The sequence below is a fragment of the Pagrus pagrus genome (genome assembly GCF_965226575.1).
Source record: "Pagrus pagrus genome assembly, chromosome: 7".
NCBI classification, from domain to species: Eukaryota; Metazoa; Chordata; class Actinopteri; order Spariformes; family Sparidae; genus Pagrus; species Pagrus pagrus.
In genome coordinates, this window is record NC_140191.1 from 11,639,497 (window position 1) to 11,927,854 (window position 288,358).

A 288,358-nucleotide genomic window follows, 5' to 3' on the forward strand; every position below is an offset into this window, starting at 1 on the left:
AATCAAAAACATTTTTAATTTTTCATTGTTTGTGAGGAGCAGATATGCCAGAAAAGAAACTATTTAAGTTGCAGTAGCTCCATTGGAAAACAAAGAAGTTTTGTTTTTTAATCAAGTCATGTTTACAAAAACAGCAGTAGAACACTGTTCATGTCTCAAACTGTGATAATGGTCTTCAATTTATGTTAACAAAATGCAAAATGCATATTACACAATCAGCTCTACAGGTCTATAAGCTTTGTTTCATTCCTACCTGTGCCAGTTCTGCCAGGGCCTGTGTATTACCCCTGTCGACCCGCTCCAGGCTGTGCATGGCACTTTGAGAGAAGGCTCGAGGACGGGTAAGCTGGCCGACGTGACCTTCTCCTGCACTCCTTTCAGACACGCCCACCAAACCTGGACCAACCCCCTTCAGCTCCACAGAATGGGGCTCTATCAGGGGGCAAAAAGAGGACAGTTAAAAGACTGGAAAGGATAAATGTTGTAAAAAGGACAGATGTTACAAAAATAAGCCTGTATGTGATATATCATGAGAGCAGAGTGAAACCAACCTGTGGACTCAGACATGCTCCTCTCTCTGATGTCTTTGCCCCCAGGCACCCCACGGCCTTCAGAGCTAGACTTCTTCCTGTCTTTGTTGCACCATTTCCAGTCTGGGTGGGCCTTAAAATGGGCCTCTTTTACCTGGGAACAGGAGGAGGGACAAGGAGTAAGTGAAAAAGAAACAAAAATACAGTATATGCACAACAGAAAAATTAAGTTGTATGTCACAGTCTTTTTGTCGTTGTTGAAAATGCATCAGTGTACCTGGAAGGCCAAATCATGGTACTTTTGTTTCTCCTTGGGGCCCAGAGCATACCACCACTCCCCAAGGATCTTGCTGACTGTCCTGTTGTCCTGGTTTGGGTGCCGCTGATGCACCAATGCTCGATGGCGCTTACTGAAAATCATAAATGCATTCATTGGTCGCCGGATGTGATCCTTCTCCCTCTGAAAGAGTGTAGAAGAAAGATTAAGAGATATTACATGACAAGTTTTTATAAAAGGAGCATTGAGAATTTTGATGGCCAGGTAGGAGCAATGAAAGACTACCTTTCCAGGACTGTTCTTATCTCCATCTTTGGGCAGCGCACTGAGGGACTGAGTGCGCCTCTTTACTGGTGATGTAGAGAGGGGCTGCTCCGGTACAACTCCTGGGAGGAAGCTGAAAGGAGACAAAAAACAGCCCTCTGTTTGTAATCTTTATTAGATTTCTCTTGGGGACAATATGCACATACAACCTGACACTTGAGCACTGATTTCTCTTTCCCTCTTAAATTAAAAAAGAGTCTCCATATCTGGTGTTATTTATCTTAGAGCTTCAAATCTATCACATGTAGACACGGAGCACAAGTAGTTCATCTCCCATGAGATACATCAGCAGTTTCAGCTCACCCATTTCAATGGCTGACAGCCTGGCCACTGCCTTTCATATAGTGATAGAGCCCAGAGATGGAATGCTTTTGTTCCCATCTGCTTTGTTCTGGCATGGAGCTCTTCTGCCCAAATTAGCGCGAGGATACAGAAAATATCACACTCCTTTACTGTATGTGTGGGTACACACAGTACCACACAGAAAATTACTGTGAAGGCTGACTTGGACAAATACATAACCACTTTTATATTAAGACACTGATAAAGGTATATGTGTGGCGTGTATCTTGCATGTGTTCATGTAACTTGACTATATTAAAAAGAAACCCGGACTTACGGGTCATCCACGTCACTCTCTGTCTCGCTGTCAGGCCTCTCCCTCTCTTCTCCTTTCTCCTTCTCTGGAGGCGGCTCATCAGAGGAAGGGGGAGGCTGGGACAGGGTACCTCTCTCTACAATGGGAGGTGCCTCTGCAGGCTCCTGTGACAGCGCTGCCACCCCCTGACACTCTGAGGAAGAACAAGAGAAGAGAAACTTGCTCAACACAAAGCAAACAATATATGTATTTTATTGCGGTTTTAAAAATGGGATGGATACGTGTGTTCATTACCTGTCTTCAGACTGGCTGCTTGGGGGTGGCTGACTGGGTGCGGGCCCTCTCCTGGCTGAGAAGAAGCATCTGATTGAGTCGGTGCCAGAAAAGGGACCAATGAATGCCAGGGGAAGACTGGAACTGACCGGGGCTCTACATTGGTCCACACTGCAGAGGAAAAGAGCATTGTTTACTACCAACAGATGACACCATCTGATGTCCATAACTTGATTATATGCTTCCCTGCTCAGATATCAAGATGCTATTTCCTTATTTGGGGAACAGATCAGGGCTCTCGGTGCAACACTCCCACCAGCAATGCATTCCTACTCCAGTCACCAACTTTAAGCATTTTTATAATTAGTTTGTGATGTTACCATACATCTTTTTTTATTATTTAGGAGTGATAGAACCACAAATAAACAAACTAAAATCAGTGATAAATGAGAGCCCACTGCTTCCGAGTGTAGTTCCACTGGATGCACAGCGCTACACTAACATCTGGGAACTAGATAAATGCAATGAATACAACACCATCAGTACTTTGAGAACTACAGAGAATATCGGTGCTGCCACAGAAGCACACCTCCAGCCACTTAACTGGTTAAATCACCCCGACAACAGCAGATGTACAAAAGGACTGTTTGTTCTCAATAACAGGTTGGATGGAGGACAGAAGCTGGTACACTCTGAACCATCATAAATTCAAAAAGGGACTGGATAACTCATCTTATCTGTATTTATATTATTAAAAACAATCTCTTAATAATAACTCTTCTCGAAAAAAAACTTTCAAGTACCAAAATATGTCCTTTTAAAAAATATGAGCTTTAAAAAACAGGTTCTGTCTGTTATTGATTCAACATTTTAGGATTACATTTCGCTACAATCAAACAAAGATGAAGGCAAATAAGGATCCTGTACTCTCATATAAACAGTAAGTAAGTGACATGGACTAACCAAACATGCTTAATCCTTGGCGAAGATACTGAGGATTCTCTGATGAGAACATGGTTGAATTCAATCCTTGCTGTGAGTCTCCCAAAAAGAATAATATGTCCTTTTAAAAAAATCTCTCGTCTTCTACAACACACAAAAATCCGGGTAAGTAAACATCTTTAATCCAAAAAAATCTCGAGGTGATGTTGCTGGGAAGCTCACAGATGACGACAAGTGCTCAATGGTGTCTGTATCCGTTTCATCCCTACAGGTTGCAGTCATCATTCACAATAATTACTGCATCGTGAGGATTTTAAAGATGTGTCATAAAGAGGTATGCTTTTTTTTTTCAGTTCCAATGCGAGTAAAAATGAAATGTGTCTGTCAAGTAGAGTCCATCTCTCCGTATCGCAGAATGCCGCAATCTAATAACGCACACGGAAGAGTCAAACATAAGTGGACAGAATGTACTATAAACGATTACAATAAATCACAAAACTTTAAGAAATCTGTGAGAATGCATCAGTGTACAGACGACCCACTGATACGGTGATTATGATCGAAGGCAGCGATCCTCCTCCCTTTGGTCTAATTACCCCCGATGCCCTCTCTCCCTGTTTGTTTACATTACTACAGCAGCTTGGCCACGAAGGGGTTAACAAGGCCTCGAGCACATCCACGGCCTCGATTAGAACATCCGCCCGAGATATGCGCAGTCTTCCTGGGCCATGTCTAACCTCGCTGTGCGCTACAATACAGCTGTAGACAGGTGGGCTCGGCGGGTGTCAAGAAGCACATAAAGCTCCGGAGTAACACAGCTAAAGGTCTGCTGTAAGAGGGCACCGTATCGATCAGGCTAAACAGCACTGCAACAAGCAAATTGGGGCGATCAAAGCTAAGGTGATTCGTCTACTTGGCGCTTGGAAGAGCGCCGTGACAATCCTCTTTCTGTCCAAGAATACGCTGCTTACTTAAACTATAATACTCTCCGATTCAAATAATAAACCACAGCTGATTTAGCTGCCTCTTGCAACAACCGGAGCTTCAAGTGCACCACTCCAAATTGGACCAACCTCTCGGGAACGCCCCTGGTCGTGCACCCGCCGCACAGACAGAGGCAAAAGAAACGCGATTGTTCGCATGTCTCAACTACAAAGGCGTATTCACACGTATTGGCTTGCCAAAATAATCCAGCGATGACTGTTTGACAAGTGCATTTCATCAAATACTAACTTGTTTTTCCCGTTACCTGCTCCCAGATCTCCACTATGCACCTGTCTTAACCTGACATATAACACCTACCAAGATCCAAAAAAATCACCTATTAAAGGGCAGCGACCAACACGAGTTTATCCGTGTTTACAACGCATAAGCAGATGTCGTTGACTGTAAATCTGGTGCATTCATCCATCACCCAGTGCTTACAAGCTCGCTACCCATCAGGTTTGAATATCAAAGAGCTTCAAAACACTATCTCTACTACAAACTTGGTTAGCTGATCTCTGCCCAGTGTCTAATTGTACCAGTTCCTATCCTACCTGGCCAATCTGGCCACAGACCTGACGTTAGCTAGCAACTGATGAGTCTACAACACAGCGATAAAAGCCACCGCGGTGAAGACTCCTGGCTCCAGTCAGCGAGCAGAAAGGGGGGATCAATCGCAGTTTTATTTTTCTTTCGCCTCCTCAAGGCAGCAACCGAGTGGCTGGTTAAAGATGCCCTAGTCGTGGACCCGCACCCGACGGGGGGGCTTTACAAGAAGCGATACAGTACGTTAGATTGAAGCCGTTGGTGAGGTCCGTCCGTCTGCAGCAGGTTAGCTAGCCACTTCGTGCGGACGACATCGGCGCGCACACCGTCCAGTTCGGTTAATACTTGGCGTTACGAGTGTTGTTTTGGTCCAGAAAAGTCCTCGTATCGCATCTCCACACCTCCCAGCCCGAGTTTACTCTCGTAATTTTGTCTCGTTGTGTCTCTCGCAAGCCTTGGCCCTTTCTTTCTCTTTCCCTCCCTCTTCCTCTTGTTGTAAACTAGGCTGCTTGCCCCCCCTGTACTCGTCCCCCTCCCCTCCTCGTCCTGTCAACCTCGCCCAGCCTTGTCCCGCCCCCTTCGGCGAATTCCACTCTACTATTGGCCGAGGCAGCCACCTGTCATCTGCCCGCCGCGGACCCTGATTGGTCAGCGTGTGCACTGGAATGCCAGTCATATGCAAATTTCAGCCGGCTTTACGGGCAACGGCTGTTGTTACCACAGAAACTGAACTTTTCTTTAATACAAAAACAACAATAAATAAACAAAACTCATTAAGCTCTTTTGTATCTCTATTAAAACACTAGCTAGTGTTAAAGTATTGTGTCAAAAATGTGTATTTTTGTGTTTCTGTCAGTAAGCCCACCCCAGGCTCATGTCATTGGTACAGGAGTCGTAGTAAACCTTGATTGATGCGTGACTCCGCGAATCAAAAGCCGACACTCAGATGTAGGCCAACCAATGGCTTAACAGAAGTCCGACAAGATCCCTCCTTCTTACAAATGCTCAGCTAAAGCTTTAATACCCATAAAGACCATCTGATGCAGGAAGGCGCTGTTGAGCTATCTACTGTTTACTTTCCACACTGCTTTCTGTCTTTTTATGCAATCTGCACAGTGGATGGGTGTTGATGAGGGAGGGCTCTGGGGTCAAGATGACACAACACATACGCACCCATTCAAGCCAATATGCAGGGTCATTCTTTGTATTAATAAATCAGAAATTTTCACTTATTCACTTGAGAAGGATTATAAACCATTTCTCTGAAAATGCTACACCTTTGCTTTTATGAAAGCAGCTAACAGTAGAGAGAGCGAGTGATGTAATTTTCCACCATTAAAAGCCCTTTCCAAATCCCCAAACATTTTTCCGTCTTTCAGTCGTGCAAATGTGCCTCCTCCAGACAGAAATGTAAATGTTCTGATGCAACACTCACAGGGAGAAAAGAGAGAGGGAAGAATTGAAAACAGGAGAGTAGGGGTGGTTAGAAAGAGAGGGAAAATGGGTGGAACAGGCTAACAGTGGAGAGGACCAGAGGGTAAAAATAGACTAGAGAGTCATTTTCAGCAGGAGAGGCAGGGAGGGAGGGATGGAGGAGGAGGAGGAGGAGGAGGAGGAGGGTAGGTGGGTGGAGAGAAAACAACTTGTGAAAACAGAACTTCTCTTAAAGGGAGGGAGGGGAGAGCATGGGGGGCCAGAGATGGGGGAGACAAAGGCAAACGATTTAAAGATGCCTATGTTATTTAGGTATAACACAGCTAGATGGAAAAGAAGAAGCATGACGTGGTTTCCCGTCACACTGTATGAGTCAAGAAGTCATGCTCGGCTTGGCTCATCTATCCATAAGGCTAATACAATACTGGGCGGGACTTAATTATCACTACCAGCCAGTCAGCTCATCAGGAGCTTAGGAATTGACCAATAAGGTTGAGAGAGCCACTGTCCTCAGTAGTAAAAAAGTTAACCCTCTCAGCCCTGAGTTACACTTCTCTAATACTTGAAAAAACAATGAAAAATCTAAATTTGGATCTGGAAAAGGATAAATAATATTCAAACATGTCAAACAATAAGAAGCATTTCCGCAGTGTGCCGAAGCTCCATCATAACCCTCATGTGCCTTTATCTTTTCAGTCTGTTGGCATCAGTAAAGCATCTTGCGTCATCTAAAAACATGGGGTGACTGCCTGAACTTCTTTTAAGCCTGGGCGTTTCCAGTAAGTGTTCAACTAATAGGCATTAGAAGAAGACAGAGAGAGAGAGAGAGATAGACAGAGAAAGAGTAGGAGATTAAGGCTTATCAACCGCACTGAGCTCTCAACAAGTCAATCCAGAAAACACAGTGTGCTCAGCGCAGGGAGTTGGACAGCTTGGCTGTGTGAGTGAAAGGAAAAGAGGGTGAAAAGAGGGCAGGGTGGAGATGAGGGATTACTGTGGCTGCTCAGTGGTTACAACCCTGGGTAAACATTACAAGCTCTTAGTAATGAACTACATCAGACCAATTATTCAGAGCAGAGTAATGAGTTTTTCCTTTGGCCTGGTTTGTGTACGGCTAAATTCTGCATTGATTACCCACAAATTACTTCAAATATAAAGTGTTTTTGTCGCTTCTGAGACAATTTCAAGTGTCAAACAACAACTATGCAAGCCCCAATAGATGTCGAGTCAAGATAAGAAAATCTGTTGGAGGGAGGTAGTCATGAGTTGCTGCTGGGAAACAACAGAATTTTAGAGCTTAGTCATATATAACAGAGATAAGGAGTGAAGAGCTGCACAAGTAAGAGACAGAGGTGTGAAAAAAACAGAAGAAGAGAAATTCCCCTTCAGCTGAGCTTAACTATCTCTCCCTGCTGCCGTGCTGGCAGTGCAATATCTGTGTAGGTGTTCGGCAGCTTTCATTGGCTGTCTCCTTGCACAGACATCATGCTTTTACTGTGCGTATGCATGCATGTCTCTACCCCCCAATTACATCTGTCAAACGGCACGTGACCTCGCATGAGAAAAACTTTTCCTCCTCCTCTTTTACCTACGCTGAGGAGGAGCACCGCCTTCGCTCACTCTCCCATCCCATCTCTCTCATCCCTTAATTCATCTTCCACCCCTGTGCTCCGTGTCTCTCCCTCCCACAACCCACCATTTGCTCCGTCCAATTATAACTCGATCCACCAGTCCTTTGCAGTTACCATGGCAACAGCTATGTTGGGCACAGGTCCCCATGTCGCCCGCGGTCACAAGTCTGCCACTGACCATCAACATCTTTTGCATCAAAATAAAGTTAACCAATCATTTTTTTTTTACATGGTTTATGGACATGTGGATGGATGGCTTTGCAGGAGAATTTTGAAGAGACTGGATTCGATCACAGCTTCTTCTTAGTTTCAAAGTTAATTAAAACTGCTACTCCCTATTTTGTTTATTGCAAAGGGAAGACATAACACAGAGTATTGGGAAGAATAAAATTGCTGGGAACTGAACAGATCTCATCGCCCACAAAACACCCTTTACACTCTGTGGCCACATATGCAGATGCACTCACTCTCTCTTTCAAACAAAGAATAATTAGCCTCGGAGAAAGAACACGTAACACAAACTTCAGACCAGTGTTTGAAGACCTATCCCTCCATCCCCTGTGTGAAGGAACTTGTAATGTGTGTGTCTGGCCATCTGGGGGCACTACTAGCCTGCAGATAAATGGTGGGCAGCAGCAGAAAACCAGAGCAAAGACTGTGGAGTTACAGATGCAAGCAAAGAAGAGGAGGAGAGTGGGATGAAGGAGAGAAAAGAAATTCCTGAGCAAGATAAAAACTCTTCTCATTCCAAACTCTGGGATGTGAGGAACACATTACGAGTGTGATCTCCTGAGAGTAATGAATGTGAGCTCGACTGGGATCCTGAAGAAGCCGTAATGAATCTGAATATCGGTCTAACTTTACGTGCATGCAGTCAAAGTCTTGGAGCCACCTCAGCCTTAAGAGTCCCACTGCACCAGTGCATTTTGAGAATCTCCCCAAAGGCTGCTTCACCCAATAGGAAACATGATTATCATTGCACATGACTTTTGTGGTTAGTCTTGAGGGCTTCACATGTGCTTTGGTGCCAGTCTAGATGGCTGTGTGATCCAGATGTGGTTGTTGCCATGGCCAGGGAGGATATGCAGGGCTTTAAGCGTTACGTAAAGCAGGGGCGGGAGGGAGTGGGGATGTTATTCCCGGGTATCCGTATCCGGGTAGACCAGGATGAAGAGAGCGAAGTGGAGAGGAGGGGAAGCGAAGCCACTGCAATGCGATGGAGCGAAGGGTTAACACAAATGTGTCATAATTTTTTAGAAAGAAAATAAAAAAATGAGACAGAGGAAAGCGGGCACTAAGAGAAAAAGACGTATTCAAGTGCAAAATAACAGTGCGAAAAAAGTGAATTCACGTGTACTTAAGGGAGCGTGACATGTTTACTCAGTGTTGCACAAAGTGTGTGTGCATGTGTGTGTGTGTAAGCAACACAGACAGACAGATAGAGAATATGCACACTTAACAAACATGCAAAGGCAGTATTGTAATTTTACTTCAAGCATTTATAACTGTGTGACATGATATGAGTTCTCAACACATTCGTTAAAGCCGCTAGAAGTACAATGAAAGATTTTCTGTTCAAGAGACAATGATGTTAATAACAATTATGCTAACAGATATAATCATGCAGCACAGTATGTGAGATGCCGAGGAGTTACACTGCGTCGTCATACAGAGAATGCTGGCGTTTCTGTTGAATCCGGGATTTCGATGCGACAGAACGAACACACAACACTCATTTAAGACCTTTAAAGCAACAAAGTCATAAAAAGGACAGCCTGCACACTTTCCTTACTGACTTTCAGAGATGGATTGATGAAAGCTGCCGCTCAAGAATGCCACACTCTCACTTTCAGTTAATTCAAAAATTGTAAATGATATTTTTTTAAATAAATGCTTATAATGAGATTTGTAATTTTCAAAAAGACAACAAACAGTAGTAGGTGATGAAATGGCTGTTGTAAATGTGAGTGTGTAAAGGGATATTAGACCGGGAACACTTCAGTCAGTGCTTAAATAATTTAGAGGAAACCCTCCGATTATCCAGGATCGTTTCTGTTTTCAGTTCAATGTCGAGTAAAACACACAAGGCGGAATAAGAAGGAGCCACTGCTAATGTGTTAGTGTGTAAACACATGTGAGCACGTTGAAGTTTCTCCTCTCTCAGTGGAAAGTGACACAAGCAAAGTGACACACATGCGTACACACACACACACACGCACACACACACACACACACACACACACACACCCACACACATACACACACACACCCACACACACACAGGGGCTGCTATTTCTATTTGTGAATATTCTGTGTTATGTACAGGCTACATCAGTGTGATGTTTGCTTTGTTGCCATGGCAACAGACGTTTGGCGCTCACACATCATATCCGGTACTCAGTGATTGACGCTCGGTTACTCGGCCTCACACACACACGCTGCATGCAACACACACGTGACACCATAAAAAAAAAACGGTCTCATCCTTCACCTTGTGCCTGCTCCTCTAACAGTTTTATTTTGCAGGAAGTTACAGAGACACTTAAAAAGACATTTTAAAATAATTACTCATTAGTGCGTCTTTAGGTGGTAACACACAGAGAACATATGCAGCTTTGTGTTAAAAGTGTGTGACAGTGTTAGTGGAGGAGCTTAACTAAGCCGAGGGATTGTTGCCTTATTTCAGAGTGAATTATTAAAAACACAACATTATAAATGTGTACATAACACAGACAAAAGATGGGGAACTCAGAGACTACTTATTTTTGAATTGTACAAGATCTAATTTAACCTGCTCCTTTCGTCTTACATATCACAGTCTCTTACAAATTAAATCTGCACTTTACTACATGATCTTTAAGGTGTTAGAAGTATATTTGTTTTCCTGAAATATCAACCTAAATTGTCTTTTATTAACTGCCACAGTTTTCACAGTAATTTCATTCACCCCTGATGAAATGAAAGCTCCCACCTGACTGCAAGAACATACATAATGTTCAGTTTTACATCTTATTTATTCATGTAATTGTTCAGTTGTAGTTTTAATGTAAAGGCATGTATTCTAGCAGTTTTTCTCTCCTTGAATAGGTTTAATGTGTCGTCAGGAGAATTTTAAATAACCTGTTTCAGTGGACATATTTTTGTGTTTTCATCCTCACATGAACGCACTTCTTACCGACATGAAATGTGTGTACTTTTTGGCATGAATATAACTGTATTTATACTGATTCTGATCCTCAGTGTGTACTCTGAATCACGTTTATAAACATTACACAAAGACAAACATATTTAACATGCAATTATACTTCAAGATCAAGAAGTGTCAACATTATTTCTCAAGAGAGTTCACAGCACCAGTTTCACTTTGTTTTTGTTTAACAACTGACTCCAGAGAATAAAAATCAGGCAAGTTGATATTTTTAAATAATATTCAGGATATTATAATATATTCTGACACAAATAATATTCAAGATCATTCGAAAAACACCAGACTAACCTCTCAAACTTGAAAAAAAATTATTTTTTTTATTCTTCACAAGCTGATAAGCAAACACTAACACCTACACAAACTTGCAAATCACCAACATACCACACGTGTGATGGCACACATACGCGCGTGGTGTTTCCTACTTTCCCTCGTATTTCACACTCTCCTACGACCATATGCAAAAGCTCACGCTCCCTTTCGAACTCTACAGAAAGCACCCACATGTGCTTCTCACTCACAGCTCTTCAAAATAAATGCACAAGTGCATGGACAAGCGTGCATGCACTCACACAAAGAGATGCTATTCATTCATTCATTCACCGTCCTCTCAGCTGCGAAAAAAAAAAGGATGTGAGGAGAGACCGTACACTCAAAATGACAGCGCTCTCTTTCCTGTCCACTTCTCTGTCACACTCTCAAAGTCCGCACAGCGACAAGCACTTACACACCGAGGGCAAAAGGCCCTGGTGAAGTGAATTAAACTGACTTATACTATACGTCCGTATGTAAAAGAATCAGAAAGTAGGCTTTTATTTTTCAGCTGATGATGAGCAATGCTCTTTCATATACTAACACACACACACACACGCACACACACACTTTATACTACCGCATATCCCCACACAGGAGCTTGAGAAACGAATTCTTCACCACCCACACAATCCACTGAAACTTACAACATATATCCTACATACACACACACATTTAGAATTAACCCACCTCGGTGTTACAGGCCAAGAATGCTGCCCACACCTTGTTTCACTATATCCTGACATGAGTCACTAATAAACAAACAAACACATGAACACACACACACAGCAAGAGTCAGCGGAAATAGTTTGTAGTGAGTAAGAAGATAACCGTCGCTCGGGTCAGGAAGTCACACACACACACACACACACACACACACACACACACACACACACACACACACTTAAAATAAGTACGTTGGTCAGACTTTTTCAAGAAATAAACGACTGCAAGATTTGTCCGAAACTTGCTGTTAAATCCTCTTTTTCTCCTTCTTCGTCTTTATTCATCAACGCTGTCTCTGAGGCATTCCTCGTTCTCTTTCTGATCTAATCCCCCCCCCCACCACCATTTTTTTAACTCTCTCTCAAACCGAAAATCAAAAACAAGCTGGTGGAAACAGTCCATAACTGGCCTAAATACATGTAGCCCACACGTTCCATACCCACTTTTGCTTTCGTCTTTAAATGTTAATTTCTTGTGTAGCAGTGATTCAAACAGGACACAGCTTTATTATTTTCTTTTTCTTCAGATTCCTTCTTTTTCTTATTAAACTTTCCCATTCCTCTCTCTTATCAATCCATTCTGTTGCATTGTGTCTTGTCTATAGGGTGTAGGTATGATTGCTACCACTCAGACATGAAGTTTTTTGTCTATAATGACTTGGAATATAAGAGGGACTCTCGAATATCAACAAAGCTAATCCTGCATAACGTACAGTCTAATCCCTATAGAAAATACAAAAACACCAAAGCATGCATGCCCATGCATACATTTTCTCTTTTGCACTTTCTCTGCCTCGCAACCATACACTCTAACACACACACACACACAGTGATACATAGAAATCATTTTGCATCCAGCCAGCCATTTGCATTTAAAATCAAAACATACAACAATTTCATTATTGCTATGGTAATTTTGTTTTTATAATACCAGTGTTTGGCTCTTAAATATGATACGTGATCATATCCAATGATCATCAGATAAACTAAGCTCCCTTTCTCCAAGTTGCCGAGACGGACAGCACAGATTATTCTTACTGACTTAGTAAAACTCAGTGAAAATGGTGAATATAGTTCCTAGTTTTTGTGATAAGCAGTGATTCCCACAAGCCTACCCCTGACCTGCTGAATCACAGGTGCCTGTTCAAGGGCTTACATGGGTCACGTGATCAGCCTTAGCATTTAGTTTAGTGTTACCAGCAGACATGAGGATGGTGGACAGGCGACTAGAGGAAGCCATATGGGACAACAGCATGTTGGCTAACAGAGCGTCTTTCACTGGGCATCAACACACACAGGTCATGGCATGTTAATGTCAACCTAACTCTCTATTACACTGTGGTTGTTATCTGTTCTCAGACAGGTTATTAGGTAAAATAAAATAAAAATAGTTTGATACTTTCTTGTTCAAGACACTGTGATTGTTAAATGAGTAACTGTTTCACTGAATTTGATTTATTTGATGACTGATTTCAACACAGTATATCAATGGTTGACTGGCATTAATAATCAGAATAATATGGCAAGTGAGTAACAAATGGTGATTTGCAAAGCCCTTTCTATTTACTATTTTATTTAACAGGAACATTTTAAAATTAAGGCCCAAATACATCTCCCTATCTTTCAATCAGTGTGTGTGTGTGTGTGTGTGTGTGTGTGTGTGTGTGTGTGTGTGTGTGTGCGTGCACAATATAAAACTACAAAAATAAACCCTGCATTTACACATTATTTGCCTCGTCTTCTCATTATTTTACGCCACTTGCAGTAGCTTCAGCTGAATTCACATTAATAAACAAAATTTCTCCTCTGGTACTTTTCTCAAGACGTAGCTGCACTATCACTGCATTTCTCTGTGGAGTTTCTCAGTAAAAGAAACACTGCCTTCATACTGCTAGTTTGCGTGTTAACCTGCTAGTTCAAGGACAGTAAACAGAGCGTTCTCAGCCTCAACCCGAGTTGACACTGTGTGTGTGTCAGTAGTTGACACTACAGAGCCACGCAGCTAACACAAAAGATAGAATTTTAAAAGGTATGACAGTTCGGTTTGTGAATATGATCTGTGGATAACATGTCATTAAATTATTAAGACAAACTAAAAGATATTAATTAGTCAGAGAATTAATGCACACTACTGGGGATGCTGCAGCAAATCTTGTCCTTGGCTTGTTAGGTTAGAAAAATATAGGAGAATATTTCCTTCATTTTTCATTTGTATGTAAGGAGCTGCAATTTGGAATGCCATTTAGAAATCAGGATCTATTATTTTATATCATCTACTTGTATCAGATATTCTGTCAATGAAATCTATATACCTATATATCTATATGTAATTTTGTTGTCTTGTTCTGTACACATGATACTATTGCATGTCTGGCCGTCCTGGGAGAGGGATTCCTCCATTGTGGCTCTTCCTGAGGTTTCTTCCTTTTTTTCCCCTGGTTTTTTATATTATGGGAAGATTTTCCTTACTCTAATCGAGCAACTAAAGACAGAGGATGCTGTTCACTGTACAGATTGAAAAGCCCACTGAGGCAATCTTATTGTGATTTTGGGCTACATAAATAAAATTGATTTGATTTGACTGAAAGTTCAACTTGAGTTATAGTTCAAATATTTCAAAAAACAGCATAAAGAATACCATTAGTGTAAAGTCTCTTCCTGACAATTTTGTGTAAATATTCTTCTCTTTGAAATATTTAGACTATAAATGTTTCCGTTTTTAACACATTATCCCAATTTAATGTTCAATTTCAATCTAATTTTCTCATCGACATGACATCTTTCTTTTCATACACAGACTAAGAAAAGTCACATAAACACAATGTTTATGTGACTTTTTTTTTTAAAGGTGCACAGAATATGCCATTTAATTTTCTTCTAAGTGCAACTGAATTCACAAATTGCAGCTAATTTCTTCATAGTTTGTCCTCATTCCTTCAAAGTCACTGACCTCACATACTAAATACACTCACACGTATGGAGTAATTCTCACCTGTGCCAGGACGTCCCATGATGATGTCTTTTCGTGGGACGGGGTGAAGGCTTTCAGCTGGGAGGATCAGCGGCAGCAGAGCGGTGGGAGAAGGGTGACAAGGAACCGGCTGCTGGACCTCGCCCCCAAACCCTGTCCCCCTGCTGTCCTCTCGTTCCACAGAGCTGTCCAAGCTACTTGGAACGGGAGCTGTGACTGTTGTGCTGACTGTAACTGACAGGGCCTGCAGGGGGGCAGTGGGGGTGTCAGTAGTGGGCAGGGAGGAAGGTGTTGGGGACACAAGCACCAGAGTTTGGGCTGGGCTCCGCAAGAGGACGGTGCCATTGGGAACTGTGGCTGCAGCAGCGTTAATGGGGACGGGAACCTGGAGGCCAGAAATTGGCTGAGGGGTAAGGGGTGTTAGGCTGATGTCTTTAGATAAGGTGTTTTCTGTCCCTCCCTCATTTCCACCTCCTCCTCCTCCTCCTCCTCCTCTTCCCAGGGGACACTCTGTAAATTTTGCCAGTGGGACTTCGGGATTCCTCACGATGACAGGGGAGTCCCGTAACGCCTGTTGGGGTACAGGGACCACACGACGAGGCCCTCCATCTGGAGTGAGAGGAGAAGGAGGAGTTGGAGACACCAGCAGAGGAGGAGGGGAGACAGCAGTGGAGGACGGTGGCCTACTAGAGGAGGATGGGGTGGTCACTCCTCTGGGTCGAGAGAAGGTGGGCGTGTGTGTGCGGGAATGTGAAGCTGATGTTTGGGGTGACAGCACCCTGAAAGAGTTGTTCAGGTCCCCCTGCTCCAGCTCTGTCTTGGGTGTGTAATCGTGGTGATGGGAGGGAAGTGGTGGTGGTGGAGGAGCATCGGGCTTTCTCTTGCTGGGGCTCATGGGGACTGTAAACATTAGGTTGCTGTGGAAGGAGGGCTGGATGCCTGAAGTGTGTCTCTCCCTTTCTCCTCCTCCTCCAGCTGGGGTAGTTGACTTACTCCCCCCTGCACCTCCTCCCCCTGTTCCGCTGGGTTGCCGGTGCCTCCGGTGTTGCAGGACCGGGGAAGCAGTAATCGGGGAAAAGTTGGCCGGCCTGAAGCCAAACAGCGGAGAAGGTGAGGGAGAGGGGGCAGGGGAGAAAGGTGACTGGTTCGAGATGGGAGAAAAGGAGGGGGTGCCAGAGCGGGAGCTCCCTAATGACACAAGCATGGTGGCAGCCTCACACTCATCAAAGTCAAAGCGTGACGACAGGTCAGGGGGGAGGAGGGAGGGGAGGACCAAACGGGGTCGAGAATCTCCTCTGCTACTGGTCTCACTGCTTTCTCTCGATGTGTCGTCCCACTCAAACTCACTGCTCGCTCTCCCCCGCAGGTCAGAGGGGGTGACTGTCCCTGAGCTGCTGCCTCCTCCTCCCCTCTCTCCCCCTGCTGCCTCCATCTCTTTGGTCCTCATGGACAAGTGTCTGGAGCAATATCCTCGACGCTGTGACTCCTTCATACAGCCCTCCCTGGAGCACAGCCTCCTCCACTGCTTACCATTGAACTTCTTACGGATACCGTTAGGGGTGCACACCACATCGCCCTTCTTATATTTCTGCTGAGCCAACGAGAGGGGAGTCCTGGAGCGAGAGGAGGTAGAAGAGGACCCCCCACCAGACGTGGGAGTAAGGTTCTGAGTGGGAGTGGTCTTTGATGGAGGTAGGTTTGGAGTGGTGTTGTTCAGTTCGGACGCCAGTGAGGCAGGGGAAGGGGGTGGCTGAGGACTAGCTAGGGTGGAGAGGTGTGGAGGTCCCAGCCCTCGCACCACAGAGAGGTGGGGGGAGGAGGGAGGGTAGCTGCTGGACTTGGAGATGATGTTTCTGTGCTGAGAGGTCACAGCGTGTGGCTTGGGACCAACAGTGAGGCCCATATTAAAACGAGATACCTCAACGTCCTCTTCTGGCGTGTTTGGCTGTTTCTGTCTCTCTCTGTCAGAGTAGTTCTCTCCACAGCCGTGAACTGTGCTGCCAGCTATACTAGAATGGGGTGGTGCATGTACGTTTCCATAGGGATGCCCTCCTGTGACCCCTTCATGCGCAAAACCATGTCCCAACCTTGGCCCTCCTCCCAGCACCCCCATTCCAATACTCAACTGGCACACCTCCCTCTCTACCTCCATCTCCTCCCTCCGCTCCCTCTCTTCTCTCTCCCTCTCCCGCTCTCTCTCCTTGGCCCTTCCACCATCTAAATGTGTAACCTCCCAAGGAGGGGTGAGCAGTCTCAGACTTTGTCGGGATACCCACACAGCTTGAGCATTAGCTTTCCTTTTCTCTTTTTCTTCCCCCGCCCCGCCATCGTCCAGAGTCTCTTCACTCAGGAGCACCTGGTAAGGAAATGAGACACCGGGGTGGGGGTCCACCTGAGCAATAATCCCCTCTCTGTAGAGCAGAGGACGGCCCTCCTCTCCTGCAAAGGGCACACACACTTGCGTCCCGACGGCCACAGGTGCCATGCCAGGTGGGGGGGCGTCCAAAATGAACTCAACAGTTCTCTCAGCTCCTGATGATGATGCCATCACGGTCCCACCATGGAAAGGGTATTTAATAAGGGTTTCCTCTCCTTGGAGCTGGACTTCAACAGCACCTCCATTCACTCTACGCACCACCCCTGGTCGGAAAACAGGTGATAAAGCACATGAGTCAGTCTCCTTAACCCCACTCTCCATGGTCCTCTTTATCTGGCGAGCTAGAACCCTCTGGTTTTTCATGCCTTTGGCCAGAGCTTCAGCTAGACCCTCTGAAAGACTGGCCTCTTTATGGTGCGAGTTATGGAGTGGAGCTGGGTTGTGGGAGTTCTTTTGATGAAGGCTTGGTCCTGTTGCCTCCATCACGTCCAGGTCAGCTGAATGCTCACTGGCTGTGTCAGTGGAAGAGGAGCGCACTGAGTTCGGGGCCCCCTCAGACTCATTTTCCCCAGTTTGGGCATCTTTTTCCTGGGAATCTGCTGTCCTGAGGGGCCTATCCTCTGTGGAAACAAAATGGTTTGCTTCTGTAGCTTTATTATCCACATTTAGCACTGATGGCTGATTACCTGAGAAATTATTACTTCTACTATTACTGCTATTGATAAAAGAACTATGGCTCCCAGCACTACTGTTAATCGGATTGTTAATACCACTTGTAGTGTTACTGTTTGTACAACTATTGATGCTAACATTAATGCTTTTATTAATGCTATTACTAATATTGTTACTACTCTTAAAATTGTTATTGGGCGCATTCTCACTATCGCTGATTTTGCTGTTAATACTGCAGTAACTGTTGTGGATGAGTGCAGGACTAGAGGTAGGAATGGTAGTCAGGGCACTTGCATTGTTAGCAAAGTGCTCATATGTGTATTTTTTCTTGGGTATGCGAGCCTTAAATGTGGCTGTTTTCCTACTAGAGACTGAGCCTAAGCTGGGGCTGTGATTGGTGGCTAGAGTGGGCGTGGCTGTGGAGAGTGGCGCTTGGGCAGAGGTAGGAGATGCTACAGTGTCAGTGGACATGGCACTATTTCCATTCGTGCCCACTATCTTCTCATTTTCTGTCTTTTCTTCTGCCTTCTTTCCATCCTTGTCCACTGACTCCACAGGTTTCCTCAGCTTGGTAGGCTCCTCCCTCGTGGGGGTATTGCTGTTTGTGACTGGCTCTTCATTCGAGTTGGAGGCTGTGGGCATAGTCTGTTTGCGTGTAGATGGAGTGTTGGGTGAATGCTGTGTGGTTTTAACAAGTGTCTCCCTCTTGACTCTTTTAGGGTCTTTCTCTTGGAGGGGCTGAGCGCCCCCTCTCCTTCTCCCCCCTCTGCCTCTTGTTAAAGGGGGAGAACGCCCTCTGTGTTTCTTTACTGGTCTCATCTTTTCTTCCCTGTCCACAAAGTGCCGCAGTTTTGGTAGCGCTCCTCTTTTTTTCACTTCTAAGGCACTCCTTTATTTTGTCTTTGTCCACTTTTTCTTCTCCCCTGTCCTTCTGTCCTCTGTATCACTCGCAGACTGGAAAGGAAGAAGGAAACGCAGAAGACAGGTGGTCATTATCATCTTCATAATCAAAAATTGCTGAGAATAAAAATGACGTCATACCTGGAAGTGTGCTACACTGCACTGACTATCACATTGGCTCAATATCTGACGTATGCTCTCATTCACCATCCATGTCTGTCTGTCTGATCCACTAGAGTGTGCCTGCATGTGTGTGCGTGTGTTTGTCTGTAAGTGCGAGTTTGTGTACTCAAATCATAAAATCTTAATTCCCACATTAGTTATCCACCATTTTAAAGCCAGACAGCAAAATTTTAAAAATGAGAGCTTCATGGAAATAAAGGACATGATATATTTTCATATAAAAATCTGTATTCTTCTCAAGGCCCTCTCATAGTTAGTTTAATACTGAATAATTAATAAAAAGTAAAAAAATATCATATTTATGTTTTGACAGTTGATTAATTATTGATGTATTTCCAAGGTAATCCTGGGTAAGCATGTCTGAGAATGACATTAAATCTTTTTAAATATGAGTGAGTGATATGTTATCACAAAAAAATAAAAATAAAAAATAAATAATGGGTAGGACAGTCAGATTTTTCAGGGCTTTCATGGAATTCACGATAGTGATATCATTGTGATATCTATAGAAAAATATGCTATCAGTCATATTTACCTTTAACTTTGTGTGTGTTTTGTCTCTTTTTCTGGCAGATGTATTACACTCAAAATACAAGCGTATGGAGGTTGAGAGAGAGAGAGAGACTGTAAACATAACTGAACAAAAGTGTAAAAACAATGATTACACTTTTTTTTTACACAAATGTTCCTTTTTACGGCAGGTTTTATGACCAGCGTTAAGGTGCATTACACCTATTGTAACAAACCAGGAATGAAAAGAAGAGATGTATTATTACATGATATCAACATTTCATTTCTAAACATCACCTTTTTCCTCACTACCGGTATATTTCGAGACTCCAAATTGTGGGTTAGTTTATTCGATAATAAAGGGTCCACAACAAACAAACAGACAAAAATGACAAAAAAAAAGAAAGAAAGTGGGAAAGAAGGAAAGAAAGGAAGGTAAACATCCAAGGTCACTCGTTTTAGTTTGTCTCTTACAGTACTCCCGGATCCAAATGCCTGCCATAACGAGGGCTACATCTCTTTAATTTTAAATGCATGCAGAGACAAAAAAGCTTTCTCTCTATCTAACACACACACACACGCACACTTGAGTCTCATACTACAGGTCGCCCGATCTCTCCACTGTACCCCCTCCGGCTACTTCAACATGCGACAGGGTAGCTTTCTCACGCTATGCATTATAAACTTGATGCTGCTTGTTCGATGTGAGAGCGCAACAAAAAAAAAAAAACACAGCCTTTATTTTGACTTCCATCAGGAGGAAAAAGGCTGGCAGTGGCCTGAGTGAGGTCACCCTACATAAGAGAGACAGAGAGAGAGAGAGAGACAGAGAGAGAGAGAGAGAGAGAGAGAGAGTGAGAGAGAGAGAGAGAGAGAAAGAGAGGAGTATGCGGCTGTTTGGCTGTTTGTTCAAATAGGCTGTTCTTGTGTAGTCATTGGGAATTTCCACAGTCATTCTAGCCCTCGCTGGGCTCTCAGTCTTTCTCGATGTCTCAGTCTTTCCCAGTCGTCTTTTGTCATTGTCTCACTGACACACACACACACACACACACACACACACACACACACACACACACTCTCACACATATTTCTACAAAAAAGACAATATAATTGGAATAATCTGCCATGGTAAGATACGCCCAAAATGAGAGAAATTAAAAGGCTGGCAAAGGATCAGGCACAGTCACTGATGCAAGATTACAGGCTAAATACAGCCACACATGCACACAAACACACACATACTCACACACTCGTACACAGACCCGTGCATATGTGCTCCGCTCGACTAAGCTCAGCAACTCACCATATGCAAATGCCTGCATTCCTACAAATACAGACAAGAATGCCTGGACAAATTTATACAGCACATATACTCACACTTCCTGTCCTAGACATTGGAAAAGTTCGTCACACACACATAAGGTGACCTTGTTGTTAACTGTTTGCTTGCTGTAACAAATAATAATAACGTAAACCAGTTACACACCTTTTCAACTTCCTACAGTACAGAAAAGCATCTCTTCCTGGTCCTGAATGAGTAATAAACACTCCCGTGTCGTATACACAGTCATCACCGGCCCTCCATTTTGACCTCTGCCCTCACAAAATATACTTTTGTTTTCATTACTGACTAATTTCATTGCTTCATTATTTGTCTTACGGACTGTCAATGCACAGTAGTGAAATACACATATTTATCATAATCAATATTAAAAATGATAGGAAAGTTTTTGTCTTGAGTGTGGCTTCACATCTGGAGTTTACCTACTGTACTGTAACTGTGATACTTCCTGTTGAAAAACAATGTTCTATTGATATATGTGCTTTTATTGCTTCCTACAAAACTGTTACTGAGTGTCTGCAACTCAAGACGAGTAGTTATTCACTATATCTTAAATGTATGGAAAAGATTAATGAAAAAACTAATGTTTTAAAACATCTCTGATCTTTCCTAAATTAGTTAAAATGAGTAACATATGAATCCATCGAATCTTTTTGGCATATTTTTGATATTAATGAAATGAAAAACAATGAAAACAATGAAAACAATATACAGAGAAGAACATGAAGTGAAACTCCACATACAGTCCGTTACTCACTTTATAATTCCAGTTCATGTTTGTAAATTTCCACGTATGAACCATCTAGAGTAAAGAAACTTGGTTACTGCAGGAATGCACCTCCTGCCAGTAACAGGCCAAATAACCCTTCATTAAAGTAGACATGTCGGCCTGAACTGGGAGTTTTGGTCCTGTAAAGTTACTGTCGTGCACTGGAAAAGACAGGAAGGAGTCAGAGCCACTTGGCCGACTGAATGGTTGACTGAATGACTCAGGAGGATCTGATCTTAGCTCAGAAAAATGTGTTTGGTCATGCTCTCATGGCTTCCCAAAATGCTCCACAATTTGGCTGATAAGCCAGCAGCAGGCATGTGTGTGTGTATTCGCAGTCTGTATGAAGAGACTTTTATCTGCATAACTTGTAGAATTAGACATTGACGTATCCTTACTGTCTGTGCGGAGTGTGTGGTGCAAGTTTGTAACCAGTATCTTTTTGTTATAGAAAGCCTTGTAAGTTTTTCTTACTGGGAATTCAAGAGTGAAAATCATTTTAACTCTTCAACGATGTGTACACGTTTGTGAATCTGGCTTTAAGCTAAAACACGTGTGGATAAGCAATCGTCTTATCCGCAGAATTTCATTTGCAATTCCAGACAAAATACCAAAGTTGCCAAAGACACCAGATATGTCAAAGTAAATTACAGGGAAAGGTACATGAATTTATTCATGAAGTATGTATAATTTCAGTGCTGCCATATAATAAATGGCACAGGATTTTAACATTTCACATAGTCCCGATTCTTCCCTAAAAGATCAAAAGCATTACACTCACAGTGTGTGCTCGACAGGCATCCCCTAAATTGAAAATAACTGCAGACCTTTAACTCTTGTTGTTTGTTCGCTACAATCCAAGATACCGAGAGCAAGTTTAAATCAAAATCTCTTCTCTTGAGTGTTGTTTCAGTGCATATGTTATTAATCAGAAATTTGGATGAAAAATATAAAGGATTGACTGTTGAAAAAGATTGAACCATGAGCTGAATCCAGACGAAGCAGAGAGGAACTCAGTCATAATTTAGGCAATTCAAGACGTTTACACCTTCCAGCGTTGGAGCAGGTTAAGGGTGAGATATTTGCCGCTCTGGTCTAAAGCTACTGTAAATCCTGAATAGGCGGAAAATCGACGGCTATAGTCTCCATGGCGTCGTACTGGACTCCTCCTTAAACAGCAAAAAGATGCTGTTTCACCCAACACACACACACAGGAGCACACAACGTGACCCCCCTCAACGACATAGCAACATCAAACTTTACACACACACTAAACGCTGTCCCTGGAATTTACAGTGCAGTCATGCATACACTGTTAAAATCTCCCTTGGACCTATATATCGTCTCACACATTCATGGTGCTGTATAAACACCCGTCCACACACACGCACACGCAAGCTCACACTCTGGTCAGTACACGTTTCCATACATAAAAATAAATAAAAACAACTGTTATGACTCTTAAATTTTGAAATTAAAAATATAAATTTCATGCAAAGAGCACCTTGCTGGTGATTTTTTGGCAGGTTGGATGAAGGTGCACGTATGCGCCAAACACACACATACACACACACACACACACACACACACACACACACACACACAGAACGATCATTTACTAGGGAAACTCATCCCAACGTCAACACTACAAGAAGAAGAAGTTGTACAGTATTTATTACTAGAGTATACAACCCCTAATAAACCTCCACATTCTTGCCAGTTTATCCGGACGTTCGCAGAGAATTTAGCCTATGCCCTACTGGCATGGCACGGGATGTGCGTGTGTGCATGAGAGACGTGGTGGCATTTCAGCTGCTTATAGTTCACAAGGTATACGACTATATACAGCTGTCTTCAGGTTGCGTCTACCTTGTTCAACGCTGCGTTTGCACTATATGTCAGTGTGAGTGTATACGTAGTTACCAGGCAGGCACACTGCAGCTCATCCCTCTCCTAAAAGCATTTTATGGGTGTCTGTATGGGCGCAGGGCTGCAGTGACGGGGACAGGGATGGAGAGAGGAGAACGTGCGATGGTACAACGGAGGAGGACAGTAGTACAGGAGTGATCGTGAAGCCTACCGTGGCCCTCGTACACTTGAGCATGGCAGGGCGGCTTTGCCCTTAACTGGGTCACCGGGGAACACACTCATACATGAAACAGCAAAAAAAGAACATGCTCTCTGTTACACACACACACACACACTTTGTTTGACGTGCACATGAGTGAGTGGGATGCGATCGTACAGGCATCGTAACACAAGTATAAGAAAACATTTCGTTAGGGTATTTTAGGTGTAGCAAGAGGGCGAGCTGTGATGCGCGTATGTGTGTGCATGCAAGTGTGTGACTGCGCTTGTTATGGAGAACATCCATTGTGACGTATTATGAATACTGGCAGCTGTTTAGTGGGTGGCATATCTGACTGTAGATATTATATCAATAAAAGAGAAACATTGAGGCCTGGCATTTGTGCATTCTGGCCCATATCGATCAGGAGGCAGTAACATAGATCAGAGGTGACTGTTCCTGTTTGGGACCAAATGGCAGAACTGCCAATGCCACATCAATGGCCAACTGCTCTACAAGCTATGCAAAGATGCCTACACCATCAGGGATTTGTCTCCTGCGTAAACAAGAGCAATAATGTAGATATGAGGAACGCGTGCCTTTGTGTGAGGAGAATTGAAGTCCAAATGTCAAAAAACAAGTATTAAATTCCTGTGAGTGAAAATACGGAGAAAAATAAATTTGACAAGACTGTTAAAAAAACTGCCCAGTCAGAGATGTCAGCGGTGCTTTCTGCACTGATTGCAGTGCAGAAAAGTGGAGTGTCGGCGAGGGAAAAAGCCGAGAAAACACCGAATGCATCCCCGGCTTCTTTGCGCTGATCTCTGCGAGTACTACGAGAGGCGCTACACAATGTCAAAGGAATATTATGACTCGAGGCAGTCAGCCGGTCTGCTCTGCTGCACGGTGCCCGGTAACAAACACACACAACCGGTTTCAAGTGACGTCTCATTATCCCAACAAGAAGGGGCCTAATTCTTCCTCGTACAACGATGTTTGGCATGCAAATATCCACTACAACGCCTGGTGTATACACGCAACCACTCCAGAGAAGCTTCCTTAATGGAGCCAGCGAGGTGACACTCCGTCCGTATGATTTTTAAAAACTTGTAAAAAGCAGGAATCTTCCCGTGTTGGTGTTTCGCTCTAGTAAGCAGCTCAGTAACGTTAGTAGTAGTGGTGGATGTAGTAGTCGTAGTACGCAACGGTAGCAGACTACTAGTACCCACATAATGACACCGCCAGTCAGACCACAAGGAAGCGGGGATGTTGTACGCACTCTTGTTATTTTCCATTTTCTCCCGGGTCCATTTTTATAAACGCCAAACGAGCCTGCGTTGCTATTAGTAAACATTTGCGCTGCAATGCTGCAAATAGGTCGATTGTTTTTTTACTACGCTAGCGCTGCTCCACGCCGAAGTCGACAACTGAGGTCAAGGAAAAGTACTCAACAATATTGTATTATCGCCCGAGGAAAGCTAAAATGTTCCCCGGTCGTCCGTGGGACTGCGGTAAAACATTTGAGAAAGTTTTTAGGCTGTTACACCCCCCCACCCCTCCCCTTTCCCTCGGCTCGCAAGCGGTGTCACTCCATTTCTCCGGACGGTGTCGGAACAAACGACCGACCGTTGGCAGTTGACTCCCGTCTCGTGCTAACCCGCTGCTCCTGAAAACGGAAAATTCACGTCGGATGAGCGTCGCTGCCTTTCGCTAACTTAGTTTCAACTCACCCAAACAGAGCTTTTCCTCTCGCCACAGAAAGATTTATGGTCTTATTTTGCTGATGAGGAGGCTCGCACAACTCTCGGTAACATCCCTCGGCTGTCGGCTTTGGCGACTGTGCGGTCCGGACTCACACTTTACTTTTCCTCCGCAAAACATGTCTTTCCCCCACAGAAACTCAAACAGGGATATAAAAAACTATCGGTCTTCTTTTCCACTACAGTCACAAAATGGTGAATGAACCACTAACAGCTGGGCGAACGGACCAATCAGAGAACGCTGACAGGTACAGTAGCCAATCAGCGCCGGAGCCACAGACCAGGGGGCGTGGCGAGCTGTCAAAGTCCAGTTGACAGACGGTGGGGTCCAGCCAATGGCGGCGGTGATGCTGAGCCAGACCGGTGTCCTGTCCCAAACTTTACAGTATCCAATAAGAGCGTTGGGAACCATAGGAACAGCATGAGGGAGGGTCGAGAGGAGGGAGCAAAAAACTGAGAGCCAATAGAAAGGCACAAATGCCCCCTCCCCTTCTGAAAAGGAGTATGTTTACCATAATTGACAGCACAAGTGCCATCCCTGAGCAGACGGTGATAATGCATCAACCCTTCTGCTTGTCCAGATAGAAGCTGGTGCAGCAGGATTAAAGCACCACAATGCGGCTGTTTCTGCTCTGTGGCTCAGCACACAAACTGCTGCAAAGTGCATTTAATTGCTCTTTTGTGTTATTATTCAGGCAAACAGGAAAGAGGCGTTGACACAGGAGCAAAATGAGCACGAGTGCATGTTTGAAAAGTTTGCCTCAGAGATGGTCAACTCATATGTGGCGCAGCCGACGCATCGGTGCCCCTTGCAAAGCGCTCTCCCTCTCCCTTTTCTCTCAGCAACAGACGCTCACTTTCACCGCCAACAGCCAATCACGGCGCAGCATCCCGCTGGCTCTGACGTCGGTAATCTCTCCGCCCCGCCCACTCCACTGAAAGTCAACGGGACCGGTCTCGGCTGACGTCACTTCACCGGCAGGCGATTGGGCAGGTGTGCCACGTCTCAGGGCCAATGGGTGCGCGCGGCGGTGATGTCATCAAGAGTGTTGCCACCAGCTGGACCGAGGGGGCGTGGTCTGGCGTAAACTCGGCTAACCCCGTGTTTGTAACTTGCAGGCAGTGGTGGAGAGACGAGCCGGTGTGCTGAGCACTGACTGAAAGATGTGCATGTTTGAGATGAGGGCACGTGCGCAAGACGGCCATCCTAGCACGTGTGATCACTTTGATGTATGACATCTGTATTGTGAGCTGTAATCTCTGCACAGAAGAAGAAAAATCACACTAGCTCGTAAAAGATATAGTGCCATAATAGTAAACATTACATAATCTCCTACTCTGTGTAGTAAAGACCAGACTCATGCTGAGACAGACAGCCATGCGGGATCTCACAGGAACAGCGCCCCCTGTCGGTGTGATCCGACGCATGCATGTTGAATCCACTCAAGCTCACTGATGGGAGAGAAGAGTAGACCTAAAAACAGAAGAAAGTTCTGATTGGCTGAAAGGAAGCTGGTTATTTTGTAAGAGTCTGTTTACCACTGATGTGAGTTTGCCTGTGTGTGTGCACGTATGTGTGTGTGCAGAGAGAGGGGAGTAGACAGAGACACGGCTGGGTGTTGATTAAATGTTGATGTAGAGTGACATCTAGTTGTAATTGTTCAGAACTACAACTTACAAGTTAAAGGATGAGCTACTTGTCCATGAGAAGTTTATAATTTTCCATCTCTGGAGTCGGCACCCCTGATAGGCTGAATATCTAACAGGGTAAACAAGGTTTTTTTAAAAAAAAATTATTTTGGACTTTTCTCAAATCTTATTATGAAACAATGGATACTTTCCCTCTTTTCAGGCATTGAACAATTTAGATTTCAAAATCAATCAAATCAATCTGAGAAGTTTACATCACACTTGATTATGCTTCATAATTACTCCTCCTTAAAGGACAAGTCCTGAGGGTGAGCAGATAATGGCTGAATTTTCATTTTTGGGGGAACATATTCTTTAAAGTGAACACAACACTGAATCATTTCAACCAGAAGACGTATCTTTCTTCTCAGCTTTTAATATATTTGGTGTTTATTACATTTATTCCACTTTCATTTCCAGCCATTTCTGCATGCACGAGACCAGTGATGCTCAAACTTTTCCTTGCAAACTTTTCTTCTCAGAGTAAACATAGTCTCACTCCACGTTTCTCCCCTGCTCATCCACGCCTCTGCAGTGGCTCTCCTCCTCGCCGAGGGGGTCTGTAACCCAATTTGGGAACCACTGTAGTAGACTAATCTGCAGTTTACAACCATTAAGATTGAAGGGACTGGACTGGGTTTCCAATGCAGCATATTTTAGATGTTTGACTTTGATACTGGTAATTCAAAGTTCAAAATATCTAATAAAAATATATTGACCCATATTTTTAGTTCTTTTAAAGCACACAACATTTTTGATGAATTTGGTTATTATAAAATGGTTCCCACAGAATGACACATTTTACAATTCAAAAATGAACTTGCCAGTGCTCTCTGGTGGACAAACTGTGCAGCAGCAGAGACCCTGTTTCAAAATTGCCTTAAAGGATAAGTTCACCCAAAATGAAAATTTGGTCATTATCTACTCACCTCCATGCCGATGGAAAGTCATCTGTGCATGTGCCCCAAGAACAGAGGCTGTGATCTCACCACAGCGCCCACGTTCAACTTCAACCTGTGGCCCTTTTCTCCAAGTCGTCCCCTCTTTCTCTTTACCTTTTCTGTCCTGTCAAAAACAAAAAAGTAATAAAAGGAGTTGATTACATAAACCACAAAACATTTCTGGATCTCACATGATAACTATTGTTTCAAAATGTAAAAACAAACAAACAAACAAACAAACAAACAAAAACAGAAAAAACACAAAATGGCTCCATTCAGCTCATCCGGCGTAATCCAAGTCTCTGAAGGCCCAGAGATCCCACATTGATTTAAAAAGACGTTATTTACAACCTTTTTAAAGCCAAAATAGTTGTGGCTGTTAAGCTAAAAGCGTCTGAAGTGGGTGCACAAACGTGACCGCACATGTAAACAACATTTTTTCAAATCAGTGTGGGATCTCGGGGCTTCCAGAGACCTGGATTACACAAGACAATTCAGTTTCACATCAGACTCATATCATATAGATTAAGTAATATACACTACATTGAAAATCTGTAATATTGTCATATAAACCTGGACATGATCAGAAGGTTTGAGGATATAGAAAGTAAAGTGTCTTAAAGTATCAAAGTCAAATTGTTATTCTAAGCAAAGAGGGCCTGTCTCAGTGTAACATCATAGCTTGACTCAGGGTTTCAAAAAAAAGAAATAACTTGACTAGTAGGCTCAGACTTTTGGACCCCACTGTAGATTCTTCTTTTTTGTGTCCAGTAACCATTTGCTGTGTGGTTTTTCATCTCTTTTCCTCACATGCAACCCCACCAATCACCCCACCTTGTTAGCAAGTCCCCCCTCTCAGTTTCCCCAGCTCTGCTCTCCCCCTCACCATGGGAGCCTGAACTCTGACCTCCACCCTTCACCCTCTCTCTGTGCGCTCATCACTGGTCTGTCAGTCAAACACCAGAGACCCTCTTCTCCTGCTGGGCTCTGCTGTCAGTCCGGCCTCAGGTACAGACAGCAGCAGAGGAAAGCAGAGAGAGGGAAGAAGTGGAGAAACATTGTGAGTCCAAAAGAAAAGAGATGGAGCATGATATGACGTGAGCTTGACAAAGTTATGTTGGTTAAATACTCTTCTCAAACAGCAAATGATTTTAAATTAACTGGTCTATGACTCAGCATTATTCTTATTTCATTCCCCCTGTTCATATCTGTAAACTACAGCTAACTCCACACAAAGCCAGGACCTCAGGAATGTCTCTCACCTCCGGGTCTCTTGAAGCAGAAACGCTCACAGTAGCATAACCTCTGACCTCTGACCCCTACCGTGACCTCTCACTCAGCCTCAGTCAGACCATCCATGCAAAATAGAAAAATGAAGCACCAGAAGGTTCTCAAAACAACAGCTTTGCAGTCATGGAGATGGTGCTCTCCAATAAAATGATGAAAACAAACAATAAAACTCAGATCCTGAGGTTTTAGAGTGGATTTCCAGTGAACTACCCTGAAGTCATGCACAGTGTTTCATCTCAAAGCCAGTCTTTCACCGTCCCTGCAGCTATGGATTCTTGTTACCTAAAGGGATGGAGTCATCAGAGATGGCCTTGGATTTTAAATATTCAGCAAAGATCCACCACTTTATGATGACTTATTTTATTAGCCACGCTAGCAGCATGGCAGCCAGTATTGGTTGGGACCACCACTGTGGTCCAGAGTTAGTCTCCACAAATACCTGATGGATTGTGCATTCACAGTATGGAGGACCGGAGCAGCCAAAATCAAAAACAAATAAATGGATAAATATGTAAATAACAAATAAAGTAGTTAATATGCCATTAGTTGCAACATAAATATTAACAATAAAACGTGACATACATTGATATTCATGTTTATTTATTGTTATTATTTGCTCCTGTACTTATTTACATTTGTATAAATTCCCCTATTAATTTACTTTAATTGCCACAGCGGAGTGTGGCAATTAACTGGTACGATTTGAGGTTTGCAATTTATGGAATATTAATTAATTTATTGATTTGTTCATTTATTTTTGATGTTGGCAGTTTCGGTCCTCCGTACATGGTGACCAGAGGAAGAATTCAAATGGCTCTGTTGATGCCCTGACTTTTTATCTAAGTTTTAATATCTTAAAATCTACCAGATGTATTGGCATACAACATTCATGTTTTCTCAGATTAGCATCCTATAGATCTAGGCTCTCTCCTGATTTTTTCTGCAGTGCCACCATGAGGTTCATATGATTGTTATTTTTGCTTCTTTTGAGTTTTCAGTTTCAGTTTTTACCCATAAATCCCCCACAGGCTACCTCGGTCTGAAGAAAATAAGACTAAAGCTTTGTGCAATTTTACACAATAGGCCAAGAGTCTTTTAATAGATTTGTACTTTTATTTTATTCCACTGACCTTGTGTACTCTTTACCTTGGGCCTTAAGGGATGGAGTTTGTTATTAAAGGAGTGGAACAGCTCTTTGTATCAAGTATCAGCAGAGGACAAGTGTGCTCCTATAGCTTACAGAAGGAGTCATAATGTCTAATAATGTCTGATAAATGCTGCAATCTAATGCAGTTGGCTCCACGGCACTGTTAAATGGCTAGAAAAGCACATAGAGCGGACCATAATATCATTAAAGCCTAACAGAGTGGCACACAAGGCCGGCATCCATACGTGCTCCAGTATGGAGAACAGTAGGCCTTTGTGCTCACTGCATTCTTGTTCGCAGTAACTTTACACCTCTCAGCTGTTCCTCGAGGTCCACGTCATGTCCCGGACCTGAAGACAGGACTCTCAGGGACAGGCGTCCTTGGACACACAGATTCCTGCCTGCGTCAAAAGACAAGATGAAGAATGAGCTTCAAGTCCATCCATCCCCCCATTATTTAACTTTTGCATTAAATTTTGCACATAAATGCTCAGTGCGATTGCCATTATTATAACCATATATGAGCAATGAAAAAATGTGTGCTCCCACCCACAAGTCTACTTAAGTTAAACTCTCAAACATGCATGTTTAATTGGGTTTTCATATCCTGATTTGAATATTTACAGCATATTTCTTCGTTTTTGAGTTGTTTGAAAATATAAACATGTAGTTAAAGTAACTGCCACATTTATGAAATGTGCAATAACAAAAAACAAACAAATCCCATGGTCCCTGGAGACCATGGCTGCCCAAAGTGGGGCCAAAGGGCCACGGTTGGACCGCCATCGGGTTAGATTTGGATGTCTGTAGCAAAAAAGACAAGAAAAAGCTATTTATATAAAAAGAATCAGAAGTTGCTGTTGTTGCTATTTTATTTTTTTGTGAGGTAAAAAGCTCTTTAAATATATATATACTATATATATTGTATGTATTGATATTCATTGTATATATATATATATACACAATGAGCTTATTGCTCATAAAGTGACAAGCTACTTAAAGCAGCAGAGAGGAACTGATCCAAACAAAAACAATGTTGAAAGTTGTGTTATGTCATTTCACAGACAAATGAGTAAAAGACGAAGATGCATCTCCAATCTAAGAAATAAAGCAATTTACAGCTGCACACTATGCAGTGCAGTATTCAAACAACAGGGGGAGACATTCAATGTGAAATGACTAAGCAGAGAGAGATAAGTAAACCATTTTTGTTTTCATGGTGCACAGAAAAAGCCAAGTTAGGTCCGTTTCATCAAGTCTCATCCATCCGTTACACATCAGGAGGGCCAGTGACATTTCACTCCTCTAAACTACGAGGGAAAAAAATGAACATATTCCTTTTAGGGTCAAATGTGTCAATCAGAAAGATCGGCGAGAAGGAAAGAAAAAAAGGAAATACAAGCACCAGAGTTTCAAACAAACCACATCAATGTGCGCACACACTCGTCTGCGCTCGGCGTAATAAACGCGCCGTCGCTCGCTCCTGTGCGGTGCAGCTTTTCTCTGTACGGTGGAGGATGTGGTGAACTTACTAGCATGCCTCCGTATGTCACCGTACCGTAACTCTCACGGAGGATGCAACAGTTGTATTTGTGTGTGTGTGTGTGCATTCACAAAGGCTTCTTGCTGTGCAGCGGGTGCACGATGCATAGGTCGTGGTTATATGTGGAGCATGGAGCTGGCTCTGCGCAGGTTTCTGCGAAAGCAGGCGCTCAGAGGAAGCAAGGGAGAAGGATGTGGCACAGGTGAGAGAGTACAGTGGTTCCTGTGGTCGCTCTCTCTCTCTCTCTGCTCTGCTGTGAATGGAGCACCTGGGTGACTGGTGCGTCTACAGCGAGGCCAGACACCTCACATACAGTGACCCCCACTAAGGTCAAACAAGGTAAAAGCAGGAGTCACACGTCACATAGACCAAACAATTAATCGATTATTCATGAAAATAATCAACAACAGGGGTTGCAGCCCTACTAAAGAGGGATTTACTCTTGCTAACGATCATATAGTTTCACATGAATAACTGTCAGGGGCCTGAAGAGGTCAAACTTAACAATATTTGACATAAAATAAACTAAGATTTGTGAAAAGTTCTGAAAAATCTTCATTTATGTAGCAGCAGAGCAAGATGTGGCTTCTCTCCTGTACCATTTATCATCTTATAACCCAGCAGGTCCAGATCCCAAGGTTGACCACTATTGCTTTTGGATTTTGACAAGTCTGTCTCACTGCAATAATCACATCTCCGATGAAGATAGAAAAAGGGTTTTGTTGTCGTAATCATCCCTCCTCTCCGTGCAGGCTGCAAGTGTGATTACTCGGTAAGAGGTGAAGGACAAGATCCAGAGTCATCCTTCGGCGCAAACATGCTTCACAATATCCAGCTAACAGTTAATATGAGGCTTCAGTAGTCGGAGCTATAGTTAGTGAGTTCATCCAAAGTCATTTTAGCAAAAGAAATCTGTCTTTCTGTTACCAGAAAGCTGAAGCCTCGTAGTACTTCGGGCTATACCTTTATGCATTTCTGCATGAACACAGTACTGTGGATTTTCTCCCTGACCTTGCACAGTGTGGTCATGTTAGAAAGGGATCACTTTACAGCCAGTATGGAGAGGATGAATGATTACATCCATTAGTGGCTCTTTCAATGTACATACAAGCACGCTAGAAGTGAGTCATTAACATAGACTTGAAAAAATATAAACCCTATTCTTCAAGTCTTAGTAAGTTAGGCCCGAGATACTTATCAGATCTCTTAACCCAGTTTGAACTCAGTATGCAGACCTCTCATGTCCACTGCTTCTGGATTTCTGGTTGTCCCCAGAGTCAAAAGCAAACATGATGATGCTGCATGCTGCATGGTATAGCTTGAGAACAGTATATCGCTGTAACTCCTATCTTAAAATATGCTCAAATTTGGAAGAAACTGCCAGAAGTGTTCAGAGTTGAGACCTACTGTACCTGTTTACCGCTGCTTTTTATTAATTTTCTTTAATATCAAATTTACTTGTTAGTTTGTCTTATGATTTTTATTCTATGTACATTTGTTTGGTTACTTTTATTGTTTGAATTGTGTTTTATTTTGTTTTTGTCATTTCTTTCATGTGCTTTTTTCCTTCACCTGCAATGAACTTTGGGTCGCCTTTGGGTATGAATTGTGCTTTATAGATACATTTATTTTATTTTACACACTTATTTACAAGATAAGTTTATGATTCATTCTCAGAAGAGTGTTGAGGTTGAAGAAGTCTCTTATAAATGTGATGTTTATAAATTATTTTCTCTTTTTTTCATTCCTTTCACTGTTCAGTAACAGCCCTTAGATCTACTTCAGACATTATTTATTATTATCAGCAAGCAAACTATTGTTTGTTTAAAATATGATTGTCTGTTAGCGTATATTAAATACCTCTGATGATGTCATTGAATTGATTTTTTTATGTGCATGTCTCTGTATATTTGTGTGTGTGTGTATATATATATATATATATATATATGGGATGAAGCTGCATGTTATGGTGTTTCTTGTTTTGGATTGCATTTTTTTTTTTTTTTTTACTTTAAATGTCCCTATGACATTAAAAATCACTCAAGGGCAGCAACTCTTTGCTCCAGCAGCTCATCCTCCTCCTCCTCCTCCTCCTCTTACATACAAAATGTGCCTGTAAGTGCGCTTAAGACAAGGGAGCTACTACTGACGTCATGTTAAAAGGTAAATGGGCGAGCCTCATGTGAGCTTTATGTGGGTGAGTGGGCAACAGCACCGCAGACAAAGTGCTTTTCTTTATCACAGCTAAACGTACGACCTCAGAGGCCATGAGTGTATGTGTGTGTTCATTTCATCCGCGCAAAGCTTCAGGGATCATGAAGGCCAGGATAAAAGGCTGCTCTTCCTCTTTTACAATTAAAAATTATGAAAATCAAGAGTGATAGAAGAAGGGGAGGCTGATTTTACATCATAAATGGATTTGGATGTCTCTTCTTTTATTCTTTACACAAGTATATTTGGGGTTTTTATGTATGAATGTGTGGTTTTATGTTTGCAAACCACCTCACCTCAAATGACTACTTAGGGAATGAATAAGACATCTCTGATTTTACAAAATAGAGCTGCATGATATGGTCGAAGAAATCATATTGTGATTATTATACTGTGACAGGAAGAAACATGTTTTCTCATATCATTTGCAGGCCATAACATCTACAGTACCTCATTATAATGCGGTTTTGTCACACATTTTTACTTTTTCAAAATATTGCAGCTTCTTGCGACTTCAACATTGCACTGAGCCATATTGAAATTTTAATACAATTTTGATGAATCGTGCAAAAGATTTCTTAATTTTTTAAATCACGACAGTACACTGTATCTTACATTTAAAATAACAGTTAGATGTTTTGGGAAATAGGCATACTCACATTCTGTAGAAAAGTTAGAAGACCTGAAGCTAAAAAAGCTAGCATAAAGAGTAGCATAAACAGGAGGAAGCAGCTAGCCTGGCTCTGTCGAAGGTATACAATCACACCCTAATAGCACCAAATCTCACAAAATAACACGCTAAATCTAGTTTGTTTGATCCGTACAAACAATTAAGTGTTAAAACGACCATTTATCATTTTATGGTTTGGGTTTTTTCCCCGGCCTTGAGTTGTTGCCTAGCAACCAGCGGAGTATTCCGAAAGTTACTCGCTACGTAGCTTAGAAATAGCCCGCTACACAACACCGCATAAAACCATGACTTGATGCTTTTACACTTTGGTTTCTGTACATATTAAACAGACGAAAAATAACGTGTTAATAATTTTAACAGGGCTGGTGGGTGGATTTTTTTGCATTTTCACAGGGCCAGGTTAGCTGTTTGACGCTATTTCCAGTCTTTGTACTATATGGAAGCTACATTTAGCCTAGCCTTAGCCACTTAGCATGTAGCCTACTAATCTTCTCACAAGTCTCCACCAGAACGCATATTTCCAAAAAAAATGCCACATCTTTGCCCCACAGTGTCTGAGTGCAACACCACTGTTGTAAATACAAATCGCAGGTCTGTAACAATTTGTCAGACGTAATGTAGGTGCTGACTACAAACAAATCTCATTACATGTATGCAACGCTGTGATCCTACCCTCTCACTGAAGTTACAGTGCAGAAACAAGTGATAGGGGGACAGAGTGGCTGAGACACTACCATCAAAATGATTTTGAAGCTGTCATTTTAAGGTAAAAGGTTACATAATGTTGCTTTAACCAGGCCTACTTTTCAAAAGGCTTTAAGTGTTTGGTGTGATGTTGTTTTCTTTGTACTTCACTGTAATTGTAAAGTAGCTTCACAGAAATACCAAAAGGCCCCATGTGACTGTCTGCTAGCTGCTGACGAGACAAAAAGTCAGGGGTTAATCTCTTTGTTTACAAATAATAAAACTCCACTGTCTGATTATGAGTCATTAATAAACATGGATGTATGAAAGAAGGGCAGACATAAACAAACACCGGGATATTCATATTGGGTTTTAACCAGTTTTAATTAACCCTGATTACAGCTTAATTACAAGTTTGGAAAAAAAACACGAAAGAAGTGGAGAAATTCAATGTTACATCATGGTATTAACTCTCATCTCTCCATCTGAGTGTTATGTAACTGCTCGGGGGAGACGAGGCGAAAGAAGAGACTGAAAGAGGGAGAAGATAGACCTTTACACAGTCAAACAATACACATCTTTTTTCTTCTTTTAAAATGATACAGCCCCCCCTCAAAAAAAACAAAAAAACAAGAAAAAATATACAAGAGCAAGAGAGAGAAAAAGAAACATTATAAAATAAAAATTACAATACATGACAAAAAAGATAAAATCACTCCCCCTCTGCCCCTAAATAAAATCCTCCGCCGCTGCCCTTCCCTCTCAGTCCCCGGTGTTATTTCTCTGTCAGCATCAAAATTAATATTACACATTTTAGTTATATTACATTTGTAAAAACTAAAGACGAGAAAAAGGTCTCTAGGTTTGGGGGGCTTGAAAGTCTGAAGCAGGGAATGAAGTCTGGGGAGGAGAGTTCACATCATCCAAAGAGATGTACACAACATAAAAAGCAACAGTTAACAGATCCATGGAATAACAATAATGCCAGGTGGAGAGGTAAATAACCCAATGAGAACAATAAGAACAACAACAATAATCAATAGCAATATCGACATCAGAAAAATAAACTGAGAAATCTTTATTCTTTTGATAGAGAAATGTAATCTTTGTGCTGTTTATCTACCGTTCTTTGCCTGAAACAGGATGAGAGAGAGCCTGTGTTACAATCAGAGTCCAATCAATCTTTTTTTTTTTTTTTTTTTTTTTACCCTGCAATATCATGACCGAGTCAGATCACGCTACGGTTACCAGGAAGTCAGACGACGCCTGAAACCGAGCGAGGAAAAATAAACAGAAAGAAGAGAGAAAAAGAGTGCAGAGCAGGTAAGACTGATGCCTCATCTGATGCTTAGATATGACAAGTAGTAGTAAGGCAGCGGTCAGTTCAAATACAGACACAGGACTTGGTGGGGGTAAGGGTGTGTGCGTGCGTGTGTGTGTGTGTGTGTGTGCGAGGAGTGTCTGTGCATGTTGTGACATGCTCCAGTCCAGACCACAGGGGTCTGATGAGGAAATTCAATCAGCTCAGCTACACAGACCGCCTGGAGGCCATCTATCTCACAGTTCGCTGCTATAGATCCGTCTTGTCGCCGGCCAGGCAGGGACAGGCAGGCCGCCGGTCAACATGGCTCTGTTAGCCAATCAGACGCCTGGACGCCCTGGCCGCTGAGACAACAAGCTCCGGGATGTTAAAGTATAATCACAAATTATTTGTGTATGTGTGAATGTGCATAGTTTGAGGAGGGGTCTCACATGTCTGACTTTGCTAGAGCTGCAACGCGTGATCGATTAGTCATCAGCACTATTTTCCTGAATCGATTAATCCATTTTGAGTCATTTTAAAGAAAGAATGCATCAAAATTTCAGCTTCTTAGATGTGATTATTTCTGGTTTCTTTACTCCTCTGACAGTAAACTGAAGTTATTTGGGTTGTGATATTTGAGGTCGTCATCTTGGGACATTTTCTGGCATTTTATAAACCAAACAACTCATCGATTAACCAAGAAACTAATCAACGGATTAATTGACAATGAAAATGATTATTTGTTGCAGCTCTAGACTTTTCAAGGCTATCTTATAGTAATGATTAAAACCCCCTCTCTCTCCCTTTGCCCCAATCCAGAGCTGCTGTGAACTGAGCATTATGCTAACAGGCAGAAAAGATTACTACTTCACTAATAACCCATGAGCTAATTCAGAGCATACCCCCACCTCTCTCTCTCTCTCTCTCTCACACACACACATGCATGCACACACACGCACACACACGGAGCCTGGAGAGGTGGCCTGGGGCCAGGACAGCTCCGGCCAGGGAGAACCCCACAGAGCCGAGCTAGACTGTACAGACAGGAAATAGCAGAGTGCTGCGCGCTGAAAGGGCAAGCTACTGCAAATGAAGTGAACAGCAGAGAGAGCCACACATCTGAATCATTAGCAGTCTGTTCCAGTCCTGTTTTTTTTGTTCTTTTCTTGTCGGTCTTGGTCGTGTAGACTGGCCTGTGTGTGCTGTTTTTCTCTGGCTTGTCTGTCTATGAAACAAATGTACAAGAAACACCCCCACCCCTCTTCGTTTTCTGCACACCCACCCTCCATACCATGAAGCGAGCGGCATGACACACATCTTACCACTCAAAATAATCCACTTACAAAAAATCCTGAATCAATCATGTCATTAAAATGCTATGGTTTCTTTTAAAATCTCACTTTCTCAATAATTTCATTTAGAATATATAAAGATATAGTCTGTATGTGTGTTATTAGAGCTCAGTTTGCACTTTTATACATGCTATAAAAACAAGGCATAGAGAGGCAGTGTGTGTGTCTGTGTGTGTGTGTGTGTGTGTGTGTGTGTGTGTGTGTGTGAGGTCTAAGATGTTCCCTGCTCTCTCAGGCTCTCACACTCATGTAGTTAACAGGCCTGGCAGTCTCACACACTCTCTCAGGACCTGAGGATGACGCCACTACACGGAGAGCTGGTGGTCCAGACAGAGAGAGGGAGAGGGAGGGAGCATGTTTAATAGCTAAAGGCAGTGTTGTGCATGTGTGTGCATGTGTGTGTGTCTTTGCTGGTTTAGTTTAACACTATCTATGATTGTTAGAGGAGCTTTAGCTGGTGAACTAGGATTCTGTGCTGCTGGGACTCGAGAGAAACTCTTTTCAGTATACAAGCCGTGTTAGGTGAGGTGAGAAGAAGGCTAGTTAACAGTTACCGGAAACCCCTCAAAACCCCTTCCTTCCCCCCTGCTGCCTTCTCCCTTGTCGTCCCCTCAGCATTCCTTCCTCTACAGCGAAGTACTTCTTCATTCTTCTCACATCTCCCTGGGGTTAAAATTATTTCTGTGAGTGGAGTCATGATCTTTCCACAGGTGGTCCGCAAGAGAAAGAGAAGGCAGGACAGGAGAGAGACAGGAGGAAGGATATACAAAAGTCAAAAGCTCTGAGAGAACAGTGTGCCAGAGTCAAAGTCTGTGTGTGTGTGTGTGTGTGTGTGCGTGCGTGTGTGTAAAATGTGTGTACAGTCGTGGGTTGCAGTGAACATTTTAAAGTGTCCATAAGCAATGCTTTGACTGTGAGTCCCCTTCCTTTTTTTTTTTTTTTTTTTTTTGCTTGTGTGTGTGCATGATTCCAATAAACATACAGCAAATGGCTTCCCTGAGTGGAGTGGGCCAGGTTTAAGAGTCAACACCCAACAGCCCCACTCTTCAATCTTGGAGACACACTTTCCTTTTTTCCCCCCATGATTTTTCAGTATCTGGCAAACTTTTACAGGAGTTACATGAGTTCAAGAATGATTACTCATAGCAGTCCTCTTCCACATCACTCCAGGGCTGTGGGTTTTAGATACAGGCACTTATCAAAGTCCCGTCAGCGTATAAGAGAATTAGCATAGGGGAGGAGTGTGCACATTGTCATCCTAGGTGTGTTGCTGGGCTATAAGGGAGTGTGTGTCCCCTGAGGAAAGTGCTGACTGGCTGCTGATTCAACTGATGGGGCCTGACGGCAGGAGCTGTGCTACTGGGGCAGGGCGTCTGGAGCTTCACTGGCCAGGTGGGAGGTGAACTCTGATGTCAGCCCTGTTAAAAGTCACTGTGCCTGGGATGGCTGAGTCTGAGTGAGTCCCACCTCCCAAAGGATGTGTCCCAGAAGAGCCCTGATCCAGACAGAGGACTGGTGGGGGATCTGACAGAACAAGAGTCAGGCTGTCTCTGAGGTGTTGGTTTTATATGTGTGTATGTTGGACTGTGCTCTCAGTTCACTGGAGGTTTCAGGAATCTAGTTTGTCAGTGTGGGAGAGGGATTACAGAGGAACCATTTACATACTCCTGTACCACCTCCAGTGCTACTGGAGCAGTAGTGTTTGAGCTGTGTCTCTCATCAGCAGTCTTTGTTCTCCAGAGACAGCTGTGCAGTGGCACGATGCAGCTCAGCGCTCACCCTCAGCGGCGTGGCTAAAGAGCCCTCATACGACAACGGGGGAGGACTGTCCCCTTCTCCGCTGCCTGTCCCGTCCTCCTCCATCTCCATCCGCCCATTACTTTGCCTTTCTCTTTCCCGCTCCTCCTCCGGTCGCACTTTCTTGTCGTCTGACTCCTCTTGTGAGGCCTCCATGCGCTGGTCCTCGCTCCAGCGCCTCTTGAAGCGCAGCTTGAGGGGGATGCACTTCGTCTGGGGAGCCCCCGATGAGCCCGTCTGAGGTGGGGGTGTGTTACCGTCCCCTGGTTCGACGGGTTCAGTCTTGAGGGTGGGCAGCAGGCGATGCACATTGGAGTGTGTGTGCTGCGAGGTGAAGAAGGGCATCAAGCCAGGTGGAGGCGGAGCAGGGGCTTTGAAGACATCCTCATCCAGGTCCTCATCAGGATGGGCATGATGTTGGGCTGCAGCTGAGCCGTTAGCAAGGCGGTGGTGGTGGTCAGGTGCTCTCGGGTGGCGAGGGGAGAAGAGCTCAAATTCTTCATCTCTCTCATCTGGGTCCTCATCACTAATGTCGGTCACCTCCACCTCTTCCTCTGACTCGATATCAGAGATGGGCTCCACCTGGACAGTCAGATAAACACAAAGTTTTTTAGTTTGAGGCGATTATACAACTATGAAAACATAATTATTAATATTATATTCCATTTTTGCAAAATAGATCCTCCCAAGTCCCCCTAAATCATACACACTGAAGCTTTAAGGCAATATCTGACGATTAAAAAGTGTCCTTCTGTCCTTTTTAAGACTTTTGATCTGATTCACACATTTTCTCTGTGTAACCTTGAGATAGATCACAATGAAAGATATTTGGGTTTCTGTATCTCACCTTTATCTTGGGAAGTCCTGCACTGTTTAGGGACTGCGTCGAAGAGGAGGCAGAGATCATGCCTGAGCCGCTGGCTGAGCTCAGGTCGCTGCCAAACGACAGCGAGGACCCCAGGCCAGAGGTCGACGACATGGACCCAGACCCTGAGCCAGAAGACATGGAGCTCTGCCTAGGTTTACTCTGGCTTTGACTGTCCCTCTGCTTCCTGCCCAGGGGTGGTGGCTGCAGCTTGAACTTGAAGGGAGACATGTGTGGAGGCTCCTCACCCAGGTGGAGTGGGTGATGCATGGGATGAGAATGCGGGTGAGGGTGGGCAGAGTGAGGTGGATGTGGATGGTGGTGGGCGGAGTGACCAAGAGGTGGATGGTGGTGCCGCTCCCCTCCCCTCTCTCCTCCCCCTGCTGTCGCTGCCCTCTCTGCTCTCTCGCCTCGCTCGGCCAGACCGGCCTTGTCTGCGGCAGGCCGGTGGGGCTGAGGGATGACGATGTTGGGGTACTGGAGGAAAGCTCTGGGGCTCAGGCCGTAGTTGTAAACCGACTGGGTGTGGGCCTGCAGGTAGCGCTTCATGTCTTCTGGGTTGAAGGAGAAGTGGGAGCCTAACATGGGTGACAGGGTAGGTGAGGGAGTGTAGGGGAGGTGAGAAGTCGGGGTCATGGAGAGCGCTGGAGACAGAGGAGGGGCTAGGAGGCCGGCTCCTCCCGGCCCCGGCAGAGGGGACACGGGGAAGGGCGACAGGGGCTCTGGATGGATCCGGTGCCCTGTGTGGCCACGGGAGCCTGGGTGCCCGGGAGGGTTTCCTGCTCCTCCATACATCCGGAACAGGGTTTCATGAGATAGACGGGGATGGATGATACTTCGGTAACCTACTCCTCCACCAGGTCCTCTTTCTCCTGCTCCACTCACACCCCTCTCTCCCCTGTCCTCTCCTGCTCCCGTATTGCCCTCCTCAATCTCAGAATTGACTGAGGTGCCATCGCTGCAGTCGCTGACGGAGCCACGAGCCATTCGCCGGGCCACAGAGCTGAACATCCCACCAGGGCTGCGTAGGTCTTCGTTCGGGGAGAGGACTTCAGAGGGGGTTGAAGGCGGAAAGCGAAAGTGAGTCCCTGCACCGGTTGGGACGGGAGGGGCGCTCTGAGGAACGCTGCTTCCTGGAAATGTCAAGAGAGGGAGAAGGAAAAAAAGAGAGGGAGAATACTGAGAAATAATATATAATGTTCTCCTGTGTAATCCTATGTAATCATGCTATCCTATTGTGGGATTAGGAGATATCTGAACATGCACAGGCATGCACACATACACACACAGCGCCAGACTGTCGAGGCTTACCAGTGGAGCCCATGTCGATGAAGGGGTAGTTGACCAAGACCAGTTTATTGAAGTTGAACTTATAGGTAAACCTCTTGCCTTTGGTCTTATGGAGGATCCTCTTGTTGTAGTAGTATCTGGCAAAGAGAATAGAGAAGACATGATAAATAAAAATGTTTAAGTCTTGAAAGTTGAGAAAATGTTTAATTCTGAACATTATATTTTCAAGGTTAGGAAATGCTTGATTTTGCAACATAATCTGGTGTTTCATTCACGCAACTGACTTAACCAAGAATCCTGTAAGATTTAAAATGAAATGAGCCTGTCTTCATTTTTAAATGGAGGAATTCTGTAAACTTTGTTTTTCGCAACCGCATTTATAGTATTTAGATGTGGTGAGGAATGCTTCAAGAGTCTGAAAAATGGTTGGATTATGTACATTGAAAGTACTTCAAAAGTGCTTGAATTTTACTTTTAAAAAGCTGTGAAAACCCTGAAGAAAAGACGCTGAGCTCACACGTGCATAATTTGTGTAAAGACACATATCAGGGTTAAATAAATTACTGTGTACTATCTTATGCAATCATTTTGATGTATTCCACCAAAAAACATAAATACTAGCCCACTAACAACACCTAAACATTTAATTCAAAATGTACACCTCATTTTAAATAATCATTTTGCTCCTGAAGTCACTGAGCCTATGACAGATGCGCCTGCACACTCAAGCACACACTTTAATAAGCAGGAGTCTTTCATGTCCCCCCCCCCCCCCTCTAATGATAGATATTACGGAGTGTTGTATGACGTTTGCACAAAGCAGACCCAGTACAGGGAGGAGGAGGGGGAGGAGGAGGGAGGAAGGGGAGAAAAAAACAGAGAAAACAGATAGATGAGGAGCAGTGGACGGACTGAGCTGAGGAGCAGCATAAAATGCTGTTGATGCATAAACAAACAAACAAACAAACAAACAAACAAACAAACAAACAATCAAGAGATCAGAGGTCAATGTATTCGGCTAAATGTGGATTGTAAGGGCACAGTTGCAGTCATGTCACAGCTGCGTGCTACATTTTGAATGTTTTGTAATTTTGTATCCGTTTACATGAAGGTCAGGAATTACAAAAAAGTATTTTAGGGTCTTTTAAGTGCAGATTTTGCCACACAGCAACACACTCACACTGTTATTCATTTTGCTAGATGGACCCATCTCTTTATGTAACACCAAAGCAAAGCCACCAATAATTCACCCCATCTTTATCTGTTTATGTAATGGCCATTCTCTCTCTTTTTTTTTTTTTCAAGCTTTCTCGCTCCCATGGCTCCTGCCTACAGTACAAGGCTCCATTTTTATTAACCTTTGTCCAGCTACAGCTCTTTATGTAACATCTCTCTTCTTTCTTACCCAGATCCACATCCACTTTATGTAACCTCTAGATCCCAGGCTGCCAAGCCTCACACGCTGAGGGCTGAGACAGAGCGAAGTAAAAAGAGGAAGAGATAAAGAGCAAGAAAGGAACAAAGACGGTGTGTTTGTCCGTCGGGGTAGATGCTCACCAAAACCACCGCCTATCCCTTCCACTCTACCCTTGGCTTTTTAACACAACCAGACTGCACATTTACTCATCATGTCTGCATGCCTACCTGCTTTTATAGCACTAGGCTCGGCTTTCCCTTCCTCAATCATGGGTCTGCTGGCACAAGTTAAGTGAAGTGTGCTGACAAAGATAGGGGCTTCAGGGTATGTAGGTAATGCTGAGTTAATCAGAGCCCATTGACTATCATTACCCTGAATGGTAGTTATCCAGACGGCGGTGTGTGTGTGTGTGTGTGTGTGTGTGTGTGTGTGTGTGTGTGTGTGTGTGTGTGTGTGGGTGTCTGTCTGTTTGGTGGTGGGGAGGTGTTGCCCTTCACCCTCTCTTATTATGCTTATTACACAGACTGGCTGGGCTGTTTTTGCTCTGGGAACAGACTGTTGCTCTTTTTCAATCTTCAACCCCCCTCCTTCGTCTCTTCTCCCTTTATCCTACTGATACCGCTCTCTCTCTCTTTCTCTCATCAAACTACAGCCACCCCACCCCCCCATCCCAACTCTCCCTGCGCTCTTTTCTCATCCCCTGAGGCGATGGGAGAGGGTGAGAGAGAGGGAGAGACAGAGAGAGACAGGACAGGCCTGCACTGTTGAAAACATTGTTTACGCCAGGCACAAAGCAGCATGTAATTTCTGCTCTAGGGGAGACACTCACAAGGGCCGGGAAGGAGAGCGAGGGGGAGCAAGGGGACGGGCAGAGATGGGCAGGAAGTCAAGCAGAATTAAAACCACAACAGGACTGTGATCGAATTAGCTGATGATAGAAAAGTCAACAGGCTGTGCTAGGGCCCACATATGGGTTTAATACAAATATGGATTGCAAGAGTGGAAAACAAACAAACAAAATTAAGAGAAATCTATTTTGTGCAACACGGCCTCACTGCAACCCCTAAGTGGTGCAAAATTTTAAAAATACGATAAAAATCAGAGCTCGCTGGTCGCTAGAGATTACGTGCTAGTTAGCAATCGCTGTGTAAATAAGCAACCCGAAATGTTTTCTATTCACTACAAGCAGCATGTTTTTTTAGCTGGAGGCAGGGGACATACAAATGAGACATCCATGAGCCTAAAATAATGCTCTTCTCCTCCACAGACGTTTATCCACAGCAGGTAAAGACTAAACTTTCCGTCCCACTGACATTATCACTTTGATGATGGTCGGATTTATTGTCACAATTATTACATTATTGACTTATCGCACATATCTTCTTATCTTACATATATTATCTTATTGACTCGTTGATAAGACATGACCTCCATCATTTTTAGCTAATTTTGATATTGCCCATTGTGTTTAAATGCAATTTTTGTTTTATTTATTTAGGATATTTTGAATTTTTTACATTGTAATTCCAATGTCTTAATATTCTTAATAATTTCAAGTTCATTGCCCCAAGGATGTACTTGCATTATTGTGCTAATACATTATCATCATGTCAACATAAATGTTCTTGAAATGACAATAATATCATTTATTGCATATATTTTTTTGGCATGTACTTTTTTCAGGGACAATATATGGCCAGCTAAAGTAGTTAGCAAGACAGACCTACAGTAGTTGTAATACACTAGAGCCCAACCAAGACTGATCCTGATATAAGGGATATTCATATAACCACAGAATATATGCATAAATACACAAAAAAATTGATCCCTCAAATGTTGTTATCAGACACTGACAAGGATATATACGTAATGGAAGCAGGATATTTTACAGTTTCTTAAATTACACCAGTGCACTGAAACAGTAAACCTCACTGGGAATCTTTTGTCTTGTATAAACTACTACCCCAAGCATCTTTGTCTTCATTACGTACTTTAAAAAAGTTTGCATATCAGCACTCCAGACAACATATACATCTGTGATCGGCTGATATATTGGTCAGGCTCTATAGTAGACTTCAATAGTTTTGGCTGGGTGTATCTGATAAGCTAAATGTATAACCTGGCATAAATATGAATGCATCCCAAAGGCCAATAATATCACTGTACTGACTGTACTACTGTACTATAGAGCATAGCCAACTAAAATGTCGTTTGCAATTGTGTTTGCAGCTAATACAAAGAATGCTGAAATACAGAGTTGGAAGCAGATGACAACTTTGCGTAATCCTCGCCGCAGCAACTGAAGCTGTGTTTAGAGCACATGGTCACCCATTCTTTCTCCACGCCCCCTCCTCCTGTGCCGTCATACAGGCAGACAGTCTTTGAAGAGCATTTGAACTCACTTCAAAAGAGAAGAAAGAGATTCTTTGAGTGCCTGTGTTTAGCTGCCCACCGCACTCGCCTTAAACACACACAAGTACACTCATGCATACACTCACACACACACACCTCTCCCATATCCTGACTTTATAACTGCCATCTCATTCAGGCACACTCAAACACATGTGCCCCCACACACCCTCGGAACGCATCATCCAGGAGATGCAGCTTTATCCCGCGCCCTGTTTAACCAAAAGAGTAGATTGAACAATCAATGCGAGTATGGATTTAGGCAAAGCCTTCAGGGGAACAGAGGGGAGGCTTTCTATCAACTCACTTGTTACCAAGTGTGATTTTAGGCCAGGGATTAAGGCAGCGATTACACAGACCTGCTGTGGTCCGAAAAAATATGATCAAAGCAGTGAGAGACAGACGCACACGAGTGCAGGAAGTCAGTGAATGAACAGACATTCCATAACAGCACATTAAGCAGGTTTGGAGCCATTTACAGGGAAACACCACGATATTATTATTTATTTACAATTGTGTTAATTGACATTCTTTTATGAACATGTTTGATTTTTTTTACTTTGAATAATATAATCAGTTTTCCCTAGCCTAAACCCTTCCATTTGTTCGTAAAACGAGCTAAACTTCTAAAGCCCAGCAACTTTTCATACAAGCAGCCATACAAGAATCTCATTGAATAAAAAGTAATACAACATAAAACAGAACATGACTCATGACTCAACAATGACTCAAAGGACAACAATCATTTGCGTACTTGATGTCACATCCATTGACATGGAAAGTGATAATCTGCCTCGTAAAACCATTTGAGCGGTTAGATGAGAGGTTTTCTGCCAGACGGCCTTTAGGAAGCCAGGTGAAGTAGTATAAAGATTGATGAAGACTTTGTACACAGCAAGCCGAGCTCGATGTATGGATCTTGTACGACTGTCATGTAGGTGAGCTTAGCAAATTTAATGTTTTTAGGTATTTTAGGTAGAAATAAGTGTTTGTTTGAAAAAAACAAACAATGGCGGCTCCTCCACAGGATGATGTAAATGTTGCTATAGCTCCAGTTATATCAGAACCGGAGAGTTTATTTATTTGACAGAAGATAAAAGATTGGCCCTGAAAGCTTTTCTCCATGGAGATGTTGTCATTACTTTTGAGAGTTCAATGTTACCATAACTGTTAGAAAACAAAAAGTATTGAACGTAATTGTTTTTGGGACTAAATGTGTACATTCAGTTCAGATAGTGAGGTATTGCTTCAGGACAAAAGACCTGTCCGCTATAGCCAACTATTAACCTATAATATGATATGTGTATAAGGTCACCGATCTATTTCTGTATCACTCTGTGCCCTCACCCAACACAAATGTCAACACTAAAAATGAAGTAAACCAACCCGCTTGTGTGTGTGTGGACAGGCTGTGCCTTGCCCATTGTTGGGCTGTAAATAGGCGCTGACTGTGACAGGAAGTTGGGATTACAATACTCCCCATGAGCCCCGTGTTTATTTTCTGCCTCTTTCGTCAGCATTGGCTGTTACACACACATCCGAGCCAGATCCTTCTCTACACACATGCACACACACACCAGCTGCTCACACTCAGGTGTGTGTGTTCACACGTGAGAACGCTTTGTGTCGAGGCCAGGTTTGACGAGCGTTTACTGCCTCAAAAAGGAAATGAAATGTGTTTGTGTGACAATGTGGGCTGAGATGGGGGGTATGGTAAGGCAATGTGTCACATGCTCTGTGTATTGGAGTTTGTGAGCTGTATATATATATGTGTGTTTGTGTATGGAGAGGAGGATCTGGTCAGGGTCTGATTAGCCTGGTCACATGCTCTGTGGGTGCGAATATGTACTCGAGCACACTCTGGTGTGTGTGCATTCCGCCCTCATGGAAAATAAAGGCCTCATTCAGTCAGGGACAATGACACACAGACAATGCTCATGTACGCTGAACACATACATGCTGCAGAGAGAGACAATGGAGAGACAATGCACGCTAGCATACGTTGAACACAAAGTCATACAGTGGTACTGTCCCCGGGTGCTCCCTCTGCACTTTCTCTCTGGCCCTGGGTGTTTCCACACAAAGAGGCCTTCTGACCCACAAACAGGCCCAGCCAGATAGGTGAGTAACACTCTGTGCACATGCAGCAGTATTTCCTGCAGCATGTTTTGTAGATGTGGTCACCGAGGTTATTTCTAAATGCACAGATCTAGTTATGGAGCTGCGGATTAAAAATGGCGATGTAATTCGGGGCTTTCCTCTGAAGTAAGGGAGAGTGAAACAGTGGCATGTTCTCTCAAATGTTCTGAATTTATAGTGTCACCATACCCAGGAATCTTGTGGAACCTTCACTCTATTTATGTTATTTCTGTGGGCAGTTTTCCAGCTGCTGAGGCCTATCACAGTTAAATGAACGTTGGAAATGGAGCAAACACTGCAAACATGTGTGCAAGCAAGCATGCATGGGCAGGAGTCTGTGTACAATGGTGCATTTGTGTATGTGAATGTGCACATGTGCTGTGTTGTTAATCTTTGCCAGCTGTGCATGGCAGTCCCCCTGACCTCTGACCACTGTGCTGGAGCCAATACGGGCTGCTGACTGGAGGACAGGGGGGCCTGGAGGTCTCTCAGAGCTGGGACCTCTTAGCATGATTACACTCATTAGGCCAGCACTCTGCAATGACTGATTGGCAACAGGCTTCATTTCCCGCTACTCTCCTGTGTAGATCATGACAAGTCTCATTAACGAGAGGGAGATGGTGGTGGAGGGAATACTTTGCGTCTTTATTACTGGACAGGTTAACTTCCTTGTCCCACCACATGATCCCTCATGATTAAAATGGAGCTGGGGGTTAAAGATAGAGTCCTTCCTCTCATTCATAACTTGCATCTAGCACTACGGCTGCACTTTGGTTTTCTGCTATATATATATATTGTGATATGAAAAAATGTAGAACAACAAACTCATTCATTTTTTACAACTAAAAAGACAAAAAAATTACTCTTTCAGCATCATCCCTGTCCACATGCACACACTTGCTCATAAACACACACAAGCACAGTTTGAGTGTAATCCTCTCTACAGGAGTGGGAATTTCACAGCAACCGTGGGAGCGGGAGACCAGGATGACGCATGGACCGAGGCTGTGTCCCCTCAACGGAAAGCCAGCACATACGCACGTGTCCGCACACACAATGCAGCAGTCCTGATTAAGGGAATTTCCACCATGTGCATGGCAGACAGGAAAGAATAAGATCACTGGGGTAAAAATAATAATTACAAAGGCTAAGTGATAAAAAGAACACTTCAAAACAGACACGTCCTTTCAAGTATGCGAGCATGTGTGTGTATGCTAATTGCCACATGCTGACTGTGGTTTCCATTATTAGGAGACTCCAGGTTTTCTCCATATGAAGGGCACAAGTTGGCCTGCTCTCCAGCAGTTTGCTCCATATGGGGACTGTTACCACGCACATGTGTGTTTGTGTGCCTCCTTTATAACTTCATTAATCTTTAGTGCCATTAATCCTCTCGCCACATTACTATTGATGTGCATCTCGAGACGCTTCATTTCCAGTGTCTCTTGCAGTGAAGGACTGATGGCAGCTCTGGTGTCAAATCAGGTGACAACATGGACGTGGGTGTGTGTGTGCATGTGTGTGTGTTGATCTGTTGACTGTCCTTCTCACTCTAAGCCTGAAGTGACTCTGCTAAATTTATAGGCACAGAGGGAGACAACCTGGCCATAGGATGCTGGGTGAGGACACAAGAGTACCAGAGGGGAAACTCCTGTGTAAAAAGCCTGCTGATAATCAGCCTCTAAGGCCCGGTCCATCAGAGGGCACTAAGACCCACTATATATAAGCACTTACTGCAGCCTAAGCTCCAAATCTGGTACAGCTCTAGAGGATGGACATGCTATAAATACACAGCCTGACCACAATTATCCACATATTTATTCTTTTCTCTCTAATTCAGGAGCTCTAAATCCAGACTTCAAGTCAGTGTGTGTGTGTGTGTGTGTGTGTGTGTGTGTGTGTGTGTGTGTGTGTGCGTGTGTGTTTGTCACATACACGCACACATTAGTAGTCCATGTTAATTTCCTCTGTCCCCATAGGTTCAAATGTCACAGATGTTATCTTAATCTCACAAGTGTAATGAGTGTATTTAAACAACTTCCAACCTAAATAATGCAATACAAGGCATTTCCCTCCTTTAACAGCCAATGTGGTTTTCTTTAAAGTGCTTGGCCTAACCTATTTGGCTATAAGCGACAAGCTTGGGACATGCGACACAGTCAATGAGATGCTGTGCTTACTAAAACTGGCATCAGCTAAAAGGGTTACCATGGGATGTACGAGGATGAATGGTCATTGTATTATGGTATAGGGATCTAATAATATGTTTTTTTCCAGGGAGTATAAAGATACTAACTATAAGTAATCAAGGAGACTGACAACAATAAAAATATTAAGTATAATTTTTTAGGTACTTTACTTGAGTATTTTCATTTTCTGCTACTCTATACTTCCACTCTGCTAAATGTATTTGACAACATTACTTCAAGTGTTCAGGGTCAGAGCCAAAGTAGCAAAGCAAAGCATCTAGACAGAAAAGAACTCAACCAACCAACACACCCAATATTATTCTTCACAATAAGTGAATTTGTGAAGCAGAAAAAGCCACAGACGACCAGATCTAATGACAGTTTCGAATCTATGATGGCGAATCACAGTGTAGTTGATATCAAAGTACCTGACTAGTTGACCATCATAACCATGACATTGCATGAGTTATATTTTCATGTGACTTTATACTTGATCGTGAAGCTAGTTTCACAACCAAAACAGTACCAAATCACTGTCGTAACAAGTTAATGGGCTTGGCTGAGCTGGCCTCAATGGATATAACTTCAACCAGAAGGTGTAAAAGTGTGATCGGCCAAATGGGTCAGTGTTGTAACCCTTCTTGTCTAGGTTAACACCAGGTGAAGGCATCTGGTCAGGGTTACTCTTATAATAGTGTTATAGACCTGGTTGAGTGCTATTTGTGCCTGGGCAGGCACGGCTAAAGGAATGTCTGTGTGAAGCAGAGCCAGAGAGTCGAAGCTGAATGAAATGCTTCCAGCAGGCCATTGCTGATCCCAGATGGTATTCTCAGTTTGGATTACAGAATGTTTTTTAAATGTTTTCTTATAATGTTTTTATAAGTCATAACCTCATTTACTAAACAGTTGCACCAGTGCTAATTTATCTACACATGTAAAAACAACCCATTTCACGTTTGGCACATGGAAACCACATTGCCACTGGGAAGGAGATTGAAGTGTACTTGGTCTCAGGAGTATTTTAAAGAGTTCATGACCACGGGTGAGGGCTGGAACACAGATAGACTGGTAAATCGCCTTTAAGCTCAGCTCCCCGTTCACCACAACAGTCCAGTAAAAAGATTGCTGCCAGTGCACCAATCCAGACAAATCTCATTAAACTTTTGCGGCATGCTACTGCAGAGCTTTTGCATTACAGCAGTGACCTCCATCAAAGAGAGAGGCAGGTTGGGGCACCCTGGTGGCCTCAAGGTTTGGGTGTCCCTGGGCAGTGTCTGGATGGGGACCATTTCTACTTGTTGTTCCCGTCAGTCACCTCATTTTTCTCTCATCTCTATACTGATCATGTAATAAAGGCATAAAATTCCTGTTTGAAAGTCTTGGAAGTCTTTGAATCAGTCTCTTTCTGGTCCTTAACCCCTCAGACATTTTTTCTAAATGTATTTATTCATACCATGGGGAATTTTCTTGCTCCTACCATTCCTCTATTTAAAGTATGGTGTGGGTTTATATGAACAACTTGGCTATTCTAAATAGTCAATAGTATTTTGGGTAATTTGATTTCAAGGTCTCAGTAAATTAGTCATTCAACTAGAGGATGTGGGCATATGGTAAATATTTATGTGAATATGCCCCCATGTAAGTTCCACAGATCTTTATCATATTCATGATTACTGTAATGTGGCAAAATGAGACTTTTTAGGAAATTCATAATCTAGTGATAGATAAAGGTCAGGAATAGGAAAAAATAACTATGAATGAATACACACTCCCACATACAGAATGTGTCATCATACCTCAGTGCCCTGCTCAGCTTGTCGTAGTTCATTTGTGGTTTACACTTCCTGGCCCCCCAGAGTCGGGCCACCTCATCTGGGTCCTTGATGACAAACTCGCCGTAGTCCCCCTGCCAGGCGATGACATCGTGATATTCTTCTTTCCTGAGCAGCTCCAGGATGAAGTGCCACAGCTGGATCTGCCTGGACCCGGGGCTCGACTCAGGCTTGTAAGCCCAGTCTGGGAAGGCGAACCCTGTAACAGAGAGATAAAGAGAGCAAAGGTGAAGGATTAGTGTGAATGATGTGGAGGGCACATGTTGTAAATTAAACAGAAAAAAACGTTTTTCATCAGAACTGTATCTAATATTGTACAACTGAGCGACATGTAACTCAAACGAACCCTGACAAATCTTGTTAGTTCTGTAGAGACATACAGACGATTGAAGCGAGGCAAAAGAAAAGACTAAGATATGATTACAATTAGGAGTCAGCAGTTATAGCTGTTTCAGACGAGTGGAGTCTATTATATGGGAGAGAAGAGGATTAAAGGTGTCTAGCCAGGTATAGATCACATACAACAAGGCAGCTTAGTCAAGCAGAGAGCGTCCTCATTCATATTTCACGTTGCACATACCTGTCTTCTTCGCTACTCTCAAGTCTGCCCTGCATTTTTTCCCCTTCACTGTCTGGTCAAGCTTTGAATAATGTTTGTGGGTTATTCTAAAGCTTTTTCTCTTTTAAGGGACAGTTTGACACAATGAGATGAAGGCCAAGAAAAAGTAAAGAAAAGAGAGAGAATACGGTAATAGATCTCACTAACAATGGCATGAGAAACACTGTAATATGCCTTGCCCTTCTGCATTCTAGGATACCCCTAAAACTTTAATTGTCTTGATCTTAAAATACACTGTCAGAGTATAAGATGGTTATATTTGTAGATGCATCTCTTTCTCTCCGTTTCAGCTCTCAACACAGAATAAAACAGCGGTTTTCTCTCTCAAAACTGAGCTTCTCCAAAATGGCTTCCAGAATGTATGAATCTTAAAACGCTAGCTTGATGTTTCAGTGTGTACCGGGTAAACTAAACTTTTCCAGGACAACCTTTGGTTACCTCTAACTCTCTCTTCAACTGTTCATTTAAAATGTCAATATAGCTTAATGGAATACAAAGCAGAGCCATTGTCATCAACCTCAGTCGGTGATGATTCTGACAGAAATAATGATTTGATCACTGCAGCACAGCAGATTGGGAATGACTCATTGGAATGGCTGCTGGTCAATGGAACATAGTTTAGGCTGTAGTTTAACAAATATTTCAAACTTATTCAGTTGTCTGAAAACAGAAAAGAGAAAGATATCTAAATGTGGCCAGCTGTGTGTGTAGCCTTGTCACAGTGTGGCAGCAAAGCTCAGAGTGTAACTTTCTGACAGTGAACTTGTTCAGAGATCATGGATTTTTAAGATGATAATTATTAACATGATAATAAGTTTAATTGACTGGTGTTTCTGGTAAGTATGTGATGATATAGGGTAAGATATCGTGGACTGTGATAAAAAAACACTCAGGATAAGTTGATCAAGGTGAATTTCCATTCTTGGGCCCACATGAATGACTTGCTGTCTTCATATAATGATTTCAGTGATGCAGTTTTGTTTTTTATTTGGCAAATGAAAGAGGGACATTTTTACATTGTTCAAGTGTTTCACTGTGAACAAGGGTCTCACTACTGTTGACACAAATTCTTTTCAAATATAACATTATATAATTCAGATTTATGTAGTTGTGAACTAAGGCTTTCGTATAAACATATTTTCTCTTCTGTCATTAGGTCAGCACCTCACCACAGTAGCTCTTCACAGGAAACACACACACACACACTGAAACTACAATACTGAAAGTTGCAGTGTTAGTGGGCTTCATGGAACAGTTAGGCACATGAAAAACCTTTCCACCTCTCCTCCACCTCTTTCCCCTTGTGCTGTCATTCTTTCCTATGACCAGAGGAAAACAACATGGCCAGTCATCTCTCCTGTCTATCCCTCCATCTCTCTCCACCCTCCGCTCGAAGGAAACGCAGAGTAAGAGGCGCAGAACGAGACTGTGGGCGTGGGTATATGACTGTTTGTATGAGCATGTGTGTGCCCAAATGTTCGAGTTTGAAAGAGTTTATGTGCCAGCGCGCGTGTTTGAAAATGTTTGTGCAAGTCTCCCACTAACATTCTGTTGCCTGGGTGGTCAAGAAAAGTTGACACGACCGAGCGAAATAGACTATTACACTGTAATACTCAGCCAGATATAGCCTGGACTGAATTTTATTTTATCAACAATCACCCTCACAGCACTGAGAAACAAGTGAGGAGGTGGAGTAACCTAAGAAATAGCATCCACCCTGCTGAAGTGTTGATGTGCAGGACATTAAAATCCTATCAGTCCGGCTGTTGTTATGTTTGGTGCAATGTTAAGCATCAGATAACACTGAATATCCAGAAATAAATTAGTTACCTGTCTGCTACAATTAAAATGCTGGTGAGCAGCTGTTGTTGTGCGTGCTTTTTTTAAATTGTGTGCATGTTGACTCAGAATAATTAGATTATATTTAATGGAAAAGGGTGTTTTTCCCCATTTTGTCCACCTGACATACATATGTATATATATATATATATATATATATATATATATAGGAGGATTATTAAAAACTAATATAATGCAGTCAACAAAATAAACTGAACTACAACCAGAGAGTTAAACCAACAGCTCTATGATACTGTCAAAACTGATTATAACGTTTTAGATAGATATAATAGTTTCTATTTTTATTTCAATACTTTAAATACTTCTAATTATTTATTTTTTTAATTTTCTGCTTATCTGCACTTATTTCTGCCTTCATGCTGCTGCAACATCTGAATTTCCCCTCTGCAGATCAATAAAGGGTTATCTTGTCTTATCTTGTCTTATCTTACCTTATCTTATATAAGGCCAGCATGAAGCCAATGTTTGCAATGTGTTTAACTGCACCGCATGCAAATGGCAACAGAGGAAATGAGACAAGCTGGGCTGGAGATTGGGAAACAAATCATCAGCCCAAATCATCAGATTATGGATGTGCAGGCCTGTCAATGGATTTGCTGGATGGCAGCCTGAGGCAGAGATAGATAGCCCTGATAATCTCTGCTGTACTAGCCTGTTCTGACCATTTAGTCACTGTTACATAACACTAAATAATGTTGATAGCACATCTGCCAGACATCTATGAATCTGTGCGTACGTGTTGCTACTGGAGCCTTTCATCAACATGAATTAACTGTTTGTAAGAGTTAAAAGGCTCGCTGGAGGCAGGCACATTTAGGTTTCCAGTTTTTTGTTAAAAATAGGCCGAAAGGAAAGTTATCTTCCTATGTGCCGTCTTACTCATCAAACGTAGGCAACAAGCTATTCCTCACCACCACTTATTGATGATTTTCCTCCAATCACAGTGATGTGTTTAGCGAGGCATGGTCAATGAATCACTCAGTTGTCCCACCTACTCAGGAGTCATTTTGCGATTCAAAGTAAAGATTTCTGTATATGAAACGATGCATAAGATGCCTACACATTTTCCATCTCCAGATTCCAGACAGGATTTTATCACCGTTGAACATTACGCAGATAGTAGGAGGCTAATAAGGCGGTCGACAAACAGGCTGCGCAGGCAGCTGAGCAACCTTATTAAAACTATAGATTATTGTTCTTTAAAACAAACATCGCAATGTGTGAACTGACCATGGGTGTTAAAACTAAAACAATACCGTCTGTGTCTGTAACTTTCCAGACATGCATATGAATCTTGCATAACTTAACAGGCAAATGAAACAACAGTCACTCACTGTCATTTTATTTCCTTTTTCTCTTCCCACCCTCCTCCTCTTCTCTCACTTTGAAACACTCAAACCAACACTTGTGGCAAGATCAAACCCAGAGTAAACTACAATCACAGAGGAACACACCGGGGGCAATCATAAACATACTGACACGACGGAGCACGCTCCTCCATCAATAACACACAATCACCCACACACACTCCTACTGTGGAGGACAGCACATTCTTTCCAGACATAGGAAACTGACACTGACTGTGTCAAAGCAAGTCAAGAGGTGGCTGGTCAAATCCCCAAATCCGGCTGAGGTTAATAAATGAGTAGTTCATAGCGCTTCTGTTGAGCTGGCAACTACAACACTGAAGCTGTAGGTTAGACAGCTATTTGTGCCAGAAGTTTCTTGTTTACCAGGTGTCTAACTATCTGCATGTGAAGCAGGGGGTGCTAAAAACTGAGCAAGAAAAGCTCATCAAACAGAAATAATAAATATTCAAGCAAAACGTTTCAGGTTTAAATATGGCTGCAACTGATTATTGTTTTCATCATCTAGTCTTTTCAAGTACAAACAAATGTGAAAAATACTCCAAGTGACATCTTCAAATTGGTTCTTTTGTCCAACTAACAATCCAAAACCCAAAGACTCTTCACTTACCATCATAAATAACAAAGACAAGCAGATTAAACTTAGTTGTAAGAGACTGGCACCAGCAATTGTTTGACATTTTTGCTTGAAAAATGACTGAAACGATGAATGAATTTTCATAAAAGTTAGCGATTACTTTTCTTTCTATCAGCTCTACTTTTAAAAGGTACCATGCCAGTGTTTGTGCATGTGAAAATGTGAGTCAGTGACTTTGTGTGCATGTGTATGTCTGTCAGGATGCACCTGTAATGATCTTTTTGACTTTGGCATGGACCACAGAGGTCACTATATACACACACATCATATTTCATGGTCCTTGAGTGAAATGTATCCCATCTAAATACTTGGAGGACAGGCAAGCGGGCTGTGTGTGAATAAAGGCGAGAGGACATTTTCTACATGAAACGACGCATGATTCACTGTCATCAGCAACAGCGAATATCAAAGCGACCACGTAGATAAACTGCTATGAGTGTGGTGCACAGGTGTGTGTATGTGTACTGTACATGACAGTATATCATCAGTTAACTGTCAAAACCTTTACATCAAAGAGCCCGCATGATATGTGCTTTGTGCTGCTGCATGTGTGTGTTTGTGTGTGTGTATGTGAGAGAGATGGTAGGGATTATGTTTAGAGGAATGCTGAGAGCAAGAACAGGTGTCTTTGTCCTTCTATCCACCCAGAGTCCAACCCGGGCTGAGCTGTCCTGACTCACACTGGATCAGCTATCACACAGACACACACACACACACACACACACACACACTGATCTGTTTCATCAGCCTTGTACACCCGATCGGAGAATTTCAGCAGGGAATTTTTGGAATTTATGTGTGCGAGCGTACGATCTGTGTGAAGTTGTGCGTCAGGATGGATAAGAGAAAGAAAGAGACGAGCAGCGGGGAAGAGCCTGCAGAGCGCGACCTAACCCCCTCCACCACACTTAACCTCTCTGACCTCGACTCTCCCTCTCTTTGGCTCTTTTCCTCCCTTACCCTCCTCCCTCCCAGGGGAGACACCAGATAGCCATTACAGCATGCATGCGAAAGCCTCACACTCTCTCTCACACACACACACACACACACACACACACAGACAGACTAGGCATCAATAATGTAGAGACTGGTGTGGAGGGTTGACGATAGGGGTGCGCCTAATCTCTGCCCTGGGACACTAGAGAGTGCAAGTGCGTCAAGAGGTGAGTGTGTGTGTGTTGTGAGTTGGGACAAGTGAGGGCCAGGTGGTAGAGAGTGATGCAAAAGGGACGAAAGGAGGAGGATGAAGGGAGGGAGAGCAAGAGGAGGGGGGGTTGGATTGAAAGAGAAGAAGGCAAGACGAGATGGGGTGAGCGCTAGGATAAGCGGAGAACAGAGAAAAGAAAGTCGGAGAGAAAGACGGGGGAGGGAGGTTGGGGAAACAAAAGTGGGAAGAGAGAGAAAGAGAGACAATGGCGAGAGTGGGAGAGGAGGGGGGGGTGGATGGAGGAGGGAAGGAAGGAGGTGGAGGGGGGGTTTAAGAGAGGGATGAGATCATAGCTCGTCTGGTAGTCTGTTGTCATCCAGATCAGATTGCTTATCCCCCCTCCTCCTCCATCCATCCATCCCCTCCTCCTTCACACTCCCCTCCTCCTCCTCCTCCTCCTCCTCCTCCTCCTCCTCTCTAGGAGTGCGGATGCCTCTTTTCCTCTGTGTGATCTTGGTGGCAGGCCCCTAGCAGACTTCTAACACTGATGCTATTCCAGCTATGTGTGCCGTTCACCAGTCCAACAATGACCTCCACTCTCTCAAACACACACACCGCAAGTGCAGAGAGGGGGTTGAAAAGATGAAAGTAACTCAGGGAGAATAGAGTGAAAGAGAGAGACAAAATGACAAAAGACTTGAGAAGATGATGAAGCGACCTGGTGCTGAGCTGTGTGTTGAGGCTGTGTAAAAGGGAACTTCTTGGTCAACTTCAATAGATAATGTTGTCTGCTGCAGGCTGGCACAGTTACACACGAGTTCTTGTCCTATTTCTTGGAGTTCATAATTCATTTTTGTCTCGTCTGTCTTATGTTCTCTCAGAGGGCCTTCTGACAACTCTACTTGTGAACATCATGAACACAATTTGAACCATTTTAGAGCTGAAAAGACTGGTCAATGAGGCACTGAGAAATATTTTACAGGCATAAGGCCAAACATTCTCCACTTGCAGCTTCAACAGACAACAAAACACTAATTTCTGCATCTAATTTCATACTATTCAACAACAGTTGGTAGCAGTAAAGCAGCAAAAAACATTTATGTGTTTTTTAGAATCCTACAGCCTTTCAAAGTTGTCAGGTCATTGTACTTTACACACGACACAACTTTCCGTTGTCTAATCGGAAATCTTGCAGTCATTGTGGTTTGCACATTACAGGACCACAGATGTGCGATATGACGTACGTTCCGACGCAGCAATGGCGGTCCAATTTCTTTTTTGCGCTGATTTTCAGCAAAAAAAATAAAAAAACATTAAAGAAAGGAATACAGGTGAGAGATGGATCAGAGAGGACTATTTCTGCACTGACAACTTGACACTGCCTGCTTGTATTGTTGTTCAGGAAGGACAACCTGGTTAAAAAATACTGAAAAGCTTGTGTGTATACATTCTGATAGAAACTATATTTTTGTGCCTGCTACATACAAATAGATGCATGTTAGGACTGGGTTCAGAGAGCAAGCAGGGATGACAGCAGAGGTAGAAAGGACAGGCTGTATTCCGTTCCTAGCTCCCCCGACCAGTCTGCGACTCAACCAGATATTTAGCCTGCTAGATATCCAGCAGGCGTGTCTTTGAACAGTTCACACATATAACAATTATCATTCACGGGAGCATGGCCAAGTTACTTCTGATCTGGGGCGTTTTGTCAGTGATACGCTGTAGTAACAAAATGTATCATTTGTATTCAATCTTTCATATTATTGTTACCTTGCACCACCCTGCACTATTTTACTTCACTTATTGACCTATGACCTCACGCTTAATTACACCTATAAGCACTGTGAATTATGACCTGACCTAAGTATGAACTGTATAGGTTACTTTTGAGCAGTGACCTCGCTGATTTACGGGAAGCTGTGTGGGCATAACAACACTCTGTGCTCCCCGGATATTTATCAGTTGTACGGAGGTACTGAGACACTTTCAAGGCCGTTTAACTTTCCGGTCTTGTCTGTGAACCTCCTTTGTGAGTTCTCGTCTGTGTTGCCTATAAACTGTAATTTTCTTTGAGACTTGGTCTCACCCAGAATTACTTGGTGTACAGTTCTGACCATTCAGCTGAAATTGATTGACTCCGTTCACTCTTTACTTTTCTATTATATCACTTTATTAAATTGCACAAAGACAACCTTTTGTGATTCATCTTTTATTTGTTCACTTCTAAATAAGAAATTCCACCACACTTGGCAGGAAAGGCAAGGAAGAATCTGCTTTGCAAATGTTTTAAGAGGAAGGAAATGCAGTCAACAATAGCCTCGAGGATACACATAATGTATTTTGGTGAGAACCATGCTAAGAAAACTCCCCAGGGTGCCTTTAACTGAATACCTCTGGATTTTAGACTGAATTAAACAAGGAATCTGAAGAAACTTAACAACTCTGGGCTCTGGGAAGTACAGATACAAGTATTACAATTTCACCATTTCGCTGGCATTTGACTGACAAAATTCGTAATCAATTTGTTGAGAAATAATCAGTGATTAAATTAATCGTTACTTGCAGCTCTAAAACATTTGACACAGCCTCACAGAAATGACATACTGGATCAGTGACATGGGACCACAGTGCGAAGGAGGGCGAGAGCTGATGGGAAGGAGGCAGAGACAGACGGGCAGTCAGACAAAGTAGCAGAGTGAGAAATGAGATGAGGAGAAGAGATTCCCAGAGCTGCGAGTCGTACTCAGCAACAAATCAACTGACAGGCCTGTGCCAAACTAACAGTGGAGTTGCAGACTCAGGGTTTTTAATACAGGGCCAGGGCCTCTGAGCAGCTATTAGCAGCAGTTGGCTAGTGTTGTGCTACTTTAAACCAACTCAGCCTTAGCGTGGAAGTGGGAAACGACCGGTGCAAGTGTTTGTGTGGGTGAGGGGGGTGAGGTCACCGCCGGCTCTGAGAGTCTGTAAAAGCACTAAAAATTGAGAGACAGTCAGCATTTGCCCATAGCGCATTCATTCACAAGCATACACAGCCGTGTCTTTGTCACAGCTGCTCGGATAAGTGAAACTGCCTGAAGCGACGAGCTTGGGGAACAGAGAAGACAGAAACACAAGACCAGGAGGTGGAGGGGAGGGATGGAGGGATAATAGAAGACGTGGAGGGTGAGACAGAAAGGGAAAAAGTGAAAGGAGGCAGAGAAAGGCGAGGGTGGGCTCTACAGGAGGAAGAGGAGGAGGGTAATCAGAGCCTATACGCCTGAATCCCAAAGTGTCTGGACTCTTCCCACCAAGTCCATTAAAAATTCATTAGGCCAATAGTCGAGGAAGACTAGAGAGTGAGACACACAGAGGGAAAGACAGGGAGACAGGAGAGTGACAGAGAAAGCAAAAACTTTGGGATGTGAGACACAAACTGATCGCAATTGAGAATAAATTGGAAAGGTACTCAAAATGTGTTTATTAAAAATTCATTTCTTGGAAAGAAAACATTTTGTATTTTGAGATACTGACAATATCAGCTAAATGTCCAATTCTAACTTAAGAGAGAGGTACAAGTGGGGCTGCAACTAAATGATTTTTACTATGGGTTAACCTGCAGATTATTATTTTAGTTAACTAAGATGGGTAATTTATTGTATTATATACTGTGATATATTTCGTCTTCAGTTTTGGATATTATACGACGCCCTTTGATGGGCGTGAAGCAGGGAATGCAGGGCCTTTTTCTTTAAAAGAAAAACAAAAAATGATTCATCAATCATTAAATCTGTTGCTGATGAATTTTTCACACCAGTTACCAGTTATTATGCTCATTTTTGCGCTGTGAACTGGTTGACTAAAAAACAGATTTTCTGACTAGCATGCAAAAAAAATGTTTCTCCATGTGGCTGCATGTTTCTTTGCTGCTCATGTTCAAGAAGAAAAGGTTGAATCAGATGTTAAAAGCTGATTAGAAGATCAACTGCTTAGTTTCCATTTTAATTTCACACTGGTTTACTTTAAATTTTGCAGAACTTGAGTCAGATGATGATAAACAAGTAGACACAGTTTTTGGAATAATTACACAAGTTTGTGCTCATGCAGAGTAGATTTTACTGGTTTGGAAACAATCATCTAGAGAAATGTGGGTTGTTGTGAATAATCCAGATGGAGACTAATTTCCCTTGGAGGAACTGTTATTTGAGCGCTCATGCCCGCTGCCTAACCTGAGTGCCAGGAGGGGTTAAACACACATCACACACAAAAACATGTAAGCCTAGCAGGCTGCTCAACTATTCTTAGAGGTCACCACAGTTTATGTTTTCTATAGGCTCTTACTCAGTGCCATATAGCTGCAGATGAGAGAAACAGAAAGAGAGAGAGAGACAGACAGAGCAAGAGAGAAGAGAGTGCTTTGTGGCCTTGGAGGGTCCAAAAATAGCGCCACACACACTTACACACACACTGGGGTTATTGTTCAACAGTGGGAGAGCGAGAGAGTGAGAGAGAGAGAACACACAACATGGATGGGGAGAAGAGGGAAAGTACAGAAGTGCTGAAGGAGGAAGAGGAGGCGGCGATGAGGGAACAAGTGGGACAGAGAACGAGAAGGACATGACGTAAGACGAACAATTTCATCTCTCTGCCTCTCGCGGCTCGCTGCTGTATAACTCGTCTTCCAGTGAACAGACAGACGTCTTTTCCAGGAACTTGTAGGGGAGGAGCAAGAAAGGGGGGGAGAAGAAAAAAGGCCCGACGTCCATAGGGATCCTCTCTTCCAGAACAAGCTCCTCTCCTGCATCTAGTTCACATGCTCGACTGCTAGACTGTCAACGGTTTGTTAAGTCATGACATATCCATTAGTTGAGGAAAGGCTTTGAAGCGTGAGGAAGAGTGTGTTTGAGAAACTCTGAGCTCACGCGTGGTTTATCAACTGACAAAGCACCTTATCAAAAACGAAGTGATATCTCCACTGTTATCCTTTGTGGGCCGTACCAGTTGTTCTGCATATTTTAGCCAATTAACTACAAATTACTTTACACCACTGCTGAGAGTCAACTATTTTTCACAGCCACTTATTTCAGTACACTTGCAGATGATTTGAAGTTTGTTTAAGATAGTTAATCCCACACAGTGAACATTTGGTGATGTGAGCGCTCTGTCAATGTTTCTTTATCAACGTCTGCTAATGCAGTTACAAGAAGAACATGTCTTTAAATCTGTCTACGAGGATAGAGGATTCCTAATTTTAACAAAACGACGACTACTATGACAAGACAAGAGGGAAGTTTTAAGATAATTTTCAAAAAGCAGTGGACTTACTGTAAGACATTCAATGTACCAAATGTAGTGTAAAATATACCTGACTTGCAGTTAAGGTACAAAAATGTGCAACATATATTAAAACTGAGAAAAAAAAAAAAAGAAAAAGTTCAACTGTTTTTAAACCACAAGGTAAAACTAACTCAATGAATATTTGATCACCTGAGGGTTGAATGGTTTCCAAAGAGGCTGTGGTGAGAGTTTGACTTTAGGCTCTAAGTGGTCTAGTAGCTAACCACATGGGACAAAACACTATACAGCCCATGTAACTAGCAACATGTACACACAACAGGTGCTTCTTCACCTGGGAGCTCTGAGAAAAGGCACAAACACAGACACACACACACCTATCCAGCCCTATTTTCACACGGGAACTGGAAGACTTGAAGAGCGAAAGTCACTGGCAGCCACAAATGTGTGTAGGATGAGCATGTGAACAAGAACACTGAGCACTGTCCACGCACAAACACGCATTAAGCACCGAGGCACTGCACCTGACGCGCTCTCAGGTGGGCTGGACAACTGGACTTCACTGTGTAATCACGCTTATAAACAAGCCTGGTGGGACAGTGTGTCTTTGTGTGTGGTGTGTGTGTGTGTGTGTGTGTGTGTGTGTGTGTGTGTGTGTGTGCGCGTGTGCGTGTGCGCGCGGTCCCCAGAGTGTGTTAAGAGCAGCAGAATAATATTATGTCAGCGAGAGAAGAGTCCTGTTGCTCTCAGGGCACTGTTAGGTATATTTACTCACACCAAAGTGACGCACTGCTCCCAGGACATTCACCTCTCTCCTTAGACATGCACACATACAGATACACACACACACACACACACACACACACACACATTGCTTCTACATGCTGCAACTTCACAGGGTAACATGCAAACTAGTGTGTGCTGAATAACAGTCGAATCACTCAGTAGTTTTAGTTTGTAAAAGGCACGCTTGAACTATGTTTGTAATCGCAGTGAAGCATGCTCCGCATGCAAACTACTCTGATACTCCTGGAAAGTTGTTTTGACAGGGATGGAGGCAGGGCTGCCCAAAGTGGGGCCTGTGGGCCAACAGTGGCTCGACATAGGGTTAAGTTTGATATTTTTGATACTTCTCCTCATCTCTTCTAGATATTTTTAGCAAAAAAATAGAAAATGAAGCAAATAAAAATTTATTGCAAGATTTATGTTGTTATCATTTTTGTAAGGCTCTTTAGATATGTAGGATCATTAATTATTTTCCATAATCTGAGCATGACAGAGTGACACTTTGTGTAGGAAGTCAGTCAACTAGGGGAACTTGTCCTTAAAGTATAATTTTGCATCGTAAATAATACAACACAGTAGGTGTTTACTTTTGGCCCGTAATACACCATTAAGTTTCAGCTTAAGTTGGCCACCCCTGGATGCAACGATCTGATTTATTCTCTACCAATAACATTTCCTAGACCCACACTGCAGATATCTGCCAATACTGAGTACTGATCTGATACAATTGGTGTTGTTTGTTTGTTTTTTTTGCCCAAATTTAAAATGTATGGAACAGCCCCCTCTAGCATGGAACTTATTTAGATAGACAAGACAATGTTATGCACCAGGGATCACTGTGGTGGACCGCAATGACTGAATGAAAGTAAGTTATAACGGAAACTGAGTATTTGAAATTGACATAGATGCTGAAACTGTAATGTGGATCAGCAACATCCTGACAACAACCTCATCCAGCACATCAGATGGTAGAATCCCTATTTTTAGACAGCTACAATGACGTTCTTATGTTTCTTGAAGCTTTCACTTCTTTTCCCATAATATTTTTGATAAAATGTCTGTGGTTAATTTCTTTATTTGGGAGTGAGAGCTGTTTGAGAATAACTGAAATCTGGTGCTGCAAAGTCATAATCTTAATTTTTACTTTATGTCATAGAGTAATTAGTGAAATTTCAAAAGTGAAACACACCTTTTTTAAAATACGGCTTTAAATGTTAAAATTTTAAATGGACATGTCTTTCTTGTGTAATTTTCCCATGATAGGCTAATAATTTCCTTCAAAGTTACTTTTAGGGAAAAGCTGTTAAGAACTAACACAACCATGTTACAGGCCACAGGCGCCTCTCTTCTCTTTCACTCTGTCGCCCCACCTCACAGGCCGGTGTTAATGTACTTCTCCAGCCAACAGCTTGGCAGAGAGCTGCCAGCTGACACTTCACCTCTGGTTCAACAACACATTGCCTACACTCACTACTGCCTGTAAGAGTGCGTTTGACTTTGCGTGCACCTCCGTGCGAGAGCGCATAGGAACTTTAGACACTAACTCAATATCTATATGATTTAAATTGTCTAAATTTAATTTTAACTAGTAAAAGTCGAACTTTTCTTTTACAGACAGTCCTTTGAGCAATTAGTCCATTGACTGAATATTAATTCATCTGTTAATTTCAGTCATTTCAGTCAATATTTGCTAGTTCCATCTTTGCAAATTTGAGGATTTGGGGTTTTGGACTCGATGAAGACCAGAAGATGTCAAATACCAATTTCTCACATTTTATAGACAAACATGTAATTGATAAATTGAAAAATAACTAGGTGATTAATTAATTGGTCTTGGTCTTTATCCTACTAAGTACAAATGTTTTTAAAGTAATTTTAATAACATAAAATGAATTTCAACTTGAGAATTGTGAACCCATAATATCTCATTGCCCAGCCTTTGAGCACTAAATAGCACTAGAGCTGTAGCTGTGATCCCCCACAATGTGAAGCTGGGCTGTCACTGTGTTTGTCAGGTCAATGGGTGACTTTGCCACACTGGAGCAAATTAGATGTGGCATGATCGAACCATACAACTGTCAGGTGTGTGTGTGTGTGTGTCTGTGTGTGCGTGTCTAAGAGATAGGTGGTACTTTTGGGAGGTGGTTTCCTGGAATGTGCCACTAGAGCGGGACAGGATGTTAGCAACTGTTATGCACCACCACAACAGATCTGTTTCCTGTGTGTGTATATGTGTCTGTTTGTGTGTGTCCATGCATGTCATTTCTGATTCACACATAAAATCTGGCTAGAATCAGAACAAACTCAGGCAAGAACTGAGTGAATGTAAAACACATAAATGATCATTATTTTTACTCAGAGATTATTGTATTTGTTGTAAAATTCAAATGAATGAGAATGTACGTTTATTTACGTTTATTGAATGTTTCAAATGTCCTTTTCTATCATATTTAGTCAACCTCATCCTGTTTTTTGTTCAAGTTGTACTTGACTTAAAGTCTGTGCATTTTAATCTTGTTTTAGTCAATGAACTATTGTATATCTATACTGTTGTAATGCTGTATTTTAATCAATTAATACTGTTGATGTCTCAGTCTTTTTAGTCATTAAGTTATAGTAAACATTTAAGTAAACCTAGTCTATTTTAGTCAAACTTATTTCACATAAGATCTGATCTTATAATTAATCCTAATCCTCCTTCAAAACAATTTGCTAGCCTAGTTTATTGAGTTTGGTTTAGCTATAAAACACAGCATGCACCACCACTTTACTAGTTGGCTTGATATAACTTAAAAAAATGAAGAGAAAAAACTTTGACCTGCCAGTTTCATTGTGGTGACCCTTCAGGTTTGCGGTGTTCTTACCAGCTATTTTATGGCCACACTGCTTCCTGTCGGATAAAGCAAAGCATTCGTTCTTTTTATCTCAGCCTCAATGTAACGGAAATGGGCCCAAATATCAGCTCTCTCCCAGGACTTGTTGTCGTCACTGTTAGCTTTAACTTGATTTCTGTACAGCAACTGACGTAAGTTACTCAGTCCTTCAATCAGCTTTTTGCGTCAACAATTATGCATGTTGATGTAGTCACAGTTAGTGTCTAATGACGTCTGTGCAGTCTCGTAATTGTCTCAGCTTAGTCATGGGGGAAAAATGTCGCTGACTAACATATTTACTCATAGTTTACGTAAAACACCACTATACATATTCACAGACTCACTTAGGTGTGCACGTGACAGCAGGTACAATATAGGAGGTAGAATAGCCAAACACAAATGACAGTAACACACACGGAGTGCCGACCTGCCAAAAAGATACACTGAACCAGAAAAACAAGTCCACAATAACAGCTACAGACTCAAACACCCTGTGTGTGTATATTTATGTGTGCGAGTGCGTGTCAGTGCTGACTCAGTGTGTGTATGTGTTTGTAATTCAGCCTTCACAACGCAAACTCTCCTCCATTCTCTCTCTCTCTCTTTCCCTCTCTCTCTTTCACACTGTCTCCTAGCAACCAGACACTTAAAGCCTAAAAATAACCAGCTAGAAACGAACAGAACAAAAAAATAAAGCATAAACGGGCAATTAATCCTTTCAAGCCTGGAACACGGACTCAAATAGACCAGGTATTAGAAAGGGAAGAGCGGGGCAGGAGCAAGCGAGCAGGAGATGGAGAGACACAGAGAGAAAGGAGTGGGAGGCTGAATCTGCCAGCAACAGGTAGTCGTCAGGAGACAGAGTTCTGCGCTACATGACAGTGTGTGTGCATAATCTGTGTGTGTGTATGAGTGTGTATGTGCCCACTAGCCTTGGCTGGGAACAAGACAGAACTTTTCCACCCTCTCCAAAAGCAGGGGCTGCTCAAGGCAAACAAGGCTGCAGTGTAAACCAGCCCAGCGGCAACAAGCTGGCAACGAGTCCTGCGTTAAACCGAGTTCGGAGAGAATAACACGCCGCACGTTAAAAGACTCGGCAGGGCCTCTCACTCTTTGACGGCGAGCACTTTTATTGTGATTTCTTCTTCCCCTCCTCTTCTTACAACATTATGAAATAAACAATGTTATGAAACAAAAGTAAAAGGCAACTGAGTCATGAACACACACGTACACGGAGACCTGCTGTCTCGCGTCTGAAGCCGACACATTCCAGAGTGGATTAACATTCTGGATGCGTGATGGCAAGTGAGAGACGAAGCAGCCAGACACCTGATCTTTACACCAGACATCTAACAGTTCACGAGGAGTTGTTCTTGTACTTTTCAAAAATCAGACTGAGGGTATACTTCTAAGCTATGAAGATGTAATTGTATCTGATGGTTTCTGGCTTTTTCTCTTGAAGTGATTTTAAGTCATTCCTTGCAGTAAAATGTTATCATGGTTCAGATTTTCAAACCCGCTGCCAGACAAAACTAACATCTGACTTGCAGTTTGTGTTAATACTAGACTGCAACTAACGACTACTTTCATCATCGATTATTTCTCAATTTCTAGAGTGGTGTCTTCAAACCAAGTTTTGTTTAAAAAAAAAAAATCCAAAACCCAAAGATGTTCAATCTAACTTGTTAGTTAAGTTCAGTGTTTTTTGCATAATAATTCACATTTACAGTTGTTGCCAATTAGTTTTTTTGTCTATCCACTACTTGTGAACTGACTAACTGTTTCAGCTTTATTTAAACACTTGTGTGGTCTTCTGGCAAAGCACATTAACTTCAAATCATCTCCATCTCCATCTCCCTGCCCTGAGGTAATATTAACAAGGTACAGGATTTGCATTGCATCAGATTTGGTGCGGCTGCAGACAGACTTCTAATAGGCATGGAAGAGGAGGAAATCACACTTATTCACAGGATTACAAAGAAAGGTGAGGAGATTCAAACATTAGACATTGAACTCGCATTTGTTCAACGGCTCTGGTGGGATGAGCTGACGATGTCAAGCTGCGGCAGTAGAAGTATAGCCTGTGGAGCAAAGGGTGTCTTAAACCTTATGTTGGGGCAAAGCCACCAAACTTTTCAAGTGTTTTTTGTCAGATTTGACTAGTGATTCAATACATGCAGTCTTTGTGTACTGGCTTTCTCCTGATTCATTTTAGATAGGAGCCTGGTCTTGTTAGCCCAAAAGGAATGCCCTGGGGCGTCGCAAAGATAAGCGTGGCATGACCTAAAAGATTTTGATTGCATCTCCAAGTCTCAAATTAACAGGTTCATTCAATGAAAAGTGAACTAATGACACTTGTCAGGGTGGTGTCTTAATAATCGGTACATTACACAAATAAACAGCTGGGACTAAGGCGGTAATCCAATGAAGCAGATTTTACTCGTCCTACTGTCCTGTCAGGATTTTTTTTTACTTTTGATGGAACAATCTGCCATGCATGTGAGCTTTGAAGGACATCAAAAATTCAGACAAAAAGGTAGTCAATTTGCTAAGGGCAAATGATTAGTAAAGCTGGTTTTGAAGGCTCAGTATGTTTCAAAGTGTAGCAGCCAGCCGCATTCAATATCTTGGACAAAAAGCCCCAGCCTTGACTTAAATGCAAACACTGATGAGACAGAATTGTTTCTACAGTGCCTTGAATTTTCACACCTTTTCAGGGGACAGGCAATGTCAACTAGGTGGTAAAACTCAAGCCATTCAGTATTCAAGGATCTCGGTATGCACATTTTGTCTCATTTCCAGAAATAGCCTCACCATAATCAAGGACGCTGCAAAAGGTGTGGGCGGTTGTCCTGAATGTCCACACAATTGAATGAAGTGAACACACAACTTTTTGGACATATTTATAATTGGTGCACGAGGTCAAATAGTCTTCATGAAGTATGTAACCTATGACATCGGCTGTCAATATTTTGCCTTTTCTTACAAACTGCAGAGCACCAGCAGGCTTACATAATTCAAATTCCCTTTTTAGAAGTGCGGCAAGCAGCTGGTGCTCTACATCTCAGAATGCATTTTAATATCTGACTGAACAAAGCAATACATTAATTACGTTGATACATTATGTGGCCACAGCTTTTGATTAAATGCAAACTGATGTATCCATTTAAATGGAAATGTATGGTGCTCATCTGCTTACTTTTTGTCATTTTGTTCTCAAGTCTATTAACAGCTAGCGAAGTATCTAACTGGAACACACGTCCTAATGATGATGTACTAATGGACCTTATACACAGAAAGCTCAGACAGATTCTTGTTAACCTCTGATATAGCTTTCTACAGGCTATAGGCTGCAAGCACATCTGTTTTATTATATAATTATACATTATAATGGGTACTAAGGTCATCTAATTTTCTGGAGATATAGGCCAGGCTTTCTTTTTTTTGTTTTGAAATGTAAGATCCACATAACATCAACAAAAGAGAGAAAAGAGCCATATATGACTTTGTCCACCATGAATGCTTCCAGACTCATGTGGCCTTTACTACTCCACGAGAGCTTTCATTACCTAGCAATATTTCACTAAAATAAATGCCTACCAAAAGCTAGGTGTAGCCCAAACAATTCTCTGAAACTCCTCTAAACTATGCATTCGTTTTACTTTACATGTTACTCGTTCAGTTGAAGCTACCTTTGAAACCCTATAGCCACAGAAAAAAAAGAACACCTTCGCACACATCTTCAAAAACTCAAATGGGAAGCCTGTGGATGTACTATGCCAGTGTGTTTGTGTGTGCCTCTTGTTATGAGCTGCGTGATGTTGTTCAGACAAGAGGTGAGACTAGAATAGGTGACGGACCCTGGGGAATCATGTTTTTCTCTGGTACTGCTATGGTGCTGCTAACTGTGCTGATGATGGCTTGCATTCACAAGCTATTCACTGTGAGTAGTACGGTGCAAACATACACATGCACAAACAGTTACCTAGAGTGTTTTCAGAAAAACAAAGGCAACCATAGCATGAAAGCTCCACAGGTTTTCTACAAAGATGCACAATGACAGTGTGCAGAAAAACAACATCAAAATACAACTTGTTGACCAAGTCAGCATGCTCCTATCCTACAAATACACATACACGCACACTCCCTTGTAGGCTATGCGATCATCAGGGGAGAGATAAACCTTACTTAAGGGTGAAGCGGAGGGCTGGTGGACTGGTATTCTAAACGGGCCCTTGGGTGACGAGTGAACAGGGGACATCGGCAGCTTGCCAACTAGCACTGTTGTCCTTAACACCTTCCCGCTGCTTGGGGGAGAGCAGTTTTGGAGCAGTGTACAACATCCAGCTTTCAAAGTGCTAATAGATGGGTAATTACAAAAATTAAGGACCCTAAGTTTCACAGCAGCATTGCATCATGATGATGGTGAGAGAAACACACCGAAGCTAATAGGTCTGCTGTGCTGTTTACAACTGAAAAGTGGGTCTCTCACAGACAGAATGTATAACAACTGGGGCCGACACTTATTCCAAATGTAATTTTGATAAATAAAAGATAAACTATCTACAAAACTGTGCAGAATTTAATAAATGACAATAGTGAAAAGGGGTCCAACAAAAGAGCACACTGAAAAAACACAGGCCCACACACCCACAATACTAAACACGGTGTGTTACATAGCAGTACATGCACATTTAAAGTCTCAGGCGGTGGTAGACTTTGTGCCCTCAGCAGTTCCTGTGCGTCAGCAATGTGTGTGAATAGTACCAAAAATACACACTACTTCGCTAAGTCCCATCAACCTATTCCTTCCTCCACTTCTAGACTATTTCTCCATCTATCCCCCATCCCAACCCCCCTCAACCCTCCCGTCTGTGCGTCCAACCCTGCGCGCTTTCCTGCCATTCTTCTATCTCAGCTAATTTTAGATGAAGGAAAAAGCTCTGTCCACATCTGCTAGTCATTCTTTAAGAGGTTTGTGTATGTGTATGAGAGTGTGTTTGGGATTAAGAGAAAGGAAAGTGGGAAAAGGTCAAAAGGAGAGAGCAGTGGAATGAGTGCTGAAAAGGAAATAAAAGGAAAGGTATAAAATGACCGGGGTAAAGACAGAGTCACTGCCACAACCAGAACAAATGTCCATCATGACTGGAATACAATCATTTAGATTTAGAGTGTTTCCTCTGCATTTACTTGACAGTGGTGTACCACAAGAGCAACAAACTGCCATCACAAGTAAAGAGAATGCAGGAAAAAAAACCTTAACGTTATAATTTAGCTCAATTTGCCCCCGAAAAGCACTGACAAATGTTAAGGCAGAGTGCTTGGAAATGGTGCTCTCTCTAATGTTCATAAATCATCCAAATGGGAATAATTTGTAGTCCGAAACAAAAGACAGAGGGAGAACGCACAACCCATGGTTTTGACATGCTGGCCACAGAAGAAGTAAAAACTCAATGTGATGCACACAAAATAACTCTTCCTCTGCAGTAGGATTACGGTAAGCAATGTGTTCCTTTTAAATACGCAAAAGACCACCTCATCCTTAAAGCCTGTACAAGATGACAAAAAGTATATTGGAAAATCTCCTATTGGTAGTTTATTTTTGATCTAATACTATTAGTCTTGCATTGCATTCTGGTAGATGGTAAACAATGATCAGGCTCAGCAAGCAAAAAAACAGCAGATCACTTTTCCCTAATTCTTTTCATTGTGAAAGCCACAAGAAGCAACACAAAACATTTTATTGTAACATCTAGCACTACCTTTACTATTGCAGCATTATTGCTTTTTAATACGGAAGGCTACAAATACTGAATACATATTAAAAGAAAATTTACTGATATAGCTAGTTTTGAGGTTAAACTAACATTAGGGATGTTCAAAAACAGGCACGCAATCTAGAATAAGCGTGGATGTATGCACAACTTGCAATTACATGCTCTCTGACAGTCCCAATACAGCGAGCTAGCCAGTCACTTGCCACTGACCACAACACCTCGGGAATTGTCATTTCCACCTTCTCCATGATGTCATCTAGAAAATCACTGTGCTAGCTAGATAGCTAGCTACCTAAGTAATAGGCTGTGATGTTGAAATAAACAAACTAGCTTCTTATCAGATGTTGTAGTGATTGAACCACAGAATTGGGATTTTGAACTCATAATGGTGAATTTTGCAGACAGCCGAGGAGTTTGCATATCTTATTTACACTGACTTTTGCTTGCCATGTCAGCTTGGTTCTTAGCCAGGGAACTAGCTCCTTTTCCCTGCACATTAAACCTGCAGGAGGTGTTTACAGGGGTGAGTCACAGGAATGGCAACAACAGATGTGGTTTGATTCAGTAAATTTAACATTCATCATTTTGTCATGTTAATTGTAAAACATTTCAGGTTTACATCTGTTGGAGGCTACATGTGTCCACTGTAAAAAGTTGCGCAAATAAAGACTCATATTGTCTTGACTAGTGTGGGGTGACATGCTCATCTTTCACTCTGAGTGGACAGAGCAAATATCCAGAAAAACACTCTCTCACACACACAGCCATAGACAAACACATGCACACACAGGATCCTGGCAATCACCACTGTGCATCACAGTGAGCTGTGAGGGGGACACAGAGGGCAGAGCACAGCGTGTTTATGTGTGTGTGTTTATCCCATCGTAAACAGGGACAAGAGACACATGCCGTGTCACCGCCTGTCACCACTTTCTCTTCTTCCCCTACTATTCTCACCCTTCACTCAGTTTCTCCTGTTTTCCATCAAGCCTTGTTCCTGTGCCCTTATCCATGTCTTGCGCCCCCTTCGCCTCCTCGCCGCCTCCCTCCTCCTCCTCCTGCTCCTCCTCATCTAACCCTCACCCCACTTGGTCAGCTTGTTAAGCATGTCTCCTAAAGCTGATTAAGTAGTGTTGATCAGCCTTACGTAACGTTCACCTCGTGCAGACGTCGCTGCCAGCCAGCCAGCATATTGTCTTTGTGCCGCTGTGTGTGTGAGAGAATGAGGAGGAAATTTTGCTTCAATGCACACTGAAGACACACACGCATGCACACACATAGACATAAGCCTGTATGCATGTACTACAGTAACACTATGTCTTCTTGGACTGGAGCCAGTGCACGGTCTCATTTATATGAACACATTTTGCCTCAATGGTAGAATGGGCACATCATCATGGTCTCCCCAGGTGTGTGTGTGTGTGTGTGTGTGTGTGTGTGTGTATGTGTGTGTGTGTATGTGTATGTGTATGTGTATGTGTGTATGTGTGTGTGTGTGTGTGTGTGTGTGTGTGTGTGTGTGTGTGTGTGTGTGTGCACGCGCGCGCACGCTGCAGGCTGTGTAGATAATCACTGCTTATCCCCCAGTTAACATGGGGCTGCCAAGAGAGACCATGCACCTACAACACTGCAGCAGTGAGTAGGAAGACACACATGCCAACACACACACTTGACATGACAGACTGAAGGTATAAACGGCGAAAACAATCTTTACAACCACATGCACACACACACACACTTTAACACTGTGTTGGTGGTGCATGTAAACAAAACCCCGCTCCAGATCTCATTAATTGGCGGAGTGATTGAGTTAACGAGGCAACGCACACAGGCAGGTTAGAAAGGTCAGGCCCAGTTCCTCTTCTCTCCTCTCCTGGTTTGCTCTTGCGATCTGCCTCGTGGGAAAGATTAGAATCCTCAGCTGGAGCAAATAAAGCTGGACGTTATGCAAGAGAACGAGAGAGGGAGGAAGAGAGAGAGAGGGAGAGAAAGGCTGATGATGATGTAACTTGAGAGTCGAGCAAAATACAGAAATGAAAGACGAAAGAAAAGATGAGCGGGAGCTACAGAAGGTGTGTGACAAGAGGTCTTGATGCAGCTGACCTTACAAAATGACCAAGCTCTATTTTGTATGTACTGTTCGTACCTTACTGTGTGCTATATTGTGCCAGCCACCCATCTGAACAATGGTAGCCAATCCGCTCTACTAGGCAATGAGCTCAGCAGTAAAACACAGCTGCCCTGTACAGGCAGAGACCAGTCCTCTTCACCCTCACACATCCTTGCCCCAGCCACATACAAAACCAGACTGCATAACTTTTCAGTTGTTATATTTGGTTTCATTATTGCCTCCCTGAGTGGCGTGTGTGGGACTGTGTTCCTGATTCAACCTGCAGTGAGGTTCTGACTGGCATGCATGACCCAGAAAAGCAGTCAGGGGTACCGAGTGCAATGCAAGTAGCTCTGAATAGTGTGGCATTTCAGTGCTTATATGGCTAAATGGATTGGATATGCTGCATATGTAAGTGGTAATGGATACTGTGACTCATAAAAGGCTGTCACTTTTCAATTAGAATTCAACTACTGTACAAACATGAGAAAAAAAATAATCAGTGGATCCATAGTTATCTGATCGAAATAAAATTCAAAATGGCTTTCTGATCAACTATTTCCAGTAATTTAAAAAATGAATCAATAATCAAAAAGTTTAGAAAAGGCTGCTAGCTTGTACATACTTCTATTATTACTAACTCCAAAAGATTATGGGGATCGTTTTTACCTTCACCGTACAGTTAAAACTTAAAGGATAACTACCGTTTTTTACAACCTGGACCTTATTTCTAACAAAATATATGATCATTTACTCACCCAGATAACTTTGGTGTCATTTGAAGTCGTTCGGACGAAATTAGATCCGGTGTAGCGCCGATATATCCATATAATGCGAGTAACGGGGCATCGACACACAGCCTCTATATAACACATTATCTGCCACGAAACTAGTTAATTTCACCAACATTTTGTTACGATATGCTAGTGCTATTCCCCTCTGAGTCCGGGCTTGTCTATTGTCAACATCCGGGGTCTGTAGGTTGATCTACTACCTCTGACCTGGAAGATGTCGTCTCTGAGCTGCGCGCGCACCCGCGACAGCCCGGCTTGTTTACCTGTAGCTGCTACTGCTAGTTTGACCCCGGATGTTGATAACGGACGAGCCCGGACTCAGAGGGGAATAGCACTAGCATATCGTAACAAAATATTAGTGAAATTAACTAGTTTCGTGGCAGATAATGCGTTATATAGAGGCTGTGTATCGATGCCCCGTTACTCGCATTATATGGATATATCGGCGCTACACCGGATCTAATTTCGTCCGAACGACTTCAAATGACACCAAAGTTATCTGGGTGAGTAAATTATCATATATTTTGCTAGAAAAAAGGTCCAGGTTGTAAAAAACGGTAGTTATCCTTTAAGAACTATGAGAGAGTGTGAGACAAAGGCCCGGTGCTGGACAAGAACCCAGGATGATAAGGTTACGTGTTCACCTTATACCACTGATTCACCCCAAACAAGATGTCCTCCCGGATTCACAAAATGTGATATAAACATTTACATAATTCAAAAGCACATGGCTCAGGATTACACAAAATCTTCTTCTATTTCCTGTCCTACCTTACTTGCTTATCTCACTACTGCTGACGAAAGGGAAAACCAACTCGACTACACAAGTATACAACTCTTTTTAAGTATGCTGCTAAAATAATCACATCTATGTATTATATCAAATGAAACATGCTGTTAAGTGTGATTTTCTTCTCCCAACAATGCTGGTTTCAAGGTGCAGCAGTATCAAAAGTAAATACAGGTGTCAGGAGAAACAAAAAGAATAAGACGAGCAGGAAGGAAGGGAAAACAGAGAGAAATGAATGAGCTGCGGAGAAGGAAGTTAGTTCACAGAGATAAAAGACTGACTGGCAGAGAGAGAGAGGGAGCAATGAACTTTCTCCCCTCCGTCAGTGTACTGCTTGGATGGTGTTATGTAAGAGCTGAGTGTACACACACCGATTACCTCCGCTTGGTTCAACTCATAACATGAGGCGCTACCTCATTGTGTGTGTGTGTGTGTGTGTGTGTGTGTGTGTGGTGGTTGGTACGTGGGTACCTGTGTGTGAACATACAATGGTGATACTTCTCAGTTACATTTCACGCACAAAGACACGAGCGCACATTATACAGACAGCATACATACAATCTATTGTCCTGAGCGCTGATTCAAAAGGGATCAGATCATCTGTCCAAGGTGTAAGATAGCACAGGGGTTCCCCATGAAGTGACAGCTGCACTGGCTTACAGTTACACCTCCACAATGCCAATTTGATGACACACCTACACCAATACATCAGACTCAGTGAATTGTAGTGCATTTATATTCAAGAGGTACTTCAGTTATTGTACATTTAACATCTCAATTGTGTAATATAAATAAAATCATGACAGAAGCTGGAGAGGGACAAATATGAATCTTTAACCTCTGAAATCACTTGAGCGTGTAACTGATGTCTGTTTGAGATTTAATTCTGCCAGAAAGGTCGCAGAGTGCACCGATGCGATGATGCATTTCAAAACACAAACAGAGTTGTAGATAACAGTTGCGGAAAATTCAATTGTTTTCCTCAATGTGAACAAGAGGCATAGGAAATGTCCCTACTACTACTTCTCCTTGTTAACCACTACCAATAATCTTTTTTTTTTATCTTTTTTTTTTTTACTTTAATTGGGTGTGTCTGAGTAAACATACTGATAGATGTACTGGGGTTGTGACAAAAGGGCAAAAACCCCAGCAATTGGCAATGGACTGACCACTGACAGCTGGATATTTTTTATTTTGCCAATTTTGAATTTAAATGTTTGCCTCCTCAACCATCCAAGGTGTCAATCATCAGGATAATAATGCCACTGCCACTAACAGTCACATTGAATATGGCATGAGGTTTCTTTCAGCAATAAGAGCACAATTTTCTGCTCTGACTATAATCTGATAATTAAATTTTGCCTCACAGTGGACCAAATATTGGCAATTGCAACTAACTATGCATGATGGTGTTGGTAAAAAAAAATTGTGACTTAATGCCGCACCCCACATTACGCAGAAGAACGAGTTTACACATTCACATCGCTGACATCAATGAGTCACACGCACGCACAGATCCCACGTTCCCACACACACCTCTGCACTCTGCCTCCTCTCACAACTAACCTAAGGGAGAGAGTGTACCTTCGCAGAGAACCCGGCTAATACTTGGGCCAGACGAACACAATAACCCTACTAACACAACGCCCACACACAAACAGTGAGGATACTAGCTTGGGGCCAGTGGAAGAAAAAGCTGTGCACAAGAGTGTGTGTGATGCTAGATGCACGTGTGTGTGTGTGTGTGTGTGTGTGTGTGTGTGTGTGTGTGTGTGTGTGAGTGACTACAAAGACCCTAGTGTATATCAGTGTGGGTTTGGGCAAAAATAATTTGCTGAAATTATGGTCACAACACTTCTAATTCATTTTCTGCACTCTTTCTCTAGCCTGCAGTCAAGAACGTGATATTTATGATTGGCATCTCTTGGCAGGCAAAATATGCTGCAGTTGTTTCCAAGGTAACATGTATACAAAGTATTACCATTTAGCAGATATGCACATGCTGGCAGTTAAAAACCATACACGCTATGTTATAGAAAATATGCCAATGAAATCTGTTTGACCACATCCATAATTCATCTTTAATACCTTGCTCAAGATATATGTGGCTATCTATTTAAATGCAATGTATTTAAAGGAGCAATATATAAGATTTTTTGTTTAAAACATTTGGTTATTGATATATTGGCTGATGTACACACACTTTTCTCAGTGCACTGAAACAGTAAACTTCACTTAGAATGTTTTCCTTATTATTAGGACAGCAGTTAATATAACAATAAAACTGCATACAAAGTCAGTTTAAACTTAGTTTAGTCCTCATATTTTCTATGTTGGAATTTAATAATTATAAATCACCTTAAGTATCTTTTAATGAATTATAATCTCTAAAGGAAAAAGGCCCATTGGTCTTTATCGGAAAACATACACTGTTACTGATATATTTTCACAGGTCGATATCAGCCAATAATATCGCCCGACTGATATTTATCGTTCAGACTTTAGTAAGGACTGTGCATTTCTTGTTTATAAGTAAAGGGGTGGACATCCCAACTTTGTGGTGATGTGCTGCCCCCAATTTGTGAGTATGAATTTGACAGATCATCATTTCTTACATAAAGCACCTATAAATAAAGTGTTATAATATGCCATTAAGCACTATTACTAATGTAACATGTCCTGTACCCATTGAATTCACAACACACTCATCGTGCAACAACTTGCTTGAATTTCAGTTACACCAGCCCCTATGACCAAGCACTTTTCAACATTTTCTCTTCCTCCGTGGTACTTCTGGTTGTCCCTATTTAGCTCTTCATCTTTCTCTCCTTCCCTCTATGCTTTGCAAATCCCCTGGCTGCTCTGGGTCCATTCTTCCCTACTTTCCTTTTCCCCTCTCACCCTGTGACTGGTCAGGGGATCTAGCTCACTGTTCCCTTCATCAAAAGCTTTAATCCCCTAAAACAACAATCACTGTGTGTGTTTGTGTGTATGTACAGTAGGCCTATATGTGTGTGCGCCCACCCGCATGCAACTGCCTAGTTGTTACATAATTTCACTGGGCCACATCTGATGCTAAAAATGGACATGGATAAAAACTATTGTGACCGAGGGCAGGGCTACTGTACAGAGGCACTGGCGCTCATACATGTACACACAGACAGCAGGGGCTGGGCAAGCTGCTTAACCTTGATGTCATGAACCAGGATGTGGGTTTTAAGGTCCTATAGGATGGAAAATACACATTTTTCCTCAATAAAATCTATACACAATGGTTATTTTTGCAGCACAATCAAAGTAAATTATGTATTCTGATAAATAAAAAACATATGCTGAATTGAATAAAATCAAAGGATCACTCAAAATCCTGCTCTCACTGTGGTTATCCTACAAATTGCCAACCAAAATCCAAACCACAGGCACGTACCCAAATATCTTTAACAAAGTGTAACACTGTCATTTAAAATTGATCCCATCCAGTGAAAGGTCTGAGTCAAAACAACCGATGTCAGGCCTGGGATAAAAAACGTGAATAAATAAATAAGATACGTGGATATGTTTGGGTCAAGGCACTTAAAGAGTGGCGAGTGGTACAGGACATAAGACAAACTCTGTAAGAAATATGCGATGAGACGTTTTTAAGCTCTGTGTGTGTGTGTGTGTGTGTGTGTGTGTGTGTGTGTGTGTGTGTGTGTGTGTGTGTGTGTGTGTGTGCATGTGCGCGTGGAGGAGGATATGCTATATGACGAGCAGTACTGATGCACGACTTTGTCATTAAAGTTTAATCACTCTGCTTTCCTATAAATACCTTTCCAATGATCCAATGCATTATTCAGTTTCTCTCAGGACAGCACACACACAGATACACAAGCAGAGAAACACACAGACACACACCTGGAGAGCCGAGAAAAAGCGAGTGCCCTGGAGGAAGGAAGTCTTATGAACATTTAAGAGGACGATGGCCAGTGGGCAAAAATAGAGTCGGATGTTTGTCCTGCTGTGAGTGCAATCTTTTTTCTGCCCGAGACTGCACATCTTGGAAGGAGCCCTTGGCCGTGTGTGTGTGTGTGTGAGTACAAACATATGTTCGGACTGCTACATGCACTGAGGCCAACTTGCACTCGATACCAGCTTGTGGACTCGTTTAACTTTCAGCTCATATTTAGAGTTTTCAGGGCGACTTCGTGAACACCAACCACCTTTTATTGCTGATGCATTTGGACAGTGACTGACAGGATTCTGTACAATTTAAGCCATGTTAGCCGACAACTGTGCTGTATCTGGTCATCGAGTCGTGCTGGCTGGTAAATCAGGGTGTCCAGTGAAAGAAAGGGCGACAGAGTAGGGTGACATGAAGTGGGAGAGAAGGGGGAGAGAGGAGGAAAGAGGAGGAGAAGGCTAATGGAAGAGGAGCTGCCACTGGGGTATTAGTCCATGGATTGGTGACACAGAAATGATAGTGAGAGGGAGGAGAGGATGGGAGGATGGGAGGGTCAATCGATGCTTAAAAAGGTTTCTCTCCCCAGCAGGGACATGTGCATCTGTGTGTGCACAAACACACCACAGTGTTTCAAATGAAAACACTATCTCTGTCTCCTACACACACTTCATAGAAAGGCTCCTTCTGACAGAAAAGTCAGAAGTCTGGCTAAAGAGCCGCATCCAGTTACGGGCCTATGATTCCAGCAAGAGGTAGATTATTTGCAATCACTTGGTCTTATTTAGGCTGAGACAGTGCATTTGTGTGTCGCAGTTTTTCTGTCTGACATAATAGCGATTCATGATTATTTTATTATCCCTAGAATCATCCAAAAATACTTTTAAAAACTCTTTAAAAATTGCACTTAAAAATACTGTAATCACTTTGACCTTACATTTAATGAGGACACAAATATTTTTATTGCATCACAGATTTACTTCAGTTGTTTAAGTGAAAAACTATCAATGAATCTTAATTAGTAATCATGACTCATAACGTCTTCCTGCACAAATAAAGGATGAATAAATGGGGGGTAACCTCAGCTCCCTGTTGTTCTTTAGTTTGGAATCCGTAGTATTTTCACACAACTGATTTAACTTGTTTTTGTGGGGGATACAATGTCCAAGCCAAGCCTTCAGCCAAGGTTTAGGCAATTCAAAATAAATCAGGAAACCACTAAAGGACTGTATGTCAGTGAGCTAGACAGCTTTTTCCAAGTCATTCAAGGGAGGATATTCATGATTATCTTGATTTGCCATTATCAGGATAAGGAAAATTCATCAACATCAACTTAATGTGAGTGATTTTTATCATGAACCTTGATAAAAGCCTTTATTGTCCTATACTTTATCTTGACCATAAAAGACAGTGTTTACATGTGGATTTCTCCAGAAGGGTGAAATCAGATGAGGCAGTCAGAACTAATAAAAGGCAGAGGATGTCCTCTTTCCACTTATCACTTTCCCTTCACACAGACACACAGTTTGTAATTTGGCTAGCAATTATGTGGCGTCTGTAAGTACACACACCTGCAAATACGTCTATGCTCAGATGAGGAAACCTTGTCATTAAGGTGTTGTTAATTAAATTCAAAGTGTACAATGCCTAAAAGGCACACAGAATCAATCTTTTTAATAAAGACAGTTTGGGGCAGTTTGTTCCGACATAGACACACATTTTACGGCATTCCCACCTCAAGCCCTGCCTTTCAAATGCACATAACTTTCTCACTCACATAAGCTGTGATGAGCTGGCTCAAAGTTCAAAATGAGCTCTGACGTACAAAAGAGAACAGGTCTGAACATGGAGGGAGAGAGAGAAACAAGATAAAGACTGAGAGACGGACTCAGCCAGCAATGTGGAAGACAGACAGGCAGATGAAGAGGAAAGACTGGTTGAAAAGAAAACTCAAAACGTGATCTTGCATTCCTTACATGGGGTGCAGGGAAGGAGAGAGAGGGAGGGAGAGAGACAGAAAGATAGAGAGAGAGACGAGGGAAAAAAAGAGGGAGGAATGGGGGAAGGGAAAGAGGGGAGAAGAGGAGGAGGGTGACAAGAGAGAAAGTTTAACTTGGCGCCAGACAGCATTTTAATACCCGACAGCCAACCACACAGCCACTCGCACAAACTATCGACACTATGCTAGTGGCACAGAAGTCCTTTTGGTGACTTCCCATCGTCCGAAATTAGATGAGATATTTGCCCTCCACCCCCGCTCCCTGGGTCCAGCACAGAGGCAGATTCCCAGATAAAAATAGCCAGAGGAACTATTCAAACACTGCTGCCTTTCTGCAGGGAGTGTCTGCTGACTGCACTGGACTTAAGGGGTTAGAGAGGGGTTAGGAGCTCCACTTGCCACCTCCGTGAATCAGAGGGCCTGGGACAGCGGGACAGCCCGATCTCTTACAGACACACACAAGCACAAATTAAGTTTAAATCAATGCGTGCAAGTTGTTATTTCCAGCGCTGGTAAAGCTTCTATGCAAGAAAACTTAATTCTCTTACACACACAAGAGAGAAAGAGAAAAATGATGCATCTCAAATTCGATATTGTCAAATTGCCAATACTGTACATATCTAATGATGGATTATCATACACCAATTAACCTGCAACCTGAGTGCAGACTAACACTTCTATAAAGTGACTGTTTAAATAAAAGACACTCACCTTACACTCAAGACTAAAAGTATACACAGAGACCATATTAAACGTTAAAAAGGGAGTTGGTTTTAAGTCAAAGAAGGTCCAGACCTGTTCTGATCCTGCCGGGAATGTATTAGCACCCACACTGTGTGCAGATCCCTACTGAAGGATGGCCTCAGCATGACCAGTATTATTGGGGTTAATCTAAGAAGATTAGGAGTATACATTACAACACCACTCTGGCCAAGCCATACCATTGGCAAAAACAGCCAACCATTGGGTGCAGCTGAATCAGTAGAGGATTATGAGAACTACTGTGTGTGTGTGTGTGTGCGTGCGTGCGTGCGTGCGTGCGTGCGTGTGTGTGTGTGTGTGTGTGTGTGTGTGTGTGTGTGTGTGTGTGTGTGTGTGTGTGTGTGTGTGTGTGTGTGTGTGTGTGTGTGTGTGTGTGTGTGTGTGTGCACAACAGGCCAGGCCAGGTGGTTGTGGTGTGGTTTAGAGTTGGTGCAAGGGGAAAGGGGTGAAGAAAGAGTTAGCTTCATCACTGGCTGACTGAGTGCTGTCTTGGTCTTGACAGCGTACATCCTGATTATACTCCAACCAGCACAAAGGTGACACTCCAGGCTCTACCCAAAAGGACAAGTCATTGTGTTGTGAGGATCCAAAATAAAACCTCTCATCTGGAAGGATGAGAGAAATGGAGTTACCTGATCTTCACTGGTGTGTGTGTGTGTGTGTACGCGCCCACATGTCACCAGACTCAGATCAGTTTCAATGGCGCCGCCATCACCAAGAAGCTGTTATACATACACCCACAAGCACCGACATACACACTTTGTTCACAAGTAATACCTTTACACAGCTGCCCACCCAGAAAACCCTGTCTCCTTCATATACACACTTGATATTCTTGTAGAATAACTTGCCATTCTGCGCCTCACTCTGAATCACCTCTACAACAATGTAGCTCTGTAAACTCCCCATATTACATTACAATACACATGCATGCGCAAACACAAACAGCTGCTCAACAGTCCAGGTCAATCCACGCACACAAACACACCCTGCTGCATTCTCAACATGAATTTTGATACCCATTTGAAAAGAGAACCTCGGTGCATGTGTGTGTGTTTGTGCATGGTTGGGTATGTGTGCATTTTGAGGCTGCTAACTTTTATTAAAAATGTTTTACCTTCCATCTCTTTAAATAATAATAATCTTACTCATACCATTCTTTGGAGGTATTCAAAATATGTCTGTATATGAATACATGCATGCCTTCGCAAGTTGCTGAGTGAGTGTGTTCAGGAAAGGCTTGCAGAGATAGTAACTGTTGTGTTTTCCCCTCATGTGTAATGCAACACAGCCGGCAACTATTAACCTTCTAAGCAGGAATGTGGGAGGTCCAAGAATTCCAATAAAAAGCAGCAGTGTGTGTGCGCGAGTGTGTGCGTTCTCTGTTTGTGTACTCACATATAGGTTCGTCAAAGTGTTACAGTTATCTGTCAACAGTCCATCCCATCCAGACTTGCAGACCCAACTCATTACCATTCCTGACCAATTTCCAATACGGTCGATGTGGGGTCATGCTGTGGCTACAACCAATGGCATCACTGTAAAAGTAGGCTCAACTCACATCACCGACACATGGCCTGAGGACACATTTAGTTCTGCAGCTGTGTTATCAGCGTAAAAAGCGCATTTTAAATGGAGCTCTTTAGTGTCGGACATCACAACCATACGGCTGATCAAACAGGTCTGAAAGGCCGATAATCTATAGGACTCAATGGACACAGTTAATGTGTGGGTCTCTGGGGCAAGGGAGCAAACAGGCCGCCAGCAGAGCTGGACAGCGGTCACAAGCACCCGGGCTATCAAGGGTAATGCAGCCTTGTTGGCTGTGGTCTCTCCAGTCTCCCTGGTCAAGGGCGGCACAGGACTAATGGTGGGGAGGTCCATTAGTGTCGACTGGCTGAGCACATTGTTCCCTTTGGTCACATTCCTGGCTAAATACAGACATTTCCACAACTGAAGGCCCCCTCTACCAGAAGTCATTTGTCAACTTAGCCTTACGGACGACCATATCAAAACTTTTATGAAGAACTGTTGTGACAAGGAAAGTGGGCCACGCTCACTCTGCAATGCTCATTCTGCCTGTTATAAAATCAATCTCTATAATACTGAGTGTAAAATTCAATATGTAGCAACAGCTTAAAACAATATAGTTAAACAAAGTGTATATAATCAGATTTTATCCCACAATTTTGTCAGCAATGGTATTTTGTCTTAATAGCTTTAGTGGTATCCCAAACAGCTGGTATGTTCACACAAGCAATCAAAGTTGATTCTTAGCACGTAACAGAATGTGCCAGCTTTTTCAGATGGAAGTTTTGCTATGGAACATCATCTGTTTCAGGCTTAAAGCGTGTTGGCTGAGCCTGATCACAGCAGGACACTGTCCCATAAACCAGGCTGTAAAACTGTATTGGCATAATGGGAGGTAGTGGTTTTGCTGTGGTCAGCACTGCGAGGGAGTTTTCACAGATAAGGCTAATCACTGCGCTTATCATCACAGTGGCTGTGTGTCGAGATTGAAAAGCATATGCTCGCAATTGCACACATAAACCCACACAGGGAAAAGGTGAAATTTTCCCTCTCAATTCCTAGCTCACAATCTACCCTTTTGTCTCCTGCCCTGCCACATCACAAGGCAGGACTGTGTGTGTGTCTAGAATAAATGGTAAAATGGCTCTATGGCACGTCAATCACTCTGGTGAAGGTGCACAAAACAATCCTCATTAAACTACGTAGCTGAATTACTGATGGAAAATAGACTGGGATGCCCAAATTTACCTCACACTTGTTTCCCTCTCTTTCTCACACACACACACATGCAGAAGTGTGGTCTCTTCACTTGTCAAAAGCACCACCAAACTATGAGCTACTCTGCACCATTATGAGTACAATGAGAGGTCCCTGGCCCCACAAGTCCATACACAATCAGCCCCAAGGCCTGCCCCACTCCCACCATTGTCCAACACTCCACACACACACACACAATGGCCACTCCAGAGCCAGGGGTCCCACTATGCAATTCCATCACACAAAGACACACACCAGTCCTTATCCCGTCAGAGAGAAAAAAGAATGACAGAGGTGGCAGAAGAAAAATTGCAACCCTTTGGGAGGGATGGAGGAAAACGAGTGTAATACAAAGTGCAAAGTGTGTGTGGCGGGGGTGTAGATAACATATTAGGAAAGGAGTGACATACAGTAGGCAAGTTATTATTATTGTGTGTGTAAGTCCTTATCACCAGAGCTTAATCAATCATTAGCACAGCCTTTGAGGTACACAAAAAGGTGGATATATGACCATCAAATGTCTGTCTGCCGACTAATGCAACCTGTAGATTACTTTGCCTTCATTCCCCGACTACATCAAACACAACCAGACCAGGTAAACAGCAGTAATTATACGGAAACAGAAACTAAATCAGACACTTTCCAACACCACAAAACCAACACCGATCTGCCAGCAACAACAGATGCAGCTATAGTCCCGCCATTTCCTGCTACATCGCATCAATTCTCTATCATCTATTTAGGCTAATGAAATGACTGTAGAAAACAGGAGTGCAAGGGGAAGTGTATGGTCGATGATTGAGAGAAAGGAGGTAAGCTCCACAGCTCCATAGATTACCGTGTGGGACATAATCCTACATCACCAAACATCCGAGGAAGGGATGATTACATTTTTTATCCTACACATATCCAAGTGCCGTTACATCCTTCTGCATTCAAGAAATGTGCTCCCTCTGAATGATGGGATCTACACAGGTTAAGGGTTAAAACTTGTGTCCTGATTTCAGCAACAGCAGGAGATCAGACAGATCAGGAAAGCACCGTGGATTAACCAGTTCAATAACTCAACTGTTTAAAGGTGCTGTTATAAAATCAGATTGTTGTTAGATAACTCCTCAGAGATTGAGTTGCTATATTTACCAACTAGTGCTGAAAGGATTAATCAGTTAGTTAATCAAGGGAATTAATTAAATGTAATTTTGATAACTGACGAATAACTTAAAAGAGGTTATATCTTCACATGGGGCAAGAGGCTGTTTGCTTTTCTATTAGAGCTGAAATGATTAGTCAATTAATCTGAAACTTTTTGGATGATTGATGATTGACGTTTGACGTTTGCTGGTTCCAGCTTCTTAAATGTAAAGATTTGCTGGTTTTCTTTGCCTTATTTTATCACATACTGGACATCTTTGGGATTTAGACTGTCGCCTCGGGGTCAAGGAAATTGTGAAAGTCATTTTTTACTATCTTCTGACTAACTATAGACCAAACAATATATGAAGAAAGTAATGCAAAATTGTTTGCTGCAGCCCTACTCATTATAAATTGAGAACTTTGTGTTTAAAAAGTCAAGACTAAACTTTGAGCTTAACATAAACTCAATAAGTCAGAAAAAGAACTATAAGGGATAAAAGAAAATGTAGACAGCAATTAGACTGGTTAAATGGCAGCACACAGTTTACACCAACCACACTATAGCAGCACTAGTTAATGTTCTGTACCTTAACTGAACAGATGACAAACAGACAGACACAGACACACACAGAGACACACACACACACACACACACACACACACAAACTGGATATATCAATCGCATAACCTGAGCAAAATAAATTTGTAGTGCCACACAAACACTGGATTCCTTGTGATAAAAGGGCTACTTGTGGTGGGATGTGGTGTGATGTCATGGCAGCCTCCTTCAGGGCCGCTGCAGGGAGTGGGTGTGTGTGTGCAGGAATGTGGAGGGCTGAGGGGTTGATGGGCTGAGGCTGGGTGCAGCGGGAGTCAGGAAAGGGGACAGGGTGGGGGAAGGGAGGGGAGCGTCCCAAGTGGAAAAGGGTCCCACACAGTTTACACACGGCACTATGCCAAATGCTTACCAGTAACTACTTAGAAAGTCATCACATTGTTCCCGCAGGAAAAACAAACTGATTAAATATGTATATTTTGTTTTACACAGAGACAATAAATGATTGTTGCACACTTTCAGATGTTATCCACTGGGTCTCTTGTACTTAAATTTAGTTTTGTTGTGTCAGGCAGATTATCTCTGACACCAGAAACAATAAGTTGAAAAGCTGGCACAAATTATTTTACTTCCACTTCCTCCTTTCGATAGACAAGACATGGTTGGCTTCCAGTGAAGGGGAGCAAGAGCAAACTTATGCAAGCATTTCAGGAATTAGACAAAATGACACACAGAGACCTCAGCTGACTACTGGAAATCCCCCCCTGCTCTCACTTCAATATGCTGACAGGCCAAGTACATAACAAATGTGTGCTCACAGTTACTGGGTTAATATCAGCTTGCTCCGTGTGTACCTAGCCAGATCCAATCACCTCATCAACACCACCACCAGGAGGAGAGTGCTCCAGAACTTATATACACGTCAAACATCTCTCTGTCTCAGTCAGTCGGTACAAAAACACAATGGCACAATGCTTCTGGGATTTTCAGTCTGTTCTCTGAAAGGTGCTGGATGGTGAAATTAGGTTGTCAGGGTGACACGGAGGATGTCGCTGTAACAACTGTACAGTAGTTCAACCACTTCCTCTTGAACCGGAGTACAGTACTAAACCTGCACCAGATTTTACAATCGTATCCAGTGAACTAAACCACGGACTACTACACTAAACCTGAGCAACTAAAATCAACAGGTCTTCATCGCGCTATTCAGCTGGAAGCGGATGTTGATAACTATCTGGCTCGTTCATTAATCAGCAGTGTAAGTACTGTTAGCTTTGCCGACGACAAGTAAACAAGAAAGACAATGGTGGATAAAAAAAAAAATCAGAGCAAGAGTCACGCAAACTTACCACTGTCTCCAGGTGTTTTCATTCTCTCTGCTTTAGCTGCTAAGCGACACAGCTAAAGTTGCTTAAAAAAAAAAGATGAATTCCACGAAAGTTGCTTGTGGAAAGAAAAGTCAGTCTCTCGGCCTCTTCCTCCCCCTCGAGTTCCCAATCTGGAAAACTAGGTGAAGATACACGGCAAACTTTTTTTTTTTTTTGTAGCTAACTGCTTCAGCGGCTCTCTCCTCGCGAGCCGCCGCGCTCTCTCGGTCCGTTTCTCCGGCTCTCCGCCAACCGACCAAACCGACCGAACGGCTCTCTTTTCCAGCGGAGCTGAGCGGTCAGGACCCTCGCTGCTGGTCCTCGCTTCTCTTGCCGCAAACTCGCAGCGTTGAAATCTGCTCAAGTTGCGGCGGAAAACGGCCAACCGTCCCGACTCGAGCCAGCCGAAAAGCCTTTCTCTCTCTTTGAACAAGTTCTCTCGCTAACTGTCCGGGAGCTGTTTACTCCGTCTCAACCGCATCTTCGTCGCTGTTTGACATCTCTCCACCGCAAAGCTTCTTCACTTCTTTGACAGAAATTAACGCTAGAGAGGAACCTCTCTTTCTTTACAGACTTTTTTAAGTTCTCCACTCACTCTCACACCATTCAACACTAGTCTCTCCTCCCCCCGTGCCTCTCTCCGTCCTCGGGGTGTCGTGTTTCGCTCGCTCTCTTCTGAGCGGGGCCCGCCCACACTGACGGAGGAGAAGGGGGGGCTAACGTGGCGAGTCACGCCCACTCACCACGAGCCGGGGCCTGAGCTGGCGTCATTGCAGCACGCGGCGTTGCCGTGGAGACCGCCACAGCGCGCTGCCGTGGTGACGTCACATCCGAGTGCTAAGATTCGAGAGGGAGCCCGAGAGCGGCTCGGCTCACGGTGTCCGTTTGCGTCAATCAGGGGTTATGGTTCTAATTAGGCCCTTTCATACGAGGATAATTACACTTATTAAACCAGCAAATTAAATATGAAAGCGTCAGTTAGTGATTAACGCTGAAAACAGGAAATTTAAACTCAGTATTAGTGCATATCTGATCAAGTCAGCCAAGCTGTAGGTGTGACTGTAGTGATGAGAGCTCTGTTCCTTTAGTCAGAAGAACACTTCTAAAACAAAAGCTCTGCATTCAGACACTTTAACTCCACCTTCACCCAAAACTGCATCGAGTTACCTGGGTGTTTGATCTTCACTGTGCAGAAAGATGTGTGTTTAACCCGAGAAGGCTGTTTTCAAATCCATCTGCCAAAGGGGGGATTTTTCTTTCATATTCTCTTGAAATCTGCAGACGTTTCTTGTGACATCATAAACATCAATCACGGTCCAATGCAACAGGTGATGTGAACACTTGAAATTTCCAGACCTCTCGGTGAAGTATGAGACATTTTTCCTATAATTAAACACAGAAGGGATAAAGATGCATCTGCTGCCTGTTACTGAGTTGCAGATATTAGGTGATTAACCCATGAGTCAAACTGACAAAGAATTCAACTGCGACAAGTGAGATAATCTGGATATTTTCTTCTTTCCTCTGTTATTGTAAAACTCATTATCTTTGGGTTTGGAAGTGAAAGCACATTCTCAACTTTTTCTTGGGACAAGATATCTCCCTTCAAGTTCATGTCTTCATCCTGTCACATTCGATTGATAACAACAGTGCATCACAAGGTTTATTAGAGTGTCAGAATAATCATAGGACCTAACGGTTTCGGATGATGAAAATAATAATAACCATAATCGCACATATTATACATCTACAGCAATGAATATTGGTCAAATGTGTCATCAAAGATGATATTTTCACAATGTCCATTGTTAATAAACATGAGTGAGAGTCTGTAACCATGCCAGCTGATCTGTGAAGCTGCACATTGGCACAACTGTGCTTTTAGCTCAGTGCTAACGTCAGCATGCTAACAAGCCCACAGTGACAATGCTGTTGTTTTGCAGATATGTTTACTACGATGTTCACCATCTTAGTTAACATTTGCTAATAAGTGCTAAATACAGAGTACAACTAACTCTGATTTGGATGATATTACTTTTGAAGGTATTTGGTTGTGAACTGAACTATTGATGTCAGTTAAACAATCACCAAAGTTATTGAAATTCTTATATATATATATATATATCTTGTATATGCCTCATAGATGTTAAGATATTTAACCTGATAAGTGAAAACCTGCTGGTCAAAAAAGTCAGTATGATTCATCCTATGGCGACCATGAACATCTACGAAAATCCACGGCAATCCATTCAATAGTTGATGAGATATCTCGGTCTGAACCAAAGTGAGGGACACACCTGTAAATGTAATAATGACTTATAGCGTAATGTATTCCTAGTTACTCCTGAACACACATTTGTTAGAGGTACCCAGTGAGTTGTTTAATGGTACCCTATATACATAGAATATTTGCTGGTTGTAAATCTAAAGCGTTACCTGGAACCTGTAAGTGAATAAAAGCTAAAAATGGAAAAGTTGACAGCACAGTAGAACTATTCTTAACTACACCCACATTAGCAAACCATCTTTATCTTTATTTTAATTTCTACTGAAATGCGTGGGACCTAGATCAAAGCAATGTAGACCAAAAACTAAACGAACATAAAACACCAAAGTTAGAAAAAAAACCCTGTGGTTAATTTGAATATGAACCTGCATCCTGTTCCTCTCTTGTGTAGCACTAACTCCCTTTTCCTCTTTTTCACAGTGCAGCCAACTGTAACTGCCCTTTAACTCACAATCACACATATACAATGACCCAGAGTGTGCATTAGCATGTTGTATGTTTGCATGTCTGTGTGCATATCAAGTGCTTCAGAGCGCAGAGACATCCGGTCATTTCATATGTAACTCTTCCACTTGATCGATGCCCAGCATGGCCTGTTTGATTGAGAGGACCTGTGTCATGCCCCGACTTGTTTCCTGTCACCTCAAACACACTGACCTTCTGCTTCCTCACGTGCTGCTGATACAAAGCTGCCATGTGTTATCGATAAGTGCATATGAGTGGGTGAGGCGTCACACATGGGAGCTGAAGTGCATCTCCTCTTTTGCCTTCTTGTACATCGGCACCTGGCGCACGGGATTATGCGTGTCTTTGTGCATTTTTTTGACTGTGTTACATTGGTGATGCTGCCTGGCCTTGTCAACAGGATAAGACAGCGGTAGTAAAACAAAGTAAACAAAGTCCCCTGACAGCAGCAGTGCCCCTGTGGTTTGATTTACAAACAGGATTTCTCCTCCCTTCGCTGGCCATTCTCTGACAGGCTCAGGAAACCCTCTCTGCTCTGCCCGATAAGAAGCTGGACCAAAAGGGGAAAAAAGAACATCTAAATTGGATGCTGAACCTTCACATTCAGGAAGCTGTTTTCCTGTCTTCTCCGTCTTCAGAGCAGGAAAACCTCTGGACAGAGCTGCGTGGCATTTTCTCACACAATAGGGCAATCAGCTGGGAACAAGAGAGTTGCACTATTCCCCTGTTTCTCTGTTGCTGTCTCTGATGTGTTGTCATGTGTTTTGGCATGCATCCGCCACATAGCTGTCATTTTCCCGTTTTCTGATGTGTGTGTTTCTGGCTGAGGTGAAGAGCTCTTCATCGGCCCCAGGGCTCTTCACACAGAGGGATAGATGAGAGAGAAGAAATCAAAGAGAGGACAAGAGGAGTGATTTTGCGATTAAGTGCAGGGTGGACAAATGGCTTTTCCTCTTTGATAGTCTGTGTGTATTTATATGTGTGTGACGCTCTATTGTAACTCAAGCACAGGAGATGACATTTACAGACAAATCTACAGCACAGTACATTCTGAACACTGATAAACACTGGGCTTCACTCAACACCCTCCCGTTCTCCTCCTCCTCCTCGTCCTCCTCCTCCCTCACTCTAGCTGTTTATCCACCTCTCCTGTTTTCTCTCTCCCCCATTCCCTCTATACTTTTCTGCTACTCCATCCGTTGCAGTCCTGTCGTCTTTCACCACTCATCCATCCATATGTCCGTCCGTCCTCCCTCACTCTCACACCTCTTCTATTCCTCCTCCTGCGCCATCCTCTGCCACCTCTCCGTGCCTGCCTCTCTTTCCCTCCCTCACACTCATCACTCACTTTCTCTCCTCAGGTCATTGTTCGAGCTACAAGCTCAAGGTTTATGGAAGTGAATGTGTGAAAATGGATTATATTGCTATCGGTTGCTTTGTATAATCATGATCTTTCTTTCAGAATCGAAGCAAAACTGGAATAGCACTCAGTAGAGCGCATACCTCCGCCAAGGCCCAACAGTCCCCTTTAATTCGATCAAGCCTAATCCAATATGAAACTCGATAGCATTGTATCACTCTAATTTTTAAGCCAGCGATAAGTGCTTAACCGTAATTAAAGCTCACCAGATCTAGGATCTGCATGGAATTGTACTCACTCATAGATAGCAGCCACCAAAATACAGCAGATTTAGGAAGGTCTGTTTGTTTGTTTGTTGTTGTCAGCAAGATTACACAAAAACTACTGAACATAATTCCACAAAACTTGGATGGAGGAGGGGTCTCAATCCAGAATAGACCCCATTAACTTCACCATCCTTCTTTCTTTAACACTGTAAGATATGGCATTTTTCAATATTTTTGTAAATTTCTGTGGTAATGATGCATGGATCAAGCGGATATAGGTGGCTGGTATCTATGAGTGAGTACAAGAGGGGACTGTTGGGTCTTGGTGGATGTATGCGGTGGAAAATGTAAAATTATGCAATGTTGAAGAATCAGTTCCTTTTTCCAGATCTGCAGCAAAAGTTAATGGGGTCTATTCCTGACCGTGACCCATCCTCCATCCAAGTTTCGTGGAAATCCGTTCAGCAGGTTTTGTGAAATTTTGCTGACAAACCAGCCCAAAAGTTTTGGGTGTTTTAGAAACAGGTGATGGACCCTTGCAGTGCGCTCATCTTTAATAAAGTTATAACTGAGAATCATTGTTTTGAGTGGTTTCCAATTAATGTATTTTTTTAGTTGTTGGTTTTCTTTTTAGAAAAAAAGGGGAAGCTGAGAACTGCCGTCTTTGCGATTATTACTTTTTCTCGATTTCTTGAGAGTTTCATTATAAACCACATGAAGCACATAAACCATTTTTTGTAAGAACGCTTTCCCTCGTGATGATATTGATTTGAGGTTACTTGTATTATCAGTTTAAGACTCTGTTTTCAAACTACTCAGCATTTGAATGTTATTGTTTTTAACTATGTGCTGTCCTGTATGGTTGTCTGCCATTTATCTTTTATGCATCTCAGTGTTATTTGTCATGTTCGTTTACTTGCAGTTTCTTATCATATTCAAGCACTTTTTTTCCGTTTTTATTGGTATTGGTCATATTGCTTCTTATCTGTTATCATTTTTATGTAATTCCGATCTCCGATTAACATTATAAGTAATAAAAGGAAACAGCCTTTTGTTTTCGTGGGAAACCATGTTGATTATCTTGATATAGCAAAGCTTGTTTTCTTAGATAATGAAATAATTAACTCACGATCTTGAGATAATGGCATTAAAACATAATTGCAAGCACAGCAGCTGCCAGCTCCCATAGAAAACATTCCCAGTAACTTAGCAGTTATCATGGCAGACAAATGTCAGGACAATACACAAAAGAATTCTTCCAGATACGGACAAACTTAGTATTTTTGATCGCTTTGATGAAATAAAGCCCAAAAAATATCCTCTGAAACGATCAGAATGATCAGGTTTGATATTTGATATTGGACGTTCCAAACTTCAGGTACATTTCCCACATCTGCAGTGCATTTTTCACATTTCATGTTTCAAGTTGTCACATGTTTTTGACCATAAAATTAGAGCCGGCTGAATCTTGGCGAGAGAACTTGATGATCTATTTGACAAACAGAGTGTATCACAGAAGAGCCTTGTCCTATTGGTTCCACATCATGTGTAACTCCCTCTATCTCCCATCCCGCCCTTTTTCATCCCCTGCGTGCTTTATGTGACTACGTCCGTTCCTAATCGTAGTGACAGACAGACGCTCCGCAGAGAAAGACAGAGAGAATGAAAGGGAGAGCGGAGATTTTGTCACTGGAGAGCTTGTGAACGCAGTTGGGTGGGTGTGGGTGTGAACATCCCCAGATATCTTCCCTATAGATTGAAACCCTCACCCACCCCCCATCCTTTCCATTCTTTCTCTTATGTGAGCTAAAGGATGGGTCATCCCTGGTAAGAACCGACAGGAAGACTGAGATCTGTGCCAAATAATCACGACTGATTTACAAGTTAGTGTACAGACTTCGGTGGTGCAACTTCATAGCATACCATCCAGTCAACACTAACACACACACACACACACACACACACACTGGTTTTTCTAGTCTGTGCCTCTACAACACAGATGGCTCGGGTCAGTGTAATTACCGTGGACAATGGGTGTGGTAGCCCACTAACCAGTGCCACCACAGGCAATGCAGACACACAAACACATACACACACAACGCATGTGCACGCAGAACTCGATTTCAGCAACCAGTGGAAGCCAGGCAGGATTATAATTCCTGGACAGGGCGTTAAACAACCAACAGAGGTGTAATATGTACATAGGGCATGTGATGATTCATGGCACTGGTGACGTGAACGCACGCAGACGTGCATGTGCACACGCTCACTCTCTCCTTAACTCTAGCCCTCTCTGGCTTTCCTCCATTCATTCACCTATTCTCTGAGAATGCTTCAATTATGTTTGACTTGATTTCTCGCAAAAGATCTTACATAATCAACTTCAGACGGCATTGTATGAAACGCCTGCAAAGTTAAACCCTTGTTCGGCTCTAATTCTTCATGACTGAGGAGAAAAAGGTTTAACTTGTGGTGCGACAGTGAAAGAAGAAGGGAAGACGGGTCGCCGGACTAAAAGGCGTGTGGGGTGAGAGCAGGCCGGATGAAAGGAAAAGCCGGCAGCTGAGGGGACAACAAGTGCAGCAGGGTGGCGGTTAATGCCTCCCCCCCTCCGCTCACACACCACACTCACCCCTCGAAACCTCACCCCTTTCGAAACGGCAAGAGCAAAAAAGGACAGAGAGAGAGGAAAAGAGAGCAAAGCTGTGGAGAATAAGGAGTGGGAGAGAGAGAGAGAGGGAATAAGAGAGTCAATGGGCTCTTTGTCATCAAAGAACTTGTTTATTTTCAAGCTTGCCAGTCCAACCGTCAAGAGACACAGCCAGATATCACCCTCTCTGCCTCTCTGCCTCTCTTTTACTCCCTCCTTACCCCAAACAGGGTCAAAAGAGGTCTAAGTTAAACACTTTTTTTCAATGTCAATCAATATTTTCTCCCCCTCTAAAGAAACGAGTGTCGAAAAAAACACCCGGAGTGTCCAACCGTCTAGTTGAGACCCGAGGCCTCGACACAGTTATCCTCTGTCCACATTCTCCCTTCCTCCCTCCCTCTCTTTTCCCCAGCTGGTATTCGCACATGAGTAATGGGATTACCACAGCAAGTGGTGAGGTGGTGGAGGAGGGAAGGAAAGGGGGTGGCGAGGGGTGACGTTGGAGGACAAGTGAGACAGAGGAAGAGGGGGATCAGCGGGAAGGCTGAGATGGCAAAACAGAGAGGGCCACCTGGAAGAAGAAGGGGACGACAAATGTGAGAAGTGGCTGTGACATTTATACACACACACATAAAACATCTGACTTGTTTATGACAGCTCAAAATTTGCACTGACTGATTTCTAAGATTCAGGGCCACTTGAAGAACTTACTATTTTCATCTGCGAGGCCCGAGACAGAAAAACCGCACTCTCTTTCTGTTGGATTACCATGGCAATGAGGGAGCTATTCAAGAACAAAAAGCTCCTTTTGCGGCGGGTAAAGTATGGAAAAAGCAAGCGGCCAGTGCCCATATGAAAGCGGGGTGGTGGGAGTTGGAAAGAGAGGGTAATTTGAGAGCGGGTGGAAGGCACAGAGAATGTGTGTTATATTAAACCAATGTCTGGCAGGGTGTCAAGCCTGTAATATATACAGAGAGCGAGGGGAGAGGCAAGGGGAGAAAGAGCAAAGGAAGGGAGATCAGTTAATTTAGCTCCGGGGACGTGACATTGATGGACAGAGGCCGTGGGGGAGGACTGAGAGGGGAGGGAAAGGAAGAATGTAACCTGCTCAGATGAGGTGGAAGAACGTGAGCGAGGCAGGAGGGGTGTTCAGGAAGGTGCAAGTGTCAGGCTGGAAAGGAGAGAGAGGTATGCCTGGCTGTGTGACAGTAGCTATATTGAGCACAGCGTGTGTGTTGACACTGTCTCCTGTATCTCACTGAGGAACAAACTCTTCCTACTGGCACAGTGCAGAGCTTCCTCTTCCCCTCTGTACTCCTCTCTACCCCTCAGCGACCCAAGCTCACGCTCTCTCCCTCCCGTCCATACACCCGTCCTTATCTTTGATTTAAATGTATTCCCCTGCCTCTGTCTACACTATCACCTGTTTCCACTCAGCACAATTGCTTTGGACTCACTGCACATTTTTTCTACTCTTCCTCTTTCTGTGTCAGTTGAATTCAGTTATTCTTTATTTGCATAAAAGAGAGGCAGCCATTACTAGAAGAGCAACAATTAAGCACTCAAAAGAGGACGGACCTTTGCCAAGGCCCATTTGCCAAGGCCACTGCTTTTACAGTCAAGAACGTGGTGACAAGAGGAGGGAAGAGAAACAGTAAGTGTGAGCTAAAACAACTGGAGTTGATCAGCGGATAATTACTTAACAATAATTTATCTATTATTCAATGTTTAAATGTTTGAAGGGTCCAGTATGTGGGGTTGAAGAAATTGAACACCTGGGGTGTCTTTTTCTTGTGCGATTTATTTGGATGTCAGTATTTTTTCCCAACTGTTGTTTTTGTCATTAGTACTTTCAAACAGAAAGCAAATGTTAAGCGGCGAAAATAGCACAAGCCAGTCAGCAGAAATAATATCAGCAACGTACATTTCTGTAAAACCACAGATAAGTTAAAAAAGCTGTGCTTATACTCTGGCTAGGTTCAGGCACAAAACCAGTAGACTGACTTAGGAAAACATCGTATTTTCTCTCAGAATACCTGTTTTGGTCGCCACAAACAACCCGATTGTTTATGTGCCATCCCCCTGTATCATATGACAAAGGACGAAATTTTAAAGACAATGTGAGAAGGAACTTGGGATGAGAAACCTCGATTGCTCCCTGCACTGACAGACTGCTGTATATGGAGGATTTACCGATGGGGAACTGACGCTCCAATATCCCTCTGTGCTCCTTCTTCAAATCCACCAGACTGTCGTTTAATCGTCACATCCTCGGTGTGTAAAGGCCTTTAGAATGAGCCTTTTACATATTTACAGAGGGAGTGGGTTTTTATTGCACTGCCATGTTTCTACATGAAAAAACAAACACTGGCTCTCAAGAATTGCATTAGTTATGCTATCACCATAGAAGAGGGTCAGACAAGGCGTGTTGCAATGTCAACCACCAGATGCCACACTTGACCTTTAAAGCTGCCATGATCGATATTTGAGAGGGGTTGCTTGTAGTAAAATCATGAGTTTCTGTAGCTCCACTCAACTCTATGGACCTTTGTAGCAACTTTCAACTCACTGTTTTAGTTCACCGTCACTGCTCTCATCAGCATTGTTTCATTTTCAGCGATAAATCTCTAAAAACCGATGCAGTACATTACCTGTCCAGCACATGCTAACATGTTTGTCAGAAAAACCTAAAAAGTGTGTCAAAGTTGTGTTTACGGCTTGTTTGTGAGAAAAGTATTTGACTTTCACTTTGGACTTTTGATATGTGAGAATCTGCAACTTTTCTCTGTATTGTATCCTTGTTACTTGATTACTGGACTGTCGGTCAATCAAAACAAACAATTTGAAGACTTTGTGATGGGCATTGTCCACTTTTTTCTGATTTTATAGACATTGAATTAATGAACAGATGAATCAATAATGAAAATTTGCAGTTTATTAGGTCAACTGTCCAGTTTGCCCTTGAACAAGGCACTGGCTAAAATCTGGAGTTGCTCCCCAGGCGCTGTACGCTGCCCACTGCTCCCTCGGGATGGGTTAAATGAAGACTACCCGTTTCAGTATGTTGTACATTGTATGATATTTAAAATAGATAAAGATTCTTCTTCTTAGTTTGGCCTGACAGTAAGGTATAAAGATAATAATTTCCTCTTCTTGAGGGTGTGAGTGGTCTCAGTTGTTCCAGATCTATTATTAACAGAAAATTTGTATGTTTGAAAAGCATATGTTTATGTATAGGCATGTGATGCACATTTCCATCTTACAAGTAGGGATATTTGTTCATTTAAAAATGAGAAGTTTCAACCCAATAAAGGTCAGAGAGTCAAAAATAAATAGTTTCATTATTAAATCTGTTCAGCAAATGTCATGCACGTTTCTCCGTCAGTTTTCAAGGTATTTCAGTCCCAAATACAAACAGATGGAGGGAGGTGAACCAACCTTCACTTCTGCGTGCAGATAATTAAATGATAGATTGAAACAATAAAAACATAAAACAAAAGATGACAACAGCGACAAATATAGAAAAGATTGAATGAAAAACATAGTTTATTTGAAATTTCATTCTTGGTGTGACTGAATCTGTTCCCCGCTCTCATCCATATGTGTTACACCGAGTCCAGAATTAGATTTCTGGATCACTCTTGTGTGTGTGTGTGTGTGTGTGTGTCTGTGTGTGTGTGTGAGGCATGTACTCTATGTGCGGAAGAGGTCAGATCCTGTAACAGCCTCCGCTTCTCCCCCCTCAATCAGTCATCCTCGCACCGGGCTAAGTCTGGGTCACTCATCCGCTCTTCAGATTGGATCACCCAGAGGTGCTTGGCCACCAGCCACAGAAACTACCACCCACCCAATACTACGCGCTCATCACATACACAGAATAGCCCCGAGCCCTGGACAGATGCCCCCTGCAGCCACATAACACCCAGAGGCTTGTCTCAAACACGAGTTCACATGTTGAACCGGGGGTGGAATGTGATAGCAGATGACGTTCGGCGGTGCATTCATGCGCTCTACTCCCAGTGACTTTTGGGGATATTTTTAAAGTTGAAAAGCAACATTTTAATCAAAACACATCGTCCTCACACCCTCTCACTGACACATACTGCACAGAGCAGCTCTTAAACACACACACACACACAAACTACCCCCTCTTTCACCCAGAGGACGATCCGGCAGAATCCGGCAGAATCCTTGGCCGGTACCCTCAGTGCCCCCCCCCCCTTCATCAGCTGGGCATGGAGACAGCAGGCCTGTAGGTGGTTCAGCTATGTGTCATACATTACATGCCAGTGCAGGGGAGGAGGACTGACACAGAGCATGTGTTACACTTGCTCAGTTTGATGTGCTCTGCCCTCGCACAGGCACCACTGTGGGTGGCATAGCTATGTGTCATAATCACCATCATCCTTTGCTTTGTCGGATTTCTCCTTGTGTGTGCGTGCCTGCTGAATGTGTGTGTGAGTGTTTGTTTTTGCGTTGCTATACTGTAGGTCCCTTTGTGGAGGTGCCGCACAGTGGGCTCATTCACAGTGTGGGAGCTGCTGTTATCCACTGATTCATTTTTTTCTGACCTGTGTGTGCCATTGTGTTTTGTGGCAGTTTGACAGCTAATGTTTTACATCACGCACGTCCTCGACTAATTATCCGCGCGTCCTGATGGGATTTATTGTGTGCAGTTACGTGTTCAGCGCAGCTCAGTCGAGAACATAGACAACAGAATAATTCACATTTTGAGAGGAGTTGAAGCAGCAAAAAACTTTTTGTAGTGTGTCAAAGAATTTATCTAACTGAAGGTCGTCTCACTAGTTTTTCTCAAGTTATTAAACTGCACCTCTTCCTCTGTGGATGAAGAGGAACAAGGATAAGTAGACAACTCTATTTGCTGAAGAAGACAGCGATGTGTGCTACAAAAGCCAGGTGTTTTAAACTAAGCAAACTTTGTGGTTGCTGTCCAGTAAATTGGCCACGTTGTTATGTATTATCAGGCTCACATAATTGGCTTCTTTTAGGCTGGGTGAGGTATATCAATAAACTCAAAGTGTTTACTTTGCCTACAGCTGTTTGTCTTTATGTGATAACCTTTAAAGCTAACTACCTTCACATTTGTTTCCTTCTGGACCAATCACATATGACAAAACTTGAACATGAACTTCTTCGTCGAGCAACATAAGGTAAACACCAATTAGTGACAAATGAAATGAAATTTGATATCCATAGTCGCAAGAGGTTGAATTGTTAAAAGTTTTGGGACCCTTTCACCTTTCCTGTAGCACCACAAGCAGATATATTTGACTACATCCAATACTAGTTTATGAGCAAATATCTGCAAAACGTTTGTTTAGAGAGCTAATTTGCAAATGTAAGCATACTAGCACACCAAACAAAGATTATAAACTTCGCAAATATTATACTTGCTAATTATCAGGATGTTTGCACTGTCATTGTGAGCACTGTCCCTCTGGAAAACCCTCCGTAATAACTGCTTGGAAAAGGGCATTTTCAGGAAATACTTGATTGGATGAACCATCGGTTTATCACCGTATATCTTGATCCGATTGAGTATATTACTCAATCGGATCAACAGTTGGAGAGCGCTTACACTGGAGCATGTTGATAAAACAAACTCTGGCCGAAGCCATTGAGAAAAGCCTTCAGTGCCGTTCTTTGCTCTTCATTCAGTTAAAGGAGACCTGTTAAGTTTTTTAAATTTTTCCCTTTCCTTGTTTTATACATGTCCCTGTGTATGTAAAAGCCCTTGAAAGTTAAAAAGGTAAAAGTCCACACCAACAGAAAAGCCTCTCTCTCACAGAAAACACTGTTCCTGAAACGCCTCGTCAGTAGTCCCACCTTTGTTTCTGTGACTTTGTGACATCACCCTACATCACCATGTCACACATTCACATCTTTTATGCCTAGCGATAGTTTGGCACGTAAGAATTGATTTCAGACAGCTGCTCTGTTATTGTTGGCGGTGTTCAGGTCAGGCGTGTGTGAGCTGACCAATCGGAGCAGACTGGGTATTCAGGAGGAGGGCGGCCTTAAAGAGAACCTGGAAATGAGCATAATACGTCTCCTTTAAAAATATTCTCCAGTTCTGATATAACAGATGCTAAAGTAGCTGCGCTAACCTGCTGAAGAGCTGCCATTGTTGTTTATAAGGAACAGTCACTTCTACATCCAAAGCACCGCTGCAGCTGCCAGTAGTTTTTTTGTTGGACGCTGATTGCTCCGAACCATTGTGGTTCTGACACAGACGCACAGCTTCAAGCCTGGCAAGATGGATTTGCAAGATCACATTATGAAGAGATCTCGCAAATCCAGCTGCCTCGCAAGGTAATACATACAGCCCCATAACCAAAGCTGCTCTATTGTTCACTCTGGATACCAAACAGCTTTGTTGTCTGATCCTCCTTGTTAATATTGTTGAGGAGCTTTAAATCACTGAAGAAAATTAAAGTCATCATCTGCAAGACTGTGGGGAAGAGAGGAGGCGTGAGTGTTATGGAGGGCTTCTCTGGGTGGTGGGAGCTCTGGGTGATGTGTCATTCAGGGGGCGGACGGCATCCCTGCTGTGCCTACTGTCGGTGTGTGTTCATATGTGTGTGTGTGCGTGTGTGTGTTCCTGAGTGACGTTCAGATCCAATAAAATGTTGTGATGCAGGAATGGAGGAGGCACTTGTACTAAATGACTGTCACATCCTTATCTCTCCCGAAGCGCTCTGATGTTAATTTCTGTGAAGTGTCGGCACCCTGCTTCCATTCAGGTTTTCTGGCATTTTATTGACGGGGCGAAGGCAGAGGGAATGACAGAGAAGATCAGAGGAGGCGGATAAGAAGACGCAGGAGCTGAAATATACAACATATCCAACAGTCTCACTGCAACGCATTTATATGAGGCTGATTACCCCTTTGTTCTAGATTTACCCTGAAGCACTAAAGTCTAAGCACTTAATGGAAAATGAATAAATGACAGGAAGTCAAAGAACAGCAACAAATATGAAATGAGTTTCAGGAGGTAAGGCTCGCTGCAGACACTTGACTCTTTTTTCTTCATGTACAGGTATTTAATAATGCACATCTTCAAGTGACTGTCACTTAGAAGCCAAGGCCGAATCTATCTGTTAAAATAAAGCTGTAACATGAATGGAAAAATCGATTAATTTTATGTTTGTGAAAGAGACTTATTAAGAGCTGAGGTCATTTTCTTTTTTCTGTTGCCATAATGAAGAAAGGAAAGGGCGGACAATGATGCTCCAAAAGTTTGTGCAACAGCAAGCAAACAAAACTTATGTCAAATGAATGAAAACAATGACATTGTCCTTGTCCTGCTGACTAAAATCTGCAAAGATTTATCGACAGAGATTTGTGTTTATTTGTCCTTCAGTAAACTACGGCGACAAAGAATAGGTAGCCGTAAAGAGTAAGCTAACAGAAGGCGGGAAAGCAGTGATGTCACAGAAACCTGGAGTAGACGGCGACATCACTAAATCTACATTTCTGGCCATATCTAATAATTATAATTATACATTTGCTGCTTTTTTTCTATTCATTTAATTATGAATTGAATATCTTTTGATTTTTGACTGTTAGTCGGACAAAAAAAGCTACTTAAAGACGTCACCTCGAGGTCTGGGAAGTTGTGTTAGGCATTTTTCATGTCCAAATTAACAGTGACAGTTACACTTACAACTAATAATTTTAGGAAGCAATTCACAAATGTAGGCCTGTGAATTATCAGCTGAACTAATAAAAACCAAAAAGTGAGAAAATCATTTTCAAAAATGAAGTGAGTTACTCCTACCTGAATAATTTCATCTGAAAGCGCTTTAACACCAATACTCTCTCCAGGTAGAGGGCAGGAGGTCGATGGGTGAGGCAACAGTAGCTTACACTGACACACACACACGCACGCACACACACACACACACACACACACACACACACACACACACACACACACACACACACGCACACACTGCCACTCAGGGAGGGAAACCAGATCTGTCTAGTGGCACTTCACCGCTGGCACCGTCTCTCACTGGCACCAATAACACACATGCACACACACACACACATACACACACACACACACACACACACACACACACACACACACACACACACACACACACACACACACACATTGGCAATGTTCCTGCTTAAACTGACAGCTGGCATTCTGTCTTCTCGTACCACTGACACACTGAGGCCTTATTGGTTCCAGTTCCACCTTTACTGGGGTTCTTCCAAACCCAGTAGAATTACCGCTGTGTTAGCCGACTCCTCACCTAACCAGATATGTTGCTCTCCAGTTACCCGCTCCATGCCATAGAGCGGTTTTACAGTCATGGAGAGTGACTTTACGGACGGCACTTCCAAGATGATGTCAAACATTTAGTGCTCCAACAATGGCACGCAGAAAGTTATGATGCCCATCAGTGCCACAGCGAATAATTTGCTCCTTCCTATAATAACTGTCTGGAGATACCATGACATTTTGACTCGGTGCTGTTACATAGCAACAACATTTGATCTAATAAAAGTGATTATCTAATTTTGGAATGAAAAAGAAAAATAACCATTTGGGGAGTATGATACGCCTTACTGAAAAGAAAACCACCACATGAATATATGCAGTTACGGAAGAAGCAGTACATGATTGAAAGCTGAGAACGTAGTAAGTGGACTTTGAGTGAAGAATTTATTACTCACAAGGTCAAGAATGAACCTTAAAGCTCAACCTGACTGGGTTTTATGAAAAAACATAAAAAACAAAAAGAAAATCTTAGTATTTTTAGACTCAACATTTTATGATTTAAATATCAAATATGAAACATCTTAAAAATCTTTATTGTGTCCAGTCCAAATTTCCAGAGCATACATTGACTCGCGACTTCAGTATTCCTTAAAATCAACGGCCCTGCTCAAAATGTTTTACTTGAGTAAAAGTAACAATATTACAAAGTAAAGTGTTGTACAAAGTAGGAAAAAGTTGTGCTTTAAAATTAAAGATATCATGTTAAAATATGACTTTGGTAAAAGTGAAAGTCACTAGTACAAATATAAATTAAGTAACAGTCTGTAAGTATCAATAACTGTACTTAAGTACCAAGAGTACAAGTACAAGTAAACTTCACATATACTGTATGTACAGTACATGATTATCAGATCCAATATTCAGCATTTTTCTGATTATTGGAATCAGTATTTTTTTTATCTGATTGCCTTTAAACTAAAATGTGCTCTAAAACTAAAGAAATGGCTCTCATGCAGCATATAATCTGCAAAGGAACTGGTGTCTAAATTTATAAAATAAATATAGTGGAGTAAAAAGTACAATCTACTTTTAAATGTGTGCTTAAATGCACTCCAACATTGAGTATATGTGATGAACAGCAGGAAAAATGTAAGTCAAAGCTCCGCAGAGAGATATTTCAACACAAACTACAGAAATATCTCCAAAATGGCTCCAGTTTTGAAAAGAACAAATGTTACATATTGCTGCGACAACACAGCAACACAGATCTACCCGAGTCACCCTGGTGATAGGATCACATGCTCACCACCGCCGTCCGTGACTCAACTCGGAGGTGGGTGTCTGAAAGCTGTCACACTTACACACTCCAGCATCCTACCTAATCATCCACCTACTGTGCCACACAGCAGGGGGGAGCAGGAGAGAGGGAGAGGGAGACAGACTGAAGAGGGAGGGCGACGAGCCGGAGGAGGAGGAAGAAGAGGAGGAGGAGGAGGTAGAGGAGGAGGAGGAGGAGGTGGAGGACAGAGACAACAAAACAGTCAGACAGGGAGGCAAACACATTCTCTTCTGGTTCAGATGAGAAGGCCAAACGTACGAGATGCTGTTTGTCAATTAGCAGATGTCCCCTGACTCAGCTGAGAGAAAATAAAGGGAGGGAGGGATGAAGATCTGACTCCTCTTCTCCCTCCAGCAAGTCTGCTGGGTGAGAGCTTGTTTCCAGGGTGTGAGGACACAGGATGTACACAGGATCACAACTCCTCAAATGTGAGATTGTGTTACTTTTCCTGATCTTACGTCAAAATAAACCGAATATCTTAGGGTTTGACTTCTGATCAGACAAAATAAGTCACCTGTGGGCTGCAGGAGACTGTGGGGGGTTTTCTGATGTTGTGGAAACAGATTAACCAAATGGTAATGTAATAACTGGAAGAAGAATAGGCATAAGTAATTGGCAGCATGATCACTAATGAAAATTGGTAGTTGCAGCTTGAAATGTGGTTATTTTGACCCAGTATTAGACACATCAAGCTCAGAGGTTACCTTAAAACTGACACAAATGTATTATACAAGATGATATCAAACATGCAAAGGAGCAGATTATAATAGTTTATAAGCAACAATGATTTTTCTGATTAATCTGCAAATTGTTCGATCTATAAAACGTTAGAAAACAAACAAACAACAACAAAAAACAAAACAAAAAAAGAAACCCATCAGTGTCCTTCAGCTTCAAAACAGCTATATCAGATGTCTTGTTTTGTCAGACAGACAAAAAGCACAAAATAATCACTTTACTGGACTGCAAACAAGGAGAATCGACAAATTCTCACATTTCAGAAGCTGCTTTTCTAAACAACGATCTGAATGACAAACTGATTATAGAAATAGTTGCTGATTAATTTGCTGTCGATCGACTAATTGGTTATTCGTTGCAGCTCCGGTCAACAGAGTAAAGGTGCCAAAAGTCAAACAAGAAAATACTGTAATACTTATGTAGTCAAAACAACCCATTGTCCCAAGCTTTATCGGTGACCTCGATGGTTATCTATCCATAAAAATAATCTTGATAAACTTTTTTTCTATGGTGCCTTTCACAGCTAGAGTTAGAAGGTGCTTCAAAACGAGGCTATAGCACATGCTGAATTTACGAAAAGGCCCAAATAATTAAAGATTAGTCAGAACGAGTGTTTCTCCTAACTCAACAACTCACAAAATTGAGTGATTTTCTAAGGGAGTCTGGGGACTTTCTCTCCCTCTTCATCTCCTTGCCATTGTTGACCATAGTTGATGCGGCTACTTTGACATAAAGTATGTTGGTGTTCAAGTTTGCAGTCTGCTGTCGAGCAAAATGTTCTCAAATTGTTGTAAATTATTGTTAAAAATAATGATAAATGTTATTCTGGACATTTAAATTAATACAAAAAACATGAATATCACGCACCATTTACTATAACACCATTATATAGGCTGACTCCTCAGCACCCCAACTGTGACTGTCTGACTTCCCACGTTCCTCGCTTCAAGACAATACCACACTGTAAACGTGAAAATTTGACTTTACTTTAAAAAAGTCAGGAGACCGCGAATTACCACATAAAGTAGACTATTACATTTAACTTTGACGAGCAAAAAAGTTTTAACAACTTAAAATTATTACTCTACCTTACTTGGTAAATGTGAGGTTATCGTTTTCCTCGATCTTTTTAAGTGACGCCACTTTAAAATTTTACAGCGCATACAATATATGTGCAAAGCTAATGAATCACAGAGAAATAAAATAAAATAAAATGCAATAAAATCAGGGCGTTCAAGAGCAATAAAACAAGAAGTATAAAACAGAGGGATAAAACAAAATATATAAGAACAACATGCACATACCATTTAGAGTTAACTCAGTGTTGAGTCTCAGCTCTAGTGACACAAACTTGGTCGGTTTGTTGTGAAAACTTTATAGATTATATAATGAATCCATGAATAAACTGACTTCAATGTCCAATTTGTAAAGTAGTTGATTGTTGAGTCAACTCATCAAATATTGAGACGTTGGTTCGGTGGTGTCCGGCTCGACCTACCACAGCGTTGATGAGTTGGGAATGAGACTCAACAATCAGCTACTTTACAAATTGGGCTTTTAATTACTAAGAAATCGTAATTAATATTTGAACGTGCAATATTCTGGCGAAACATAGTTTAGATTGTTGGGTCGGTCAGGCCACCAAGCCAACGTGTCGGCATTTGACTACCGCGGGATGAGACTCAACAATCAATATTCTTACATATTGCACCTTTAAAAGTGTAAATAAAAGAAATTTAACAGGAATTTACACGTTTAAATGAATGCATCAATGAATAGGTAAAATCAATGGGTGATTTATGGAATAAAAATAAATAAAGCACATGAAAGGGAGTTGCCCTTGTAACACCTGATTAAATTATGTATTTTTACTTGTGCTGTTATATCATTCTTTAACTGGAGTTATTTGTTTATGGATTCATGAATTCATTTGTAAAATCTTGTCTTGATTCCTGTTTTTATTGTCCAATCAGTTTTATATTAGATATAATTCCTTGACGCTCGTGGTCCTCCATAACTGAGAGGGTGAAAGGAGCAGCACAAGTATCAGCTAAGAGCCGTACCTGATGTGGCCTCTGCTGGGGAAAGATATTAAGTCTCACAGCTCCCTCCTCTGGCTAAAAAGCGACATGACAAGTCGAGTCACATTTCCTGTTTCGGAGGTGAGGTTTCTCCAAACCGACTGAAACCTGAGGTTCAAGGTGAAAACGGATACGCAGAGTCGAGCTCGACGAAAAGAGGCTGAAAGAAACAAGACAAGAGGCGGGGGGAGGATCATCTGTACAGTTTTTGTCTCCTGTTTTATTTGGATGAATGAAACACTTTCAGTTACAAAAATGACTTAAAATGAACAACACTGTACAATGAACAAGTAGAGTTATTTTTCTTCTTTTTTTTTTTGGTTTTCAAGATAAATACACTAAAAGGCTAACTTGCTACCACAAGGGAGAAGAAGGGGGGGAGACAGAGAGGGAAATGGGGAGGGATAGGGAGGATGGAGGACACGTGGGGAGGAGTGATGGGAAACACACACACCCACACACACACACACACACACAATAGGGGAACAAGCTGGCTGTTGTGACAGGGGGAATTCAAGCTACATGTATTGGGAAGTTGGCAAACAGTACGTTACAGTTGACAGTATGTGTGGGGGCTTGTCGTTGTCCAAAGAACAAGGAATCTTTTTGTCTTTTTTGCAAACTGCTGCGGCGAACCACACCCGTCCACACCCGGTCACGCACACACACACTTGCTCGCTCGCAGGTGGAAATGTAGCAGACTGAAGCCCTCCCCTCTTTAACAGCAAACAACAAGAACCCAGTTTCCAGAAAAAAGTCTTAAAACTTCCCCTTGTCAATGTTTGACAGCTCACTCTTTCACACACGCACACACACACACACGGGCGAAGACAAACATCCAGGGGTAAAGGTCAGACAGGTAGACGTTAGGGCCAAACATTGGGTAAACCAAATGAAAGGGGGGAGGGGATGGGAGGGGAGGGAGGATGAGAGGGGGCTGATGGGAGTTAAGCAGTACTCTCTGGCAGCACGAGCAGAAAGGACAAGAACTTAAGAAGGATCAGAACAGCTACAAAGATACCAAGAGAAACTTCATTATCATCATCATCGTCATCATCGTCGTCGTCGTCATCATGATCATCATAATTATGAGAAGATTATTTTTCCAATGACAAATACTTAAAAATATACATTTCATCATCATCATCTTAATTATTCATCATTATTATCATCATTATTATTATTATTCCCCTTTGGATAGCTGAGGTTAACGCTTCAAAGACCGGCTCGCTAGGTGACGGAGGAGTTCGAGGAGAGCGGACAGGAAGGGATGGATGGAGGAAGAGAGAGAGAGAGAGAGAGAGAGGTGAAGGATGCAGTGGAGGCTTTGTGTTGAAGAGAGAAGGTCAAGTTAGAGCTCTTTGGTTTTATTCTTTAACATCTGACTCGCTTTGCTGTGTTGCTGGAGGAAACCTTTGGACTAAAGCTGTATTGTAGAAGAGAGAGAGAAAGAGAAAGAGAAAGAAGAGAGGGATGGAAGAGAGGAAGAGGTGTGGATGAGAGTGGGTGGAGGAAGAAGTAGCAGCTTGCTTTTATGTTGTTTTCTTTGCTCCGCTCGCCGTGTCTCTCCAACGACAGTGACATCTCTCGTGCCTTCCCTTCGTGACTAGACACATTTGCTTTCAGTTTTAAAGAAGTAGTTCAACATTTAGAGAAGTGGGCTTATTCGCTTTCTTGCCAAAAGCTAGATGAGAAGGTTGCTACAGCTCTCGTGTCTGTACAGTAAATATGAAGCTACAGCCGAGGGGGTTGGTTAGCTTAGCTTAGCATAAAGACGGGAAACAGGTGGAAACATCTGGCCTGGCCCTGCCGACTGAGGTGGAAAGCATGAATCACTTTGCTGATTCAGTCTAGCCACTGACTATGTTCACTGTTTCAGCTCTTCAGGACATGCAGCAGTAAACAAACATTAATCATAACTCTTTTATTTTCGCTTCAAGTTCAGCCTGTTGCTGTTTAAAGTTGGTACTCACAGTCTCTGTTTTTAGTGTTAGAGCTGTCAAACTCTAATCATTTATGGGACTTGCTGTGTCTATCTGTAAGCCTTAAACCAGGCTGTAATGCAATGTGATTCAAGGAACAAGGCCACCACAGATCCATGGCTGTCTACCAGCACCTGTTACACTCTTATTTATATCTAAATAGTTTTAGTTGACACTGCACAAAATGTGTAGTCTGTTCTCATCGAGAAAATTACCATAAAAGTCAACTATGAAAGAAGCTTAGCAGATCCATATTTAGGTTTGTTGTTAGACGGCGGCCTCTAGTGGCTGTGGTAATTATTACAGCTGCAAAAGAGGAAGTGAGGAATGTCCAGTGTAAAACTAGAAGTCAACGTGAGTTTTTTAAAAACTTACTAAGAGTTTAGTTGGTGCACAAGGAGTTATAAGCTGGAACTATTTCCTGGCCAGCTGCAAAGACTTCCTGTCCTCTTGTCATCCCCACTTGCTTTTGGCTGTGGCTTCATATTTACCTAACAGAGATGAGGCTGGTATCAATCCTCCCATCTAAGCCTCAAAATCAATTAAAAAAATCAATCTGTTCCCTTAAAGCTTCTTTTACAGATGGTGTTGTGAAAGTACATCTCTGAGGCGATGTGTTTGTGTGGAGAGAGAAACACTCTACAGAGGAAAGTGGAGTTTCTGAACACTCGGGTGGACATCAGGATTTGACGGAGTGTGTATGTAGTGCTGGATCCCGTGGCAGGGCATTGACTTTGGTATCATTCACTAAGGGGGTATCCCCACCACAGAGATCTACACTTTACGCCCGGTTCCTCAAACCCTGAAGTTCACAGAGTGACGCAGCTCTTTGCTTTTCCTCTAAACACACTGCGAGAGCAAAACAACAAAATGTGAGTTTGATCACGCGCACACTTCTCCCTCCGACGTCCAACATCTCAACACACAGAGTCATGAGAAGTGTCTGTATGCGTCATCTAGCAGCCCCGGTCTCAGCCGTTCCCCAGTTACCTGCCCCGCGGCGCTCCCTGATACACACGGACATCAACTGGTCAATACGCCCCCTGATCAGGCAATGAAGACCTAAAGGCGAGAGAGGGCTATGGCGACCTCTGTGATAAAGTTGCTCTGAGGCATGAAGCTTTTTTAAGCCAAAAAATTGATCCAGATTTGATCCTAGATCTGCGCCAAAGAGCAGCTTTAAATCTGCAGTCCGTGTTTGACGGGGAGGTGGCAGCGAGGGTCAGATACAGAGGAGAGGGCTGTGTTCAAAGCTCAACACAGACAGCGGGGGGTGTTTTCCAGGGGGACGAGGTGTGTGTGTGTGTTTGAGGACGGGAGCATGAACCAGTACCGTGGAGAAAAGCTGCAATCTATTCGATGGTCTTCACAGATCAGTCCCACACCTGTGTGTTTGCCTCCACTAGGACAACGACCTTTGACCTGCTGTGTCCGCTCCCGGCCTCACCAGCACACTGACCACACGCACCCTGGTCCCCACTTGAACCCCGCATTTTAAAGCATTCATCTATTTGGTTTATCATCAAAGAATATGAGGTATATGATGAACTATCTCTCTTTTACATCCTACAGTGGATGAAGAAAACAAGTCGAAACCCAACTTACAGAAAAGTGGAAACAAAAAGAGTTTTAAAAAAAAAAAGAGACAAAGTGAGAAGTTAGAGGTCAATTTACGGCTGGGAATCAGAAATCACCCTCTCCTCTCTTGCCTCCTTCTTTTCTCTCTATCATGTAAAAAACTTTAGCCCCAGTTGATCTTCTTCTTTTGTGTTTTTGGTTGTGTAGCTGTAAAGCTTTCAGTGTGTTCTCCCTGTGGAGAAAATATAGAGAACAGAAGCAGCACTGCGCCTCAAAGAACACTTCACGCTGTAACTCAGGCACTTTTTCACACACAAATCACATCCATTGAAGCTTTTTTTGTCTTAGGAAACACAAAGGCATGTCTGTCCAGAAAGCCTATACCAAATTCACTTTTTTTTTTTCCTCCTTATCTCTTTAAAAGTCCTGTAAATTATGAGGTGTTCGTCCACACAGTGCTGCCTCTCTTTACCGTGAGCTTCCACTCCCCTTTAAGAGGAGCGTCGTCTCAGTGAGGAAGAGAACATCTTTACGGCCGACCATCCAATCAGCCGTATTCTCTTATCAAGTCCCTACAGGACCTGGTGGTTGCATTTCTGGTATTATTTGGTTTAAAGAAGTAGGAAAGAACTTCAGCAGGGGGCCCAAAAGAAAACAGCACAAATACATCCCAGAATATGAAAAAAGCACCTCTAAAAATAAATTAAGAAATAAATAGCAAGGCAAAAAAAAGATCACACGCAAATAAATCAACCCTACCCTGAATAAATAGTACAATCAAAAGTCTAAATCATCGTAAGAAGGAGAAATAAAAAGTCCAAAGAGAGATAGTTAAAATTTTTGGTCTAAAATCAAGTTATTATCATCAATGTTTTTTAGGATCTTTTTTTTTCTCAAAGTCTTTTTTGTAAGTTTTTTCTTTTTAATACATTAGCGATAAGTAAGCAGTAGAACATAGATCTTTTTTCTACAAAATCTATAGAAGCACTAACAGATACATTCCGTCTAAGAGTCAATGTGGAGAAAAGGTTTCACCGTCTCGGTGCGAACCCCCACATCTAAAGTTTGGTTCGTGAAATGATTCCTTGACTGTTTTTTCCGGTGTGGATCAAACCAAATATTCTTTGGATATGTTTGCGTCCAACTCTCAAACCGTCAGCTTGACTGAGGCCGTCGCCGTGTGCGCTGTTCTGTATCTGAAGGGTCAAAATTAATGACAAGACATCACTGCAGACCCGACACATTTGACTTTTTTTCACTGTTAAGCCTCCCGTAACGTACAGAAGAACACACAGTTCCACCTCAGACGAGCTGACTCTCACCCATCTCGGCGCCCTCATGCAGAGGAGGCAGCTCCTGTTCCTCTCTACTGTGTTTGGTTTGGTTCAGTATTTGGTTTGGCGTTTTTAAGGTTTCGCTATTCAACTCTTTGTTTTTGGCTTTTTGTGTGTCTTTTTTCTTCTGCCAAGACAGTCTGTTTCTTTATCTAATAAAAATCTGGAAGCTAAATTTTCACAGTATTTTTTCCAACCACCTGATAAAAATCTCTAGCACGACTACGAAAAAAATAAGGAGCTCTTGTAGTAAGTAAGCGAGTACGTTATTCCAAATGAGTTATAAGCACTAAAGTACAGTACATAAAACGGCATCAAGAGACACAGCAGAGATTAAAACAATCAGAACCAACCAACAGAAAAATAAAAACAGATTTTTTTTTTTTTTTAGAAGATATCAGTTCAGTGAGGTCATTTGCGTTTAGCTCCATCCAGGACCAGAGAGCTGAGCTGGAGAGAGCGAGAGGCAGAGGAGGGGAGGAATCATCGTCCTTCTTTTGGCTCGTCTGTCTATCTGCCTGTCTATCTGCCTGTCTATCCATCCCTCCATCCATGCTACACAGTTTCAGAGTGGGGCGAATGCTGCAGCCCCAAAGCTAACAGACAGACAGACAGATGCTTTGCTCTCTTTCAACACCTGCGCTTCGTCCTCCTCCTCTCCTCCCTCCCTCCATTTGGTTAGGGTTCTTTTTGGTTTGCTTCTGTCATTCCTTGGGTTGTGTTTTTTTTTGGTTTGGGTTTATTTTTGGTATCCTCTTACAAAAAAAAGTGTGACGCCTGCTCCCCTCACTACAGTGTGTCCCTGCTTCGCCTGTCCCGGTGTACCCTTCTGCCAGGGGGTTCGGAGTAAAGGATCAGTTCCCTCAATAAAGCTTCCCCCTGTGGGTTTTTTTTGGACGGGCCAGGTGGAGGGGGATTACACCAGGGGGGCTTCCAGTGGTAAAGTCCTGTTCTCAGCCCCCCTTCTGTGTCTTTATTGTGTTCATATGTCTTGGCTGAGGCTCTTTACAAAGAGCTTGAGACAGCCTTGAGAATGCTTTGGTTTCCATTTGAGAATTAATGGCAGTCTGAGGTGGAAAATGACAGTGAAATGTGACTGATGGAGTGATGATGGAAACAGACAAATATCAGTAAACATGTCTAGACAGACAGGTGTCGAAGGCGTCTATGCTGATTGACGAGGCAGGAACGAGAGGCGGCTGTGACTAAACTTGGCTTTATTGACTTATTTAGCCTTCAGTCTCAACAGTTATTACTTTAAATCTCCAATCACAGCCCCATTTCATACTTTCAAAACGGTCGCCACTCTTAACAAACGTCATTTTCAGTGTGTGAAGTTTCCCAGGGCATGTTCATTTAGCCGTGGACTCACCGATAATGGGTTATCTTTAAGAGTGAGGGAAGAGTGGTCTGATTAAGAGCACAAAATTTCACATGTTTAGGCCTTAATGAATTCACCCACACCTTGAAATCAACTCGCAGTAAAGTGTGCCAACTCTATTTTGGATCTATGGCACTTGGTGAGCATCTTTGCGCCCTTGTCATATCTCCGTTCCTGCAGAATAGTCACGTAAAAAAAACCCAAAAAAATAATGCACATTGACAACACAAATGCATGTGATGAAGACGATGATGATGACACTGATGACGATGAGGATTCAAATCGGAAAAGGCTAACACTTAAAAAGGCTGCAACAATAAATAGGAGCTGGATTGTAAAATGACACTAATAAATAATTAAAAAAAACAAATTGTACTTCTCAAAATGTAAAAAATAGACGCTGAATAACAACAAGCCTCTGTCAAGGAAATCTGAAAATGCAAAGAGAGGACAAAACTAGTCTATGCTCTTAGAACCAGAGGTAGTAAAGAGACTAACACATGGAGATACAGCAGAACTCACGAGCTCCTGACTCGTTCGGTAACAATCTTTTACAAAGTCATCCAAAAAAATATCGAGCGTGAAAACCTACGAGAGACACATGAGCTGACACAAACAGGATGAGTCGATGGCGGGATGGAGTGGCTCTTGATGTGTGTGTGTTTGTGTGTGTGTGAGTAGCAGTAGCAGTAGCAGTAGCAGTAGAGTCCTGGTCCTGGATAGCTTCAGTATTTACACGTCCTTTGAATAAAGCTTTTCTCTCCGTATTTTTGGTTTTTGGTATTTGGGATTTTGGTATGGTTGTCGTTTTTTTTTTTTTTCTTTTTGTCATTGTGTATTCCTCCTCCGCCTCCTCCTCAGGTAAATTTTTGGTTTAAACTTATCCTCCCTACTCCTCTTCCTTCAGACCCGCAGCTTTTCGAAATGATAATAAAAAAAAAGGAAAAATGTAAGCACAGTCCTCCTCTTCGTTTTTTTGTCCTTGCCGCCATTCCTTTGTCACATTAAAGTTATCTTTTGTCATTTTTGGTTTATGCACTCCGACATGCATCTCCGCCGTCTCTTCCATCTCTTAGTCAAAGAGTCATTGGTTTGTTTTCCTTCAGAGAGAAAGAGTGGTGAGGCGCCATGTCAATATCACGTGTTATTGACAAAAAGGTCCCACTTTGCCTCCTCCCCGTCGGTTTGGATAGATAAAGATTTTTGGTTTCAATCTTCCCCTTTCTCCCACTTCTCCCCTCTTTCACTTCTTTCCCTCCCTCTCTCCTCTTTCATTCTGTGTATTTTTGGCATCGAAAGACTGGGAGAGACGGAGAGAGAGAGAGCCATTGCTAGAAAAATAACGGAAGAAGAGCGCAAGAGAGAGAAAGAGATAGCTTTGGTGTGAAAGGCGAGGTTCTCGTTTCCTTCTTCCTCCTCCTCTCTGATTGGCCCTTGGGCGCGGTCACTCAATCTTGGCTCCGCCCAGAGAGGGCGGGCTGTGTGCCATTTCGCTGGAGGAACAGGAAGAGACAGGGCTGGAGCAAGGGGAAGGAGAGCAAGGGGTGGGACTGATGCTGCTGGCCGAGGGGAAGGGGGAGGGCTGGGAGGCTTTGGCTACGGCGGCGCTGATCAGTCCAGCGCCGGGGTTCTGGCCCATGTGGAGGAGGGCGGGGTGGTTGAGGAAGAGGGAGGAGGGGAGGCCTCCTCCCTGGCCCGCAGAGGCCCCCAGCATCACCTTACTGGCCCCCTCAAGACTGGAAAGAGGCAGCTGGCCACCACTGGCTGCTAGGGCTGAGGGAGGAAACGACAGGACAAAAGGGTTAAAGGAACATTCCATTTTACAGTATTTCAGAATCAGAGTTATGTATGTTTTCACCCGTGTCTGTTTGTTTATTGGTTGGTTATTTTGTCGGCAGGATTGTACAAAAACTATCGAAATGATTTCCACAAAAATTAGATGGAGGATGATTCTTAGATCCTGATCTGGTGAGGTTAATTATGGTTAAGCACTTATGAGTGGTTTAAACATTTTTCGAGTGATACAAGGCTATCAGGTGTGATCTTGGATTATTGAAATAAAGAGGACTGTTGGCAGATGTGTGCGCTCTACAGAGTGCCAATCTAGTTTTCATTTGGCACCCTCTCAGGTAAATGTTTTGATAAAAGTGTATCCTCCCTACTCCTCTTCCTTCAGACCCTTCAAAAAGGAACTTGAACTTGAACTTGCTGCCATTTTTATTATTAGAAAGTCAAATTAACTTCTTTTGAGTTGTTGTCTTTTGGTATAAAGTGTTTCAATGTATGTTATCATCTCCCTGTAAGGCTTCCTCATTTTCAGTCCACAGCAAAGCCAGAGAAAGTGCCTGAACTTGTTGCTTTTTCAGCAGAAGTTGTTGAAATAACCGTCACCGCCTCTTTTCAAAGGAAAGTACGGACAGGAGCCGCAAGGTGCTGGGATTACGGCTGCTCTGCACAGTTTTCTGGAGCGCAGGTTGAGAAACTTTTCCAATGAACACGATTTCAACACTGTGTCAAATAGAGATAACAGCTCGTTGTAATAACTGTATGTTGTCTAATATCTAATCTTACCGGATCAGATACAGCACTGCAACAGGTAAGCTGACGTGAGTGGTCTGTTGTTATGGAAACAAGTTTGATGACTGGATGTGAATGGCGCTTCACGCGGCTACATGTGAACGCAGCCTAATAATATTTCTGATCACATAGCAACAGAAAAACAGCTTTTTTTCCCTCCTTTTTATCATTTAGCACCCCGGCTACTGAAAGCTCGAAATGCCTTGTGGGCGCACTGCATTATGGTCTGTCGAGCCTACTTTTGGTGAAGAAACTGCCTCCTCAGTGATCGATCTCTTGGAGTGTGAGTGTTGAGCATCAAAGCGGTGTGAAACAGTGAATACAAAATATAACTCTGACACCAAAATCTGATATTCAAGGTAACGATGAAGATGAATAAAAGCCTCCAAACGACTTAATGAAGTGCAAGAAACACTGAATTCTTTCTTCGTGACGAAATGAAGAGATGGAAGGTGAGAGATGAGTGACAACACGGACGTACATGCACAAAAACACGGCCCACACATTAATGTAGCCGTTGTCAGTCACACACAGACACTTCATGGGGTGGATTAATGGACGTCGATTGCGACATGTGAGAAATAAGCCCCCCCCCTTCCTCTCTGCTACTCTGAGCAAAAACCCTCCACTGCCTATTCATCCATGTCTCCAGCCTGCCGTCTACCAGCGCGATTTGATTCACCTACCATGCATAACTGCATTACTCATCATCACACTTCTCTTTTTAATGCATCTCTCTCTCCCCCCTTCTCACCCTCGCACCGCAAAGTATGATTAAAAATTAGCTCTGCTGACGCTGGTCGGGACTGTCTGGTGGTCATTTCTGCAGGACCGCTTTTGTGCTATTCTTGCATCGTTCTCAAGTGTAGGAAGGTGTGTGAGAGTGGATGTGTTGTGTACAGTATGTGGCTGAGTTTGAGCATTTATGCGTGTGTGGGAGTGTATGAGAGGAGGGAAATGTATCGCCAGAACATAACAACTCTTTTCTGGGTATTTTTATGCACGCTGTGACCCTGAGATTCTTCTAGAAGTGTTAGTCTTGACCTCTAAATGATATTCTGCTCATCACTTATCAGTTCTGTGTCTTCTTCTTTTAATAATTAACCCATTTCAGTGTCTCTTTCTCTCACACACACACACACCTTGGATAGTGGCCAGGGGATTGTTACCTAGGAGGGCTTGGCTCATCCCTGTGTTAACTCCCATCACAGTGTTCCTGTTGTGTCACACACACATACACACACACGTACATGTGCAAGCATATATACGACCACAGACAGGCAGAGGAGAAAAGGTGAGAAAAAAAGCAGGTTTAGCAGCAAGGACAAGCAGAGGGCAAACTCAGCCCTGCACATATAAAGTAGTGGCAGTAGTTAGCTGACAGTCGGCTGTAAACAAGAGGTTAGAAATGCGGGAAGAAACGTCTGAGAAAATGTTACACAACACCAAAATAACTATCCATTTGTGTTAAAGTGAGCGTGTATTGTGCTGTGAGTGTATCGGCATGTCGTATTCACCTCAAGTTTGCAGCAAAATCGGTGATGTAGTTAGACACGTCACCGTTCTTTTTACCCATACGCCATAAGCTGAAAACACAAGAACCACACACACAAACACACACAGGGTTATAAAGCACTGCTGCACAGGGGAAGCAGTGGTGGCGCCCAATGGCGTGTTGGAGTATCAGCGTGTGTGCGTGTGTGTGTGAGCGCAAACAATCACCGAGTGTGTGTGAATTAATCATTTAACTACAAACTGCAGGTGAACCGAGCGTGGTGCAGTGTAGCATTCACGGTGAGTGTGTTTATGGAAATGTGTGGTTGTGTGTGTTTAAAGGTGTTTGCCTACAGTTATTGAGTGGAGGCTTTAATCAATATTAATGGTTCAGGTTGGAGCGATAACTCAAAAGGAAACCAGCCACGCCTGTAACACAAAAAGGGTCAGTTCACCCAAATTTAAAAGTGCTATAGAGAAGTAAAGTGTGGACCACCAGGGATCTTATTTCAGAAAAAATATGTATAGCAGTGAACGGCGAGAGACATAACATATTTTGATCCTGCTTGAATTGGGCCTTTTAAGCCTTTTAAGATACTTTTAAAGCTTGAGAAAGTCGCAGTTTGTCACGAAACTTATGAAATATAAGACTGAGAAAAAACATAATTAGAAAAACTTGCTCTTAAAATGTCAAATCACAAACAAAATTCCATTCACCTTCACTGTGTCGGGGCGGAGGCAGAAATCTCAGGGTTATATTGTTTGAAAAGAACAAGGCTAATGTGTTTATAGTCGTTCTGAACGGCCACATCTGATGGCAGACAGTAATTGTTTAAAAACGGGGAAAAAGCGCCACATTTTCAGACAGCCTCGCCCTGAAGCCGTCATGTTGCTGCACTTGTTTGTACACACGAAAGGTGGCAGACATGGCTGTCGAAAATAGGGCTTAAGGGAACATTCAAATACAGTACTGCCAACTTTCTTCCCTGGCCAGTCGCTGCATGAAGTGGGTGTGAGTGTTGGATAGTGTAAGAAAGTTAAGAAAATTGTTGGCCACGTTCCACTGTCGGAAAAACGTGGGGGAACAGGGTTTCAGGAGCACACTGACCCAATTTAGAGACAGATATCTTAAAACATGGCCAAAACAATAAAACTATATGAAAGTCTGGATATTTTTAAAGGTATTTGGAAAATAGTAGGTGAAATGACGCCCTGACCAGAACCACTGTGAAGTACTGGTATTGGTAAATCCCAGGTGCTGTACTGTGAACGTCTCGCGGCCTCTTACCCTGTGTTAAGGTTGAGTGTGCTGTGGCTGGGAGTGGCTGGGCTGGCCGTGCTGCGGGGAGGAGGAGGAGGAGTCACCGGGGAGGGTGCGGAGCTGAGGGAGGGGTGGGTGGAGGTGAGGCTGGAAGTCAGGGGGCAGATGGGGGACATGGTGGTCACTGTTGTGCTGTTGAGACTGGTCACGGCCTGCGACAGCTGGCTGGACATCTGGCAAAGAGACAGAGGGACAGAAAGCTGAAAAACAAGGTTTATTATCAACTGTTCATTAAAATACACACAGGAAACATACTGCGAGGGCCGGATGCGTTTGTGTCTGGGTTGGATATTTACCATGTGAGGGCTGTAGCAGGGCGGTTTGTGCGTAGGTGGGGCAGTGGGGGGCTGGCTGGGCAGGGGAGGGGTGGCACTGCTGGGATTGATGCGTTTCTCTTTCTGCCGGCGGTTGCAGAACCAGACCCGGATCACCTCCTTCTCCATGTTGAGCTGCTCGGCGATCAGCAGGATCTCTTCTGAGGTAGGCTTCTGGTTCTGCAGGAAGGGAGGAAGACGGGAAGTCAGGTCGTTTCAGCTGTGCTACATGTCAGACACATGATGCTAAACTTAAAAGAGCAACAAGAAATAAATCATCTGTGTGAGGTGATACACAAGCGAAATTTGGTAAGCTACAAAGCTACTTAGGAAGTTTAGGTAAATATCATGGTTCGGGTAATAAGTTACCTTCTGTAACATACATACAGTAACTTAGGTTTACATCTGTTAACTTCCAGACTTAAGTTGAAAGAAGTCAACAATGTCCATTGGTTTCACACGGGACATAAACGGCAGTCTCATGGGTGAAAGTCCTGTGTTTGTTTGGTCCCGTCCATCCACCCCCCGCCATACTCGGACTTTCTCACTCTTACTACATCTGTCTTTCAAAGTACGCACCGGGAAAGATCGGCATATCACCTGCACATAAAACTGAACTTTGGCGAAGCTGCTGCACGCAATTTTAAAGTCTAAAGTTGTGCTAGTTGTTTGCAGGTCGTCTGGGCAGGTATTAAGATGATGATTTAAAATCCTATAAAACTTCTGTGGTCGTAACAAAATGTACTCTTACACAATAACTGTAATATTGTGGTGAGAAAAAACCACACTCATCTCTATTTACACATACCAACTCTATAAATCATCATCAAGATTCAGGTTGAGATCAGGTATTATTAAATGAGTCACAGTCACAGTTGTTTTATGTTGGTGCCAGGAAAAAAAAATCAATCCAAGAAAAACGTATGAATAAACTAAGAGTGGATAAAACTCTTTAATTGGCTTTTTCAAATTTCTCAATGAAACAATAATCTTACCGTCATGAATGCGCGTTCCAGGGCCACACGTACATTCGTCTCGATGCTGGTTCTCTTCTTCCTGCGGCGTCCAGGAAGCCCGTCGAAGCCCATGGAGGGCGAGGTCAGGGAGCTGGGGCTGGGCAGGGTGCTGTCTATAGACATGGTCTCTGATGAAGGAGAACAAACATACAGAGTCATACAGGCATGTACTTTAAACGTACGATAGTCAGAACGTAAAGTACTGTTAATTTTGTGAGAGCTCACCTGCGTCATTGAGCCACTTCTCCAGCAGTGGCTTCAGCTTGCACATGTTCTTAAAGCTCAGGTTGAGGGCTTCAAAGCGGGAGATTGTGGTCTGACTGAAGTCATTGCCATACAGCTTCCCCATGGCCAGGCCAACATCTCCCTGGTGGAGAGATAACAGAAGGAAAAACAGTTTTAGACAAGTGGGAACATGAAACATTCAGCGGTGAAATAACCCGCACGTTCACACACACCACTGTAGGTGTCTCTCCCTACCTGTGTGAAGCCCAGTTTGATGCGTCTCTGTTTGAAAGTGCGGGCGAACTGTTCCAGCTCCTCCAGGTCACTGGGCTCCTCGGGGTGAGAGGTCACTGAGGGAACCGTGGTCATGCCTCCACCGCCGCTCATCTCCACACTCTTATCTCGCTGCAGCAGGTGTGACGTCAGAGGAATGAAAGTGAGACCGAGAGGGAAAGAGAGCCTTTGTTTATCACCGGTGCAGAGGCTGAGTTTTCCTTTTCCGCTGACTAACACTTGAGAGTTTCCTCATACCTGTGCTTGGAGTCCCATTCTAGTCGGAGCAGACAGCAGGCTCCCTTGGTTTTGCTGAGGTAGCGAAATAAGATTTGGTGTCGATAGGAGTCCTGAGGAGAAAAACAATCACATTATAAACATTAATGACAAAAAAAAGATTTCATTTGAACATTTACAACTATTCCAGTAAGAGGCCTGCTCACCTTGCTGGCCCTGCTGTGGCTGTGGGAGGAGGAACTGGGCCGGAGACGGGAGCGAGTGGCCGGGCACCAGCACCAACGACTGAAGCTGCAGCAACTGCTGGATGTCCTGTGAAATCGAGAGAGAACGGACAGATCAGAGAGAGGGAATAATCATTTCTAAGAATTGATAAAGGGCTCAGTCATGCAAAAATGTGTCAGTATGTCATGTATCTACAGCTGAGGTGAGGATGGAGTAGGAGGGAAAACTTTGTTATTGTGTAACATAAAAGAAAACATGATGGAAAGTGTGTGCAGTCATGCAAGGTGGAAACTGTGAATCATGAAATATACAGTAGACACGCAACACGAATTGTTCCATGGCTGGTTCCTCAATCAAGCCGCCCATCAGGAAGTGGCTTTGATTGGCAGTCAGTACCTGGGCGGTGAGCTGGATTGGCTGGGAGAGGGTGAGCTGTGGCGGAGGAGGTGGGACAGGGACACTTTGGGCTGTCTGTTCCTGTGTGCTCTGTCCCTGTCCCTGGGACTGCGACTGGGCCTGCTGCCCTGTCTGTCCCGCCTGCTGCTGCTGCTGCTGGGCTTGCTGATTTGCTGCTGCGGCTGCCTGAGCTTGCTGATTGGCTTGGGCAGCTGCGTGGGCAGCGTGAGCGGCGTGGGCTGCGCTGGACTGCTGCACAGCTGCAGCCAGGAGCTGCGCCTGAGCCTGCTGCAGCAACAACTGCTGCTGGGCTGGCAACAGAGCTGTCAACTGGCAAAGAGGAAAAGAGAAGAGAGGAGGGGAAGAAATTGAGACGGAGCAGAAAAGAAGGAAATGGACAGAGGGAGACAAAGAAGGAAAGGAAGTGTTCAAAAAGCAGCACAGGAGAAGCAAGCAGAGTAAAAGCAAAGCGAAGTCTGTCCGTCTGTCTGTGTGCGTAAGTTGTAAATCCGTCTCACCCCTGCTAGTTGGGAGCCGGTCAGCATGAGCTGTGTGTGTTGCAGGGCCGTCTGTGAGGGGGTCGGGCCGTGTGAGAGAGGAAGGGCCGGGGACATCTCACCACACTCCTCCATTTTAGTCTGTGTGTCCAAGACAAAAAAAGCAGAGCGGTTAATGTAGATGAACACTAGATAAAAAATAAAAAAAACATGAATTCTGTAAAAAGCAGGCCTTGATAATAGAAAAAGAGAGCAAATATCAGAAATATAAGACAACTATCTCAGCTCAATTTAAATCAATTCAAAGTAGCTTTGGCAACAAAAATGAACATGAGCAGAATAAATGTAGCTTTTGCTGTTAAAAAACTATAGAAACAGGTAAGTAGGAAAAAACAACTTTAAATAAGAAAATTTAAGACATTTAAATCTATACACATAAATACAAAAAGTGAGAACAACTACATAAGCTTACCTGGCTACTTAACAATACGACAGGCAGCGTTGATTATTAAAATTGTATGTAAAATTTCAGATAATGCTCATCATCAGTCACACGCAAGCTGATCACAAATGTTTCTCCACTCTGTCTCAGGGAATGAGAGCCCACTCGTCTGTCTCTCTTTCTTACAAAAAGGGATGAACTTTTGTTCCAGGTTCGGGCATGTTTGAACGGGCAAGTGGGGACTCTTCCAGCGCACGGATTTGCATATCCCATGTGGTATGCAAATTAGGCCAATTTCACCTTTTGGTGGCTGAGTTGTAGTATCATAGATTTATTGCACTTCTGAATGCGCTTTGTGAAGGGTGAGTGCCATCATACTCTCACTGAATTTCTGTTTACATTCAAGGTGGGGGGTGGGGGGTCGACACATTATGAACCTCAACGTTGAGCGTGACAAAGGAGAAACTGAACGCACGGCGATGAACAAAGAGCTGAGGCAGCTATACTGTCAATAAAACCTATTGTGTGACGTTAAAACACAAAAGATGCACAAACATAGGGCCAGACATACGCACAGACATGCACAGGCAGCTCAGTAACTTGAACACACACACACACACACACACACACACACACACACACACACACACACACACACACACACACACACACACACACACACACACACACTCACCTTGCTGCTCAGGGCTGGTGAGAGGGGAAAGGGATTGACTTTCATTGACTGAGCCTACAGAAGGAGAAGAAGACACAACTTCATGTGAGAAATTGCTGCAAAACATGACTTTAAATGCATAAAGTGTTGTTTCTGGGGTGTCAGGATAGTCCTGATGTTAAAAATCAAAATATTGACATTGTGTTAATAATACACATATGACAATATGGTCCAAATAATCCAGCAAGATGTAAGGCCTCGTGCATCTTCTGTTCATCTGATTGCCTTTTTACTCGTAATTGAGTGTAATTGTTCTTTCTGTACACTTTTGTTTAAAGTTATGATATAGACTCTCTCCACCTCCCCGATCGTATTTTAAGGGAAATTTAACAAAAAAAGAGATCATAAAAAACACTCAAACACTCACTGCTCACTTCCAATTGTTTAATTGTGAGGATTTGCTGCTTTTCTCTTTTTTTTAATTTCATTACTGATTTAATGTTTTTGGATTTTGCACTGTTTTTGAACAAAACAAGCACCTCAAGATGTCTCCTGAGAAGCTCTGATGCACATTTTGTATTACTTTTCAGAGATGTGGACTTCATGATATGTAACTTGACTTGAGACCCAACTTGGACTTGAAAGTTAAAGACTTGGGACTTGACTTCACATATGATGACTTGTCAGTGTGTTTTAAGTTAAGTTTAAAAAAAGTTTTTTAGTCTGGCTGCCAGTATTTCACTGCTTTAAAAGCGATGGGGAATGAATATATTTACTGAAGAAAATTAAGAAACAAATAAGCCCTGGTAAAATGATTTGTTTCACTGATCATCAGTTATAATACAATACATTTCACTGTCAAACTTTTTAAACTAATATAAGACAATAAGACTGCAGAATCCTCGGGAGGGGAAGGGACTTGACTTGACACTAAATGATTTAAGTCTCATGTCAGTAATTTTCCGACATCATATGGACGAAATAAATACGCGAAAAATAGAATCGACATATTAATTGACGATGGAAATAATCAGCCCTTCAAACTGTCACTGTTATCTGTCTCGGTGCATCAATCATGTAGGTGAACGCGTCGGAAGATGAACGTAATAATGACAGGAGTCAGATGTACCTGGTGATTTGATTCAGGTCCATTCCGCTCTGAATCTGCGTAGGAGGGAAAGGAAAAAGTGAGAAATTGATCACACGTGAGAGCACAAATGCACAGAAAACTGACATTAACAGTGTCACGCATGTACAGCCACTTCTACACGATGCATACGTGTATCTAACATGCGCATCTTACCTGTACCCTCCAGTGGTGAGTCAGCCCCGACTTTCTCCACCTCTACTGGCTTTGACATCCTGATATCTGTCAAAGGAAGACAGATAAGATAAACAAGTCAGCGTGCTTGACTCTTAAATCTGTGTCAGAGAAGAAGTGCAGACAGAAGCAGAATATCAGACATTTACGAAGCAGATGATCAGAATCTCGATGACGAAAAAGGAGAAAGAGGACAGCCAGTGTCGAACTCAGGGTTGAGTGTTTTTCAGGTCACAGACTCCATGCCTACACACACTGTACAACAAACACTGTGGCTGAATCATTCACAACAAGTAGCATCGAGCCCACATTCATTCATTCTTTCCAATTAGCGGTTGAACATAAGAGTGGGTTGCCTCAAGGTATTTGCTTGTTCTTAAATTAGAAAAGGTGTTTACGTGGGAGCAATGTCTCATGTTGTGTGTCACTACAAGACCACATCACTTCCTGGTTGGTACTGCAATGGGACAGTCCCTATGGCAACGGCAGCGAAGGGAGGGACACAAGAAATTCAAGTCTTTAATACCGTTTGTTACAAAAGGAGTGGCAGCAGAGAGCGAAGGAAAGATGAGAAAGAGGGAATATGTGTGTGTGTGTGTGTGTGTGTGAGTGCATTTGTGTGTGTGTGTGTGGTTGTGAGCATGTTTATATACCTGTGTGCGCGTGTAGTTTTGTTTTGTTAATCACCCGTTTGTGTTACAAGACTTTTTATTTGTCTCTAACCACAAACTGTAAGACGACTTTTTGTTGTGTCCATTTGAAACCTTTTTTTCTCTTTCGTTCTCTCTCTCTCTCTCTTCCCTCACACACACACACACACACACACACACACACACACACACATGCAGACACGCAGAGCTACTTCCCTTTTGTGAAAACATGCAAATCTGCCCAACGACCAACTAATTATATCTGCCACCTGCATAATAAACTCTCAGTCTCCCTCCTCCTTTTTCTCTCTCCCCTCTCCCCCCCTCCTCTCCCCTTCGTCTCTCCTCTCTTAGTCCTGTTTTTTTTCTCGTGTCACCAAGGCAAATCATTTCATGTTCCCATCAGCTTATTACTGCTACCTTTTATCAAGTTGATTCACCAGACACAGAAAATACTCTTACTGGACTTTTCTGCAACTGGTCAAGCATGGTTTTCACCATTGGGGGGCAGCAGTGACACATGGAGAAGATGACAAACCTGCTCCGCTGACCACCACTGACCTGATGCCACTTTTAAACAACAAAACCATCAATCCGCTGCAGTCATTATAAAAGACGAGACCTTATAGATAAGAAAAAACCGAACCACTCCCTTGCTGAACGCACATTCAAAAGCGGGAGAAACACATGTGTATCAGTGAATCAGATGTGAGAACAGCGGACTTTGGTACATGCAGTTTCTTGAGCGGAAGGGGGAAGTGGCGATCAGCTAGAAAAGCTCCACTCTGCTGCCACACTGGTTATAACCTGGGGTCAGGGAACACACACAGACTGACCGCAGGATTTCCCTTAAATAAACGGACTTCTGCAAAAAAGTTAATTCGGTCACCAACCAGGATGAGGACGTAACATCTGGTTAATCTATTATTAGGGTCAATTGGTGGTTATTCCAGCATTACAGGGGTCCGGTTTTAGTTGTAGGACAAGTGTCCAGTGTTGCTCAATTTCTGATTATAAAAACCACGGAATTTGCACCAATGTGTAACGTTTTCCGCTCAAGATGCACACGCTTCAAACATGCAAAACAGAAATAATGCGGCTGAGTTGTAGCATCAGAAATCATCAATATGTGCAGTGTACAACACCAAAGCCAAATCCACCATATAAAATGATTGGCCAGCTCATAAAACAGCCGTAATGTGTAGTTCCCAAAGTACTGCACTGCATGCTCGCGGGACACCCGGGGAAGGTGTGTATTGATTCATGGTCCAAAATGGCCTACAGACAGTAGCATGGTGGATAATGTGGTCAGTAATACAGTGGTGGGACAGTATATCAAGATGCCGTGTCTTTTTTCTCACTTCCCCTCCCGACTTCCCCTTGTACCGGGTTGAACGCAGAGTGCTAAACCCAACACTTACTGTCAGCGAGGCTATTAATATTAGCCTGGGTTCTCTCTCTCTCTTTCTCTCACTCTTTCGCTTTATCTTTTAAAACCTCTCTCACTTTTTACTACACATTGCTGCACACACAAGCAGTAGCTGTCTACTTCGACAATAAGTGAATTTGTCTGAAAAAGTTTGAGAGACAGAAGCAGCACCTCTTGCTCATCTTTGTATAAAAAAGTTAATTTGCAGGAGAAGCATTTTTCCAACTACAAGTTTAAATCACTATGTCCTTTTCGTCCTTCATTAAGCTGTAACAGCGTATGCTAATCTTACAGCAAAGCTCTGGGTTTATCTTTAACCTACTGAGACCAGACAGCTACACCACACTCACTGTTTCTTAAACAGACCAAACTTAATGCTGTATAATCCTGTGTCATGAATAAATGATGCAATAAAAAAGAACGAGGAACAACAGTGTCCGTGCTCAGTGTGGACTGTTTCTGTTATTCTCCTCTGGGTATTCTGGCTGAGATGAAACTCCGCTGCAACCATCCTGAACACCCCCCCACCACCATCACTATCAGAACCCCTCACCCCACTTCCTGATTCAGGACACAACCCCAGCACCAAGGGGGGTGTCTGGGAACTGGAGTCATCACGTCTTCTAACGACGGATTTCAAAAGCTAACAAGACATATTTTCCATCTAAAGCTGAGCGTCAAAGAGTCAGCAGCTTCAGCACGTCTGGATGAGGGCGAAGAAATTAGGTTTTGCTCAAAATTTGAGGAGACGAGGAGCTGAACGTAAAAATAAGAATTTAAGAATTTAATTTAAGAATATAGAGAGAAAACCTGAGATGTCACAGCAGCAGCAGCAGCTGACCATCAAGGCCGTGACATTGTTGGCTGTTTTATCAGCTAATGACTTAAAATGAGCTAATTAAACCCCCTGTATATAGAGGGAAATGCAGCCCCCCTGACAGTTTAAACTTAATACAGAATTATGTAAATAAATGCACTGTGAGCAGATGAGTAGGGTTATAAATGCAGGAGGCAAGACGACTCTATGAACCGTACCAATAATTAAAATTGGGGGGAAAGCCACAATTACATTTCCTATTAATTCATTTATAATTCAAGCATAAATTAGCAAAACTTTTAAACTGCTTAGTCAAAATTAACATGACTCAGATAGTTAAATCTAACAATAAATGTACAAACCAGAAAACTAATTATACATTTTTTATGACAGTTTTCTGGCACTAGCATGAACCTTTGTTTTATTTACATTGTGGTGTTTTCTTCTTTGCTGCAGTTCGGGGCTGACGATGTGTCACTCTGGTCCGAGCAACTTAGCGAAGGTCGCAGCAGTGACCACAACAGGTTAGGAAGTGAGTCAGTGATTTTCTAACCCATGAATCATGAATCACTCCTCCATAAACAAAGATCGTCAAAGAGACACTTGTCAACTTTTCAGAAATCACATCAGCACACCAAATTATGAGCTAATTGACATTTAAAACATTTATTCCTGGTAATCTGTGAGTCAGCTGACAGCCGGCAGCTGTACTTTTCTCTGAGAGTTGTTGTCGGTCAACTGTGACTGCGTCTGTCACCCCTCTCGCCCTGAGGTGACCACTAAAACCAGGCCCCAGGTGAAGAGCGTGTGCTTTGTTTTCATAGCATTTTACTGAGAATGACAATTATTTTAGGCATTTCCTCTTTTTTGATGATCTGTCTTATTTTTCAAAGAAGTGTCTTTGAAAATGTGGCTTGAATTAAACAACGCAAATTAAGATCTGATTAAGCAATATTCAGTGTGACCCCCAACACGTCCAATACACACACACACACACACACACACACACACAAACACACACACCCACACACAGAAAGTTAACACCGGTTTCAAAGTTGCACAGGGAGAAAACTTAGAAGCCTAAATATCTGTAAATTGAACACAAACAATTTAAAGAAAAGCTGCACTATTGTCACAAATGAAAAACATCCACAAAATATCCTTAAAAAACTTTTTTACTGTATTCTCCTTCTTAGCATTTAGTACTCAGGATAAACACACACACACACACACTCAGTGAGGCATTCTATGGGCTGGCGAGGTGTCTGACCTTTCCCTCTGCCTGCGACAGACGTCCACCCCTCCATCCATCCGTCCCTCCATCCATCATCCCTCCATCCATCCACATCTTTCTCTTCGCACCCCCTTTCGCTCTTTGATGTTCTCTAATTAGCCGAGCTTGTTAGACCCAGTGGCATTAATCAACAGTGCCGACACAGCTCTCTCGAACACACTCACTAGCACACACACACACGCACACACACACACACACACACACACACACACACACACACACACACACACACACACACACACACACACACACAAACAGTGCCCTCTCCCTCACGCAAAGCTTAATTGGTCTTGGTAAATGAGGGCCAGCAAAGACAGGGCTGCACAGACAGTCACTCACCTGGCAACCACATACTGGAGAAGTCCTTTGCTGCTATTGCTGCTGTCTTGGTCATATCTGTGTCTGTGTGTGAGAGTGTGTGTGCGCACGCTACGTTAAAAAGAAAAACTCTCACTCTCCCTCTCTCCGTCTCTCTAACCAAAAAGGAGGAGTGTATTAAATCATATGGTTGAGAGAATCACTCTCCCTCCCTCCCTCCATTCTCTCTCTCTCTCTCTCTCGCACATGACAGCCACACCCCCAAAGCCCCACCTCCTCCCCACATCCTGCAACACAACAGGAAGTAAGCCTCAAAAGAATAGGAACTCGACACAGAGGAGAGAAAATACAAGACAAAAAAAAAAGAGAAGACAGAAAAAGAAAGGGGGACACGCAAGAGGTTAAAGAGTGGGAGAACGAGTGAGTGAGCGAGGAGATAGAAGAGATAGACGAGGTGAAAAAGAAAAAGAGGGGGATGATGGCTGCCGACGGAAAGTGATGGCGCGGCTGGAAACAGACACTCACTCACACTCACTCACTCATTCACGCACGCAAGAGAAAAACAGCAAGCTTGACATTCTGAAAGAGCGTATGATACATTTGCACCACACCTGACCCCAAAGTCTTCTACAACTCATCTGATCAGAGCTTCTCCTCAGCTCTTAGAGGTTTTAACAAGCTCTTGTAGCCTTGTTTTGTCCTGTTATATCTGTGTCTGTGACTGCGGGGTTGTTGTTAGCGAGGACATCAGTGGGTGTGAGGTGGTCTGTCGAGGGAAGTCGACACCAACAAGAGAAGATGTGAGACATCCTCACCTGCCAGCCACAGCTCCACTCCAGCCCGATCGGAAGGAAAAACCCAGTCACATCCCTCACTGTACCACTGACCACCTCACACTGTGGGCTGCACACAGTGACACACCACAGAAAGTCACAAATTGCCACATGTGGCGGGTAGATGTGGCATGAAAGTGGAACATTGCAGATAAACTACATATGACCCACTATCAGTGCCACCCACTAGGATTAACACCCCCAGAACCTGCTAAATAAGTGAAAATTTGAATCTTGAGGAAGCAGAACAGCACGTTTCAGCAGAAATACTTTCTAGATTTTCACATCTGAGAGTGTGGCTGTGCTGCTCTGATTGTAGCCCAAGCTGACCACAAGGTGGCACTCTTGATTCTCTAATCCTGATCACCACACAGGTCCAGCTACCGATGAGGAGACCAGGCGGACCACTGATCACCCCCCCTCCCTCTCCTTCTCCTTCTCCCTTGGTCTGAGTTCACTAATTCAAAAGCTAACGGCAGCAGAGTTCCCAAGTTTAACCTTATAAATACTTTATGTGGTGATTTACAACAGCCCAATGTACTGCTGGTGGATAGACGCTCACCCTCAAGTGCATACGGCACTGTGCTAGAGGTTTTTTAAATCTGTCCTCACGTACATACAAAATACTGCTGTTCTGACATGTTAAATTATATATATTTACCATGAAGAAAATATCAGTGTACACACTTTGGTGAGATGGGTACAGAGCTTTCCTACAAACTCAGAAAATACATAATATTTTGAGGTAAATAGCTGGATTTAGAGCTGAATTCATTTGTTGATTAATGATTAGTCTACCAAAATAAAATTAAAGGGGGCACTTTGTAGTTTTGGAGAACAAAAAGAAAACTCAGAATTTTAATATTTACAATATTCATGAAGTACTAATACAAACTCGGAAATATACATCTCTTCCATAACTGAATAAACAAGCTGTTCTCAGAGGAAAATAATCCCCAGAACACTGTATCAAGCTAGAAAGGTGGCAGGGTCCGCCAAATATAAACAGTAAAACAGTATGAAACTGTGCTGTCCTTTAAGGTCAGTTTGTTTATTCAGTCATGAAGACAAAGAGAGGTTGTTTATTTAGTTTGTGAAGGTATAAAAAAAATGAATCAGTCAATTATTCCCCAAAACTACATTGCACACCTTTAACTGGCATCATTTCTGGTAATCGGTTGATCATGGTGGTCATGGTTCAAGCAAAAATGCTGAATTCAAAACCTCTCAAATATTTAGATTTTCTACTTTTCTTTGTCAAATATAACAGTTAACTGAATGTTTTTGGGTCTTGGCCCAATGATCTAATAAAATAAGAAATTTGAGAAAGCCACCTTGGACTCTGCTCATTTTTTAGACAATTGACTTATTGATTCATCTAGAAAATACTGTAATCATTAGTCACAGCCTGAGCAGGATTTGCTTCCCCAGTTCTTTCTTTTATTGTAGTGCTAATAAAACAAAATATCACAATCCGACACCTGCAGGTTGGAAACCAGCCGGCAATTCCTCATAATCACTAGCCGTGTAACAATCCAATGATCCGGACCGATATAGCAATTCAATAATCAACGATCCAATGTGATTGATGCAAAGTGAAAACATCCATCCATATCATCATTTTTAAAATACCCCTTTTTTTAAAAATTGCTTTGTCCCTGTGAGCCAAATTTTACACTCTTGTTGGCTGTTGCTAAAACATGTTTTGTGTGTGTTAGTTTAAAGTAAATCTTTCTGCACATTATCGATTACAAATATTTATAATTATTTATGTGTTGGTTTTTTTATGGTCAAAAGCAGGAAAGGAAGTGGTGGCAGCTTCATCTGCAACCAATGTTTTTCTCGTACAGATGGTATAGTTTCATATGGATCGCAGGCCCCCGAATCAAATCGATTCATAATCGTATCGAGGTAGACTTTGTGACCATCGTCCAAAGAATTGAGATAATATTGTATCGTGCTGAAACTGGTGATTTACACCCCTAATAATACCCAATTATTATTATTTATCATTGATGTTCTGGCCTTCATCAGAGCATGAACGCACGGATTTGATTGTCGACCTGTAAGTAATCAGCAGCGATCGAGAGTGTATTCGGGGATGTTTGTGTGTGAGTGAACTCATCGGCCAGGCCCGTCCGAGGAAGGTGACAGACTGCGTGTTGGGAAGGGGGCGTTTCTCCAGGTCAGAGGTCGTCTGGGCAGCCCGGCATTGGCCGTGACCTTTGTTCAAACTCCAATCTACCCACGTAACTACCACACTGTGTGCTTTTGTCCGTGTGTGTCTGTGTGTGCATACTTGTTTGGGTAGCTACAATGGGTGGCTAAGTGTGCTCTGTGTGTGTGTACAGTTCATGGCCATGGGGGGCCTTCCTGCTCCAAGGAGGTCAGACCGAGCAGCACTTAGATGATATTGGGCCGACGGCAAATGGTCTCAATTCAACATGAGATATTAATTGAGATATTATGGAAAAAGAATAAATATATAAAAGAATTAAAAATGAGTGTTGTATTGATCGTCTTAAACAGGGAATATGAGCTATAATTAGTGTGTTTTGGTCACCAGCAGAAGTTATGTCAGTGTGATAATAAACACACCAACACATACGCACATTTATATACACACACACACAATCTGATAGTGGGACCCCAGGGAGGAGGATGGGGGGAGGCTGGGGCCTCTAGAGCGCCATCAATCACTCCACTGTCAGAGAGAGAGGGAGAGGCAGGGAGGGGGGATTGGGGGAAGAGGGAGAAAACAGTAAAGGAAGGGAATAAAAAAGAGAAGGGAAAAAGGTGAGAGAGAAAGGATGCTAGCTTGGGGTGAGGCAGGTGGGAGGAGATTGTGTGTATAATGGGTCATCGCAGGGACAATTCTGAGGTCTCCAAACCAGTTCAGCTTCCCTCCGCGGCTCGGTCCTCCTATATCTAGTGCAGCCTCGGGCCTGGAGCACACACAGGCTCTAATTCACATAATCCATCATATTCCTCTTCTTATAGAGGGGGACAAAAGCACGGCTCAGTGATGGACCCACCAAGTCCTATGTCGCAGTCCAACAGCAAGACTCTATTCTGCAAGGTGAGAGATTTAAAATCCAGTCTAGTGTATAGATGTGTGTGAGTGTGTGCAGGTGTAGCCCCATGAGGAGTCGCAGGATTATAAACAGTGGGTCTAACAGTGTGGAGACTACAGAGGTTGAGGTTTTGTATGAGAAGCAGCAGGGGCCAAAACACACTCACACTGTTGGCTATCATGGGACCTGCGCCATCTCGCACACACACACATACATGCCGCCTACACCTTTACAACACCTATCCCTCTCCTGTCCTAATACCTCTCAATCGCTCCTTTTCCTCTGGCCCCCTCCGCCCCTCCATCCTCTCTCTCTCTCTCACACCGTTCCCCTCCTCTCTATATCATCTCGGCAGCCCATAGGGAGCCGGGCTTGTCTAGACAGACACCGCTCTCTCCCACGGCGCTGCCAAGGTTGAAGCTCAAATCTTTTTCTTCGCTCCTATCACAACCTCTTCTTCTTCTTCTTCTTCTTCTATTTCTTCTTCTGGCACAAGAGTGGAGGGACAACCGAGAGGAAGTGGCCTTCATCGCTGGCTCGAGGAGCATTGAGGCCACTTAGGACTAAACTGTTCACTTACACTGACAAAGCAGGCTGTTCATGAAACTAGCCTTCATATCCAGCCAATTAGAATACAAAAAAATGGGAGTACTTTAGTGGTCTTTCTGCGCGCTTTCCGCCCACCCGTCCCCTCTCTCACTTCGGCCCGCTCTTCACCTGCTCTTCCTCTTCCTCCTTCAAACCCTCTCATCATCATCATCCCACTCTTTTTTCACGACCTTCCCCCCGTTTTCTTCCTCCAATTTAAACTTTCTCCTCTCCTCCTCTGCCTCTCTTTCTCTCTCAGACCTGCTGGTCAGCAGCAGCTGTGACATCACTGGCCACTGTTCTCCGCTCGGATTGGACACTCGGCCACGTTGCCAGGCAACAGCAGTGAAAGGTCTCAGTGTGAGCGTGTGTGCGGCGTGCGCGTGTTATGTGTGTGTTTATGTCTGTTTATAGCTACGTGAGTGAAAGGTGTGTGAGCGATTCTCCTCGCCTTGCCCTTTATCTGTGCATGAAGAATGATCAGAACAGATCTACTTCTGCGCTTTATCTCAGATCAAAGCATGTAGATGATTGGGCTGCCTCGCCGCTCTCCTCCACCACCGAAGAAGAAGAAGAAGAAGAGGCATGCGTGTGCATTGCGTTAATGAAAAAGAAAGATGGTAGGAATGTGCGTGCGTGTCAGTGTCTGGACTCGCGTCGAACCAAATAAACGCGTATGTTCGTGTTGAATACGGGTTTGTGTCTAAATGTGTGTGCGCGCGTGTGTATGTATGTGTGTAAGCCCCCGGGAGCGGGTGGTTATTGTATCTGACACAGCGGCTCTTTCTCGCGCCTCATATTTCTGGGCCGATCGATTCCTCTGACTCCCGACAAGACAATAATCGCACCTCCCTCTCTCACTCCATCACTACCATTATTACTGACCTCCCCAGGGAACGAACGGGGTGGAGGGAGGGAGAGAGGGATGAGGAAGGAAGGAAGGAAGGAAGGAGGGAGGGAGGGAGGGAGTGTGAGGAATGAGAGGGGGATATAGAGTTGACAAAATGAGCCTATGATGATGAAAAAGCAAAGAGGGACAATGTCGAAAACGAGGCAGGAAGAGTTGGGGAACATCAGCGGGGTGGAAAGGAAAAGAAGGTGAGAGCGAGGAAGTTGAGATAAGGTGATGGAGGGATGAAGTCCGAGGGAGAAAAGAGGGCAGGAAAGATAGGGATGTGACATCGGTGTGAGCCGATACAGTGAAAAGGAAGAATGGGAGAAAGCTAAGGCATAACGAGAAAGGACAGGAAGGAGGCGAAAAAAAAAAACCAACCCACCAAGCAATATAGATCACGGAGAGAAAAGAAAAGGAGGACACAAGTGAAGGAGTGCAGAGAGACGGAGGGGCCGAACGGAGGGACAATAACGGAGAGAATTAGTGGAGGAGAGATGAAGGATTCGCACTATCTTCTTCTAATAAAGGAGAGAATGAGAGACAGGGACCGGGGGAGGGAGATAGAGGGGGGGAGGGAGGGGTGGGGGTTAGACTGAGGTGAAAGAGGGAGAGACATAAGAAATATATAGGAACACACACACACATACACACACACATATAGAGCGATGGCTGTAGCGCTGTGGAGGTCAGCGCTCAGAAATATTATTAAATTGACAAGAGTACAATAGTTGATTGGCAGGCTGACTCCTGCACTGCCATTCAGTGGAGAAGAATGGAGACAAGGACTCATACACACACACACACACACACACACAAGATGCATGCACATCTGCACTTTCACTGAACAATCAACACAGCATGTAGAGATGCACACACACGCACGCACACACACACACACACACACACAAACACACACACTGTCTTTTGTCTGTTTTGTGCGCTGTGTGAGCCTGTCACTGCTGTGTCTCTATGCTTTGAATCCAGATTACAATTACAGTAATTGGCTCTCAATTCAAGGGATTGCTGTTTGACCCCCTCACCTCTCCCTCTCTTTTCTCCCCCGCTCGCTCCCTCACCCATCCACATGCATTTTGCCTCTTCCTCCACCTCCTCCTCCTCCTCATCAATATTCCTCCACCTCCTCTCTACCTGTATCGCTACATCCATCTTTCTCTGGGTGAAATCCCTCTCCCCCCCTTGTCCCTCCCTCCTCTCCCATCCCCACTCTCCCCCCCTTCCATCCACACACACTCACACACTTCATCCCCAGATATAACTATCCTTCCTTCCTGTTTTCCATCCATCCTTCTCCCTGGTTGTTTTACTCCTCTTCACAACACCATTTTTGCCACTTTTTTCTCCCCCGTCTCCCCCTTTCTACCTTTCTTTCAGATAGTTGGGGAAACGGGGAATCTATTGTATACTTTATTCATGCTGTATTTATTATGGAGAGATAGCTGTTCAGCCATACAGTCAGGGGGATATATTGTGCATTTGGGGGAAGAGGTGAAAGAGCGATAGATAAAAAGAAGGAGGTAAGGAAAGGGGGTGATAGAGGTGGTGGTGATGGTGTGTTGGGGGAGCGAGGAGGAGGAGGTGGGGGGTTAGGAAATTGGTCTGGCTAGCGGAACAGCTTTTCACCTCTCTCTCTCTCTCTCTCTTTTTCTCTCTCTCCCTCTCTTTCTCTCTCCCTCTCTCTATTCTGCTTTGTATTCTGCAGAGATGACAGGGGGAAAGCTTTATTGCTCCGAGTTTGTATCGATCGGGGCCCCTTTGAGGGGGGAGGCCGGGGGACGCGCTGAGCAGGCCCTTTCTCAACGACCGCGGCTCCGGCAACCACCCCCCTCAAGCCTTCCCCTCCTTCTCTCTCCTGCTCCACCACCCCTCCTCCTCCTCCTCCTCCTTCCTCCAAACCCTCCTCTTGCTCGCTAGCTCGCTCTGAAATTCAAATTCAAGGCTCTTATTCTCAAAGGTTAGGAGAGGGAGAGCACGATGGAAAGCAAGAGAGAGACAGAGAGATTGAATGAAAGAGAGATGGAGGCGTCTGGCTTCTTCCTCTGACTGAGGCCCTGAATGGAGCTGGGATCTGATAAGCAGAGCCCACAAACACAAACAAGGGAAGAAATAGAGAAATAAAGGAGAGCAAAAAAAATGGCCAAAAGAAAAACCCTCTCACTGTCCTGTCCTCCTCCCTACTGTCTCTCCATTTTTTTTATCCCCAGGTGAGAATGATTTTGTTGACAGGTGAAGAATGAGCCAGGTTTGAACATGCATAAACCTGCTTCTGTCCCACTTAAAGGGACACTGGGAGAGCTGTGATACACAAGAGACAGGAAGAGCACACGTGGATCACACAGGATACTAACACTTATTATTTCAATGTGCAAAAAATAAAATTAAAAAAGCTTCTATAACAGAAAGACAAATATCAGGGAGTTAAATAAAACAAATCACTGCGCTTCAGGCTGCTTTTTTCACTCTCCTGTTTGACAAGCATTCAACAAAAAGGGGCAAGACCCAACGTCAAAGCCAAGGCCAACTGACCAAACACTTGACTCACACATGGAAGACACACACACACACACACACGCACGCACAGACAGCCTATTTATCCGTTAATGGCATGCACAGCGCTGCAGCGAGGCTGGGGAGAAGAACAGATTGTCCATCAGGGGGTTACAGGGTTCAAGTCCATGACCAGAGGGCTAGAGGAAGGTTAGGGGGTTGTAGGTTCAACTCCCAGGGGATGAGGAGGATCCCTGCTGTCTCCCGTCCCCCCCTAAAAACCTCCTCCAGGACAATATAACCCCCCTGCTTCACCTCCCTCCACCCTTCTTTTCTCTTCCCCATCCCGCTGCTGGCCCTTTTAAGCCCTGCTTAGTCTGATCACACACGTGTAAACCTGAGCCTAGCCTCCAGACTCTCTCCAGTGGTCTCAGATGGGCACACGCACGCAACACACGCACGTTCACATGCAGCCACACGGATAACTCACCGATTGCACAAACATATTCATAACTCCAACACAAATGATTTGCTCTCGCTATCTTTTGTTTTCCCACCTTACAGCGGATCATTTTATGTAGGACCGACATCGTGATTGAAACGGTTTCTTCCCTTTCCCAGCTCCATCTCACTTACTCCTCTTGTGGTAAAGACCAAACAGAAACACCGCGGCATTGCCTCGGCTATCAGTCGCAGCAGATGTGAGTGGATATGAGATATTTGTGTAAACATTGGATACATATACTGTATATATATATTGTCATTGATATTGCTTGTGTGGTTTACGTGCAGCTCCAGATTGAGCTCAGTGATAGAGTATACATCAGAGACTTCAGCCTGATGCTACACGTCTGATTCATAGTAGAGAAGACACACACACACACACACACACACACACACACACGAGAGCGTGCACGCACCTGCACAAACAGATACACACAGAGTACAATAACCTGCAGGCCTATAACCTGCCTTGTTGCCTGGATGGGTGGATGCATTATTAAACACTCAGGATTTCATATGTAGAGACAGAATATGAATGCTGCACTGGGTCCGACTGTGTACATTCGCTTCTGGGCTCCAGTCTTCACTCTTTTACATTTTTCCTGAAACTCTTTAACTTATTACACTTCATATTTACCTAATAAATTCAATTCAATATTGTCATTCTGTTTCTCCATATTGTAATTCTAATACTGCTGCTTTTGTTTACTCTGCATATACAACGCTTATTGCACGTCTGTCCATCCAGGACAAGATGTTGCTGTTTCTCCTTCTCTTTCCTGTTAAAGGTTTGTTTTGTGGAGGTTCTCCTCGGATGGAGGTGTCCAGATTATAAAGCATTCTGGGAGAAATGTCTGATTTCAAACAAATAAAACTGACTTGGACTCTTCTAGCAGTGACAGCATCATTTGGTGGGGCCAATGTTCCAATAACACTAGATAAAAAACTGTTTGGAAAAGGAGGATCAGATAGAATATGGATCGGGGCCTTTCACTAGTCGAGGATGTCCGCCTTGACCTCACAAATGAGACTTATGAGCGATCATATTTTGGAGATGAGAGGTCATAGGTCAGATGGTATATCCATCAGATCCGATCCGCAGTCACCATAGAAAGCCGTGGAAACCAGTCGAAAACCGCTGGATCCCACTGATTAACCACGGCCTGCACACGAAGAGCGGTCGAACGGTAACTAAACCACAACTCGAGCGCTGTGTGTGTTTACATCTGTAGGGCGGGCGGGCCGGGCCCCGACTCTCACAGTAATCGATGAACGAGGGAGGAAAGGGAGGTAGCGGGCGAGGCAGGGATGTGTGTGTATGTGGGGGAGGGCGGGTGGGAGAAAATCGGTAAAGAAAGCAGGTTATCTCCCGTCATTAGGGGAGGGGGAATCCCCGTCTGGAGGGGGGGATGAGGCGGGGCGGGTGAGGAGGGGTGAGGGAAGACCGGGGTTCATTGATAAAAAGGGAGGGAGGGAGGGAGAGGGGAGAAGGGGAGACTATGTTTGGCATCAAGAGAGAGCAGACAATTATCTGTATTGATTAGAGCGGCCCAGTACTGTGAAGACTGAGAAAACTATGACTGGATCAATAGAGGGAGAGAGAGGGGGGGAGAGGGAGGGAGAGAGAGGAAGGGAGTTAGAGGATAGACAGACCAATAGAGAGAACAAACGACAGAGATAAAAGACACATATAATGACAAACATAAAGAGATAGAAACATAGTTTATGGTGCAAAACAAAGTCAAAGGCCCAAAGTGGCATAAACAGTACGAGGGGAGTCGAGGGGGGAGACGGAGGGAGTCAATGAAAGCACAAGGAGATACATTACATTGTTGATGTCATTACTCTTTATCATTGATTTGTCAGCACAGCCACAGAGTTCATTCAACAAGCCCACCAGAGCCCTCCCATCACCACAGCGCACAGATAAACAGAGACTTAAAAAGGCATTAACTAAATACACGCTGACTGACCACAAACCGATCTGAGACTGGTGGACGACAACAAACCTGGCAACCCAGAGAAAACTGGCAACAAAAGCTGGAGACCACTGATGTATTAAGAGAAGTGGAAACCATGTTGAAGCCGGTGCCACATTTATTACAATGTAAATTGCTCACAAGGCACATAATGTACATGGAGAAAGTTTTCCTGGACTTTTGGCCTGACAGCGTGCTCCTATTAAAGGGTAACTCCACTAATTTTACACATTTAAGTGTGTTTGCAAGTCTTGGGGAGTGCTGCTGCATGAGAAAAAGGTTGTATAAAACCTTTTGTGGCTCCAGAGGAAACTGCATGTAATCTGATAAGTTGCCTCCATTGATGTTACTCAGTGACTAAGTTGCATTCTGGGTAATGTAGGCACCAGGTATTACAAAGGAAGAATACCTGTAATAGAATAAGTCAGAGTGCAACGCTAGGCCAGTTGACTGCTGTCAAAACTTGGTGCCTACGTTGCCCACAATGTATGTTTGAGACTTCCTGTTGGCACACAAGAATGGCTTGAAAATATTGAGCATGTTTATGTTTCCGGTTGTGAATGAGAAAGTCTTTCTAGTTTGTGTCAGGAGATCTAGGATTAGTCATGAGTTATTCCTGTGAATAGAGACGGCAAAACTTCCTGTGAATGCTCCAGGCTGTTCACTGACGTGAGAACCAAGAAAAAGAAAAGCCAAAGGGGTCCCAAAGTACTAGTTTAGATGAATACAATTTTAAATATTTACTTTTTTTAAAATCAAAAGAAATCTTGTTTTGATTCTATTTCTTTTCTAATATTTTTATATCTTATCTTTATAACATTATTTGTTTAATGTTATAAGGATTTGTTTACTACATAATAATGTAGTTGTACAGTGTTTTCGAGTGTGGAAGTGTGCAAACCATTTGCTTGGTTTTTATTGCAAACCTTGCGCAACATGTTTAGGCGATACTTTAATTTTGGTCATGCCAGCGAAGCTCATTTGCATTTGAGAGAGGGGTGAAGAGAGAAAGGATTTCAGACGAGAGAGGGAGGAGAGTGAGTGTTTGGAGGGGGAGCTTTGAAAATTATCAGGAGGGAGGAGGTGCTCAGGTAGGGGGCCTTGCTGTGGGGCCTCTTTTTGTCCAGAACAAAAACCAAAATGGTGGAATAGGAGTGGAACAAAAGGCGCACGGGGGGAAACAGGAGAGTGACAACCTGTGCTGAGTAAAAACATCCTGCTGGCACACACACACACACACGCACGCGCATTAATCCCTAATCAGACCCCATTGAGTGTGTGTGCATTTACCCACTCACCACACTTCCGGTTGCAACTTAAATTTCATGGAATCCTTGGCCCCATTACCCAGGCAACCCACACACACACACACACACACACACACACACACACACACACACACACACACACACACACACACACACCAAACACGGGGGACCTCATCTGTCATTCCTTAGTTTATTGAACATTACAGGATGATAGAATTCAGCCTCCCGCTCTCTCGATGTCTTCTGACACTGAAGAGGAACGCATTGTCAGAAAAGGTTTATACAAAAGCAAACAAACAGATGAAAAAACATAAACTGCGAATGGGGGGAGCCAGGCTGGATATTGAGGAAACCTTTGGTAAGGGCAGAAAATGTCAGGTTTGACAAATGACCTTTTAAACATGGAGCAGATGTAGAGAGTCCTGTACACTGTGGACAGAGGGCAGCTCAACTGTCTGTCTCTTAACAGCTAGTGAAAAGATAAGCGTCACTGTTCCGGACTGTTAAAATAAAACACTAACGTTACTACGAGTTTGAATCAAAATCTCGAACAAACCAAAGCCATTCCTAAATCAAAAGTGAATTTTGCTCTAGCGGGAAAAGGGTGGTAAATCTGTTTTGGAGATGAAATAAAAACCACAAGAGGAAGCGAGACAAAAGAGAGGGGAAAAGTGTAGAAAAGCATTTGAGATGAGCGTTTGCATGTGCATTACTATCCTGGTTTGGAGCCTTATCCTGTTTTTTGGGGGGATGTGGCGTTCACATGGAACATTAAAAACCTGGTTTCTGGTCGTCTGCTTGCAGGTGTGTCTTGTTTTCTCACCGTCCCAGCCACAGTGAGTTGGTTAAGAAACCTGGATCAGTAGTGGAAGTACTCCAGATACTATACCCCAGGTTTTTGAAGATGTTTACATGCGCAAAACATAACCAGGATGCTCCAAAACCCAATCATAATCAACGCACTCACAGCTAAAAAAAACAAACAAAAAACAGTGAAGTAGAAAAAAGAGAGGAGGACGGCAGCAAGTAAAGAAAATTGTGACAAAGACAGAGAGGAAGGGAGAACGGGACATGAATTACAGGTGTAGAGTTATGCATGCAGGACATCACTGGACCCCTCCTCCAGCCCTTGGGAATGGGCACCTTGGAAACGGTCGCTAAGGGAACAGCGTACTGAGAGAGGGAAAGAGAGAGTGAGAGAGAGAGAGAGCAAGAGAAAAAGAGGGGTGGACAGGATGGTTGAAAAAACAAATTCAAGAGGTACAAGTAGATAGCTGATGAAACACTGAATTCAACCTTAATAAAGACAAAAAAAAAAAAAAAACAAGAAAAATGTCCATTCCATAACAGACCAGCGTTTACCTTCCTCTAGTCCCATTCCGCAAATGGGCCACCTCTGCTCATAAAGGGTGAAAAAGCAAGCTCCATCACAGCTAAAGCCTGCATTGTCCTCCTCCCCCCCATATACTCTGACCTCTCATCCACTCCAGTCATTTAGAGAAGGGAGATTTAGTGCGGCACCCGTGCAGCGTGATGGTAAAAACCAGCACATGATAGAGAGGAAGAGATGGCCTCGGGTCTCCGGTTTAACACATTGAGAACTATTGATGGAAAAACATGTTGATGGACAAAGAGAAGCTGGTATAGTGAAATCCGGTCTGTTAATGTATATGGGTGCTCGGAGGTCATTTCGAACCAAGAAGCTAGAAGCTCGGTAAGTGGATTGAGATATTGAAGTTAGCACACAACACCCACTTTGGTCTTTTGAGGCGTCGGAGTGATGAACACACACGCCCAAGCCCACGGGAAAGAACCGACGTGCCATTCTGACCTCGGCAAACTCTCCTCATCCCCGCAGACGACGCAGAGTCCACACTGACGCGCACACACAGCGGCTGAATGGATGCACTTTGACTACTCCTGCCCTCTCCTTTGACCAGAAAACAAGACATCAGCTCCCGACTGATCAACATCACTGCATACCACATCAAATAACTGCAGCTGCCATGAAAAAAATATATGGATATACAGAGTTTATGCACATATCAAACACCTACAGTCTGCATGCAGCATATTTGCAGTATCATATACATATCAAAGGCTGGGATTTGGTATGCAATATAGATTTGGTATGTATGCATAATATGTGATCAATATCTTTTGCTGAATAAAACATGACGCTGGCTTTTGACAGGCCGATTTGAAATGGAGATGCTATGCGAATACAAAGGGCTTCGGTGAGATTGGCCCTGAACCCTCCACATACCAGCAGTTCACATTTAGACGCTCTCACCTGAACTCTCCATAATGCATGAGCTGGCTGAATATATATCACCCCCTGCATAGCTCACACACACACACACACACACACACACACACATCCGCATGCACGATAATGCACTAGTGTGTGCACAATGACAGGGGCTTATACGCACAAGATAGCCATGCACACCTACTCGCGCGCACACACTCGCGCAGCTGAACGCAAAACAACCCAAAGGCTCCATGGTGAGAATCTGATACCGTACATGTAGAAATACAGCGAGAAAAAGACACAGCCTATTTTGTCTCAGACAGAAAGAGACAAACAAAACTTTTTCTGTAATTGAGAAGTGGCGTTTGGCAACCATAAATGATCCATTTCGCCAGCAGACAAACGACATAACTGTTTTAAAAGCTTTGATTGCTATGAAGCATGTAGGGGCCACACATCCAGCGAAAACTTTAAAAAAAAAAAAAATAAGGATAAAAACACACTGGTTCTCTTCTTTGATCAAGTGGTGTGAGACACACAGGCAGTGCTTAATCAAAACACTGGTAAGCCATCCTGAACTTCTAGGCTTTCAGCAGCAGGAAACAGGGTCAGGGTTGCTGAACAACTCAGTGTGAACTGGCCTGTGTGTGTGTACGGGTCTGCTGTTTGTTTGTGAGAGGCCAGTGGTGTTTGTGGGCTGCCAATTAATACACACACAGTTTTTGAAAGGTGGAGTCAGCTGGAGCGAGGAACGAGGAATAGAAAGTTAGAAAAGTTAAGACGGATGAACAGCCGGTATTACGGCAGGGAGCATTACAGTACAGAGGGGCACATTTTGATTTAAATTACATTACCTTCTTATAATGGCCGGTAGTAAATATGCATTTACGGGGCAGTATGTCTGTTTTAGAAGACAACTGAATTTACTTAGTGCTTCTATCCCTCTGCCTCTCTGCCCCTGCTGGTCTTTAACCTTGGCCTCTGGTGCTTCTGCCTATCGCAATAAAGTCACCCCTCCTCCTCTTTACCTCTCTCTCTCTCCCTCTCCTTTCTTCTCCCTCCTCCTCCTCTCTGTCTCTCTCTGTCCCTCTGGCACCACTGTTGTCCACTGTTCCACTCATTCATAGTAAACACTATTGATTTTCAGCAGGGAAAATAAAAAAAAGGCCATGAATTTTAATGCCCCTATCTGTCCCCTTCTCCATCTCTTCCTATCCCCCCTGCCTCTCCCTTCCCTTCCCTTCCCTTCCCTTCACCCCCCCCCCTCCTCCACCTCCACCTCCACCCCTTCTTTCCTGAGGGGAGGATAAAGAGATGGGGATCGTGTGTGCGTGTGTGTGTGTGCGCCGTATGTGTGAGTGTAAGGTGGTGGTGTACAGGGGAGGGGGGTTGCATTTCTCATTTCCCAGCTGTGCCTCTCTCACACAACTGCTGCCCCCTCCTCTTCCTCCTCCTCCTCCTCCTCCTCCTCACCCCCTACACCTCTCCGTCTCCCCATCCTATGCTTCTCTCCTGCTCCGTCCTTCTCCTCGTCCCCGTGTCGCTCCCCTCTCCTCTTCACACCGGCTTCGACTCCTGGGAGTGGAATCAAAAGGAGCTCACACACACGCTGATTGTCACACACAGATAGGGGATGTCCCACTTAAACAATCACATGCACACACACACACACACACCGCAAGTGATACAACCACCCCTCGGTCAAGGCCACGCACGGGCAAAACAAACATATACATATAAATGCCCTGATTTATACACACATAAACGCACGCACGAGGCACTACGAGTGACACCGACCATTCAGCGTCAACGCACTTCAGCAGCGGCGGAGTCAAGTATTTAAATTTCCTTTTCTTTCCAATCACTTCCTGCTCTATCCCCTCTCTCTCCCTCTCTTTCTCATTGCATTCATCTACCTTCGAACGCCCCTCCACCCTCTCCCCACTTCTTTTTTCCCTCCACCTCCCTTGCCAGGCCTCTCTCTCTCTCTCTCTCTCTCTCTCTCCATCTTCTACTCTGTGTATTGATTTTGCTATAAGCGGTGTCCCGTTTGCGACAGGTTAGCACAGACAGACAAAGGCAGACTTCATCAACCAGCGTTAAACACAGGAGCCACGTCCTCAATAATCACTCCATCACACAAAAGACGACGAGAGAGAGAGAGAGAGAGAGAGTGGAAAGGGGCATGTAGGGAGTATTGACGAATAGCAGGGAGAAGAACTGATGGGAATAAAAAGGTTTTGGGGAATTTTCAAGGTTGTCTTTTTGTTGTCTGTAATTTGGAGGAAGCGTAGGGACATGGATTTGATAATGGGAGAGTCATGCATACACACACGAACAAACTTGTTGTCCGTCTTCAAATATGTGATTGTGTTCGTCTCCTCTTTGTTGCATTTGTTCTTTTTTTCTGATAAGCACACTCACACAGGCGGATTAATACTTTGCACTTGGCGTATGCATATGTTTGAAGGATGTTCAGTGCAACACTGGCTCCAATTAGTATCTTACTCAATTTTTGGTTGGTTCCAAAGGAGGAATTTTCTTCTACTGACCTCATTATAACAGCGAGTGTATGTGGACTTTGCTTTTTTTAAACAGTCTGAATCTATGTGTGTGTGTGTGTGTGTGTGTGTGTGTGTGTGTGTGCGCCCACATGCCCGCATGCGTGCGTGCGTTTATCTGTGTGTGTACGCAGACAGTTTTCATCTCCACTTAATCTCCCGCTCCTAATTCAGAGTGTACATTGAGCCGCCTAATAGGATGTGACTGGAGCGCCTGCTGCAGCGCTAGCTAGCTAGCCGCTAATGAGAGGGCCGCCACAGCCGGAGAATCAAAGCGCTTCATCAGCACTCCTAATTACTGTAAACCTCGTTAGCTGGCTGGAGAGCTAACATCTGCTCTCGCTAACAAAGTACATCCAAATATAACACGGACCTGGCCTGGCCAAGTGAGAATCAAAGTCTGCGCTGCTACCACACCCAGTGATTTCATTGTTCTAGCCTGTGTTGCAATCGTACTGACAGCGGAGGAGGTTTGTTGCTATTCAGGTTGGAAGGAAAAGTCCAAGTTCAATGCTATTTACACTCTTAACGACGATCGATACACATTTTTCCCGTTAACTGGGGTTACAGAGGGCTGTTGGAAAGTGTGTGTGGGATGTTCAATAGTACACTGAGGTCTGAGGATGCTAATGTTGCCTATCCATGAAGCAGCAGGTGTGTGGACAGCAGGTTTCCATGTCGCTCTGTCTGTTTGCCCGCTCACCCCCTCTCTATCTCTGATCAAAGCACTTCCTTTCAACCCCCCTCACCACCTTCTGCTGTTCCTCTCTACCTCCTCCACCTCCCCTGGCCTCCACCTTCTCCCCCCATCATAATTTGACTGATGATTACACTTGTCACTCAAGGCAGCATGTGGCCAATTAGGAAGAGGGATGATGGGGAGGGGAGGGCCCAAGCAGGTTGCGATGAAGGGGTGGGGGGGGTGGGCGGCAGGAAATTTGGCGTACAACTTTTCATCGCTTGTTCCACTCAGGTAGCCTTTTTAGCTCTTAGCTGTGGGAGAAACAAATATTCGTTTCTGTTCAATTTTCCTTAAGAGACTCAAGAAACATCCAAGAGCCGCTCTTTCTTCCCCTCTTTCCGACGCTCCGGCCTTGTCTCACACTCTCTTGGCCACTTCAGCGTCTCTCCATGTTCCAGGGTAATCACAGACTCATTTAAAGTCACTTTTGTACACTACCTCTGACTGGTGGTTAAGAGTGCGACCGCAGACTAGGCTTTTATGGGCCTTAATGTGTCCTACAGACACTTTGGCAACCAGGCTGCTGCTGCCAAAGATGCGGGGAGAGGGAGGGAGTGGGAGAGAGAGGACAGGACATACGAGGCCAACAGCCATGGCGACTTAACCAGGCTGAAAAAAGGGGGAACGAAAGAAGATGAAAGAGGAGGGAGGGAGAGGGACGTGCACGACAAAATGGACAGAACATGGGAGCGTCAAAAGAAAGGGGAGAGAGAGGTCACTTAGTCACTCCTTCGGCGCCCCCCGCTCTGCGCCTCCTCCCTCGTCCCCTTTACAAGCAGACAAAGGGACAGAGGGGTGCAGCCCTTGTACAGAAGAAGGAGGGGTTTACGCCTCCCTCTGTCATCCCCCCTTTCTCTTTGCCCCCTAATATTTACAGACAACCAGTGAATATTGTCAGTATGGTTAGATGTAATTAGCAATTAGCAACACATTGGAGGTGTATCCCCATCTAAAATGTTAATTTAGCCAGGAGAAAAAAATCTATTGGAATATGTTTTTTAAGTTTAAAATCAATCATACCTTGAGTATTTTTTAATATCCTGGCGCTTGCTTTCACAAGCGATGAGAAAAAGAGTGGGACCCATGCACTTATAAAAGAAAGGCAGAGTAAGAGAGATTGCACAAGGGAATGAGAGGGAGAAGAGGTGGTGGAGTACAACAGATTAATTTCAGAACATAGCGCTCCTGCCAAGAGAAGGATGGAGAGCAGGAAGGATAGAGGGGATAAAGAAAAGAGAAAATGCCGAGAAGAGAAAGAGAGGAGGGAGATTAAACATGCATTCAACTCTCTCAAAAGGGCTGCGCAGCTTCTGAAGAGTCTCCGTTGTGTAGGTGTGTGTGCGAGCTGCGTGTGTGTCTCTAAGCACTCCGGAGGGTGCATTTGCGATGACGTGACATTGCTTATAGCGAGACATGTTCGCCGCCTGCGCCTCCAAACCCCCCGATCGGCAAGCACTCTCATCCACCCTCACTCTGAAGGACAGCAGTGGAACCCCAAAGGTTAATAGGACCCCTTCATTATCATAAATCTTATCAGCTAAATGAAATGGAGAGAAGGACCCCTGATTTAGTCGTCCGCTCTTCTGGGCTAAGGGGAGACACCCAATCAAACCTCTGGATTTTATTGGTCTTTTTTATTATCTAAATGTACTGGCACATGAGCGGGGTGCCAGAGGTGACAGCCTGCAGCAATCAACAACGGAAAAAAAAAAAAAAAAGACAGCGGCTGGCGAAAACACATTGTTGGTGTGTTTATGAGACCGCAGTCATCTCGGCAAATAAGGCGGCCTAGACGTTGCGTGTTTTGCTACGAAGCTTGGTCCCTTTGACCATGGGAATGTAGGGAGTGTGCAGCGGAGCCTATTTTTGAGACGTTTCTTTGAATAAATCAGGCAATCTTGGGTGGAAAAAGCACTAAAATCAGCTAATCAAGTGCTCAATATGGTCAGCGGGAGTTCAGGGGCTTGTTTTGACTGCCTAGGCTGATGTGGGTGATTGGCGGCGTGTAGCGAAGCCCACTCCAAGCCTGATCACAGCCAGGCCACCACTGACCGAGCGTCCACACACACACATACTCTCAGTACAACAGGATGTCCCCCATGCAGAGGTCAAGTATGCTTGAGTTCTCAGTATGTGCATCATCTGTATGTTACTGAAAGGGAGCGAGAGAGAGAAAGAGAGAGAGGCGGCAAGAAACACAGAAAGAGGTATAAATCAATACCCAGAATGGAGTCAGGTGGTTTGTATGTGTTTATTCCTGCTGATGTGTTGATTAACTGCCCGCGCACACACCCACACATGCACGCACACACCCCATCCATCCCGCTCTGTGTGTGTTCGCCAGGTGATAGCTCTGATTAAGTGGCCAGCTCACCCGGCCTCTGATTAGGACTAATGCTGGGCTGTATTTCACTGGACACAGCGACCAAGTGCACACAATTATTCCTACGTGTGTGAGTCCGTGTACGTGTGTATTCAAGAATAATGGATGCTAATGTAAAAGCTTCTCATCAGGCTCTTAAAATGAATATGTTTGCATGTTTTCTTGCTCTGTATGCTCTTTGTCAGAGCATGCATGTGGGTAAAGGTCATTGTTTGGCAAAAATGTGTGTGTGTTTTCATGGTTATTAATACGCTAATGGCTGATGAAGATGTACTATATATGTGTGTGTGTGTGTGTGTGTGTCCTGTTGTGTCCCTGTCCCCAGGAGCAACTCAATACCACTCACTGTTGCTAATGAGCTGTGGGGCCTCATCAGCATTAATACTACATTAGTCTCAACCAACGCACACATGAGTACACGCGCACACACATCCGCAAGCTATATATAAATACAACCTACTGGTGCGTATGCACACCTGTGCAAATCCATAAAAAGGTAAAACAGTTAATAGGATTAAAAGGAATTTTTTAAACCTTGCTATACACAAACAGTGTTATCGTTGCACACTTAGAGACAGGATTTGTTTGGATTAATCTAAAACCGTGTAAAAGGTTTAATTCCCAAATGTTACGTATCGATTTAAACAGAATAATGTCACTTAAAGTGCATAAGAGCAGTCGATTACATGCTCAGAAATTATGAGATATTGACTTCTCTGTTGCCAGATGATTTAAGTAATGATTACTTTTAACAAATTTCTTGGAGCTGGTTTTAAATGCTGTGCGCCTCGTTTCATAAATGCATCAGTCAAACATAAGACGTCACCGCTGCGGCTCCTTTGGGCCCTCGTCCGCGTGTTGTGAAACTGTGTCGGGGGCATCTACGTGCGCCTAACATACGTAAATAGCCAAACCCATTAGCTCCCGAAGCATTCTGCCGTCAGCCTGCTGCATTCAGTATCCTCTGGCTGCCTCATATACTGCAATCTAATTCTACTACCACTGGAAGAGGAGAGGAGGGAGAGAGAATTGTATTGTGACAGAGAGCAGGAGGGAGTGGGAGGGGAAGGGAAAAGAAGAGGAGAGAGAGGGCTACAGAGAAGGAGAGAGGTAGCTTAATGCAATAAAGCATGTAGTATTGACATCTTTCTCGTGTCTATTGATTCCCCATTATGTTGCTAACAAACCCAGGTTGACATTTTGTCATTTGCAATCATGTTAACACTGCGACTTGCACGCTCCCCTCCACAAACCGATCTATACCTACACACACTAGTTTGCACATGTGCTCACGCTCGTGCACACATACACACACACTCTGTTTGCTCTTCCTGTAAGCGCATGCATGATCTCACATCATGTAGTCATGGAGGAACATGTGCCAGAGCCCCATAAACACGTGGAAATGTCTTAAAAGTACACAGGAAAAATGGACACAGAACTGTAGACATGGTGATTAATGGATTAAGACTCAGCATTTTATTGGAATACATTGTTTGATTGGCCTCACGTGATCAGGAAAAGTAAAGAGGAAAACAAATGTCAATAAATGTACGCTCAATCTCACTCTGTCTTCAATTCAGAGACAGAAATAAAGACAAAAATCTGAGGCGTGTGTGTCTGTGTGAGAGTTAGACAGTATATGGCAGGAGATGGTGGTTAATGGTGTGTGACACAAGGTGCATAGCTGAGATGAACTGAATCTAGGTGTTTGTGTAAGTGTGTGTGTGAGAAAGCGAGAGAGAAAAAAGCAGTCTCCAGTCTCCTTGATGTCCCATCATATAATATCATATCAAGCCCTGCGCTGTGTGGGAAACCTGCGGTTTCTCCTCTATGTCCCATTAAACTTTCATACACCGGTTAATGCTGATGGCTCCACAAACCACTTTACTACACGTACACACACATAGTTCACATAGCGGTGGCCCTGACCTGTACCTTCACAGACACAATGCCATTAAAAATAGAACAAAACCAGGATCTGTTAGAGCAGCTCGCTATCCAGGTGGAAAACGGTCTAACATGCTTGTTTTATGCTATATGATGGTCCGTCTGTTTCATGACCGTGTGTGTGTGTGAGCCCCCACAGGGGCTGTGCATGAGTGCTCGAGGCCTGTTGTAACATGAAAGAGAATGAAAACACAAGGGGCAGAGAAGGGTCAGGTGTGGCTGAGTCAAACACTCCTGCTCCGACCTCTGACCCCGTACAGAGCTCCAACTCAAAGGAGTCAAGGAGCTCCAACCACCAGTCAAAAAGAGAGGAGGTAACTGACAGCTCAAGTCGAGGGCTCTACAACTCCTGTAATATCCTCTCTGTGTGTGTGTGTGTGTGTGTGTGTGTGTGTGTGTGTGTGTGTGTGTGGCAGGGGGGTATTTAAATGTTCTCTGTGAGAGGACAGAGTAAAGATCAAGGGCACAACAAGTGCACCTCTGTGGTGAGTCGACTCTTCTGCGAGCAAAAACTTCCACGTGACGCTGCCGCCAACAACAGCACCGTCCCGTTTCAGTCCTGTGATGCCGAACTGACCTCGAACCCTTTAAGCGACAAACCCTCTGAGTTTGAAAAGGACAGCACCTTGTACCGTGTTATCAAAATGGACTAAAATCAGCATAGCATTGTAAATCACTGTTATCCCGCCATCTAAGGGATCCAGCAGCCTGTGTACACATCCCATCAGTTAGCCTGCTTATTCAGATGCCGGCCCTGGCCCGGGACGCTGCAACATAATGGCTCATCCGAGGTTTACTCTCACCTCTCAAGCTCAAACTGGGTTTTCCTCTCCCTCCTCGTTTTTCACTCTGTCATCTACTCTTACTTTCACCCTCTTCTCTCTCTCTCTCTCCCGCTCTCTCTTTCCACATTTTTTTTTTTATCTCATTCTGACATTCGCCATTTTTCAAAGTGCGGAGCGCGAAAACTCCTCCTCCCCGGTCCCTGCTCCTTCCCCTCGTCCTCCCTCCAACCCCTCTCCCCTCTTCTGTGTGTATATCTCTAGAGATATGGAGGGTAACAGGTCCCTCTCATCCCTCTGCACTCGTTCTCTCTCCCCCTCCATCACCTATCCCTTCACTGTCACATGCTGACTGAGTATGTGGAGTAAGGGTGAAGCCTGGCATCTATGAAATCAAATGGGCTTGAACTGATCTGGAAATGAGAGGGGAGCTGTGCACTAGAGGAGGGGGGGTGCCTGGCCCTTTAAGAGCCCATCCACCGGCTAAGGTGCACACCAGCCACATTTACGCACCATTACGTCCTGATACGCAAGTTGCTGTATGTATATGCATTAGTGAATAACTTCAATACTGAAAAGCCCATTGACCTCTTATGGGTATACACCCTCACTCGCCTATACGCTGCAGTCCTTCAGTGCGCACACAGAGGACAGAAAACACATTAGAGCCAGAGCATCCTTCCCTCTCCAAAGATGCAGAGGGGGGATAGGGCTGAGCAGCTGTTGCATGTCTGAGAAACAGTCGAAGCTGGACTGAGCTGGAGCTCTCTCACAGCGACACTCAGTTACACACTGAAGCCAGGCTGGCTGCTCCCACCATGCGTCCTTTTATTCCGCTTCAGCGCAGATGAAACGCAGACGGCGCCCCAGCCGGCACCCTCCCCCTCCCTGACTCCACACTCCCTCTGCTCCCTCCGCTTTCAACCGTGCAGCAGCCGAGCAGCAACGGGACAGAGAGATGTAGTCACTGGAAGTCTATATCCAGTGGTGTTTACAAAGATGCGAGCCTCGTTCCCCCTTGGCGACGAAAGCAGTCGCCGCGGCGAGCCAGAGGTGTTCGTCAAGCTCAAAACCGAATCACCAACAAATTATCTACATGAATAAAACACAATCGCAAAGCAGTGTGAAATAAAAACGAGAGAATAACGCTGTTTCCTCTCTCTCCTCTCGTACGCTCGTACTCCTCCGTGCACCTACTCTCTCCTTCTATCTCCCCCTCTCCCTGCTTCCACCGGCCCAGGAATCGATCTCCGCAGGATCGATAAGTTGGCATGAATATTCCCTGCCTGCCGAGAGTCTAGTTGGGGAGAGACGGAGGCTGAGGCTCAGGCGCAGGCAGTGGAGGAGAGGGGAAGGATGGGGACGGAGACAGGAAAGAAAAAATACTCGGAGAAAGGAACACATAGGCGGCGTGGAGATGAAGCAACACACGGGCGGAACGGTGGCGCATCGCTCCACAGAATGGACGGCAAAAAACAAACGGGACATTTTACGCATTAAATTCACAATCAGTCTGGACTCTCCAGCGCGCTCTGGAAAGCGTCTTTGAATCGAGCAACCGCCCCGCGAGTGTAAAGGACTCTGTTAAAGCCTCCAGAAGGAGCCGGAGGAGTGTGTGTGCGTGTCCAAGTGGGTGTGTGCGCCGACAGCTCTCCCCGCTGCAAGCGCATCGGCACCGAGCAAGGCGGGGCGGGTCTGCATGGCCGAGCCCCGAGTCTGACCGACATGGAGGATGTGTAGCAGGGAGAAGAGAGAGAGGGAAGGAGGAAAAAAAAAAAAAACATGTCTTACCGGAGTTGGAGCGGAGAGCCAGAGGGGACTTGAGACGCCAGGCGTTGAGGTCAGGGGCAGTTCTCTGAAACACGAACGGCACCGGCAAGGGAACAAACATGATCTTCCTCCGGCTTCTTGTTTTGATGCAAATAATGTGACAGAAGTAGCACTGCTATCAGCTCTGTCCTCTTCTGGAGCGTCTGTGTCTTCGTCCGCTTCTCTGGTCGACAGCTTCGGGGGGATATTTGGTGTGGAGAGCTGTGTGTACACATGTAGCCCGGCTGCGCACTTTTTTTTATTTACATGTGTGGCTTCAGTTTTGGTGTAAATGTGCATAGAACATATATGTCGGATGGTCCCTTGAGTGCAGTCCAGACGAACACACAGACGGATAGACGGGAGATCGGAGCTCACTTCTACCGGCTACAGGGAAAAAAAAGTTGTGTTACAATTACAGGCCTATTGTAGTAGTTTGGTAATAAAAGGCTGCGTGTCACCTGTCTGTCGATGCACCTGCGTCTCTCTGCTAAAGCGTTCTCCTTGAGTAAACATAAGAGGCCCGGGAGCTTATTCTACCCTCTCGCTCCTCACCAGCAGTGTTTCCTATAGGTGTGAAAAGGCATGAGAACAGTCGCTAGCCTGCTCCTGTGTAGCATCACCGGCCGGGCTGTAGCTTTGGTATTCGCTTTGCAAATTTAAAAACAGCACAGTAAATAATGATAGTACATAGAAACGAGACGAGACTGTGTAAAAAGGCCAGCGGAGTTTTTCTTTTTCTTTTTAATATAAAGTCTTATTTGGATTTCTGTAGTATTTGGTTTGATCTATTGTATTTGGTCTCTAGCTGCACGCGCTCCTTCTCCTCTCTCCTTTTGCATGAAGGCTACATATAGATACAAGACATTCATCCGCTCGCGCGAGGGCAGCGGATCGGCGTCACGAGCACATTTAAAAACAGCTTCATTAAAGGCTATCATCAACAAATAAATAATAAACAAGTGGCGGAAGAAGAAGAAGAAGAAGAAGAGGTGGCGGTGGTGGTGTGTGGGGGGGAAAGGCTACACAGGACGCACACACACACACACGCAAACACACACACACTCACACAAACACAACGCGCGCGCTTGGCCCTGACGCTCCTCCTCCCTCGCGCTTCTGTCACAAGGCAGTAATTAAAACGCAATCAATCGATAGATAAATAAATAAATAAACAAACAAACACGGCGGGTAAATAAATAATTTTTTTTTAAAAAACACTTCAAACAACGGGAATAAGAATAAAAAAAAAAGCGTAGAGAATCCGGTTATGCTCTCCCGTTTTCTTTTTTCTTTTCTGTATTTTTTGTTATCGGAACACTTGCCTATCTCCGTCCATCCGTCTGTGTGTCTCTGTTTTGTCTGTCTGTGTGTCCCCCGTTATTATTTGGGAACCCCAATAGCTCATTCGACCCGGCTCCCTCCAGGATTGTAGCGATCTGCCACTAGGCTGGCCGCAACATTGAGGCGAGAGAGGACCCGCTACTACTCACACATCACCACCCCACCCCCGCACCTCCCTCCCTCTCCCTCTCCCTCCCTCCCCTCCCTCCCTGCCTCCATCCCCTCCCTCCCTCCTCTCCTCTCCTCTCCCCTCCATCTCCCTCGTTTTCACTACCGCTGCAAAAGGTATCCTGTATTGATTTCTGGATTTTTTCCCCCCTCTTAATAATACCGGCTATAATGATGCCGATGGTGATCAGTGCATTACGACCGGCCTGCTTTGGGAAGTGATGAAGACCCGACAAGAGGATCCGTGGATACCTATAGGTGCTTAGCGCTAATACCAGCATGCACGCAATTAAGTTATCTCATCACTGCTGCTTTTAATAAGCCCCCCTGAGCGCGGGAGGGTGCATCATTATAGTTTAGTTCAGATACAGGAGGGCGAGAGCGGCCGCTGCTGTTCCGAGCATGAGAGGTGTTTAGGGGGGGAAAAGTACATTTTGGTGGAAAAATGCATGAAACAATAAAGAATAATAATGAATAAAATGCACGAGACAGACCAGGTGTCAGGGGAGAGGTGATCACCACCTCCCTCTCCCTCCTCTCCTCCCCTTCCTGCTCCCCCGGATCCGGTCTCCTCCGTCCCGGCCACGCATGCCGGCCTCCCCCAGCATGCCTCCCTTCCTCTCCCTTCCCTCTCCTCCGACATGTTACACGCTGTCAATTACAGGCCAGCATCAGTCAACGCCGACCGCTTACACACCAGATTATTGTCGATATAGATTTTTAAATAGAAAAATCTATACCCTAAACATCGCAGTCAATACGGGCAAATCAATAGGAATGAGCGAGCTCCCTGCTCTCCTGTTGGGCCCTGGGAGCCCCATCATCCCGCAGGACTGTTTATACCTGCTCACTTAATGCTGCGGCTGATTACGAGGCCAGTTTTCATGGAGATTTGCTTATAAAATAAATGATTTTCCATCATCACCACCACCACCGCCAGTGTTGTCATTTGATCAGTCATCAACAGACAGCCATGTTGTCAAGAAATGTGTGCCGCACACTAAACTGGCATATTCTTAATTATGAAAAATGTGTCATCCTCTGGAGTAGACAACCAGGTTTTATTGTCCTTCTCCCTCCGCTTCACCTATGACAGATGACATCCGCAGGTCCAATGAGGGGAGAGGAGGAGGAGGAGGAGAAGAGGAGAGGAAGAAAGGAGAGGAAGGAAGCCGATAGAAGGGAGTAAATGAGAGGGAAGGGAGGTGAGGCAGGAGGAGGAGAGAGGAGAAAGAAAAAGGAGGGAAGGGAGAAGTGACTAGTTGTCCTTCAAAGACCCCCTTCTCTCCACAGAGGGAGCCATGCGCGCCCCCTTTCCCTCCTCCCTACACTCCTTCCAGACAAAAGCAATTATTTCTTGTAGAATGTAGTGTGGTTGTGCGCGTCTGTGGAAGAGAGGAATGGAGGGAGGGTGTGTGAGATTGAAGGAGGGGAAAATAAGATGGTGTTGGAGGGGTAGAGGAGGATGGGGAGGTGAGGAGGAGGAGGAGGAGGGATGCTAACACCTACAGCATCCACCCCTACGTCCTCCGCGCACTCCTCTGACCAAAACTCTTCTGTTTTCCTGCTTCTGACACGGAGGCAACAGAAGGGAGAACCATCAACCGGGTATTCACACGTGTAAAAAGACACCATCGACACACCTGTGCAGGGGTTTCGGATGAATTCACAAACAGTGCATGCTGAAACTTTTAAGAAACAAACTCTTATATCTTTCCCTGACCGGCTTCTTCTCTTCTTACACAGGTTGACAAGTAAGATACACGCAGCACACAAAAGCTGTGATATCTGAAGATGACATCCATCTATCTCATCTGTGAGTCTGTCCATCTGTCTGTCTGTCTGTCTGTCTGTCTAGGCTCGACCACCTAAATTCAGCGGACTGCCCCCCTCAGCGTGCTTCTTGTTTGGTGCCTATAGGGCCCCTGCAGCGACTCGGTCCCTACAGTTTTGCTCCCCAGGGACCCGGAGAGACCCATGGGCCCAAGAAGGGAGAGGGAGAGAGAGGGGAGGACAGAGAGAGGAGAGAGAGCTCCCCTGGGGGGCCGCTCCAGCCAATAACCCCTGCTGGACGGCTCTCATCGGGGGCCCACACGGTCTTGATTGTCCACCTCCCTCCCTATCAAGCCTCCCAATCCATACAGAGATATATAGCTGGTTCCATTGTTTTCTAGGCTGTATCTTCCCCCTGCTGTATTGAAAAATGCTCTTCCAAAATTGTCTCCCTCTCTCTCTCTCTCTCCTTGCCTCTATTTTTTTCAGATAGAGAAATACTGTAATGGATGTAATATTGGATAGTGGTTACTAGCAGGAAAAGGCCAGTGATTAGGGATGATTATTGTGTATTTGATGTACAATCTGTACTTTTTATCATCCATGAAATTAAGAAACATATACGTTACTGCCATCTCTAAATTTGTAGTTTCTTTCTACACGAGAATGCCCATACAGTTTTTATACAAATAACAAAATTAATATGACTTTTATTTAGCTTGCTTGCACTTTCAACATCATGTCTGTGCTGTGCTTTTGCAATTTATCGCTACTTTTACTTAATATTGTAAACATTTTAAAAGTTGTCGTAATGTCTTCTGCAAATTGAGTAAAGACTCAATATTTATGAATGTGCTCATTGCATTTGCTTCTCATCTGTTGTTGTTAATGCACGAAATGAAATGTAACTGCTGAATTAAAAAGTCAATACAATTTTGCAACCTTTCGTTGCTTTTCTTAGTACGACTTCCAGATCGGAACAATTATTAACAACTTATTTATCGTCATTTATATATTTTCTTACACTGACGATTGTTATCCAGTAATGATCAGATGCACTTACACACTTATGTGACGCTTTAGGTTAAAAAAATAAGAGAAGTACTGTTAGTCCAGGTGTTAAAAATACTTTATTTGCTGATGGAGGTTTGGGGACTTGTTTTTTTTTTTTCTCTCTCAAACAAATTTATTCATAGAAAACAATTTGTTCAATTCTTCAACACAACATGTTTTCCATGTCATGTGCTGTAGGTCAAGATGTGGCATGAAATATTTATCCAATCAGAAAGAGCCAGAAGTATCCTTAGGCTATACATTAGTCATAACACGGGCCATGCATTAGTCATATAGTTTATTGCACTCTTGGTAATTGCCTGTTATTCATTTTTTGAATGATTGATTTGACTGGTTGAAAACACAGAGTTTGAATATTGAAGAAATTTATTTTTTTATTGTAAATGATGCAGAAAAAGATCCGGCAGCTTCAAACTGAGAAATGACTCTCCCTCCATGAAACGGCGTTTATCTGTCAGACCGCGTGTGTGTGTGTGTGCTTGTGCAGTGGTTTCGTGTGCACCTTCCTCTGTGTGCGTGTGTGTGTGTGTGTGACCCAGCTCATCCGCGGGTGTTCGCATCCATGTCATGGTCGTAGTTAAATGGTGATGTCATGTTGACAAACGAGCTGGTTGAATTAAATTCTCACTCATCAATAACGCCGTCGGTCGGGAATCAATAGCAGCCAACAGTGGCGTTACTGGCTCTGTCAGCGGCCTAACAAGGCCCTATTAGAATGGACAACGCTCTCTCACTGTCGCCCCGTCCTGTCTAAACCCAGCAGCACGCAGGGCCAACGCACCCTTCTCATATCCTCTCTGCACACACACACACCAATAACACGCAGCAAAATGCAATATTCACATAAAGCCATGCTCTGACATGATGTATAGATTTGTCAAGATAATATGGATATGATGCATGAGCTTTTATGAGGTTTGTTTGTTGGTGTCGTTGCCAGTGTGTGTGTGTGTGTGTGTGTGTGTGTGTGTGTGTTTGTGTGTGTGTGTGTGTGTGTGTGTGTGTGTGTGGGTGGCTAAGTATTGTTTGTGAATCTTGGCTAGTGCCAATGGCAAGGTTGTGCAGGCTTTGGATCCCAACCACAGAGTTCAGATCCAACCAAGATTCAATCAATCCGAGAAGACACACATGCAGGAGAAGAAAAAGTGCTCTCTGTGTGTGTGTGTGTGTGTGTGTGTGTGTGTGTGTGTGTGTGCCTGTGCCTGTATTTAGATGTCAACGTCAATACACAGCCACACAAAATAAGTCCCACATGCACACCAAGAGTGATAAAACTTAAATTCAGACTCACAAACACAGATACACATGTTGAGACACACACAGACGATGACTGCTCACCACTATCTCCTTCCCTCCACTTTCCTTTCTCTCCCTTTCCTTTAGCCTACAAGCAGCTGATCCAGCTAAAGCTCTTGTTCTTTCTGTATTCCTTGTCTTTTTTATTAGTTTTTATTAACTTTGCCTCCCTCTCTCTGTCAGCACTCTCAATAATCAATGCTGATATATTGCCAATATCCAGCTCAGTCCCTCGTGCCATCTTTCACCGAGGCTCTGTTATTGGGGGAGATTGGCCCAATAATAATGATATTTATTATAGATATTTATTATCTGGGTTTGTGGCAGTGCTGCGGACGCACCCTGCTGAAGACTTACATGCCGGCAAACTCACCTCGCAGACACATAAACGCACACACGAGAACAGACACACATGCTCACAATCTCTCTGGGACTCTTTAATTTACACCGGTAATATCAGGCGATTATTCCCCATACAGATAGTGTAGGGTTATCAGCAGTGTTAGCGCACAGTGACCATAACCGTCTATGTATTCACTCGACATTATAGAGTCCACTGCACCTGTGTGTGTGTGTGTGTGTGTGTGTGTGTGTGTGTGTGTGTGTGTGTGTGTGTGTGTGTGTGTGTGTGTGTGTGTGTGTGTGTGTGTGTGTGTAAAGCCGAAGGTTCACCTATGGCAGCCTACCGGTGCTGAGCAGTGTTTAGAAGCCAAGGGAGGGTTGATGGGAGGGGTCAAGATTCAAACAGCGCTTGGTCAGGGGAGGGGATGCAGGAGAGAGGGGACTGGACAATCTGGCCTCTCGCCCTCCATCCAGCCCCCCTCCCCTCCTCCTCCACATACACACACATACATACGCACACTCTCCAACCCCCCCAGGCCTCATCTACACCCCCCCATCTCCCTCCATCCCTCCAGTAGCCAGGGCCCCAGACGGTAATCCACCCCAGTGCTCCTCATCCTTTCATGTATTGATTTCCTCTCCTGCGCCACGGTTACATGTCGCACCCACGTCATTGGGTCCCGGCTGCTTCTGCTACCATCCCCTCCCCTCTCCGCCTCACCCGTCCACCCACCCTTACCCCCACCCCCCCCCACACACACACACATACACACCATCTTCAACAACAACAACAACTAAAAGAGGAGGGGTGGTGATGGTGATGGTGATGGTGATGGTGGTGGGGGGGTTCTACACCCAACCCATCGAGGGGAGAGAAAAAGAGTGGGAGGGGGGCTAAAGGGAGGAAAAAGAGGGCAGATAAAGCACTGCAGTATTTCAGCAGAGCAACCAGCATTTTACAGGGATAGAAACAAACAGGAGAAGATGGAGAGAGAAATAGCAGGAGAAAAAAAAATCTGCCCCCGGGGGTTGCAGAGGATATTGTGGAAATTATCAGAGTGCGACACACGCTGGAAGTCCATGGCGAGAGATTTATTTCGAATTTGTCTCTGACAGTGAAATTCATCACTGAGTAGGCCTGTATCTGCTCTAATTCTATAGACACGTTTGGACGAGGACGAGGAACCACCGTAACATTTTGTCAGAGAAGAAAATTCACTATTAAAGCTGCTGACTGACAGAAAATTAAAGGGGCACTATTTAGTTTTGGAGAATAAATTAAAACTCAGAATTTTTATATTTACAATATTAATGAGGCAACCAAACAAACTCCCCAGAACACTGTTTGAAGCTAGAAAGGTGGCAGGGTCCGCCAAATATAAACAAAAACAGTATGAAATTGCGTCGTCCTGTAAGGTCAGTCTGTTTATCCAGTTTATTTAGTCATGAAACAAAGAGCGTCTGTTAATTTTGCTTGTTTAGGCATAAAAAGTCAGTCACTGAAGATCTTTATCTTTTGATTAAAATGTATTCCCCAAAACTACAGAGTGCACCTTTAAGCAGGGATAATGTTAATACTGTCATTTTTCTGAAGAAATGACAAAATTCTCTATATTATATATTTTTGTAAGCTGAATGTCTTTGAGTTTTATACTGTTGGTCTGACCAAAAGAAGACGTTTGAACCTTTGACTCAGAAATTCTGAACTTTTTCTGATGATCTCATGATCATCGATAAAGAAAATAATTATTTATTGCATCCTCATTCATGATCAAACACTCTTAAAATACATAGCATCCAGTCTGCTCTCGGCTAAAAAAAACCCTAACGTTGATTTGTAAAATTCAAGAAAACACCAGGTGGAGATGTTATCTTTTTGAAATCCCACACTTTTTGAAAAAACTCTTGACATTAACACTGAAATGAATTTGTGTTTTTAAACATCCATGTGATCAATATGTGGTCAAAAGTGTATCTCAGTGTGCGTGTGTGTGTGTGTGACATCCCTGAGTGGACGGATGAAGTATGTATGAGACTGCGGGCTGGGAGTACGACAGGTCAAGGTTATGTTTTGAGTGTGTATTGGACGAGGTGTGTGTCTGTCTCTGTGAGTGTGTGAAAGGTGTCTGTGCAGCCCAAGGACAGGGTATGAGCCTGAGTGCGTCATGCTGTTGTGTGTGTGTGTGTGTGAGTCTGTCTCTTAATCATGTGTGTACATGTGCACGAGCTGAGAGGGACATGTCCGTGTGTCAGATGTGGCTGTGTGTTTGTGTGTATGTGTGTGTGTGTGTGTGTGTGTGTGTGCTGAGTCTGCAGGTTCCTATTTCTCATCTAAAAAAGCGGTCAGTAAGAGTGACCATCAGGCAGTTGGAGCCTTATTGTCTGCAGGAGCCTGCATGCGTGTGTTTGTACATGTGCAATCTCACACGAGTAAAGAATTCTTCGTTTATCCATGCATGTGTGTGTGTCTGTGTGTGTGTGCGAGCGTGTGTTGTAAGGCCATCCCTATCAGCAGAGCAAACACAGGCCCCATCACTACCAGGCAAACAGCAGCTCGGCCCAGCGTATGCATTTAAAACACTTTATCTCTCATTGTCCAACCAACACACACTCCGCTATGAAATAATATGTTATTTTATAATTTTTTTGCAGATGCAAACTTCCAGCAGAAAATGTAAACACAAAACAGCATCCTCTGCCTGTATCATCATCATCACTGTCATTGCCAGTTTCACCATCACCATAATAATGCAGCCATTAAAGAGCACTCTTTAAAACATCACATTTAACGTCACCGCAGCGCAGCACTGCATTAGCTCAGACGACGACAGTGTGATATTGAAGTTTTTCCTCCCTGCGTTGCCGACAATAGTTGCTTTTTCTTGCTTGCCATTTCAAAGCACTTATCTTAAGTGGATCTACAAAGAGTAAATTGTAATTGCAACACAGTAATGCTACATATGGTCCATATATTGTGTGTGTTGTGCGAGGCACTCAACCCGCGCGCTGAGACAGAAAAGCAGCAAATGACTTTAGAAAAGGTTAGCGCAATTTGGTCAAGTACAGAGGCTATAAAAAGAAAATGCTATCAACTGAATGTCTGAATTTGAGCCTCGACACTTAGACTAAGAAAAGGTCAAACGCACACGCAGACACACACACACAAATATACAAACAGATCCAAAACACATGTATGCTCTAGTCCACACACACGAAAGGAGGCATGGTTTAGTTCACGTGTAGTTTAGCTCACACACACGCAAACGTGCACCTAACGTGCACGCACACATACACACAGTCTCGGATACAGCCAATTAGGTCCACCACCTTCAGAGAAACACCAGTGGGCATGTAAGATTCGGAGTCCAGCGGGCCTCTAAAGCCTAACACAGTCATAAGCCAGAAATAACACACACACGTCTCCAGTAGGCTCTGCAGACCATGTGAAATAGCAAGGCAAAGACAAAACACTCCATTCCATCTCTGACATTTCCAATATCTGTCTATCCCTCATAAACCTCTGTTCACCCATAAAGCGACTCATTCTTCACAGATGAACATGTTCCATCTGGGCGACTACAAAGCCGGCAACTCGCTGCCTGTCCTTCCTGACGCTTGTTATAATTACAAAATTATTGATTCTCTTTGCATGGCTGGAACACAGCCAGACGTTTTAAAGATAAAACGGCTTAAATCATTACAATTATGTTATAGATTTGGTGTAATGATTTAAAAACAGTTTATCTGTCCGTGTTGTTTGCCCTTTTGTTTCTTCCCTGCATGTTTCTACCTGTGCCGACCTCCCCTTGCAGCTCATAACTCTGTTTTCCCTCTTCACCTCCTGCTCTTCCTCTTCTCCTCTCACTCTGTTAATTCACTACACTGTCACCGGTCAGTGTATTTACCTAACACCAATCTCTTTCCTTTTCCCCTCTTCCTCGCCTCTCAATCCTTTTCTCCATCTCTGCCCCTGTGAACGGCGAGACTGTGTGAGTGAGTGTGCAGGAGATTTAGAGCGGGGATCAATAAGAAATTTAAAAATCAATGCACTTAGCGCCAGGAAATCAATGGGCCTAATCGGGATGCCAATCGGCCCAGTCAAAACAATTAAGAGGGAAGAAAAATGTTTAACAACCTCCTCTCTCTTGCTTACATAGACACAGGGGAGAGAGGGGAGATGGAGCGAGGGGAGACGGAGGCCTAAAGAGGAATATCAGAGGCAGACAGAGAAGGATGAGATGGAGTGATATATGGGAAGGAAAGGCTCAGGAGAGAAAGCTCAAAGCTTAGACCCAAGGAAAGCAGGATTGGAGGGAGGGGCGGAGAAAGGCAGGTAGCGAGGGACAGCAATGGAGATAAAGAACAGTAAAAAGGAAGAATATGATGCAGTGGAGTGACAGTCATGAAGGACAACAGAGGAGAAAAGGAGGAAGTTGACAGATGCTGGCGAGACGGTTTTCTCGGCCTCACTTTTCACATGAATATTCTGCCGTTCGCTCCGGAAAGAAGAAGAATCAAAGCTGAGGGTCACAAATAAGGTCATGGTTTGTGATCAGAAACCCCCAAAAAGTAATACCCTCCCTTTGGAAGTGGTGCTATTTGCTTCATCAAAGGCATCCAAACCAGCTGCTCCCCATGGTCAGACACAGTACAGTGTAGCACTCATCCTCGCTGGACGGCCAATCAACTGACAGCCGAATCACAAACAACCGACACTTCCAAATCAACGATATCAAAAAGGAGACATTTCTCTTCCCCCGTTTGAAGCGTCCAATCATACCTGATGTTTGTCCGCCCGGGTGCCCAATAAGGAAGCTGGGGCTAAGTGCGGGAACGGCAGAACGGGTTGGTGGGTGGGTGGGTGGTGGTGGAGGGGGGGGCTAATTTGGGGTCAATCAATAGATCTCCCCTCTCTCTATCTTCTGCCTGCTCACCACGCTAAAATCAATGGGAAAGCCAATAGTTCCCCGCCCCAGTGTGGATTAGTGAACACACAACTAATCAGCCAGTCACTGAAACTGACATCTCAGCTATTAACCTATTGATACGGGAGACACGTGTTGATCACACACAGACACACTCGCACACACATACAGAGGCACATTCCTATACAAACATCTGCCGTGATGACGAGCAAATTCCTTCAGTTCTGGACACACAGACAGAAAAATTAATTGGAAAGCTTATCTCTTGAAATGTCTTGAAATATCTCAAGTGAAATTATAAATATTCCCAAAACAATAGGGATTACTTTGTGATTCTTTCATACACGTCTTACCCCGTGGTGTGACGAACAGAGGCATCACTCCGAGCAGCAGCGATAAAGTGTTTAACAATTAGACTGACCAACGACTTCGACAATGTCCTCTGATTCGGTCGCAGCCAGGAGCGGCCACTTTGGATCTTTTTCAGCCTCTCTCTCCTCTCCAGTCCGACATCACATCACATCAAATCACGTGCCTCATCTTTTCTCTGGGATCCCTGGCTTTAAGGGTCAAAGGGGGGGACTCGAAATGACTCTGTGTGGACGCCAGCTTCACTCTAATTCAGGTTTCAGCCACTGGGCAGCCATCATCAGCCTCCGTTAAGGAAAGAGGGGAGTACGTGTGAGCGAGGGAGAGTGTGTGTTTGCTTGTGACATGGTGGCGCTCTGCCGGTTTCGGCCTGATACATAAAAGACATTTTTGAATAACTGGTTGTCAAGATATTGTGGAAATAAACTGCAGAAATTTCGGAGTTTCATGAGTTACCTTCTAATATAATTCACACCGCTGATTTGTGAAACAGTTCACAGAGAAGCAGCTGATAAGTGATGTGAAATATGCCTGTCAAAAATCACATTAAGGACAATAAATTGCACAACTTAAAAGAAGCCATTGGTGAGTTTTTTTGTTGCCAAAACACCTTGCTGAGTCTCCTCAGGAAGATAAAATAATATGTACCTGGCTCTTAAGAGGAGCACTACACAAGGATCATTTTTCAAAAATAACAGCCTGACTAGCTTTCATCCCTTACTTTTGAAAGCCCTCTTGTTTTCTGAGATTGCCTCTCCTTCCTCTGTTCCTCCTCCCCCCTCCCTCCCTCCCTCCCCCTTCCCCTCCCCTCCCCTCTCTGTCATGTTTTAGTTTTCATATGTTGGTTTTGTTCTTCCTCATTTTCCCCTTGTGTAAAAAATGAAAGGCTGAAAATAGGATGAGTGAGGGGGGGAAAAAAGGCAGGAGGCAAAAGCAGCGACTGTACATCGGTGAAATCACTGTCTGCAGTGCTGAGACCGCTCTCTTCTCTGCACTGACAGTTACGGACTACAATACAGCCCCCAAACCCCATCCATATACATCACACTTGCGCAAACCAAACCTCGATCCATAGACAATGCAAAATGCTCCCTCTGCCCCGTGCTGAATGACTGTATACCAATGTGATATTCTCGCAGCATGACAAGAGGAACAGCATTGATCATTCACAGGCAGCTGCATACAAAACATCCTTTAAATCGCATTCACAACGTACAAGTTATTTGAAAAGCTAAAACCCGACCCTTGCATGTTTTTTGAATTAGTTATCAACCATGCACACCGTAGTGTGACAGGCGAGGCAAAGCAAGGATAACTGTCTGTCTTTTCCTATCTCTTTTTTTCCTGCCTCTTGACATCCTTTCAAGCAATCCTTTTACACGTTAAACGCACAAAGAGAATGGAAGTGAGAGGCGTATGAAGTGGAGTGGATTTTGTTTTCTTGTTTTCTTCTTTCCCCCCTTTTTCCTATCTTCACAGACTTTATTACCATGGTGGACCGAGCATGGGAGGCCGGCACTAGACATGACTACATTTAGGCCTAATCCACACCTCTTCCTCCACGCTGTTATGATGGAGATGGTGAGCGAGAAACTTATTGAGTGAGAGACGTAGAGGAACAGAGCGGGAGAGAGAGAAAGTGTGAAGTGGGTATTGTTGAGATGTCCAGGCAAGTCCGGATGCATTGGTTCCGTATAACATTCCTATTCCACTTCAACTGCCATTCTGGGAGAACGCGATCCTGATTTCTCGCTTGAGACCCAATATCTGCACCATACAAATAGGAGGATATGGAGGGAATGCGATACAGACTTGGAATATGGCTCTTTCTTCTTATCCTGCTCAGCCACATTGATGTTTTTTGAGCCTTTCATTGCTCAGCCAAAATGAAGTCTTTCAGGGCCGAAGCCATTGACAGATTAAGAAAACATATCCTATTTTGTAGGACATGACAGCGGCTCTCTTGTTATCTGAATAATATGAGCGGTGCTGAGGTTGCACGGAAACACTATTTTGTGAAACATTGTGTGGTTAAACTCGGGGGGTGAAATTACAGTCCACTCTCACAACACAAAAAAGAAAAAAAAAAGAAAAAAAAAGTCGTACCTTGAAAGTGAAAGTAGTTTTTCACTGTGGTTGTAACATCAATTTGTTGTTTTTTTTCTCATTCATTACATTCTGTCATTTTGTTCTATAATTGATAATGGAAAAAAAATCTGTCTATGATTATCCTCCGCCATCCGCAACCCAAAAAATTCATATTCCTCAGGAAAGGCTGAGCTATACATGGCAACACTGCTGAACCCTCACACAACAGAGAAACTGATGGGCTGGAAATCACTGAGGCCAAATCACAGAAAATTGATCACATCCAACAAAATGGCCGCAGTGACTAAAATTGGTGTGAGCTCGAGCCTGCTCGGGACGGAAAAAAAAGAGAATTCCCCGGCAAGTGGCATTGTGACAACTGCACGGTAATTGTTCCTACATCGAAAAATGATTTCGGAACGATATATTCTGACATTAATTGTGACGGTGACAGGAGTGACATTTAAGCAAGCAACATAATGAAAAGGGACGCCGGGCGGCAAAAACAGGATGTGTGGATGATAACAAAGAAAACAACGGGGGGAACAAACTGAAAAAAAAAGGTTCAAGAGATGAAGGAGAGAAAATAAGGTGTGCTGCAGTCATCTGGAGTGTGTAAAAGGGTTATGCTGAGAGGTGGCATGTTCAGATGCGATAGACAGAAAGGAGAAGAGGGAGGAGGTGGGTAACAGAGAGGTACAGGGAGAACAATTGAAAAAAAAGGGCTAGTAGAGAGGGAAGAAGAGATTTAGGATTAAGGAATGAGTGTGGGGTAAAAGGAGGAGGATTAGGGGTTTGGGTGAGAGAAGGACAAAGTGAGAGGCGGGCGGCATGGAGGGGAGAGAAAACAGGAGAGCAAGAGACACAGAAAGAGGAACTGTACAGGGCTTTTGACGGAGAGAGCAGGGATAAAAAGATGTATTTTTCCTGCTTCCTCTGTTGTCCTCCCTCTCCTCTGGGCAACTTCCCGCTGCTCTCCCCCTCTCTGCTGCCTTCCTCCTCTGTCTGACACAGTGGGAAGATAGGTAGGAAACCTAATCGAGCCAGACACACCGGCTGCTCTCTGCTGACACTCACAGGCGGAGGGAGGGCACTACAAAATCTGCTGACCAGCCCAGCCGAGACCCCCCTCACCTATCGGCCGGAGCGGCCATCAATCCGGCACAATAGCCTGGAGGAGGCTGGGGGAGATGGGATGAGAGGGAAGATGTGGTCCTGCGATGCTCAATGGGTAACGCATGCCACTAACACTGTCAAGAATTAGGAGTTTGATTCCTGCTGGGCATGTGAGAAAAATGTGTGGGTACTGCAGGTGCCTGGCATCGATCAGCATCAATGTAGAGAATACACTGGCATCTGGAAATATTGGTTTTACAAAAGGGCTCTTAGGATGAATAATCACTCTTACAACCTTTAGCAATACAATAGCATTAAAACACTTTATTTAAACCCTTTTTTTAATTTATTCATTCGTTGCTCGAAAGACAATTTGTTCTTGTCATGGACAAATGTCATTATTTATAATACCTTTAATAAATAGCGAGAAAAAAATGCACTTGTCGGATAAAATCCGTACAAATAAATTGACTCCATATTTAGGAAAATGTGCCCTTTTTTATTTTCATTTTGAGAGTTTATCAGAGTAAGTCACCGACTGTAACTTTTGATTGGTATTTGTCATTATTTCTGACATTTTAAAGTCTCGATTGAATTGTAAAAAATATCATTGCTCAATAATTAAAATAAACACGTCCTACAAATTTGCAACGCTGAAATAATAGAAAACTGTAGGTGCTTTATTTCAGATTTAGAAATAAAACTGTTGTTGTTGCCTTACTGATGCTGTTACATGACTTAATGTGAACAGGTATATTAATAAACTAGATATCAGATAACCAGATGTTGTTTATACATCTGCTGCATTTTTAATAATAGCTGTGAATTTCTCTCGGTGTAGCTGTTAGATGCTGGTAATTCTTTTTTTTATATTTTAGCAGTTTAATACCTATAAAAGGTTTAATCAGCGGAGATCACAGTGCCGCAGCTTTATGAAGGTGAAGCTAAAACCATCGCTGCTTGTAAACCACTGATGAAACTCACAAGATGTTCGAGTTTACATTCATTTTACTCATTTTGTTTTTTCTTGTGAAATTACTTCCTCTGACACTGAAATTCAAACTACCTTAAAAGAGAAAACATTATTAAATTGCTGCGTCCGCCACTCTGCATAAACGCACGTGGATTCATGTGAAATCAAAAGGGTAAGGTGTAAACTTGTACGGACAAAAGTGAGGTTATGGGTGTGGCAGGGCGCAAGCATGTCCGGGGGTCCGAAGCTGTGGCAGTGGGGGCTGACGCTGTGCGCCGTCCTGCAGGTAAAATGGATGAGGGTCAGTATTTCGGGGGAGAGTCTGCCTCCCTGGTCATTGTGTGGGGGGAGGTAGTCATTACAGACTGACCGTTACGGTGACAAGCAGTGACACACTGAGGCTTCTCTAAGGGGAATTAGATGGTGGACGGACGATGGGATGTGCAAAGGTTGTGTGGACATTGTACGCGCGCTGCATTGTTCTTTTTTTACTCTTTATACATTAAGTAGCTAGGTGTGTACATGTGTGATTGTGATTTTGTGTTTCCGAATGTGTGTGTGTGTGTGTGTGATTCAGTGTGTGTGTGTGTGTCCAGGCTAGATAGCACATATTTGCTAATCTGGAGGGGGTAGCCAGAGGAAGGGGGTAGGGTCAGAAGCTGAGGTCAGGTGTTAATTCACTGCTTCAAACCAGAGCCGAGAACCAAAACCAGGGGAGACCGCAGCGGAATAGATTGACCAAAGCCACAAGGATGCATTCAAGGTCCACTGTGGTATCCACCTCTGTCTTCTTCTCCTGCCGATTTCCTCTTTGAATTCCCTTTCGCTCTTTCTTTCCTCCGTTCTGTCCTAAATTTCACCTCCTCTAATTCCATCTTTCCCCCTTTCGCCATCCTCTGTGCTCTCCCTGGCCGGTCCAGTCGCCTCCTCCCCCAGCTGTTAGACCCCCAAAGGTCAGTCAGTCTGCAGGGTCATCAGTCTAGGATGAAGCTGAACTCTGACCCCGGAGCCCTTGATGTATTCCAACCACAAACCCCGCAGACACACTCACATAATGGACATGTGTGGCCTCACAAGAGGCCCGTTTCATTGTGGTCATTTTTGATCAATTTATCACTTCTCTTTTGTCACTTATTGAAGTCCTGTCTGTGCTGGTGAAGCCTCGGTCTGTGCGGCTGTAGCACCGGTCGAGCCATCAGGTTAAGAAAGACAACGCCATCGACCGCAGGATCTTCTCGGATGATTAATCAAACCATCATTTATCAGCTAATCGATGCAGCGATGATCGTGAATTGCCAATTGATTATATTCAATAACCACAATTGATACATGAGTACGTGGGGGTGAAAACACGTTCTTCCACACGTGCACACAAATGGAAAAGCACCACCTAAACGAAGGTCTTTTTCCTGACAATTTCTCTTAATTTTCTCGCAGCCTCGATGGAAACATATGACTGACGACGAGCAGCACCGTCACAATATGTCCGACTCTTTGGTTCTTGATGTTTTCTCTGAAGAAATGTGTCTTTTTAAATGTGTAACACGGGCGCAGGTTTTGTTTTAACATTACGGGGGACACATTTGAAGCAGGAGGACATTTTGACCGTCAAACACTTCATTTCCTGCATTCTGGTGATTTTTATGCACCAGTTTTATTGTGGAAATCTTTTTATTTATGTATAGGGGGAAAAAAGCAGCTTGTCACAATATAAGTCCTCTGGTACTTTCATGTTGTTATTGGGGGGACAAATGTACATCACACCAGAAATCTACGCCTACGCTGTGTTGCATGTGAAACATACGCAATAACTTTAAATTAAAATGAAACCGGACTCAGTTCACACAAACGACATCTAAAATATTTAACATATTTATATCAATAATATAATATTTTTTTCAAAATAAAAGACAGATTCTTTCAGGAATAATTAACCCTACATGCAGCACACTTTAAAAAGCTCTGTCTGTCATTTTGGATCTAAAGTTTTCTCTTCAGGCAAATCCCTGTATCAATATATTCCGTATATACCGGTCACTGCTGGTCCCCTCTTGTCACAAAAACGATGCATCGTGCAATTGCAATCTTTCCGCCTTAATTGAGGAACTGGCCAAGCGACCTTTGACCTGCGGGTCATTACCGCATTGTGCACCCGGCCGCGGAGAGCAGCCACGCCATTTGGGAGGGGAGTCGTGCGCAGAAAATGGATTAATTTTGTATGGCCTGTGGTGCTTGATACCGACTGGAAGTGGCCGCTAACAAAAATGTATAGAAAAAAAAAAAAAACCTACATCAAAGCCTACAGGAGCCGTGTCGGTTTATGTGACGCCAAGAAGTGAGCCAATAAACCGTTTATGAAATGAGCTTTCGGACAGGCTGCGTTAACATAAACCATAAAATTGAATGTACCGGTGGTGCGGGTCTGTTTCAAGTTGATAAGGTGCGGGACAGGGTGACAGGGTGCCACTCCTGCAGACACAGACCCAGCTCGTATGCGGGCTTTTCATTGTAACCTGCATCTCAGTCCTTTTTCGGGATGCTCTGTAAAATATTAATCATCACTCTCCCTGAACAAGCTGCTTTTAAAATCCACGCAGAATTATGAAAAGACAATTTTACAAAGTTGCGGTGTCAGCTTGCGGTCTGCTGCTGTTGTTCACGCAGTGTGCGGGGGTCATTGTGGATTCATATCCTCCCAGTGTGTTTGATTCGACTCCCTCGTTATTATAGAAACTTTATAAAACTACACTTAATCCCGCTGTCGTCATTGCGATAAATTTAGAAGAGAGAAAATTTGAATATTTTGCCTTTCCTATTCCCTCGGAAAAAAATAAAAAGAATCGTTTTCCGTATCTAAATATTTGTGAGATAGTCAGAAATAAAAGTCCGCAGGAGTTTCTGCTGTGTTTGAAGGCGACGAACTGTGACTCTTGTGTTTTATATTCGCACAAAGGCGAAAATCTGCTGTGAATAACAGCGTTATAATTTATAATACAAAGAAATGATCAGAGCAGGCTTCCAGGTGGACCACTCACATTAAGGTGCAGGTGAAAGGAGGAGCTCGCTGTTTAAATGTTCCGAAATATTCCTGAACTTTCCTGCAAAGGATTTTAAATAAGTCCGGAATTTAAAAAACAAATTGGCAAAACTAAACACGCCTAAACTGCAGGCTGTAGATTATACTGTCAGGTCACCTTAATACTGACTGTAATGGTGCAAAAATAAATAAAACATGGGCCTTGTGGGGTTTTATTTAAATAATATGCATACATTCATAAATAGATATTTTAGCGCAACGAGATTTGCAGGATAAGCAGCGATATTGAAAACGATCGGGGGTCTGAGAAGTATTTTATATTCATATGTAAAAATATCTGCTTTTAATATTTACATATTCTCTGTCGAAACGTCGATGTAGCATCGACACCTGTGGACTGACGCAGAGCGAAATGAGTCAAATAAACCGAGGTGATCAATGAGTTTGAGTCCAGCGATGGATTCCTCTGTAACCATGTGGAGATTTGGACTTCACATGCAGAGCAACAGTGTTCAAAGTTCCCATCACAGCTGCTGCAGCGACGATTCACACTCAACACTCAGCATTCAGCTCGCCTTTAATTCTGTAGCTTCATTTAATTTCAGGCGACATTTTTAAAACATTTGCAAATAACCAAATAAAAGGAGATTTTTTTTAATATTAAATTACGCAGATGATTCGGAAGAGTAAAGCACACACACACACACACACACACACACACACACACACACACTTCAGAATATTAAAATTTAAACTGATGAGATGAAGAGTCACAAAAAAAGGGAGGCTACAGCTCAAAAAGACAATTATCGACGAGCCTTATCAATAATATTCATAGAAATGCAAGACACGAGCCGCAAACAAATCAAACATTTTCATCGTCCATACATTATAAAAACCTTTTAACACAAAAAACAAAACAAATATTCACTATTATTATTATTATAAGTGTTATTATTATTCAAACTTGAGGCTATTATGTATCACGACGCGGTCTGGCCTGAATAAACTGAACTTGGTGACGTATCTTGGTGCGAATATGCAACAAAGTCATGACTTTTATTGAGACGCCCTTTGCTAAATAAGACTCGTGCAATAATTGCAAATAAAGAATACAAAGTCTCTTTCTCTTTCTTCAGAGCTGCAGTTTGAACCAGAACTGCTCTGCTGACCAAAACGTGCGCCCCGGTCTCATGGGGGTCCAAAGTCATGTGTGCTCTGTGGTTCACACCTCACATGTTTTCCTGCCTCTGAACTGTTTACACCTGCAGCTTCGTGTGTTTTCATACAAGGACATTACTATAATAATCTGCATGGCCAGGAGATGAAACAGACACACACACACGTGATAACACATGAAGATTTCCAAATTACCACACAAACTTAAACATGCCATGAGTTTAACACAGGCCTCACTCTGAATCTACCTCCTGAAATCAAAGATGCGACCCTGGGACTCTCGGGCCTTGTGACCGTGTTAATAAACAGCGTGTCTCACATAAACACATCCTGTTCTGAACATGTGTAATGATCTGAAGGTTAAGGTAACAGGAGGCATTAGTGAGTACACACATGACCTTGTAGTGTAGTCATTTTTAATGGAGAGCAAGGGTCAAGCAAAAAAAATGGACAGAAATGTGTTCGGAAGCCACGTTTGAACCAAACCAAACCTCAGCCATTATAATTCGGGACCAATGCCCCCTGCGAGGTGCCCATCGGTGCCAGATTGTGCGCAAATCATCACACTGATAACACAAATGATGTCTCAGAGATGTTTAAGCGTCGTTCTGGTTGTAAAATGGCAGGATGCGAGGACTTTGTCACGCAGGTGAGGTGATGCTGAGGAGCCGTGTGTTAAATGATCGTCTGGCACCGCGCAGGCAGCAGCCAGCGGACAGCCAGAGCGCAGCGGCCAGGCGGAGGGAGGATGGAGGAGCCCCGGCTGTGGGAGGCGTCCACCGTCCGCTCTCCTCCTCTCCTCTCCTCTGCCGGTGCGAGCTCCCTGCTCGGCCTTATAAAGCCCACGGATCCCCTCCTTTTAATTGATTTTCTCATAATTAACTCAGTCTGTCCATCGATTTCCCTTCGGCGGCGTATCAGCCCTCACCGTGCTGAGGTTTTATTGTGCTATCTGCGGGCATCGGGACACCGACGAGCAAATATCGACCACGCTGATTAAAAACCTCACAGCGCGGGTGAATGTGGCCGTAAACCGCCGTGTTGCAGGCTGCATTATGCACAAATTAACACACAGGTTGCCCATTAACGCACCGGCCTGCACGCACACCTGTGCGTAAAGAGCTCTCAGATCAGACGTGGCCTTTCACAATTAATCAAACAACAAAGAAGATGACTACTGAAGACGGAACAATGGAGTCTAAATAGTGTACATCGCTGTATTTCTCTATTCAATCATCATTTCCCCCCTTGAAACCGAGCGCCCATGACTTCCAGATGTGCATGAATTCAAATGTGAGCGGCATTACGCGCACAATCAAAACACAGCGTTCAGCAGCGACGACAACCACCGCCACGCGTTCACTCACGTCGTTTATATGAGGCGAATAATGTGCATGAGACACGCAGACGATGAGGGAGAAAACAGTGCAGGCGCACCAGCTGCATATGCATAACACACAGAGCATATTCCGAATCAAATACTCCCGCGATAATACAACATGCAGAGCAGGCAGGAAGACACAACGCTATTCGTCCACGGAGCAAAGGAGCAAGGGAGGATAGGGGAGAGAGAGAGAGGGAGAGAGAGAGGGAGAGAGGGAGCAGGAGAGAGAGAGGGTGAGAGAGAGAGAGAGAGTCAGAACACGAGGGTTGCCCCCGTGAATTAATTTCTACCTAATCAATAAAAAAGAAAAAGACCATCCCCGCACAAAAAAATCATTAGGACCGATATTTCTCCAGCCCCTCTCTCCCCTCTCTCTCCCCAGGACGGCTGCCATGAGGGATGCCGGGACTAAAATCTTTCTTGAATTGACACAGAATGGAAAGATTGTGATTTGAGAGAGGGGAACGGGTGGGAGTGTGTGTAGTACAGCTGAGCAGAGGAGAAGGTGAAAAGACACATGGAGGAAAAGAAGTTAAGTCTGCGGGATGCATATCTGAGACACCCACACCTACAATCAGTTTCGTTTCTGTGCGTGTGTGCATGTGTGTGTTTTGTGGAAAATTTACCAGTGCTTCCATCGGTGAACGTCTCCATCCCCGCCATGCGAGCAGCCTGTCTGGACAAGAGAGGGATGGAGAGCAAAAAGATGGGGATGGGGGAGAGTGTGCGAGGAGGGGGGGTGGGGGGGCGGGAAGAGGTGCATGTGAGAGGGGCCAGTGTGTGTGGGGCGGTTGATCTGGGTTGGGGGCTCAGCATTAAACTGAAGGGTGGAGGGGTTAGAGGTGAGGAGGGAGGGGGGGGCAGTATGGCAACACCCTAACCTTTCATGTCCCCCTTCTCTCTCTCTCTCTCTCTCTCTCTCACTCTCTCTCCGTGTCCCTCGGTGTCCCTCTTCCTCTCTCCATCTCTCACCCTCGACGCGTGTCTCTCAGCGGTTTCCATGGCGACCCGGTGGCTGTGGTGGTGCTGCTGCTGAGGAGAAAGGGGCGCGTGCATGAGATGGAGGGAAGGAGGGCGCGAGGCGAGACGGCCGTTTGAAGTGCAAGGAGGCGATCGTGACACATCTGTGGTAATTAACGATCATCTGGAGCATTAAATATCACCGCACAAACATCATGTAACGTTCCCCTGCAGATGCCACTGTGATGTGCGTGGTGCTCACTGACTCTGTAGGTGCAACACGTTTAAAGGGCCCCACTGTGAGCCTGCATAATAACACCATTAAGTATGTACAAACACACCATAAAGTTATGCAAGTTTGAATTTTTAAATCCGTCTGTGTCGCGGCAGGCTTCCCTCTCACTTCTGTAACTTCAGGACACGACAGATGTTTCTGGCATGACACAGTGGATATTCAGCAGGAGCTCTGCTGCTTTGAATATGAGGCCTCCTCAAATTTTGTTCATTCATCTTTATGCTGCCACCTGCAGGCCACAGACAACATGGTCCTTCCTGCTCAGCATGAGCTGAGCATCCTGCAGTCCCTCCTGCTCACACAGACACACACTCGCACCCACAGGGACTCCTTCATGAATTTGGTTTGCGTGTTGTATTTGATTTATTAACGCAACGGGTCTGATTTAAACTGGCAACGGACGAGATTTCTTTGTGACATATCATGATGACGTAAATGTTGATAGCACAATGTGAGTGATATAGAAGAAGAAACCACCGGCGTTTACACTGGTTCCCTATAAACCTTGCCTTCACTAACAGAATTTTGTCCGCCACTGGGCACGAAATCTTCCGGGAAAAGGAAGTCATCTGATGGCCCAGTCCGGTTGGCAGCCTGGCGCCAATTCTGTCTGCTTGACACAGACTAAATTATTAAATACACTCATGTTTTGTCCTGCGTTGTTGTTATTTGAAACTCTGAGGAAAACGGACACGATTTGCAACAGTGGCGGCAACCATAACACCAACTGAAAATGCTAGGGGGCTAATTGGTCTGTTGCCACTGTCATTTAATTTTGTACGATAGAAAATGATTTTTTTTCAGAGTTTCTTGAATTACTGAATAAGGAATATGCCCACTCACATTTAAATAAACGAAAAAACTCTGTTATTCTGGCTTAAAGATATAATATCTAACATTTCTGAATTAAGATGTCATTGTGATTTTATTCGAGGTAAAAGTGCATATCACTTGGTCTCCTGTAACTTCCGTGTGAGAGTCAGGTAATGAGGAAGGAAGCTGGCGAGCTAGCAGCACTAGTGGTTGTTAAACAGTGAAGACAGCGTTGCCAGTATTGTCGTACTTGTACGATAATTTTTCCGTCTGTACGATATGCAATCAATGATGCCAAAAATGCCATAATGTACGTTAATTTGACCATTTTGTAATGCTTACATTAGTAGTTGGTTTTAGTCTACACAGTCTCATTTTAACTCAATTCCTGACATGTTAAGAAAAGCCAAATATGGCTCTCAGGCCTCACATGACCTCTTTTCAGCCAATCACGTTTGGTATATGGCCATGAGGATGAACGTGATTCGCGAGCACAGCTGTTGTTTCTCCTCCCACACTCCCGCGTTCAATTTGAGTTGTTTTGAATACACCAGTGAGCCCAGTTTTTAATTTAAAATACGTGTTTTCGTAAAATAGCACATTTGCGCCTGAATTGTTTTCGTGGTGATGACTCGCGTATGATAGTTTTCCACAAAATACAATATTTTTAAGCCTCTGGTACGTTTGTTTAACATTTCCCATCTGGTAACGCTGAGTGAAGACAACGACTCCCATGATCCCATGCTACATACGTCTTTTGTTTTGTTTTGATTGAGAGATCCTCAGCAGCAGAAATTACATACTGTGTGTTTAATAATTACAAATCATGAACTCCATCTTACAGTCATGCATGTGGAAAAACATGCTCTTACGTTGTCTGGTCTTAAAAATCTTGTTTGAAATCTGCTGCGACTGACCACAAGCTCCACAACCACACACACAGAGCAGAGGTAAACCAAGGAAGAAGGCTTTCGAGAAGATCACCTAATCTAATTTTCTTTCCTCAATAAAAGTGGTAGAATTTCCCCCATCAGAGAGATGTACCATATGCTGCAGGGTATACATATAATAACGGCAGCCCCAGTGGGCCGGCAGAAGGCTGTAGTGTCTATCAGCTTTAGATGACACGTTTCGATAGGAGACTGATTTAAGCCTGAGCTACCACAAGATGACTTGAGTCTCCATCCAATCAAGGAGGTGCGAAGAACACCTGCGGACAGTGGAATAAAGTCTACAGGAGGATGATGGCCGGTGTCTTGCCACACAACCCAGCATTACATTAGCTTTTTGCAACCCAATACAATTTGCACCATGGAACACAAACCCACCTCTGATATCTCTATGAAGTGTTTTAGGCAATAAACCGAACAGTCGCCTCACCAAATGTTCAGTGTGCTGTGGTGTAAAAAAAAAGAAATAAGGGGCGCTTTATATATTTGACCCCAAGTTATTCCCTCCTGTAGGTAATAGAAAGTGAAACACATGTTGAAACTGATCGATTCATTACAAAAAAACAATCCACTTTTATTATTTGCCACGTTGGCGGCTCCATCATTGTTTTCTCTCCTACCATGGCTTCCCCCGGTTGTTTTGGTCCCCAGTTAACTGCATCACACTGTCCTGCCCCAGCTCTGTCACCATAGCAACGGATCTTTGACCCCGTCTGTGGAATCCTTGACCTGGATGTAGATCAGGGAGGCATCAAGGGAGCCCATTGGCTGGAAGCTACTGAGCTGAAGCCGCAGAGGAGGGGTGACTGTGGTGGTGGTGGTGATGAGGTGTGGGCTCTGACGGTCAGCAGCAGGCCGGGAGGATGGCAGGATCCTGGGGTCCGCTACGGCTGGAAGGATTAAATCGACCCTTCAGCTCTGGCCTGCTCTTCCTCCATCACTGTAGATTTGGACAATAAGGGTGATCTTTAAAACGATGCTTCGACATTTTGGGACATAACGCTCAGCTACTTTCTTGCAAAGAGTTAGACGAGAGCATCGATATTATATCTCCCTGTCTGTAAGTGTTGGGCTAGCCAGTTAGCTTAGCATAAAGACTGGAAACAGGGGTTAACAGCTTGCCTGGCTCTCAATAATAAAGGAAGTCATTGTTCCTGGCCAATAGTCTCCCACATAACACAATGTCTTTTGTATAGATTAAGAAAAACAAAATATTTGTTAATTTGTTAGCTTTAGAGCTAGGCTGGCTGTTTCACACTGTTTCCAGTCATTGCGCTAAGCTTAGCTGACTGACTGCTGGTTGTAGTTTTGTATTTAACCAATAGATATGACAGTGGTATCTGTCTTCTCAACTTGGCAATAAGCTTAGTTCCCAAGATATCAAATTATTCCTTCAAAGGTCCAATTGGGTTTCATTCCTAAATTGTCAAATACTGATGCTTTGGGTGCCCCAGGTCGTCAACCACTGACGTTGGTAGATCAGGCCAGTCATCAAACCCAAAGCGTCAGTACTTGACTTAGAAGGATTAACCAGAAGGATTGGGGGATTTTTACATGAGGAGGTTCTCTGATAGCCAAACCAGCTAGTGCAGTAGTCGCAGTTTTATTTTGTAAGCTTTACAGAAAGATGGAATAGGGTGGGTTGCAGAAATGTCAGTAGATGTAGAGGTGAGTCCAGTGCAGTTGTTGGAGCAATGTTGTCACCTGATGGAGACGCCTCGACGGAAAGAAGGGTGGGACTTGTTGACGGTGCTCTGCCTGTGTCTTGTCCTTGGATATTTGTGAGCATAATGTTCCTGAGTGCTCTAGATATGCGTCCCAATTTCCTTGACAAACAAATCCCTCATAGCGGCAGGGTCATCCAGAAGGGAGTCACTGTTCAGAGGAGGAACATGACAGAATCCTTTGAGTTGGACCTCTATAGTTTTGCAGACTTCTCAGAGAGAGTGCCTCAGTTTCCCTGTGGGCATCACATCGCTGGTCTTGCTTTAAGGCTGGGTGTGGTGAGAACTGGGCTTTCAAAAAGCTCAGTTTTCCCCAAGGCAGGCCTGGGGCAGTTTAGCTGGCCATCAAACAAGGCATACTCTGAACAGGGTAGAAACGGCCCTATCAGATATATTCCCCTGAGGGTTGGTCCCACTGACTGTTCTCCATGATGGCAAGTTAATAATGAAACTTCATTTGTACACTCAGCAGTGTTTTGTGGTATTTTTAAGGGGCGGGTGTGGTCAGAGTGCTTTTAACTGACCCAATATGTTGTGTTTTTCAGGCAGCAAGTGACACGGGAGTAACAATGCACTAAATATTTAAAACAAAAGAGACAATGAGTTTAGCTGCAATCTGTGATCACAATGGATTAAATAAATCAAGGAATATATTATTAACTTTTGCTGTAAACCGTGGTTATTAAAACGAATTATAAATCATAAATACATTTGTTAAATCCCCGTTGTCTTTGGGTTTTAATATAACATCTTTTTTTTTGGCCAGCGTTCATTATCACATGTGCTGCCTGTGCTTCAAGATGAATTTTACTTCAGGTACTTAAACCTCTCCAATATTTCTAAATCCCTAAATTATAGGTCACAGTATGACCTGACCTAAAACCTGTCATAGAGCGAGTAAAGAGTGCTTGCTTAGATTTCCGAGTGAAATGAGTTGACTTTTTAAAGTGCCCTTTAGCCGACATTTACATTATTTATTCATGTGCTTGAGGACTGTGTTGGTCTACATCTGAGGACTTAATTATTTCCAAGGACGCCCAGCGCTAAAGTCACCATCATTAAGAATCAACACATGTATAACAAATTAACATTTCTTAATGTAACAGTGAAAGTTACAACATATAAAAGGAATAACATGCTCATTATATATGTTTGACCTCCATTAATAGATTCTGAGGAGTTTGTCATAATCTGTGTACTACAGTGCTACAGGAATAAGAACTATAATGTCATACAGACATTATTTAGTGTTAGTGTTAGATTGATATCAACAAATTTTCTGGTTAAAAATAAAAGTCGCCGTCATTACATCCACTTATTGCTGGGCCTTAAAGTAAGTGAATGGTACAAGGAAGAAAATATGGCAAATGGGTGGGCAAGTTGGATAAGATGTTCGAAGCACACGGCATTCTTGGCTTTCATCATGCTGACAGCTTAGAGCAAGGAGAAATAATTAGGGATCTGATCCACGGTGACCTGCATTCGATGGACCACTTCAGACCATTTGGGGGCAGGGAGAGGGCACACTCCCACTAATACAGGTACAGAGGGTGGAGGACCGGGAAAAATGACAATTCAGAAAACTGAGAAAAATAACAAAACCAAGCAGTGTAACAAAATGTGAGACAAAGAGACTCAAGATAAGATGGTGGGATTTCAGAAGATGAAAAGTGGTGCTAGGTCAAAGAGGTTTCAGTTAGATTTGCAAAACCTGTATTTTCAGAACTTTCTACAGAAAAAACTAATAATTTGTTTTAATGCCATATATAATTTTTACCCCTTTTTTAAGGCCGTCTGAGTGTTTTAACAAATACTTTAGGTATATGACAATCTGTTTATGAGATGTTTTTTCCTATTCATATGGACAACTTTGGTAGTGGAGTGAAACTTTCTTTGCAAATCCGAGTAACCTAACTGTAAAACAAACACCTGTGCATTTCAAGAATTGGCAGCAAAGATTAAAATTGCAGCAATTTTAGTTATCGATACAACAAAGGTTGTTTTGTAAATTGTAAAAGAAAAAAATAGTCATTAAGCACAAACACCTTTCGCCCTCAAAACTTTATTATTCACCAGAAATAATGTCTTATATATCATGATTTTCACAAAAAGAATTGCCATAACAAAAGCAAAATTTTGTTTTTACAAAAACTTCCCCAGAATTAGTTTTTTCTTCCTATGCATGACACAATCATGCATTAAAGTAATCATTCATCAAAGACACATAAAAGTACACAAAAACGTGTCCATTGTCTCTCCCTCTGCCTGGCCCTGCAGAGCACTGCACTTCAGACAGTAGCAAGTCTGCCTGCTTAAGTCGTGCCTGTATGAAGGGACTTAGAGGAGGGCCCTTATTGATCGTCTTCTATGAGTGAAGTCCAGGCATTAGTTCCAGCAGGGTGAGTAGACAGCTGTCCGTGAGCCACTCTACTGGGCCTACATAGCAGGGCTGAGTGGAGCTGGGATGTGCACTTTTGATTTTGATCTCCCCAACATCACTTCTATTGACCGACGCACTGTCCTGTGCTTTACTTGCTGAGAGAAGCACTTGCCGAGGCCTAGCTGGAAGCCCGGACACAAGCCACCATTGCATTATCCGGGTTGCTGTTGACAAGCTTGGGATGATGAATCTTCCATGGTCTGCTGAGGCCTGGCCCTAATCACTGCTGTCATCTACTGGCAACTGCCGTATCCACTGACCACGGCAATCACAAGTCGAGTTATCGTGGTACACAGGGCTGAGAATCCCAGTGTTTGTTATCTAGGTGTGTATATGTGGACTAGGCTCTCCAAAGTTAGACACAAAGGTCAATCTGAGCTGAGAGCAGCCCACTTTTTCATCTGTGCTCAATTCTCTAATATATTTTTAAAGATCAGAAACTTTTCCATGTCCTTTAAATCAGATGTAATAAGGATATACCCGTTGGCACCATCAATAATCTTCAAGTCAAACATCTGTTTGGCAGTAAAGCACAATTTGTTGCATATAATCGTGTGTTCGTATTTGAGGAAATCGGGAGCCATGTTGGAATCTGAATGCCTACCGTCTGTCTATGCATACATTTGGGCAGACTGGTGAATACATGCTTAGTTTGACAGTGGTCGATTTTTTTAGTCTCAACATTGACCGTGAGTATCTGAATGTGTAAACACTTTACAGTTATTTGAGGCATTTTCTATCATCTGTGGCAGCCCAGTTGTCTTAACCTTATTTATTATTACTATTATTTATTGATAATGTTATGAGGGGCTTACCACATGGTCTTGTGGCACAGGCTTGCTTGGTCCTTTCCTCACTGAGACTAAGAAGAAAAATCTTGATACATCCTGATGTCTTACAAAGTAGCACCTGTGCATGAATCCAAAATGAAAGCACAAAGATTCATCATTATACATTTTTCTTTCACAAATGATGGTAATGTTTCAACTAAAAGCTGACCATTCTGAAAATGCAAGGCCTCTCATGAAAACAAACAACAGATGGTACGTGCTGCCATCTAGTGGCTACTACATGGATTGCAACTCCAAAAATAAGCCTTAAAATGCTTGAAATATGCCTGTGACCACAACTTCTAACAATCTGTACTATTCCAAGCTTCAAGGTTAATGAAATATGGTCCAAAGAGTCTTCCGAGCCTATATAGGCCAGTGAGTCTCTGTGCGCCCACCATTACTAGATGACAGCAGTCTCCCTCCACTGCCAGAATTTGCTCTAAGCACCATTCGGCCCTCCTCGTAGTCGTCCTGGTCCACACTGATCAGCAGGCGGACGCCCTCCGAGCCTGCTGCCATCCTCAGGGAATCAGTGATGAAGACTCCCTTCAGGGCCTCCAGAAGAGCTCCGCTCAGGTAGTCGCTCCAGAAGGCATCAAGGTTCTCCAGCTCCGTGAACTTGATGTCGCAGACGATGGAACCTAGGTCTCTGGAACGAAGCAGCGTGTTGGCTTGGCTGAACAACTCAAACTGTCGCTCCAGGGGCTGCTGCTTGTCCGAGGAGACACCATCACGGAGTGCCGACTCGTGTTCAAGGTATTCAGCCCTGACGCGCAGGCGGACATCTGATGATGGAGAGAGGAGGGAGCAGTGGTAGAAAGTAGGGGTGACAGTGTGGTAGAGGAGAGTTGAGGGGTGAAAGTGAATAAAGATACAGTGAGGAGAGTGGGGAGGAAAGAGAGAAAAAAGACAGCAGCAAAGGGTGAGAAAGAAGAGGAAAGGTTAGGGAAAGTGTTATAAGAAGTTAACAGCCAAATCCGAGAGGCCCACATGACAGACAGAAAGGGGAGGGGTCAAGAAGTTGAAACAAAGGGAAGAGAAACGGGGACAATACAAAATCATTATAAGACAGCTCATTTAGCTTAACTGCATTAGTGCACTACATTAAGCAGGGATTTTAAAAAGGGGTTCAAGAGCACAAAAGAGTTAGCAAAAGAGAAAGTGACCCAGGAGACTACTTACTATACAGGAAATTGTACACTGAAATACTTAAAGAACAAATATAATGGTGCAGCGAGGCAGAGCAGGCTGTTAATTACGTGGTGCACTGGAGCTAAACCAACCAGACTGTGTGCATTTTTTGTGCTTAACACTGCTGCAACCCCTTGAGTTTGTATTGGTGAAAACAAATTTGACACAGCATCGAGAGAAATACTCTGCAACTGAACGAGCGTAGTTGTTTTCTTCCCAGGCAATTCAATCATTTTAAGTGTTCCTGTCAACTAGATGATTCAGAAAGACAGACGACACTGGATGCTGGAGAACTTTCAGTGCGACATCCAGCATGGTCTACATAGATCACGGCTATCATGTAGTGACTATATTCAAATTAACTTGACACCCTAAGCAAATATCGTGGTAACAGAAATGAAAGCAACTTAGCAGTGGCAAACCCTGGAGTGGCATTTTGTTCCATCTCGGTGTTTGAAATCGCCATATTCATTTTGATCAACATGTTTATAATGCTGAGTGCAGATGCTGGAGTTCCGCAGTAACAGGATTGGCGGTCATGCAACAGCACAGCGAGAAAGATCAGAGGATACATACTGTACTGAGCAAGAGCGCGGCTGAGATCGTCCCCCATGTCATTATTCCAGAGCTTCGAGTTGAAACCAGCGGCTGACGACTTTTGCTGCAACAAAAATCCATCTCTCCCACTCAAAGCTCTTCAGCAGAGGTAAACAGTATTCACTACCAATGACATCTATTTCACTTGAAACATTCCCATCAATGTCTCATTGCAAAGAAACCTTTATTCTGAGTAGCTTTAAAGCCACAATTGCATCTCTAGGTATGCAAAACCAAGCCCAACCAAAACCATTTTGCTGTTCTCCGTTAAACTTTTAACAGAGGGACACGTAAGGTGAAATCAAGTTACTCATTTTTGGAGGAGTGAGCAGCAAATTGATAACGGATAGTCATAAAATATGTCTTCACATCACTCGGATCACTCAGAGTTTTATGTGTAAATCGCATGATAGGAAGACAAAGATGAGAGTTTTAAATGTGGCACAGGATCGTTACAAGAGCACCAAGGACCCGACTTGAACACATATCAAGGTCTGCTCCTGGTTAACTAAACAGAAGCTGTGAGTCACGTTTACCCTCTTTCCATTCATATTTTGTTTGGGGCTATGGGGAATAGTGCCAGACTCGAGAGGGATGAAGTTTGGAAAATGCCAACATTAGAAATGCAAATGTTGAATTAAGGCATTGATTTTGCATGTCTTAACATTTGTAGGAGAGCAATGACCAAACACTGGCTTTTGCATTCATGCTTCATAAGGCTGTAATTAGATTACTATTAAAACAGAGGACTGGATCAAAAGGGACATTTAATCGATATGGTTTAAGAAATGTTTTAAATATGCAGGGTGGGAAAGATCCGATAGAAAGCCCACTCGCAAACGGAGATCATTCAATTTACACTTAAATTTGCTCACACAAGAAAATGAAAGAAAACATTTTATCTTCATGAAATCATTGTGGTACAATAATATGAAACATTTTCAAGGAAATAACAAAGATGACTGTGATTTGCAAATTATCAAACCTTTTCTACATTACAATGTTTAATATGACTGATACTAGTCTGTAACACCTCTTCTTCAGGTCATTCCATTGACAATACACACAACATACCGGTTAGAAAAAACTTTGTCATACCACAGAAAATGAATGTTCTGAGAGAATGTAAAGTGCCGAGTTTTTTGTTTTACAACACTGATTAACAGCGGACTGCTAATAGCTGGTATGTCTATTACATGGCCAAAACTGCTTCAAAATGAAAAAAGAATAGAGAGAAATGGTTCTGATCGGTAATTCAAAAGTTATCGGACAGGGAAAGGGCCCAATAAAGTTCAGCTCAGTATGCTACCAGGTTGGGGATATGACTGTTTACCTACGCTGGTAAAATTGTGTCCATCAATAGAGATTTGGCAGTACTGTTTCCATCGCGGGAGCCATCCTTTAGTGTCTCTGCTCTATATTCGTAACATTCTCACGTTACGTAAGAGTAAGTTGGTGGCGGTAATGCACCTCTAATTCCTGTAATTTTTACACTGACAGGTCAGGCTGGAATTTATTTGCAACCTGTTAACCTTAAAACCTGTAACAGCTTGAACCAGAAAGTTTCCATTTTGAAACAAAGCTAGTTCTACTGGTTTGAGTCTTTTGTTTTTAACTCGCATCTTTTCTCATGTGAACCATTTGTACTAAAGTTAAAAATAAAAGGAAATAATCAAATGTGATTAAATATGGTACAGATTGGTTTTAAACTATTTCTTAATAGAATTTACAAAACAACTGCAAATCAAGATATATACTGTTGCTGTGATATATTACGTATACCGTGATAGATTTTGGCCATATCGCTCACCCCTAAGAGAAAGCCTGTAGGAAACTCTTGCAGATTACAGACTACAGGATTTTCACTTTGGAGGTCTTTATCCGTCAATCAGTGTTGAAAATGCATCCATTGTGATTACATGTTGCAAAACAATAATACATAAAAAAGTCCAAGGTGGGGGGCTGAAAACATTTCGTTGTACATTATCCTTGCAAGCATATTAGCAAAGCGGCAGTGACAGGACGTGCTTAAGCATTTCATTTATCTGATTTATCTCATCTCATCTCACCACAAATAGTCAAATGGAGCATCTATATTAAAAGAGGGGGCATAATACTGCATATAACCTAACTTTTGGCACTCTTATCCAATATTCAGTACGGACTCAGTGAAATATTAAGTTGAAGTGCTGTTAACAGTTCGACCTTTTGGATCATTACACTGTGTGAGGGCTGTGGCTATGATAAACACCTGCCCTTCATGCAATTACTGTATTTATGGATGGCCTCCATTTCTGCCTCCCCATTTCATACTGAGCAGGATGGAGGTAGAGATAGGGTGCACTGAGGAGAAGGCCATTTAAAACCACAGGAACACAATGATAGTCATTTTGTTAGGGTTACAGAGCACTTCACGCTTCATCAGACACAGAGACATCCACTTAGACAGGACATTAGGAAGCACAGCTTTCATTTTCTCACTTTAAACACCAAGCCCGTCTGGCTTCCTCCATCTCACCCCACCAAAAAAAAAAAAAAAAAAAAAGGGAAAAAAAAAGTTTAAGTACCCATTTACGAGGAGTCACTTGGCACGGAGAGCTTCAACTCTTTATCGATCCGTTTTTCTGCTGAATGACTGACCAAGAGAGTGGAGAGTTAGGGGAGTACTGAGAGACAGGCAGACAGAACTCTCCCTCTTTTCCCCATAGACAAAAAAACGCTCTCTGTACCATTTTGCGTAGTTTGAGCATTTAGTGTTCGTTCTCTCCCTCTCATTGTGTGTAAGGATACTGTTTTCCTGACACACAGGTTGGTCTGTTTAGAACTGCGAACACAGAGAAAGGAGAGAAAGAGAGAGAGAGACAAGCACAAGTGGGTTGGATATCTGTCGACTGGGTTGTTTCTTCAACATCAAGCAGGCATGGCACAGCACTCACTTCTCTTAGTTGTTCTCTTAGTTGTTTGAGTCAGGGCAAGTTTAATCAGCTCAGAACTGCCTCTACTGTAGCTCTACAATATTACATGTGGCTCAGTGGGATGCTTGGGATCACTCTTACCTGGACCCCTTACCCTCACCTTCACCAACCCATTATTTAAGCTCAAAATGTAACGTTAGTCAGGCAAGTCAGCTAAACCAAGTAAGGGTCATACCAAGCATCCCGTTAACATGGCACAAAACCAATACTGAGCTGAGGCAACAAACACCTTATGGGCATTTGTAATGGCAGTTATTATTGTCAGAATATAATTGAGACACTTCACTGAAAATGATCGGAGAGATGAATCATGACAAGAAAGAGTATTGGAGGTCTTTTTAAATGCTAGGGGCCAGCATTGGACTGAACCGCCCTATCTATCTCTGCTCCCTCTTGACAAATGCACACCCATGGCTCACACAGGGCACAGAGATAAGATACAGCAGGAGCCTCCTTCAGCAGAGCACTGTTGGGTTATTTTCCTCAGAACTGCTCAAGTAAAGGTTACACTGGCATTTTTTAACAGCTGTCTGTTGGCGGCCATTTTAGATGTCCTGAAATAGAATACACGGCCAGTTCTTATTAAAAGGATGAGTATCCAAATTGGCAGATGTTCAGAACCACTTGTAATGAAGACAGTGTGAGGTGAAAGGATAGCTCCAAAATGTTTCCCACATGCATGATAACTGGCACTTTCACAAACATGTCCAACATATTTCTATTTTGTCTTCGTCCATTTCGCTGGTCCGAACTGTTTCGAGTTGAAATAATCAGCATTTATTTGGTGTCCTAGACTGAGAGCCAAACGTTAACCACTGATAACCTAAAAATAGACATAACTGATTATTGTCTTCTTGTTAGTTTTCTGATTTTATCAAGTCAGTAACTACAACAACACAATAGTGGAAGGAGACAAACACATGGTGAGTTACGTTTTTTGCCGGGGACAGACGCTGTTTTTCGAGCAGAAATGTGACAAAGAGTCAGCAGGACAGACAGGATGACAGACACTTTTCCACGTATAACTGCTGTATTGTTTTCCGCATGTAAGTTGCCAAGGACACTACCAGTTAGCACATTACTGCCGTTTGGTCCTGCAACGTTGCTTTGCGGGGCATTTCTCTTTTATTTGATGAGTGAAGGATCTGTTGGGCTGTCAGACTGTGAACACCATCAGATCGACACGCTCCGCGCCTCAGACTTTTCCATTCACACAGACGCTGGCTCGTCTCTGCTGTGGCTCTGATACTTCCTCCGCAGGGGCATCAGAGCCGCAGCGAAACTGTCCCCCCTCTCCGCATCTGACACTTTCACACAGAGGACGATGCAGAGAATCGGCGCATGATTCCCAAACTCAAAGGGCAGCGTGAATGGGGCTAGAAAGGTACACTGGCATTTGCAACTTGTAGCACCTTGCTGCTCAATTTAAGTCTTGTGAGCAGGGACAGACCAGTTATCGGCCTGGCCGATTATTAGTACAGATATTCACCATTTTCCAATTGTCATAATGTTTTTTGTTTGTCCGATTGCCGACAAAAATTAAAAGACGTAAAAACTACTTTGGCTCTGATGGAACTGCCTCTCTCAGTCTGTAGTCATCACCCTGTAGTTTCACTCAATATCCCGGCCACAACACTATCTGATTGGTAATATGTCATGAGCAATACGGGTGTCAACACTGAATATTCTGAATCTACAAAGTCAGATACTTAGTTTTTAGTAGCTAACTAGAGTTAGATACTAGATATTAGTAACTCAAGTAAATAAGTTATTAAACAAGTGTAGTGGAGTAAAAAGAACAATATTTGTAAATATAGTGGACTGGAAGTATAACATAGCAAAAAATGGAAATTATCAAGTAAAGTACAAGTAATGTAAAATTGTATTGTATCTCCTCAGCTACTAATAACCATATTGGTCAAACTGTAGTTTCATTTGTTATATGACTGCACAAGTACAAAAGTATTTTGAATGGGTAATATCATCTGTGTAACAAAAGTCTGAAAATTATAGCTGAGCTTTCATTAAATTACTCATGTAATGCCTGCTAGTATTAAGAGAAATGCGTACAAATGTCAACAGTGCAGACATGGACATAAAAGGAGCTTGTTGGCCATGTTTGTGAAAATGTGTCAAGTTCACCAGGACTGCAGAGAATATCAGGGAATTTAAAATGCACTTCCTCTACATACATCCCCATTACGATGGTTTTAGTGAGATCAAATGAACTTTGAGTTGTCCAGAGACTTTCGTTTCTTTTGCTTGTTTGCTTGAAACACCAGCTGGGAACTTATTTGAGGCTTACTGCTGAGGACTCTGTTCTGTGAAACACTGACACCAACAACTCTTGTCAGAAATAGATAAATAAGGAATCTCAAACAGAATGTTTCCTCATTCAAAATTCACAACACTAAAGAACATTACAGGATCATTTTGAGAGAGTTTCCTGAAGGGTATAGGGTAGGGGGCAGCTACATTATGATACACAATCATCGAATAAGGAGCAAAGCGGCTGCACCAGCCCCTGTTGTAACAAGGGGGGAGCCTCTTTTACCTTAGGCATCGGCCCAGACTTGTGAGAGAGTGCATGACTGAGTCGATCACGCACTCTGCGGTATGTACAGACTGAGTGGACAGACAGACTGTTTTGTTTTGTTGTTCAGTCTCCCCCTCTGTCTCCATGATCCACTGTGTCTTAGGTTACAATCCTGAGTCAACCTGGTGGAATCAAATGCGGAGTCAAGACAGCAACATGTTCATAGTCACAGGCACATCACTCATCCTGAATAGCTAAGAAGGGCTGTCTTCATTGCTACATGATTGTTTTTTTCTTTTCTTTTTTTAAATCATGTCAGAATCATCAGCCTTTTGTTGCATTAAGTATTTTGACCAACAGGCAACGATGGAGTTCAAAAGAAATGTTTGAGAAGGTCTGCATGAATGACTAAGCAAACTTCACACGGAGGGCAACTAATGTTAGTGTTATCTCAATCTCAGTGTGCTGAGAGAAACTAGCATAGATTGATTAAAAGGCAGGCAATAGTGGAAGCGTAAAGCAGGACCCTGATAATGGATTACATAGCGCAGCATCGCAGCAGAGTTAGATTGCCTTTAACAACTGCAAATAATTTCTCAGGAAGAAATGTAAGGTTTGACAGTTGATTTGTGACAACTTTGTATCAAGCTTGACAATAAAGCAGAACAAGGGCTAGTGATGACAACTTTCTTCAAATAGAATAGACAAAAGGACAGGACACAACCTACCAGTTTGTGCTCTTATCAACAGCAGCAGCTTTGCATAGCTCAACGGGTTAGAGAAAAGGTGAAATGAGGGGAAAATAATGTAAAGCCAGATGGAGAAATGGCCAGGGCAACGATATCTCCTTGATGTTGCATGTTCAATTAAGGAGATGCTGAAAGTGTTAACATTTACAGCATAACAATGAAGAAACAATGTGAAACAGCTGATTCATAAATTAAATTTCAGTCAACTCAAAGGGAATTGCATGCATTTTTTTCCCTGTGTGCAAGAGTTGACCAACTTGTTTTGTTGTAATTTCTGCAGAAAGCTGTCAATCAAACAGAGCCTTTAAATTGTTTGTATGTGTTTGAGATGTAATGTCAGCAACTGCTGCACAGACAGTGGGTAACTTTCTGGTGTCATGAGAAACAAGATTGAGTTGTCTGACCAAAACAGAGTTCTTGCATTGCTAACAAGTAAGTACTTGGACAAAACCTGTATACTATACTAAACAATAAATAACACCATAATTGGTTCAGTTCTTCTGAAGTTTGTTAGTAATGCAATAATCTTGGCTTCATCAAGGTGAAAGGGAAGATAGCTGAAACATTTGGTGAATAAAGCATGATGTACTGGAGAGGAGTTGTGCGCTCTTCAAAGTAGGAAATGAAGTGAATAAAGACACTTTACACAATCGTTGCTTTGGCATGCAGATTTTCACATTTAGTTTAAAAAAAAACATTCAATGAGCAAGGTTTCTGTGCTTTAGGATTTTTTGGAATGATGGTTTGAAAAAACAAGAAAAGAAAAAATTCAGACTTGGTGTGAAAACTCCTCAACTCTAGCTAAGGTTCAGCCACGACAAACAACATTAGAATTAAGGAGACAATACAAGAAATCTGGTGATGCTGGAGGTGAAAGAACGATTGAAAATGAACTTGGAGCTTATGCCTTTTATGAAAAGAAGGGAAATGATCTTTAAAAGAAAGTAGTGGGATGAAAATAGGGGTCAAGAGATGAAAAGCTACAAACGAGGTAAGGAACACAGGGGCTGTACTTACTGCAGGAAGCATTATGTGGTGGTCGTGGTGGAGGGAGTGGCGGGCCTTGTCTGTTTGTTTTCTTGGGCTTACGGCTCCAGCCGTTTCCCCTCTTCTTCCTCCTCCTCCTAACAGATGGCCCAGGCATAGGAGGGTAAATACCTGACAAAAGATGCATGGAGCTAGTTTATGGAATTCAGACAATATGGATGGGACTGGTTGTTTGGGACTGCCACAGTCCTGTTTTAGTTTTAGTCCATGTTTGGCTGTTTCTGCTGATATCTGATCAAAACATCATTTTTCCTCATGGAGGGTGTATGTAACCAGGCACCAGTATTACATGTTATACTGTAACTGAGTGTATTGTAATTTTGACCTGGGGAAACAACTTTAACAAAACGATGTTTACATTTCTAGCACAACAGAAGGATGGAACAAACAACATGAATACCAGCTCCTCTTCACCAAGAAATAGGTACTAGCATTAAGTGTTGTGTAAATACTGTACATGCCTCAAGGAATGGTAAACACTGACTGTGGACAGGTTTGTGGAGACACTCTGGCTGTTCTAATGAGGTAAATACTATACAAGAGCACTTACCGGTTCTAACCTGCTGTGTTAAAGATGAAAAGGGCATTTCTGTCTGCCTGCAGCTGTATTGCATTCCAGACGCTCGCTCCAACTCTATGTTCTCCATACCATAACACTGTCCACTTCTCTCTGGAGATACTGAAAAGCATAAAAACAGATTAGTACTATCAGGCCATGACTAGTAAGACAGGAATGCCTAAATGGATGACATGTTCTAGTAGAAGATTTTAAAAAAGATGCAATAAGCACTGAACATAATCTCAAAATCTGATAATGACAAACCCATGATTCATCCTCACCTGTCCTTCTTTTCTTGTGTGACACTAAAGGCAGCAGGTCATGACGAGTGAGGATTCTTAGTAGTTGTAGTAGTGGCTCTAGGTTGCCATCACTGAGATATCCTTGCTTCTCCAGCTCCAAAAACAGCTCAGAGCCACTGGTGGGCTTACAAGAGGCAACTAAGGGGGCCTGGGAGCTCTGAGGCTTTAACCGCCTCCAGGCCTTTAACAGCTCAGGACTCGGGGAGACGCCCGAGTCGTCTGGATCGCCCACATGGGGCTCAACTGTCCAGCCTGTTGGATCAAGCGGGTGCGGTGCAGAACAGGTTTCATTCAGAAGGAATGACAACACCTCAATGTCGCTCGCTGTCAGCTGAGAACCAACTATTTCAAAGACCTCATGGAGGGACAACATTCCATAGTAGTCTAGGCACTCTGTTTCATCCCAGTAAAGTGAGTATCTAGATGGGTACCCTGGGTGATGCACTGCGGCCATGGCTCTGCCTAAAGCCCTTCTCCACCTTTCCAACTGTTAAAAGATTTTAAGAAAAAAACAGATATACATTACATTAAACAGCATGACAAGTTAAACAGCATATGTTTCTACAGTAGTGTCTAAGCGATATGAGGCACCCAACCACCGATATTACCAAAATGATGCTGTGCTCTACATCTTCTGCCTTCCTGTCGAGACTGCATCTTTTATCAAGACAGGTTTGACCTCAATTTCATGCCACTGTGTGGACTCGCAACTAAATTTTGGTCTGAAAAAATTGACAATAGCACATCTCGACAGCGACATTAATGGCAGACTAGCAGTCATTAAAAACACAACTACCAAACGCTCGTGCTTTGAAATACACTCGAGCTACTGTCAATGTTATCGTAACCGCACATCAATGTTTGAGGCCAGTTTTAGCAAGCTCAGCAGCCCTACCTTTATCCGTGTCAGCTCGACGCCTTCTTTGAACAAGGAGTGCCAAGTTTCTGCTGTGAGTGATGTTGTCTCGTCTTTGCCCCAAACCAAACGAACTAGGCGTTTCTCAAAAGTCCATTCGCAACCGGTGGAACAAATTACCCCTTTGGCACATTACGTAATCACGTGTCTGAGGAGAAAAAAAAACAACAAAACATGACAAGCACATACAAATCGCCTGTTTCACGTTAGCTATAAATACCCACATTCATATTAGAAACTAGTGCTTTACGTGGAGTGACACGATATAAACCACAGACATCCCGCTCACCTTGATGGGAATCATCGTGCATTAGCGATATTAAACAGATAATTTGCTAGCTAGGAACGTTGTTAGCTGGTGGTAGCTATGCACGGGCCTTTATAAACACGAGCCCTAAGTGATAAAGATATCAATGACAACGTAAAACAACAGGTATTAAAGTGTTAAATGCATTTTCAGAAGGATACTTACACATTAAATGTACCTGAATCACTCGCTTTCCTGGTTGTTAACGTTGGGTGCTGCGGCAACTCCCACATCTCGTGCACTGACAGCCACACAATAACATAGAGAAACCGACCAATCACAGCCGCCCGCATGCGTCATGACGTCACCGCGCACGTTTCTACTGCTCTGGAAAAGACAACATCCAGAGAGATTGTATGTGTATTTGAGCAGAGTTGGGTTGATTGAGGAATTATCCATGTAAATGATCTCTCTTTGATACTAACGGTGTATTGCTAAGTTATGAGCATTTACCTCTTATCAAATACAGTTTATATTTTACATTACAAGTAAAGAGTTTTTGTTACTAAAGCTATTCCTAATGGCCCTATCCATACCTAGTCAACTGGAGGCCCGGGTGCATATGTGTTATATGTGACCCTTTCACAACCTCATTCCTGCCTTTTAATCATTTTGTTGGTAGGCTAATTAGCCCATTCATTAGTTATGTCTGTTGCTAAGCACCAAATACTCTTATTTCATAAAATAGCTTTAACCCAGGCTATTTTAAAGGACCTATTTGTAAGAAAAGTACTATTTGTAAGTCTCATTCCCAGCTTATCAAATAATGACACTCCGGGTTTCCCAACTCATCAAAAACTGATGCTTTGACAAATTAGGAGTGAGACTCAAAAAACATTTTTTTTAAGCAGAGGAAAGACATATGAAATTCAAGCTGACAACCTACATCTAAGATTAGAAAAGGTGCATTGTTTTTTTTCTGTACTTTTGTATACATAATATATTTTTCAATTGTGAAAACTAAGAAAGTGCAAGCTTTAGAGGGCAGATAAGGGAATGTAAAAGTCTGGCCCCTTAGCAATTCACTTTTTCAAACTTCTACGAAAGAAGTTGAATAGGCCTGGCCTATCCCTTGTCATGAAAAGTCAGCTTCAGTTTCAAGAAGCACTTAGAGTAGAACCCCTTTTGCTGATAAATGGTATTAATATTATGGAGTCAAAATGCAGCAACAAACATACAGGTGATACACTTTATGAAAGGAGGAAAATATCTCGAAGACGGAGAGCCTTTCGGGACAGCATCTTTACAGGCACTGACTGACAGAGGTCCTGGTTATTGCCATACAAGTCTTGTATTACTAATAAGATTAAAAAAGTACACATCAACATTTTACACAATATATATCCAACAAATCTATATTTATATATATATGTATATATATAAAGCAAAATAAATGTGTTAAAGATTCTGGTTCATCATTACAAAAGCTGCATTTGTTGTCAGTGTCTAAAAATTTTAACATATTTATTTTACTTATACACAAAACCATTAAGCTGTACAAAGATCTTTTCAAAGAGGAATGATGTGTTGTTTTGAACCTTTTATTTTTTGTTCTTTATTTTTTCTTACATTTTTTTTACCTTTACAACCCCAAGCAGATTTAATTTGCAGTCATTATTTTTTTATGTCTTTCATTTTTCTGTTACATTATATGTGGTAAATGTCTGTGTTTGTATTTGTTTTTCAATAAAGTTCATACAAAAAGAGAACTAGTCTCATTTGAGCCTACTAATTTTGTCTACTCTCTTAACCTTAAAGATATTGTTTTTTACTATAATAATCCAGATCAGAGCACTCATGAGTACAACTTCATCTTACTATATGCAAAACTTTTTATTTATAAACAGAAATTCTCAAGATTGCTTCCCAAATTTTCACTTTTTCTAGAATTACTAAACTCACTACTTAAATCACTTATAAATAACATAAAATGTAATGAATTTATGAGTCATTTTGAAACCTTTTTCCTGTCTAATGATGTACCCATCTGTCTACATATTGCATATCTAACATATTGCTTTTTATATGATGCTATTTATGTGACAGAGTTAAAAGAGTTCAACATGTCAGCCAACAACTTTAATGAGAAGACATACACCACAGATGATGGGCAGTCCCCTGCTCGGTCAGTAGGAGGCGCTGTTTTCTGCTCAGACAGCAGGAAGTCAAATAACATCCACATCACATCCGTGAAACATCACAGCAACAGAAGGTCTGAGGCAGTCCCACCAAAGTCCTGCTGTAAGTATATTTGACTAAACGATTACAAATTTGACTGTTCAAACATGTCTTGTCGCTTTGAAACATTTACACAGCGGCGTGTTCAGTATTGTGATGTAAAAATCTGCCCGAACCTGTACTGGACCTGAGCGTTAGCCGAGAAGCTAGCAGTGGTAATCTTTTGAAGTTGTCTTCGTGATTAACTTTTATTTTATATTTAAAAGTAGACATGTACAGAATGTGTTAAATCTGTCAAAGTTACTGCATTAATGTTATGTATGTGTGCTGCTGACAGTTTCTTGACTAAGAAAGTGGCAGTGACCAAACCCTTTGTTGACGAAAATCTTCCATTACGTAAATACTGCACTGTGAGCTACGTTAGCTGCGAACTGGCTGAACCGGCTGCGAACTGCTTACACTTACTTATTGGTTTAGCTTACAATTACTTTCTTGTAAAACTTTGTAATTTAACATTAAGTATTTCACTGCTATTTGAAGCATTTATATCAAATGTAATTATACTGTGAACTACTGTAAACTATTACATACTGCAGTATTCGTCAGTATTATCTGCACTGTAGTTATTGTGTGGTACTAGGCACATGTCTTACACCTCTATTTGTAGTAGCAGTTTAATTTATGAATGTGATTACGTAAAAGTTGTGACGTGAAGTTGAATTAGTTATTTTATATTTTGTTACTTATACATTTTATTTTTACTTACTCTAATTTCTTACAGTCTTCTCTATATTTTATTAAAAACTCTCTATATCGTCAATAAACTACTTTGGATTCTGAAATGCTTTTTTATCAATTTATTATTTATTTCAGATAACTGATGGGCTAGTGAGTCTGTGAAATATAATAATGAAATATTTGAAGTAGTGACAAATAGTCATCACAAGTTTAAAAATCCCAAAGTGATGTCTTCATGTTAACTCAACTAATGACGCTGCAGAAAGTGTTTCATCGTCAGTATATAGTACCTTAATTAATGAGTAATTTATCTAAATAGAAATTAATGAATTATCTGAGCTAGTCACCTTTAGCGCTTTTGTTTGAAATGTAATGATAGCAGTGGAGCGATAACAAAATGATGCTTTAGAGTAATTTATTTTGCTGAGTAGAAAACATTTTATACTAGTCAGCTGTAGTTTTCTGGTTACTTTGTTGGTTGTCTGGTCAAGTATCTGCTACATGCCTACCTAACCCAGTAGACAAGAAGTTAATAGCGAGAAAAGAAAAGGGTGTTATGAAACAAAAAAAGTATTGAAATTGCATTGATTTTTATGTTTGTGCTATTACTATTCCCGTGTTGAAGACAGTCTTTAGATGCAATCCGGCGCTCCAAAGGGGGAGAACTGCCTTGTAGACATGGACAGCAAGGCTGGAGATCTGTTCTGTGCTGATGATGCTCATCCAACTGGCACAGGTGGAGCTGGGATCATGGCAAAGTAAGGGCCCATATACTTTTAGCGTGATTTGCACCAAAGTCAAAATGCAATCGTAATGATAATGCTATTATTGAGAGGGCTTGTGATTCTTTGTTGCTCAAATTTCCTGCCTTCTATAGTGCAGATGGATGATATTAAGTAGTCCATCTCCTAACTTAGACGTTAGCTCCTACTCTATGTATTCTTAATGTCTTTGTCTTATTTTATAGGCTGTGGCTCCCCAAAGGCTTCTCAGCCAGTATGGCTAAAGAGTGGATTGACAGGCGCCGGTTGTCCATCCGACCTTGGGCCGGCTTTGTGGACCAGCGCAAGTTTTCCAAACCCCGTAACTTTGGAGAGATGTGTCAGAGGGTTGTGAAAAATGTGGAAGTTTACAACAGCAACTATACCTTCATCTTCCTGGGTCTCATCCTCTACTGCATGTAAGGCCAACAAAGAGGAAATCCTTTATGTTGTTCTGTTGTTTTGTCAATGGGAATGTTTTCTCCTCCATTCAATAATTTAAGCTTTAAACTAAGATGTAAACCAAATCTAAAAATGCTGCTGTAATTAACACCAAATGTTCATGTTTCTTCTCCTCAGTATCAGCTCTCCAATGCTACTGATTGCCTTGGCTGTGTTCGCTGGTGCCTTCTACATAATTCACCTCAAGTCTCTGGAGTCCAAACTGGTTATCCTTGGTGAGTAAAGCTGCCAGGTAATTGTGTTCTGGCTAAATATAGTGAATTCTTACACAGTAGGTGCACTGAAACCATATTGTAAGTAATATGAACCTTTTGTGATTGTGTGTGTGTGCTCAGATAAATCAAGCCTACCAGATTTAGTCATGTATTTGTAACAGATTTTGTTTTGGAAATATGAGCTTATATTTCTGAAATGTAAAACAAAACTGAAGGTTTGTTTTAGAAACTTGTGAATATGAATGAAATTTGTTACATGGCGAGTCTCTGACTTTTTTTTGTGTTGTTAAATCTGTAATTTTCTTGCCAACCAGGCAAGGAGCTGACTGTCCCTCATCAGATGAGTCTGGCTGGAGCTGTCTCTCTTCCTGTGTTCTGGTTGGCCGGAGCTGGAGCTGCAGTCTTTTGGGTTCTAGGTAAGTCAAACCAGGGCATGCAGGAATATTTGTTGCAATGCTCGTCAAGGCACTGTAATTCTATATAGAATATATTATTATATACATTTAATTTTTATATTGAAGCATATTCTACTGTTGCATTCAACCTTCGTCCTTATTATTTTTCCCTTCACGTTCCTCTTTTCCATTTTCCTGTCAGGAGCGACGCTGTTTGTGATTGGCTCTCACGCTGCGTTCCGTGAGCTGGAGGGATCCGACATGGAAGAGCTCCTCATGGAGCCTGTTTGAAGAGCAAGCTGATCTCTCAGCAGGTGCTGGTCGCCCGTCAGCCATCACTTTGACCCTGTGACAACATCAGCCCAGAGGGGCTGAGGAAAACCTGCTCCTTGATCTGTTCCTTAGCTATGTATACATCCTGCATTCCCTGCAATATGTACATCCTGTATTACCTCCTCTCAGATCTGTTCCTTAGCTATGTGTACACCTATATTCCCTGTAACTTACCTAAGCCAGTGTACCAAGAATGCACCTTGTCTTGCTTCTGTCGCTGTTACAAACTGTATGACCTTTTTAAAACTCATTCATTCACATAACGTGCCAGATGCACAAAAAAATAATTTGTAAATTAATATACAGTATAAGCACATTGTCATACAGCTTATATGCCTTTTCTTGCATATTTCATACCTTGGATGCCTCTGGTTTGTATCAAGTAGCCTCTGGTTCCCTGCAGAATCTCATATACAGTGACATATCTTTCAATTTATTAATCTGCTGGGAGTATCTCTGCTGTAGAAATGTACAGAATTGGCTTCTGTATCTTAACCATCTGACGAGATCGCTGATTTCTCATGTAAAGGTAATGTATACACAGTAAATGCAATGTTTGCAATTCTAAATGGCTAAAAACTGATTTATTTTCCAAAGGAAATGTGCCATTTAAAGCTTTAAAGATAATGATCATGCACAGATAATTAAAATGTATATCAAGAGAATATAAAAAACGTTCTTTGGGTATTTCAGATAGGGGGCAGAACATAGATATGTTGATAAGAGGAAATCTTAAAAGGTCAGTACATTATAATGGTGTTTTGTATTTGGGATAAGATGCTGATTGCCTGTATGCATATTTATCAGCTCTGCTTACAACATTCATATTTGAAGGTCATTCTGTAAACCACAAAAAATTCTTTGTTGAAATTCATTTTTCATTTGTTTACATTTGAATGTAAGTTAGGTGTTTTTGTATTTATATTACATTTTGGAAGTGCAATAAACCCCTGATGTAAAGGTTTCTCATTGCCTTTTGATGTCACATTATTTTATCCATATTATTTTATATGTGACTAAAATATATTATTGTTTTTAATGATAATAATAAAAGTCATGTCAAGTATTAATTATATAGCCCAAAACCATGCTCTGTCCTCAGACCCTCGGTTTGTGTCAGAAAAAACTCTCTGCAATAGATTTCACATGTGCAAAACTAATACCTTGTAGGCGCACTATGTCCTTTTGGAGAAGAAATTCAAACTCAGAATTCTGATATTTGATATAGTAATGAGGTAACAATACAAACCGAGAAATATTTGTTTTCTCCATAACTGAATAAACAAGCTGTTTTCAGAGGAAAATAAGCTCCCCAGAACACTGCTTGACTCAGAAAGGTGGCAATAAGTAAGTAAGACCGTAAGAAATGATGTCTTCTGAGGTCAGTTTGTTTATTCAATCCTGAAAAGCAGAGTTTGTTTATTCATTTGTTTAGGCATAAAATCAGTTACTAATTTTTCTGAAAGCTTCTATTTTACTGTTTGTTTTCCTTTCCTATTACATGTTCAGAATAAAAATAAATAAATCAAAATTAAAAATTCAGATAGTCTCTTCTATTAAGTCAAAACTACAGTTGACTCCATGGCAGGAGTTGTCGTGAACTCAGTGGCCCTCCTCAGTACTTAGTCTGTACATTTTCTCATTATTCCGCTCTGGTCTGAATACACAGTGGAATAGGACAGTCCCAACTCTCGTGGCTCCTCTACTCTATCTCTACTACTCTACCACACCAAGCACTGCAGCACTCGCCAACCCCCTCTTGTCCCCCTACGATCCCCCTCTTGTCCCCCTTTTCGCGTGACCCCTGTGACCTGTGCTCTGTGACAGCACAGCGAGAGGACCCCATGCTCAGGTTGCCAAGGCGATGACCTTGGAGGGCCCCAGTCAGACACACACACACACACACACACACACACACACTCGTCCACAGACACACTCGCTTACACACTGCGGCAAAGGCGAGCGATCGATATTCTATTATACGGAGGGTGGCGAGGGGGGGAGGGAGGGAGCGAGGAGAGTTGCACTGCAGTGAGCTCACTGCAGAGACACAGGGGAAATTAGAGAGAGGGTGAGAGTGTGAGTGTTTGTCAGAGAGAGTGACAGAGAGAGAGAGTGTGTGTGTGTGTGTGTGTGTGTGTGTGTGTGTGAGAGAGAGAGAGACAGTGCATTTGTCATTGGACAGCGGTGCCAGAAAGTTTTTGTGTTCCTCACTCAAAGGAACATGTCCTAAATTTACAAAGTGACCTCTCAGTGCACCCGATTCTCACTGTACTCCTCTCACCATAAAGCTGTATGTTGCGTATATATTTATTTGATTTTTGATTTAACATGGACATTAAGAGGTTCATTTAAAATAGATGACCCCTGTGGCACAGAGAGGTAGCACAATGAGTCTGTTCCGCTTCAGATAAAATACACTGGCTTGCTTTATTTGCAGGAATGTGACCTTTTGGAAATAACTTTTATTAACCACAAAAGTTCCAGTCCTTTTCCAACACATCACTCACGGACTATAGCTGATTTCTTATAGGCTTGAAAGATGAGTTTTGGGAGATAGTAGGACGTTGCTCCCTTTGTAAGACTCTCCTGCTGACAGTGATTCTCACCTTTCAGCTCACCGGTATTGCTGTCAGACGAGGCTGACACATTTACAGAGCGGTTTGGTGCATTACCCTGGGCTGCTGCCAGCCCTTCCCCCTATGGCAGCTTAACATTATGTAGTCTGCAGGTTGAGGTGCATATACATTCAGGACACTAGGTGGCATCCCATCCCCATCTTTTTACTTTCTGTATAAGCCACTTATGACGAATATCATCAAATAAACATCACAAAAACTAGCATAATGTGTGATGAAATAATATTTAAGTTCATATATCAATATTTATATATTATCATAATATATGGGTTTAAATAATGTGGTATTTTATTAACAAAAAGTAACTTTTAAGGTTTCAATTGACGTGGGAAGCTATCCGATGTACTACGGCTGCAACAACCGATTAATCTACTGATCATTTTCAATGATTAAATTAATCATTTAGTCATTAGTCCAGAATCTTCATTTATTGTCATAAGTGACAAAGAAAATGAGCAAATTATTGCTTGAGAAATTACTGAAACGAGCATCATCAATCAACAAAATAGTTTCCTTTCCCTCAACTAATCATTGCAGTTCTAACGTATACATGGAATTTGTTGCAGGTCATTTGTAATAAAAGGCACTGAATTCCTGATATCTTTAATCTTGTTAAGTGAAGCATATATAAGGCATTTTCAAGAAATAACTGTAAAGAAAGACAAAGACTATCCTATTCTCTGACATACTACAGTGAAAGGCAGTTTAACATGAGTAAAAACAGAGACAGAAAGACACACAGACAGGTCTAGGTTGTATTAAATGTTCTAGATGTTTTATTGGTGTTGGTTTCATTTATTTGACACACATGTTCTACTAGTTGTGTATTTTTTTTTTTTCTTGAATTTCAACTCTTGCAGCCATCTGAGACAGACCCAGCCTGAGACCGCTGGCCCTTCACTGGTCTCCAACACATACATACACACAGGCCGGGGGCAGGACCGGGCTACACCAGGACCTGGACTGAACCAGAGCCGGACCCGATTCGGTAACAGACCCCAGGCATGTGGCCTCAGCATCACCACTCACCACATCACAGCACACTACACCACATCATACCGGCACACCTGCAGTGACAGGAACCTGAAAGCCTTGGTTGGTGTCTTGTGTCTTTTGGTAAAAACACAACCAAAACCCTGCTCTGCTGTTACAGCTTTAGAGTAGCCTCCTGAAAAACCAGCAAAAAATAACTGAAACCAAACAAAAAACAAAAAGAGAGACACGCAGCTCTTGCTTTTTTCTATCTCCTCTACAGTATTGTCGATGTTCTTCTTCGTGAATGTCTCTCTTGAGCTGTTTTTCCAACATGTGTTTTTTTTATTCTTTCATTTAAATTCAGTATAGAATTATATAGATTTCCTAGAGCACACAGAAAGATTGAGTTGTATTTACCAACTTGGGGGGGAAGGGGGTGTACTGTAATAGTTATTAACAAGGACAATGGTTCACACAGTGCACACAAACAGAGACAAACGGGGCAGGAGGGAGGGGAGGGGAGGGGTGTGAGAGACAGAAGGGGGAGAGAGGGGGGACAGGACGCCATGGGGTGTGCTTTGTTAGGCCTAAATGAGGAAAAGCAGCTCTCACATACCACCCCCCCCCCTCGTATTAGAAATAAAAAAGACAAGTAAAATCATTGAAACCCCCCCATACCCCACATATTAAAAAACAACAACACTGTGGCCGTCGATAAACGGAAGAGAAGGAAAATGGACGCAGCGAGAACAACGGGGGAATGACCACTCCGCTGGTCCTCCACAGACAGGAGACGGAGGCGAGAGGTGGCAGTCGAAGTGGTGTCGGCGGTGGGATCTCACTGTGTGATCTTTATATCTGTGTGTGATTGGAGGACAAGCAAAGGGTTGGCGAGGAGGAGGGAAGAGAGAGAGAGGAACGAAGGGATAGAGAAAGACGAAGGGGAGAGAGCAGGGGAGTAACGAGGAGGGGCAGGAGCTGGATGGCCCTTTTTTGCAGAGCATAGACACTCCCTTTGTATCCTTAGCTCATTCAAATCTACATACACAATATGCAGCTGCCGTTTGGTAGATATATTGGTTTATGTACACAGCAGTGAGAGAACACATGCAAAGAGTATCATAGGAGATGGGGGAAAGGGGGGCGGGTCAATGTAGAAAGTTGTAAAGGTGCTTTTGCTGTTTTTAATCTTTGGGGCAGTTGTGATGAAAATTGCTTCAAAGCGGTTTTTGTCTTTAAGGGGGCGGGGCATCTGTAGGTGTGTCTTGCCAGGGATGGAGTGACAGGGGGGAGAAATAAGTGGAAGATGTTGGGGGTTTGAGCAAAGACGCTCCATCGATCAATAGTATGTCTCCTTCTCCACCCAACCTGGAGTGCAAATGAGAGAGAGAAAAACAGAGGAGAAGTTTGCAGTTAGTATAACAATATTTTCATATTTTACAAGGATTTTCCATTGAATTAGCATCAGTTAAAGGAATAGTTCAACATTTTGGGCGATACGCTCATCTGCTTTCTTGCAGAGATTTAGATGAGATTAATATGAGGCTAGTCTGAGTAGTCAGTTAGCTTATCTTGGACTGTAATCAGGGGAAAACAGGTAGCTAGCTCTAGCTCTGTTCTAAATAGGGCTGTATGATAAGGTAAAAAAAATCATGTTGTTGTCACCTCCAGTGTGCCAGGCAAACGGTGGAGACTCCGGGAAGTTACCGTACCAAACCAACATGAAGTATAGCACATTACCCCCCCTAAACCTCAAGGTTTTGCTGTCGCACTATTCCTTTAGAGGAATTTCGGTTTAAAAAACGTATTGAGGGAAAACAAAATACTAACCTCCAGGGTTCCGGCGGAGGAGAAGTTTTCGGACCTCATCATAAACGAAGATGAGAAAACTATAAGGGAATGCACAAAACCACCAGGTAGGCCTGTGGGCAAGACAAGAAGAGAACAACAAAGATTAAACATAAGCAGGTAAACAGACAACATGACATGACTCAGTATCAGAATCTGTATCCCTGTGTGGTAAAGGCACTCACTTTAGAGGATACATCCTGAGTGCCACATCCATGCCTGGGCAATAGGACAGGAAGGCAGCCAGGGCTGTCTCTTCGAACAGGCCGAAGATCAAGATCTTGTTCCTGGGATGAGAAACGATAATGCAGAAATTAAGACACATGTCATCCTAGTTTAGATTATGTCATCTGAGTGAAAGATAAATAAGGGCCAAGTTCTGGAAATGACACATGTAAGTATGTCGGTTGTCTGACTCACCTCATGCCCTGCTGGAACACAGAGTTACGTCTAGTCTTGCAGACGATGACATCAGCCCACTGCACTACTACAATACTGACAAAGAAGGCTGTGTGGCATGTGAACTCCACAATCTTCCTCTGCTCGTATGTCTGTGGGCAGGAGAGGAGAGTGAAATAAAGTCGCAAATCCTGAAAACACATCTACACGTTCACGTAAACACACAGAAACTACACACGTACCCATTGCTGTCCATAGCTGTCTTCCAGATCGTTGACGGAGCGATCATCCCAATTGAGCCTGATGCCTACTAGTATACTGGGCAGGAAACCATTTTCAGCCAAGATGACAAAGTAAGAGAAGAAGCCTCCCAGAGCCTGGATCATACCTGGGGGGAAACAGATTTACAGAAAACAGAGTTACAGACTTTTAAGTTTTCCAATCTAGTCTTCTCAAAAACATTGCAGATAGGCCCATAGATAATCTGGCTGTTGTTGTTTGTGAGCAACAGAGGAGGTAAAGTTTGATTTCAACACAAAATTACTTTCAAAAAAACAAAATCCAACTTCAATCCAGACCAAAGACAATTCACAGCCTGGATCAGCGGGTAAAAATCTTTATTTCACCCACCGATTTGTCCGTAGGCGATGCTGATAAGCCTCTCATTCACCAGCTTGTCCCTGAATGGGTTCCTGGGCTGACGCTTCATGATGTCGCTCTCAGCTGCTTCATAGGCCAGGGAGATAGCTGGCACCTGAGGGAGGGAGGAGGCAGAAATGTGGACTTTTAGCAGGAGCTGTAATCAGTGATGCCGGTGTGCGCGACAAAGTGAGTGTTTGATGAGCTCTCACCATGTCAGTTCCCAGGTCAATACAGAGGATGGTGATGGTTCCCAGTGGCAGGGGGATGTTGACGATGATGAACAACAGGAAGGGGGTGATCTCTGGGATGTTGCTGGTCAGGGTATAGGCGATGGACTTCTTCAGGTTGTCAAAGATCAAACGGCCTGAAGGGTGAAAAACAAAACGGGTCACATAAAGGAGCCTCAATTGTTTCTTTTCCTGAGCTCAGATCTTGTGTGAAAATGTTTTTCTTGGTTGATGTCAGTTTCTATTAAATCTTATCGTCCATGCTCTCACCTTCTTCCACTCCTGTGACAATGGAGGCAAAGTTGTCATCCAACAAGATCATGTCGGCGGCCTGTTTGGACACATCTGAGCCTGAGATTCCCATGGCAACACCGATGTCGGCCTTTTTCAGGGCAGGAGAGTCATTCACACCATCACCTGTCACAGCCACAATGGCGCCCTGGGAGAGAAAAAGGAGGAATGAGGTTATATTATGAATACATAGAAGAAGTTATGTTTGTTAATTGCGTTTATTTATCACACACGTAGGTATCTTGATTTTAAAAGAGACTTATTTCCATGATATATGCCAAAACCAGAGATCAATACCCTTTATGTTCTATTTAAATGGCTATAAAATGTAATTAAATCTTAAAAAGAATACATTAATTCAGATTTTATCAAATTAAACTACATCCTTTGGGTATTTCAAATGCAATCTCACCACAAGAGTGTATCATGCATCAGTCTGAGAATCCTCATTCGAAAGATTACTAGCGCCATCTGCTGTTGTACAAGTGTAATGGCACTTCTAGTCCCCTGTACGTAATAGCATTTTATTAAAATAATCTCATAATGCACCCACCAGTCTCTGGCAGCCTTCTACAATGATGAGCTTCTGCTGTGGGGAGGTCCTGGCAAACACGATCTCTGTGTGATTCCTCAGGATGTCGTCCATCTGCTCCTGAGACAGATCTTTCAGGTCCGTGCCGTGGATCACACAGGCCTTGGCATCCCTGGACACAGACATTAAACCGTTGATGTGGGTCTCATAATTTACCCTCATTTGTACGAGTGCGTGCTTGCTTTTGTGTGTTTGTCTTTACCTGGGGTTCACCTGGCTGACAGGGATGTTCAGACGAGCGGCAATGTCCTCCACTGTCTCGTTGCCCTCTGAGATGATGCCCACACCCTTGGCGATGGCCTTGGCTGTAATTGGGTGATCTCCAGTGACCATGATGACCTGACAAGGAGAGCAACAAGAATGACATTTCATCATGTAATCTCAGTGGTACTCTGAAACCATAAAACACTGTAAGGTACGAAGAGAGTTTATATTAGGCGTGTTGAAAAAGCTTACCTTGATACCAGCAGATCGGCATTTGCCAACAGCATCAGGCACAGCAGCACGGGGAGGATCGATCATGGACATCAGGCCAATAAAGCAAAGGTTGTCTGTCTGGAAGTTGACATCATCTGTGTCAAAAGCAAAGCCCTTGGGGTACTGGTCCTCTGGCAGCATTACGTGGCAGAAACCTGGAGGGAAAAGATATGTGTGATTTAGTGTTTGATTTTGATGTCTGACAATGTCGAAGCTTCAACCCAGATCTTCTTATATCCCTGACATAACCCCCTAATACTCAGTCTTCAGAAAATGACGTGTCAATAAGTTGTTTTAATAATTCAACAGATTTCAAGTTGAGAAAATAATTCTGAGACATTTTGGGTCAATGTTGATGGTGAAAATGTTGAAGAGATTTTAATTAGAAGAGAAAAATCTTCATTGATTGATTTTCATTACCTATTAAATTGAATCATTAAACTGTCCTCGAACAGTTGAGGACGACACTATTTCATACTTTTTGCAGGACCCTTCATAGGTAGCCACCTTTCTACCTTTAAACTGTTTTTTGAGGACATTAAATGTTGTTTATGTTAAATGTTTGCTTATTAATGTTGTACATTTAGCTTGTATGCTTTTGCTGTCCAAGCCAAACCATGTACGTCCACATCTAAATTTTTACATTGTTTCACACTGAAAGATGTTTCTTGTCTCTTTGGGTTAAGGACATTTTTCTACCCCCTATGTTACAGAAACCATTTAAAAACCCATTAGGCCAGATGAAAAATGCATCGTCACTAAGCTGAAAGTGGAGCCGTTTTTCTTAGCCAATGAAAAGCTGATGTGGCAATTAATAAATGACTTTAAAATAATGTCTTTCAGAGAGTAAAATTAGTGGCACTATGAAGAATTGCTACACAAAGTGAAAAAAAGACATTTTCCAATACTTGTGATTCAACCTCGGGTTGTGGTCACACTGTGCTCCACCTTTCTATCCTTCACCATTCATCCTCTATCCCTCCTTACCCAGCACTCTTTCTCCCAGTCCTCCCAGCTCCATGTAGGCATTCTGGAAAGCTTCTTTCAACTCTTCATCCATAGGCTGCTCCTTGCCCTGCAGCATGATGGTGGAACAACGGTCCAGGATCCTCTCAGGGGCTCCCTTCATCACCAGCAGGTAACGGTTGTCATTGGGATCCTCTGTCTCATGCACTGAGAGCTAGAGGAGGAGAACAGAAATGAACATTACTTTGATATAGCGATTAGGGTGTTTATGCACATGGGTGGACCAGGGTGAGGCAGACATATCTTATTGTTATCCTACACTGAGCATCTCAGACTGTTGCGACGTTTTGGGTGGACACGCCTGTAATCGAGCCTGTTACTTGCCTGGTATTTGTTGGTGGAGTTGAAGGGGATCTCAGCCACTTTCTTGTTCCTGTCCCTCATCGCCCTGACTGAGCCACAGGACAGCTCGATACACTTCAGCAGGGCAGACTCTGAGGCATCTCCGGCCACGTCACGCTTCAGGATGGGCAACGAGTCCTGTCCTGCTTTGAACTGGGCGCGGTTGCACAGACCAGCTACACGAGCCAGACCCAGCCAAGTCACTGAGCTCTTGTCAAAAGAGGCACCTTTAGAAGGAACACAAGAGTGGGTGTTATTAACGGTGATGATTTGTAGTTATCAGTTATCAATATGACAGTGGTAACATCTTTCATCAGCACTTACCAGACTGGTCCTCGGTGGTGTCGGCCTCGTGGATCTGGTTGTCGAACCACATGTGGGCCACAGTCATCCTGTTCTGGGTCAGGGTGCCTGTCTTGTCAGAGCAGATGGTGGAGGTTGAGCCCAGGGTTTCCACAGCTTCCAAGTTCTTCACCAGGCAGTTCTTCTTAGCCATACGTTTGGCAGTCAGGGTCAGACATACCTGCAGACAAATACATTTATGATGTTAAGTACTGTTAATTATCGTTTGTGTGTGTTTGGATATATCAACTATGAAGCTCCAAGACAGAATTTCTCTGTTTCTTGATGCTAAACAAAGAATTACAATTAAATAAGAAGTAACCCAGTAAATCTTGTTTTTTTAACGGCATCTTTTGAAATGATAAAAAATGTACAAATAGCACCGAATCAACACAAAACTTGAAACATGAACAGAACAACGAGTGTATAATATAGACAGTGATGGAATGTAACTGAGTACATTTACTCAAGTACTGTACTAAAGTACACTTTTGTACTTTACCTGAGTATTTCCATTGTCTGCTACTTTATACTTCCACTCTACTACATTTTGGTTGCAAATATTTACTTTTTACTCCACTAAATTTATTTGATAACTTTAATTACTAGTTACTTTACGGATGTAATACTACATGAGAGCCAAAGTAGTGCATTTTTAAATTAATTTATTTTATTGGCGATCAGATAAAAGAAAAACTGATTGTATTTTATAATTTCCTTTTTATTTACTTTAATATCAGATACTTAAAGACTTTTACTCAGGTACTATTCATATGAGTAACTTTCCCTTTTATCAAAGTAATATTTTAGTGCAATATCTTTCACTTTTACATTTATCGGTTATAAGTTTTTTTTTATTGCATGCTGCATCAGAGCCAAAGTAAAAAATCAGACAGGTCGATAATCGCTCAACCCATACTATACAGAACATACATGTAAATACTTTACGTTCTCTTTTGATATTAGTACATTTAATATAAGATACTTTAAGTCTCTAACTCAAGTCATATTCATAGGGGTGGCTTTCAGCAAGTGAAAAGGGGCTGAAGCAGTATCAAATCATTTGTCCACTTACAGTGACAGTGGCCAGCAGCCCTTCAGGCACGTTAGCCACAATGATGCCGATGAGGAAGATGACAGCCTCCAGCCAGGAGTAACCCAGGATGATGGCCAGGATGAAGAATGTGACACCCAGGAAGACGGCCACACCTGTGATGATATGGATGAAATGCTCGATCTCTTTGGCGATGGGGGTCTTGCCGGTCTCCAGGCCGGAGGTCAGAGTAGCAATGCGACCCATGACCGTGCGGTCTCCAGTGCAGATAACGATGCCCCGAGCTGTGCCTGGTTTGGGAAAAGAACAACATCAGTACCTGTCCTGGTTTGTCTTATAAACACATTTTCTCAGTTAAAATCACCACAGGCACACAGGTCGATAATAGCATGTAGCACTATTGCCATGGTGAGCGTACCTTCCACGCAGTTGGTGGAGAAGAAAGCAACGTTTCGGGTCTCCAAGGGGTTGTCATGGGTACAGTCAGGTGACCTGCTCTGAGGTTCTGACTCGCCTGTTAGTGAGGAGTTATCAACCTAATGCGAACAAGAAAAAAGAATAGCATGTAGTTGCATACAATAAGAGGCGGGACTTTAAATGTGTGTGTGCGTATGTGCGTGTACCTTGCAGCCATGAGCAGAAACCACCCTGATGTCAGCAGGGATCCTGTCTCCTCCCTTCACTTCAATCAGATCTCCGGCCACCACTTCCTCAGCGTTGATCTGTACCTTCTCACCCTCACGGATCACCAACGCTTGCTGCGGGAAGAGTTCAGCGATAGTTTGAGCAATATACGCACTGGACATTAATTATAGAAACACTCTCTAAACATATGAGGAGCTGCAGCAGAAAGCGAGGACCGTTCCCATTCCTACATGTTTCCAAAAATACTAAAAAATATTCTCTTTCAAGGCTGTATGGTCAGTGTCTGTTTTCTCATATTATAATAAGTTGTTTTTTTTCGAGCAAACACATATTTATTTACCTGAGGCACCATGTTCTTGAAAGATTCCATGATTTTGGAGCTCTTGGCCTCTTGAAAGTATGAGAAGCAACCGGTAATGATGACGACAGCTGTGAGCACAATACCTAGGTACAACTGGAGGAGAAGACAGAGAGAAAAGAGTTAAACATATGTGACTGAGGGCTGCGTGATACTAAAATCGCTTTCCCGAGGTGTGATTTATGTCTGTACTTCAGAGTCAGAAGCACGGCTGATGTGTTAATGAGGTATGTGTGTGCGCGTGTGTGTGTGCAGCGCTCACATTGTCTCCTGCGGGATCGTCCTCAGTGGCTGCCTGGATGGCGTAGGCCAGGAAGCAGAGGATGGCACCGATCCACAGCAGGATGGAGAATCCACCGAACAGCTGGCGACAGAACTTGACCCACTCTGGGGTTGTGGGAGGAGGGGTGAGGGCATTAGGGCCGTCCCTGATCAGAAACTCTGCTGCCTTGGCATTGGTCAGGCCCTGGAGGGAACACAGAGGAGGTGGGATGTGGAGTTAGCAGAGAAAAGGCAGGAAACACACATTTATTGTTCCCTATTTGTGCTTTATAATCTTAAGGCAAGAGAAGAAAGAAATATTAATAAGATTACTTTTATTTAATCTTAATAATTGTGTATTATGTGTATTCTTACATAATACACACTTGGCATGGTTACAGACTAATATATCATTCTCTGTTTTAAAATAGCAATCCTGTTAGTTATCCTCCTTTTTACAAAATGTATCTGTAATCTAATTACATTTCTTTTTCTGTAAAGTTTACAGTACAGTTACCTTTTTATGTATCCTAATTACATAATACCATTACATATAATCTGTTACTCCCCAAGCCTGTATATACATATGTGTGGGCATGTTCATTTATTTGCATTTGCATTTATTACATTGACTCAGAGTGACTTTACATGTGTGCTCACTTTTATGACCAGTCCTCAAAGACAACGTGTCTGGTTTAATTACTTTTATCCATTTATCCGTTCCTGTATTGCTGATTGCAACATCTGTTTGGTGCAATAAAAATGTGATTTGTGTTTGTTAACATGCTCGTATATCTTATGTACAGCTTACAGGACTGATGGGTTGTGTTGTTGAAACTGTAATAAACCAATAGATTTACTCTCCTGCCATCTAGTGGCCTACTGGGAGAACAGTCTCAAATCATCGTACCGAGAGAAATGACCATCATCAACTCACCTGGACAATATCAGTCTGGAATTTCCTGCATACTTCCTCTACGGACATCTTATGTTCCGTCTGAAAAACAAGAAGATACAAAGACAATCAGTACTCCTTCGGTATATTTACTAGTTGCCATTTTTGCATGCAAGGAAATTTGTATAGTAGTCCAAATCAATTTTAAATTTAGTCCATGCATGCAGTTCACCTGAGCGATAAGAGTATCAGGGCAGCCAGATATGGCGACCCAGTTGTCTGTTTCTTGTGCTGGGAAGTGGGATCAATGTGACGACCTCCTGACAACAAGTCAACCCTCTTACCAGCAAAAATACAATTTGTTTTGGAAAGCGTGAGAAGTATTTTCCTTCTCTCCAAAGGGGTTGGCATCAATCCACGAGGATGTTCGTAAATAATTTACTAAGGTCTACATCCTTTTTTTTTTTTTTATACTGCGGGTATTGTAAGTCAAATTGATTGACCGATTGGCCTCACATACTTTACTGTATACCAACATTCAGCTCCACAAGTATTCAGACATAAGAGAATGTTTTACTTACAATGGGCACTTCCTTCTTCAGGTCATCCATGTCCTTGGTTGCCGCCCCCCCCTTCTTCTTCTTGGGGGATCGGTCATCTTTGTCCTGTGTGGTGGCAACGCGGTAACTGTCTGACCGCCCATACTACAGACACACACACATGTTTTATACATGCCTTTTGACTAAGTTGATAAGATAGTAGCTGTGCGCCTTTGCGTCTGATCTGAACTGTTCTCTGGGTTTGTACATGTGCGTTATATAGACTAAAAACTATACATTGTCTCTGAAAATACATTAAATGCTTTAATTGTTCAGAGAGTGGTCTTGCCTGACATTCTAACAGTATTTACCAATTTCTGACTGCAACAGAAATAAAGCCAGCGGGCTTTATTGACTCGTCCTTGAGGTTTCTCTCATTCACTATACAGTAAATAATGTTGTATCCTCGTGAAGTGGCCTTGTGAGGTAACCTGTATTTCTCAGAAAGTAATAACATCAATTATTATCAGTTTATGAGGAATATATTAGATGAAGAGCCTCAATAATAAAAAAAAAAGATTGTTAAAGACTTGAAATGTGGAAGTGGCACCCTGGTATCGCTGCTTTTTCTGAACAAAAAAAAATCTGCAAACATCTGTCACCTCCTGCTGTCTGTTCTGCAATATCCATTTGATCTCCACTGATCAAATAATTCTCACTCTGATGTCCACGACGGCCTGATGGACACGTCACAACATCATCGAGCGCAAATGGTTTAACCTGTTGTTTATAACTAATCACATCCTGGTCTTTTTCATTTAGCCAGCAGCAAGAGAGAGAGAGAGAGAGCAGACAACCAGAGTTTATACTCATCAAAGGCGTTCGGATTAGACTCTATGTTCTACACTATTAGACATCAGAGACGCTTTGATGTCAAGATTACCAAAAAAATTAAATCACAAGTGCATGCATGCACGCACGCACAACAGACACACCAAATGTCCTCGTCCCCTTCTGCCTGTTGTTCCAGGCCTTACTATAATTGCCCCCTCAGATATTGGCTTATGTTGTTACACTGGACGTGAGTGAACTATTAATAACCCAGATTTTCTCTGCCGCTGCACACTCTAGTCCTTCTAGGTCTATAACTGTAACTGTAGCTTGTTGTCCGGATGGAGCGCAGCCTGACTGCTGGGCCACATCAATACAAATGTCCCTCATCAAAGGTCAGAGGTGACATGGAGATGCAAGAATCCCTCCCAGGAGGCGCGAGCGCGGTCCCAGTGGACGGGCCCTTCACTGACACAACCTAGTCATCAAGGGGACTGTCCTTGGTGGCAGATCAATGCAGTCAGATACACACAGATGGCTGGAAGCAGGGGTTTGCAAGCATGGCAGTGTATCAGAGTAGCAGAGTCCAGCTGATATGGAAGCCACATCATTTGCCCCGAATCAGACAGGAACGTCAATACCCATCAACTGATAATCAATGACAACAATCCTCTTAGATTCAGATTAATGTATGTGTGTCAAAAGTTCAGAGGATGAGGTTAAAGGTTAAGATGACATTTTTGGCTGTGTGTTTCTTCACAGGAAACTAGAAACCAACTGTGTGCTGAGACTCTCTGCATAAAGACGCACCCTCTAGTGGTACAACCATGTAGTAACACTTGATACATCTGATATGAACTACAAAGAAGTAGTCTTATCCGTCTTTTGCCGTAATGTTTAAAGGCGTGTCTACTTTAAAGTAAATCTGCTAAAATTCACCAGTCTTACTCACATATTTACTAAAGTACCAGTGCAGAAGTATGAATGGAGAGCCGAGGTCCTCCACATTCATCGACTGAACAAACTAACATACCCGGGCCACACCAAAACACACACTCACACACCTGCAGTGCGACAAAATGTGACTAACAAAGACCAACTTGCCCCTGCATTTCCCACTGGAGCTGCTGTTGTGTGAAACTCTTGTGAAATCATAACCCTACGTATTCAAAATGTGCGGGAAGAAAAACCTGTTTCTCTGGTTTGTGGTCATTAAAAAAAAAAATCGTGAAACAACATGTGGATGAGGACGCTCACTGACTTCATCAACTGCGGAACTGCTCAACAAATGCTTCTGGATTCAAAGCAAACAATTAAAACCACTTATTCAAGCCTGTCAGGCAAAGAGTAGCATGTCAGTGGGAGGGAAACTGTTTGGCCTGACTGCAAATGTACACACGCACACGGATGCAAACACACATACATGCACGGACTTCTGCAATAAAAGGGCAGGTGAGCAAATCTCTTGCCGCAGCAAGACCAGGCAGGCCTGGTGAGGCAGAGGCTGCATAAAGCAGAAACTGATGCAGTGGAAAAGTACTGCTGCTCATCCCCTCTGAGACAAACCCAGGATATGTGTGTGTGTGTGTGTGTGTGTGTGTGTGATTGAGAAAGAGGGTGTGTTTGCATATACATGTAGTCATTCATACATTCATCAAGATTAACTGAATGAACGGAGGCTCCATATCAAAGTGTTGAGTAAGATGGAAAGTAAAACATTTACCTTCTACTCGGGTGTCAAATAGGCATCATCATCTCAAAGATGACAGACTGGCAGGTGTGTTTGTGCTCATTTGTTGGTATAATATTGTTGTTATTGCTAGTTTCTCGGCAGACAATTAGTAAGGCTGCTCTGCTGAGCATATGCCCACTGAAATTGATGATACAAATATGGACACACACAGGTCCTTCTCTCCCTATCACACACAAACAAACACACATATGCCCAGACAATAGAAGTGGTTGGCAGGGAGGAGGAGAGCAGTGCCAAACAAAGCGACATGTGGTGAAAAGTAGAGGCCCGCAGAGACGGACGCTAAGGGGGTGGATGACAGACAGGATTGGGCACATGGAACGGGAGACATCAGTGGGAGGTGAGAAGCAGGGACAGATAAAGAGCGAGAGAGGCAGGTGGAGAAAGGCGCCGAGAGCGAGCGAGCGAGCTAGTGAGTGAGAGAGAGACGAGCTGTTGTCACCCTTCTCTCATGCTTCTAATTAGATATTGACCAGCAGTCTTTGTCTGCTGGCTCTGTGTCAGTGTTTGACCTACAGTGACCCCACTCTAATAGACTGCACAACCTCACTTATGGTGTGTGTGTGTGTGCGTGCGTATCACTTTGAGTATGTGTTCTCATATGCTAATAGATTATATTCTCACTCCGGGTGTCTGTGTGGGGTTTCAAGTGTGCGTCCGTTTGCGGATATGAGTGAGTAGAGAGAGGGAGGAGAGGGTGTTGATTTATCTTTGCTCTGTGTTTACAATATGTTGAGTATGTTAAGTGCATACCTGCTTTGGGCGCCATTTTCCCTTTCATACACACCCTGCTACCTGATAAGATCTGTCTCCATTGCACCCACAGTGTGTTGCTGACTTTCCTGCAAAGTAAAAGCCTAAATCTGCTGTTATTTCATCTGCCTATACATCTGTCTCTGTTATCTCAGCAGGGAACGATGAAGTCTATATTCTATCTTTTCTTTTCATTTGCAGAAAAACATCAAGGTGCGCCTGCGTTTCTGTCTGTGTGGGTGTCCAGCTGTCTCACACAGCTCTGGGTAATGTAATGAGCCCCCTCTGATCTGAGGAAGGGAACAGAGACTCGTGGCTGGAATTACAGACGCTCGCTCTCCCGCAAGCACACACGACCAACAGACTGATGGGCCCGGCACATCTCTGACATCATCAGGAAATGGAAACATTGGATGCTCCGTTATGGATTACATAGTGCAATCACTCACGTCCAGCTACACATCGGCTTATAAAACTCTACTTAAAATGTCAATAATTCAATAAAGCTGGACTTGATTTGATCATTAATTATTCTGCAGGCCTGCGCTGGCTAACCAAACTAAACCCTTGCATTTTTTCCCTCATCTGACAACTCTGATGAGTTGCATGTGTGTGTTTAGAGGGCGAGGATCCATGCTGACCGACACGGCCATTGGCATGGTGACGAAGCTCGGCAGTGGCCTACTGCTCCTAGGATCCCCTGATGTGATCCGGGACGAGTAATAATTGATGCATCTGTAACCGGACACTGTATTCACTGCTGTATAACACAGACAGGCGACTGATTCAAGGAATTAGTTGTGTGTTTGTGTGCACTCGTGCCTGCGTGTGTCTGTATGAGCAGAGGTGAGTCATTGTGTTGGCTACAGTCCGTATGAGCAGTGTCTACACGCATTGCGGCAGAGAGAGCGAGGGAGTGAATGAGAGAGAGAGAGAGACCTGGTGATTGTGAAATAATATGATGAGACGCAAAGACATGGAGCAACTTAAAATGTCTCTGTACAGAGAGTCCTGAGATGCAAAAGAGCTGCCGCTCTACGTTTTCTTCCTGAAATGCAGAGTGGCAGTTAACGGTGTGTTGTCTAACTTGAACGAGCAGTTAGTACAAGGCACATTTGTACTTCTTACGTGCCAAAGAAACTGTGGGGATGTAATTTATTTTGGCAGACAGAGTGAAACCGAGTGGTGCTACTCTGATATACTGTAAATAACATTTTCTACTTAGGAGTGGCACCTGAGAGAACCACCATGTCAAGCATGTCAAGGACAACCTGTTGAGGCTTGCCCACTGATGGTGGGATCGACCGGGACTGGAAAATATAACTTTTTAATCTTCCTCTTTAATCGCACGCATAGGCACTCCCCCGAACCAGATGAAATGATCTGCGTGTAAACACAGACTGCTGTGTGATTTTGTGTTTCTGTTTGTGGAACTCACATGAGGAAGTGGTTGGTAGGATGGAGAAACACCAGCATGCTCCAAATAAAACCACCACAGTATGTGTCAGACCTACATACAAGTGTACACCACTTCCTCTTTGTGCAGGGTTGCCACATGCAAGAATCACATCAGCTCCTCTGCACTGACCACGTGGGAACTACATCACGGCCTTGTTGTGTGTTTTTCATGCCAGGACAGCTTAAGTTTACTTGTGCTCTGGCTCAATCTATTAAAAGTGGATTCCCTTTATCAAAACGTAAATAAACTTGAAAAATAATCCTTCAAAACAACATTTAAGACACGTTTATGAAAATATAAAAATGTGTAAAAAGGTATTAATGCACAATTCTAATAAATATATATTTGAGTTCTGCATGTGTGCTCGTTTGCAGTGTAATTCCTGCATCTGTAGACATGCTACCTCGCGTGTGGTGTGTGTTTTTATGTGCTGCATGCATATGTGTGTATGTGTGTGTGTGACCTTGCAAGGTCATCGGACCATCTGCTGTTTCTTGCAGCAGGATGGCAGGGCTCTGGGCCTCAGAGGGGGGCTCAGGCTGCGGACCAAGAGACATAGCTGTTGGGATTAGCTCGTCTGATTACTACTCTGCGGATCTTCATCTCTTTGTCTCTCTCTCACTCCCTCTCTACTCTTCTCTCTCAGTAAAATCAAATGCATTTATGCAGTCTCTGCATTTATCATTAGGCCAAATCATTTGCTGTGTGGAGTCTGACAGCGAGTGACCGGATTAGATGATGAGAATTTGAACGCCTTGTAAAAATAAAGACTCTTGAGATATTAGTTTTACTTATCTGTATCAGCCTTCAGAGTGATCGTAGGCCTCTTATCTTTCTATTTAACAAAGTGTACAGACTTCAAAAAGGAAGAGACTAAGAAAAAGATGGCGTAAAAATTTTCAGGAAGAAACAAGACCTCCTCTTCCTACTGTGTGGTAAAATTCAACACCACATGTACACCACTGGGTTGATCCGACGGAATAGTATACCTAAATACACCAATGTGCAATACAAAGATTGTGGCTGCTTATAAGAGAAACTCTTAATCTCTCAACCACATAAATACAAAGAGACAGAGAGAGATTAACTGTCCTTAACGCTCAAATAATCTGTATTGTGCTCCATGACTATAAATAAAAAGATAAGAGAAACCAAACACAACTCAGACTGAAAATCCCAGTTTATGTTGTAACCCTTCCTGTGGCAGCCCCCCCCCTGTTCCCTCCTGTCCATCTGTCCGTCCGGTCATCATCTTCATCTGTTCATCCCTCGGAGACAATAGTGTAACTGTAGCTTTAGCTCTTTACAATGAGTTCTGAGAGAGATACTTGCACTCCAGTTGGCGTGCGAGGGTGAATGTGTCCTGGGCTCGATTAGCATTGTAAATCTCGGTTCTTTGGCGCTTGTAGCGAACATGGCACCTCGCCACGGTGTGAGAGAGGGCACCTTAGGACTCCCTGGCAGACAGCTGGTCACACGGAGATGTGCAGATGTGCGTGCAGGCCGAGGGCACGACTAAGCTAAATTTACACATCAGATTTTTAAACACGTGTGTTGCTTTATGATTCCAAACCAGGATTGGTTATTCACTATTCACGAATAAAATCACAGTAAATCCTAATTAGTCAATTAATAAATTAGTTGATTGATTGAAAAATAAAAGCTGAATAAAAATAATTTTGATCATCGACTGTTTCAGTCATTTTTCAAGCAAAAATGTCAATCATTTGCTGGTTCCTGCTCCTAAAAGGTAAGTAGTGCTGCTTTTGTCTGTCATTTATGACAGTAAATGAAGAGTCTTTGGGTTTTGGGCTGTTGGTTGGACAAAAATAAGCAATTTGAAGGTGTCACTTTGTGCTCTTGACATTTTACAGATTAAGTGATTAATTGTGAAAATAATTTGCAGAGTAATCGATAATAAAAGTAAATCTTTAGTTGCGTTGCTTGAATAATGCTGAACAAATGCAATGCAGCAAAGTGTTGTAAAATGATCTGTTTTTGACTTTGACAGGCTTTTGTCCATTGTGGCCGCCCAGCAGTGTTACACTTTGTGCTTTGGTGTGTTCACACAGGGACGCACATGCGCACACATTCACCGTAGCACACACTTCACAAACATACACACATCTCCAGGACAACACTCTGAATTAGTCATGTCGTTGTAGTCAGGCAACCTAACCCCTCTGAATCCGAGGGGTGAGACCGTCGACACGTTAATGTCGGAAAAACTGTCAATATCAATCACTGTCTTCACTGTACTCTTGTTTTAAAGTATTGTATGAAGGAGAAAGCACTGACCTTTACATTTTATTAGCTAGTAGCTCTCAGCTCAGGCTTTGTCCTGTTAGCAAGGAAGCTAACTGGGTTTTTTTGCTGAGGCACTAGAGTGATCTGGACTCTGTCCTTCAGCAATACTCTCACTGAGGACATTACAGTGTCCTCATTACAGAGGATATCTATTGATCAGAGACCCTCAATGCAGAACAATAGAGGCATTGAAAGGGTCACCATATTGACCTTAATTGACCCCTAGGCCACAGGGCCTAAAGATCCCAGCTGGCTGTGCGGTCAGGGAAACCGATGCTTTGATTGGATCCTGTGTGGACGTTCTTTTCTATTGGTTCCTGCTATGTGTGGGACAGATGAGTTGTGGTACGGTGCAGCCTATCAGCATCAGGCAGCAGGTGCAGTGGGGAGGGATGTGCAGCACTCTGCACCAAACTGAGGGTTGGGCCTCTGCAGAGGCCACACACATCCAACTCCTGAACTCCCTTCCATTAACTTCTTCTCTGTCACTGCACAGGCCTCGCTCGGGTCCACGTAAAAGTACACGCTGTTCTAGACAGCCTCAGATCAATGACGAAGGTAATTAGTAAGTCTAATCAAAGTCTTACAGGGAGTCTTACAAACAGGAGCTTCTGCCGTTCAACCACACCCTCATCCACCAGCCTGTATGACCTTCTGACAAGGCCTCAGCTATGCTACTACACCTTCAGCTCTCCTCTATCCCCTGTCTCCTCCGGGACCACTCCACTACCACGCTCACTCTTCATTCAATGTCCTATGACGATCATCGCGCCGACCACATCCCTCCTCTCCCCATCCCATCTGTCTCCTGTGCCTCTGATAACCAATCCCACAAGGAGCAGAGGAAACAGGAGCCATGGTAATGTGAGCCTCAGGTCATTATCCTGTAACAGGATATACAGCCAGGCAGCCCTCCCCCTCCATATGCCTCATCCGTCACTTTAAATCCCTCTCTCTTTCTCTTTCTAGACCAGTCACTACTTATCTGCTCTTCTTTTCTCTCTCTCTCTCCCTCTGCCCCTCTTGCTCTCTCAGCAGTGGCACCCCCACCCCCCTCCATCAGTGTCAGGTGTCTGAAGGTGAAAACCAGCAGTGGATCCATGTGTGCAGCCCTTCATTAACATCTCTCTTTATGTTCCTCCTATACTCTCCTCATCGTCAGCCACTGTGATGTGCCGCTGCATCACTGCAGAGAGCAGAACAACGAGTGGCATGAGAGTGTGTGTGAGTGAACAGACTTATCTTCGGGGATGCTCTGCCAAATTCAGAGCATCTATCTCTGTGCTAGACAAAATGTGCCGGCTGCCTCTCTAGTATGCCTGACACATGCCCAAGCTTTGCTCTATAGCATCACTGCTGCCTCTTAACCCAGTCCTTTCTGCGTGGCTCCTCATTCCAGCCTATCACAGCTCTTTATAGGGAATTTCCACACCAGAGGCCCCGCCCCCGGTTTGACGCAGGAGGCACGTCGCAAGCGATGCCCCCTGCGGCCTTGGGAAAGGACAGCTGGCAGTGCCATCGCACAGTGCGCCAGTGCGAAAATCGCCGATAACAGACAGAAAGAGGGAGAAAGGGGGATGGAAATGTGGTCGACGGCGAGGATTTATATCGAGAAACGCGTCACTCTCATCCATCCATCCCCCCCATCCCTCCATCCATCCATCCATCCATTTTCCCTTTCAGGGTGACCTCAGTGCGCACTGGATGAAACGCGAGGAAACACCCTTCACATGTCGACATATGTGCGCACATTCTCTCCAAAAACACCAACCTGGAGATCTGTGACACATTCAAATGACACACCACTCCAGCTCGCACCGCTTTCCCAAACTTCCACATAGCAGCAGTACATGCGTAAGCACTTCCTGCACTCCCATCCCTTTTGACGCAGTGCCCGCTAATGCCGCCGGGTTGGCTCACGGACCCGAGGCTATTTCTACACCCTCGACATCTCCCTGACGCCGGCTCTCACCGCCTCTACAGCGGCGGATATCTCTCGGCACTCGGCTCCCTCATCTACGGCGTCACACCACCGCATAATACAACAAGACTAGGCCGATTAAAAATTACAACTCCTTCCGCAGGATGGTGATGCGAGCAGAAATTGCGCAATAGCTCACACCAGCAGTCGCATCTGCACCGTGGCGTTTTCCGGCAGCGCTGTGTTTTTCCACCAGCCTCCCCTCCTCTGCTTCATTTGCATGGCTAATGAGTTTTAATTAGATAACCGGAAACGCATCGGATGCTCTCAGAAAGTCGTACTGGCAAAAATTCGACTCTTCGCGAGCGCGTCGTCGTGCTCTTTGATGCGCAAATTTCTTTAATCTGCGGTGTAAATGTGTTCACTGTCGGCGATTATCGAGCCCCTGTTATGTCACAAATTAAAGGGGAAATAAGCTGGTGAGGCGCTTATTCCCGGTAACCGCATTATGACGCATGGGTCATCGAGGGTGCCGAGGATGAGACTCCTCCGCTGCAGGAGAACCGAGGAGAGCTCGGCACCGCAGGATGCCTCTCCTGTGTGTGTGTGTGTGTGTGTGTGTGTGTGTGTGTGTGTGTGTGTGATCGGACCGGAGAGAGGACATGAGGGGGAGATATGAGATTGGGGGGTGGGGGGGCAACGAGGGCATGGAGGAGGTCACAGCACATACATCAGTGGAGCAAACATTTGCGCTCTGGTGCCTTTAAATGTAAGAAAAACCCATCTTTAAACCACCGAAAGGTTGATCAGGATGGGTTTTTAACACATGTGCCCCCCCCCTCTCTCTCTCCCCCACCCATCCCATCCCATCCCCCCTCCCTCCCACACCAGAGCGCTCGGTAAGAATAAACCGATTAGGCCTACCATGGTTGGCAAGGTTATAGTCAAAGTAAGGCCTGTGAGAGAGCTGAAAATACACATGACACACTGACAACCTCCTAACTACACAGACACGCTCCACTTATGACACTTTGGCATCAGTTTTCATTCACGTTGATTCTCCGCAGCTATTTTAAAATCAGCCGAGCGAATCGGCGCAGAGGACACGGGCCGATGGTGGTCTGATCAAGTAGAAAAAAGCCCGCTTTAAATAAAGTCGAATCAGAGCGAGAAGTTGAACACCACCGCTGTCCGCAGCTGCATTAGACAGGAGCTACTGGCTACATCAATTTGTCGCAGTCTACGAGAGCAGGGTGAAAAAAACACGGTTCCGCATTACAGTCAATGTCACTCAGACAAAACGGGATTTCCATAAAGGAAGAGAGAAAAAAATGACATCATAGCTCAATTCGAGGCTCTTCTTCGTCAGGCTACCTCTCACCTCTCAGGCCACTTCAGGTGGGATACAACGCAGTTAAAAAGTTGGAAATCGTCAGTCTTACCCCCATGTTGGCGCAGTCACTCTTCTCCTCTCAGGTGATGCACGGCTTGAGAGGTGTCAGCCCCTCGCGTTGAATTATATCAAAATGCCTTGCCTTGAAAAATAGAAGAGAATAAGCTCAGTTGAAATTTTTTTTTTTTTTTTTTTTTTGTTCTCTCTCAGGATTGCTGAAATGAAAAATGAGTAGGGGGAAGGAAGAAAAAAAAAAAAAGACGTCAGGGATGTTTAGCAAATTGGTCTGACGAAATAGTTTTCTTGGGTTTAAATAAACTGTGTCGCAAACCTTCAAAAAAGATCGGGCTGCAATCTTTCCCCCCAGTGAGACGTCTTTCAAATGAAATGTTGCGGTCTCAAGCGGAGCATCACGCGGGGATGCGCTTCCTTCTCTTGCTCTCTGATACTTGCGGTGAAAGACCGGCGATACTAACGAGCCGCACTGCTACCTCTTCAGCACTCGATGTCCCTCCGCGGCTCTGCCGGCTGCCGCAGTACTCCGTTCATGTAGCCGCACCACTCCGCCAGTGAAAGAAGCGCCGCCTCAAGCAAATGAGTGATCCGAGGGGCCGCGTGAGCCCGCCCACCGCTCAGGCAGAGCGCCAATCAAAGACCGGAGCGTCTCATCGCTGATGGGATCGCTGACCAATTGGCTTCCTCTCTGTCTTCGAGCGGGCCAATAGAAGGCCAATTCTGCCCCTCCTGCTTTACTGCAGATTTCCGAGGCTTGCAGCCAGCAGCAGCGAGAGTCTCTAGGCTGAATTTTTGTATAAATGGACGCACAAGGTTAGATTCTAGTTGTCGTGGTTGTGTTTGTTCATCATGTGCTGTATCTATGTAACATCAGATCGTGGATTTGTGTGGGTTAGTGCATGTGCTAAGCACCCTTGGATGTCTCATCGGTCGTGTTGGTCCCGTCATGAGCATGTTGTGCACCTCCATATGTCACTTCAGCAGTGGGCCTGGGTGCAGCAGACAGAGGAGACAGCCACACAGCCATAGTGTGTGTGTGTGTAGGCTATGTGTGTGTGTGAGAGAGAAAAATGCAGATACAAAAAGAAATGGGGGTAATTAAGGTAATCACTGCACATCAGGGGCAGCAACCTGCAACCTGACTGCAAGTGCATCAGCAGGTGAGCAGTTCTGACAATGCAAAGTCAGCAATTTGAGCTGATGCACTCAATGAGTGTAAACTAGACGCAAAGTAGCACAAAGAATGAAACCTGGCTCGTTCCAGCACTATAATTTGGGGTCTTAGGAGCTGAATATTTGTTGGACATTCATGTGGAGAGTTGTGACACATTTTACAGCGCTGACATGTTTTATTGACAACTGCAGCAAGTACCCACACGCACTGAAAGAAAAATGAACTAGTCTTAACAAATCAGACTGCATTCTTTAAACGCCAGACAGACAGAAAATGAGAAGGACGGAAATTACAGATAGAGGAGATGGAGAGGGAGGTATATCAAGGGCAGTGTGGATAAAGAGAACGAAAATATGAGAACAGGAAAGAAAATGGGTAGATGGAGAGATTGTGTGTTTTTCACAGAGAAAGAGAAACAGACAGAGGACATGTGAGAGGAAGCTGGCTCAAATGCAGCAGCGAGTTGCCATTGCAGGCCTTTGGTCACGTTTTTACCTCTGTGCTTTTTCACTGAAGGGACGATGCAGCAGTGAGAGCACGAACGCAGAGTCACTGAGTTGCATACGCACACACGCATACACACACCATGCATGCATGCAAAGCCATGCCTGATTTACAAGGCAAAGCGGAGAGTCACGCCTGCTGTCCCTGCAGCAGATTGTTGCCATGCCTCACTGCCTTCCTTGCTGCAGGCCCAGACAATGACCACGCAGCACCCTGAAAACCCCAGAGCACCAGGACAGGGTTAGCTCAGGGTTAGAAGACAGTCAGCTACAACTGTCTTCAATCATGCTGCTTCAGTGCATTTGGTTTTTATTATTCTAGCCGTAGCTGAAATACTGCAGATGACTAAAAAAACGTGGAACACATTGAAATTTAGCAGTGACTAATCATGTTTGTGGTTATTTGGTGTTGTTGTAACCTTCCTCTGAACTGCCAGACGGGTGGAGTAAAGTTTCAAGCACACATTCTGTTCCCAGTGAGGCTCATCCCACCCATACAGCACTCACAGGATGGGAAGGATGTCACTTACATTAACGGTTTGCCAGATCTGGTTTCTTAAGAACAATTTGCTCAACTTCTAGGAATGGCAGAGTAATGCATGTAAACTGAGATGAATGTTGGCTATTAACAATCCTCTCTTCTGCTTGCGGGCGGCCAGCAAGCACTATGTCGAAATTTCCCTGCTCATACTATGAACAGAAACAAGATTATTCAATACACAGCATGTACTCATATTAAACTGTATATGGACAGCCAGTTTTAAAAGCATATATACATACAGCTGAAACATACACACCAGCACAACAACGTGATGAATTATTGGGGACTTTTTTTCCCCTGAATTCATCGTTTCTAACAATACAAAATAGTCAGTTTGTTTTAAATTACGTGGAACAATGCCGACAAATGTGGAGTTGGGTGTTAGGGTTGAATCAAAGCTGCCGTAAGTGATATATTTTTATTGAAATGAGTGTGAAATAGCTCTGTATTGCAACATTAATCACTGTAATATTTGGTCAGTGACCCATGTCTCTACTCCTCCTCCCGCTCGTGCAGTAAAAGAGAAAAGAAACTTCCTGGTATCCCTGCCCACTTTATCCAATCAGGACCGAGAACTCCATAAGGAGGCGGTCCTGTCTGCTCGTTAACGCGCAGAGAGCAGGAACCTCCTTTTCGCCTCCATGTCTGGCGATTCGCTAACTGCAAAACGGACAGGAAGGTAGCTAAAAAAAAAAGATGACAGTGCTTAAATTAGCTTTAAGCAATACAAGAGATTTACCAAATAAGAGAAACACCAATGATATTCAAAAGCCTTTTGCAGGGCTGCACAATATGGGAAAAAAATCAGATTGTTGTTATTTTTACACATATTCTGATTGGTATATGATTCACGATTAGTTGGAGTGATGATTTTTGCATCAGAACTGTAATTTCCAATTAAAAATAGAACTACTAAAATCATAATGTTGTGACACTTACAGTTTTAAACATGTTTTCTCACACCTGGAGAAGAAGCTTTGTAGACCAGGACATCTTTGCAGCACTACAGTACTTCATTAAAATGCTGTTTTGTCACACGTAAAAAAAAAAAATGTAACGTCTATGATTCTGATATTGCCCTTCATTGCGATTTTGATAATATTAATGAATTAAATGTGCAGCTCTACCGTTTGTTGAAGCTCATAATGTTTGATGTTTCTATGACTGTGAGAGATCATGGTTTAGTCCGATCTGTTAGTCTGTTAGTCTGCTTTAAGGCTGCAACATAAACAAAAATGTCTGTTTTCTTCTCACTGTCAACTCATTTCTTTCATGCATTCTAATTTATATATTAAATCCCTGCATCACAGAAGTGTAGAGACACGCGTACCATAAAAGGAAATGTTCAGTTAGGATTAACGGAGAGAATTTGATCCTGAAGCCCTCGCTGCTGCCCACGGGGGTGACTTTGTCACCGTGGTGCTGCTAATAAAGTTCTTTTCAATCTCATTCCAACCAAAATGGCCGCCAGTGGTATCCTTTCTTAACCTCTGTCATACCTTCATGTTTCTCACTCCTTCCTGCCCCACACCACCCCATGCCTCCCCGCCTTGCAGTACAAGAAAGGAGGGGAGGGAAAAATCCCCCAATTCTCGGTCTCCACAGCAACAGCAGTCAGATGACCTTGTCTCCGACTTGTTCTGCTGAGTCAGAAATGGAGGGATGGGTGAGGGGGATGCAGTGAGGAGAACAGAAGAACAGCAGGGAGGAAGAAAGAGCAGGAGAGAGAGAGAGATGACACAGACAGAAAGGGGGTACATATTGTTACTCTAACTGATTCCGGCTCATTTGGACAGTGCTGTGTCATACTCATTTACATGAAGCTGATTTGTGTGTCTTGAAGAGTAGCCATCCATACAGGACTCAGCCAAGATAGAGGCAGAGGGCCCTGTGGATGTGTGATACTGTGCATAGTTAGTGATCTGGGAAAGCATGATGTTATGGTATGAGTCAGAGCTGCAGATGAATATTGTATATCATGAGGTTTTAGTGTCATGGGCCATGCGTGTACGGTTGAGGAAAAATATGTGTGAGCAAGACTAAAATAAAGTGAGCAGCATGTGATAGTGCATCTATAAATACATAGGTACACTGAATGGCCAACGGGGTGTCGTTATATATGTTGTTATATTGTTACAGTTGTTATAATGGCCTTCACTCTTCTGGGAAGGCTTTTCACAAGATTTTCAGACCTGGCGGCAGGGATTTGATCCCATCCAGCCAATTAAGCGCTACATGAGGTCAGGCCCTGGCGATGGGTGAGAGGGCCTGGTTTGCAGTCAGCATTTCAGTTCGTCCCAACGGTGTCCTATGGGGATAAGGTCACTGCTCTATGCGTGCCAAATTTAAAAGAAACCATTTCTTTTTGGACCCTGTTTTGTTCATGGCGAAATGCCATGTTGAAAACGGAAAGGACCTTATCAAAGCTGTAGCTAAACAATGTTGGGATTGCTTTATGCTATAGCACAAAATGGCACTGCCAGTAGTTTTAAACCTGGGCCCTATTTTTACATTTCTTGGTGTCTAAATGACTCATAGGTAGAAGATATTTTGCAAGAAGTGTCTGACAACACTATAAAAATTATCCCTAAAGAGACCTTTTTTGTAAAGGATTAATATTCTCATTTAACAGGAAATTGCCGTTATATCGTCCTCTTCCTTTTTGCCCCCAGTCATTACAATGCAGCCCTTTCAGCCCATTTTGCAGCTTCTGGCTGAGGTGATCTACTGGACCAGTGACAAATCCTGCACTGGTTAGTCATTAAGATCCCAAAATAGATCCCAAAACCTGTGCCCAGTTTTAAGAATACAAGAATTAGCCTCTAATAGTTCTCCTTATTTGAACATAGACACCCCAGATCTATGAAAAACAGCTCCAGACTAAAAGCACATAATGCACAGTATGTAAACAAGGCTGTCCACATACATTTGGCAATATTATTCATAGACAGACAAATTAAGGGTTGAATGGGGGTGTACGGAGTCAGTTGTATTTGCGTGCGTGCCTGTGAATGAGTGGGTGTGTGAAGGTGATCCTGGCTAATCCGGTTTTATAAATGTCTGACATAATCTGCGTTCCACTCACAGTGTCCAGAACAGGGAGAAGGGAGGAAAAGAGGCAGAGACAAAGAGAAGAGTGAGAGAAGACAGGAATAAAAAAGAAAGGGGGGGAGGGCTGAGATTGCAGGGGATGGATGATGGACAGGCAGATGGAGTTATGGAGGATGACAGAAGTGAGGCATGAGAAGGGAGGGGGGATGACAGGGGATGAAGAGGACAAGAAATAAGATGGAGATGAAAGAGGAATGAGCCAGGTGGGTGGTGGAAAATTCCTCCAGGATTTAGTGTGGAAAGAGTGACACATGACTGTCAATGACGGTTTACTTATCGTGGAATGGCAGATGTGTGATAAAGGGCAAGAGAGGAGAGATGGAGGGAAGGGCAGAGTCGGGAATTTGATAAGGCATGCAAAAGAGCTGAGGGGTGAACAGGGATCTGTCAATAAACTGGAATGTAGGTTTGTCTGAGAATCTGTGTTGTAGATGTTGTTCTATCAATATACACTCTGGAAAAAAACAAGACAAACCATGAAACTGTTGAGCTCTTTAAAAAGCTCTTTTTTTGTACAACAGAATTTCAAATGAAGAGACTTCAGCTGAAATGTCATTTAAAATAACTTGTCTTTTTCTGTAATATTTGTGTTTTAGGCTACATAGTCATCTTCATGCATGTTCCGCATTCACTCGTCATCCATGAGTCATTACGAGCTAATCTCTGTGATGGCAAGATAGTAAGTGGAGGTAAATGAAAGGTCAAAAGACACAACGAACGTGCCTCCAAAATGAAACTATCAGAAAAACCTTTCTAGCTTCAAACAGTGTTCTGGGGACCTTATTTTCCTCTGAGAACAGCTTGTTTATTCAATTATGGAAAAAATGAATATTTCTGAGTTTGTATTAGTACCCCATTAGTATTTTAGATATTAAATTTCTAAGTTTGAATTTCTTCTCCAAAACGACATAGTGCCCCTTTAATGCTAACGTTAGCAGCAAACAGTGCACAACAATAAGGACATATAACTCAGCCTTCTCAGTCATAATGGTGGTGCTTGGAGACCCTGACATTTTCTCAGGTGGTACACTGTGTAAAATGTTTGAGTGTTGGGTGGAACGTAGGGAATTATAATGTAAGAGGTGCAACGAAGCTAACGGGGAGTCGTCAATTAAGGACGGTTTGTACACACCCACACACCGCTGACAGAACATCTTATCAACTAAAATAACTGAAATCACCTGTGTGTGTACCACGAGTGTGCAGGGCCTTTAATGATTCAGTATTTTTCCATATGAATTTTATTCCTGTCAGTGTAGAGATAGGTTGGAAACAGCATTTACATATTAATGTTAGGGAATTAAATGTACATAAAATGTAATTTAACAGTTCAGTGAATAAATGCAATGAAAATGAATTATGAAAATAAAATGTAAAATAAACAAATTTAGGTGGTACATTAAGAGACTTTATGACCTTAGCATTTTAACATCCTGGCCCTGAATTCCAAGAACGTTTTCCACGGCAGACATTTTAAAATGTCATAGCTGCAAAAGCACAGGAGATACTAATACATTAACTAAGGCTCCATGTCGTTTGACTGTCCCACTAATCCATGCAACACAGATTAGGACGAGGGACGCCTAATGCAACCTTTAATCGTGTTATTAACAACACCTGTGCTTTTACTGCTATGACTTGACAAAATGTCTGCCATGAATATTTGAAGAGTAAAATTGCAGAAACATATAAAGGAGGGGGGTGAAGGGTAAGAGGAGCATGATCAACATCATCCTCACAAAATGAACGCACACATAGATGGACATACATCTGCAGCCTATGAGAGATATTCCACAATTAATTTGATAATGAACCCAAATGCACACGTGACTTCAGCTCTATCAGCTCTATGTCAATAAATTCTCTCCCTCTCGTTCCATCCCTACACCTGATTCGAAAGCATTTCCCCTCCTCCATCCGTCCTCCCTGACCCCTCCTCCTCCTCCTCCTCTCGTAGCTGTCCTTTCAGCACCACCGCCACTGCAGCAAAACCCTGCTCCACTCTACCTTTAACACCATGTTTTCTTTCCTTTTTTTACTACTCCACCTACATCTGCGCTACATAACACCACTTACATGCCTTACATGAGCAATCTCTGCGAACAAGAGTACAAAGAATCGTGAAAAACCACGCTTGCAATGTTGAGTTGCAGTCGATCTGCACTGACAATCTTTCCTGACCTACTGGATTGTTTCTTTACAGGTTTTGCGAATAGGTTTTCCAGAAAAGATCACCAGCTGCTGAGTCAGAGGTTTCAATATAATCTCTTTTTAAAAAAACAGAGTAATGATTGAAAGACGTCTAAGTGAAACTAAAGAGCATTTAATAAAGTCTCTCAGTCAGCAAGGCCATTAAAAGGGAAACATCCATCCACTTGTTTTTCCATTTTATGTAACTGCCTTTTAGTAGGTATTTATTGTCACTGTGCACTTAAAGCACACTCAGACATCCATTAAGACTTCATAAATGCTAATCTGCTGATATTCTGCTGTTAAAACTTTAAATGGTACCTGTATCACTCTGTCTGAGTCAAACGAATACTTCAGGAATCTTCTTTTAACAGCAGACGGTCACTGCCATCTGCTCTTAACCAGAACTTTAATGTCTACACAGGGATGTATTGTGCTGTGACGCTGCCCCGTCACTGCTTCAGTAGCTACTGTAAAGAGTTTTTATGACAGGGCATTAAGTGTGATCATTAATTACACATTTCCTACTCATCACTGCTCTTTGTATCACAATGTAAGATGGGATGGGCTTCATTACTGACAAGAATAAATGATGATCTGATGTTTGTCTAGTCTTTTTGTCAGTTTTATTTGTGTTGCTCTTGCATGCTGGTTGTGTGTTTCTCTGAATGTTTCTGGTTCTCAGGTCTCTTTTGAGAAATAGATCTCAATCAAAACCAGACCACCTGATTAAATAAAGTATATGTAATAGCATCTGTGAGCAGATCATTTCCTTTGATGTCATTTGTTATTCTTAGAATAGATTAAAAAAAGATAGTTAAAAGCCTCTGTCACTGAGTTTCACCTAATACACTGTGCATTCTCTCTGTTTTAACACCTTACTTCTCCTAATAATATTAACTATTATTTCATTAAAGGTCCAGCACAGCCACAAAGGTGCTTTCAGTTCCCACAGCTGATGAGTCCTCTGCTCAAGTTGATATTGGATGCCAGACAGCATATTACACAATGTGACCAAACTGTCACGCCCTAAAGATTGCAAAATAACTGACAGACAAGTGAGGAAGAAGTCAGTCAAATGCAGTTTGTGAGCTCCAACAAAGTCCTGAGGAGAGTTCGGTTTCTTAGCTTTAAGTGAGCTTGGGCCTGGGCTCTGCCCAAAGATAACAAAATCAACCTATACCAGCCCTGTTAAAGCTCACTAATTAACTCATTATATCTCATTTCTATAGTCCATACACATTTTAAAATGATTTGTGGTCTTATGGAGCTTATTTACTGGAGTATTGCTGGTCAGATGGATTCAATTCTAGGATGTGGAAACTGAAGAGGTCAGGAAGTGTTCATTAATGTGGTGGTAGGCGGACTATTATATCTTTGGACAGAACCAGGCTAGCTGTTTCCCCGTTTCCAGTCCAAAGCTAAGCTAAACCTGAAGCTTCATATTGCCAGTAGAGATATGATGTCAATGCTCTCAACTAACTTTCTCCAAGAAACCAAAGAGGCATGTTTCCCAAAATGTCACCGAATGGCATAAATTAAAGTCTTAAACAGCACAAGGTTGGCCAATTGTTCTCGTATGGAAATACTGAGACAAAATTCTCAAAGTACTTGATGAAGCACCGTCATTTGTATCTAATGCCCACATTCTTTATAAATGAGGTCACTAGGATGATGGAAAATGGCTTTTGACTACTACGATCACTCAGCAGATTAGCAAATGAGCTTTTCACCTCGGATGGAGACTGATGGACTCTGTAGTAACATATTAAGTGTTGCACTGATTTTTTTCAAATTGTACTTTTGTTACGTTTTATCAAGCCCCCTTTAAATCCTCTTTCCACTCCAGACAGCACATTTTGCCAAATTTGTCCGCTGTGGTGGCCATTTTGCTGACTGTCTATCCGCTCCAGCTGCTTTGAAGCAGTTTGCTTTGTGTTTTTTTCAGGTCTGCTGAGCTTGTGGTGTGTCACGCTCACTTATCGTAAAGGAAAGGGTTTGCTTGGTTCACACTGTAAGCATGGGTCAGGTGTTTTTTTGCTTTTTTTTTTCATAGCCTGTGCGTGGTGGCGTATTCGCAGGCAAGGATCCTTTGTCACTCTGATAAAGTGACCTGTCACGTAGAGTGCAGCAAGCAGCCCCAACCCTGATTTAAGAGATGGGAGAGTCTATGAATGTGAGTACAGCAGATATTTTGTCAGCATCTTGTGTCAGCTGAGTGTGTCTTTGGATTCACTGCTGCATGTACATGTGAGCTGCTGATGTGTGTGTGTGTGTGTGTGTGTGTGTGTGTGTGGAGTGTGTACAGTGAGCAGCCTCAGGAGTGGTGGGAATGATGACAGCGTTGAAGCATAGAGTGAGCCGAGCCATGTGCTTGACGGGGCTGCTGGCCCTTTAATACCTATCAGCCAATCAGGCAGGGGATGCTGGGAGCAGGCCGTCCTTGGGAACGACCTTGCAGGGGGGCCGAGGGATGGCGAGAGGGTAAAGAGGGAAGAGCGCACAGAAGGGGCAGATAAAGGAGAGTAAAAGAGGGGCTGGTTTAGAGAGTGCAGAGAGGATGGATGAAGATGGAAACTGAGGAAAATTTATAGCAAGAAAGATGTAACATGTTTTCATCTCTACAGCAAAAGTAAATTTAGCACTACATGAAACAGAGAGACGGATGCAATAAATAGATATGTAGTTTGATGCAGACAGATAGCAGACAGATGAGTGAGAGATAGATAGTTGAGGACAGTAAGAGGATTAAAAGTTCAGCTACGTAGTTCTGCCTCACGCCACCTCTCTGTCTCTTTCTCTCTCCCTGTGGAACAGACATGCAGACGTCATCCCGTCCAGATTAAATTGACAGCGTGCCACGCTCGTACTCTTGCATAAGAATTTCTCTGAAAGGGATGAAAGAGGAGGAGGGAGAATAGGGCTCTGAATAGAGAAAAGAGACTCAGATTTCTTAAGACTCTTTGGCCAGCGAAATGAAAAGACTCCTTTATAAAAATGTTAAAACTTAAGAACGATCGCTGACTGTTTGCTGAGAGTGAGAGAGGACTCTCTTGTCTGCACAGTCGGTTTGAAGCACCAGGCAGGAGAGAGTTAGCTTAGCTTAGCATACAGACTGGAAACAGGGGAAAGAGATAGCCTTTCTCTCTGCAAAGGTAAAAAAAACAAAAAACAAAGCAAAAAAAAAAATCCACTTACCGCCCCCTTTAATCTATTTATTTATTAACACATAACGTTTTGTTTGTGTAATCCAGATTTATGCACCTTCACTGACACTGAATCTCATCCCCATGGACACTGTGCTCGATTGTTATATTTTTACATTGCTCTTATTCTTTATACGAACATGAACATCTGCTCACGTCTTGGTCGATATGTTGCACACTCCATCCTCTTTCAACACTGAACAGCTCTTTTGTTTTCAAAAACAGATATATTTAAAGCAACATTATGTAACTTTTTTTACCTTAAAATAACAGCTCCACAATCATTTTGACAGTACAGTGTCTTGTAATAGGGTGAATGGTGTCTCTGTCTCAGCCACTCCGCCCAGCTATCACTTGTTTCTATGTAACTTCAGTGAGAGGGGTAGGATCGCATGTTTACTTCAAAGTCAAATAGCACAAAATGCCAATTTTCTACATAATGTTGCTTTAACATATTTTCTCTGTATATTTCATATGTTTTAGTGTCATTTTTCTATTTTATCTATGATTCTTGACTTTTTGTCGTACTCTCGTCAAATTCCTTGTATGTGAAAATATACTCAAAGTTGAGTGAGTGACGATGCCTCTAAAGACATTCTTTCATTCAGTATTGAACAGAAGTCAATTATAACCTAGTTAATCTTGACAACAGCGTCACGATGCGTTCATTTGCAGAGTGCCAAGTATGGTTTCCAGGCCTGCTCCATATGTGGTGTCAGCAGCAGGCACAGTAATGCTGCGGCCCGACCAGATGTGTTGCCGCGTGTGTGGCCCCATTCTGTTACCGATGACAGAGTGAGGATATGTTTGTGTGTGTCTGCCTTTGTGTACATAAGTGATGAATAGTTGCAAAGAAACTAAGACCCCAGCGTGTCTCTAATATGTTGGTGCATGTGTGCGTCAGCATATCTATGCATGCACCATGCGCGTGAGGATGTGTTTGCTAGCCGTGGGACAAGTCGCGCGTGTGTGTCTTTATGCGTGTGTGTGAATGGGGGCCTGCTGCTGCTGTGCCCAATGAGTCACTGTGATGGAGTGCTAGCCTGACGCTACGCTAGCTAGGCAACCTCAGCAATGTTTTCATTAATGCTGCACCCAGTCACCTCAGACATCGGACCCCACCAGTGCCTCTCTGTTGGGCCGCTCACGTGACAAGCACACTCTCTCTCTCTCACACACACACACACACACACACACACACACACACACACACACAAGCAAAAGGTAAAGACTGCAGTGAAATAAATGTGCCTCTATTCTGCTTGCTAACTTTAGTAGTTCATTTGTCTTCTTTGAGAGCATGTCTGCTGTGTGCATAAGTATCTTTTTGTGTGTGTGTGTATCCATGTGTGTGTTTCTGCGTCTTCTGTCCCCTAGGCTTGTCCACGGCATGTGTATTCATGCCCTTATCCTGAGCTCTGTTCTGACAGAAAGAGGCTGCTGTGTGCTCGTTACTGTAAGACTCTCGCAGACATTGTTCCCTCAGTGGGAGTGTGGAGTGTGTGTGTGAGTGTGTGTAAGTGACTGGGTAATTGGCTCTCCACCGGCCACTGCTTTGTCCCCTCTGTGCGCACTCACACGTACGGTTACAAGCTGTAGCCCAAATGTAAGCTGATGGACTGCGAGAGCCATGTTATCTGTATGACTTGTACTGTACGTATGACATCAACCGTGACTGGCGCGCTCGTCATTGAACAGCGACAGGAAGGTGTAGTGTTGAATAGTACAGGGAAGCGCTGGCTGTCAGGGTCACCCCCGCCGAGTGACGCTGGAGACTGGAGGAGGTTGCCCTGGCAACTACCAGCCCTCCTCCCTCCCATCCCCTCTTCATTTCGCTCCTCATCACATTACTCATCTGTCACACGCTGCACACAAACATCCACACAAGATGTTCAGAGTACAGGGGCGTTTGTAAAATGCAAGTAGGTAATGTTCAGTGGAACAGGCGTGCCAGAACCTAAATTAAACTCACCTGCAAGGGAGAAAGAAGTAGAGGTGATAATGTATGCAATATGCATCACATATTTCTGTACACCCCCCTTTTATCTTCTCGAGAACATTGCCAAACTACATTCCATTTTATCTCTCACTGATGCAGAGAAGCTGGTCCATTCATCACCTCAAGGCTGGACTACTGCAGCATACAGTACTATACCTTGGATTCCTGCCAGGAGCCTCCAGCCTACAGCTGGATATTAATGAGGAAGTGGCTTTACGGCCAATTTCCCCCACTAACTTTATTGGCTATGCACCTGTAGATAAAGTTAGGTGCAGAGCCTGACCTCTACAGAATAAAGATCCAGAGTCACATCGGATTCTGCTCTGATCTGGAGCTGTTTATTGACAAGAGGAGAGCTCAGCTCGTGGGATTGAAATGTGGATTTAGCTTCACTCCTGTTAATCAGCCTGACTACAGCAGCGATCTGCAAATGTTACCTCCATTGTGCAGTAATGTCGACAGCCGACTGGAGCTAGAGGAACAATGTACTTTGCTTCACAGACTTATCTGAATTGTTGTAATGTACAATAAAGTAATCTGTTTGGGGTGAATAACAATGTGTGAGTAACCAGAATAACCATAAAAAGCCAGCAAACAAGCAAACAACCACCATTCCTCCGCATTATATCATTAAAGCTGCAATGAGGAACTTGATTTTTTTGTCTACCTTGTGTCTAGTCCATCTTTAAATGGCTAGAACATGCATTTGTTTTAAAAGCATGTGACAGAATGATGCAACACAATTTTAATAATTTGTGGCCCAGGACGTAGAGTGGTTGTCCATGAGGGTCGGTGGTCCTTGAGGAAGACACTGAATCCCAATTTGCTTTTGGCTCTTCCATCAGTGTGTAATTACATATGAATTGCTCTTGATGAGCAGGTGGAGGTTGTATAGCAGTTTGAGTGGTTATTAAGACTAGAAAGGTGCTGTATAAATACAGTCTATTTATCATTTATCTACAGACATACACCTACCTGCCCGTCTCCTAGAACTTATGTTTGTATTGCCGCTTATGTAATTTGTAGGAATGAGGGTTGATTTTCCGACCTCTTATCAGACAGCCTTGTGACACTTTGTACCTTTGATTTAGCTCTGTATTGAGAGAAAAAAGACCTTAGGCCTCAATGCTAACCTCTCCTTCAGGCTGAAAAACCATTTGTTTTATTTATTGTACATAGGCTCTGAATAATTTACGACTAATCTCGTGTGCCCTTGCTTCCCAGTTTTTTTATGTGGTTGTTTTTTTTTGTATTTATTGTGCCAACTACTTTCCTATTAAACTGTAGCAACAAATACTATTACAATTATTATGATCATTATTATTATTATTGCATTATTTATAGTGTCACTTGCAATGTGAGGAGGAGAAATGTCAGCTGGGCAGAAATGCTATGTAAGTGCTAATGGGGGAAAATAGCTTGAGTTGCAATTTGCACTCTCCTCTTGCGCATGTCACCCCATCTTGTGTCCTCTACCGACTATTCGCTCCCTGCGTCCTCCCCCTCGCTGGGCTCCCTCTCGTCTTCTCTCTCCTCCTTTTGCTCTTCCTCCCTTGCGAGCGGACTCGACGGTGAGTCTAATTTTAGCCGTAACGCGTCAGTTACTCTCTACTTTTATTGCCCCAGATATTTTCTTCTTACATTTGCATTTTCACATATGACATCTTGAGAGTGTGCTGCATGTGTGAACAGATGAGTAACGTGAGGAGGAGGGAGATGAAAGGAAGGGGGGATGGGAGGCAGCGACTCTCCAGGGCCATTTGACTGGGGTGACCCTAACGGCTGATTGGCTAATTCCCTGTCCTCTGAGCCATCCCATGATGCTTAGAGGAAGCATAGCTCCCAAGGTTATGCATGCCAACACATTGGAGGACATCACACACACACACACACACACACACACACACACACACACACACACACACACACACACACACACACACACACACACACACACACACACACACACACACTCACAACATACACAGCCTTATCCTTGGCAAAGCCTGGGGGATTGTCACATTTCCATTTAAACTGCTACAGACACGTTATTACAGTAAATCACAGGTCGTTCACATCCTCAGAAGAACAAGGTGACAAAGGACAGTGTGTCTCGACCATAAACAGATGCTCTCAGAGGCAAACATATTGGAAAAAATTCTGTATTTATTTAATGCTTCGCTGTGTTTTTGTGTTTTATATCATCTTGCAAAAAAGTCTGTGTTTAACGACAACAATTGTAGTGATATCCTTCACGTGTTTCACAATGTACTACACCTCAGCCCGTCCTTGTGAACGAGGACGCTTCTTTCACACCCAGTCATGATACTATCACCTGTTACCAGTGGACATGTTTACCTAAACAGGTGTTTCTTGATCATTCAACAACTTTCCCAGTCTTTTCTTGCCCCTGTTGTACATTAACAACATTTTCTTGCCCCAACTTGTTTGAAACATGTTGCTGGCATCAAATTCAGAACAAGCAAATATTTACATGGTGTACCATCTTTTTTGGAAGCGGGTTGTGAATTGATCTTAAAGATATTTTATATTTTCGGCCCTAAATAAAAGTGCATTAACATATCCTTGCATTTTTATATCTCTTGTTATTATGTTTTATATGCTGAAATACATTTTGCAGAAGTTAGCAGACTTTGGAGGTAACACGACATTACAATTAACACTCGTTGCACCACAGATAGGACACACATATTTATTTAGTAAATGACAAAGACTCTTAAAGAAAGTAAGGGCCTCCTGCACAAATAAAGGATCAATAAATGGAATCTGTAGTTTTTATACACATTCAGTTTAACTTGTTTTTGTGGGGATACAATGTGCAAGTCATGCCGTCAGCAATGGTGACAGGCTAGGTAATTCAAAATAAATCAGAAAACCAATATAGGACTGTATATTGGTTGAGCTGGACAGCTTTGCAAAGTCACTAATGGGAGGATATTCAAAGAAAAAGAGAAAATCAAAACCACGAAATTCAGAATCGACTTACTGTGAGTGATTTTTAATGCGATCTGTGTTAAAATCTCTGATTGTCCCAAACCTACAAACAACAGATGATATTTTAAAGAATGGATCTATGCACACGGCCCATATTAAATGCCTGGCAACACTTATGTTGCACCACTTGTTATGTGTGTACAGCTGTTTGACTCATGCTGACGTATTAGCTACATTATCCAGCCTGCGGACTCTGGCGGTGGCAGAGGTCAATCAGGATTAAGTTCTGCTGTATTACATACTGTTGACCTGCAGTGGGCAACTAATATTAAGAGGTTAAACTCAATCTGCCTGACAACAGAACTGAGGAACAGACATGAATATAATTAGGACGGACGTCTCCATGTCCTTGTGACATCTGCTGACTATGCCTGTAGATTTCATTGATAAATTCAAGCTGTGGGGTGCCGGATCCCTGAGAATTATGGAGGACTGTGGGTGTGGCTGCAGGCTTGATCAAATTGAAATGAACATCTGGACCCACCCTGGCAGGCTAACAGGCAGCGCACACACACACACATCCAACACACACATACACAAACACCTCATTAACTTGAGTAGCTCTTACCCGCAAATAAGTCATGATTCATTAGCATGTTAGCTAGCGCATGCTAACACATCGTGCCACTAAATCAAGGCCTGTTTACTCTGACTGAATGATCAGTCGAGTCATTCATCACTCTGTGAAAACACGCCGTTATTCAAGTGTTTTCCCTGACAGCCATCTGAATGTATTGGTGCGTGTGTGTCCGAGTGCGTGTGTGTGTGTCCGAGACAGAAAAGGTTGCACGTGTGCCCAGAAATGTGATTTGGGATTGAATGGAATAAGGGATGATGAAGGGGAGGGAGTTTGGATGAGTACCCAAGAGGCACTCAGTCGTTCAAATGTTGTGTCATCGCTGGGGAATGAAACATCTGGCACTGGGGTGGTGTATTGGCCTTGACTGGCTGGTTTTACTCATTTACTCACTCACACACAAACACATATAATCAGGCACAGAGTAACCCCGGCTGATTGGGTCTGTCTGTGTCTCTTAGCGGAGGGGTCACTCAATTGTTGGTAGTCGCGATTAAACAAATTCTCTGTGTTGTGTCAATTCATTTGAATGAATGATTTTGGTCTGATTCGAGTGGCTTCTTCTTTTGTCTATTCGTTTATGTTTTGTGGGTGCAGACGGGTGACACACTGAAGGATGAATACATGATTGCAGAAACATCATGAATGCAGATGCTTCCTAAAAAGAATGAGAGGTTGTGAAAGGTTTCATCGGTATGACAAAGATGTAAATCATACTGTACGGGTTTGACGATCACTAGATCCAACTGAGCACCTAGATAATGGAAGACAGTTTTAGTTAGACAGGACTCATCAACGAGAGACCAAATGAGGGAATATGTTTTGGAAGAATGATGTTAGTCCCTCCACTAGAGATCCACAGACTTTAGAGAATCTGTGCCAAGCAGCATTAAAGCTATCCTGGCAGCACATGGTAGCCAAACATCTTTAATTTATTACCCATCTGTACTGTATATCTCCTACCCCATCACCCACTGTTGTTTGTATGGAAAATGTCCAGCAAGCAAAGGGAGTAGAGTAAAATATTTTCAGGATGTACTTTGGCAGAGCACATTTGAAATAATTCAACTTTAAACCAAAAGTTGTCACGGTTTAATATCTCTCGGTATTATTTTCTAACAGCACACCCTTAATAGAACCTTATAAGTTGTAACCAATGGCTAAAATGATGGTTAATACATCATTTATTGATGTTTTATGGATCCATTGTTAGCATGAATAGGAACAATAGAGTTGCCAGATGTAAAAAATTGGTCGGTTTGTACCGTTCACATTTTACTAACAATTTTTCAGCATTTACAAATGGAGGCTTAACTTTTAATTAATGAGCATCTGTAGCTGAAAATGTGACGGCTTACTGGGAAGCGGGAAACCCATGAGCATTAATTAATTTTAGATGAACTTTTGTGGCATTTTTGGCTTGAAATGTAAAAAGCTCCCCCAGCCAAAAACAAACCATAGATATTACAGTTAACATCTCATTAATTTAACCATCAGCGCTACCATTATTAACTGGATTATTACTAAATAGAAAAGTTTAAGACCAGCCAAAGGGACTTTACACAACCTTGCAACCCAAAAGACAATCGCTCTCCATGCTCACGTCAAATGGAGAGTTAGGTGATATTTCATAGGCCTCAAAACATTTCTGGAGCTTCACAAAAAAACAGCGTTGCAGCATTCTCGTCAACAAGTGAAGTAGATGGGGACTTGTTTGAAAATGTAAAAGAAACAGCTAAAAAATAAACATAGAATAGCTCCAGGAAGCTCGTCCAGCATAATCCTTGGAAGCCCCGAAATCCCAAATTGATTTGAAAAGATGACATGTACGCCATTTAAAGCCGAAAATCTTAACTGTAGCTGCTAAGCTAAAAGCGTCAAGAGTGTCAATAATGTCGTTTTAAAACGATTTGGGATCACAGGGCTTCTGGAGACTCGGATTAAGCAGGACAAGCTACAGGACCCATTTTATACTTTTTTGGGGTTGTTTTTTCAGGTTTTAAAAAAAGTCCCCATCTACTTCAGTTGTTTAGGAGAATGCTACGACACCGTTTTGCTGTGAAGCTCCAGAAATGTTTCATGGATCTGGAAACCTCTCCTGACTTTCCATCGGCATGGCAGTGAGTAGATACTGACTGAATTTTCATTTTTCTGTGAATTTATCCTTTAAGAAGGCTGTGAGAAATGATGGAAAGCTTTATGTTATTAAACGCATGTGTTCCCAAGCTCAACAGTGAACCTTCAAGCTCAGACATTAGCAAGTATTTGTTTTAAATTCAAAATGGCATCAGATACGACTGTATGTTTACATCCCAATCTAATTCATTCTGGTTCAGTGTGGTTTATGACATCATCGTTCATGTGTGTCAGTTTTTACTGCATATGACTGATCATCATCATACAAGGATGAATTACCACCAAGTATAAATCTAAAGGGTAGTTTTACGACCCCATCATTTGCCACCTTGTCCTGCTGACTGAAGCATATTTCTCCTCTGCCGTAACACATTCACATGTTGAAAGTGACGACAAAAGCTCACAAAACCCTGTCTCCTTTCTGTCTCTCGTCCTCATCCTGTCCAGGTGGAGCACCTCCTTAACAACAGCGTGACAAGAACATCCACATCTGTGCGCACCATCCCTCTGCCTGCATCTGCAGTGCAGGCCTAATGGCTGTGATTGGAGGAGAGAGAAGACACACCCCTGTTTGAATGGACGAGAGCTGAGACTCAGCACAACGTGACTGGATTAAGAGGACGCTCATGTTGCTGGGCTTGGTGAAAATTACCATTGTTTCTGTTAACTCAAGCGCAATAAATGAAAATAAAGAGAACATTAATAGATAAAGGAATGTGGGGAGAAAGGTGTTACTAGGAAGTACTGCAGGTACAGAAGGACGTTATAGATAAGCAGAGGAGTGAGGAGAAGAATGTGCAATGTAACAGCCAGTCGGCGACAGAGGGGTTGTTAGGCTGAATGTGTTAGTGTAGTGTGCCTGACTCATTGATCCTTTTTCTGACTGAGGTTTGTGCACGTTAGAATCTATGGCCCCGTCCGTGACTCCGAAACACAGCAGCTGAACTGTGCTGTGTATTGATAAATCCATGGTGTTGTCTGTGGTGCCAAAATCGCAGACAGATTTGTAATTGCACAATTTCATCAGTTTCTTCTTAATTCTTTACTTTATTGCAGCCTATGCACTCAATAGAGTACTTTAACCTTCATGATTAAAGTGACAAGGAGCGTTATGTCATCACAGAAGAGCCCGAGGATCATAGAGACACACTGCTGCTTGTTGTATTCCCATAATATTTCTATGATCATTCAGTGGTATCTGCCTCTAAAACAAAATATTTTAGGGCATACATGTCTACAGATATATTTTGAACTCAAGGGTTAGGATAAGGGCAACCCCCTTGTTAAAAATTAACAAATCACCTACTGGTGAGAGCCACCTGTCTGTCACATTATCCTCTCACACACAGGAAGGATGCTGCACAAGTCAGCAGGCCTCTGCCGATAATAACCGGCTAAGATTGTGGAGAAAAGCTGTCAGCTGTGACTTCACAGAGATTCGAGCTCATCAAGAAAGATATTTTAAGGGCATGTCGGACATCTCGTCCCTTTGAATCAGAAAATGTGGAGACAGTTCGAGCGAGTCATCCAGCAACTACAGAAGAATGATGCAACCTGAGCTGATAGCATTAAATATTAAGCATCATTTTAAACCAGCTGGCATCACGACTGCCTCAGGGAAACAAGCTGCAAATGTCACAAACACACACACACACACGGTTGCACCCATGCGAACACACTCACTATTCACCTACTAAAGGCAACACTGCACTTAATTTGTCTTTTACTTAATATTCGTATCGTATGTCTCTCACCATTACCAACAAGCTTAAACAGTCTTTGATATTATACATTTTTCAGCAATCAGAATTTATTTTTTGTAATAAAAAAGATTTTAGGGGGCGACTATGCAGTTTTTCAGAGGCAACAAATTAGTGGCGAATTCACAAATAATAAAACACACACTTGCTAAATTTAAGATACTTAACAGTACAGTGTGTGAGTTACATCAGCACTGCATGTGGGGAAATAAAAATGAACTGGTTAGCACAAAGACACCTTTGGGTTTATGATGGCTAATGTTAGCCTGTTCTGTGCTCGATATTTCAGAAACATAGATGATTATAAAACATAAAAGCAAGTACACAAAAGTCATACTTGAATAAAAGTAAAGATATCTAGATAAGATATCACTTTGGAAAAGGTTAAAGTCAGCCATAGCAATAGTACCTGAATACAAGTCTTAGAGTATCTGATATTAAATGTACTTAAGTATCAACAGTTATATTATATATATATATATATATATATATATATATATATATATATATATATATATATATATATATATATATATATATATATATAATTGATTGATTCTGGCAATACTTAAAAATCACAAGTACAACAAAAAGTGTATTATACATATATTTACATGTATATACCGTATACAATGAGTAAACCGATTAACGGCCTGGCCAATTATTGGATTTGATACATGTATTTTGCATTTTTGTGGGTAATGTAGGCGGCGGGTTTGAAAAGCAGTGCACTAGTCTAGCATTGCACTCCTATAACACTGTTGGACTCATCAGAGATATCACCTTTCGTATTCCACGCATTCTTCTACCTTTTAAAAACCTGGTGCCTACATTACCCACAATGCAATTTAGCCACTGAGTGACATAACTGGAGGCAATTTGCTCCTCTTTAAGTACAGTACTATTAAGTATTTAATATACTTAGTTACATTTCATCACTGCATATCATTCTTGTAGACATAGTCACTAAGTCATCTATGCTACTATGGGAAAACCTGCTCTTCAAACACAAATAACATCATTTTATAATCAGACAGTACGTAGAATTGTGAGTTACGTCACTAGTGGATGCTGAGAAATACTAAACATAATGTAGCTGCATTCACTATCTGTCAGAGCTGGTCCTGCCTTGGGCATGTGGCGAGCAAAGTGCTGTGATATTGAATACCACTGTAGTACCATTATCACATCTGTCTGTCCCTGGATGACACTGTTTGTTCTGGGTGAGTTTTCGGTCATAGGGTTGTGTTATGTAAAATTACATTTTACTGCTGCATACAAAAACAACACTTAACAAGTGCTGTAACAAGTTCTCCTACATTGCTGTTTTAATCATTTTGATGACCCAGTGTGTACGTTTTCAAAGTGAGAACCTTGAGAAACATTTAACATACAAATTTGAACCAATCTGAGCCGAGCCGGGCCTCTCCCAGCTGTCCGTTGGCCTTGTCTGCCCTCCACCTTCATCTCCTCTTTAATCCCCAAAGCCTCTCTCTCTCTCTCTCTCTCTCTCTCTCTCTCTCTCTCCTCCTCCTAGCCTGTGCCCCTTATCTACTCCACCCGCTCTATCAGTTCCCCTCTCTTTCCACTCCTCTCCAGACTCGCATGCCTTTCCCATTGCGAGGGCGTCTTGACAGTGACACTCACCATGGTGCCAGCGTTCGTGCCTCCCTCGTCCTCTTGCTCTCCTCTCACACAGTGTGTCCTTCTGGCCTGGTGTTTACAGAATTAGCCCCGTTGAGAGATGATGAAGGGATGGGAAAAATAAAATAAAAAAGAGGGGAATGGAGAGAAATGAGGCTGAGAACAGGTGACGACCTTCTGAGCGCTTTTCTGACAAGCCAAGGATGCTTAAGTTATAATCTACTTTAACACTACTTTTTTGCTATCAGCACATGAAAGACTATAGACACACACTCTGTCTCCGTGGGGGTCCAGTCATCCTCTTAAATCTACATGAAGCAGCAGTGCTGCAGCACTGAGCCAAATTCTATTTATTCTCTTTGAAGGGGATATGATCCAACTTTGTCAAATTGCTTCATAATCTTAACAGTTTGCTTTAATCGGTATTTCTTCGCAGCTCTTAAAATAAACACTCAAGGTCATTAAAGGTGTCCTAAGCCTCGTCAGGCCTGTGTTTATAAATGCGTGTGTGTCTGGGTGTACTCACCAACCAAGCCAACAGCATGCAGCCAAACATGCTCATCATTGTCATACACATGATGAGCCTGGTTTGTCCACCAGGTCAGGCTCAAGGAGCACCCAGGATGAAGGTGGATGAATGATGCATGTTTCTTTGAGTGCCTTTAACGTGCCACACTTGTTCTACTGACAGCCAAGGTCACCTGGTTAATCCCTCCTCACCTACTTTGCTGGGAGTCAAATCAGCCGTTTCGTCCATCCCCCCCATCTTTTCTGTCCACCCCGATTCGCTCAATCCTTCTCCTTTGCCTCTATTTTTAGCCAGCTTAGCAGCACTGAAGGCATGAGAGGTTTATTCTCTGCCTTCTCCCTCACTCATTACCTGGCTGCCGATTCACATAGTCTGTTAATCCCATAATGCTGGAACTGAACAAATCACCGCTAGTTTACGAAAAAAAAAAAAAAAGAGACACAGAAACGGCGAGAACAGATTCCCCATCAGGAATTTGTTCTATTGGATCCTCAAAAATACTTTGAACCAACTTATTGAATGTTGTTGTCTCCTGTTTGTCTATCTATACATTTGAGTGCTCAATTGACAGCGTGTGCATTCCCACCATACTTCTTCAATCAATACACACAGAGCCATTACAGAGAGTTACAACTCCTGCTCGATTCCCAGATCATATTTATTGATCCTGACGTTCATCTTGTAGGCACCTCAATGTATGTTGCAAAGTCAGCACAGGGTAGTGCAGCTCAAGTAAAATTAGAAAGAATACATGAATAAATAATCATGTTCACAGACGCCATCTTTAACTGTAGGTGAAACACACAGAGAAAGTCAGAGGTACCACACTGGCTGTGAGTTTTCAGCATGTCTGCAGTGAGCCGACCTTGGTGTTAATTCTTCAACGGCCTTCACCTGCAAATTGTATTATGTCAGCAATAAACCCCTTACACTTTCCACTACTTCTCAGAATGCCCATGTACCTGTGTGATCAGAATACAGGCCGAGGACAGACTGCAGAGTCATGATGAGCTGCTGGTCAGGCCTCACCTTCATCTGCAGTACCAGAAGCTAATCTGCACCGGGCCCGGCTCATACAGGACACTGCTGCACTCCCTACAAATTAATATGGATAAGCTGAGAGACACAAGTGGTTTAAACGTGTGAGTCAGTGGTGCAGGGAGGTGATGTATGTAATCCTCGCATTCTGCATCTAAAAAGACTGCACATTCTTCTGGCTCCTTTGGTGCAGTCTCCGTGCTAGAAATGAATCACGCCGATCTAAAAATGGACCTCTTCTTGTGCCAGTCGACTTTTCATGGGACTGTGCGTACGGGATTGGAGGAAATGCAGCTTAAGATAGAAAGAGATGAGTCAGAGAAGAGGAGTGGAAGCAGAGAACAAGCGCCTGCCACTGTATCAGGTGTGTTAAAGCATCTCGCAGCTTCAGCCTTTAAAATCTAGAGCCCTCGCATGGACACACGGAGGTACTGCAGCTGCAGTCTGATGATGCGACTGTATGCTTATAACCTCTCTTATTACTTACAGAGGAATATTATTAAGTCATAAAACTCATAACTAAATAAGCAACCAAATATTCTGTGTTTTCTTTTTTTTAAATGTTAGCATGTGCCAGTGACAGCTGTAAATCTACTGGGCTAAACCTTTCCATACTTTCAGTCCATACTGCTGCCACATGGTGAAACGGTGGAATTGCAACCGGAGTGAAAAATGTCTGCAGCCGCAAAGAATAAAGAAACTAATCACTCAGGTCGACTGATTTGATCAGGATCATAATTTAACTGTTTATTGAATCAACAAATGTCAACATGATTTTAAAAATACAATTCTTGAAGAGTAAAATAGATTCAAACTTACATCATTCAATTAAAGAGAAAACAAAATCACTTATCTTGAAAGGCTATTTGATAAAACAAACTGGTTGGCACTAAACACACAGAGACACATTTGGGTTTATGATGAAGAAGTCCTGTTTAACCCTTGTCCCTGATAATGGACGGATGCATCAGGCTCCGTTTCAACCCCTGTTTGAAATTCATAAAAAAAAACTACTTAATCCTCCACTAGAGAGATGAGTTGCAACAGATTTCATGGACATAATCCAGATTTATCCTAATCCATCTGAACATGCTGGTAGACAAAGTGAATGATATAAAAAAAAAAAAAAAACAGGCACAAAAGTTTTCAGTGTTGTAAAGTAACAGATATCCCCCCTAAAATGCAGCACTTGTTTAAGGAACTGAGAATTGTTTAAGTATGGCTTTAAAGTATGGATGCAAGTAAGTAAATACAAAATAAAGTACAATATTACAGCTAGAAAAATACAGGCCAATCGTGTTCGATCAGTCAGCAGCTCTTAAATTCTGTTCCCTTCCACCTGAGTTGAGCTAATTGTCACTAAATGTTCACAAGGTTGGCAAAGGCCAGATACAGAAGACATAAGAAAAAAATATCAGATATGAAACACAAATATCTAAGCAACTGTAATATTGCATCAGCAGTTAAGCCCCATCGCTGTGGTTTACCCCCTGATGTCTACATGGTCTGTAAGTTTCGTCTCGGCTCTGCACGATGAACTGCAACTAATAGCTTCTCCACAGGGCGCCTGTTTTACACCGACTTTGTGCCAGCTGGCTTTGGAAACCAACAACAGCAGACAGATTCGACTAGACAGAGGTAACGTGTAATACCCACAGATTGTGCTTTTGTTAACCAAGACATGTCTGTGGCTCTAATGTATGTGTGACAGCCCCACATTCGATAATGCAAGGCAGTTCAGTGTTGAGAATAACATCAGCTCCAACAGTGATCTAACAACAGTGATCCTGACTATAATGTCACATTCAACAGCGTATTTAGAACAATCCTGTCTTTGATTTCTCTATGATTTAATTGTAATTTCATTATATTCCTGTAACTGTGTGCTGCAGTTGTGCATACAACATATTAGCAACATTTTGTATCTTGCTGGCTCAAGCTAATCAGGGTTTACAAATAGCCACATACTAAAAAAGAAGAGAAACACACACCTGAACCTGATGATTTCATAGCACATGCTACTTGTAACTTGATCACAGACAAATTTCTCAAACAAGAAGGCAAATCAGAGCTCTGCTTCTGCAGCACAGACTTGAAAATTCATAGCTAAGCACAAAATGTTCACATTCACAAGTCCTCACACTTTTCCTTCACAGAGCTCCAAGTGTTTTCTCTGCAGAAATATTCACTCACTCAGTCACGCACACATATTTACACACGAACGCACACACGCGGCTTCTCAGCATCTGCTCACACAAACATGGCGGGCGACACGAAGCTATCCCCACGGTTGACATTGGGGCCCTGATGATAGTCCTGGGGGTCGCTGTCTGTGCGCATGTAGGGAGGCGGGACCTCGTTGTTCCTGGGATCATCCCAGCCAGAGGGGGCAGCAGAGTAATAGTGGTCCCTCACGTCATCGACATTAGCCTCATCATCATAGTAGGCGTCCAGGTCCTGGCAGCAACAAGACAACAGAAAACATCATCCTTTATGTTTGATGAAATATCTACCCCAGGTTCACTAGGCTCTGTTTCAACAGCCTCTGGTGCACAATGTATTCTTGCAGACAAAATGTCATTCATCAGTTTCTGAAAGGCTAGAGCATGATACAGCAGTTTTCTGTCCATATTTTAAGGTGAAGTTCTATCCAGTGGTGGAGTATTAAGATCCTTTGCTTTGTAAATAATAATAAATAATGAGTACTCTACTGTGAAAATACTCCACCACAAGTAGAAGTCCTGCTTATTACAGTGTGCAAGTATTATCAGAAAAAAATAATTCATGCAGAAAAATGATCCCTGCCATTACCGTTATATAATATATGATGTTTTTGGATTAATGTTACTGGTGCATTAATGTTTATGCTGCATTTAACTACTTTATACTCGGCTGGGTGGTTTAATCTACAGCAATGCATCATTTTCTGTGAGATCATGTTTGTAGTGGGGCTGTCTTGTGTAAACTACGCATCTCTAGGCAATGCATTTTATAGCTATTCCGAGTTTTAAATTGATTATTTAGCTTAAAAATGTTCAATTTCAAATTTAGAGGTAGATAGTTTTTTACTGGACAGATACGGAAGAAAAATCTTTTATCTTATAAGTGACCAGTTACTAAAGCAGTCAGATAAATGCAGCAGAGTCCGAAGTACAATATTTGCCTTCGAGATGTAGTGGAGGAGAAGCAACAGTTAAATACAAGGGAAAGACTCAAGCACTTCTAATCTGTACTACTATGTACTCAATAGAAGATTTGGTGATCTCCTACCGAGAGGGGAAATTCGCAGGTTACAGCATAAAAAAGTCCCCTGGATTCTGGCGAAAAAGTCCAGATATATAGAGAAACTTAAAGCTGCACTATGCCACGTTTTTGGGGCCTATGAACAGAGACAGAAATCTTGTTTAAAAACTACTATAAAGGCACATGTTTACATTTGAGTTTGTAAATGACAGAGCAACACAGGCTTGTGTTTTGTTTTAGGGCAGAGTGAGAACAAAAAGGGGATATTGCCCATCAAGAAGTTACTAGAGACAGTACTGTGATACTTTCCAGAACTGATTATATCTACTGTACTTTAGATGTTTTGGCTTGAACAATTCAAGTATTTATACCAAACAAGTCTCCCCTTATCTTGATGAGTGTAATAATGAGAAAAAAAGAAAAAACCTAATCATAATCAATTCCCCTGGATTGTGGCTAAACACTAAACTGTAAACCACTGTTATTGTATCCTCAAGCTTCAAGCTAATTGGTATATATATAACTGCAGTTGTGCAGTGACACACACCATTACCCAAAGTTTTAGTCTCCAGACTCTGACTCACTGCCCACAGACACAGTGCGAACTAAATGACCATTCACACTCCTGAGAAACAATGAGATTGCAGCTCATCCACAGCCTTCCTCATTTCCTTCTAGGGGGATGGAAACTGTAATAAGAAACTGAATAAATAAAACACACACGACTTCGCAAATTGATAACAGTTAAAATACTGTCATTAACCCTTTCAACACTTAACCCAAAGGTTCCCTTAGAGCAAGCTTTGGTTTTGGATTACATTATAATGTGAGGCATTCTCTCTCCCTGTTTGGTTGCACAACATGTAAGAACGGACTGATGCTGTCTCGTAAAGAAAACAGGAAACAACCTCAGATACCACCCTGATTAAAGCAAGATAGCCAAAAGATGATGTACTGAAGAAGAGTTTGACTTGTTTTCATTTTGATAGAAGCTCACACTGATTCACTCCATGATTCACGTAATGAGTAATGTACATTTGAGTTACAAAATTTCTGACTGTATGTCCCCTCTGCTTTTTAAACCAACATGTTCCCTTACCGTGACAGGCTCGGCACTCTGGGTATTGTAGTATTCGTCCTGCAGCGGTGTGTTCTCGACCACAGGGGCATGAGTTATGTTCAGCTCCTGAAGACACACACACACACACACACACGTCAGCACATTTCAGGAGATATGATCCAATCTGTTAGCGCTGCTATGTGAAGAACAACCTGACACAACTGTCTGGTTAATAATACTGTTGTCCTGACAGGCACATGTGTCGATGGTGACTCACCCTGTTAGCAGAGCTGTTGGTCTTCTTAGGAGGAGGGGGCTTGTACTTGGGTGGGCCGCTAAAACGCAAACACACACACACACAGAGTTGTCCAGTGAGTCACAAAAACATGAGCCATGCAGCCTGGCATTTCATTAAATGGACCAATTTACAAATAACAAACAGAACAAACACCCAGACGTGAAAAACAATAGTGAAGTGAACTGCAGTCAGTCAAACAGATTACTCACTCTCCGTTGAGTTTGTTGTTGCGGTGTTTGCGGTACATCGCGATGGCTGTTCCGATGATGGCCAACAGTATTATGACTCCGATGATGGCTCCTATGATGCTGCCTGTAGTGGGACCCTTCTCTGGAAGACGAGTACCTGCAAAAATAAGACGAAAAGAAGAGAGAAAATACCATAAGACAGAATCAGAGGTGGACCTGACTGGAGGGCACTACGAGAGTCCAACCCATAACAGAGCATTACTTTTTAAATTGATTTAAGAGAACGGTTCATAACGGTTATGAAACCTCAAAGTCATGTCTTCTCAGAGATTCTCATCACTTGAGATTCAGGCTGTTACGCTTAACTTACTTTATAAAAAAACAGAGGAGATAAAAACCATGCATTATTATTCCAGATGAAAAAGCAACAATTAAAAGGCATAGTTCGACATTACAGGCAGCAGCATGTTAGCTTAGCTTAGCATAAAATGGCTTTTAAAGACTACAAACAGCCAGGAAAAAATTAGTATCAGTGGATCTGATAATATAAATCCATACTGCTTTCAAAAGTAAAGCATCTATGCACATTGATACAGCAGGTGGCAACATGCTCCTCTAAAATTGGTTTGCATTTTGTCAATAAGCACAGAAGAAGAAGAAAACGTGCAGCACGCTGTTTTCATGACTTCAAACTGCTGCACAAGTTTTACGTCGTGAAAAAAAATTCATATCATACATCCCTTCAAAACGTGATTATATGAAAATCTGATTTTAGATCAGGTTTTTTTTTATAGCTCTACTAGTTTTGATTCTTTTGAATCCGGTAAATGCGAAAAAGTATCAAAGTATTGATATTTTTGACAACTTGGAAAGGTAACACATCCACCTACTGGCACCTCTAAAGTTCACTAATTATCATGTTACATCTTGTTGGATTAATTCAGACATGAAAGAAGCGAGATAATAACAATCTGTTTAAAGATGGTAATGTGCCAGACTACTTCTTGGCTTGGATCAGCAACTTCCTGGAGTCTCAGCTAGTTGCCTGGCAAAGGCTCAGAACCAATAAACTGATATGAGACTGGTATCAATCTTCTTGAATTATTCGTTTAAAGAAGAACGAGAAGAAGGCTGTGGGATGAGGCCGAAAGCAATATGCTCTCCCGAGATTAGGAATTAACCTCGACGCTCAAATTAAAGAAAAGTCAGAGAAAGTTTTTTTTTCTTGAAGCAGAACTACGTTTTCTAATTTTCCTATTTTGTTAATCATCTTACACTCCTTAATTTATCCTCAGCCTCCCTCTCAGAGCGCTGCCACCCATGTTGAGAACCACTGATTTAACAATATTAGAAGTCATGCAGTGTAAGAGTGGAGGTAATATAAAAAAGTTACCGTACACTGTCAGACCCATGACTAAGGGTGGTCTTGGAAAAAAAGAAAAAAGACTGGATGTGTAAAGAGGATGTGTATATTAGTGTGTGTGTGTGTGTGTGTGTGTGTGTGCGCAACACTGTGCTGGGGAAGTACAGAAAGGGTCTTGATTAGAGCGTTGAGTCACATGGGTGATTAAGGCGAACCAGAGGAATCATGCAGAGGTTCCACTAATGAACCATGACCACACCGAACATCCACTGACACACACACACACACACACACACACACGCACAGCGCATGCACGCACACACACCGCGTGTTTACTGAAGGTGCAACCCGGCTCATTATCCCCTCGTATTCCATGGGGATTATGCTAATGAGGGGGCGGTAAAGGGCAGAGAGGATCTGAAGCACATTTGATGAGAACAAACTCTGGTCCTAGTAATTGGAAGGGTCATGATTGAATGTTGTTAGTCCTCTAATTACAATTCTCCTCTAACAATAGACTACTTTGAATATCTCCTAAAAAAATTCACTCTTTCGCGCTTACAAAGTGTCCTAATGATCATCTCTTTCCTCATTACTTATTACAGCCCAGCACAACGTCCTCTACGGCTGACCCTACATGTTCTCCCGTGAACACTGAGCTTTGGTTTCCCTCTTTCTTTCATGCTTTTTTTTTTTATTGTGCTCAGTAATGGCTTCTGCGCTCCACCTACACAATGGGCTTTATAAACATTACTTCTGAGTCATGTTATTATAATTTGGGATTTTTGTTGTACTTGATTGAAGACATTTGAAAGTAAAAACATGGGAATGACAAAATGAAAGACATGAAATTAATAAAAATATCAAAGTGGATCTGAACCTTCAATATGAAAAGCACCTTAATCCGCTCAGTCACAACAACAATCACTAAGCTTTCCAACTATTTAACAATGCAACAACGCGGTTCTCTGAATATAATAAATAGAAATTTGTCTTTTGATGGGCTGAACTGAGTTAATTATGTTGTTTGGACTTATTCTGTGGGGTACAAAACAGTTTTCCATTGTTAAACCTAAATTGCTCATACCTGGGGACCAAAACCAACACGTGGAGCCGACATTGTATCTGAAGTAGTTTTCTGATTCTGAAGTGACACAAACATGCCATGGCACTCAAACATGGAGAGAAACATGTGTTTTATTCTGAAGACGGAAATCAAACAGGAATCAACTTTTCCTTTAAAGGGTAACTCCACCAATTTTACACTTTTAAGTGTGTTAACGGGTCTTGGGGAGTACACTATATATGAAAAAAGTAGTATAAAGCCTTTTGTGGCTCCAGAGGAAATCTGATAAATGGCCTCCAGTGATCACTCAGTGGCTAAGTTGCATTGTGGGTAATGTAGGCACCAGGTTTGGAAAAACAGTCCACTGGTCTGGCATTGAACTCCTCATTATAGATAGTTTTTAAACAAATGATCAAAATCAATACAGCACTGCCAGAAATATCGCCTTTTTAATTCCCTTTCCTTTTCAAAACCTGCCGCCGACATTACCCATGATGCAACTTAGCCATTGGGTGACATCACTGGAGTGACTTGAGGGAAAAGTATGATTCCTGTACCTTCCCAGTATTTTAAACAACGCTTTGTTAGTAAGATATACTTTGTTTAAACCGATCAACGTGCAAAAATCTGTTCAAATAAGGGTTCAGTTTGAATCACACGCGATGTACAGTAGACTGTATTTTGTGATTATTTCAATACAGTGCGAATTATAAGGTTTCGTTTGCTCCACTGCAGAACTGCATTTATATAAGAATACTCAACAGAGATATTAGTACTGTAATAAGAGATGAAGATATTCTCAAGAATATTGATTACATCGATAAAACCCAACATACATCTCTCCTTAATGGTTACGTAAAAGTAAATGAGAATTCCCTGAACTCAGTCTGTTCTGATAATAAAAAGTAATTGCCAAAATATCAAATTGTAATGTTGAGTTGTCGGATTTTATTTTGTCAATATCACATAACACTGGATTTACAACAAGAAGCTTATTGATGGTTTCAAACACTCGTGTAATAAAGAGACCAGGACAAGCAGCGATTATGCTGGAGAGGAAACTCAGGCCAGGCTGCAGGAAATGAAAACTAATTATTCATTCAGCAGTCTGACTCTTAAAAGTGTCTAAGCGGGAGCTTGTAAAACATACTTTTGTTTCAGCTCATCCATAAAACGCCAGACTCCGGGTTATAAAAGAACAGAAAATGTGAACTTTAAAATGAAGAATGCTAAATAATTAGTCAGATTTTTTTTACAAGGACTGTCATAAAAGAGGGTGGAGAACATTTTACTGTGGCATTTTCAAAGTTATGATGGCTCTGCAGATGGAGTGTTAAGTAATTTAACAGGACTGAGGGGTGATTTGTACAGAAAAACACAGAAGATTAAAAGAAAGACTGCGTGTCTGCACAAAAGCTGAAGCAATTGAGACGGACTGGATGTGAAATATTAGCAGGCATTCAGGCTCTATTACATTTCCAACTGTTGCAGCTGAAATTTGGCATTCGACACAATACATTTACTCACATAAATTCAAATCCATGTAGTGTTAACCGTCGGCCACATGGTGGTGCTGTGTCTCTTTAAAAACAAATCGCTGAACGGCTACAGGGTAAATTCATTCTGAACCCGTACCTGTCTCGTCTTTCGAGTGTTTTTGTGTTACTGCTTCCTCATTCCAGTGCCGTGTCTGTTTATCATCACACCGCCCTCCTCCATTTTGGCTCCCGGGATTTTTTTTTTTAAAACGAGAGCCCCCCCTTTTGGCTTTGCCTTATCTCACGGGTGTCATTATCCAACCAAACTCATTTTCACTCAGCAGGTTTCAGGTAGAAAGCTGCTCCTTCCTCTCAGATAACCTCTGAAAGAGAAGAGAGAGCTGCTGCAGGAAAAGAGGCCAATTTTAAGGATTGAGGTGCAGTGATCATGTGTGAATGACTTGACTCGAGAGCGTGCCCTCTGTGTTGGCCCTGGACACCAGCCATGTCTTGCACTAATGAAATATCCCAGACAGAGAGAGGGAGCGTGTACGTGTACTGTACGTCTGCCGAGCCCGGTTAAATCCCTGCAGCTCTTCGCCAAGGACACACAACCAGACACACACCTACCCACACACAGAGCACCTTAAGACCATACACCCATACAAAACATGAAATACACAGTCTTGTAGCCACACATACATCATTGTATTAAGGAGCAGCTGGCATCCCCTGCTGTAAACTCATCACTCAGTCTGACGTATTTACACAAACACACTGGTCTGCAGCGTGCCCTTTGCCCTGCTGCCTTTCACATGCACACACCAAGATGCATACATATTTAAACATAAAAATAGACACAGAAACAAGTGCGTATACAAAATAACACAAAATATATTTCAGTGGCGCCCTGAGGCTGGAGGCAGCTCTGCATCTCCCGTCCAACCATGTGTGTGTGTGTGTGTTTTAAATTCAGTGTGAATGAGAAGATGGTCCACAGTTCAAACTCAGTTAAAGGTCAGCTCCATTCTTGTCAGCAGATCAATGCAGGGGACCATCTAGTCCGATACACATCTATCTCTTCCTATATGTGAGCCCTCCATTGCTCACCCGTGCCTGCCTGGCCAGCCAGTCAACCATAGACGACCACTCTCCCACGGGGCGCAGATGAGGGGGGAGGGATGGAGTGGGAGTGGGAGTGGAGGGAGAGGAGATGGGGTTGGATGGTTGGCTGACACCGTCTGAAATTACCACAGACCCACTTCAGCAAAGTTGAAAATACCACCAGCATCTCTGGAGTTTTAGGATGCATGGCTGGATACTGGCCGCAGCTACGCAGCCGATGGGGAGACTTTTTTTCAGATTTACCTTTATATTCTCTTCATTCCTGTCTGGAAATACTTTTCAGGAGACGGATCATAACTCCTTAGAAAACTTGGTGCGTATGAGTCACTGACGGGAAAAGCTCAAATGTGGAGTGAGTACTCGGTGAAAGAGGATTCGGTGAGAGATGAGTCAAGTCGAAGCGGCGGGGTCCAAACAGAGGAGTTCGGGAGAGTGACAGTGAGAAGAGAGGAGGTGAAAGGAGAGGAATCAAACATGGGGGGAGAGGGTGAGGCAGCATGAAGAGCCAAGTGAGATGAAGGCTGTGATTAAGAGGGCTGGCTTCAGATAGGTTCAGAGGGATTTCCCGGCCGCTGCCTGCAACTGGCTGATCACAGGCTGAGGGGATGAAGGAGAGAGCGGGAAGACAAAGATCTCACATCCCTCTCTTTTCCACTCAATCCCCTGTTCTCTCTTCCTGTGTGTTTACGCCTCTCCCTGAAGGGATTAAGGTTAACATGCTGGCCTATCCTCAGCTTCCCCGCACAGGCCGGGTTTTTGCTGCATTTATCTCTGCCTCCTCCTCCGCTCTCCTTCCATCCATCCCTCCTTCACTCCATCCCTCTTTCCTGTCATTCCCGCTCCATCGCCAGTGTAATTTGGTATTCGCTTGTTTGGCCCGGTAATACGACAGCACAAATCTGCAGCGTCTCCCTCTGCATCTCTTATCTCCTGTGCCTAACGAGTAGAGATAAGCCTGTTTTTATTACCCTTCCTGACCTCTTCCACAAATCTGTAGACACACACACACGGCATGAACACCCACACACCTACACAAGGTTGAACAACACAGACTGCCTGCTAACCAAACTGAAAATCAGAAATTTTCATCTCTTCCGGAGTGCTGCAGATCCACTGGAGAAAAGGTTGAGATATACATGTGGTTGGTCTTGGCTTAAAGGATTAGCAGGCCACTGGTCACTAGAAAAAACAATCCTACTGTAGCTGAAGATCAAATTCAATCCTAATGGGTTAGCTTGACTTTTTAAAAGGGACAGTTGACCAAAATATCCAAAGCCTGAGGCTTCCTGCTGGCTCAGCGGGGCATAGCCTTGGCCATGCGGCGGTGACGTTGTGAGACCGTCCCGCTTGTGAATTTCGCTGCTTGTCATCTTCCCCCTTTTATCCACCCTTACATCTTTACAGTCACTCTCCAGTATGCTTTTCAGTAAAGATAAAAACGTCTATTTAATTATATAAATCCAACGTGTTTGATCAACCTACCACCATTAATGGCTGTGAAGGAGCAAACATTTTTTTTTGATTTCGTATTCCCTTTTAATACGCGCAAGTTTTTCTTTGTTGTTTTTGAAGATGTCAGTGGAAACTTGGAGGTTCGCCCTTAATGCAGAGTTTGGATGTAACGAGACCGACAAACCGGTTTCAGATGAAATCCGAGCCTTTTGAACTCAGCCGAGACACAGGCTACAGTACCACCCGGGCACAGAAAAACACAAGGCTACAGCAGAGTGCCTGGAGATGAGATTAGGGCCGAATGAATTGATGGCCTCTGAAAGAGATTAAGATAAAGAACAGTACATGTAATCTCATTGCTCACTAAGAGAAAAGAGAAATCCTAGCCTTTAAATTCTGAGGTTAACTTGGTAAAACACGCACCCTATCAATCTACTGACGCATTCGCTCGGATTGAGCGGTGCGTATACCTGCCTAACGCTCCGGTAAAACAGTAACTCAATAATCAACCGTGTAGATAACTGCACAGAACGGAGCAGGGTACGGAACAGGGTACATACGTGAGCTGCAGGCCTGAGCCTACACACGCGCACATCTACACCTACGCGCACACACTTAAATTATTCAAGATCAATGCACGTGCTTCAGTGTTGAGTGCTGCAGCTACCCCTGACATTAATTTTATGGCAGTTGAAGACCTGCTACACCCACTACCCCAATTACGATCGCCATCACTGTCATTTACTATTCACTGCACTCACGATGCCATTACAATTCATTTCAGCGCAAAACAAATCAGATCAAATTGATTGTGCCTGTCTGGACAAGATGACCAGCTGATCAGCTCAGAGAGGAAAGACCCTACTGATCTGACAGAAGGAAACGCTGACTGAATTTTGTGAGTGAGTGTGTGTGTGTGTGTGTGTGTGTGTGTGTGTGTGTGTGTGTGTAAGACGTTGTTGCCAGGCTTTTTCGGTGATGCTGGTCATTTCTAATCTACTGTGATTCCGGTGCCTTTCAACTGGCTGAGGATTAAAATCATGTCACTGACACTGTGTCCGCGTGTGCATGCTGTGTGTGCGCGTTCGTACGTATGCAAGTGTGTGTGTGGGTGCGTTTTGACATTTTAAAAAGCTGTGTTGTGGTAATGTGAAAACTCTGCATGGTGTGTGTGCGTGTGTGTGACGCTGCTCTCCCTCTCCCTCTCTGGGGAGACAGTGTGTTCCCTGCCACAGTGCATCAAAGCACACTCAGTTGCCTTGGGAGAAGGCAGGAACTCTCTCTCCATCTCTTCCCCCTCTCTCTCCCTCCCTCTCTCTCTCTCTCCATGCCTCCATCATCCTCCTCCCCTCCCATCTCCCTCTCCTTCTTTTTTGCCTCTGACAAGGTCGCTGTTCGCCTCTTGCTGTCTCCCTGTCAATATTTACAGTCCACTTTACACTGGCACCGAGGTGGTCGGCTGCAGCCAGCGGAGAAAGCGGGGCTGCATTAGCCAAATGTAGCTGTCCACTCAGGACATGAATGATCTGTTGTACTACAAGCAGCACTCTGTTTCTCTCTCTCTGCCTCTCTTTCGCTCTCTCTCTCACACACATACACAGATAGGAGGGTGGGAGGTAACAGGTAGAGCCAGAAACAGCACGCAGATACTTAACAGAAGAGTAAAAAGTGCTCAAAAAGCACAGGTCAGGTTCTTATCACATCCATGGTAGCACATAAAATGGCAAAACCTATTTTAGCACTTTTTATTATTACGTATTAACCAAATTATGACACCACTGTCACAAAATTAAGGTGGTGAAATTAAAATGCTACATGTATATTTAACATAATAACAATAATAATAATTCAGAGTAAGTGTAATGATAAGAAAAATTATTCATTAATGCAAATATGTACTGATTATCATAATCTAGTACATAGAACATTACCTCTAGGGATACAATTAAATGGTACAATCTGTTATCCAAATGCAAACCAAGGTTAACAGTTTTTTAATCATCAGTAATGTTTGTAATACATAGCGGTAAAACACATCTGTCATTTTAAATATGACTGACGCACAAAGTGCTGTTTTTGCCATTAAGTGAAACTGTTCTGTTTATGCTGGAAGATACTGTTGAAAGCAAACTTCTGTTAATTTTTTAACTGTGTTAGACTGTTCTGTATTACATCAGAAAATACTCTTTATACATACTGTATTTAAAAAAAAAAACCCATAAATAACTAATTCAGTTAATTTTTAATCATAACTGACTTGGGATCATTAATTTTTACCACAGAATTTTGTAGAACAACTGGAGAAGGCAATTTCTGAAGAAATTGCGGTGTGTTGTGTGGTGTGGTGCGAATGCTGCTGGAAGTAGCGGCTGAAGGAGTATGAAAAGTGGAAAAAGTGGGGTGAGGGTGAAGGATGCAAAATATGTTATAGGTCGGGAGCTAAATGTCATTGCTTAAGTACTAGCTGGAAGCTAAACTGTATAGATGGTTTGAATATGCATGGAGAAGCAGCTGAAAGCATACGAAGAGCTGTAAAAGTGGGAAAGAGTCAATTATTATGAGTGGGAAGTTGAACTGATCTCACAATGTATCAAAGATGTGCAACATTAATAGGTTTTAATGGAGTTTCTGGCCTAAAGAATAAACACGCAGATAAAAGTTTAAAAAATGTGTTACATTGTTCAATATTACAGCAGAAACTATTCCAATACAAGTTAATAAATCATAAAAATGTATTTTTCCCTCAGTCCTAAAAAAAAACACCTAAGGATTTCTTAATTAAAAAAACTGTTCAACATACTAACAAAATGATCATGTTTGCTTTCTCGATGAGAGAAAAGATCAATACCACTAAATTATGGCCTGGCAATTAGCTTAGCTCCGTTTAACATAATGACTGAAAGCAGTGGGAAACCCTGGCTCTATCTGAAGTTAAGAAAACAAAATAAAAAATCTGCCTATCCCTCTAAAGCTCACTAATCAAGATGTAGGATGTCGTTTAAGCTGCAAAAACAGAAATGTAGAAAGACGGATTCTTCACATTTGGAGAGAGCCCGTTTCCCCCCGCTTCTCTATGACAAGCTGGGATAGTCACAACCTGTTTCTATAGCTCCATAGTGCACACACACTTGAAATCTGTTTGATCTTCACATCCAAGTCTCTGCAAGAAAGCGGGTAAGCGCATTTCTCAAAATGTCAAACTCTTCCTGCAAATGTTAAAGTGAAAATTTCAAAGGCCCTTCCAATAGCAGCAGGTGTCCTACATTTCCTCTGAGTGTAACACATAAGAAAACATGTTTAAACCTGAAAGTAATCAGGTTATTACAGTAATCTTTAAGATCACATTACATTATTCAGCTGTAATGGAAAATGACTTTGGAAGGTAACGTAGCCACCTGTGTAAACACTGTAATTCACAGTAAATGTTGCAATCTGAGAATATCCTCTACCTCCTTTACCTCCTGATGCCTTTAGGCCCCACATCCATCTTCTTGCCCTGCTTTTTCCGCTCTCCTCAACCCACCCCCCACACCACTCTCTCCTCCTCCACCAGTGTCACTGCGGCCTTGAGGCCAGGCAGTCAGGAGCAGCTGGTATGTTTACCTGCCCTCCTAACTACTGCTAACCTCTGGCTAGAAGGGACTCTCACCTCATTACCCACCACTCAGCCACACATACAACCGCAAACTCTGCTAGCCTCTTAGATTTCTCCCCTACAGTCAGGATGCTGCACTGTAATAGCCTCCATGTACTGCAATCTATTCAGCTGCCTGCTGTGCAGCAATGTTAGATATAATGAGAAGGGGAGGAAAAAAAAATAAAACGTCTAGGACTTGGCTACTGCTCCTTGCCTCCCTCTTTCTCTGAAGCGCAGAGAGTCAGTGCGTTCATTTCTCTCAACTCTCACCGACTCACATGTGAGCGCTCGTCATGTCGCCCTCCTACCAAGTTCCTCACACAGACTGCCAGAAAGGAAACGGCGCACAGAGGAAGAGACAGAGATGGTGAAGGAGGGGAGAGAGTGTAGAACATATAGTAGAGAACATAGAGAACTGAGAGAATAGAAGATTCAAGCTGCAGGGTGGAGACGTAGACGCTGAAGATGTGTCGGGTGGGGAAAGGAACTGAAGAATGAGTGAAAAAGTATGTGGCACAAGAAAAAGTTGCGCATGTCTCGCTCATTCAGCAGGATAATATATAAAAGTAATGATCCTCTTTGAGAAGTTGCTCTGGTTTTTGTTGGGATAATGATTTCCCTTCAAGTGTTGTTTACCTGCTGTATTGTTGACCGCAAAGTAGGCAGCAAGAAAAAGCCTCGCACGGAGTCCTGAGAGTGCCATAGCAGTAATAGGCCCCATCTCTCGCTCAAACTGCCTCTCATCAGCCGCTGATTAATGACACACAGCGCCGTAATGGCCCTGCGTGCTCTCCACATTCATTCACTCTCCTCTTCATCCCGTACCCCTGGAGAGAAACCGCAACAATGCGAGCTGTCGAGACACCCAAAAACTACGCTCTCGTCGAACTGGAATTCAAACGCTCATTAAGAAAGACGTTTCCTCCATTGCCATTCAGTTATGCATTGCCACTGGAAGCGGGTGGACAGAAACAATAGAACACAGAAGAGACGGGAAGGTGGGGAAGAAAGCATTCACAGTCCAATTTATCTGTACGGGAATAAAGAATGGTTTCATTAGTGTTTAAATGCGGTTGATTGGCTGCTTGGCAATGGAGTGCTGGTGATTTATGCAACGGTAAAAAGGATGCAACCTGTATTCTGGCACAAGATGTACGCACACACTCTCGCTACACACTTCAAACCCGCGCCTCTGGATATAAAAACAAACTGTTGTTGGAAATCAGAAATGTGTTCCTCCTTTGATTCGAGGCAACTGCTGTACATGTGTCAGAGTTGTCAAAGGTCATCACTGTGTCTGTTCTACAGCTCTGTCAGCTATAAATCACAATACAGCGCCGCCGCAGCGCACTGGCCAGAGTCTTTAAAGTGCAAATACAAACATATAAATGTGAGCGTGCATGCTGGCGGGCACATGTGTCAAGGCTTTTGCACAAGCACACGCACGCAAAGATCAGCATGCAAACGTACGTGCTTTCCAACGCACGCGCACAGATGCAAATATTCACATCTATGGACACGCTTCAACCCTCGCACGTCACGCATGGAAGATGTCAAACTGCCATACATACATCAAACGACATTACGCCAAGTAGCCGCCGTTAAAAACCCTCGAAGCATCAATAATAAATCTACATTCTCATCCTCCACCGGGTATTGAATGCACTGGAGGCGACGCCACTGATCTCATTGTTCCAAACCAAGAGCGGTTGCAGGCGCAGGTTAGTTATTGGAAATGCTCTTTTATGCACTGTTGCTCTGAATATTCAGATATTACCAAACTCCTCAACCTCCTCCACCTCTCATTGTTGCCTGTTCGGATCCTCCCGCCTTCCCCGCTCTGCGCGGGGGCGTCTGTTTATCACGGAGTGTGTTTGTGTGTGTGCTTCACAGCAGCAGCGTTTATGTTCGGTGTGAGTGTGTGTGGGGTAATCAATAGTGTTTTCTGTGAAGGACACTTGGGAGCAGATTGAAACCCAAATCCAAGCTGGCATGAAAGACAACATGACAGAAACACTTGCTGTTCAACCTGAAGGGGCTCAGTGTGACATCTACCCTGACTGTTGTTCAGAGCGCACACACACACACACACACGTGCACACACTCCTTTACACACACACTTAGACACGCCTGTGAACCCATGAGAGTGTCTTCAAATACAGTTATAAACATTTACACACTGCTACATCAAAGCAGACAAACTAATGAGTTATTGACCGATGAGGGTACACACAAGCATACATTGCACACCGCGTTGCATCCATTCCCTGCATGACGGACGTGACCAGAGTCGCCGTCACAACTAAGCGCAGTGTGCCTTAATGAGTGTGTGTATCTGCGTGTGTGTATGCCTGCCTGCCTGCCTGTTTGTGTGTGTCTGTGAGTGCTTGCATGCATGCATGTGCTGGGCTCACTGTGTGTACACAAGTCATTATTAGAGGTTTAGTGTGTGCTCACCAGTCAGTCAGGCTCCAGTCAGAGGAGTCAGCTTAAGGGCTCATAGCAGCTCCCTGAGGAGACACTAAATACCATCAGCCGTTTAAATCCATCCATGACCATTTTAAATATGCAGCACACACTCACTCCATTTTTAATAAGTGCTCTGAGCAAGACAGAGGAAGAAAAAAGGAGAGGGAAGAGACAGAGAGGGAGAGAGAAAGAAGTGGAGAGGGGGGGCAGACTTAAGCAGAGGCAGAGGGGGGGATGTGAGGGGGGAAAGGAGGAGAGCGGAGTCTGTTGCATTGATTTCTTGGCAGTTTGGCACCGGCCCTGATTCGCCTGGAAAAGCCACAGATGTGTCAGAGCCAGTTAGGCACGCCAGAAGAAAGGGAACACGCATACACGATCGACTCAGTCACATGCATGTACACACACAGCACATGTGGAGACAACATACACACACACAGACACAGGGTACACAGGGAAATACTCATAAATAGAGAGAGAATACTCAGCGCGCTCTCAAAGTGTCTGCGAGTGTGCATGGATTACAAAAGCACCTGTGTGAAGTGAGAGCCGGGGATGATGCAAGAGGTTTTGATGCCTTTCTGAGGGAGAACCAGGCATTTCTCTCTGAAGGCAGTCAAAAATAGATACTATTACACACACCTAGATGGGCAGTAAATTTCTCCTTAATCCCTGGCTTAACTTAGCTCAAAAAACCTGTCGGCTCTGCTCAGCTTTCAAAGCACACCTGACTGTGTGCGGGTGCAGGCACAGCCCGGCAGAACAGCGGGCAATAGTCGGATGTACATTTTGATCTGAGGGCGGATGAGACATTACGATCAAAGTCGGGGAACTGGAGAGAATCAAATGATCTTAGCTCAGAATCCATGAGCAACCTCCAGACAGACTACCTGATTAGCTAGGCATTTGTGGCCTATATCCAGCATGCAAAGGTGAAGGGAATGTTGATGATAAAGCCTAGGGCAGAGTTTTATCTGGGTCCTCTTCGAGCTCGGATTGGCACAGGTTTAAAGTGCTTGATTTCCACTGGGGTCACCTATGTTACTGTAAAGAGCTTTGACAGATGCATCAATCAAATATTTGTTAGATCTAGTAAAGGGGCACTGTGTATGGAGAAGAAATTCAAACTAATTTTGATATTTAGAATATTAGTGAAGTTATAATACAAACTCTAAAATGTTTTCCATAACTGAATAAACAACCTGTTCTCAGGGGAAAATTAGGCCCCAACACAGTTTGAAGTAGACATAAACAAAGTAAAACATTATTAAATAGTGTTGACCTTTGTTTATTGAGTTTATCCAGTCATGAAAACAAAGAGTTTGTATAAGCATAAAAATCTTTATCTATCTTTATTAGATCTTTATCTTTTGATTAAAATGTCTTCCCCAAAACAACATTGTGCACCTTTAAGGCAAAAGAGAAATATTTGCTAAAATCTTACAGTAGTTATTTCATGAGTGAAAGAAAAACAAGTAATTTATGCGTTTGCTTGTACATTGTTCAAACAATTTAGATGAAGCTACGAAGCCTAAAGTGTAGACTAGTATTTGACCTAGTTTCAGTTTCACTTTCTTTAGTAAACTGTCGAAATAAGAATTGCAACTTTTATTTTCATTCATGATAAATCGGCCCGTTGGATTCATGTTGGGCCTATAAAATGTCAGAAATGCTCCCAGAGCCCAAACTGTCATCTCCAAATTGCTTGTTTTGTCTAACCGAAAGCCCAAACCTAAGATAAAAGTTTGTTTTCACATCCAGGGAAGATGAAGAAAAGCAGAAAAACTCTAATTGAGAGAGTAGACTGCATTCGGTATTTCTGTTTTGGAAAAAAAGACTCAAAGTCATTTAATTTGCTGCTCATCAACAAATCAATTAATCAAAAAATTCTTTCCACTCCAGCTGAAATGAAAAACTTGGGGGGTTTTATTGAAGCACTCGTCACTTAAGGCTCAGATTCTACAGCTTGAGTGGCTGCTTTAAACAAACACAAGAGGCTATACAGGAGCTACTTGTATCCATCTTACATACACATGACTTGCTTTTTCACCGCCTATCGAGTTAATGATGGAAACGACAGGTGCAGGCTGTGTGCGAAACACTTGCCACCATTTGTGTTAATCCTTTATGTCAACAGCGTTCACTCGGCAGGAATGATGTCATTCTAAGTATAACAGAAGAGCCTAACACCATTTCCCGCACACACATACACACATATGCAAACACGCACATCTACGAAGCTCAATCCCTCTCGCTCCAGGTGACAGGTGTGTCACAGCAGTGTGGCAAGAACCTGGTGATCCCACCCGACAGACTGAATGACCGGTTAGTCAGCTAGCAGGCTGACTCACTGACCGGGAGAACGGGAGCTCACTCACCGGCACGCCGGCTGCATTGTGCACACACAAAAGAAGAAAAGGGTGAATGTGTCACTCTGAGTTTACACACAGACACGAGCGGAGATGCTCAGACACACGCCCCGGCACCTAAGATGCAGATTAGACATGGTATGTTTATTACCCTCTGTGCCACAGACGAAACCGGTCCCGCGACCTCGGTTCATTTGGCTGTCAGTAAAGACACAATAGGACAGTCACACTTTCTTTGACGCGCCACTCTGGAATGTTAATCACCACAGAAACCCATTATCTTCACATCCTCTCGTTCCCTCCCTCCATTTGTCTTCCTCTCCTTTTAAAACCTGACAAACTCATTGCTCGTTACTAGAAAGTACCATTGTTTCATTGAGCGCACATGTAGAGGGAGACAGAGACATGAGGCAGGGGAGATAAGAGGAGAGGCAGCGGAGAGGGGAGGCCTGCCTGACTGCTGGCATAAATTGGGGATCATAAAAAGTGTCGTCCCGGAATTAATCTGCGAAGAATGAATAAAGTGAAGTACCGCGGGGAGAGGTGTGTGTATGTGTGTGTCTCTCTGTGTGTGTGTAGGTGGTTCTTCTTGAATCTATAATGAAGACACATGAATGGGAAGGAAACATGAAACGCACAGTTTTAAAAATGCATTCATAAGGCTTGATGATCTAGGCGCATGAGGATGTGCGTGGACATTTATTTTCTTAAGCGTGTGTGCATACAGTACGGCTATTGTTTTAACGTTCCAAGTGTGTGTGTATATGTGGGGATGCTGTGTGTGTCCGTGCCTCAGCTGTGACATACTCCTTGCCTCTCTCCCCGCCACAGCGCCTACAGGAAGTGCCACATACATCATGAATTTTATGCATAAGGCTGAATGTCAACACTGATGCATAATTTTTGCGGTAAAATGCTAAATGTCACCAAACACCAGGCTCTGTTTCGACTGACGGCGGGCCGCGATTCACCAGAGGACACGCTGGCAGCCAGCAGTCGCCACGCCAGCCGTCACACCAGAACTGAAAGGCTACGACTGCACTGTACGCAGCTGTGGCAGGAGTGGCAGAGTAGGCGACAAGCGCAATCGGGGGACAAGGAGGGTAATGAAAGCAGATTTGAAGGAGACGGGAGACAAGAGGAGGGGTTTTTTTTGCATTTCTGTTCACTTTTTTTCCCTGCGCACACACGCATTTACAAAAAGAGGCAAAAGAAGAGAAACAATATCACCCATGCGTTACATGATTCAATTAATTAACTTGTACTTTCACCCTCGAAGGCTTAGTGGAGTCTCTTATTTCTCTCTGTCCGACAGGATCACATATTAAAAGGGGCGATTCATTAATTTTTTCTCTTACTTGTGGTAACCAAGAAGATAGTTTGGGTTAATTCGGCTTAATTCTGTTCAATCAGTGTCAGATTTCTGCGGGGCTAGTAGGAGAAACTCTACCGGACATATTCAGTGGGCCATATAACCAGGAAGTAAACACAGAAGTTTTTTCGGTGAATGGGCCAGGTGAGCAATTCTCATTGGACTGAATGGGCACCATCTTTGGGTTTACTATCTAGTTCTATTTAAAATCTATGGAAATGTATAGACGAAGAAGAGTACACTACAATCTGTCCCTAAATGAAGCCCATCTAATGTCACAAAGAACAAGCTCTGATGTGGTCGGGGACGCTTTCACCTGACTCCAGAGATCGTCCATCTCAGGCGTGACTGAGCACAACTAAAACTGGTAATGAAAACGTAAATCAAAGCCACATGGTTTGACTTGGAGAAGCAAAAAGCGCCATTGGAAAAGCCCTAATGAATGTTTTAAGGAGCACTGGATGGTCAAAGATGCTCCATTCATTCATTCATTCATCCATATGACAGCACATGCATGAGAGTCGTTCTCCTCCTGAGCTGTTTAGCTTCCTGCTCGCTCCTTGCACACATTTATGGGATAGAATTATTCAATCACAGATACACACATAATTCACAGTTTAATCATTTACTCTGATAATAAAAAGAGTCGTTTTGTTGGGTTTGCGAGTATTTTACAGCCTTTTCTTTCCCAAATGATTGTGTATGAGAAAAGTGCTTCGTTAGACAGTGTGCTCGTTGCAATACCACATGCAACCATTACATCAAAATCATTTTTTTCAGCTCAGTTTGGTTCCCTGGGGCTTGAGCAGGAAGAAGTTAAGTGACTTTTCACCACACAAGAGGGATTTTCTGCAGTCACCCTGTACAGATTTACACCTGGCTGAGATCTAATCATAATGCACATTAGGACCATTAATTTAAAAGAAAGTAGTTCACAGGGTGTACTATTCAATGGGACGTGGCTACACTGAAATACCGCCGAGCCTGGACTAATAAAAAATTCAAACTATCTACATAGCTGGAAAGCAAGAGAGGAATGTGATAAGATGCTTTTTCATTATTGAGGGGAACTGACCCTTTAAACTTTTTCTAATATGTCTTGCGTTGTCCTCGCCACTATTTTATACTCATAACAGCCACAGGGGAGGGAAAAAAACAATACAAGCACAGGAACAGAAATACACACAGACAGAAAAACACACAGGGAATGTGAGGACAGGAGTTAGAGAGGATGGAGAGCGAATAAGTAGCCAGTGATGCAGATATACAGCTTTAACTCTCCCTCCGAGGCAGGAGACCACCAGCTGAGCTCCTCAAAATGAAAAACTACTCTATTAATATCTATGTGGAGAGCTGGCTTCAAATATTTTCACATGCACTAAGATACACAAAGTGTGAGCGTGCGTGCGCATACACAAGAACTCACCCAATAGGAGCCAGCAACAGTTACATAAAGAAGTTTGATATTCTTGCATTTTATAGTGCTAAGTTTGTACTTATGACCTTTAAGGTTGAAGGGGTGAGTAATGAGGAGCGAGGCGACTGAGCCAGGCCCGCCTGAGAGGCTGCTGAATGAAGGACAGGGATGGAGGGATGGGTGAGAGGAGGAGATGGCAAGAGAGAGAGAGAGAAAGTAAGAAAGAAGAAATATGAAGGCACTGTCATCTCATTTTTCCTCCCTCCGGCTCCCCCAGCTGTTGTTCTCTCTCCCTCTCGCAATCACTTTTCATTGTCACTCATCCCTCCAATCACCCCTCTAACCACTTGTGCTGCCCTCCCCTCCTTCGCTCGCTCACTCACACTCGCTCCCTCCCTGCTCTTCCTCCCCTCTCTTCTCCATCCACACAAATGACTCAGTGAAACAGGTCAAGTGTTACAAAATTCCCCCTGCAGCTCAACCTGCCTAATACAAGGCCTGGCTCATTGCACCAAGACAAGTAATACGCTGCCTACTCACTGAGAGGGACACACACACACACACACACACACACAGACAGGGTACCACCAACACATAATAAATATTAGACCATAAAATGCTGTAAAGATTTGCATACTTATGCATTATGTACACGCACGCCAACTCGCGACAATGAACATTAAGACATCCAGCTATAGAGATATTTACATTTTTTGTTTTTGTGTCTCTATTATTAAAGTCAGAGGTGTCGGAAACTAATTTCCATTGCTTCTAGCACTTCAAGTCTCTCTGAATCTACACAGAAAACATTATTCTGTCTCAACCAAAATAAAAACATCACATCCATTTCCTTTCAATAGAGCTGAAACGATGGAAATAATCAGCATCTATTTTGATAATTGATTGCTAAAATGGTGAACATTTCCAGCTTCTACACTGTAATGATTTACTGCTTTTATTTGTGTTGCCTTTTTCTCTCTGACTATAAACTGAATACATTTGAATTTTGAACCAGAAGTCTGAAAAAGGGGATTTAAAGACATCAAAACTTGGGCTTTGGGATTTTGTGACGAGCATTTTTTTTGTTTTTACCATTCAAAAAACAAAATAAATCCAAAGATTAATCAGTAATGCAAATAATCATCAGTTGTAGCTGCACATATAACTATTATAGTAATGCCACTTTTAAAAATTGTGAGGAAGCCACATTTAAACACTGCCTCAGTCTCTTTCTACCTCTCTCACCAATCCACACTAATGAATAGCAATTGGGCACCAGAACACCCTGAAGCACTAGAGTAAAAGTGGTATTAAGAGGAGGACAGCACAGTAAAGGGCCTTAAATAGGATAAACGACTGGGAAAAACTAAAGTCAACGCACACACTTGCCCTTTAACACATCACACATACACACACAATGACAAACCTGGCGCTAGAAGCAACAGCATGCAAGTGTGTTTGCTCTGCGGCCAGAGTGTTGTGATATAGAAATGTAACAGCTCCATATATCAGCATGTTGGGGACCTATGGAGGATAAACGACCTGCGAGCAGCACCTGGACAGTGTGTGTAATACACAGATAAATAACTGGGAGTCATACGATGACACAGACTACCCGGAGAGAGCATGTAAACCTCATCACAAACACAAGACGATAAACAGAACAAAATATGAAGATGGGAGCGGAGCGCACATTTGTTTGTAAGAGTATTGTTTGCCTCAATCTCCAGGGAACGCCGGTCGTTTGGGAGGGTAATGACTTAGGAAAAGCTGAAATGTACTGGAACATAAATTAATCAAAATGTGAGACCGACATTCACGCACACCATGAATGCTCCGCCATTCTTTGCAGCTTATACCCCGTTGTTGCACAACAAAGAGGCTCCAGCTATTACACACAGTGAACAGAGCCGTGTGTCCGCTCGCCGCTCCTACCGAACGCAGGCTGGTCAGAAGATGAACCAGCCATTACTGTCAAGGTGGCAACGATCGCATCAAATCCACGTTTGCGAGGGTAATAATCAACTCCTGTTTATAAACATTTCACGTACAGTCCCTGCGACACCCAAAAGGCGAATCTGAATAACATTTAATTTCCTTCTCTAAGATAAGAGCTTTTGTCCGTTCAAGACTATTTTATTCTATCACTGCCCTAAGCTGACAGTTAAACCGACAGGGGGATGGTGCAGCGTGGCTGTGCTTCGCATGGCAATGTTGAGCTATTTTCTAAACTCTCCATCTCTCACATTATACACTGTAGTGCACTTCAACTGTGAGTCAGGGCTGTTACCCATGATGCCTCGGCTGTAGGGCTGAGTGACAGGCGACATAGCTTAAATCACTGAGGACACCCTGAAGGAGAGGAGGGGTTAACAAGGGGCCAAAGGCATACAGGAGATCCCCGGCAGGTGCTGCACAGATCCGCACGAGACACGAACACATGTAAACGCACAGAGACAAAACAAAAAGACAATGTCTGAGAGCTGTCGCTGCCAAAGACTTAACAGCTTGGAACAGTTGGATATCATGCATACAGATTTCTGTTTCTTGGAGCAATAATTAATGGGTTAAATCAATAATGTATTTCCCTTTTAAAATGATGCCTCTGGGTTCAATAGCAAACGATCGGAGCCGTGTGTTAGAAATGAGAAAAGAGGAAGCAAAAGATTAGAGAGGATTTTACTCCCCAGGACGGGTTGGAAAAGTGTTGGATGTAGTAATACAAAGACACACATGCAGAGCACACGCACAGTCACGCAGCTCTTAAACAGATTCACAATGCTCTAACATTTAGTCCGCAGCAGACGATAAGGAGATAGGCGCGTCAGAGAAGAGGACGGGGCAGAAGAAGTGATTACAGGAAAAGAGATGTCGAGATAAGATGACAGACCGATGAATGGGGAGGCAGTCTGTGGATATAAAGGAGGAGCTGACACATGCACATGAGCAGACAAAGACACACACACACACACACACACACACACAGACACACAATTTTGTGAAGTTCTGACAGTCCTGTCCCCACTACAGCTGTTATTTAATGTCAAACAAAGAAGCAGAGAAGACTTGAACCCTACAGGGGAACCGGCCAGTGCAGATAACATCACTCTGCACTGCTGATGAAGGCACATCCAGTCCAGTCCGCTCCATCACTTCAACATACTGTATTGCATGTACCAGCAGACACATGAAACCCTTAAATCAACATTTATCAGCGCTCAGTGGAACCTTAATGGGATTTTACAAAAAAGCAGACAAATTACAGTTATTTCCAAAGTGCAAGACTGTGCTGTATTTCAATTTGTTTATAGGAACACATTTTATTCATGGAAATTGGTACCTCGCACTTTAAAAGGTCCAGTATGTAGGATTAAGTAGCATCTAACAGTGAGCTCCCAGACTGCGACCAACTGAATACCCCTCCTCTCACCCTCCCCTTCGAAGCATGTAGCAGAACACATGTTGGCCAATGCAAATGTAAAAAACACAAAAGGCCTTCTCTATTGATTTAGCTATTTTTGGCTACTATAAAACTAAACTATAATTAATTAATTAATTGATTTAAAAGCATCACACTGGACCTTTAAACATACTATATAGGTATGAATAATGAGTACAATATATATCATGTTATATTAAAGTATATAGTCTTTTACACGTGTGCACTACGTGTAAAAGACTATATATATGATGATATGATATGATAATGATAATATAGCAGGCCTAATATATAAATATAATGCAATTTTTAAAAAAATCTAATACTACATCAGTGTTTTTCTCTCTCCTTATGACTCTTGAGCTGCTGTAACAAGTGGATTTCCCTGGTAAGGGATCAATAAAGTCTTATTTTATCTCGTAAAAGACTAGTAGTGTTATTACTACTTAAACTTCAAATATACATACAGTCTATATAAACGTTTATCTTATGAAGTAGGCAAGTTAAAACTCATTTTAGTATTCCTGTTAATGTTTTTAGTTTTGTCTGCATTGAACATTGATTAAATTTAAATGTAATTCTGCCTACATTACATCTGACAATGTTCTTATTAATGGCATGACAGTGATTTCAGCATTATCGCCTAACACAATGGTAATTGACTGCACAGACTAGTTAGATTATAATAGCACGAGTCCCGATATAATTCAATTCGAATGAGATTGCGAAAACTTGTGTGAGGAAACACATAAAAGAGCAGCACAAACTGTTATACAGCAGCACTAAAAAAAAAACATTTGTGATGACTCCCACACAGCAAACAAACATACATTTGCATGCACATTTCGTACTGTCAGACAGGCAAACATCTGCACAGCAGTTACATGCACAAATGAACATGAACACAATCATCTGCGATTTACTATGGACTTGGCAGTCCCCTGAAGACCATCTCGAGTCCCCAAGAGCAAATATTTGCAGACTTATTTCGATTTTATCTCCATATTCATCTCCCATTCTGTATGTTTGTATCTGAGGTTATGCGAACGTGCATGTGCCAGTGCGTGCATGTACTTTGTAAGAGCTGCCTGTTGAGACGGTGAATTAAACAGCAAGTGCATTTGATCTGCAAAGCACTGCGGGGCAAATACACAAAATGAGACACACACACACACACACACACACATACACACACACAGAGGCTTGCATACAGCATCAAAATCATTTCCGTCACAGAATCTATTCTTAGGAGCAGCAACAAACCATTCTTTCCCTGATATAAATCTCTTTTATTCATATCCACAGAGTCACGCACATACACATACATACACACAGACATGTGCGCACTTAGCTCAAAGCTACACTCCCTGGTGGTCATAATGCATTCACATAATGTTCTTTGTTTTTTTGTTTTTTTTCGAGAACAGGATTTGTTCCAGGTAAGTCACAGCATGAAGACCTTTTGGGCCTTATTTAACTCACAAACACGCATGCACACACGCTGTATCTTTCATCTGGAGATGGTGGGTGTTTGTGCAGGTGCGTCGAGGTCAGCGGCGTTCTGAGGACGTCAAAGCTTCTTTCCCCATCTCTCCCGCTTTCTCTCTCTTGCTCGCTCTCTATATTACTCACTCACACACACACACACACGCACAATCTGATCTGCGAGAGGCTAAATCAACACAGCTGCAACAACTCAGCCCTCATCGTCCTCCTCCCTTCACTCAGCCGTCTCCACTCCATCTTTAATCAGGCCTCTCCTCCCTTTCTCTGTTCTACTTTTTTGCCCTTTTGGTCGCTCTGTCCTCTTTGACTCCTCCTCTCCCTCTTTCTTCTCTTTCCTCCCCTTTATTCAATCTTGCATTAGTCACTGTTAAATTCATACGGCGGCTGGCTCTCTGTAGTTTTTGCCAATACACAAGACCTCAGATCTCAGCCCTCTGCTCTCCTCACACCATCACACCCTCGCTGCCTTCCCTCCACACAACCTCTCCTGCTCTCTCTCCCTCTCTCCATGCCCTTCTCTGCCCTCCCAGCGGTTGGCCGAGCATGTGCTACCCCCAGGGAGACGTGCCTCATCCGCCCAACAATGCGCTGCAACCACACAGCTACCTCCAGCCCTGTCAGCACGGGACAGGAAGAGTGAACGCCCAGCGGCCTCTAGGGGAAACAGGAGCATCCACTTCCTCCTGTCTGTCTGCCTAGGTGTGTATTTATAAGAGTGCGTGTATGTGCAGCGGACACACATCTGTGCAAGGCTGTATGACCAGAAGCAAGAAGATCAGATGTTATCGTTTACCGCTTTCAGAAGAGGAATGATATGTTTTCCAATTTCCTGTGATTTCTTACAAATGTGACTTCCTCTGCCCTCTGCAGTAACCTTGCAGGACATGATAACAATACCCTCCTGTTTAAAAATGTGTTCATTACTTCAACAGAATTTTTGTTGAAGTCGATGTTGTCAGATAATAAGTTGTGGAGGAACTATTATTTTCATCTGCATTTCATTAACATATTAACATCGTAATAAGCTAATTCCTGTTTCCAGAGTAAACAGTAGATGAGTGTTGTTGCCTGAAGCTGCTGTCTTCCCAGCTTCCACCACAAACAAACTCTATAGAAGTTACCAAACTAAAAGGAGACGGGATTAGAGCAGACATTATCTCCTTTTAACAAAACAAACAGAACTACCTCGGGCACTATATCCTGTGCTACGGAAAACGACCTAATTTAACCTTCACAACCCACAACAATCAGGAACCAAATTGGTCCATTTCATACCGACTCTCAAATTGTCAGCAAGCCCCAATTTGTCACAAACTGGCTCAGACAGTGTGAAATTAAGAACTCCACACCAGAGATTTTAAACAAATATTGATTTAAATTTCATTTCAATAAAACAGCAGAGTGTGAAAGTGAGCAATATCAACAGTGAAGAAGGTAAATGGGTTTGTGAAATACAGCACAGTCACAAAGAATTGGGACTATAGATTGTAGAAGATAAGGACAGTGACACAATTTTCACGTTAAGGCAGTGTGCATGAAGTTTAGTACAAGAGTCCCATCTTCACAATTTAAGGGGTTGTTTATATCCACACTAGATGAGGAATACAGGTACTGCAATGATTACTCTGCCTGCCAGTCTAGCCTGAGATCTCTCAACAAATATTAGATGGTTTGCAGAGAAAATTTTTGTACACATTTATGGTCTCCAGAGGACGATTCCTATTCATTTTCTTTATTAATCCCCTGAGTTGTCTTCCAGCTGTTAAATGTCTCATCAATGAATTGATGTAATTTTTAAAATTATTTTAAAAGATTATTTTTTGGCTCTTTTGCATTTATTTTAATATTAAGGGTACAACATGTAATAAGGATGCAAATTTTGAGCAATTAACTAAAATTGATAGTCGGCTGCCTTAACAAAATAACACAAAATAATGACTTCATTTCAATGGTAGAGCTTCCATCTGTCGCTATTTAACAACTGGCCCAACACAATCTAACCCATACTCAGGCTACTAAATGGCTAAAATGCAATAATATCAGTTTGTTAATTGTTTAATATTTAATTAAATACCTTTCCTCACTCAGCTTTACTTTGCGTTTAGCGCTCCTTAGCAAATGTTAGCATGCTAACTTGGTAAACAAGGATAGATAACATGGTGAAATTTATTCCGGCTAAACATCTGCATGTTAGCATTGTCACTGTGAACATATGAGCATGCTGACATTAGCCTTCAGCTATATGCACTGCTAAGACAAAGTGCAGCCGTGCAGAGCTCCTAGCATGGTTGTAGACTCTTAGTCTTGTTACACAGTACACAGGGAAAGAAAGCAAATGGACACGTGAAAGGGGGAAATTTTGCCACGTTTTATGTAGGTGACCATCAGTGTTGATGGGAAATTTAGTCAATAAATTCCTCAGTGCGTGCTATACTGGCCGAGAAGTTCTCACCCGCTGCGCACAAAAAGGTGTGCTCATTCATAACCTCCTGTCCTCATATATTGGGGCGCCAATTTTGCTGTTGGCAATGTAGCTAGTTTACAAGCAGGAGAACAAGTTTTGTTTATGAGCAGCAGCACGGCCCCTGGCTACCCAGAGGCTAAATTCAAAGTGAAATAACTTGTAGTTCTTCCTTAACACCAATTACATCATTGGTTTCGGCTGAAGAATTGATTTTGGAGTAGGAGAACTCGGCTCTCTCTGTCGATATAGCATGCAGGCACTGATTATATACCATAAAACTGATTAGATATGCACATAAACAAACTTTCTTTTTCATCTTTATCTCAGATTGTGAAAAAGTCATGTAAATCCACAGACATCACAAACACTTATCTCCTCCTGTGATGTACTGTTCGGCCTGGGCTGCAGCCAAAAACATGTCTTGCTTTTCTCTGCTCTTCCACAAATTAAACATGCGCTTGGACTGAGGTCAGATGACGGACTTAGCCAGCGAAGATCATTTCATTGTTTGGCCCCAAACTTCTTAATTACCTCGTCTCCTTGCTTAGGTTCACTGTCCTGAAAGTGAAGGACTATGTACTCAGAGAGCTATGAGTCAAAGCCAATGTGCTGGAGTACAGCACCAAAATAATGAGAAAGACATCACTGTCAGTTAACAAATGAGCCAGTTAAAGGATGCAGTTTGGATTCACCACGGGCAAAAAACAGAAAAGCCCATTGCTTTAAAGCCAATAAAAATATGCAGGAAGCTTCTTTCATAATTGAGGTCAGAGGTAGACCGTTGTTTTAATCCCTGTGAAGCCTCAGTTCACCACATCCGTCACTCAGACATCAATGCAGCAATCCTGGCCATTCATCACTCACTCTGGGATTTATTAGTCAGGTCTGGAGCCGGCGGGTGAGAGGTTAAATGAGGAGCATTGTGTTTGCAGTTATCAGCAGAGAGAGCCCAAAGTGGGTCTGTGTGCTAATCCACACACACACACACACACACTCAGATGTTTAATCAACACTGCGGCTGTAGCTGCCGGAGCTGGAAGTTAAATATACAGCCATGTACAAACATGCATGCGTGAAACAGTACGCACACATCCACGCTTGTCGCGTTTGTGCTCACACACACCAGACATACCAAACAATCTGATAACAGTTCATAAACAATTTCACACACAAACATCCTGCTGAAATCCGATCGGTCTGCAACCCAGCCGACCTCTCGACGGGTGCCTAAAAACACAAACATACTTCTTTAGCACGCTGCATGAACAAAGAGCACACTCACATGCTCGCTCTCTGTCTAATACACGCCTACGCACACACAACTTGGTATAAACAGGGCCACTACCAGCTAGCCGGATTGCCCAGGGGCACCGCACCATGTCTCATCACTGTAAGCTAATGTTGAACACAGTGGTGGTGCTTGGCGTAGCTGCTGTCACTTTGGCTTCGGATCCAGGTTATTTGCTCGGAGCTCAAATAGGCAAGGTTCTGCATTACGGGGTCACCGCTTTCACATGGAGGTGCATCATTATTTCAGTGACAAAAATGCAAGTGTTGCAGGAGCTGTTCTTGCTAGCTGCGGCTTAAAAGCCTTTCTGCTGTGCTCAAGTCTTTTACATTCAACTAGAAAACCAAAGGAGTCAAGTGTGTTCGTGTCTGTCTGCGAGGGGGTGTGTGTGTGTGTGTGTGTGTGTGTGTCTCTCTCTGTGTGTGTGTGTAAGTGCTCTCTATCTCGCCAGCCTCAAATCCAAAGCAATTAGAGAGGCCAGATGGTGGGCTGGACTCACAGTAAATAGCTGTGCATTGACAGAAGAAGCCTGCAACAAAAATGAACTGTGACAAGGAGCCAAGATGACACACAGATACATGACGGCATCAAAGCACCAGGCAAACATCGAGGACATGCTGCCATAACCGCCATAAACCAACTGTCATCATTGCGGGGATGTTAGCAGCAGAGCCTGATTGTATCGTTCTGGTGGGGACACAAAGGGGGTACTTGTACACAAACCAAATAAGGCAGGTGCACATGCAAGCATGAGCACACATAAACCTGTACACACACACACGGTCAGCCCTCTACATGCCCTTCTGTTAAAATTTCACCAAACCAGTTTGGTTTAGTCAGAGTTCAAACAATGCAGCCTTTGAGAGGCGCTCCATTCACCGAGTTTCAGCTTGGCCTGCACATTCCCCAACTGAAAACACAAACTGCCTCCCTCCAGGAAAAACCACTGAAGCTACAGCACCACATTCCTCAACTCTACACTTTTCTGTGCGTGTGTTTACAGTATTTGCCCAAAAGTTGGTGGGGCCCCTTTGAATATAATGATTATATATACACATCTTGAAATAAGTGTGTGCTTTGTTTCATCACTCTTCATTACCCGCATGCTCAGGTGTAAAACCCGATGTGCCCTTTAAACAACTACAGCAGTCTCCTACATACCTGTTACCAAGGCAGCAAGTTTACATCAGCCAACCAGGACACAAGTACAAATCAGAGCGACTGGGAGGAGGTGGAGCCTGAGTATAATTGCAAGCCACAAAATGGCTTCTCCTGTTCCTGTGCTCAGTTTCCTAAAGGGCTGTTATCACACCTCTGTTGACACACGCACACAGACGCGCACGCACACACACAAACACACAAAGATTTATCAAAACTGAAATGAGACAAACAGACAGACCAGGAAATGAGAGTGAAAAAACCAAACAAACAGAGGGGGCGGGGGTGTCTGGAGTGTGAAGGATGGGTGACAAGAGACAGAGAGGCCACTTCATATCCTGATCAATTAATCTATAAATCTAATCAGTGGGAATCAATGACTGCCACTTCTATTCAATCTGGCTCCTCAGTCATCCTGGGCAACCACAAGTGTTAAAGAGACAGAGGGGAGAAGAAAAGGAGAAACAGACGACACACGCAGCAACACTACGGGAACATTTCAAAAATCAAGAGATCTTTAATAGCAACCAAATACGAAAAAATATAGAAAGACACGACAAAAATGGTGACAACATTTCTAATTGAGCTTTTTTTTTTTCTTTCAAGAAGACCAAAAATAAATTTAAAATAAAAAAATACAAAAAGAAAGCAAAAAAAACAAACAACTTTTACACAAAGCAGTCGATAATAAAAAGCACATTTTGGGGTAAGACTTTTGTTGTGTGTACAGTTCATTTGTATAGAAGAAGCACATTTGCCAGTTTTGGCAGCAATCACAGCGCAGCAGTCAAGAATAAAGCACTCAGAAAACATAAATTATAAAGCACTGCAAAATAACAGAAAAGAGGAGAAACTGTAAATAGGAGAAAATAAATCCTTCATGCTTGCTGTCACTGAGAAATACACAAACGTGACACCATAAATTAGTAATTCTTTTTCTCTGCTACATATTTATATATTTATACTATATACACAGGAAGGTTTCGCTTCTTTTTTTTCTCTTTTAGCGAGTGAGATGGGAGATGTTAAGGCTTTGATTAGTCATCAGATGTTTGGAGCCGAAGAAGTATCAACAGTATGTGGCTTTTTGGAAGAAAAATATTGGGTATTTTCACCGTCTAACCTTGTGCTAGACCCGGGCCAGGATCGTGGATTTCTCTAAAAGCATTTTGTCTGACAAGCCTTACTTGAGGTGGGTGGCAACGGTGTGTGTGTGTGCGTGTGTGCGTGTCTGTGGAGGCAGTGGTGGTAGCGGAGGTGGCTGAAGTGGGAGAAGGTGAAAAACAACATTTTGGAGAGGAGAAGAAAGTTGCGACTCTCTAAAAGCATTCAAACGGGATCCGAGAGGGGGAGGAAGGTCAGGACAGTGGCATTTTTATGAAAGCTATATTTCCAGTAAAGGACAAAAGCAATGTGGACAAACAGTTTCCTAAAAAGCCTGTCTCTCCCTGACACTGTGGGTGAAAGGTGTGTGTGTCCCTGAACGTGTGGTTTTCTCTGTTCTACATGGTCATTGATTCGGGAACGGGTTGGACTATTTGGGGAATAGAAAGCAGTGGAGCGGGGGACACATCATGCCGCGGCTCTTCCCACAGTAACAGGACACGGTATATGTCCTGACAGAGCCACTGAGCAAGAAGCGGGGAGAGAAGAAGACGACGAAGAAGAAGCGCTTTCGTGTGTGTGCGCGTGTGTTTGTGTGCAGCTATGCGAGCGCGTTTGTGTGGGCTCATGTCAGGAGATGGCAGGGCTGTCAGGTATGAGGTGCCTTCTGCACAGTTTGGCTGTGGGAGTGAGCATAATGAGAGTGACTGAGGGGTGTTTGTGTGTGGGCGAATGTTTCTCTGCATTCGGCACATGTATATGTACAGTATGTGTGTGCGCGCGAGGGAATGTGTCTTCCAAATGCACAATAATATCTTCAGTTTGCTAGTTCTCCGTGGTGACAAAGGGGTGGCTACTCAGGTTACGGTCCCCATGGCAGTGAGAGATGTCCCAAAGCCCCTGAGCATCACGAAAACACACAGCGACTCTACACACACGCGCATGCACGCACGCACACACGGAGCTGAGTCAGACGTAACACAAACCGTCGCTTGTGTGGTTACGGTCTACCTGATAAATTATGAGTATTGTGGGTATTTTTGCATTGTGCAGGGTGTCTGTCAAAGAGGAGGAGAAGCCAATTGTGCAAAGGAATGTAGTGTGCTTATTACGTGGAAATGCAGGCAATGCCAACTTCAACAAAAAGACAAATTATATAAGTATATATAATTTTCTCCCTCCAATACAAATCGACTCTTAGGCTTTAGGTAAACTCGGCTCAGTCAGTTCAGTGTGTTGTAACACCTGAACCACCGAGGTATTCATTGGATTAAAAATTACATTCTGAATGCCCTCCGAGACATTTGAACTTAGCCGACCCAGAACGCCTTCCTCTTTACTTCCACAACACTGGCAACACTGGCTCCATCGATCTGATATTTACATTTTTCATAAATATCCACATTTTCACAAGAAAAATAAAGATGCTTACATATATAGTACACAGATACCTCACACCAAAATGTACATACAAACAGTACAGTTTTGTCCCTTATCGCTATTTTTACCCCATAGACCAAGTATTACACTCATATTTCCCTCCGTAGCGGTGACACACACAAGTGCAAAAATAAGTAATACATTTTTTATTTTGAGTGGTCGTGACAAACCGGCTGTGTTCAGTAAATGTACTGTACCCTAGGTTGACAGGAGATGCATTTATGTATAAGCTAAGGCCATTAAACGATAATCCTATTGAACACACTGGCTTACAATATGCTAGACGGTGCTCGAACACTTAAAGCCGTCTCTGTTTTTGTCATCTGCCTCCTGTGTCTCGCTCCTGTTTTCTCTCCGCCTCTCTGAAGGTTAACAGCTATCACTATCGCAAACGAAAACTGCCTCCCCCTAAACAGATGCTTGCGCTGTAGGTTTCTCGCATCTATAGTCGCAGGTTAAAAGCGGCTTTGATTGGAAATGCGGGCGGGCGCAGTCTTCCTCGCCCTTGGCAGTGGGTCACCCTGCATTTCACCTCATGACCTACGGCGAACTGCAACCCAGATCTTGGCTGGGCCTTACAAGAGGCCAGTACAGTCATCGAGAAGCTGCTCTCACCAGATTCCCCAGCGGGTCAAAGGGGAGTTCATTAGAAGGTCAGGAAAAGCATGATTAGAGGAGCTACAGGAGCGTTTCTCTCCCAGATTGTCCATCACAGTCTTCCAGTGGCTACATAGATACAAGACAATACACACCATGAGCCTCACAGACAGCAGTGTACAGTAGCCACGAGTAATATTTGCCTGAGCGGGCCTCCGGTGGCTCGTTAGAAGGATAAATTAACAGTCAGGAGACAATCAGCCCTGAAGCTGCATCATAAAGGGCCATTTCACCGCTTGTTGCCTGTTAGTCAATATGACTCCCATAGCGTCGCTGTGAACAAAACCTTTTATGTCTCCCGATCAATTCACTACATTTAACAACATCCGCTAATGGAGAGCAATATTGGATGATCCTATTGAAAATCTATCTAACCTAACGTGGCCGTTCTTTAGACGTGGGGTTCTGTTACATCCGGCCATTTGCTGAAGAAAAGGAGGAAGCTGCAGCGTCCGTGCAGCGGAGGGAACGTGGCCACTCCAGGTGGATTAGTCAGTCCTGGCATGTCATGGCAGGCCGAGCCGGAATAGAGTAAGTGGGGCGTTTGACACATCAGGAGCAGTAAAATACTCCCCTGCTCTCTGTGGCCCTGACCTCGACTCTGCCCCGGATAAATCATAAACTCCCCATAAACACTGGGAGCAAGGGATGAAGAGAGAGGGAGAGAGGGAAGGGTGATGGAGAGATAGAGGTGGGGAGGTGGGGGGGAATTGCCACGTCATAAACGATAAGTGGTGGCAATCTGTTGGTCCCGGCTAAGCGAGCGACTTCACGGCTCATTACCAATCAAGCTCCTCCTGTCAGGAGCGCTCGGAGGAGACGCGCATGAGGAGGAAGAGAAAAGAAGAGACGTGCTCCTCTCTCGTCCTCCTGCATCCCTCTCTCCATCCCTTGACCCTGTCAGATCGGCTACACCTCATTCCCTCATCTCTTGTTTACCGTCTCTTTACCTCCAGGCACAGTGCGAAAGTTTGCGTGCGAATACTTTGTTATGAACTTGAATTCAAACTCTCTGCAAACTTACTTTGTGTAATTCAGCTGCTCTTTGTATTTGTGCAGCACATAAGGACCCCACGCTCCTTTAAAATCGTGTAAAATCAAGAGTGTCTACAGTCGCTGTTAGTTGGCGGAAATGTTTTGCTTTTTTGAAGTTTGAGAGAAAGGCAGAGAGAGCAGAAATGAAAACCAGCAGACGAGAGCAAATACATTGTTCTTTTCTTGAAATCACCTGATGTTTACCGTCTAACTCCTTCAAATGTTTCCCTCCCAACCCATCACTAGCTACTAACTACCCACCAGCTGTCAAAGCACAACGCTTTACCAAAACAAAAAGGTTTCCCACAGGAGGACTGAGAATAGCAAGCAACACGTAACTGCTTGACAACCCCTTCCTCTTCTACTGTTTTGGTGAAGATAAGAGTGAATATGCAAGTGAGTTGCTTTCTCTATAGCCAAGCTTGTATCATGATTCCATTACTCCCACACTACATAGTTTCTCTCTTTTAGTCTGTCTGTCAAGAGTCCTTGTCAAGGTCCCAGTGATAGCGGTAGCATGTGCAGAAGCAGTGGGAGACAGGTTGTTTCTTTTTCTCTGTTTGATTTTCAGTTCTTAGGGACCGGATAACAGCAATGCTCCTTTTCTGAATACCACACCCTCCTGTTCATTCAGTCCATTCTGGGGGCTGCACTGTGATTAATAATAGGCTATATTTAAAATCAATTTCAAAAATAAAAGTGGTATTATTTTCTCTTCTCTATCAGACAGGGGAGAGGCCCCTGGAGCCACAAAATCCTCAGGAGGAAACTCCTCCATCCCTCCATTTTTTTTCTCTTCCTCCTTTTCCTCTTTATCTCCTCTATACGTAGACAGCAGTCCGCGAGATGACCGAGCCATCCCGCTGGGACTCCATGTCATCATCCAGATAGTCGCCATTAATATCGTCCTGGTCGTGAGGTGGGCGAAGCTGAAGGATGGGGACTCCTCCAGAGAAGTGGTCATACCTCTCCTCCTCCTCAAGCTCGTCAAACTTCCTCCTTTCCCCGTCATCTAATTCGTTGCTCAGCAGGATATCCTGGGCGGTGGGTGTAGTGGCAACGACTTCGGGCCGGCCTCCCATGGTGAGCGGCTGGTGGTGGTTGTTTTTCTCTCCGAGGCCCTGATGGGACGAGCTCTCGTTGTAAACGTAGATGGGTCCGTTGTTGTTACCGCCCCCCACGCCGCCGCTTCCCGCACCTCCGCCCGTGCCGTTCTTGCTGGCCTTCTTGCCGGCGCCAAATATGCGTGTCTTCATGTCGCTGCCGCCGTTGGCACGGTAACCCTGCTGCTGCCTGCGGCTGCGGGTGACGAGCACGGCGATGAGAGCAGCAACCAAAAGGAGAGCCAGCAGGGAGCCAATCACAGCTCCTGCCACCACGCCAGCATTGGATGGGTTCACTGAGGGCTCTGTAGGAGGGAGGAGAGGCAGGGAGGGAGAAAAAGGAAGAAAGGAATATGGTTGAGAAGAGGAATCAAGAGAGCAGTGTGAAACATGGAGAGAGGGCACGGGGGAAAACAGGGACAGCATAAAACGGAGAATAAGAGAGGAAAAGGGAGAGGGAACACAGAAAGAAAGGTAGGAGTTGGATGATGTCAGTGGAGCCGGTCTGAACTGTATTCAATGAAGTGTGTAAGAGTGCTGAGGTGTCAGTACAGTCAAGTGTGTGTCTGTGTGTGTGCTGAGCCTCTTCCTACACTGACATTTCCTCATCTCCCTCAGAGCTGCTCCTGTCCCCATTCCCACAGCCACGTCACAACAACGTCGCAGCCCCCTGTGTTGCCCTTCAACGACCAGGGTCCGTCCAAGGCCCACCACAAATCACAAGGCGAGGCGGGGAGGGGTGGCGGTGCAACTCACATACACACACTTTTTAACGAAGCAGGGCAAGGCGTGTGCGGGGCAGAGCGGGTGGAGGCCATGCAGAGGAGGTGGATTAATGATGGATGGAGGAGTGGAGGGTGGAAATTAGATGAAGAAGAGGAGGAGGAGGAAGAGAAGGAGGAGGAGGAGGAGGAGGAAGAGGAGTAGTGGGGCGCGGAGTGAGTGAGTGACAAAGTGACACAGCGGAATGACAACTCTTCCTGGAAGCCATGAACGCAGAGCAGGGGGACAGATTGGCACCCATCTCTGCACTGCTGGAGCACCCGTCGGTCCGACATGAGTGTCCATTTTTACTGCATCACTGCTGGTTTAGTCACGTCTGCCACGTTACACACACACACACAGACGACAAGAAGCCATTTTAAGTTTATATTAAATTAAACAAAGACTTTCTTAGAGTGCAGACTGGCTAAGGAGGGTATAAGTAAATCTAGGGCTCCACCACCCAATGTGCAGTATTTCTGTTTGTGCATCAAAACTCCAGAGAGAAGTACCGGTGTCTAAATCAAGGTTCGCGAAGATGTCCCACATGACTCGTCAGTAATATAGTGCTCATTCTCTGAACTTGCACTTCCCAGTCCCTCGACATGCCTCTGCAGTGTTATTAGTACTATATTTTAAAGAAGGCATTTCAAGAGCAACAGATGCAAGTGCTTCTGCGGAGAAGGAAGCCGCCAGGTAAGATTAAGGTAGGCTACTGTTTGGTATTTTAATTGCCATCGGAAATCGGAAACTTTCAAAGTTTCAACACCAATGTCACCACTACAAAAACAATGCTCTTCTTGACTCCTGAGCTAGAGGAATATTTCTTGAAGTAATAGCTTTATAGTAGTCTCTTTAAATGCACAAGTTACATTAGCAGCCAAACAGAACTTTGCCTGGATAAAATACAGTCCAAAAGTAGCTAAATTGTTGTATAAATCAGGAAGTATTACATCAAAATGAAGGAAAGCACACCAAGAATCGGACTATGCATTCAACGCCAGCTCTCAGTAATTGGTGCCATGGACACATTTTAGTCAGTACTCCAAGTACTGAGGTTTGATACCAGCCCAGTTAAGACACCCCTGAAGTAAAGCCTCTAGGAGAATGGTGACAGCGTTTCTGCTTTGCATAGACTTTTTCAGGGCCATGGGTTCAGGGCTCTAAGTGCTTTCTGGGAGTATGACGACTCCCCACAGTCCCTGTGAGTGTTTTCCTCATGAGGTCATCATCTATAACTCAGTGGAGTACTGAACTGACACTGCCCGAGTTAAGGGTCAGGCTCCACAGATGTGGTTTGCACTTGTTGTACTGCGAAGCATTTTGACTAAAAATGGTCTCAGAATGGAGGTTATTTTACAAGGACATATGAACAGCAAGCCGTTTTCTTCAGAGCTTGAAATGAGTAAGCCAACTCATAGAGGTGAAAACCGATGCCTGAATTCACGTTATTCCCACTTTCACACAGTTCAAAGCATTCAAGATCGAAAGATTATGATGCATTTTGTATGAATCCATGCCTTTTTTTAAATTTCGTATTTTAATGTTGTTTATTCCGTTTTGATAATCTTGCACATTTGGATGCCCCAGAAGCAAATAAACAAAATGCTTTCATGCAACTCTTTCAATCCTCGAAGTCGTCACTGTGTTGCCGAAACTTCTTATTGAATAAAATCTGTTTATTATCCATCACTCGTTCCTGCTTCCTTCAGGTTTGATGGGCTACACAATAAAACCAAATAAGTCTAGTGAGCAAATTAATTTTTAATTTTAAGTCCCTGATTGAAAGTGATCAAGGATCCTTGGCTAAGCTGAACATCCTTTTTCTGTTGCTCGAGCTTTCCTTTCCACTCTGTGCACTTTCACCAGCCGCTGCAGAGGATTAACAAGTAGACGCTGCTCTTGAAATCCCTGCCTAAATTTGAAAGAAGCGAATCACCCCGATTTTTATTGTCATTCCCATTTGAAATCCAACAGAAGCCGCCCCTCTTGTTAAGCGTACAGAGAGCTGACAGAATAACTCTTCTAACACTGATTCTTGTCAAGAGAGAAAGCGGTCGTCTACTGCCGACTACACCTGCGCTCCTCCATTCTCTTCTCTTCCTTTTCATTTCTGCCACTTCTCTCTTCTCTCCATCTCTGCCACCACTTCACCAGCTGTCTCCCGCGTCTCTTCCAAATCCATTTTCCCTGCCATCCCTCCAATTTACATTTGTGTCCCTGTCGTATGTTACTCTTCTCTCCGCGCTTCATTTTCACCATATGCCTAGGGAGAAAAATTCTCATTTCTTGGGGTTATATTTTCCCATCCTCTCTTTCAATTTCTCCCACCAGCTTCCCCAAGCACACTGCCTCTCTCCCCTGCTATTCTACCCCCGAGCGGTGCTAAACATTCCTGTTCACACACATGAGAGTGAGAGCTGGCCCTCAGTGTCCACTTGTAACAGGAACACAAGAAATGCATTATCACCTCGGGCCCCGCGGAGCTCCGGCACATGCAACCTGGCAACAATCTCTGTGCAAACTCTGGGCCGGATGCTGCCACATCAAAGAGAATTATCCTAAAATTCAAATGCAAATTCTCCCAAATTCCACTCATCCAATTATTTTTAATGCGTCGCTCAAGTCAGTTCGCATGCATCTCTCTCAAAGTCTGCGTTGGTAAATCCTTTTGTGGATCATCATTCATGTTTTATTCCACCCTTCTGGAGACAACACTTGAAAGATTCAAGAGATAGATGTAAAAGGAGCCACCCCAGGCTCCCAGTGCAGGCCCACCGCAGACCGAGACACATCCTAACAAAGCACCAGTGGAATCTATTTAAGTAGGTGAGGAGAGGACATCTTATAAACACATGCTGTTGGATGAGCCAGCAGAAAAAATGCAATATGCATGCTGTGTGGATAACAAGGGGGAGAAAAAAAAAAACAGTAAAACAAACATGCACAACTACAGTAACTGTGCACCCTCGCCCCTCCCCTCCCCTCCCACACACACAACATACTGTGGAAGCCAAAAAACAGCATGATCCTTATGAAGTCACGTCCAGCACGACCG

The 288,358-nt window shown here is 43.2% G+C and overlaps 7 protein-coding genes across 22 annotated transcripts in view; 1 reads left to right on the forward strand and 6 right to left on the reverse strand.

Annotated features, from left to right (window-relative positions):
• The window catches only part of cicb (capicua transcriptional repressor b), a 34,321-nt gene extending 8,772 nt beyond the window's left edge, over window positions 1-25,549 (reverse strand). Inside the window, exons 1-8 of the mRNA XM_084357618.1 lie at window positions 25,304-25,549; window positions 14,774-18,755; window positions 2,024-2,173; window positions 1,751-1,922; window positions 1,093-1,204; window positions 808-990; window positions 552-684; window positions 254-432 (exon numbers count right to left, since the gene is read on the reverse strand). Of these exons, the coding sequence (XP_084213744.1) occupies window positions 254-432; window positions 552-684; window positions 808-990; window positions 1,093-1,204; window positions 1,751-1,922; window positions 2,024-2,173; window positions 14,774-18,620 (4,776 nt within the window). The 5' untranslated portion in view covers window positions 18,621-18,755; window positions 25,304-25,549. The remainder of the gene's footprint in view (window positions 1-253; window positions 433-551; window positions 685-807; window positions 991-1,092; window positions 1,205-1,750; window positions 1,923-2,023; window positions 2,174-14,773; window positions 18,756-25,303) is intronic.
• Window positions 25,550-35,894: 10,345 nt separating this feature from the next.
• Window positions 35,895-89,442, reverse strand: erfl3 (Ets2 repressor factor like 3). Its single transcript, XM_084357239.1, has 5 exons — window positions 88,678-89,442; window positions 52,087-52,321; window positions 42,158-42,273; window positions 40,829-41,979; window positions 35,895-40,563 (listed from the first exon to the last, which is right to left on the reverse strand). The coding sequence occupies exons 1-5, from the start codon at window positions 88,697-88,699 to the stop codon at window positions 39,904-39,906; spliced, it is 2,184 nt and encodes a 727-aa protein (XP_084213365.1). The 5' UTR covers window positions 88,700-89,442; the 3' UTR covers window positions 35,895-39,903.
• An 18,884-nt stretch (window positions 89,443-108,326) lies between these two features.
• On the reverse strand, window positions 108,327-175,806 carry pou2f2b (POU class 2 homeobox 2b). 9 transcript variants are annotated; one of them, XM_084356276.1, is made up of 16 exons: window positions 175,754-175,806; window positions 125,407-125,472; window positions 125,233-125,267; window positions 124,125-124,178; window positions 123,010-123,129; window positions 122,492-122,821; window positions 122,077-122,182; window positions 121,892-121,983; window positions 121,616-121,765; window positions 121,361-121,502; window positions 121,115-121,263; window positions 120,102-120,299; window positions 119,773-120,005; window positions 118,508-118,576; window positions 118,133-118,206; window positions 108,327-116,186 (listed from the first exon to the last, which is right to left on the reverse strand). In XM_084356276.1, the coding sequence occupies exons 1-16, from the start codon at window positions 175,788-175,790 to the stop codon at window positions 115,858-115,860; spliced, it is 2,184 nt and encodes a 727-aa protein (XP_084212402.1). In that variant the 5' UTR covers window positions 175,791-175,806; the 3' UTR covers window positions 108,327-115,857. The 9 variants fall into 9 exon arrangements, with proteins under 9 accessions (XP_084212402.1, XP_084212399.1, XP_084212400.1 ...); XM_084356273.1 differs by lacking the exon at window positions 175,754-175,806 and adding an exon at window positions 154,042-154,780 and having other exon boundaries at window positions 119,773-119,978; XM_084356274.1 differs by lacking the exon at window positions 175,754-175,806 and adding an exon at window positions 154,042-154,780 and having other exon boundaries at window positions 118,160-118,206.
• A 285-nt stretch (window positions 175,807-176,091) lies between these two features.
• On the reverse strand, window positions 176,092-194,585 carry dedd1 (death effector domain-containing 1). Of its 6 annotated transcripts, XR_014622928.1 has the most exons (8): window positions 194,487-194,570; window positions 193,994-194,162; window positions 193,078-193,585; window positions 192,788-192,916; window positions 192,208-192,348; window positions 183,125-183,927; window positions 179,850-180,020; window positions 178,703-179,085 (listed from the first exon to the last, which is right to left on the reverse strand). XR_014622928.1 is itself a non-coding variant. In XM_084356917.1 (7 exons), exons 3-7 carry the CDS (start codon window positions 193,550-193,552, stop codon window positions 183,205-183,207), a joined length of 1,149 nt encoding a protein of 382 aa, XP_084213043.1. In that variant the 5' UTR covers window positions 193,553-193,585; window positions 193,994-194,162; window positions 194,487-194,570; the 3' UTR covers window positions 181,913-183,204. The 6 variants fall into 6 exon arrangements, 3 of the variants coding, with proteins under 3 accessions (XP_084213043.1, XP_084213042.1, XP_084213041.1); XR_014622926.1 differs by lacking the exons at window positions 178,703-179,085; window positions 179,850-180,020 and adding an exon at window positions 176,092-176,156; XR_014622927.1 differs by lacking the exon at window positions 179,850-180,020.
• A 1,878-nt stretch (window positions 194,586-196,463) lies between these two features.
• On the forward strand, window positions 196,464-200,367 carry rabac1 (Rab acceptor 1 (prenylated)). 2 transcript variants are annotated; one of them, XM_084356304.1, is made up of 6 exons: window positions 196,464-196,562; window positions 197,867-197,995; window positions 198,205-198,417; window positions 198,578-198,675; window positions 198,990-199,091; window positions 199,273-200,367. In XM_084356304.1, the coding sequence occupies exons 2-6, from the start codon at window positions 197,874-197,876 to the stop codon at window positions 199,359-199,361; spliced, it is 624 nt and encodes a 207-aa protein (XP_084212430.1). In that variant the 5' UTR covers window positions 196,464-196,562; window positions 197,867-197,873; the 3' UTR covers window positions 199,362-200,367. The 2 variants fall into 2 exon arrangements, with proteins under 2 accessions (XP_084212430.1, XP_084212429.1); XM_084356303.1 differs by having other exon boundaries at window positions 196,469-196,562; window positions 197,863-197,995.
• A 2,424-nt stretch (window positions 200,368-202,791) lies between these two features.
• atp1a3b (ATPase Na+/K+ transporting subunit alpha 3b) lies at window positions 202,792-223,910 on the reverse strand. Its single transcript, XM_084358592.1, has 23 exons — window positions 223,704-223,910; window positions 223,422-223,514; window positions 212,998-213,120; window positions 212,459-212,518; window positions 211,523-211,726; window positions 211,243-211,356; window positions 210,881-211,015; window positions 210,676-210,793; window positions 210,279-210,547; window positions 209,186-209,384; window positions 208,844-209,088; window positions 208,481-208,673; window positions 207,473-207,648; window positions 207,219-207,355; window positions 206,978-207,128; window positions 206,404-206,572; window positions 206,116-206,270; window positions 205,895-206,018; window positions 205,507-205,652; window positions 205,286-205,416; window positions 205,051-205,152; window positions 204,848-204,939; window positions 202,792-204,385 (listed from the first exon to the last, which is right to left on the reverse strand). The coding sequence occupies exons 2-23, from the start codon at window positions 223,425-223,427 to the stop codon at window positions 204,357-204,359; spliced, it is 3,078 nt and encodes a 1,025-aa protein (XP_084214718.1). The 5' UTR covers window positions 223,428-223,514; window positions 223,704-223,910; the 3' UTR covers window positions 202,792-204,356.
• A 23,618-nt stretch (window positions 223,911-247,528) lies between these two features.
• The window catches only part of LOC311260261 (nectin-2), a 79,842-nt gene continuing 39,012 nt past the window's right edge, over window positions 247,529-288,358 (reverse strand). The window contains exons 7-10 of one of the 2 annotated variants that reach the window (XM_084357875.1): window positions 251,621-251,756; window positions 251,391-251,448; window positions 251,153-251,239; window positions 247,529-249,267 (exon numbers count right to left, since the gene is read on the reverse strand). In XM_084357875.1, coding sequence (XP_084214001.1) covers window positions 249,061-249,267; window positions 251,153-251,239; window positions 251,391-251,448; window positions 251,621-251,756 — 488 coding nt within the window. In that variant the 3' untranslated portion in view covers window positions 247,529-249,060. Of the gene's footprint in view, window positions 249,268-251,152; window positions 251,240-251,390; window positions 251,449-251,620; window positions 251,757-279,692; window positions 284,844-288,358 lie in introns of those variants that run through there. The other variant, XM_084357874.1, reaches the window with a different exon arrangement.

Excerpts from the sequence above, each read along its gene's own strand:
- erfl3 (XM_084357239.1), bottom strand. The coding sequence starts at position 88,699 with ATGAAAACACCTGGAGACAGTG. Across the intron at positions 52,322-88,677 it reads GAAAACACCTGGAGACAGTG|GGTTCGCCTTCCCAGACTGG; the intron begins GTAAGTTTGCGT and ends TCTCTGTTACAG. Across the intron at positions 40,564-40,828 it reads CAGGACTTCCCAAGATAAAG|GTGGAGCCCATCTCTGATAT; the intron begins GTGAGATACAGA and ends CTGACTGTCCAG.
- pou2f2b (XM_084356272.1), bottom strand. The coding sequence starts at position 154,141 with ATGTTTGTTCCCTTGCCGGTGCCGTTCGTGTTTCAGAGAACTGCCCCT. Across the intron at positions 122,822-123,009 it reads CCGGCTCCCAACTAGCAGGG|TTGACAGCTCTGTTGCCAGC; the intron begins GTGAGACGGATT and ends CCTCTTTGCCAG. Across the intron at positions 118,577-119,772 it reads ACACTCAACCTTAACACAGG|CTTATGGCGTATGGGTAAAA; the intron begins GTAAGAGGCCGC and ends TTGTGTTTTCAG.
- dedd1 (XM_084356916.1), bottom strand. The coding sequence starts at position 193,552 with ATGGCCGCAGTGCATCACCCAGGGTACCCATCTAGATACTCACTTTAC. Across the intron at positions 192,917-193,077 it reads ACACAAGAAAAGAAGGACAG|TATCTCCAGAGAGAAGTGGA; the intron begins GTGAGGATGAAT and ends TATGCTTTTCAG. Across the intron at positions 183,928-192,207 it reads ACCACATAATGCTTCCTGCA|ATGTCCGCCTGCGCGTCAGG; the intron begins GTAAGTACAGCC and ends CTCCATCATCAG.
- rabac1 (XM_084356304.1), top strand. The coding sequence starts at position 197,874 with ATGCAATCCGGCGCTCCAAAGGGGGAGAACTGCCTTGTAGACATGGAC. Across the intron at positions 198,418-198,577 it reads GGTCTCATCCTCTACTGCAT|TATCAGCTCTCCAATGCTAC; the intron begins GTAAGGCCAACA and ends TCTTCTCCTCAG. Across the intron at positions 199,092-199,272 it reads TGCAGTCTTTTGGGTTCTAG|GAGCGACGCTGTTTGTGATT; the intron begins GTAAGTCAAACC and ends TTTTCCTGTCAG.
- atp1a3b (XM_084358592.1), bottom strand. Across the intron at positions 209,089-209,185 it reads CACCACCGAGGACCAGTCTG|GTGCCTCTTTTGACAAGAGC; the intron begins GTAAGTGCTGAT and ends TTCCTTCTAAAG. Across the intron at positions 204,386-204,847 it reads CCTCCGCCGGAACCCTGGAG|GTTGGGTGGAGAAGGAGACA; the intron begins GTTAGTATTTTG and ends TTTGCACTCCAG.